General features: G+C 43.3%; 1 protein-coding gene and 1 long non-coding RNA gene across 2 annotated transcripts; one reads left to right on the forward strand and one right to left on the reverse strand.

Moving 5' to 3' along the window:
• The first annotated feature begins 6,591 nt into the window (after positions 1–6,591).
• Positions 6,592–243,311, forward strand: ITGBL1 (integrin subunit beta like 1). Its single transcript, XM_066580198.1, has 11 exons — positions 6,592–6,851; positions 15,941–16,149; positions 89,808–89,954; positions 93,304–93,426; positions 102,591–102,731; positions 117,116–117,256; positions 124,416–124,562; positions 207,545–207,661; positions 212,276–212,422; positions 232,232–232,345; positions 242,693–243,311. Exons 1-11 carry the CDS (start codon positions 6,760–6,762, stop codon positions 242,782–242,784), a joined length of 1,470 nt encoding a protein of 489 aa, XP_066436295.1. The 5' UTR covers positions 6,592–6,759; the 3' UTR covers positions 242,785–243,311.
• On the reverse strand, positions 9,199–11,900 carry LOC136612577 (uncharacterized). The gene is made up of 3 exons (XR_010790403.1): positions 11,838–11,900; positions 10,059–10,122; positions 9,199–9,282 (listed from the first exon to the last, which is right to left on the reverse strand). It is a non-coding gene; the product is annotated as an uncharacterized lncRNA (long non-coding RNA).
• Positions 243,312–248,748: the final 5,437 nt, after the last annotated feature.

Raw genomic sequence — 248,748 nt, forward strand, 5'->3', positions numbered from 1 at the left:
CTAGCGTTTTTTTTCACTGTGAAATTCGCAGCGTTTTTTTTTCTGCAGGGGTCTATGGGACTTGTAATGTTAAAATCGCGAACGCGCAAAATCGCAATTTTAGCTTTACAAGTCCCATAGCCCAAAAAAAACCCGCTGCGAATCTCGCAGTAAAAAAAAACGCTAGTGGGTAGTCACCCTAAAAGTGAGCCTAGGGCTTTTTGCAGTGTGCGAAGCATGTCTACTTCCATTTGGCTCCTTAAAGTATCAGCAACCCTTTCATCAGGACAGGCCAAGAATACCGCATAAGAATCTACTAGCATTTAGTTAGTTGCATCGGGAGAAGAGATCATACATATCTCTGAACCCGGGTGAAGGAAAAAGCAATACTATATCCCTAGGTTAGAGAATAAAGGAGGTGGGTGAATTGGAGGATATACTTCAATTACCAATACTTTCAGATGACATCCTAATGTCGTCACCTTGGACTTGTTGCACTAAACACGTTGCCACTCAAGGTGCATAGCTCCTTTAAACCTCCTGAAGATCCACGATATCCGTAGTGAAACGCGTAGAGTTGTCAAATCTGAGCTTGTTATCCCTTGGAGTCATAAATCTGTGATTCCTTGTGATAGAGTCGCTAAATCGGAGCTTAAAATTGTAAATTTGCTGGTGTTAGGGCCAGTAACCAAGTACCGTATTTAATCAGGTTCCTGAACCTTTATCTCAAACATCTATCTACTATACCCTTGCTCCCACCTTCTGTATCTGTATGGGCACGACAAATTTAAGACTATACTGTCAATCAGGGTTGACATTTGAAATAAAATACAAAAACATTGCAATGCACTGTGTTTAGTACCAAGATAATCAGTCTTGGAATTTTTAAGGACTGTCCAGGAATGAACCCGATGAGAGACCAATAGTCCTTATCACTTTTTGTGTTTTTGTTGAGGTTTGTCCTTATCTAGTTTACGCGGGCACTGACACTGTTTTGTCGGTTTCTCGACGCCACTAGAGTGTGTGTCCTGTGTTTATGCGTTTTTATAAGTATACGAATAAAAATCTAGGTTTTAATAAAACCTTCTCTGTGAAATGGCTTACATTTAAAATTATAGGCTTTGTCCTGCACTCTGTGATACTAGTTATTATGTAAGGGGTGTAAACCTTATGCTTCCCTTTACAGAACATGATCAGAGATATATCCCTTTGGTAAATAAGTTGTATGTTCCCTTTAATGGACAACACCTTTAACTGAGAGACTGCTCAGACATTTATTTGTACCATGTACAATCCCAATTTCAAAGACGTTGAGATGCTGTGTAAAATGTAAATAAATGTTAAGAAATAAAGAATGCAATGATTTTGAAATCTTATATAACCACATGTTATTCCCAATAGAACAAAGAACACATATCAGAAGTTGAAAGTGGAATATTTTTCCATTTTCATTTAGAAACAAATTAACTCATTTAAAGATTGATGGGAGTAACACATCTCAGAACAGTTGGGACAGGAGTAACAAAAGGCTGGAAAAGTAAGTGTTACTAATGAAAAATAGCTGGAGAATCAATTTTCTACTTAGTCACATGACTTTGTAAAAAAAAGCGCATGTTAGAGAGGCAGAATCGCTGAGGAGTAAAGGTGGTCAGAGGTTCACCAATCTTCATCTACAGCATACAGTATATACTATCATCTACAGTATATAATATCAAAAGATTCAGAGAATCTGGAGAAATTCATGTGTACAGATGATAGTCAATATTTGATGCTTGAGATCTACAGGCCCTCAGATGTCACTGCATTAAACTCACACATGATTTTGTAGTGTAAATCACTGCATGGATTCAGGAATACTTCCAGAAATCATTGTCTGTGAACCCAGTTCGCCACAAAGGCAAGCTAAAGCTGTATCATGCAAAAAAGAAGCCTTATATCAACACAATCTAGAAATGCTGGCATCTTCTGTGGGCCAAAGCTCATTTGAAATGGGCAAAACGAAAAACTGATTTCTGGTCAGAAAAATTAAAATTTGAAATTCTTTTTGGAAACCATGAACACCATGTCCTGCAGATTCAAGAGGAGAGGAACCATTCAGCTTGTTATCAGTACACAGTTTAAAAGCCTGCATCTCTAATGGTATGATGTTGCATTAGTGCAACAACTGGTCTCCTCACTTCCTAGACTAGTTTACAGACTGGTGTAAAAAGAAGAGAGGATGCTACACAATGGTAGACATGGCCATGGCCCAACTTTTTTGAGATATGATGCTATCAATATCTAAATTATTTAATTCTTTTTTTCTTTACATTTATTTACACAACATCCCAACCTTTTGGGATGTAAAAAATGTTACTACAAAAAACATATACTAGCCACATGAGTTTATGCAAGCTAAAGTCTTTATTTGTACACCATGGAAACATTAAAAACATCTAGTCCAAAGGTGGTACACTCTGGTATGTGCAACCAGCAAAGCATCATGTCTAAAGAATGAAAGTGATGCCAAGTACATTATACAATTTTGCATCTTTTTTTCTATATGTACTTGACGTGATTATCCTTTAGAGGGGATGTTTTTGGTGGTTGTATGTACTGGAGTGCGCCACCTTCGGAATAGATGTGCTACAATTTTTGTGCTTTTTAATGGTTTTAAATATGCTTTTTAAATGTGGATAATATGTATTGTTCATAGCAGCATTTTTTTTGCTACTTTTCTTTTTGTTGTACTTATTGTATGGTTGCCCTGCAGGCCTGCGATATTGCCTGAATGTACAGTTTTGAATCAAACTGGATTGGTAGGAGTAGACAATGGAAGTAGACCGGTGGTGCAATGGAAGTCTTTTTGAGAATTGGGGACCTGGTGTGACAATTTTCTACTGTCAGTGTGAAATTGTGGTGAAGGTACTTTTTTAATGACCTATTCTCAGGATAGTCCATCAATATCATAAAAATGGTAGAGTTGGAAGGGACCTCCAGGGTCATCGGGTCCAACCCCCTGCTCAGTGCAGGATCACTAAATCATCCCAGATATTTGTCCAGCCTTTGTTTGAACACTTCCATTGAAAGAAAACTCACCACCTCCAGTGGTAATTTGTGTCTCCTCCCTTTCAGTTTCATCCCATTGCTTGTATTCTTGCCTTGTGCAAATGAGAATAGGGCTGATCCCTCTGCAGTGTGACAACCCTTCAGATATTTGTAGACTGCTATTAAGTCTACTCTCAGCCTTCTTTTTTGCAAGCTAAACATTCCCAGATTCTTTAACCATTCTTCATAGGACATGAATTGCAGACCGCTTACCATCTTGGTAACTTTTCTCTGAACTTGCTCCAGTTTGTCTATATCTTTTTTAAAGTGGGGTGCCCAGAACTAGACACACTATTCCAAATGAGGTCTGACTAAGGAAGAGTAGAGAGGGATAATGACCTCACGTGATCTAGACTCTATGCTTCTCTTAATACATCCCAGAATTGTGTTTGCCTTTTTGGCTGCTGCATCACATTGCTGACTCATGTTCAGTCTATGATCTATTAGCATACCCAAGTCTTTTTCACATGTGCTGCTGCTTAGCTCAATTCCTCCCATTCTGTATGTGCTTTTTTCATTTTTCTTGCCCACTATGCACGCTTTTTCTAGATCTTTTTGAATACTCTCTCTCTCTTCCCTAGTGTTAGCTATAACTGATTGGTGGGGTCTGACTCTCGAGACCCCTGTCAATCAGATTTTTGAAGAAGTCACAGCACTCATGCAAGCACTGTGGTCTTTTATTTTTGTCTGAGTCCTGACTTGTACTTAGAGTGCCTCACTTTTCATAGCAGCCATTCTGAGTATTGCAGTGTTGCCGTATTGAATTAAATGCGGCAAGGCTGCAGTACTCATAATAGCCATTACGAAAAGTATAGTGTTATAAGTACAAACCAAAATGTAGGTATATGTAAACCTTGAAGAGGCTGCAGTATTTGCATGAATATTGGGGTCCCTTCAAACAGCTGATCAGATGGGGGTACCATTCAGCCTCATTAATCAACCAGTTTTTCTTGGAGGATTATCCTTGAGCACTCTGTGCCTCTTTTTGTTTCTTTCATCGCAGTAAGGGCTATTTCACACGACCGTATGCATTTTTACTTTCAGACATACGCGCTGAAAAATTGCATGAATGAAGAATAGCCACGATAAAATCCTGATCTTTAGCTGTGTATTTTCTGCCGTTCACACGGGAGGCTACAGTGTATTGGCAAAAAATAAGCGGCAGCGAGAAAATCCCTCGATCGGCAGAAATCCTCGGAATCACTGCTAATGCTTTAATAGAGCCAGCTGTCTTCTTTTCCCAGTGTTCGATGCAGCTAAACTCCCTTCCCCTCCCTTTTTTTAGCTCCCATAGGAGTCTATTGGAGCATCTAGCACATCTCGATCAAAGATAGGCCAAGACCTATTTTGTGATATGTTTGCTCGCACAATATTTTTACGTGGTCAAATATCGCTCATCTGAATAAATACATTGGAATACAATGCTTCGGTTGGTCATGATTTTTGCTCGATTTTTAGACGCAGCTAAATAGCTGTGTATATATGTTCTTGTGAATAAGGCCTAAAGGCATATTCTTTCTCTCGTGAGTTTTGTACAATCCGATGCGCACAAAATTCGAGCAAATATGAAATCCATTCTTTACAGCATGTTCTGTCTTTGTGGTTGCCTCGGAACGCCTCACCCATTGTTTTCAGTGGGACCTTAAAAGCCATCTCATGGTATTCACTTGCTGTGCAATGTACCTGTGAGTGTGATGGGATGTTTCCTATTGAAGTCAATGGAAAACACTTACAATTATTTAATGTGCGTGAAGATTGTAACTTCACAGTGAAGTACGCCAATATGTACGCAAAAAGGTGTCGCTCGCAAAACCGCAGGCTTGAGGCACACGCAAATGTGCATACACCCATGTAAAAAAGCCCTAAAGGTCCACTCTAGTGATTTTTTTTTCCATTCATTATGTAGCTAGCCCCTTAGTGTATATAAGTGAGCTAGTGTTACCTTGGTTAGTAATTCATTTATATCTGAAACTCCCGCCCCTTTTCTCCTCAGATAGTCATGTGATCTTAATTCAGATTTTTTGGGGGTTATGTATTCAGTTTCTCTTCAATTTCTCGGTCTGTGTGATGCTGTTACATGGACTGTAATATAGAAACTCTCTAGAGGAGGACACAGACAATCATATCACAGTTACATATGATATAGCTATAGTAGAGGAGACCACAGCTTATCATCCTGACTGTACACTTATGGTCTATAACTTATTTAGTTGAATATAGAAGATAATAATAATTAAACTGTCCTCCCAGCAGGCAGAAATGGTACAGCCTGTAGTTATTGCTGTGCTGATGCAGCATGGCATTAATCTAAAAGTGAAAGCAAGATTTTCACTGTCAAGTTTCTAAACATCAGACAGGGGGTTGCACTGCATTAAAGTGACTGCACTATAGAAAGGAGAGCTCCAGAGTGTGACAGGCAATCAGGTGAGGGGGGCAGAGATGGAAAAATATTTTCACCAGACCCCTTAATTAATTCCCAACAGTGATCGGGTCATGTAAGTACATGTATAATAAGGGCTCCTACACACTTGCGTTCTTTTAACGCTGCGTTTTTTGTTAACGCGATTGTCAATGGGACTTTCTAACGTTAAAAACGCATCACACCAAAAACGCACGTTGGGTTGCATTTTTAACATTAGAAAGTCCCATTGACAATCGCGTTAACAAAAAACGCAGTGTTAAAAAAACGCAAGTGTGTGGGAGCCCTAATTCTGTTCTTTAGCACAGCCACAGAAAACTTTTCTAGAATTTCAAAGTATCTACAAAAAGCAATATGAAAAGCACTCAATCTAATAACTAAATTCCCTACTAAACAGTATGTACTATGACCTCAGTTTTCGTTATTTCTATGCTATATTTAAGTTTCACACTTAAATTCTGAGTGAAATAACACTGTAGTCTAGCTAAAATGGTCCAGGTAATCATATCTTTATACTGCATAGGAAAGAAATATAATAACAGACATTATGGCACACACTGCACAATAGTTTGTTACTGAAGTGTCCCTCAAGTGGGACACAAAATGATCTCCAGAATGATTTAAATCTACTAAATAGCAGTGCACAATTTGCCATTTTTCAGTAGCATGTGAAAGCATTTAATCACTACCAGGATTCTTCTTCTTCTTTCCAACTGACAGGGTTAAGTTCTTGTTAGCATTGGTCACCAGATGATTGCTTCTTCGAGGAACACGTGGCCTATTTACATAGACGGAAGCAGTTCAGAAACTTCTAAGATTTCTTTCCTATTTTTTTTAGAAAACGGTTTGGACTTTTTTTTTCTAAATCTCATTTAACAGCTACTGCTGCCATGGATAGTTGCAGTGCAATTATACAATGTGGGATATACCGTAATAATAATTCTTCTGCAGGTATTTTAATAATGAAGTTGTCTGTTCACTGGGAGAAAGTATGAACAGGGTACTTTGTCAAAATAAAACATCTGGATTTACAACTGTTTCTAATTACTTGACTGACTAGACTGCAAACTTTAGGATTTGGCACTACAGTCCCTCCTAGAGAGCTGCCCAAATCCTTGCAGGCAGCTAATCAAAGGAACTGTGCAGGAGGATAGCTTATGAGCCGGTCTGGGCCAGCTTGGAGCACTGTAGCTATAGTGTGAGCTGTGCTTTAGGGAAGGAGAGAGTCAGTGGCTGTGTACAGTCTGCAGATAGCTGTTCTTACTGGATCAAGTATGCATGCTGGAGCTCTGCTCAACTTTGTGTGGGCTTCTTTCGTCTTCAATGTTATTGCCGCTGTACCACAGATTTCCTCGCTGAGTCTGAAGTAAGTGCTTCTAATTCTCCTTGAAGTTTATTGGTTGCATTCTGTACATGTGGTTTAAAGTCAGGCTGTAGAATCTAAAATCTTGAACAGAGTTTGCATTGAACTTGGGTTTGTTTGTATATACGGCAGCCAAATCTGTATCATTGCGCTGCTGAGTGAAGGCCTGGGGTTACTGTTTCTTTGTGTGTTTGCATGCAGTGTCATTCGTGGAAATAAAATAATAACTAAGGGAAAGAATGACATGACTGAACATCATTTTACTGAGTATGATTGGAACCAGCATCTGGCAGATATAGTAGGAAAATTCACAGTAAGTGAGTTACACATAATGGAGATAAAGGGTGAACTGTGCTAAAACAAGAATGCTGCTATTCATTTTATATGCAAAAGAATAATAGTGATCAAAGTCAAAGTAAATTAAAAACAACAAGACCAGACAAGGTACACTACATTACTGCTGTCACTGCTCTATGTTAGAAAGGGTCTATTTCCAAGAAAACAAATGAATTCCGTCCTAGCTCCTTTAAAAGTGACATTTTTTTTTCTCTGTATGCTATATGTTTTGGGCTAGGCAGAATGGGCCATATCTATCAATATGTTACTGCTCGCAGACAGGTGGAAAGCGAGCTTGGAAAGGATTTGAACTTATGTACCTAACATAATATGTAGATATATATATGTCAGTGTATTTCAAACAACAAGTTTGTCCCGTCACTGACATCATCTACATTAATGGGGATTTTTACAGTAAATTAAATCTGCCCCAATATAGCCAAGAATGGACAGCAAAATAATTTCATTAATTGTAATTGTGTAAGTAGCATACATAATCAAAGTATAGGAAATAATATTTTCTACATTAGAAACATTGTATTGTTTATGGAATACAGCAGTTTATTGTATTGTTTATGAAGGTAACTGTAGTGATTACATGCAGAATTTCTAATGGTAGTAAATGGTTGGTACAAGGAATTTTGTGTTTGAATGACATTCACCTGTAAAAAGTGCATACAGTATGTTACGGTTTTACACAAAACATCAGTATGTCACTTCTTTAGATTTCAAAAAATTACTTCTAAGTTGACAACATATCAGCATAATAAGAAAAATAATGTTAACCCTTTCCAAGCCACTGTCTGATGTCTAAAGACATTATGATTTAAGGTTGTACAGCTCGATGTTGCAAGATGCCTGTCAAGGTTTTCTTACTGTATTTTGCCAGCCACTTTGCTGTCAAACCCTATCCAACAAGTCACATCATGCAGTACTGGCTTTAGCCAGAATATAGTGCCATTGTATGATGGCAGAAAAAGAGTAAGCCCGCTAGGAAAACCAGAATACAAATTGGATTGGAAAGGGTTAAACCTTTCCCAACATAAATTGCATGGCAGGCAAGCATAAATGAGAAATTGCTGAGACAGAAGTAGAAGGTGGCTATAGTATTGTAAATTCAGTTTATCATATTTTGCTAGTAAAAGCATAATGCTTTTTTGACATTCTGGAATACTGTATGCTATAGAAATCCACAATATGTAATGACACTATGAGATTATGTACTTTACTTTATGCTAAGGAGTCAGATATTATTTGTGCTGGGACATACTATACCCAACAATTGAAAAGACCCAACATTGTAAAACTCCCCATACGATTACTTAGATATAATACTGAACCTGAACATACTATAAAAGAGACTTAGAAAGTAATGCAAACTGCAGTTTGGCACACTATCTTCTGAAAAACACTGAGGGCAATGGCAGATTAAATGCACCAAAGGCTCAGAGCTGTTCACATGTCCACAGCAAATCCGCTGTATGTGTAATAATACCCAAATAGTCCCAATACAATTGCCTCTAAGGGTATGTTCATATGTAGAAGATTTGGTGCTGATTTTGATGTGGATCTACAGCAGAATTCATCCTGTTAATGGGCTAAAAACTACACAAACAGTTTATAGTGATAATTGTAATCATCATGGCCCATATAATTAGTTCAACAACACCCACTGTGCCAAGACCAACATTAACAATAATAACACTATACAAGTACCAAATAATAGCATCACACCATGATCACATATTACCACCACACAGTGATTAATACCACTATACTGTCACTAAATAAAGACCACTACAAAGATCAATATTACAAAAAAATAACACTATATGAGGGCCAAATAATACCCCCACTGTGACCACATAATTTCACCATAGTGTTCCTGAAAAAAACACTATACAAAGACCAATATTACCCCCACATACAGTGACCACATAGCAGTATATACTAGATTTACACAGGCACTATACAGATTATATAAATGATTACAGTACCGTTATCCAGTGATCACGGGTGACTTCTCCTTTGACTTGGGTAATTCCCTTTCTCTTCATGGCGCAGACCATCATGATGACTTCTCCAGGTCATAACTTGTCTGCAGAAATTGACACACGGGTATCTTTTACTCCTCAATTTTCCAGGGACCTGACTTTGTTTTACAAACTCCCACATAATTTCCCCATCCATAGTGCCCCAGATAGTAGTAAAAGCATACCCCTTTTTGTGCTCCCTGTGGACCCCACATAGTAAGCGCAACTTTTCATGTCCCACACTCAGTGAAAGTGCCCCCACTTAATAATAATGTTTCCACTATGCCCCCACTCAGTATTAAATTCCCCAAATAGGACTTCACTCAGCATTAATGCTCCCCATAGGCTGCCACTCAGTACTAATCCTCTCCACAGGTTCCACACAGTAATGATGCCTCTCGCAAGCCCAATTCAGTAATAATTCTCCATGTAAGCCACCACTCAATAATGCCCCTAACAGGTACCCACACAGTGATAATGCCCCATATAGGCCCCCAGTCAGTAATAACACCTCATATAGGCCCCCACTCATTGATAATTCCTATATAGGCCCACACTCAGTAATAATGCCCCATATAGATCCTTACTCAGTAATAATACCCCATATAGACTCCCAATCAGTAATAATACCCCTCATTGGCCCCTATTCAGTAATAATACTACCTACAGGTCAGCCCCATATAGGCTCCAGACCGCCTTCTAAGTAGCAGTGCCCCTCATAGGCCCCAATTCCCCAACTCAGTAGCAATGCCATTCATAGGCCCCCGACCTCCGTCCTTCCACAGTCGCGGTGCCCCTCTACTCAGTAGCACTGTATAGTAAAAAAAAAAGTTATACTCACCTGTGCAGCCTCTATCGCTCCCAGCCTATTATGATCCACTTTTGATGAAGGGCACAAGATAAACCTGGAAAGAATCACAGGAACCTAGAGTGTTTTAAGTCTGAGATTTAGTTTTTTTTTTTAATTAAGTCTAAGGGCTCATGTCCACGGGCAAAATATGATTTAAGATCCGCAGCGGATCTCCCGCATGCGGATCCGCATCCCATAGGGATGCATTGACCACCCGCGGGTAGATAAATACCCGCGGATCGTCAATAAAAGGGATTTTAAAAAAAATGGAGCATGGAAAAATCCGGACCATGCTCCATTTTCGTGCGGGTCTCCCACGGGGACGGCTCCCGCGGGCTTCTATTGAAGCCTATGGAAGCCGTCCGGATCCGCGGGAGACCTAAAATAGGAATTTAAAGTATTTACCATCCGGCGCGGGCGGGGAAGGTCAGCTGTTCCTCACGGCCGCATCTTCCTTGCTTCGGCTCGGCGGATGTGCCCGGCGCATGCGCGCGGCACGTCGGCAACGTGCCGGCGACGTGCCGCCGGCGTCAGGAATTCATCCGCCGGCCGAAAATGAAGATCCGGCCGTGAGGAACAGCTGATCTTCTCCGCCCGCGCCGGATGGTAAATACTTTTAAATTCTTATTTTCGGCGCTCATGTCCGCGGGGCAGGAGGGACCCGCTGCAGATTCTACATGTAGAATCTGCAGCGGATCTGATTTTCCCCGTGGACATGAGGCCTTAGGGTGGCTTCACATGAGCGTGTTTTTGTGCGTACATAGGAGTACTCAGAAGCTGAAGGAAGGTGAGTATGTGATGTTTATTATTTTTTACACCATTTGTCCTTGTTTTTCAGGGAAGGGCCTATATTTGAAGTCCTTCCCTGAAAAACAATTGCAGGATGCTGGAAGTTGGATCCCCTACCGCAGCTGTCAAATCAATTACGGGGTGCCGGCAGACCATTGTCTTCAATGGAACCTCCGGCAGCAGCGGCTCCATTGCAGACAATGCGTGCATTCCCTGTGGTGCACGCATGTCCTATCTTTGCAGGCACACGCCTGTAAAGCACGGACATGTGCACACACCATAGGGAATGCATTGGTTCTAATAGAAGCGTGTTTTTTGCATGCGTATGCATGCACAAAAAACACGCTCGTGTGAAGCCACCCTAAAGCTGACTAAAAACTTTACATAGCTGTTATATCCTCTGACTCCGACTCCTTGAAAAGGCTATGTACATATATTTATTGCCAGTAGTAGAGAGCACTTCTGGCCATATTTGTCATTTTGGTGAACGAATGATTAGATGCGTCAAAATTTTTAGTGTACCTATACTTTCAGATGCCTTTAGAAAAAAAAAAACCCTTGTGTGTACATGAGAAAGAACAGTATTTCCAGGGAGAATTCCCACTGGGCTGTTCAGGCAGAGGTTCATTTACTGGTATCAGCACTTGGGCAGATGCCGAGATCGACTGAACTACAGTCGATTCACTGCGGTTGAATTAGGGCTGATGCAAATGGAGCACCTACTATAGATCCTGCTTTCCCATGATGAGGGGGCAGACAACGATGAGGGGGAAGAGGGCATAATTTAAAGGGCTGTTACTACAAGCTTATATACTTTCTGTACTATCTTCTTATATTTTAATCCTGGAGCTCCACAATCAGTTACCTGCACTGCTCTAATCATCCAGCACTACTCATGACAGTCAACCCAATAAAGTCTCACCACACTCCCTTTAGCGGTCACCTACCAGGATATTCAAAATCCTTAAGGACTATGCTCACCTCTCCAGTTGCAGTCTTTGGTACAGCCTTGGTCTCTCCAACAGCTCTAGCAACCTATCCCAGCAAACAGGTGTCTAATGTCTTTGCTCTAAAAGCTACAGATATATGAAAAAACACTCCTATACCGAAGCTTCTAAGGATGGCATATGAGTTTCCAAGTAGCTAAATACATAGAAACAAGAGACGCACAAGAACAACAATGCGCAGATCCAAGATGAAAGGAGAAAGCGCTTCTCCACTTCTCCATTATCCTTACAAGAGATTCTTCTTGTACAAACACATATAATATGGTGAAAATACATTTTATATTTTTATATGTATATATGTTTTTATCAAGTTTTAAATGTTTTTCAATAATTGGTGAATCCAACCACTTGGAGGCTGGGGATTAAGGTTTGAATGTTGTCAAGAACCTCAAACCATAGAGCCCTGACAAAGCCTGATATATTAGCAACAGTCCTGAATTCTTTCCATTTTAGATAATTTGTAGAAATGAGCGAGCGTACTCGGTAAGGCAGTTTCCCAAGCGAGCATCGCTCTTCTCGAGTGCCTGCTTAGTGATCCGAGCAGGCTCGGGTGGGCTGCGGGGGCGGGGGGGGCGGGGAGTGGAGCAGAGCGTGAGGAAGAGTGAGAGAGATCTGCACAGTAGCCTAGTTGGCTAGGGTTCCCACTGTCACCCTAAAAATAGCTTTCTACTGTGTGTAACACTTACTTGAATGGGCTAACCAGATGAATTTCATGGCTTAAGGTCCCTTTACATAAGATAACTGTCAGGCACATAAGTGCCTGACAGTCGTGCCAAGAGTTACTGCCTGATTGTCGTTCCAAGCATTGAGCACCTATTGTTTACATGGCCTGACAGTCGCTTGGTTTTTAGTTTTGCTAAAAAAACAAGCGATTCCGACAAGTGAGCAATTTCTTGCTCAGTGCCCTGTCAGCAGCCGCATGTACATGGGAAACTATCACCCAAATTTTCTGTTCCAGTGAGAATTCATGTGATAATTGCTGCGTGTAAAGGTACCTTTACGCTAATTAGTAGATTGTGAGAGACATAGTAGATATGTCCCATCATAAGCAAGGAACCCGCTGCTGTATGTGTCCATCTTTGGTGGGGTTTTTACCTACCTGAATAATCAAAACAGTGTAACAAGTCTACTAGTAAAAAAATAACAATATATAATATTTAACAGCACCACCACCCAACAACATTTAACTCCTTAAAGGAGATGTCTCGAGGAAGCAGTTAATTTTTTTTTTTGCCCAGTCCCCCCCATTAAACACACATTACAAAGCCCCCCTGTAAATGACATTTCTAGCTGGTTCGTACTTACCGTTCCAGCGTTTCAGCAAGTTATAAAAGTTTCCTCAAGATGGCCGCCGGCTCTTTCCCAGTCGCTCGCTGCAGCCCGACGTGCGCGCTCCCGAGACGCCGCCAGCTGTGTCTCCATGGCAACCGGACGCATCGCAGCCGCCGACCAGACGCCCCGCAGCCGCCGACCAGACAGCAGGTAACCGGCGCTAGCCCCCGGCTCCCCAGCGCTAGCTCCCCCGGCGCAGCGACAGCCCCCCCGGCCTAGCGCTAGCTCCCCCGGCCTAGCGACAGCCCCCCCGGCCTAGCGACAGCCCCCCCCATCGCAGCGACAGCCCCCCCGGCCTAGCGCTAGCTCCCCCGGCGCAGCGACAGCCCCCCCGGCCTAGCGCTAGCTCCCCCGGCGCAGCGGCAGCCCCCCCCGGCGCAGCGGCAGCCCCCCCCCGGCGCAGCCCGGCGCAGCGGCAGCCCCCCCCGACCCATCACTTACCTGGGAGGCTTCTCGGGGCGGCTGGGCTGGGCTGGGCTGGTCTTCTCCGCTGGGCAGCTCCAGTTTCTGCACCTTCCTCTAACAGAGGATGGTGCAGAATGGCCGCTTCAGCGCGCTCCCGAGCAGTGACAGCTCGTCTGCGCATGCGCAGAAGAGCTGTAGCGGGGAGCACACTGAAGCGGCTCGTGCTGAATGGAGAAGACCGGACTGCGCAAGCGCGTCTAAAAAAGCAAGCTGCCAGCGAATTTAGACGGAACCATGGAGACGAGGACGCTAGCAACGGAGCAGGTAAGTGGAATAACTTCTGTATGGCTCATATTTAATGCACAATGTACATTACAAAGTGCATTAATATGGCCATACGGAAGTGTATAACCCCACTTGGTTTCGCGAGACCACCCCTTTAAGGTGCGACTTATTTTGGGACCTAAAGACCAACCAATTTTTCTTTTTTTATAGGTTTCACACGACCGAGAAACTCGCGCGAGATTTCGCATGAATAAGAACCCCATTCTTTTCAGAAGTGACACTGTATGTAGGATGTAGGACTTTGCATTTCTCCTTGTTAAATGCCATTCTATTAGTCACCGCCCACTGTTAAAACTTTTCTAGATCTTGTTGAACACTCTCTCTCTTCTCTAGTGTTAGCTATCCTTCCTAGCTTTGTGCCGCTGACAAATTTGATCAGTTTCCTATCAATTCCCTCCTCCAGATCATTTAAGCTAGCAGGTCACATAACGGCTCTCAGCAATATTGCAAGCCACTACACTAACCAGGAGTCCGGCGACATAACCAAACAAAACCACAAGACACAAACCTCTCTTACAGCCACCACACATAGAAGCTGCTCACACAACACAGAGAGAGGAATGAGAACAGAGAAAGCTGACCACACCCACACCTGGGAAGCTTTATGTGTACTGACCTATGGAAATTGGCTGACTAGAGATCTCAGGAGACAGACGTGACACAGACCAGCTATGTTTTGGATGGAAATGGATACAGTAACATTAAGGTCAAGTAATTAATTTATGTTTCTTGTTGCTGTTTCCTCCTGTTTATAACTGAACTCCAGTGTGTTCTTATACATTGTAACCCAGTATGTTAGGACAAAAAAGACATATGTCCAGTCAGTTCAACCAATTTCCCACCAAATGTAGATGCAGAGAAAGGCAAAAAAAGAGGTAGAATCCGATTTTCCCCATTTAAGGGAAAAAAAATCCTTCCTGACTCAAATCCGGCAATCAGAATAATCCCAGGGTCACCAACCCTTCTAAAGTAATTGATACTGTGATATTGTAATGCTCAAGAAAGGTGTTCAAACGCCTTTTAAACTTTTTTTATCGCGTTCATTCACAATCACCACGTCCTCAGGCAGAGAGTTCCATAGTCTCACTGCTCTTACAGTAAATAACTACCTTCTATGTCGGTGTAGAAACCTTCTTTTCTCTAGACGTAGAGGGCGCCCCCTTGTTACAGTCACAGTCCTGGGTATAAATAGATGTTGTGAGAGATCTCTGTATTGCCCCCAATATGTTTATACATACTCATTAGATCACCCCTCAGCCATCTTTATTTCTAAACTAAATAACCTTAATTTTGATAACCTCTATGGGTATTGTCCACCCATTCAATTTATTACTTTGTTTGCCTTTGAACTCTTTGAACCGCTCAAGCTCTGATATGGCCTTCTTGAGTACCGATATCTAAAACTGTACACAATATTCCATGTTTGGTCTGACCAGCGACATATTAGTTATTTATATGTTTTCATGTACTTATATACTTTTACATTATAACAAAAGAAAAGCAAATATTGAAATGAATGCTATCTAAAGTATGCATTTAGTCAAAATGTTCACCTTTAGTGCTCAGGCATAGAGCCATATTAGAGTTCTGTGTTGTATGGCATTGTAAAAGGGCTCCAAAAGAGGTTCATTTGGGTCTCTACTGTACTCACACGTGCTTCTAATTTTATATGGAGGTATATAGAGAGTTTAAAATGTCTGATTCCATACAAATCTAAAAAACAAAATATTGGCTTGCTCTATTAGTTTGTTTGTTTGTATGGAAGCATTTCACCCTACAGACATGACATGCTCCACCTGCGAAGCCTGAGTAGTTCCATACTACAGACTCCATGCACAGGATACTGCCTTATGGATGAGCCTTCGTAATGTAATGTATAGACTACATTATATAATCTACGTTGCAGTGTCTATCATAGAAACACTGTCTTTATCATAGATTACCAGACTTATCCTTCTTTTTGTGATAGTTACCCTTTATGTTCCAATATTGCAGATCTTCATCACTTTCATCAGGCTGCAGACTTTCACCAGCTGCTTCAGAAAATCGTTGCAGGACTCAAGATGGATTAATATGCAATGGCAGAGGCAAATGTGACTGTGGGATTTGTGTGTGTGAAGTGAAAGAACCTGGCAAATACTATGGGCCTTTATGCGAGTGTCATGACTGGGTATGTCACACCTATGATGACCAAGTTTGTGGAGGTAAGTTAACTGAAATGTTTATAAATATGCAGCCTGAACTGTTTCAATGATCAAAACATTTCACTTGCACTTGATAATTTGCCCAAATCAAGTAATCAAAGACCTACCAGTGGGATATTAATAATACAGATGTTTTTTTCTCAAGCTTGAATCTTAATGCGCTGTGATAACATGGTGTGCCAAGCTAACGGGGTAGTCTATTTGCATTTTGAATTGCTTAAGGCCTTATTCTCACGAACGTTTTATCGCAGCTATTTTGCCGCGACAAAATATCGACCGAAAGCAGTAGCTATCTGAATTATTGGGTTCCAATGCATTCGTTCAAATGGCCGATTTTCCATTGGACGGGAAAAATAGTGCATAGGGTGCCGATTCCAGCCGGCCGCTTTTAACTGTGAAAGGAAAAGTTTGGTCTTGTCCTATCTTTTGGCTGCCAGCAGCCTATGGGAGCCGCCAGCAGGTAGAGGGAGAGGGAGTTAAGCATGACTAGCTCTGCTAAGCTCCCACCCCCTCCCTTTGCTGTCAAACGGCAAGGGGTGGAGGAGAAAAGGGGAGCAGAGGGGGAGGGAGATTATCAGAGCTAGTTGAGCTAAGCTCCTGCCCCCTCCCTTTACTGGCAGCGGGCAAGGGGAGGGATGAGGGAGGGAAGGGGAGGGAGTTTAGCAGAGCTAAACTCTCTTCCCCCAGCCGATGGCATTCCGGGCTGTGGCGTATATATGCCGCACCCGGCCATGTGAATGGGCGAAAAAACGAGAGATTTAGCTGCAGCTTGGTCCTGTCTGCCTCTCATTCATGCGATTTTTGCCTGCAATGCCGGTGGCCAAAAATCGCAATATCTGTGTGAATGAGGCTTTACAGTGGGTTTTGTTGTGTTAAGAGAATAATTGCTTTTTAATAAGTTAAAGGGGTTGTCCCGCGCCGAAACGGGTTTTTTTTTTTTTTCAACCCCCCCCCCCCCGTTCGGCGCGAGACAACCCCGATGCAGGGACTTAACAAAAAAAAAAGAGCAGAGCGCTTACCTGAATCCCCGCGCTCCGGTGACTTCTATACTTACCGGTGAAGATGGCCGCCGGCATCTTCTCCCTCCGTGGACCGCAGCTCTTCTGTGCGGTCCATTGCCGATTCCAGCCTCCTGATTGGCTGGAATCGGCATGTGACGGGGCGGAGCTACACGGAGCTACACGGAGCCCCATTGAGAACAGAAGAAGACCCGGACTGCGCAAGCGCGGCTAATTTGGCCATTAGACGGCGAAAATTAGTCGGCTCCATGGGAACGAGGACGCTAGCAACGGAGCAGGTAAGTAAAAAACTTTTTATAACTTCTGTATGGCTCATAATTAATGCACAATGTACATTACAAAGTGCATTAATATGGCCATACAGAAGTGTATAGACCCACTTGCTGCCGCGGGACAACCCCTTTAAGATCAGAATACTTTCTGCGCCGTGCTATCACAATTACGGTAAAATTTGCTACATCTGTAGCTTCTAGTATACTTTTTTCTATTAGTGCCAAAGACTAAGGCTTGAGCTGGCTATGACCAAATGGCTCAAGATTTTTTTTTAACTATAATGGAAACTTCCAGTGCAGGGCACTACGACTGCAAAATGTCAGATTTAGCCTTCAGTTGGAGTAAAGATTTTTGAGGACTAATATCTCTGACTGGGGTATGATATGGCTTGGAAATAAATGGGAAATTGAAATGCCTACACAGCACCTGAGGAAGTAACACTGTATGAAGAAGAGGCTGAAATCATCTCTGACTTTGCAGATGTGGATACAAAAAGCATTGCAGAGGTTGCTATAGTTATCCACATCTAACAATTAAAAAAGCTGGTTCACTTAAACCTAAGGTATACTATTGACATGGTATGTTTTGGCTTTGACTTTTTCTTAAAAATGTAGTGTTTTTGAAAACAAATGTACAAACTTTCACCTTAAAAGTTCTGAAATGAAATGATTTTTTAGTCTTTAAGGTGACAGCTATTTCCGCAATTCCGGAGAGTGGATATATATATATATATACTATGTGGAAAGAATTCCACACCTCCACAAAATAAGTTTTTTCCTAGGGTGTGGGGGAAGAGAGCTCTAGGCATGTAGACAGAAACTTCTAAGTACTTTCACACCAACGTGTCATTTTCAAAAGCCAAAAACCACAATTAGATCAGCTTCAATGTAAAAGGAATTCCGTTAGGAAAAGAATAAATGCTAAGCATTCCAGCCAAGGGCTTGGAACATTTATGTAGGAAAAATAGAATTTTAATAGGTTCTAAGCAAATATTTTAAAGTTGGGCCATGGAAGCCAATAAGGATACATTGTGTATTCTTCATTTTCTTATTGTTTTCTTAAATAATTGAACATACAGAAAGAACACTAGTTCACTCAGCAGTACATCTACAATTAATTAATAACATATTACTGTACTTAAAGACAAAATATTGTTTTTGGATAGGTTGTGAGTATTTTGAACATTTTTTTCAATATTCTCTCTGACTTTGCACATGCAACTTCTATCTTTTCAAGATGGTTCCTTAAAAAATTTAAATTAGAGTTTAGTGGACATTCCCCTGTAAACACTCACCATCCCCTTGTTGTGTGATCAATGTTTTACCACACGAAACTGCATTGTAGCACATATAACACACTCTCTATCCCTCTGCTTAAAATTGTTCTGCTTCTTTCACACTGTGGTAGCTATTTCTTCCAACATCTATCATCACTCTAGTCCAGTGTTCAACCTTGGGGCACCCTGGGAACAATTTTTCCTGCGAGGCACCCGGGCTTTTTCTTGTTGGACTGTAAAGGCAATCCCCCTCTGGTGTCATAGTACTCCTGGCAGCTTCTTACGGTGTACCAGGCTGTGGCACCACAGTTGGGAGTCACTGCTCTAGTCTGTCGCAACTTGATTCAATGCTAAGTGAAAAAGTATGTTACCCCCTACGTTATGTACCTAATCGGACTCTCTATCTTCCTAGTGTCATACAAACTTGAAATGTGGCACAACCATTCTTTAGGTCTTGCATAGGAAAAGTAAAGGGGTCACAACTTGATTTTTCAATGCTAAGTGCAAAAGTATGTGACCCCCTACATTATGTACCTAATCTAATTCTCTTACTTCCTAGTGTCGGACAAACTTGAAATTTGGCGCAACCATTCTTTAGGTCCCTACATTGGAAAAGTAAAAGGGTCACAACTTGATTATTCAATGCTATGTGCAAACGTATGTGACCCCCTACGTTATGTAACATATCTAATTCTCTAACTTCCCGGTGTCATACAAATGTGGAGTTTGGCATGACCATTCCTTAGGTCCTAAATAGGAAAAGTAAAGGGGTCGTAACTTGATTATTCAATGCTAAGTGCAAAAGTAAGTGACCACATATGTAATGTACCCAATCTAATTCTCTAACTTCCCAGTGTTATACAAGCGTTAAATTTGACACAACCGTTGTTTCGTCCTAAATAGGAAAATTAAGGGTGCCGCAACTTAATTATTCAATTCTAAGTACAAAAGTATGTAACCCCTATATAATATACCTAATAACACATCTGTACCGCACAAACTTGAAATTTCGCACAACCATTCTATAGGTCCTAAATAGGAAAAGTAGAGGGGTAGAAACTTGATTATTCAATTCTAAGTGTCAAAGTAAGTGATCCTTCATGTAATGTAACTAATAACACACATCAGTACAGCACAAACAAATGAAATTTGCCACAACCATTCTGAAGATCCTAAATCGGAAAAGATAAGGAGTCGCAACTTCAATATTCAATTCATTAGATGTGTGATCATTTTCAGTAAGGCTGGCTGCACATGAACTGGTCAGATTCCAGATGTGGGATCCTGCACCGGAATCCGACCCTAAGCCTGGCCGGTGACGTACCTGTCATTTTCCATGTTGTGTATGGTTCGGACAGCTTGCTGCCAGACATATGCAGTACAGATTGTTTTTTTAAAACCCTGCTAGGATATGATGCAGAATCCACCACCTTGACATTGCAGAAGGGCCACGGGTTAGACTGCTGCCATGGACTTCAATAGAAGCCGCCTGCACTGAATCTGCTCAAAAATAGAGTATGCTGCAATTTTTCCTCTGTAAGCGGAAAATCACAATTGATTTCCGCCCATGTGCAGGAAAAAGTGCTTTTCCATAGCATGCTATGGCAGGCATTTACTACGGAACCTGGAGGCAAGCGCCCGCTCCGGATTTCGCAAAATAAATCCGGTCATGTGCAGCTGGCCAAACTGTGACAGGAGATTCTGTATCCAACTATAAACAGTTTTTGTGGCAGATCCATGTAATAACATCACACAGACTGAGTATTTGACCAGAAAATTAATCCATAACCCTCAAGTAGATCTCAGCTGGTTAGAATCTGAGGAAAAAGAGGCAAGGAGATTCAGTCAGAAATAAATAACGAAGCAAGATAACATTAGCTCACTTATTTATACTAGGGGGTGGGGGAAGAGGATAGCTACAGTACATAATGAATAGAGATGAGCGAGCACCAAAATGCTCGGGTGCTCCTTACTCGGGCCGAAATTTTCGCGATGCTCGAGGGTTCGTTTCGAGTAACGAACCCCATTGAAGATAATGGGCGACCCGAGCATTTTTGTATATCGCCGATGCTCGCTAAGGTTTCCATTTGTGAAAATCTGGGCAATTCAAGAAAGTGATGGGAACGACACAGAAACGGATAGGGCAGGCGAGGGGCTACATGTTGGGCTGCATCTCAAGTTCCCAGGTCCCACTATTAAGCCACAATAGCGGCAAGAGTGGGCCACCCCCCCTCCCAACAATTTTTACTTCTGAAAAGCCCTCATTAGCAATGCATACCTTAGCTAAGCACCACACTACCTCCAACAAAGCACAATCACTGCCTGCATGACACTCCGCTGCCACTTCTCCTGGGTTACATGCTGCCCAACCCCCCCCCCCTGCACGACCCAGTGTCCACAGCGCACACCAAATTGTCCCTGCGCAGCCTTCAGCTGCCCTCATGCCACACCACCCTCATGTCTATTTATAAGTGCGTCTGCCATGAGGAGGAACCGCAGGCACACACTGCAGAGGATTGGCACGGCTAGGCAGCGACCCTCTTTAAAAGGGGCGGGGCGATAGCCCACAATGCTGTACAGAAGCAATGAGAAATCCAATCCTGTGCCACCTCCATCTGGAGCTGCACACGTGGGCATAGCAATGGGGAACCTATGTGCCACACACTATTCATTCTGTCAAGGTGTCTGCATGCCCCAGTCAGACCGCGGTTTTTTATAAATAGTCACAGGCAGGTACAACTCCGCAATGGGAATTCCGTGTGCACCCACAGCATGGGTGGCTCCCTGGACCCCACCGGCTGTACATAAATGTATCCCATTGCAGTGCCCTGGACAGCAGAGCTAACGTCAGATTAAATGCAGGTGGGCTTCGGTCCACACTGTATGCCCCAGTCAGACTGGGGTTCTTTATAAGTAGACACATGCAGTTACAACTCCGTGTGGACCGACAGCATGGGTGGGTGCCAGGAAGCCACCGGCGGTACATAAATATATCCCATTGCATTGCCCATCACAGCTGAGGTAATGTCATGTTAAATGCAGGTGGGCTTCGGCCCACACTGCATGCCCCAGTCAGACTGGGGTTCTTTAGAAGTGGACACATGCAGTTACAACTCCGTGTGGACCGACAGCATGGGTGGCTCCCTGGAACCCACCGGCGGTACATAAATATATCCCATTGCAGTGCCCAGCACAGCTGATGTAACGTCAGCTTTAATGCAGGTGGGCAAAAAATTAAGTGGATTACACTGTAGGCGAGGGCCCCCAAAAATTGGTGTACCAACAGTACTAATGTACGTCAGAAAAATTGCCCATGCCCAACCAAGAGGGCAGGTGAAACCCATTAATCGCTTTGGTTAATGTGGCTTAATTTGTAACTAGGCCTGGAGGCAGCCCAGTTAAAATAAAAATTGGTTCAGGCGCAAGTTTCAACGCTTTAATGAGCATTGAAACGTATAAAAATTGTTTACAAAAATTATATGACTGAGCCTTGTGGGCCTAAGAAAAATTGCCTATTCGGCGTGATTATGTGAGGTTTCAGGAGGAGGAGCAGGAGGAGGAGGATGAATATAATACACAGATTGATGAAGCTAAAAGGTCCCCGTTTTTGATGGTGATAGAGAACGATGCTTCCATCCGCGGGTGCAGCCTACTTATTGTTTAGGTATCGCTGCTGTCCGCTGGTGGAGAAGAAAAGTCTGGGGAAATCCAGGCTTTGTTCATCTTGATGAGTGTAAGCCTGTCGGCACTGTCAGTTGACAGGCGGGTACGCTTATCCGTGATGATTCCCCCAGCCGCACTAAACACCCTCTCTGACAAGACGCTAGCCGCAGGACAAGCAAGCACCTCCAGGGCATAGAGCGCGAGTTCAGGCCACGTGTCCAGCTTCGAAACCCAGTAGTTGTAGGGGGCAGAGGCGTCACGGAGGACGGTCGTGCGATCGGCTACGTACTCCCTCACCATCCTTTTACAGTGCTCCCGCCGACTCAGCCTTGACTGGGGAGCGTTGACACAGTCTTGCTGGGGAGCCAGAAAGCTGTCAAAGGCCTTAGAGAGTGTTCCCCTGCCTGTGCTGTACATGCTGCCTGATCTCCGCGCCTCCCCTGCTACCTGGCCCTCGGAACTGCGCCTTCTGCCACTAGCGCTGTCGGATGGGAATTTTACCATAGGCTTGTCCGCCAGGGTCCTGTGGTATAGCATCACTCTCGAACCCCTTTCCTCTTCGGGTATGAGAGTGGAAAGGTTTTCCTTATACCGTGGGTCGAGCAGTGTGTACACCCAGTAATCCGTAGTGGCCAGAATGCGTGTAACGCGAGGGTAACGAGAAAGGCATCCTAACATGAAGTCAGCCATGTGTGCCAGGGTACCTGTACGCAACACATGGCTGTCCTCACTAGGAAGATCACTTTCAGGATCCTCCTCCTCCTCCTCAGGCCATACACGCTGAAAGGATGACAGGCAAGCAGCATGGGTACCCTCGGCAGTGGGCCAAGCTGTCTCTTCCCCCTCTTCCTCATGCTCCTCCACCTCCCCCTCCTCCTCCTCAACGCGCTGAGATATAGACAGGAGGGTGCTCTGACTATCCAGCGACATACTGTCTTCCCCCGCCTCCGTTTCCGAGCGCAAAGCGTCTGCCTTTATGCTTTGCAGGGAACCTCTCAAGAGGCATAGCAGAGGAATGGTGACGCTAATGATTGCAGCATCGCCGCTCACCATCTGGGTAGACTCCTCAAAGTTTCCAAGGACCTGGCAGATGTCTGCCAACCAGGCCCACTCTTCTGTAAAGAATTGAGGAGGCTGACTCCCACTGCGCCGCCCATGTTGGAGTTGGTATTCCACTATAGCTCTACGCTGCTCATAGAGCCTGGCCAACATGTGGAGCGTAGAGTTCCACCGTGTGGGCACGTCGCACAGCAGTCGGTGCACTGGCAGATTAAACCGATGTTGCAGGGTGCTCAGGGTGGCAGCATCCGTGTGGGACTTGTGGAAATGTGCGCAGAGTCGGCGCACCTTTCCGAGTAGGTCTGACTAGCGTGGGTAGCTTTTCGGAAAGCGCTGAACCACCAAATTAAAGACGTGGGCCAGGCATGGCACGTGCGTCAGGCTTTCGAGCTGCAGAGCTGCCACCAGGTTTCGGCCGTTGTCACACACGACCATGCCCGGTTGGAGGCTCAGCGGCGCGAGCCAGCGGTCGGTCTGCTCTGTCATACCCTGCAGCAGTTCGTGGGCCGTGTGCCTCTTCTCTCCTAAGCTGAGTAGTTTCAGCACAGCCTGCTGAAGCTTGCCCACCGCTGTGCTGCCACGCCGCGTGACACCGACTGCTGGCGACGTGCTGCTGCTGACACATCTTGATTGCGAGACAGAGGTTGCGTAGGAGGAGGAGGGTGGTTTAGAGGAGGAAGCATACACCGCCGCAGATACCACCACCGAGCTGGGGCCCGCAGTTCTGGGGGTGGGTAGGACGTAAGCGGTCCCAGGCTCTGACTCTGTCCCAGCCTCCACTAAATTCACCCAATGTGCCATCAGGGAGATATAGTGGCCCTGCCCGCCTGTGCTTGTCCACGTGTCCGTTGTTAAGTGGACTTTGGCAATAACCGCGTTGGTGAGGGCGCGTACAATGTTGCGGGAGACGTGGTCGTGCAGGGCTGGGACGGCACATCGGGAAAAGTAGTGGTGACTGGGAACCGAGTAGCGCGGGGCTGCCGCTGCCATCATGCTTTTGAAAGCCTCCGTTTCCACAAGCTTATACGGCAGCATCTCCAGGCTGATCAATTTGGCTACGTGCACGTTTAACGCTTGAGCGTGCGGGTGCGTGGCGGCGTACTTGCGCTTGCGCTCAAACACTTGCGCTAGCGACGGCTGGACGCTGCGCTGAGAGACATTGGTGGATGGGGCCGAGGACAGCGGACGTGAGGGTGTGGGTGCAGGCCAGGAGACGGTAGTGCCTGTGTCCTGAGAGGGGGGTTGGACCTCAGTGGCAGGTTGGGGCACAGGGGGAGAGGCAGTGGTGCAAACCGGAGGCGGTGAACGGCCTTCGTCCCACCTTGTGGGGTGCTTGGACATCATATGTCTGCGCATGCTTGTGGTGGTGAGGCTGGTGCTGGTGGCTCCCCGGCTGATCTTGGCACAACAAAGGTTGCACACCACTGTTCGTCAGTCGTCTGCACTCTCAGTGAAAAACTGCCAGACCTTTGAGCACCTCGGCCTCTGCAGGGTGGCATGGCGCGAGGGGGCGCTTCGGGAAACAGTTGGTGGATTATTCGGTCTGGCCCTGCCTCTACCCATGGCCACCGCACTGGCTCTTCCAACCTGCCCTGCTGCTGCACTTGCCTCCCCCTCTGAAGACCTGTCCTCAGTAGGCTTAGCAAACCAGGTGGGGTCAGTCACCTCATCGTCCTGCTGCTCTTTCTCCAAATCCTCTGTGCGCTCCTCCCTCGGACTTACTCCAATTACTACTACCTGAGTGATAGACAACTGTGTCTCATCGTCATTGTCCTCCTCACCCACCGAAAGCTCTTGAGACAGTTGCCGGAAGTCCCCAGCCTCATCCTCGGACCCCGGGAACTTTCCAAAGGTTGGGCATCGGTCACGACAAACTCCTCCAGTGGGAGAGGATTCGGAACCATTGCTGCCCATTCTGGGCAGGGGCCCGAGAACAGTTCCTGGGAGTCTGCCTGCTCCTCAGAATGTGTCATTGTAATGGAGTGAGGAGGCTGGGAGGAAGGAGGAGCAGCAGCCAGAGGATTCAGAGTTGCAGCAGTGGACGGCGCAGAACTCTGGGTGGTCGATAGATTGCTGGATGCACTTTCTGCCATCCACGACAGGACCTGCTCACACTGCTCATTTTCTAATAAAGGTCTACCGCGTGGACCCATTAATTGTGAGATTAATCTGGGGACGCCAGAAAAGTGCCTCTCTCCTAATCCCGCAGCAGTCGGCTGCGATACACCTGGATCAGGAGCTCGGCCTGTGCCCACACCCTGACTTGGGCCTCCGTGTTCTCGCCCGCGTCCACGTCCACGTCCTCTAGGCCTACCCCTACCCCTCAACATGGTGTATTAGCAGTAGTGCAGAAACAGTGCCGCTTATTGACCTGTGGTTGGAGGCTGACTTCACTTACGGAACGCACAGCAGAGCCAGGAAAGAATTTTGCGCAAGCCTGCTGTAATACTTAGCTGGCTGCGTATTAATTAGGACTACTACCCCCAGCAGAGACGCAGTACACTCAGGACGGTCACAGGCAGCCCAAATAGAATGTTTTTTCCCAAATTTTTTTGAAAAAGCCCACTGCCTATATAGACAGTATATCTTTTTCACTGTCCCTGCCTCACCACTACTGGCCCTGGACTATGTAAAATTACTGCAGACTGTTTCCCTCTGGACAGGATGACAGCGGTGATGTAACGGCCAACGCAGAGCCAGGAAAGAATTTTGAGCAAGCCTGCTGTAACACTTAGCTGGCTGCGTATTAATTAGGACTACTACCCCCAGCAGAGACGCAGTACACTCAGGACGGTCACAGGCAGCCCAAATAGAATGTTTTTTCCCAAATTTTTTTGGAAAAGCCCACTGCCTATATAGACAGTATATCTCTTTCACCTTTTTCACTGTCCCTGCCTCAGCACTACTGGCCCTATACTGTGTAAAATTACTGCAGACTGAGGCTCTGCATGGCCGATATACAAAAAAAAAAAAAAAAAGTGCAACACTGCAAAAAGCAGCCTCAACAGTACTGCACACGGTCAGATGTGGCCCTAAGAAGGACCGTTAGGGTTCTTGAAGCCTAAAATAACTCCTAACACTCTCCCTGTAGCAACTCCAGCAAGACAGCACTTTCCCTGAACTATGTCAGAATGCATCTGTGGCGAGCCGCGGGAGGGGCCGATTTATATACTCGGGTGACACCTGATCTCGCCAGCCACTCACTGCAGGGGGGTGGTATAGGGCTTGAACGTCGCAGGGGGAAGTTGTAATGCCTTCCCTGTCTTTCTATTGGCCAGAAAAGCGCGCTAACGTCTCTGAGATGAAAGTGAAAGTAACCCGAACATCGCGTGGTACTCGTCTCGAGTAACGAGCATCTCGAACACGCTAATACTCGAACGAGCATCAAGCTCGGACGAGTACGTTCACTCATCTCTAATAATGAATGAATTAAAAAATCATCGACCCTTTAACCCTTTCCAATCCAATTTGTATCCTGGTTTTCCTAGGGGGCTTACTCTTTTTCTGCCATTATACAACAGCGCTATATGCTGGCTAAAGCCAGTACTGCATGAGGGGACACGTTGGATAGGCTCCAACAGCAGAGAGGCTAGCAATATACAGAAAGAGAACCCAGACGGGCGTCTTCCAACATCGGAGCTGTACAGCCTTAAATCATAATGTCTTCAGACGTCAGACTGTGGATTGGAAAGGGTTAAAATAAATGAAATTTTTTTTTCTTGTTACCATATCGTGATAGACCTATGTTTTTTATTATTTTTCGATTGATGGAGCTCATTTTTTGAGGTTGAGTTGACATTTTCATTGGTACCATTTTGAAGTACATATAACATTTTGATCACTATTCAATTTTCTATGGGGTTGAATGAACACAAAACAGAAATTCCAGTATTCTTTTAAATTTTTTTATGGTGTTCACTGTGTGAGTTAAATGATGTAATTATTTTATAGTTCAGGTTGTTACAGACAGGTCGATACCAGTTATTCTTTGTGTACTTTTTTCCTTTAGATCTTTTGCCATAAAGCATTTTAGTTCGAAAAGAACATTTTTTTTGGTGTTTTTATATTTTTACATTTTTTTAAACATTTTAATAGACTATTTTAGACCATCTAGGGGAATTGACCATGCCATCTCTTAATCACTTCTGTAATGCACTGCAATTACACTGGATTGCAGATTATTATGGCTGTCACTAAAATGCTGACAGGATAAGAAAAGAAACAAAGAAGAGATCCTGATGCAGTGACAGGAAGACCATGAGCGTGAATATTAGAAGATGCTTTTATTGGCTATGCATTTCTGTGCTGTATAAGCAGCTTCGTCTGGCCATCTGGTAAATGCATAGCCAATAAAAGCCTTTTCTAATATCTACTCTCCTTGTTCTCCTGTCTGTGCGCTGTGGTCTCTTCTTTGTTTCTCTTCTTATCCATTCCTGCATGGAGGCTCTTACACGTCTGTCCTGAGGTTGTCTGCTGCTGTATTGTGTTGCTCAAAAATTGGTTGTGCAGGTGCACAACTGTAGGAGGTACCATTATTACTTTTACACTAATTCATGTAAGTCCCTCTGCACTATGCAGTACTGTTTCCTTCATTGATTCTAGTATACTGCTGAAAGTGATAGTATTAGGCTCTACCTCTGCTATTGGTGGTGATCTATGAAAGAAATGAAAACCAGTGGCATCATAGACAAATACCAGCAACATGTAGTCCCCATTTTTTTGTTTGTAGCTGTTCTGTAAATATTCATTAATCCACTAAAGTTTCTCTTATGCAAACAAAAAACAGATAGTGGGGAATGCAACTGCCTCTTCTTTCCCCCTGTCAGTGAGGGTATTATTGTACCTTGATGCCACCAGGAAGCTAGGGGTTTGATAGGGCTATGCCCCTGTCACATCTCTAGCTCCCAATTGACTGCATTCGTCAAGGTGCTTAAAGGTCCTTTAGGAGCGTCTGGATACAGTGCAGTTCCCCTGCACTCTGCCTCCGCTGGCTCGCAGCTATGTGCCATAGCTTGGAAGTGTGCTGTGCCTGCTGTTGTGGCATGTTGGCTGTCGGCTAGTCCCTGACTGCGCAGCTTTAACTTTACCATTCCTGTGTGGCTGCTGTAGGGGCATGTTTGCCTGTCGCCTGGTCCCGGACCACGCAGCTCTAGCTTTGGCGTCCTCACTGTAGTGGCCTGTGCGCCTGGACTCTTGATGATCCCCGCGCGCCTGGCATTTCCCTCTGCACAACCTTAGCTTCTAAATGCTGGATGTGGGGGGGCAGCGCCTTTAATCACCGCGGGTTACGCCCATTGCTGTCAGAGAGCTGAGGCAGAGGGTCGGTGGCAGAGGAGCTGCAAGTTGTTTTGCGGGAGTGGAGGCGCAGGGGAGCTGGACTTGCGATGAAACCCACGCCCCTGCCATTTCCCTCCGCACAGCCTTTGCTTCTAAGTGTCGGGAAGGGGGGGTGGGCGCATTGACTCACCGCCGGTTATGCATATCGCTGTCAGGGAGTGAAGGCAGAGGGCCGATAGCAGGGGAGCTGCAAGTAGGTCTGCGGAAGCAGAGGGCCGATAGCACGGGAGCTGGACTGTATCCAGAAGCTGGTAAAGGACCTTCAAGTACCTTGACGAATGTAGCCAATTGGGAGCTAGAGATGTGAGAGGGGCATTCCTCCTGTCAAACCCCTAGCTTCCAGTGGCGTCAAGGTACAATAATACCGTCAGTGAGATACTGAAGAATGCTATGGGAGGGGAGGTAGTGAGAAAGTAGTGTTACATGGAAAGAAAAGATGCCCTTGTAAAAAGCCTACAAGGGAAGAAAAAAAACACAAAAGTTATAGTAAGAATCAAACTCTCCTACGCATAAAAGATATCTACATCTGCCTTAGGAGAGATTGTGGAATTTTTTTTTGTACAGCGAAAGGCAAAGCTAGGTATTAGCCTTGATTAGAATAGATAAAAAACTGCAAAAACACAAAAAACTATATGAGTTAAAGTTGGTTGTTGAAGTTTTTCGGTTAGCAACAAAGTAGATTTTTAAGATGTTGCCAAATTTTACTTTTCAAATTATATGCTAATGACAATGAAAGGCGGAGCTCTAAGGGACCTTTCACACGGGATGGGATTGTCCACATGATGCAAGCTCAGATGTGGATTTTGTCAATTAGTGCAGATTTTGATATGTTTTTAACTGTGGAATGTGTTCTACATAACATCTTGCGGAAATTCGAGCATTTTTTTTTACACAGACTTTAATTGTGGAAATACATCTCCTATATGTTAGAAATCCTCAACAACAATTCTGAAAGACAGCCTTAATTCTGCAGCAGGTGTGGAATTCAAGCCCCATAGGGATAACATTGTGATACAGAAATGTCCGCACGGACTCATTCCCATGTGAAAGGTCTTTTAAACATAATTAACATGGCAAATTATTTAACCCCTTAACTACCTCTCATACACCTTTTGACAGCAGCTTTAAGGGGCTTTATTCTGTTGTAATTAGCTTTTTACAGTGCTGTATCATAAGCCTAATACCAGTCTTCCGGTACAGCCTGTCTGTAGCGTCTTCTGACACTGGGTGTAGTGGCTGTAAAGGTCACTAGAGAATAGTCAGGATAGCCAGGAGTTGTTACTAGGGAGTCTTGGGTCGCAGTACAGATTGAGGACGTGGGTAGCATTGTCAGGAGGAAAGCCAGGAGTCATTATCAAGGAGTCTTCAAGTCACTTGTAGCGGAGAAGAAGGAGAGGAGCTAGATCAAGGCTGTGGAGCACAATAATCATGTGTTCAGGGAGTGGCAGGGCCAGGTTTTTATAGTGAGCCTAATTAGGAACAGAGGAAGTGTCAGGACAGGGGCTGGGTTTGCAGAATCTGTGAAGAGAGCAAAGAGTCTTGCAGTGGAACTGTCCAAGGGATAGAGTGCTGGAGGTCCCAGGTTCGATCCCTGACAGTGTCACTTGTTTAAAGAGCGGGGACAGGAAAAACCTCTGATCCCCACTGTTTAACCCTCAGCCAATGGATATGACAGTAAAAGGTTGACAGAGAGAGAGGGCGCTCTCTGTCACCCATCAGACTCCTTGTAATTGTGGGGTTCCGAGGGACTGCTATGGCACCCAGATGCTTGAATATGGCCTTCAGCTACTGTGGCTATACTGAAGTACAGCAGTGTATAATAAGAATAATAAAAAATGGTGATATTCAAGTACCCTAGTGAGACAAAAATAAAGTTAGAAAAAACATCAAAACCCCGCCTTTCCCTTTACTCTTTGAAAAAAAAAAATCATAAATCTGGTATTACCGTTTTCGTAATAACCCAATGTATGGTGCACGCCATGAAAAAATACAAAAAACATTACATAAAAGTGGAATAAAACGTGATTAACACGTTGTATAAGTCAACAAAAGGTACAAACAATCCAGAAGAAAAAAAAACTTGTCTTTGAATGCAGCAATAAAAAAAAGGTGTGAAAAAGTTGCAAAAAAAGCCTATATTAATTCGGTTTTGACGTAACTATACTGAGCTTTAGAATTAATTTAGCATATTATTTATACAGCACACTGAACACCGTTAAAGAAAAATGCCAGAATTGCAGATTTTCTTAATCTTGCCTCTAGATAAAAATGGAATAAAAAGCTAAATTTTATATGTTCCCAAAATTTGGATAAATAAAGATTAGAGTTAATCCCGCAAAAAAAAGCCCTCATAGAGCTTTGTTGATGGAAAATTAAAAATGTTATGGCTCTTGGAATTCAAAAGCAAATCATTATTTATTTTGCATGCTAAACGTCGTAAAAATGAAGTCCAAAAATGGTTGAATTTCTTTTTTTTTCAAATCCTACTTAAAAAAACTAATGATAAAAGTTATACATTACATTATATGTACCCCAAAAAGATATAATTAAAAAATACAACTTGTCCTGAAAAAAGCAAGCCCTGATATGGCTATGTCTACGGAAAAATTAAAGGGGTTGTCCCGCGAAACAAAGTGGGTCTATACACTTCTGTATGGCCATATTAATGCACTTTGTAATGTACATTGTGCATTAATTATGAGCCATACAGAAGTTATAAGAAATTTTTCACTTACCTGCTCCGTTGCTAGCGTCCTCGTTTCCATGGAGCCGTCTAATTTTCAGCGTCTAATCGCCAAATTAGACGCGCTTGCGCAGTCCGGGTCTTCTTCTTTTCTCAATGGGGCTCCGTGTAGCTCCGTGTAGCTCCGCCCCGTCACGTGCCGATTCCAGCCAATCAGGAGGCTGGAATCGGCAATGGACCGCACAGAAGCCCTGCGGTCCACCGAGGGAGAAGATCCCAGCGGCCATCTTCAGCAGGTAAGTAAGAAGTCACCGGAGCTCGGGGATTCAGGTAAGCGCTGTCCGGTGTTCTTGTTTAACCCCTGCATCGGGGTTGTCTCGCGCCGAACGGGGGGGGGGGTTGAAAAAAAAAAAAACGTTTCGGCGCGGGACAACCCCTTTAAGAAGTTATGGCTCTAGGAATGCGAGAGGAAAACTGAAAAATTGGTTGGTCATTAAGGCGCAAACAGTCTTCATCACTAAGGGGATAATACACATATGCAATGCCATTTGTGTTCTTGCAATAATAATATATACAAATCACAATGTGAATTAAAGAATGTTAACAAGTCTCAGGTGCAAAAAGCTTGAAATTTAATTAATCCATTTCACCTTACTATAGAAATATGTTAATGTAGCTGCTGTTTAATATATGCTTAAAGCTAATTAAAACTAAACCTGTGAGAATACCCTGCGAAAATACCTTCTTTTGTTATAGCGATAATTGTTAATTAAATGTTTAGCTGTTTAAATTACTGGTGGCAAAGACATGGTAGGTAGAGGTAAATGTCATAAATCTGAGTATCCTCCTAGGGGACTTTTCACACAGGACGGAATAGGCCACACAACGCACTGCAAGCCGCGGTAAATTCCACACCAAAATCTTCAGGCTTGTGTGAAAGGTCCCTTAGAGACCGGTCTGCATTAGCTTCATTTTTGCTCATTCTCCAAATTTGTCCCCTCTAATTAAAAGTAATAGTAAGAAGGTAAACATGGACTCGAAATTCTTTTCTCCACTGCTAAGAAACAGGATGTAATTACATAAGTAAAACAGAGAAAAAAGTGATAAATCTTTTAAATTTATTTTTGTCACAGAGGAAGACAAAACAAACCTCTAAGAAATAGATTTTGCATCACAGAAGGGGAAATCAAGAATTAAAAACAATCACAGAAAAATGGCCATTACTTACTGACTGAGGAGTGCATATAGATGCATCCTCCTCTCACCATGCAGGTAGCTGACTACCAAATGGAGGAGCCAATAACACCTGTGAGGACACCGATAAGACACCCACTCACACTGCCTCTTGATATAGAGGGGGGTGGATGCTTGGTGTAAACTCCCACACATAGTGGATACAAAGTGCCAGACCATTGTGATATATGTAGTTCACCATGCAGTCCAGCAACCTATTAATGACGCCATGATAATTTGGCGGGTTGCCCTGCATATCCATCAGTGAACCACATTGGTACTGCCACCCTGGGCTCCCCCTGGAGTCTTAATGCCACACTGCATGTGAATGATAGATAATAAATGCAAGGCATTGGTTGGATTTTGGCCAAGATACATGAGCCCACTAACCACTTCACGGTTCCTTGCGTTGTAGTGGGTCCCTACACTAATATAAATGCATCACAGAAGGGCAAATTAAAAACAATCACAGAAAAATGGCCGTTGCTTACTGACTGAGGAGTGCATATAGATGCATCCTCCTCTCACCATGCAGGTAGCTGACAAAAGTTTTGGAAAAAGTAAGTGCACTGCACACAACAGCACATTATGCTCTGCACTTAGTGGAGAAGAAAGATGTCACTCTAAGGGCTTATTCACACGGGTGTATATCGGCCGGGTTTTCATGCCCCGGCCGATATACGCTGCCCCTCTGATGCATTGGTTTACAATGCATCAGTGCACAGGGGCGTATCTCTGCAGCGTAAAAGCGCCTTAACGTCGGCGGCAGCAGCTGCATTGATGTCTATGGGAGCCAATGACAGCAGCAGGAGAAGGGAGGTGGGAGGGAGTTTAGCAGCATGATTGCTAAACTCCGTCCCCTTTCTCTTCTCCTCTCCGCCCCTTGCTGCTGTTTGCAATGGGATGGGCGGGGTGGGGCAGAGCTAATATCCTTCCCCCATCCACCCCTCCCATTGCAAACAGTGGCAAGAGGCGGAGAGGGACGTGAGCTCAGCACACTAGCTCCAGCCCCGTCCCGCTTCCTCCCCTTGCAGAAAGCTGGCGAGGGAGAGAGAAGGGGAAGACAGCCTGACGGCGTATACGCTGCTCCGTGCATCACACAGTAGTGTATATCGGCTGTCCATTTTCACGCTCGTGTGAATAAGCTCTAAAATATAGTTTATGAAAGATGTAGAAACATTTCAGAATCTCCCATAGTCTTCAGTAGAAAGTGACTACACAGGCATAATCAACCTTCTTTTGAAAACCGATAACTGGGTATCCTTGATCTTTGGATTGGCAGTGTCCTAGTGGTTGCTGAATTTAAAGCGGGAATCTCCTGACAAAATTTGCAGGTTCAATATCTGCACGGAATTCTCTCTGATGATTTTTATTGTGGGCAGTATAGTAATTACGCCAATCTCTGCAAAGTAGTCTGATGCACGGCCAGACTGGGATTAAAGTTCACACCAGACATTTGAAATCAAATCCCTGTGCTGTAAATAAACAGTAATTAAAGGGGTTGTCCCGCGAAACAAAGTTGGGGTATACACTTCTGTATGGCCATATTAATGCACTTTGTAATATACATCGTGCATTAAATATGAGCCATACAGAAGTTATTCACTTACCTGTTCCGTTGCTAGCGTCCCCGTCTCCATGGTGCCGTCTAATTTTCAGCGTCTAATCGCCCGATTAGACGCGCTTGCGCAGTCCGGTCTTCTCCGTGTTCAATGGGGCTGCTCGTGCTGGAGAGCGCTCCTCGTAGCTCCGCCCCGTCACGTGTGCCGATTCCAGCCAATCAGGAGGCTGGAATCGGCAATGGACCGCACAGAAGACCTGCGGTCTACCGAGGGTGAAGATCCCGGCGGCCATCTTTGCAAGGTAAGTAAGAAGTCACCGGAGCGCGGGGATTCGGGTAAGTACTATCCGGTTTTTTTTTCAACACATGCATCGGGTTTGTCTCGTGCCGAATGGAGGGGCTATTGAAAAAAACAAAAACCCGTTTCGGCGCGGGACAACCCCTTTAAGGTATTCCCACCAGTGCCATAAGTGTACTTCACAAGTGTTAATGGTATGCTAGGAGATGTAATACCTGGACATATGACTGGACAGCCTTCTTAATTGCTTCAGGTATACTAAAAAGATGTACCGATGGTTGTTAAAGGGGTATTCCAACTTTGGGCATTTATGGCATTTACATAGGATGTGCCATACATGCCTGATAATAGCAAGTCTCACCTATGGGATCCTCACCTGCCACTATAACTGAAGTCCACTGTCCCCTCCCCCATATTCAAACTGTTCGCCACTACATTCTCCATACACTTCAAAGGAAAAATTGCTATGCTTGTTTGAGGCCACATCTTCATTGAAATAGATGGAGACTGTGGCAGGCAAAAATTGGCTGAGTATCCCATAGGCGACACTTATATGAAAGTAGCAGAATTATCCAGCTTCACATGGTCTATATCATTTAACTGTTTTTTGTTAGTGTGTGTGTGGTTAAAAACTTTGCTAATGATTTAAGACTAACATAATGAACAAGATAAAATACAGTCAGTTCACATTGAGTAAAGCAAAATGGATGGGCTATTATGCGCAGAAATTTGGTGTCCTGAATAGATTTTAATTAAAGGAGTTGTCCAGCTACTGGTGCAGATTGCTCCAGTCATTTGGCTGTTGTGTTTGTATCTTGATTCTTATTAACGATTTTTTGGGAATATGTGGAAAACTGTAGGCCCTAGAGAGCTAAAACCTAGTCTAAAACCTTTGGAAGCGCCTGATTTATCTTTGTGGCAAATTTGGTGAAGATTGGCCCAGTCATTTGCTGGTGCATAAAGAAAAGACAATAGAAATTAATATATATATGCTGTGTATAGTAACTTACAAATAGCGATGTGTGGAAACATCAGAAATGGAAAGATAAAAGTTTTCAATGCACCTCTCATGCTTTAAAAAATTACCTATTAATGTAGTATTTTGAATAGGACTTACCTGGTGCACAAAGCTTGAAAAAGACATTTTATATGTTGAAACACGTAGCTTGAACATTAAAGAAGGTTTTCTTGAAGGTGCGGGGATCTTTTTTCATTTGAAACTACAACATCAGAAATGGAGGACACAATAAGAAGACAATGGCTGTGAGTCACATTATGACCACTAGATAAGATCCAGAGTAAGGAATGTGTGCCACACGGACAGCAGCTAGATGGGCTGGGAGAGACTCAGTAATGTGCTGGTAGGTTGTCTTTGGAGCCATGCTGACTGCAGTATATCCCACAGTTGCTGGAGGGTGTGTGAGGAAGGATCCATAGAGCGAACATGGCAATCGAGGTAGTCCCATAGATGCTCAATTGGGTTCAAGTCTTGTAAATTAGGGGGCCAGAAAAGTACTTTGAAGTCTTGGTCATGCTCTTTCAACCACTGTCAGACATTTCTAGCAATATTTCATATTGCATTACCTTGCTGGAAGATCCCATCTGCCACAAGGAACATTAACAGCATGTATGGGTGTGCATGATCTGCAAGGATGGATTCATAACTGAACAGCTCAGATTGCCTTCCATACAGACGGGTGGGCCCAGATAATGCCACAAAAAAATTCCACAGACCATAACGCTGTCATCACCAGCTTGTGTTCTTCCAGCAATGGTTGCAGGGTTTTTGTTCTCTGATGTTTCTTGCCTGACAATCTAGTGTCCATCCATTCAATGCAGCAGAAAACATGACTCATCAGAGAAGGCATCCCTTTGCCGGTCTGCAGTGGTCCAATCAGCAGTGACTATCCGTCTACTTTGGAGCCCTATACGCATTAGGGTTCGCTGAACTGTTGTTTTAGACTCACATCTGGTAGCTCCCTGGTTCATTTTTATGGTGAACTGCTCCACTGCAGCATATCGTTTGGTTATCATGCACCTTCATAGCCAACTTTCACCTCTCATATCAATGGAATGTGGTGCTCTGCAGTTTTCAAATTGGTTATTCCCAATGGTGTAATTTGCCCACTCAGGAAACTCCTTCACCGCAGCAGCAAGCAAACAGTTGGCAAACTGTGCTGTTTGAGAACTACTGCCACTCTTGGCCCGAAAACCAATAATCATCCCTTTTTGCAAATCTGATAAATCACCCCTTTTACCCATGACAACAATGAGTAAAATGTGAGCAGACAGCCTATTGCACACCTAATATACCCACCAAGCCAGCCCATGAAATGTTACTGCCTTCATGGGCTATCAGCTGCTAACATCCATAGAAGGTGTTACATCCGTGCAGGTCATAGGAATAATGACCTACATGGACGCAACCCAAAAAAGGGCTAGAGGGTAGAGAAGAAATAGGGGGAGTTTTGATAGAATATGCACTCGAACACAACATCATAAAACTGGAGGTTCATACCAACACCAGGTGACCAAATGCTTACCAATAAACAAATACACATAGGCAGATGGAATTGCTAATAAGTACGTACAAGGTATTGGTTTGAATTTTTGCCATAATACGTAATCTCACAAGGCCATGTCAAGGGTCCTCATTGTCTTCTGAGTCCCTACTCTAACAAGACAGCTAAAACCACAAAGAGGGAACCCTGCCTACCAGTGGTGCGATCGTTCTAATAGAGACAGCCCCAGGGGCCTGGCTCACCTTAGATGATAACAGGCAAGAACACCAGACAAGGGAAATACAGAATACACACTGAAAAAGACAATTCACACCTAGTGCAGCAAACACCTACAGACATACACAGAACACAACCCTGTTCACACCAAGTGACTGCAACATAAAGGGAACACCACACAGAACAAGGCATTGCTCACACTAAGTGTAGTCCACACCTTCAGACATACACTGAACAAGACATTGCTCAACCTGAAGCCTGCTCACCTCACAGATAAAAGGAAAACACCACTCAGAACCTCATGCATGTATAAATTAAACAGGAGCTAGTTCAAGTGTCCACACACCAAAAAAGGGGAAAGAGACAACATACAGGACATCAGATGTCTAGAGGCTGCACCTGATAAACAGGTAGGGAAGAGGGGCCCCCAAAACAAGCAGACAAGGGTGTCCAGATCTTCTTCGGGCAAGGTGGGGAAAGCAACTCAAACTAGCAGTATGCATGACACCAAGCACTAAGTGGAAGAGGATAATGGAAAATTGACCAGTACCCTCTAGTAAGAGGGGCTGGTATTTATGTGCACAAGACCGGTTGGTGGTGATTGGCTGGCTGGAGAACTGCACACCATCAGTCAGCCAAATCAACCACACCTGCAACAGTCTGCTCCTGGAAACCCATAGAACCCATAGGTCCCAGTAGCACCATGTGTCAGTAGGAGGTGGTCATAATATTGTGACTCAACAGTATATAACCAGCTGTACATAAACATGGTGCAAACATCTTTCATATCTGGATTTTTTTGGAATACCCCTTTAAAGTTCCCAAGCCCTTGTTTGCTATGACTGTAGTGTTAGCTTTTACAGTAAACATCAGTAATTGCACCATTTATCAGTACACGTGGGCAGACTGTATACAAAGGTTCAGACTACATAATCATCAATTTTTTGCTTATCTTGCAACACTGAAAAGCTTTGTTATTGTTGGAGATTTCTATACGTTTTCCGAGCAGCTGTGTGAATTAAAAATTTCTGAGACGACCTTGATGGCTTATACTTTTAGATTGTATTTAAATGTAGTTTTAGCATTAAAGTGAAAAAAATAGCACAGTTAGTGGTAAAGGAAGGTTTGAAGTTAAAATTTCAAACACAACCAGAGTTAATACATGCCACTTTGTACGCACATTCAATTTATTGAAAAAAAATGAAGGAAGTTCTTACATAATTATTTTGAATATGTTGCTTAATTGAATTTTTCAAAAGTGCCTGTGTAGTCAGTACATTTGGTGAAAATTGCAAGTGGAAGGAAAGCTGAGTGAGTCTATATTTAGGCATAAATTATCTTGCTCAGAAGCTAGTCAGTTATCAAAAGTCACGTAAGAGTTTTAGGATCATAAAAGGTCTAAGCAAATATACAGATGAGTTCAGAAGTATTTGGACAGTGACACAGTTTTCATAATTTAGCATCTCTACCCCACCAAAATGTACCTGGGTCAAAGCCATCAATATGTGATTGAAGTGTAGATTTTCCATTTTATTGAAGAGGTTTAACAAAAATATTGCATCAACTCGAATTACAGACATTTTTTATATGGCAAGCTCTTCAGTCTTAAAGGGGTATCCCCAGCCAAAAAGTTGATAATGATTAATGGTGTTATCTCTTCCCTAGGTAAGTGATGTATATGTATCCAGACAACTACACAGTGAAGAAGTAAAAGTAATTCTCAAAACTAAGCCACCTTCTTCCAATGCTCCATGTTCTAGTTTTGATACTCCCTGGCCCATTTTGGACATTTTAGGGATGGACAGGAGTCTTATTTTTATTTAAAATATTTTATTACAATGATTTGCATATGCAAGATGAAAACAATGACATATAAAATAGACTACACTCAATGCCACCCCCTACCCAACCAATGGGCAATGGAGAAATGATAAAAAAGGAACATAGTGAAGACTTTACATGACAAACCATGCTTTACTTCTTCTAAATAGTTAATGCAAAATTAACCCTTCATAAGAAATTAATCTTTGCTCCTATTCACATTGTAGTGGCTCTCTACATATAAGAGGACCCTGTGTCACTGATTGAGGGGTGGTGGCGCAAGGTGCAGGTTATAACGTGTCATGGTACATGGCCACTGCTCATCTCACTCACCTGCTTCTGGTGTTGCAGTTGCACACCACTGCCTGTCATTTGTGGCACACTGCACATCTGCTTCTGCTCACTACCCATCTTCTGCCCTTAGGGTTTAAGCGCTGACTCCTTTCTTAACCCCTTAACGACCAGCCCATAGTGTTTTTATGTCCTCCCGAAGTGGGCTTTATTCTCTGAGGACGTAAAAACACGTCTCCTGCAGAGAATAAAGCCCCTTGGGCTGTGGACGTGACAGCTTCATGCTGCCGGAGTCCGCAGGTAGCCGACAGCATGAAGCTGTCATCCCGGGCTGTACAGACCCCCCCCCCGGCATTGCGATCTAGCGCCGATCGCAAAAAAGTAAATAAAAGTACAAAAAAAGTTAAAGATTCAGCTGCCCTGATGGATCGGATCCTTCAGGGCAGCTGAAAATACTCACCGAGATCCGCCGCACTGCTCCCCGCTCTCCTGCCGCTCCGGGTCCCGAAGCCGGTCTTCTGCGCATGCGCGGCAGGCGGCATTACGTCCTCCGCATGCGCAAAAGGCCCGGCTTTAAAATCTCCTGGTTCCCGGCTCCTGTAGGTAGCCGGGAGGCAGGATATGTCAGCGGGGACCGCGGTGAGCGGTCCCCGGTACTGCGATAGCCGTTATCCAATGGATAACGGCGATCGCGGAAAAGTGCAAAAAAGTTTAAAAAAAGTTAAGTTTCACCTCCCCTCATGGATCGGATCCATGAGGGGAGGTGAAAGTACTCACCTCAGGTCCGCCGATGTCTCCGGTGTTCCAGGACCCGAAGTCTCCCTCTGCGCATGCGCGCCCGATGATTGACATCGGACGCGTGCACAGAGGGGCTCGAGCCCCGGGAAATTCAAAATCCCTTTGCTCCTGGCTGCCATGTGTAACCAGGAGCAGAGAGATTAAACCGGGGACATGATCACTGTTATCCAATGGATAGCAGTGAGCATGTGAAGTAAAAAAAAAAGTGTAAATAGTAAAAAAAAAAAAGTTAAAAAAAGTTTTAAAAAGTTTAAAAAGCGTACGTTTCATCTCCCCTCACGGATCATATCCATGAGGGAGGATGAAAGTACGTACATAAGGCCCCCAGATTTATCCGCGGACCTTACCCCAGCTTCTGCGCACGCGCCCGTCGCCAAAATGGCGGACGCATGCGCAAAAGCTGTGGATTGCCAGGATAATTTAAATTCTCCCTGCTCCTGGCTACAAAACGTAGCCAAGAGCATGGAGATGCGATCGGTGAGAGGAGATGAAACTTTTTACCGGAGGCCTGTGAACCCCGACGCGATCTTCTTCCGTGAACTTTCCCGAATTCTGCACATGCGATTGCCAGCAAAAGGCTGGACACATGCGCAGGAGTCGGGGAGCCCAGGAAATTTAAAATCTCCTTGCTCCCAGCGACCAACAGTCGCCGAGAGCCTGGAGCAGTGACGGGTGGCCTTGTTGAGCGGTCGCCGGTCGCATAATAAAAGAGTAGCGCTCTAGCATAGGTCGGTCTCACATGACCGGATAGGAATTACGGATTCCGCATGCGTCTGATCCGCGGTAATTCGCAGATCAATCGCATTGGATTACACAATTCCGCTCACATTAGTGGGTTGGAATTGTGTAATCCACTCGCAGAAAAGAGAACGCAGCAGGTTCTATTTTACCACGGCTATCCGCAGCATAGAGCCCATTGTGCTCCATGGTCATGGATATACCCGCTGCCCATACGCAACTACGTTGTATACGGACTGCGGGTACCCACATCATCGCTAAGCGAGGGTTCGGGAAATGCAAACAACAAAAAAGGTGTACTGCGCATGACCACCTGTGTGAGTACGCAGTTATGCGCAGTACATTACGTGGCTGTAGGCAGGGTCACAGACGGGCTCACAGATGAGATCCGCTGCGGGCCTCCGCAAGCGGATTCCGCCTACAGCTGCGTGAGCACGGCATTATTCAGACTGCTACCTGTAATACGTAATTTACAAGAAGCCCCGTGAACGCTTGCCTTCATGCAGTTCCAGGAGCAGCTTGTTGAGCGCCTTCTGTGTGAGACCGCCGAACCTCCGCAAGCTTACGGAGACTCACAGTGCGCCACTTTTTACACCCCATACCCACCACTGAGGTCAAGAAATGACCCCCAAAAAGCATGAGAGGAGGGGGGATACACGGTTTTATTGCCCCATGGGCCCATTTCAACCAGCCTCCGTAATTACCCCTGTCTTTGGAAATACTACACAGTTCACATTATTACTTTTATCTAAGATTTGCGAACGCCGAAAAGGGCGCGGAGTGTGTGTGTGTGGGGGGAGGGGAATTTTTAGGGAGTCAATTTTTATTCCGTACAAATAAGCAATGGCGCCTGGAATTTATTCAGTTGTGCCCTGAAATCCAACGGGTGTTCCCTCCTTTATAGGCCTTGCCATGCGTCCTGTAAGTAGATGAGGGCCACAATGGGTATGTTTCTGAACACGGGACAAACGGGGGTATCCATTTTGGGGTGAACGTCTTCATTCCTATGTACACTGTACAAAAAAACTGTTTTTAAATTTAAAAAATTGCCAAAAAAATTGAAAATCGTAACTTTTTCCTTCTGCTTTGCTTAGATTCATTCAAATACTGTGGGGTCAAAATACACATTACACCCCTAGATGAATTTGTTAAGGGGTCTAGTTTTCAAAATAGGGTCATTTGAGGGGGTTCTTTATAGTTTTGGCCGCTCAATGGCTCTATAAGTGGGCAATGGGGCCTGAAATTTATTCTGTTGTACCCTGAAATCCAACGGGTATTCCTTTCATTGTAGGCCTAGCCATGGGTCCTGTAAGTCTATTAGGGCCACAATGGGTATGTTTCTGAACACGGGACAAACAGGGGTATCCATTTTGGGGTGAAAGTCTTCATTTATATGTGTGCTGTACAAAAAAAACAGTTTTTAAATTGACGCAATAGTCCAAAAAATGAAAATCGTAATTTTTTCCTACTGCTTTGCTTACATCTATTCAAAAATTGTAGTGTAAAAATACACAGTACATCCCTAGATAAATTCGTTAAGGGGTCTAGTTTTCAAAATGGGGTCATTTGTGGGGGTTCTCTATGGTTTTGGCCGCTCAAGAACTCTACAAGTGGGCAATGGCACCTAAAAGGACTTCAAGCAAAATCTATGTTCTGAAAGACACTGATTACTCCTTTCATTTTGGGCCCCGTTGTGCATGTGGACATAATATCAGGGCCACAATGGGTATGTTTCTGAAAACAGTACAAACAGGGGTATCCATTTTGGGGTGTGATTCTTCATTCATGTGTACACTGTACAAAAAAAGCTGTTTTTAAAATGACAGAATTGCCAAAAAAACAAAAATCCTAATTTTTTCCTTTTGCTTTGCTTGGATTTATTCAAAAACTGTGGGGTCAAAATACGCAGTACACCTGTAGATAAATTCGTTAAGGAGTCTAGTTTTCAAAATGGGGTCATTTGTCGGGGTTCTCTGTGGTTTTGGGCGCTCAAGAACTCTACAAGTGGGCAATGGGGCCTAAAAGGACTTCAAGCAAAATCTATGTTCTGAAAGCCACCGATTACTCCTTTCATTTTGGGCCCCGTTGTGCATCCAGACATAAGATTAGGGCCACAATGGGTATGTCTCTGAACACGGGGCAAACAGGGGTAACCATTTTTGGGTGCAAGTCTTCATTCATATGTATGCTGTACAAAAAAAGCTGTTTTTAAAATGACAGAATTGCCGAAAAAATGAAAATCACAATTTTTTCCTTTTGCTTGGCTTGAATTCATTCAAAAACTGTGGGGTCAAAATATGCAGTACACCCCTAGAAAAATTCCTTAAGGGGTCTAGTTTTCAAAATGGGGTCATTTGTGGTGGTTTTCTATGGTTTTGGGCGCTCAAGAACTCTACATGTGTGCTATGGGGCCTAAAAGGACTTTAAGCAAAATTTCTGTTTTGAAAGACACTGACTACTCCTTTCATTTTGGGCCCCGTTGTGGATTCAGATATAATATTAGGGCCACAATGGGTATATTTCTGAACACGGAAGAAACAGGGGTATCCATTTTGGGGTGTAAATCCTCATTTTCATGTAAACTATAGGAAAAAAAATATGTCTTTAAAATGACAGATTTGCAAAAAATATGAAATTTTACTTTTTCTCCTCTAAATTGAATTAATTCCTGAAAAAAAACTGTGGGGTCAAAATACTCATGACACCCCTCAGTGAATACACTAAGGGGTGTAGTTTTTAAAATGGGGTCATTTGTGGGGGTATCTATTATTCTGACATTCATGAGCCTTTCCAATCTTGGCTTGGTATAGGAAAACAAAGTGTTCCTCAAAATGCTAAAAAGTAATGTCAAATTTGTACGTCTCCTAAAAGGGTAAAAAAAAACCGAAAGTTTTTCCAATGTGCACCCAAAATAAAGTAAACGGGTGGAAATATAAATCTTAGCAAAAATTTCTATGTTATGTTTGCACATATTTAAGATATTGCAGTTGGAAATGTGAAAAAATGACGATTTTTTCAAAATGTTCCCAATTTTGGCGCTTTTAATAAATAAACACAAATTCTATCGGTCTATTTTTTCCGCCTAAATGAAGTACAACATGTGGCGAAAAAACAATGTCAGAATTGCTTGGATATGCAAAACCTTTATGGTGTTTTTCCATGTTAAAGTGACACATGTCAGATTTGCAAAATTTGGCCTGGTCATTAAGGCGCAAACAGGCTTGGTCACTAAGGGATTAAAGGACCAGTGCACACTCCCTAATCCAATCCCCCATCAATCACCAGTAGAGATGGGCGAGCATACTCGCTAAGGACAATTGCTCGATCGAGCATTGTCCTTAGCGAGTATCTCCCCACTCGGGAGAAAAGGTTTGGCTGCCGGCCTGGGTGACAGGTGAGTTGCGGCAGTCAGCGGGGGGGGGGGGGGGAGAGAGATATCGTACCTCCCCGCTCTCCCCCGCAGCTCCCTGCCCGCCGCCGGCAGCCGAATCTTTGCTCCCGAGCGGGCAGGTACTCGCTAAGGGCAATGCTCGATCGAGCAATTGCCCTTAGCGAGTATGCTCGCTCATCACTAATCACCAGCCATTCCCTACTATATTAGGCATCCTCACCTCTTGGAGGATGCCTAAGCAATTTAATCTCAATAGCCATTTGTGTCAAAGCCCCTGTTAGTGTATATTCTGGTTCTGATCCTTGCCTCACTCTGACTATTCTGACTTCTATGCTCCCTGACCTTGGCTTTGTATTCTGGACTTTGTTATTGCTTGCTGCCTGCCCTGCCTTTTAGCCTGGACTTTGTTATTGCTTGCTGCCTGCCCTGCCCTTTAGCCTGGACTTTGTTATTGCATTAGTACTGCTAACCCTGACCATAGCCTGTATTCTTGCAAGACTCCTGTTCAGACCTTCAGGTACCATACTTCAGCCCAGTGCAGCATCAGTAGCTACACTACTCTAGCTATCTGGATGAGTAGCGGCTTGGTGAACCCACAACAAAGACCGTATCCCCCTTGGAGGGGTCAAGGCTGAAAACCAGGGTTCCCCAGAAGCTGCCTTGCCAGAAAGCCCAAAGTCAAAACTACTATGTGGCAAGGCAGATCCACATCTGCCAGCCTGACAGTTTGTTTAGGCCATTGATTCTGCTGGTGCTGCAAACACTATGCTGGATTTAGCCATCATACATTCCAGGACCAAATTTCTTGGATTTTTTAGACTGTTGCAAATTTCTTGGACTCCTTGGAAAATGCACAGTCTTCTATTCAAGCTACCACCTAAGCTGCTACACAAGTGGTTGCACAGTTAGTTAAACAAGTGTCTCTGCCTCCTGCTTCTGCTCCTGTCACTGAACTACAGCTACAATTACCATCACAATTTGAAGGAGACTCCATGTCCTGCCAAGGATTTGTGAATCAGTGCCAGATTCATTTTGAAGTTAAATCTGTAGTTTCCCACTGATCACAGTAAAATTATGTTTATTATCTCCTTGTTATCTGGCAAAGCACTAGCCTGTGCAATACCATTATGGGAGGGCAAGAGTTCCACGACCCCTGATCTTCAGACCTTTTGGACTACATTCCATATTATTTTGGAGGAACTTGGTCGAGTCTCTTCAATTGCATCTGCACTTTTTTGTCTGCACCAAGAGTCAAACACAGTCGGCCATTGTGCTATCTAATTTTGCACTCTGGTCACAGAACTGGAAAAGAATGACCAGGCACTCAAGGCAGCATTCTAGGAAGGGCTCGCTGGAAAAATTAAAGATGAACTGGCTGGCAGAGACTTGGGGAGAGGACCTAGGAAGCCAATTGGTCAACTTGCCTGGCAGCGGAGATGAGGAGCTGGAGCATGGAACTTCAGGTGAGTACACACCAGGAGCAGGGAGTATTTCGTTGATTAAGTATTACTTAATCTGCACTCACAGGACCTGCACCCAACCCATTTTTTTAAACCAATGAGCTTCAGGGGGGGTCACCCCCATCACTCTTGTCACCACCAGGACTTTCTGGTGGCGTCAAGATACACTAATACCCCTTCATCTCTGGAGGACCTCATTTCTCGGGCCTCCAAAATTGATTTATATTTCAGAGAACATCTACATGTAGTTACCTGCAAGAGAAAGCAGGTAACTACATGTAGATGTCTGGCTCCCAGTTTTTCTAGACCACTTTAGCCTCCTCCGGCTCTGCTTTCATTTGAGGAATGCCTGAGAAAGCAAATGCAAAATTTATGTTTGTATTGCGGTGGTAATGGACACTATCTAAGTTCTTGCCCACTCAAGTTATAGGGAATCTACACCATCTAAGGCCATTAGGTGAGGCTGCCTTAGGTGACACTGCTCTTCCTTTGGTATATCATTTCTGCTCGAGGCCTCATTATGGACAAAGAGAAGCTGTCTGATGTTCTCAGCTGGCATAAACCTTTGAGTCTGACGACCGATTTTTGGGGTTTGTACATTATTACTGCTATTTCATTCCACAATTTATATATTGCCATGGACCTTATTGCAGATCTTCCTAATTAGCCTGTTACACTGTGATTTGGGTGGCAGTTAATAGATTCTCCAAGATGGCTTACTTTATTCCGCTTCCTATTCTGCTCTCTGTTACATGCCTGGCACATCTGTTTGTGGCATATATCTTCCACTTCATATTGTCTCAAATCGTGGAGTTTGTAAAATCGTTAAACTTGATTTCTCCTCCACTTATCATCCCCAGCCTAATGGCCAGGTTGAGAATGCTAATCACTTTCTGAAACTGTTCCTCCATCACTTTGTATCCACTCAGCAGGACAATTGGTCATCCCTTCCTGGGCTGAATTCTTTCTCAATAATCACATCAATCAGTCCTCCAGAGCCACACCATTCTTTATAGTCTATGCTCAGCATCCTCCTGTACCATTGCCTGTCTCCTCCACAGATGTGCCAGCAGCAAATCAGTGTCACTCAGAATTTTTAAAAAATCTGGGCCGAAACCAGCAACTCACTCAGGGCTCAGTCAGACGGGTGTTTTTTCGCGCGAATTGCGCATGCGTCCAGCAATTTTATAAAACCATTACTTTGCAATGGTATCGGACACATGAGCGCTTTTTATGCGCTCGTCCGATAAATTATAGAACAGAAATCGCAGATCGCACCTATCTACGATCTGCGATTCCTGTTCTCTTCTCTATATGCGCTCAATGGGGCCGGCGGCAGCAGCGCCGACCCCATTGAGAACATATAGTAGACAAATCATTCTCCTCTGCCACAGCTGTAACAGCTGTGGCAGAGAAGAATGATGTTTGCCCATTGAATTCAATGGAGCCGGCAATATAGCCGGCTCCATTGAAAGCAATGGGCTGCCGGCGATCGCACGATGAATTTTCGGGAAGGGCTTAAAAATATAAGCCCTTGCCGGAAATTCATCCAGAAATGTGTAAAAACAAAAAAAATATATATATACTCACCTGGTCCTGGCAGACGGAGTTCAGCCGCGCTGGCCGGCAGTTCTCCTGAACTGCTCTGAGTAGTATTCAGCAGCCGGGGATTTAAAAGCCCCGCCTGCTGAATGAGCTGCCACTGATTGGTCACAGCCTCACCAATCAGAGGCAGCTCTCACTTACCCATTCATGAATGGGTGAGTGAGTGCTGCCTCTGATTGGCTCAGCGCAGGGACCAATCAGGGGCAGCTCTCGGCTGAATGACAGCTGAGAGCTGCCCCTGATTGGTCCCTGCGCTGAGCCAATCAGAGGCAGCACTCACTCACCCATTCATGAATTCATGAATGGGTAAGTGAGAGCTGCCTCTGATTGGTGAGGCTGTGACCAATCAGTGGCAGCTCATTCAGCAGGCGGGGATTTTAAATCCCTGGCTGCTGAATACTACTCAGAGCAGTTCAGGAGAACTGCCGGCCGGCGCGGCTGAACTCCGTCTGCCGGGACCAGGTGAGAATATATATTTTTTTTGTTTTTACACATTTCTGGATGAATTTCCGGCAAGGGCTTATATTTTTAAGCCCTTCCCGAAAATTCATCGTGAGATCGCCCGCAGCCCATTGCTTTCAATGGAGTCGGCTGTATTGCCGGCTGCATTGAATTCAATGCGCTGCACAGCGCTGAACTGCTCCAGCCCGTTTCTATTGAAACGCGGCTAGGAGCAGTTTTTTCGGGCGATTTTTCGGCCCCGGTCAAGCGATTTGCGGATGCGCATCCGTCATGCGATCCGCAAATCGCGGGAAAAAACGCCCGTGTGACTAAGGCCTCATACTGCAACTTTAATGAAAAACATCTGCTGATAAAAACAGGAGAAGGCCTCCTAAATACTCCCCCAAGGATCAAGTACAACTGTATTCCAAAAAGATATGCCTGAGGATGCCTTCTTTCAAATTTGCCCCTAGCTTTCTAGATCCCTTCTAGGTATTGAGTCAAATTAACACTGTCACGTACAAGATATGTCTGCCATCCTGGAGAATTCCGATTTCCTTCTACATCTCTCTCCCATAGCCATTGGTTCTCAAGGATATTCTTAGTCTTCTATATCTCTTCCATCTTCTGCTGTTGCTACGGGGGAATGTGAGGTCCAAGAAATTCTTGATACTAAGAAGAGACAATCTCTTCTACCTGGTAGATTGGAAAGGTTATGTCCCTGAGGAGAAATCCTCAGAGCCTCAAAAGAACATTAATGCTTTTTGTTATTGCTTGCTGCCTGCCCTATGCTTTAGCCTGGACTTCGTTATTGCACCAGTGCTGCAGCCCTTACTATAGCCTGAATTCTTTTAAGACTCCTGTTCAGAATTTTAGCTACGTCACCTCGGTCCAGAGCAGTATCAGTATCGGGACGAATAACGGCTTGGGGACCATGCAGCAAAGACTACCCCACTTGGAGGGGTCACGGCTGAAAGCCAGGGTTCCCAGGTGTTGCTTTCCTTGATAGCCCAAAGTCAAACCTGTGTGTGGCAAGATGGATCCACTTCTGCTTGCCTGACACGATGCAGCAAATAGAGTAACCAAAGCGTAAAATATTTAAGGACAGAAAAATAAAAGTAAAACAATTGAATAGTAATAAGTAAACAGATTTTTTCCCTCCTACTTTCTAGACGCTATCTGAGGCTAACTATAATACAATAATACCCTTTTGAGCAATTCCATTAATAGGTTGCTATGATCAATACAGTCTAACAGAAATACAAATCATGGAGCATACTACACAGTCTCTCTTCAACTTTTTATTTTTTGTAAGGCTAAAAATATTTTATTTTAATTTGCGGTTTGACAATAAAAACTCATAAGGCAGGACTGGAGGAAATGGATGATATCCACAAAGATTACGTTTAAACTGGTGCAATTTTATTTATAGTTTAAAAATCCATTCATATGAAGAAATTAAAAGAACATCTGGGCAGAACTGATATAATGTGTCAGAGGTAGGGCAGACACCAGGATTGAAAGAACACCATAGCAAATCTCTGTGTATCCCTTCAGTAAGCTGACACGCTGCCTGCTGCCCTCGGGACCCACAGGGAAAGATACAGGATGGACACAGTGCTGATGTAATCACTGCTGGTCAATCCAGAGCAAGGAATAGCTCACTACCAAAATATACTGTGCATGTAGTCTGAGAAACTGACAACCATTTTATATGCATGAAAAAGGGACTGGGAATGGGATGAACAATGGCAGAAATACTGAAAAGGAGGACACCAGGCATATTAACTATATATTCTATATGTATAGTGGAGTTTTCACTATGAACCATCCATAAAATATGCCATGAATCTTCAATTGGTAGGCGTCTTTTGCTTGTTTTTCAACAATCTATTTACTTATTTTTCATATTAAACCAGAGAAATACAAAAGAAAAATTAAATTAAATTCTCCGTCAATAAACAAAAACAAACCACAAACAAATGGAAACTAACATTCCATAGAAAATATAAACTTCAAGTTTGCCTTAAGGTGACCTGTCAATGTGTCCTGACAAACCTATTTTCATCAACTGGCACATTGAAATACCTTTAATCTACCCAGACTGCCCCGTGTACTTTCTACTTAGTAACATTCTGTAACAGCTAAAGGCAACATTAATTGCCTTATCTCCTCACTATGAAAAAAGTGTATAATAAAGACTTTATCTTTATTTATTTTTCGCTTTGTGATAAAATTTTGGTACATCTGTCTTTACTACATTCCGGCTTTATCCTCTTTAGTTATGGTGGTCTATTAGCATTGAGATTGAAGCTATCTTGGCCTGTAACCATTATTGTAAAAGACATCTCTTTGCTATTAGGCAGATAGAATGGAAAAGCCTTGGAGTCTTCCTCCCTCTACCTGGCTCATCAACCTCACTCACATCACAGTAATGGAAAAGATAAGTTGTCAGGTTAAAGGGGTTGTCCGGCCATAAAGAATGAATCTCATTATTTCTGTTTGCCCAATACAATGCACTTTGCAATATACATTGTAAATTAGGCAAACAGAAGTTGTTCACTTACCTTTTGGGGAGCCCCCCCCCCCCCCCCGTGTTGCTCCTCGGTTGCCATTGGATCAAGTCTTCTTGTCGGGCCAGCTCCAGGTGTTCTCTGCACGGGGACGCGCTTCTTCTACTCCGCGCATGCGCAGTAGATCTTCTTCTGCCGGCTGCTTCAGGAAGCTCTGGTCTGTCTGCAGGGGCCACGCGGCCGCGGGATCTTCAGCTAACAGGTAAGGGGAGTAAAGGAGGGGGAGTGGAGTGCCGGTCTCTCACGGGGGAGGGGTGCTGCGAGCTGTCAGTAGTCAGGGGTGGGGGTGGGGAGGTGTAGGGGTGACAGACCTGTCAGTCAGTAGTCCCAGGATGGGGGTGAGGGGGAAGGTGGAGGAGCTGCTGGTCGGAGCTGTCAGCCAGTGGGGGGGGGGGGGGGAGCTGCTGGTCAGAGCTGTCAGCCAGTGTGGGGGGGGGGAGCTGCTGGTCGGAGCTGTCAGCCAGTGTGGGGGGGGGAGCTGCTGGTCGGAGCTGTCAGCCAGTGGGGGGGCATGCTGCTGGTCGGAGCTGTCAGCCAGTGTGGGGGGGGGGGGTGCTGCTGGTCGGAGCTGTCAGCTGGTGGCTTGCTGGGGAGGGGGGGGGGGGACACTGTGGGGTGCATGTGTGTGGGGGCAGTGTGGAGGGGGCACTGTGTGTGGACACTGTGAGGGGGGGGCATGTGTGTGTGTAGGGCATGTTTGGTGCTACTTTCACTTTCAATAGCTGAGGATCGCGATTCTCTGCTATTGAAAGTGCTGCTAGAGATCACGATCTGCTCCTACTGCTCTGACAGCTGTAGCAGGGGATTCCTTCATCTCCTCATCATGTCCCCTCATTACTGGACACTGTGACAGGGCTGTCACAGTGTCCAGTGATGAGGGGACATGATGAGGAGATGAAGGAATCCCCTGCTACTGCTGTCAGAGCTCTAGCAGGAGATCACACTGCTCTTCCTGCCCTCTCATTGCTCTGAATGGGGCCGGACGGCTGCCGGCTCCATTCAAAGCAGTGAAGCGTGCGTTTGCATTATGACGCCGGTCCTCCAGTCATGTGACCGGTGTCATCGAGAGCGCGCACGCTGAGGAGAGAGAGGCAGCAGTGCATCATGGGAACTACCCAGCGGCGCCATCTTTGAAAAATTCTTCAGGCAAACTTTATAAAGGGAAGAAAAGAAATAAAAAGGTGAGCAGAATATCGATTTTTATGGGAAAGGCTGTTGTGTGTGAATGCTACAGGGCATTCATGGGGAAAAAAAAATCTGTTTGGGCGGCGGACAACCCCTTTAAGGCCTCATTCACACAAAGACGAGCAATTTTGTCACCTTGCGACAATGCTCACACATGCGATGTTTTGTAGCATGCAGCAACCCGACACAAAAACCTTGGGGGTCCGGTGATATGCCCGCGATACGCAAGGCTTTGGAGCCCATGTTTTCCTATGGAGCCTTCCTCCCTGTTGCATTGCACGAAAACGTGATTTTTATGTGGTGCGATGCAACTTTAACAGTAGGAAATCCTACTGTCAAAGCCAAATCTAAGCCCTAGCTGCAGGGGGAAAAAAAAGACATACATCACCTAAGAAGCTTAGCCAATCACAGCAAGTGCTCGATGAATGGCAGTGATTGAACCAATCACAGCCATTCATCGAGCACTGGCTGTGATTGGCTGAGCGTCAACCAATCACAGCCAGCCAGCCAATCCCCGGCCAGAAGATGAAGAAGATGATCAGTGCCGGGACCCGGGGAGACGCTGCTGCGGCGCCCCAGACAGCACGGGAGAGGGGATGTATACTTTTGTTTTTCTTCAGTTACAGCTTATTTTTGGTGTAGGGCTAATATTTCAAGCCCCCCCCCACCCGAAAATCCTCACATGTGATGCTACAAAGTTGCATGACCTTGTAGCGCTACAAAATCACGGTATTGCCGCAAGAAGACGCAGCGATATCACACAGCACAATGATGCGATATCGCTGCGATGTTCTGGCGGCGATGCCATGTCGCCCGTGTGGAGGAGGCCTAAATAATACTACAAGGCTGCATAATTGACAAATCATTTGTTGGATTTCACCCCCAAATCATCTAGTCATAATACAGGCCATGGGATTGATCAGTTTTATATTCCTGGCATTTCGGGCAGTTAACCAGTTTATCAGGTTTCTGAGGGTTCTCTAGCAGATTAAAGGCAAAAATTGCCCTATGCTCGATGCAAAAGTGGGTATCTCTCCACACTTCATTCAGTACATGTCACTGTGGTATCCCCATCCCTTCAAGATCTTTTCTTCTGCTGTGTTATCCTCCAATTGTTGAGTCCAGCCACTAAAGAACTGTTCGGGGAGCCAGGAAACAGGGTATCTCTCAGTCGGTTGGTCACAGTTTTGTTACATCATGTAGTTGTGCCATAAAGAAATTTCTAATTTGAGCATATTGTATGGTCTGAAAAGATCCCAGATTATACTTGTCAATTACCTCTGTCATAGTCATCCACATTGCTTCAGTATTATGTAAAAGTTGGTTAACTGTGTTAGTCCCCTGCCTTTTCCACTACACAAAAAAGTTGTTTTCTCTACCTTGCGGAGGACCCATTGAGGAAGGTGTTTAGATATGGAGAAAGAGTTTGAACTTTTTCCAAAGAGCTTCCCAGGCCATTATGGTATCCCTAATTAGGATAGGATTTTTGATTTTCGGTGGCATTAGTCTAAGGGGTGTGTGTGGTAGTGTACATAAGTTCCAAGGGGCATAGAAGTTGGCTTCCAAGTCATAGTTCAAATAACTGAATTGCTGAATCCAGTCTATGATACCAGGTTTCCCCCAAAATAAGACACTGTCTTATATTAATTTTTGCCCCAATAGAGGCACAGTGTCTTATTTTCAAGTAGGCGGCTATCAGGTCCCTTGTGCTGGTCTCCATCACTGCTGCAAGCTTCTGTGTAGTCCTGAATGCCGACAGAGCATTTCTTCCTGGTAGAATACCACACCTCCAGAAAGTGATTGCTTTGATTGGTTCATCGAGCTCCGCCTCAGCCAATCACAGTCGACTCTCGATTAACCAATCACAGCCATTCATTGAATGACATCAATGAATGGCTGTGACCAGAAAGAAATGCTCTGTCGGCTTTCAGGACTACACGGAGACCAGCGTAAGGGACCCAAACACCGCCTACTAGGTGAGTATTTTTCTTGTATTTCAAGCCCCCTTTCCCTCTGGGGTAGGGCTTATTATCAGGGTAGGTCTTATTTTTGGTGCAACATGGTATGCCTGGAAATACATGCATATAAGGCATAGAACCAAAAATACTCTTTCCACACACATTCTATTCCTTGACTCTATGACTTTAATTAACAACCAATGGTAAGTCTTTAAACTGAGAAGACTTTACCTTACCAATATGCGTGCAGCAATATATAGGAAAGCAAAAAAAGCAAATACAATCTAAGTATTATGTAATGGTTTGAAGTAAATCTCCTACCTACCCGAATATATCCTAAAAATCAATTAATAGAGCTAATTTTTTTAAACCATACAGGTAGGGTGCTTTTAAGTTTCTCTCTAAAATGATCTTTTAATATTTCTATTTGGGTTATATAATTTTCAATTACATCTGGTAGTCTGAAGAGTTAGATATGAAATGAAACCAATAGCATTTTCCAGTACGTAAATTAAAAGTAGCCAAATATTTTCAAAATCCTCTGTGTTCAACAACCAATTGGAATCAATGGGGATTTTATACAGATATACTTTATCTCGCCTCTAGTTATCCCTCATTGGTATTAGTGAAATTAAAACATTACACCACTTTGTTATTTTGCTATGTCTGTTGCTGCTAACACAGCTAGTATGGTCACACCTGGGCTTAAAAACAAAAAATCAAAGGGCAAAAGATAAAAAACTGGTATGTCTTCTTTTGAGAAGATCTTTCTTCTTAGGCCTTAAAACTACAAAGTCTGGGGTATAGGAAAGTCCATAAGGAGGCAGTTGTTTAACCCTTCTTTCTCCATGTTGATATGTGAGGAGAATCCAGGTGCCAGTGCAGGTGCCCATGGCTGACTGTAGAGACCCTTTTTCGGTGGTAGTTGTGGCTGTTCAGGTTCGCCCGTTATCCAGAATTTATTGTCTGCGGCCTTCAGTGAGGAGGTTTGATACGTGTCCCTCCTCTCACTTGTGCAGGCCTGCTGGTTGGCGGTGTACTACTGAAGGTCTTTATCAGATAAGGTCCACCTCTGGACAACCAACAAGGCCTCAAGGATGGCAGATCTGTGGTTAAAGTCTTGTGGTTGGACAGTACATAATGCTGGAAGTCTCCCACCTGGTGACAGCTATCTGGTTGACTTGTTAGCCCTACTGTTGACTTGTCAGCTCTTCGGGCTCTATTGGATAGATGCAGCCTGCACTTAAGATAAATATGTTAAAAGTTCCCAATGTTCTGGCAGAACAATGCAGTTTACAATCATATTAATCCTAAATAAATGTCCAGAATAAATGTAATTCAGAATAACACAGTCCAGTCCAGAATCAACTGAATGAATAGCTCAGTCCATGACAGTATACAATAATGCACTTCATAGCAGTAAGCTTTGTGGGGGTGGATTTTAAAGCTTCTCAGTCCAAGTTTCACTATTCACCACCCTTTCATCAAGTGAATAAAACAAACTTACAAATTTCACACTTTAATATGCTAAACCCAAGTAAGAAGAAAATGAAAACAAACTTGACTTTGTACAGAATGACTTCTGAGTTTTTCACTATAGGAAAGGCATGTTTGCTGACCTGCTTTTGTATGGGCCTAATCTACATGCCCCTACACCAAGATTTACGCTTAAGCCCCATTTACACAGGACGAGTGTCGGGCAAACGATGCCCGACATTCGTCCCTGTGTCTCCGTGCTCCCGTGCTCCTGCACGGGAACTAGCAGAGCAGGATGGGTCACGGAGCGGCCAGCAGGGGTGCAGTGCAGGAGATTTCTCTTCTCTCAAGCCCCCGCCCCCCTCCATTCACATAACACAGCTGCTGTTCAATACTGAACAGTGGCTGTTTAAGCTGAACGATGAGCGATGAGCTTCATCGCTGATCTTTCATGCCGCATAAACGATCAGCAATGAAGCTCATCGTTCAGCTTAAACAGTCACCGTTCAGTAGCCCCCTTGCTGGCCGCTCCGTGAAGCAGTCTGCTCCGCTAGCTCCCATGCCGGAGCACGGGAGCACAGAGACACAGGGACGAGTGTCAAGCATCGTTTGCCCGACACTTGTCCTGTGTAAATGGGGCTTTATTGTCTATCCCTAGTCCTCAGTTATCTGTTAATGATTTAATTGACATTTTTATAATGGTATGTTACAGTTAGAACATAATACTCTGGGCATTGAATGTATAAATCATATATCAAAAGTATAAACATGGTTTATCATTTGTTGTCAGACATTCGATTGAATCATATATTGTTTGCTAGTCACACATATTTGACAAAGAGTATATACTAATAACCATATGATTTATTGTCATATCTACCGTATATACCGGCGTATAAGACGACTTTTGAACCCCGAAAAATCTGCTCTGCAGTCGGGGGTCGTCTTATACGCCGGTAATTCAAAAAAAAAAAAAAGTGTAAAAAAAAAAATTTCATTACTCACCTGCCCCGGTGTTCTGTCGCGCTCCGGCAGGATGTCGCTCGCTCCGGCAGGCTGTCGCTCGCTCCTCGTCCCCGGCGCAGCATAGCTTTCTGAATGCGGGGCTTGAAATCCCCGCTTCCAGAAAGCTAATACACACGCCGGCAGCCATGACAGCATTGAATGGCTGTGATTGGCTGAAGGCGCACGTGTTAGCAATCACACCCATTCAATGATGTCATTGAATAGTGTGATTGGCTGAAGCCACGTGCGCTTTAGCCAATCACAGCCATTCAATGATGTCATGGCTGCCGGCGTGTGTATTAGCTTTCTGGAAGCGGGGATTTCAAGCCCCGCATTCAGAAAGCTATGCTGCGCCGGGGACGAGGAGCGAGCGACATCCTGCCGGAGCGCGACAGAACGCCGGGGCAGGTGAGTAATGAATTTTTTTTTTCTCCACTGTATACCGGCGTATAAGGTGAAAGTTGGGGGGTCGTCTTATACGCCCCGTCGCCTTATACGCCGGTATATACGGTATATATAAAAAAAAGTATGTATGTATGTATGCATGTATGTGCCACCATAACTCATGAATGCCTGGAGCAATTGGAACCAAACTTGGTACATATATAACTCATCCTGTGGGGACAAATTTGGTGGGGATAAGACAGCCCAACTACCCCTGGGGGGGACGGGAAAACGCCAGAATTGCACTTAAGCAGATGGTTTTTATTTCACAGTCTTATTTAACACAGGTGACCTCCTCCTCCTCATACACTAACCTATTACACAGATGACCTCCTCCTCCTCAAATACTAATATATTACACAGACCTCCTGCTCCTCAGATAACAATATCTTACACAGACAACCTTGTCCTCTGCTCCAACTACCACACAGCTTCCCACCAGCACTAAGCCACTATCTACCACACAGAAATAAGCCCAGCACCCACTCTTGAAAACTGTCCAAAAGGAAATCTGTGTTGCCCATAGCAATCAATCACGGCGCAGCTTTCATTTTACCTCGGTAGTATGACAAGTGAAAGCTGAGCTGTGATTGGTTGCTATTGGTAACAAAAATTACAGGGAAAGTTATTACACAGATGACCTCCTCCTCCTAATATACTAATATATTAAATCAGTATGCACACATATTTAAATTATTTTTGTGTCTAAAAATAAAATTCACGGGCAATGCCCGGTAATCAGCTAGTAGTCAATATAAACCATTGAGCAATCATGTTTCCCTGCTCATGCACCTTAGCTTGTTACGCTGGCTGAAAATCTAACACGATTTAAATATGTCCTTTAATTAACATTGAAATTGACCCCATACCATTTGGTACTTCTGTTTGCAAATGTGCTTTCTTGGCTTGTTTAATTACTTTTGTGATGTTATTCAACATATTGAATATACCATGTGAACTGTGTGTGCATATATCAGGAATATATATATATATGCGTGTATGTGTACACCTCAATGCAGGCAAGCTTCTCTTCTTCTTTGTCAGGTAGGCACACAATGTCTATGTTAGGCCTCATTCACATGAGCGTGGGTGCGCAAAAAGATCATAGCTATACTGCACTTAAGATCGTGTGAACGGGTGATTTCCAGTTATTAAGTCTCGAGAGGTGCATGGTGCGTGTTATCCAGCTCCCATAGGAGTCTATGGAAACTCCCACGCATCACACATCAAATATGGGTCAGGTCCTATCTTTTCATGTACCGCAGACCCTTGCAGTCGCATGTCCCATCTTTGTTAGGTGCGAGTATTTTGTGCGTTTAAAATTCCTTCATGTAAATGCTTCTATAGGAAACCATTGATTCTATTAGACACGATTAGAGATGAGAGAGCACAGTCGTCCGAGCTTGATGCTCGTTCGAGTATTAGGGTACTCGAGATGCTCGTTACTCGAGACGAGCACCACGCAGTGCTCTAGTTAATTGCATTTCCTTCCCTGCATGTTTAGTGCCATTTTCTAGCCAATAAACATGCGGGGAAGGCATTACCACTTCTTGCTGTGACGTGCCAGCCCTCTGGCCGCCAACAGCAGTGAGTAGTTGGGCCAATCAGGTGTCCGCCGAGTACTTAAACTGGTCCCGCCCGCGGCTCGCCTCAGACTCGTGCTGGCAGAGGTTAGGGAAAGTGCTGCTGCTTATGCAGGGATAGTGTTAGCATAGGATCCTGTCTTCAAGAACCCCAACGGTCCTTCTTAGGGCTACTCCTCATCGTGTGCATTATAGTTGTGGTTGGCTGGGAGCAGTAGTGCACAATTTTTTTTTAAGCATCTCAGGCTGTGCAGGCCATTTCAGCTATAGCGTTCTCAGTCTGCAGTATATTACGCAGAGTTTAGGGACAGACCTGCCTATATAGGGGAAGTTTTACAAGACTCCTGATCCTCTGTGCAAGAACCCCAACGGTCCTTCTTAGGGCTACATTATAGTTGTGGCTGGCTGGGAGCAGTTGTGCACCAACTTTTGTATTACACATCTAGGCCTGTTCTCAGCCTTGCAGTTATAACGTTCTCAGCCTGCAGTGCCGTACAACGAGCTCTCACCGTGAAACTGCACTCTAAAATTTCCTAGCCTACTGCAAAGTAGTTCAGTTATACCGTTCTGTGTGTGCAGTGCATAATGCAGAGTTTAGGGACACAGAGACTTCTATAGGGAAAGTTTTACAATCCTGATCCTCCGTACAAGAACCCCAACTCTCCTTCTTAGGGCTACATCTCACCATGTGCTTTATAGTTGTGGCTGCTGGGAGCAGTAGTGCACCAATTTTTGTGTTACGCATCTAGGCCTGTTCCCAGCCTTTCAGTAATGGCAATCTCAGCCTGCAGTGCCGTACAACCAGCTCTCACCATGAAACTGCACTCTAAAATTTCCTAGCCTACTGCAAACTATTTCAGTTATACCGTTCTATGTCTGCAGTGCATTAGAAAGAGGTCTCACCGCTAAACAGTACTGTAATATTTCCTGGGCCACTGCAAACTATTTCAGTTATATTGTTCTATGTCTGCAGTGCATTAGACAGAGGTCTCACCGCTAAACAGTACTGTAATATTACCTGGGCCACTGCAAAACTTTTCAGCTCTGCCACTGTGCAGAGCGTCTCACAATACCCTTTCCTTGGTGGGGTTGAGATAGCCGCAGTTAACAGCACTATCCACTGGCTTTAGAGTCTTCTCCCACTTCATACAGCCTCTCTTATCTACAAGTTTCTGTGAGCGGTAAATTACCCCTAGGTATCAGCGCAAGACAGCGGGTTAGTTTTTTCAAGTCACAGCATAGAGCCTCTGCTATCTACAAGTCTCTGTGTGCGGTGAATTAGCCACAGCTGTCAGCGCTGTACAGTGGGGTAATTTATTTGGGCCCTGCTCTATTCTTAAACCGCCATGATGAGGAGTAGGGGTAAGGGTCGAAGACATGGACGCGGACGCGGGTGTCCAAGGGAAGGTGTGGGCACAAGCTGAGTTCCTGGGCATGGTGAATCACAGCCAGCTGCTGATGAATTAGGAGAGAGGCAAGTTTTTGGGCTCCCCAGCTTCATATCACAATTTACGGGTCCGCGTGGTAGACCTTTATTACAAACAGAGCAGTGCCAGCAGGTCCTGCCGTAGATGGTAGAAAACGCGTCCAGCAATGTATTGACCACCCAGTCTTCTACGCAGTCCACTACTCCCGGCCTCGGGACTGCACCTCTGAATCCTCTGGCTGCTCCTTCTTCCTCCCAGCCTCCTCACTCCATGAAAAGGACATATTCTGAGCACGCAGACTCCCAGGAACTGTGCTCAGGTCCCTGCCATGAGTGGAAAAAAACGGTTCCTCTCTCACTTGAGGAGTTTGTCGTGACCGATGCCCAACCTTTGGAAAGTTCCCGGAGTCCGGGTGATGAGGCTGGGGACTTCCGGTAACTGTTTCAAGAGCTTTTTGTGGATGAGAATGATGAGACACAGTTGTCTGTCAGTGAGGTAGTAGTAAGGGCAGTCAGTCCGAGGGAGGAGTGCACAGAGGATTCGGAGGATGAGCAGCTGGACGATGAGGTGCTTGACCCCACCTGGTTTGCTAAGCCTACTGAGGACAGGGCTTCAGAGGGGGAGGCAAGTGCAGAAGCAGGACAGGTTAGAAGAGGCAGTGGAGTAGCCAGGGGTAGAGGCATGGCCAGAGGGAAGAATTCCCCAACTGTTTCCCAAAGCACTCCCTCGCGGCAAGCCTCCATGCAGAGGGCTAGGTGTTCAAAGGTGTGGATGTTTTTTAGTAAGAGCGTGGACGACCGACGAACAGTGGTGTGCAACCTGTGTTGCACCAAGATCAGCCAGGGAGCCACCACTACCAGCCTCACCACCACCAGCATGCGCAGGCATATGATGGCCAAGCACCCCTCAAGGTGGGACGAAGGCCATTTACCGCCTCTGGGTCACACCACTGCCTCTTCCCCTGTGCCACAACCTGGCACACAGATCCAATCCCCTCCCAGGACACAGGCACGAGTGCCTCCCAGCCTGCACCCACACCCTCACTTCCACTGTCCTCCACTCCATCCAGCAATGTCTCTCAGCGCAGCGTTCAGCTGTCGCTAGCACAAGTGTTGGAGCGAAAGCTGCCACCCACCCGCATGCACTAGCTTTAAACGTGCACATTGCCAAACTAATCAGCCTGGAGATGCTGCCGTACAGGCTTGTGGAAATGGAGGCTTTCAAAAACATGATGGCGGCGGTGGTCCCGCGCTACTCGGTCCCCAGTCACCACAATTTTTCCCGGTACGCTGTCCCCGCCCTACACCAGCATGTCTCCCGCAACATAAATCATACCCTCACCAACGCGGTTACTGGGAAGGTCCACTTAACCACGGACACGTAGACAAGTACTGGCAGACAGGACCACTATATCTCCCTAACGGCTGGGTGGAGGCTGGGACCGAGTCAGAGTCTGGGACCGCTCACGTCCTACCCACACCCAAAATAGCGGGTCCTACCTCGGTGCTAGTATCTGTTTTATGCCACCTCCTCCAAACCCTCCCCCTTCTCCTCCTCTGCCACGTCTACCTCTCAATTAAGAAGTGTGAGCATGTCGCCAGCAGTCGGTGGCGCGCGGCACAGCGGTGGGCAAGCGTCAGCAAGCTGTGCTGAAACTAATCAGCTTAGGTGACAAGAGGCACACGACCCACGAACTGCTGCAGGATCTGACAGGGCAGGCCGACCTCTGGCTTTCGCCGCTGAGCCTCCAACTGGGCATGGTCGTGTGTGACAACGGCCGAACCTGGTGGCGGCTCTGCAACTCGGCAGCCTCACACACGTGCCATGCCTGGCCCACATCTTCAATCTGGTGGTACAGCGGTTTCTGAAAAACTACCCCCACTTGTCTGACCTGCTCGGCAAGGTGCGCCATGTCAGCGCACATTTCCACAAGTCCACCACGGACGCTGCCACCCTGAGGACCCTGCAACGTCAGTTTCAGCTGCCACAGCACTGACTGCGGTGCGACATGCCCACACGGTGGAATTCTACGCTGCACATGTTGGCCAGGCTGTAAGAGCAGCGTAGAGCAATAGTGGAATACCAGCTGCAACATGGGCGTTGGAGTGGTAGTCAGCCTCCGCTATTCTTTACTGAGGAGTGGGCATGGATGGCAGATATGTGCCAGATCCTCGGAAACTTTGAGGAGTCTACCCAGATGGTGAGCGGCGATGCGGCAATCATTAGCGTTACCATCCCGCTGCTTTGCCTCCTGAGAAGTTCGCTGCTAAGCATAAAAGCCAATGCTTTGCGGTTGGAAAAGGAGACAGGGGATGACAGTATGTCGCTTGATAGCCAGACCACCCTCATGTCTATATCTCAGCGCATCTTGGAGGAGGAGGGGGAGGATGAGGAGGAGGGGGAAGAGACAGCTGGCCACACTGCAGAGGGTACCCATGCTGGTTGCCTCTCCTCTGTTCAGCGTATATGGGCTGAAGAGGAGGAGGAGGATCCTGAAAGTCATCTTCCTAGTGAGGACAGCGATGTGTTGCGCACTGGGACCCTGGCACACATGTCTGACTTCATGTTAGGCTGCCTTTCCCGTGACCTTTGCATTAGACCCATTCTGGCCAACATGGATTACTGGGTGTACACGCTTCTAGACGCACGGTATAAGGAAAACCTTTCCACTCTCATCCCCAAAGAGGAAAGGGGTATGAGAGTGATGCAATACCACAGGGCCCTGGTGGAAAAAGTGATGCTAAAGTTCCCACCTGACAGAGCTAGTTGCAGAAGACGCAATTCCAAGGGTCAAGTAACAGGGGAGGCGCGGGGATCAGGCAGCATGTTCAGCGCAGGAAGGGAAACACTCTCCAAGGCCTTTGCCAGCTTTATGACTCCCCAGCAAGACTGTGTCACCACTCCACAGTCATAGCTGAGTCGGAGGGAGCACTGTAAAAAAATGGTGAGGGAGTACGTAGCCGATCGTACCACTGTCCTCCGTGATGCCTCTGCTCCATATGACTGTTGGGTGTCAAAGCTGGACACGTGGCACGAACTTGCGCTGTACGCCTTGGAGATGCTCGCCTGCCCTGCTGCTAGCGTCTTGTCAGAGAGGGTGTTTAGTGCAGCTGGAGGAATCATCATGGATATGCGTACCCACCTGTCAACTGCCAGTGGCGACATGCTTACACTCATAAAGATGAACAAAGGCTGGATTTCCCCAGACTTCTCTTCTGGAAAGCAGCGGAACCTAATGATTGTTTTCACTGCAACAGGAGAAAAATGTATCCTCTATCACCACAAAAAAGGGGGAATTAGCTTTGTCAATCACTCTCGGATATTATTACTCCTCCTCCTCTTTCTAAAACAGCATGTCATCACGCTGAACTGCTAATTTTTCTGCGGCCCGAAAGGCTCTGTTTAAAAGTTTTTTACAATTTTTCAAGTTTCAAACGTATTTATACTTTAACAGAAACCAATTTTTTCACAGGGCTGCCTCCAGGCTCTGTTACAAATTAGGCAACAGCGAGCTGTATCTTTAACAAAAGTTTATGGGTTTCACCTGCCCTTGCGGTTGAGCAATTTTTCAGGGGTACACTTGTACTCTTGGTACACCAATTTTTCAGGCCCTTCCCTATACTGTTATCTAACTTTTTTCTGGCCTTTGCCTACACTCTTGGTAACCAAATTTTTTCAGGTGTTCACCTATATTTTTGGTACACCAATGTTTCAGGGGTTCGCATACACTATTGCTACAGAAATTTTACAGGGGTCCGCCTTTACACTTGGTACAGAAATGTTACAAGGGTTCGCCTATACTTTTGCTACATAAATGTTACTGGGTTCCGCCGATACTCTTGCCACAGAAATGTTACAGGGGTCCACCTATACTCTTGCTACATAAAATGTTATTGGGGTCCGCCTATACTATTGCTGCAGAAATGTTACTGGGGTTCACCTATACTCTTGCTACATAAATGTTACAGGGGTCCGCCTATACTCTTGCTACAGAAATGTTACAGGGGTCCCCCTATACTCTTGCTACAGAAATGTTACAGGGGTCCACCTATACTCTTGCTACAGAAATGTTACAGGGGTTCGCCGATACCCTTGCTACATAAATGTTATTGGGGCCTGCCTATACTCTTGCTACATAAATGTTACTGGGGTCCACCTGTGCTCTTGTTACAGAAATGTTACAGGGGTCCGCCTATGCTCTTGTTACAGAAATGTTACAGGGGTCTGCCGATACTCTTGCCACAGAAATGTTACAGGGGTCCACCTATACTCTTGCTACATAAAATGTTATTGGGGTCCACCTATACTATTGCTACTGAAATGTTACTGGGGTTCACCTATACTCTTGCTACATAAATGTTACTGGGGTCCACCTATGCTCTTGTTACAGAAATGTTACAGGGGTTCGCCTATACGTTTGCTACATAAATGTTACTGGGTTCCGCCGATACTTTTGCCACAGAAATGTTACTGGGGTCCACCTATGCTCTTGTTACAGAAATGTTACAGGGGTCCGCCTATGCTCTTGTTACAGAAATGTTACAGGGGTCTGCCTATACTCTTGCTACAGAAATGTTACAGGAGTCCGCCTATACTCTTGCTACAGAAATGTTACAGGGGTTCGCCTATACTCTTGCTACAGAAATGTTACTGGGGTCCGCCTATACACTTGGTACTAAAAGGTTTGAGGGGTTCGCCTATACTTTTGCGACAGAAATGTTACTGAGGTCCGCCTATACACTTGGTACTGAAAGGTTTGAGGGGTTTGCCTATACTCTTGCGACAGAAATGTTACTGGGGTCCGCCTATACACTTGCTACTGAAAGGTTTGACGGGTCCACCTATACTCTTGCTACAGAAATGTTACTGGGGTCCGCCTATACACTTCCTAATGAAAGGTTTGAGGGGTTCGCCTATACTCTTGCAACAGAAAAGTGTGCACTGTGGGTGCACAAAGGTTTCCCATTGCGGTGTTACATGCCTGATACATACACAGAATGAAGTGTGTGGGGACACATGGATTTCCCATAGCTATTTAACTCATGGCATCTGGGGTTGCACAACTTGCTACCACAGTTATCTGATACAGTGGTTTGGGCCAAACAAAAGGAGCGTTACTGCACTAATGAGACGTTCACAGCTGCACTAGCATCCGAGTCCACTTGAGGCCCACGATTACTGAGGGTACGGGCAGAGGCCAAGGTCCTGGGGGGGCGGGGGGGAGAATCAACTGCGCCAGGTATGGCCTGTGGAACTCTTTGTGGTTTATTCAGTCTTTGGAGCGATGAAAGCAACCATTACCGATTTAAAGAGACGTTCACAGCTGTACTAGTATCCGAGTCCGCTTTATGCCCACAATTACTGAGGGTGTGAGCTGAGGCCAAGGTACTTGGTGGGGTGAAACTGCCTTGTTTGGGCGCTCTGATTTCTTTATGTGTAATACCCTCTTTGAGTTTCATGGGCTCGCCTATGCTGTGGGTGTACAAAAACTTCCCATTGCGTTGTTTCACCTGTTTGGCAGAAATACACTGACTGACTTGGCTAGGGTGCAGACGGTTTTCCATTGCGGTGTTTTACCTATCTGGCACAAATACACTGAATGACTAGGGCAGAAGTGTGGGCCGAGGTCCTGGGCGGGGTGAAACTCTGCCAAGTTTGGGCACTCTCTTTGCTTCCTGTTTAATTTTGTCCCTGGGTTCCTAGGGCTCGCCTATACTGTGGGTGCACAAAGGTTTCCCCATTGCATTATTCAGCTATCTGACACATACAAAGAATGAATTGGGCAGAAATGTGGGCCGAGGCGGAGGTCCTTGGTGGGGTGAAACTCTGCCATGTTTGGGCACTCTGATTTCTTCATGTGTAATACTTTCTTTGGGTTCCAAGGGCTCGCCTATGCTGTGGGTGCACAAAGACTTCCCATTGCGTTGTTTTACCTGTCTGGCACAAATACACTGAATGACCAGGCAGAAATGTGGGTCGAGGCCCTTGGTGGCATGAAACTCTGCTATGTTTGGGCACTCTGTTTTCCTCATGTATAATACCATGTTTGAGTTCCTTGGGCTCGCCTATGCTGTGGGTGCACAAAGACTTCCCATGGCAGTGTTTTACCTGTCTGGCACAAATACACTGACTGACTAGGGCAGAAATGTGGGCCGAGGCCGAGGTCCTTGGCGGGGTGAAACTCTGCCATGTTTGGGCACACTGATTTCTTCCTGTGTAATACCATCTTTGTGCACCGACAGCATAGGCGAGCCCAAGGAACTCAAAGACTTCACATTGCGATGTTGAGCTATCTGACACCTACACAGAATGAATTGTGTGGGGACACATAGATTTTCCATTGCTATGTAACTCGCGGCACCTTGGGTCACACAAGGTGGATGCTGGGACCGAGCCTGACCCTGGGCCTGCTCACGTACTTCCCACACAGAGTATTGCTGCATTGTGGAGATGTGTAGAAGTGCTGTCACCTGAGTCCCCTTTATGATCACGTTTGCGGCTCCTGACAATTTTGTGACGGAGGTGGCACGGGATTGGAATGATGATCGTACGTCAACTTATCATCAATTCTCAACAGAATTGTGGGCTATCGCCCACACTTTTGAAGAGGGTCACTGCCTAGTCCTGCCAACCCTCTGCAGTGCCTCCGGTTACTCCTCATCCATTACGCACCTATAAATAGACATGAGGGTGGTGTGGCTATGAAGCGAGCATGTGGCATAAAGCCAACTGAACGCTGCGCAGGGAAAATTTTGTGTGCACTGTGGACGCAGGGTCGTGCGGAGGGTTGGACAGCAATGCAAGCATGTAACCCAGGAAAAGAGGCAGCGGTGTCACCCACAGGCAGTGATTGTCCTTGGTTGCAGGTAGTGTGGTGCTATTTAAAATGTGCAAGCACATGTGCCTTGCTAATGAGGGTTTATTCCAAGTAAATTGTTAGGGGGGTGACCGCCAGGCTCTTGCCCCCATTTTGGCTTAATAGTGGGACCTGGGAGCCTCAGATGCATGCTGCCCCTGCCCTTCCCTATCCGTTTCTGTGGTGTTTCCATAAATTTCTGATGTTTTCTGGTGTTGCACAAGTCATCACATATGCGGAGCATCGGTCCCATACAAAAATGCTCGAGTACCCCATTGACTTCAATGGGGTTCGTTACTCAAAACGAGCTCTCGAGCATTACGAAAAGTTCGACTCGAGTACCGAGCACCTGAGTATTTTGGTGCTCGCTCATCTGTAGACACGATCTTTTCACATGGCTATAATGTGCTAAAAGCTCGATTGTGTGAACCAGGCCTTAAGGGGGAGCAAAAGGCTGTCATGTCTAAGAAATTTCAGCTATGCCTCCTCCCTTCCCTTTACATTACTGTCAGCCTTTGTTCAGCTGTCCAGTGGTACACATGCACCATTAAACATATAACATTTGTGACAATGCAGTAGCAATAGTGGCCTGTAGGGGTCTCTGAGCACAGTTGCAGAGTTTGGTTTAGTTGACCTGTACCTGTAAGAGTGCGGCTACACAGGTTAAATTTCCCCTCCCTCACAAGCTCAGTGTCCTTTGAAGCCTGTGGTGCTTATGTCCATTGTGGCCTGTGAGGCCTGAGGTCTATGTAGACTTGGTACTGATCTGTGAAAGACCTGGAAGCACGGAGTGGACAGAGGGTAGTCGGTCCCTCGCTCATCGCCTGTTAAGGTGAAGTCACGTTCCTGGAAGGTACACTGAAAGAAGTGGTATGCGTTGCTGTGTGCACTGTGACAGGCAACAGTGTAAAGTTGCATATGATAGGCTGGACTATATGTATGCTGAACACGTTTGCCGTGCTATGTTGAATTAAACGCTGGAGGAACCAGCATTTGGACTTTACCTGATGTTTCTTGATGCCACGCCTGGGCAGTGGACAGTAAGCAAGAGATCCTGGGCAAGTAACCCCCACTTGCTTCACATTATATGGAGAAACAACATATAACAGACAAATAAACAAACATGAGCCCATTTTATATTTTTAAAGCACCAAAAAATAGATTTTTCATCAAAATTCACAAAAGTGAAAGCTACCAAAACTCAAGCTCAGCCTCCCCCCCCTCCATGTTGATCCAGAGGAAGGCAAACACCAACAATGAGGCAGAAGCCAATTTACATAGAGTTCCATAATCTTACAGTACAGAACCCTCTTCTGTGTTTGTGATGAAATCTTCTTCTAAACGTAGAGGATGCCTTTTGTTACCGTCGCAGTCCTGGGTAGAAATAGATCATGGGAGAGATCCTTGTATTGTCCCCTCATGTATTTATACATAGCTATTTGGTCGCCCCTTAACTGTATTTTTTTCTAGGGTGAATAATCCCAATTTTGATAGCTTCTCTGGGTATTCCAGTCCTCACATTCCATTTATTCATCTAGTTTTCCTTCTTTGAACCCTCTCAAAGTACTGGTGTCCAGAATTGTACAGTATTTTATGTGAGGCCTAACAAGTGCCTTATATAGTGAAATAATAGTGTTCTCGTCCCTTGCCCCTACCTCTTATAATGCACCCCAAGACTTTATTTGCTTTTGCAGCTGCTGACTGGCATTGATTGCTCTAGTTAAGTCTACAGTCCACAAGTGTCCCCAGGACTTTTTCCATCTCACTTTTCCCTATCAGTACCCCATTTAGTGTATATTGGTGACATCCGTTTCTCCTGCCCATGTGCATCACCTTACATTTATCAATATTGAACTTGCATATACTATTTTTCTACCCAAGCCCCCAGCTTATCCAGGTCTGTTTCCAGCCGCACATAGTCCTCCGCTGTATTATCTTGTATAATTTTGTCTCATCTGCAAATATCAATATTTTACTGTGCAGTCCCTCTATCGGGTCATTGATAAATATAATGAACAGATTGGGACCTAATACTAAACCCTGTGGCACCCCACTAACAACAGTGGCCCAATCAGAGTACGAACCACTAATTAGCACCCTTAGCTTTCTATCTCCGAGTCAGTTCTTTACCCACCTACACACGTTTTCGCCCAGACCGAGCTGTCTCCTTTTATATATTAACTAGAGATGAGCGAACCTACTCGTTTCGAGTAATTACTCGATCGAGCACCGCGATTTTCCAGTACTTCAGTACTCGGGTGAAAAGATTCGGGGGGCGCCGGGGGGCGGGGGGAGGCGTGGCGGAGCGGGGGGGAGGAGCGGGGAACAGGTGGGAGCCCTCTCTCTCTCCCTCTCCCCCCCACTCCCCGCTGCAACCCCCCCACTCACCCACGGCGCCCCCCGAATCTTTTCGCCCGAGTACGGAAGTACTCGAAAATCGTGGTACTCGGGCGAAAAAGGGGCGTGGCCGAGTAGGCTCACTCATCTCTAATATTAACCTATGATGTGGCATGGTATCAAATGCTTTAGAGAAATTCAGATATACAAGATCAATGGTCTCATCCAGGTCCAGCCTAGAACTTACTGAGTTGTAGAGGTTGATCAAATTGCTTTGACATGATTGACCCCTCATGAACCCACGCTGATGGGCAGTTATACTGTTGTTTTCCTTGAGGTATTCCAGGATGGCATCTCTCAAAAACCCATCTGTAATTACCAGGCTCTCTTCTTGATCCCTTTTTGTGTATTGGAACCACATTGGCAATGCACCAATCCAGTGGTACAACCCCAGTCTCAATAGAGTCTCTATTTATAAGAAATAGCAGTCTGTCTATCACGTCACTTAGTTCCCTTACAACCCTTGGGTGTATTCCATCTGGACCTGTCGATTTGTTGATTTTGATATTTTTTGGCGAGGTCTGCACCTCTTCCTGTGTGAAGGCCCTTTTACACATAAGGATTATCGTTCAAACGCTCGAAAATTAGCTATAATCGTTACATGTAAACGCGAGCACTATTCGTTCAATTATCCTTAGCCAAGGTTTTTAGGCTGGTATAAAATCCATAGTTTAGTCACTGGAATTTCTTTCAGTTTGAATGCAGTTTATTTAGTGTTTCCAGGGGCTAAGCTACAGCTTTGCTTTGCATATTTAATAAATACAGTATTTACTTAACCTTGAGGAACCCTAAGGAGAACAATGGAATGTGCTGGCCAGATGTTTGCTGAGTTGGGCGAAGTGTTTATGCAATAGCAATGGCCTAAACACACGCCCCGCTGAGCAAACAACTCATGGAGGAAAACACAGAAGATTACAGTAATTCATTTGTTATTCAAAAATGTCCGCAGCAAGCTTGAATTTCGGTCAATCTTTCGGCAGTTTGAGTGATTATCTTTGCGTGTAAAAGGCCTTTAGGCAGGTTACATTTAGTGGTGGGGGTGGGGGTTCATTTTATCCCCTTGCATCTCATGTGACATTTCTTTTGTGAATATACTTGAGAAAAAAACTATTTAATCGGTTCACCTTTCCCCCATCATCTTCTATGACTTCTCCTGCATTATTTGTTAAAGGGACAGTACTTTCAGTGCAAATTCTTTTATCGTTTATATAATTGAAAAATTGTTTAGGGTTATTTTTGCTCTCTTTGGCAATCAGTCTCTTTGCCTACTTCTTTTAAGTTTTTATCTTTTTCTTACATATTTTTTTCCCTGTATGTTTTTAGTTCTTCTTCATTGCCTTCTTGTTTTAGTAATTTAAATGCTTTCTTTTCTTCACTTATTGCCCCCTTACAGTCCTGTTGAGCCACATTGGTTTCCTTCTATCCATAGTTCTTTTGTTTTTAAAGAGTATGAACTGCTCACATGATGCATTTCGAATGTTTTTAAACTTTTCCCACTTGTTGACTATACCGTTATTTTTGAGGACATTGCCCCATTTAATGTTGCCAAGAGTAATTCTGATCAAAGTTTTACATCATTGAACAACAATTTTGCCATCCCACTCCTTCCATACACAACTTGATTGCTAAACATATTTTCAGGTAAATGCCTAACAGCTATTGTACTCAAGCATAATATTCCCACGCTCTACCGCTTTTCACACCTTACTTCTCCATAGGCAAGCCACTCCCAGCCTGCAGTCCCTCGCTAAGCAATCAATCCATGTAAACAAACAGGTAGCCGATTATAAAGGCTAAGCAAGTAAATTGCTATAGCCAACTTTTCTACTTTTTATCTAGTCTAATTTTAATATAAAATGCCTTGTGTGCTTCATTGTGCTTGGATACTGTATAATGCTGACTTTTGAATGCTGTATGCTACTGTTTTTTGAGTTTTACTGTATATGGCTCTGTTAGTAAAGTTCTGACGTGTATGCAGATGCTATGATATTGACTTTGGTAGTATTTCATGTTATTACTATTGTTAGACTGCGTGGTTTGAGTATATGGTGTCTGTAGACTGGTGTATTTCGACACTTAAAAAGTCAAAAAAATCTTTCAGCATAAAATGAAATGGAGCTCTTCTGTGCCCTCCTTATAATGTTCCTTATGAGGGCCATGAATATTTTGTATGTTGGTAGGCCTTTGCTACAGAATTGCAATCAGCTTTGTAGGACCTCATTATAAAAATACTTAAAGGTTTTTTTTCCAGCTGTAGATGAAATATTTGAGAAGGTGTTTGCATGCTGTCAGTGGAGATATATACACTCCTAGAACACCAGGTTTTAATGGGCCTACTCCTTTAAGCAACAACCTAAATTAGATGACTGTTCGGGCAGAATTCATTATGTATCTGTGATGCTGTGCCACTTAAATGTATGTTTGTGAGAATAACAGCATGAAGGGGCTGATTAATTCAATTATGCCACCCACACTTACTCATTGTTTTTTACCGTCGTGAAAAAAGATGTACCCTGTACCAGAACAAACTAAAACAATCTGTTCCACTTTATTTGGGTATTTTCTTTAAGTGGAGAATTGGTAAGTTGTTTTTCTATTTGTAGATAACACTAAATTATATAGTTGTTTCTCATCAGTCATGTTACATTTCATGCAAACACAGCAAATGTATAATCTGAAAGTAATTTAGTGTTTTCTGAGGAATTTGTAAAACACTTTGTGTGTAAAAGTGCTAGTAAAAATTGGGCTGCAAAAATAAACTTTGTTTCCTAGTGGTTGTATTCAGAAGCCGTCCTATGCAAAAGGACAGTGAGTTTGATATTATACAGTAAGGAAAGTGTAAGCGGGCGGTACTGCCCTTTTACAAATGTAACAACAACAATGCAGAAGGCGCAATACCCTACTTATGTAGTACACTATTTATGTAATGGTCTCTTCTAATAAACTTTCTATTAGAACAAAGCGCTATGTAATTAGAGTAGCATGCCAACCAGGGGTGTAGCTAAAGGCTCATGGGCCGGGTGCAAACATTTATCTTGTGGGCCCCCTAACTTCTCTTAATTCTTTAACACAGAGGTGTAACTTAAAGCTTCTGGGCCCCAATGTAAAATCTGTAACAGGGCCCCCAACTATAATGCTTTATTCATATTACTAGGGTTACCATATGGAGGAGAGAGGCCTTATGGGCTCCTTAAGGCTCCTGGGCCCGGGTGCAACCGAACTCCTGCATCTCCTATACTTTTACCAGTGATGCTACCTGTACTGTTTTGCTTGATACATATACTTTGTACATATTATTAGGCTGCTTTCAGGTGGTCGTATTTCAGCTCAGTATTTGGTCCATGTTTTGCGGACTGTGATGCAGAGCTGATGTAAATCTATGTATCTATTCGCTTGCGCGCATTTTTTCACATCTATTTTTTAAAACCGCAGCTTGACCTATATTTTTCTTATTTTGCCTCTATACTGCTATTATCTTCTTTTGGGCAAAAGAGATCACTAGGCAAAAAGAGATCAAATACTGCTGAATTACTGATGGCATATGGTTGTAATGTCAACAGACATGTTAGAATATGCTTGTTTGAGAGCAGGTGGAATCTCTGTGGGTAGAAATACAGGGAGGAAAAAATAACAAAATCCTGATAGGGGTCTTCTATAGACCACCAAAAGCAACAGAAGAAACTGATAACTTACTATTAAGGCAGATAGAAGAGGTGTCAAACCGCAATGAAGTAATTATCATGGGGGACTTTAATTATCCAGATATAACATGGGAGAACGAAACCTGCAAATCTCACAGGGGTGATAAGTTCTTGAGAGTAATTAAAGACAATTACCTGAACCAACTTGTGCAGGAACCAACAAGAGGGAGAGCCATTCTGGACCTAGTACTAACTAACAAACCGGAACGTATAAAGGGGTTGCAGGTTGAGGGGCACTTGGGGAACAGTGACCACAATATAATCAACTTCCAGCTGTCATTCAATAAGAAGCCTTATCAGGGAGCGACAAAGAAACAAAACTTTAGTAAAGCAAAATTTGATGAGCTTAGAACTACTATCGGTAACATTAATTGGGACAACATCCTCGAAAATAACGGTACGGAGGACAAATCTGAAAAGTTTAAAAGGATCCTAATCACCTCATGTGAGCAGTTCATTCCCTTTAAAAGTAAAAGAAACTCAACTAAAAGGAAACCAATGTGGCTCGACAAGACGGTAAGAGGGGCAATAAATGAAAAAAAGAAAGCGTTCAAACTACTAAAGCAAGAAGGCAGCGAAGAAGCGCTAAAATCATACAGGGAAAAAAACAAAATATGCAAAGATAAGATCAAAACTGTCAAGGAGGAAGCTGAAAGGCTGATCGCCAAAGAGAGCAAAAACAACCCGAAGATATTTTTCAACTATATTAACAGCAAAAGGATTTGCAGGGAGAGCACTGGCCCTTTAAAAAATAATGCAGGAGAGATCATTGATGATGACGGAGGGAAAGCAAATCTACTAAACAGTTTCTTCTCAAGTGTATTCACAAACGAAAAGAAAATGCCACACGAGATGCAGGGGAATAAAATGAACCCATCACAAAATACCTCATACCTAACGCAGGAGGAGGTGCGGAAGCGACTAAAGAATTTATAAATCGCTGGGCCCAGATGGATTACACCCAAGGATACTAAGGGAACTAAGTGACGAGATAGCTAGGCCGCTATATCTAATATTTCTAGACACTATCAAGAGAGGAGTAGTACCATTGGATTGGCGCATTGCCAACGTGGTTCCAATTTACAAAAAAGGGAGCAAAAGTGAGCCTGGTAACTACAGGCCAGTAAGTCTCACTTCAGTAACGGGAAAAATTTTTGAGGGGATTCTGAGAGACGCCATCGATGAGCACCTCAAGGAGAACAAGGGAATAACTCCTCACCAGCATGGATTCATGAAGGGTCGCTCATGTCAGACAAATCTGACCAGTTTCTACGATGAAGTAAGCTCTAAGCTGGACCAGGGAGAATCTATTGATCTCGTATATCTGGACTTCTCTAAAGCCTTTGACACCGTGCCACATAATAGGCTAATATACAAAATGAGGCAGCTCGGACTGGGCGAAAACGTGTGTAAGTGGGTAAAAAATTGGCTCAATGATAGAAAGCAGAGGGTGGTAGTAAATGGTTCGTACTCTGATTGGACCACATTTGCTAGCGGGGTGCCACAGGGTTCAGTATTAGGCCCCACTCTGTTCAACATATTTATCAATGACCTGATAGAGGGGCTGCACAGCAAAATATCAATATTTGCAGATGACACAAAATTATACAATATAATTAATACAACGGAGGACAATGTGCGGCTACAAACGGACCTGGATAAGCTGAGGGCTTGGGCAGGAAAATGGCAAATGAAGTTCAATGTTGAAAAATGTAAGACTATGCACATGGGCAGGAGAAACGGATGTCACCAATATTCGATTAATGGAGTACCGCTAGGAAAAAGTGATATGGAAAAGGATCTGGGGGTATTAGTGGATAGTAGACTAAACTGGAGTAACCAATGCCAGTCAGCTGCTGCAAAGGCAAATAAAGTCTTGGGGTGCATTAAAAGAGGTATAGGGGCGAAGGATGAGAACATTAACCTTCCATTATATAAGGCACTAGTCAGGCCTCACATGGAATACTGAATGGAATACTGCGTACAATTCTGGTCACCGGTGCCCAGGAAAGATGTCACAGTGCTTGAGGGGATTCAAAGAAGGGCAACTAAACTAATACATGGAATGACGGGACTGGAATACCCCGAGAGGCTATCAAAATTGGGATTATTTACTCTAGAAAAAAGACGGCTAAGGGGTGATCAAATAACTATGTATAAATACACGAGGAGACAATACAAGGATCTCTCCCAAGATCTGTTTACACCCAGGACCGCGACGGTAACAAGAGGACATCTGCTATGATTAGAGGAAAGTAGGTTTCATCACCAACATAGAAGGGGATTCTTTACTGTAAAAGCAGTTAGACTGTGGAACTCTCTGCCTGAGGAGGTGGTGATGGCAAAATCCATAGAGGAGTTTAAAAGGGGACTTGATGTCTTTCTGGAGAGGAAGGACATTATAGGATATAAATCTTAGGTTAATTGTCAATCCGGGTATACAGGCAGGTAGGAACTATTAGGGGTTGATCCAGGGAACAGTCTGATTGCCATTAGGGAGTCAGGAAGGAATTTTTTCCCCAAAAGGGCTAATTGGCTTCTGCTCTTGGGGTTTTTTGCCTTCCTCTGGATCAACACAGGAGGATAGACAGGCTGGACTAGATGGACATTGTCTTCATTTAGCCTTACATACTATGTTACTATGTTAAACAAATCTGTTAGTGTGCTGTTTGTGCATATCCGTTGTGTTGTAGTAATTGTGATCAACAACTTGTGATAAAATCCACAGGCTGCCTGTCCACGGGTGATGATCCGCTAGCGTCCACGAGCAGAGAATCATAGAGATTCTCCACTCGCAGGATTTAAATCGCGGCATGCCGCGATTTGCCGTGATTCTCCTCAGTGAGCCTATCTATCAGATAGGCTCACCTCGGAGACCTGTCGGCGCTCCCCCGCCTAGCAATATTCCACCTTGGCCGTGGACAGGGGCCTAAAGCAAAAAGGTAAATTTTTGATTGTTTGCTGCCCATCTTACACTTGGTGAACAAGAGAGCATCCCGATCTCAGAAACTTAGTATAATAGTCTCTTGCATATGACCATTTACAGAGATGAAGAAGCTTCTGTCACTTTATAGAGTACAGTAGTTAAAGGGTCTGTCTAACAATTTTTTTTTAAATAAGTGACTGTGTTATAAAATAATAAAATAAATCATACTCAACTCTCTTCTTACCACAGGAAATGCTGCAAATCTCATTCCGTGCAGATGCGCAGTACAGTTTTTTTTTTTAACTCCTGCTTTCCCGGGGAATTTCCTGCCTGTCCACAGTGACAACTGCGGGATGGGCCGCGGATTGGACAGCTTCCACTGACTTCAATGGAAACTGTCCTCACGGAAAACGCACTAAAATGGAAGAGTATATTTGTATCAGTTTATGGCCATTTTTGATTCCCTCAAGAATGGAATGAACTTCGGAGCAGGATTCTAGCATCAGTGGAAAATATGAAAGGTCTGAAGGAGGTAAGAGGGATGTCCTCTTGGCGTCATTTCTCTTCCTAAACATTTTTATTTTTATTTTAAACCTTCATAAAAATTTATATTCAGTAATTTGAAGGTGGCACTGCAGAAGTATTGTTCCATCTCCCTTGTATGCAGGTCTGAAGTAAAGATAACATGCATCATAAAACTGTCACATTCCTTAGCAGTGGACAGATTAAGGCCCCCTGTCCACGGACCTGTAAACCGCTGGCGAATCACTCCAGCTGACGCTTTCCATATCATTGTTATGGAAAGTGCCGCCCCCTGTCCACGAGCGGAGAATCATTGCGATTCTCCGCTCGTGGCGGGCAATTCGCAGCATGCTGCGTATTGCCCCAATTCTCTGTGGCTGGCCTATCTATCAGATAGGGCTGACTGGCGGAGATTCGGCTGTGGCTCCTGCTCCTGGGCGGCGGCTCCCATGGCGGAGATCTGCCGTGGGACTTCACAATGCCCGTGGACCTTAGTGTTTACCTCTCTGCTCATCTTGCTTGTTTGTTTGTTCGGTTTTCTGTAAGTTCAAATCAGTCTCCAATTTCATGTGTGAACACTTGTATTTAGGTCAAGAAGAGTGCCGTCTCTGTATATATATATATATATATATATATATATATATTTATATATATATATATATATATATATATATATATATATATATATATAAAATCTATAATCCAAAGATCTGAAAGCTTGCTTTATCATCATGTATTTTTGTTAGCCATTAATAGGCATCATATCTACAAGATTACTTGGTTTCTCTCACTGAGAGCAATCACACATTGCTCTTCTGGCTAACACTGTACCGAACCATTTTTTTTTTTGTTTTAAAAACTGTGTAATACTACTACATTGTACCCATATAATAAAGCCATATGTACCATTTAAGAGGAAAAATTTAGTACTTTATTGCACTGTAGAAAGCTGCAAATTAAGGCCACCTGCACATGCCGGGCAGAACGCCAGCACACATGCGCAGTAGAGAGGACGCCGCGCCGTTGCTATGCCAATGATGCGGCTCCAGTCGACCATTCTGCCTTCAATGGAAGCTGGCCATGTGTAGCCCGCACAAAATCGCAGCATGCTGTGATCTCCCCCCACGCTAGCAGAAAATCACAATTGATTTCTGCTCGTGGGCAGGAAATCGTGTTTTCTCATAGCACGCTGTGGGCTGGATTTGCTGCAGAATCCAGAGGTGGAATTCTGCCCCTGATTGTGCAATGCAAATCCACCCGTGTGCAGGAGGCCTAAGAAAGAGGGGACATCTGCAGCAATGTGTAAAAAAGACATCCTCATGCTGTTTGAGCTACCTGTACACCCTGTTCAAGCATTCCTTTAACCACACTACTTGTGAAGTCTGTTTCTAGAGGGGTAAGTGGAGGAAGATCTCAGCAGGGAAAGCAAGCAGTGGCTAAATGGCAAGGAGAAAACATGTGGTATCACACTGCTAAGTCACCAGGACAGGGAGATCACAGGAGTTTTCAATACAATCAGGATTGTATCTTCAAAATCAGGACTGTGGGCAACTATTGTGGCCCATTGCTGTTGTGTGTATCCAGAGCTGTCCTGTTTTTTTGTTTCCTCATGGCTTTGTCCAGTGTGAGTTCTGTATTTCCTGCACATGTGGGTCTGCATTCTTCCCCTGTCCATTGTCTACAGTAGCCACTTCATATTCTCATAGCTATGTTCTGCACACAATCCCTCCTCTGCTGCAGCAGCATGTCAGCGTGGTTAGTACTCCAAAGCAGGCTTGCTACTTTATTAGAAAACCACCCTTTCATGAATAGAGCTTTCCTGTATGCATAAACACAGCTGAACAGCACTGCAAATATATGAAAAGCATGGATGCACGCCTCCTCTGTGGGAATAATCCTGATTACTCGGCCATATAGATTATCAGAAGTAGAAGGCAGCTTCCAAAGGGCGGTGTCAAAAATTGATATTTTTTTTCCAAAATAGCAGGTTCGGCTGAGCACAGATTGAAAAATACCTGCAGAATGATTTCAACACCTACTGAAATCTATGCCATGATGAATTGCTGGGGTTCTGAGGGCCAAGGGATGTGCTACTAGATATGGGTCTCTAACAGAAGTGGTCATCCAGTGGGTATTATTGTATCTTGTCACCACCGGAAGTGTGGGTGGTGGCAAGATACAGGCTGCTTGACAGCCTGACAGTAGATAGCACAAGAAAGTTGCTCATCCGTTCACCCGTACTGCTTCCATTCTGTCTCCCGAGTCTGGTTACCACTTGAATAGCTTTGCTGCTCAGTCCTCAGTGGCCACAGACAAAAGGTTAATTGAAGAAGTTGCTATTGCTTCTGGATAATATCCACTTTTGCAATAGCAACTTCTTCAATTAACTGCTTGACAGCCTGGGCATGCCCCCAGTTTTTAATTGGCTGCAGGGCTGCCTCCCTTTGCGCGGACTTTCAGGTCCTGGCACTGAGTAACAGCGGCTTATCTGGTACCACAGCAGCTTCTTCTTATCCGGCAGCGAAACCGGCTTCCCTGCATTAGCAGCACACGTGGGACCAGAGAGCAGCGGCGGTCAGTAAGGGAGTGGCGGCGCAGCATTGGCCAATGTTACTGCAGTGTCCCCGCTCCCCTCCAGCCTTCCCCACAGCATCCTTGTCCCCCTTCCTCGCTCTCCCACAGTGCTGTGGTGTCCAGTCCCTGATGCCGTGCCACTGCTCCCTCAGTCTCTCCAGCCGCCACTCTCTGAAGCCGCTGTCACTGCCGCTGGATACTAAGACGAAGCCGCTGGGGAAGCTACTGACAGCTCCTTCAGGTTCCTTCAGATGGCATGTTTTTGTGCACGCAAAATCTGCATTCGCAAAACACAGAAAATAAAACCCATTGATTTCTATGGGTTCGTTCTCGAAGTGTTTTTTGCACAAACAGGTTTTGCAAGTGCAAAAAATAGGACCTGCTCTATTTTGCTGCGCTTTGTGCAGCGAAACTGCCATAGACGTCTATGGTAGGGGCGAAATTACGCAAGAGGAAGTGTGTGCCATTGCGTATAGCACAGGAAAAAAAGGCAGCCGGACCTCATGTAGTCTTTAGTAGCCAATCAATTCCATGGAAAGGTACTGTCATGCGCTCGTGTGAACTGTCCCTGCGCACGCGAAAAGTACAGTTATAAGCGCTGACAGGCGCACAACACCCTGATTACCTAGCTCTTCAAACATCATTCTTGTGCAAATATGCTGTACTGCAGTGAGCGTATTTGCGCCAATGCTCATCTGAAGCCACCCTAACAGTCAGTAAAACGTAGAGCTGCTCTGAGGGCTGTCTGAGTGCGGTAATTGTAAAAGCCATGCAGATTTTAAGGAACACTGGTCCCTGCAATGACAGCTAGAATAACCAGGACAATAGTTTCCAGAATGACAAGTAATCCCTTACCCACACGATAGGCGATAGCTTGCTGATCAGTGGGGTCTCACCTCTGCGATCTCAAGTACGGGACTCCCGTGTCACTCCTGCTCTCCTATCACTGAGGGGGTTGCTTTTTTCCCAAGATTGACATCACTCTGAATGGACTGTTGGCCGAACATGCGTGGTCAGCGCTCCAGTCATTTCAATGGAACTGTTGAGATCCCCGAGCACTACCTACGGATAGGGGATCACAAGATTCTGGTAAAATCCCTTTAACTATGCTACTCTATAATAAATTCTGTTTTCATGTATCAATTATTGTTGTGATGTGTATGTTTCTGAGCTACGCTAGCAACAATAGACCAATGCAGATGCATTCAATATTGAATGATAAAGGGTTCATCTATTGATGAAATAGTCATTCATCCATTTGACTGATTTGTAATATGTCAAGGATTGTCATAGTTCTAACGTTAAAGCTATATAGACATATAATGGAATTTCCACAGCGGAAAATCTGCTTTTGTGGATCCACGTCAAAATCTACATCAAAATCTGTGTAAAAATGTGTAATGTAGCACATGTATTTTGACTGTGCTGCTTACGTAATGGCGTTAATATTTGCTGGCAGGTTCCCTTTAAATAGTACAATAGTTGTAATGGTCAGAACTGATATGTATTGCTTGTAGCAATACTATAGAGTTGTCAATAGTTAATCATTTTGCTAAGGAAGTGGAATGTAAATTAACTGTTGTACATGGATTAAAATATGATGTTGCTATTTATGTGCTTTTTTAGCTAGGAAAGAGTTGTGCTTGCAAACTATCAGAAAATTAGAAAATTAGATTTCTTAATTTTTGCAAAAACAGTATATCATTAATATGGATCCTCCTATCTCAGCTGTGATGATGGATGAAGTTAATTTATCATTGTCTTCTAGAGGTTCTCCTATGTTCTGTTTTAACAGCGTGAGTCACATTTGTGGCAAACTGTGCCAGTTTTGTAATGCATTATTTGTACCCGACTAAAATTAGTTTTTATCTTACAAGCTATGAACACATTTGCACTGAATTTTTCATTGGCTTCCTAAATGCAAAATTAAGCAAAATTCTAAGTAGTCTACATTTAGCATTTCCTACCACAGTATTTTGATGCTGTATAGAGTGTTTGACTTCATCACACAATTGGCTGAATCCAACAGCACACTGCTCCTGACAATGTGGGCTCTCTGCTCTCCTCATCCCCTCCCTCAAGGTTAGAGATACAGATGTAGCCAAGCTTAAGGCTGGCTGCACACGGGCATATTTGGATTGCGGAATTCCGAGCGGGCATCCGCCTCCGGATTCTGCAGAAAATACCACCCATAGCATGCAATAGAAAAAACGCTTTTTCTGCACACCAGCAGAAATCAATTGCTCTTTTTCCACTCACAAAAGAAAAATTGCAGCATTCTCTATTTTTAAGCAGATTCCGTGCGGACGGCTTCTATTGAACTCAATGGAAGCCGTCTGACCCATGGCCCTTCCTCAATGACATTGCAGAAAGGTCGCAGGTACCTGTGTCATCGCACAAGAAAAACAGGGAATTAATTTAAAAAACTGTATTGCGCATGTCTGACGGCTCGCCATGCAGACCATCCGCAGTACAAAAAAGAAGAAGAAAAGACAGGTATGCGCGGGTGCTGGCTGGGCACAGGGTCTGATTCTACTGCTGGCTTCCTCATGCGTAATTCCACCCGGTTGTGTGCAGCTGGCCTAACATGACTGATAACTTTCTGTAACAAGTTAAAGGGGTTGTCCCGCGCCGAAACAGGGTTTTTTTTTTTTCAATAGCCCCCCCGTTCGGCGCGAGACAAACCCGATGCATGTGTTGAAAAAAAAAAAACGGATAGTACTTACCTGAATCCCTGCGCTCCGGTGACTTCTTACTTACCTTGCGAAGATGGCTGCCGGGATCTTCACCCTCGGTGGACCGCAGGTCTTCTGTGCGGTCCATTGCCGATTCCAGCCTCCTGATTGGCTGGAATCGGCACACGTGACGGGGCGGAGCTACGAGGAGCTGCTCTCCAGCACGAGCAGCCCCATTCAACACGGAGAAGACCGGACTGCGCAAGCGTGTCTAATCGGGCGATTAGACGCTGAAAATTAGACGGCACCATGGAGACGAGGACGCTAGCAACGGAACAGGTAAGTGAATAACTTCTGTATGGCTCATAATTAATGCACAATGTACATTACAAAGTGCATTAATATGGCCATACAGAAGTGTATACCCCAACTTTGTTTCGCGGGACAACCCCTTTAAGACATTACTATTGTTATCTTGTGATTGTTCCCAGTAAGAGAAGCAAGGTAATCTTGTAGATATGATACCTTTTAATGGTTAACAAAAATACATGATGTTATAGCGAGCTTTCGGTGGTTATTCACCCTTCATCAGGCTTAAATTAAACTACTTTGGATGCCACACAATTATAACACACAAATGCACTGGGGAGAGGGGACACCCCTCTTGATCTAAATTAATGTTCACACACAAAAAATTGAGACTTTAACACCAATCTAAGCAAATACATAGATGCTTAATCAGTCCACTGAGCTCAGGGATTTGACAGTTTTATGATATCTTTTATCTTTATTTAAACTGCACATGAAAAGATGGTAATACTAGCTCTACAGCACCACCTATTGGATGGCAACAATAGGTGAGGAAAAGACGGAATTAGCTGTGGCAAAACATTTTTGTGGTCATGGACATAACATAGAGCAGATGAGAGTTATCATACTGAAGAACAACTTCAAGTCACAGAGTCACAGAAGAATTTGGGAGTATAAATTTATGGCCATGTTTTATACCCTCAAGAATGGGATGAACCTCAGCCCAGGATTCTTGCATAAGTGGAGAATATGAAAGATCTGAAGGAGGTCAAGACCGGTGTCCTCTTCCCAACCATTGTCTGTTTTCTTTTGTTTTTTTCTTCATAAAAATTCAGAAATTGATTGTAAGAATGTTAAGTCTCAAATTTCTGTGTGTGAACATTTATTTAGATCAAGAGGGGTGTCCCCCCCCCCCTCTGTGTTTGTGCGTTATAAATGTATGCCATCCAAACGAGTTTCATTTTAGCCTGATGAAGGATGAATAACAGAGCCATCCGAAAGCTTGCTATAGCATCATGTATTTTTGTTAGCCAATAAAAGATATCATATCTACACGATTACTTGGTTTCTCTTACTGAGAACAATCATACTTTGTCCTACTGGCTAACACAGTACCAAACATTTTTATTGTTATCTTAACACAGCAAAATCCGTTATGAAACAACTACAAGGGTAAACAAACAGTGGCACAGAAATTTAACTTAACAGTCAATAACGAGAAGGGTTGTTGATCTGGGGATCTTCTGACTGACGATCTTGGAGTCAGGTAGGAACTTTTCAAATGTTGATCCAAGGATTATTCTGGCTGCAAAATGGAAGAAATTGGCTTCTGTCTAATTGTTTTTTTTTTGCCTTTCTCTGGATCAACAAGGGGGTTGGTGGGGGTAGAAACAGGCTGAACTGAATGGACATTTGTCTTTTTTCAGCCTAGTAAACTGTGTTACTATGTTTAAGGTAAATTTAGTTGCCTTAGTAACAGCAGAAAGGGGCGAAGAGGTTGTTGTCCGACAGAAACCTCCCTGCTCATCTTGCTTGAGGGAACATCATGGTTTGGGGCTGCTTAAATGCCTCAGGGCCTTAATGACTTGCAGTTGTTGAGGGAACAATAAAATTCTCAAGTGTGTAAAGACATTTTACAGAATAATATAAGGGCAGCAGTCCATGACATCGAGCTGAAGAAAGGTTGGGTAATGCAACAAAATAATGACCACAAGTACACACACAAACCAGACATGTAAATTAACAAAAAAAGGTTGAAAATGAAAATTTGTGTTTTGCTATGACCCAGTCAGAGACCTGACTTTAACCCTGTTGAAATGCTGTGGCATTAACCTGAAGGAGGGCTATGTATGTAAGGCATCCCAGAAATATTATTGAACTGAAACACCTCCTCAACATTGTACAAATATTATTTGCAGCAATAGGAAATGATTAGTGAGGTGATTGTCGTTGAAGTGGATCTTCAGGTTAGCAAATTCAATGGTTCACTTACTTTTTCTCACAGCACAATGGATGTTTATTTAGTGTGTTCAATAAAACACATGAACAGTTTGACTGTTTGTGTGTTATTAGTCTAGTTAGATTGTGTTTATCTATAATTGCAATGGAGATAACAATCAAACCGCATTTTATTATTAGCAATCAATGTAAAAATCCAGATCATTCCAAAAGGTTCACTTACTACTTCTTGCAGCTGTGCATGAGACATTCCCTTTAAAGTTATCTGATTCACATAAGAAAGCAACTTGTAGATTAATGTTTATTTTCTCTTAGAAAGAAGCATAATGTACAACATGGCTCTGGCCTTGGGCTAATCATTTTAGAGTCTATTACTTCTATGGAGATTACATTGTAGAGAACAGCTTTTACGAAAAATGTTTTATTTAAGCTTCCTACCATATCATAAGGGAAGCGTTTTACAATTATATCCAGTATGATTGCCCTTTTTATACTCTATACTGTGACCTCTGGCAAATACTTGTATATTACAATATGGCTTAAGGATATAACAAAGCTATCAGAGATTTATGTAATGAGATTTTTTTCAAAAAAACATAATTATTTTAACAACATGATAACTGACCTTATTATGTACATAAAACCAATAACACAAAGTATGAAAAGCACAAGCGTACCGTGCTTACTATGAGAGCAGCGGGACAGTTTAAAGGTCACAGCTTTATGCTGTAAAACCCTTGCTATCTTTTTTCACTATTTTTTACTATTTTTTTGCATTTGCCTATCAGCTCAAAAATATACCTATGATAGGATGAGCTTGGCACACCATATTATCAGAGGATCCTCTGGTTGGTCATGGTACTGAACTTATAATAGGCCTATCTGCAATAGAAGCAGAGGACATTCCAATTGTAGTTGATCACATGTTTACCACTTCCTTAAGTTATAGCACACCAAGAATGTATGCATACTGTTGTCTTATTGAACCATGTTGCTATGGAGCCATAATGTACCTCCATGCATTGCTAACTGTATACACTGGAACTCTTTAGAATATAAATTCCAGCATGTTTTACTGCATGTAATTAGTCTTATGAGTTCCAGACATGTTCTTTTTCCTTACAATTATGCAGTGTTTCAGACATCTACTAGCAAATTTTGCGTGTATTTGCGCATCCCCATCGACTTCTATGGGGACTTTTAGTCCACAAATGGGCAAGAAAATAGAACATGCTTTGGGAACAAAGTGTCTAGGAAAATATGTGCATGTGAACAAACTCATTGAAATCAATGGGTTCTATTCTCTGCATATTGTGCGCACAATGTTTGCATGCAAATATATCCGTGCAAAGTGAGTGTTAGTTAGGACACTGGCTATGTCAATGTGCAGCTGATTTTCTATAGTGAATTTTGGCGCAGATCCACGTCAAAATTGGCATATGGATTTCGCAACAGATTTTGGTGTGAATTTTGATGCAGATTTCACCCCCTCATTTGAAGATGTAAAATCCACAACGTTACAGATTTAAAATCTACACTGCAGATCATATTACGCTCCATATTTTTTTTTGCAGCATGTGGATGACATCTTTTTAAAATTCATCCACACTGCTAGCTGTCGATGTAGCTGTCTGAGGGCTTGTTTTTGCGGGACAAGTGTTTTTTAGTGATATTATTAAATGTATCATATAATGTACAAAAAAAGCTTTTAAAAATTACCAAGTGAAGTCAAATTGAAAAAGAAAGAAAACCACAATTTCGCCATCTCTGAGGGTGGTATTGTTTCTACAACGTACACACTGCGACAAAATGACATGATAACTTTATTCTATGGGTTGGTATAATCACAATAATACCAAATGCACTTGGTTTTATTTTTTGTTGTACTATTCATAGACATTTATTCATGGAAGCCCCTGAGACCTTCAAGAGGCCCTGGGCTGCCATGGCACCCCGCAATGTCATTGCGAGGGGACTATTCGGGACCCCTGAACGCTGATTGTAGAATTTAAATGGTCAACAGCTGCAGCTAACGTGAGCGCTGATTGCAGCTGTTGCGGGCTGCTGTCAGCTGTCCTGCTCCATTCATACCTTGGTTCCCCATGACATAAATATATGTCCTGTGGAGTGGAGAAGTTTTAAGGGTCACATCACCTTTAATGCTTGGTGGCTCTGATTATCTTCACTTTGCCTATGTTTTATTGCCTTTTGCTAGTATAGCTTTCAGTAATACTGTATGCATCATTTAACTACAGTATATGCAGCACTACCCATCAGCTTAGCCTACTGATACCAAATTCTCAGCATAGCTAGCCAGATGGCTTGTACAACCGATCAGCTCATATTAATATAACAGCATGGGCTGGTAGGAAATGTACATTGCTATCTTTTTATATGATTTCATGGTATTTGCTCATGAACTACCACTCTTAGAAGTGTCAGATCCAGTCTAGTTGTCCTGAAATATTTTCATAGTATTTAGGATATGAGTACCTTACAGGGAAGTTAGACTACGTGGGATAATCAGGGCAATGATAATACTTTACTGCTCACTGGACCATTTGATGTAGTAGTTTTATCCTGAAGAGCTTTTGTTTCACCTGTGACTCACAGCCAGCTGTTACATGCTGAACATTCTTATTACATAATCTTAGAAAGAATTTTCTCAAAAAAATTGCAGTCAGTCCCCCGCACAAATCCTTCTTTTACATCCTACCACCATTTTTAGCTTCTCAAATATGGCAAATTTCCAAACAGTTTGCAAAGGTATCGGAAGCACCACGTATGGGGGTTAATGTGAGGCTTGTCATGGTGCTACATAAATGATGGACAATTCTGTAGTAGTGTTATCAAAAAAATGGTATGTATGATGAAAAACTTTGTGACTTGTAAATCTAAAAGCTTATTCAGACAGGCGTATATCGGTTGGGTTTTCACGCCTGGCCGATATATGCTGTCCGTCTCTGCAAAGGGAGAAGTGGGCCTGGCTGGGAGCTAGTGCACAGAGCTCCCGCCCACTCTCCACCCTCTCTCCGCCCCCTGCCGCTGCTTGCAATGGGTAGGGCGGGATCGGGCAGAGCCAAGTTTCGCCCTGTCCCCCCCCTCCCATTGCAAACAGTGGCGAGAGACGGAGAGGGGGCAGGAGCTCAGTGCACTAGCTCCTGGCCTTGCCCGCCTCCTCCACTTGCACAGAAGGACAGTGTATATCGGCTGGGCGTCAAAACCCGACCAATATATGCTTGTCTGAAGAAACCCTAAAAGTGTATTGGTAAAGTGGCTCTACATGGAACTACTCACTCAAATAATTGCACGATCGAGCGAATGTAAGTGACAATTGTTCCATGTAAACGGGCCCAATCAACAGGGTGATGAGGGACAGGCTATTTGCTTAGTTCTAGCTCACCTAAAAAAAAGTCGCTGGAGGATTAATTATCGTCTGGTGCAAACAGGCAGGTGTTTGTCTTTCAATGACTAGCCAATAATTCTGCAGGGAGCTACGTGCTTCAATGACTGTGAAAATGAACAAGTGAACAACAATTGTTTCGTGTAAAAGCACACAAACATCCGTCATTCGTACACTAACAACTCACGGTGGCAACTATTTTAAAAAACGTTTAGGTGGGGTGAAATAGGAAAAAAATCACAATTGTGCCATTTTTTGAGTTTAATTTTACAGTGTTTACTATGCGGTTAAAATGACATGTTAACTTTATTCTTTGGGTCAGCACAAATATGGAAATACCAAAATTTTTTCCTTTTTATTTTGTTTTATCACTTTAAAAATATTTAAAACCTTTTTGTTAATTGTGTTTTGCATTCTAGAAGCCATACTTTGTGAAGGTTTTTTTTTGGAGGGCTAGCTGTAGTTTGTATTGGGATGCATATGACATCATTTTATATTCCATTCTTGGTGGTGACAAAAAAAACAAAACCCCGCAATACCAGAATTGTGTTAACTGTTTAAGATTAATAATGTTAGCTTTTATTTGAACATGATACTAATTAATGCTCATTGCTTAGAGTTTAGATGTTAAATAGAGAAGATGTTTTATAAAATGTTAATTTATTTTGTTTTTAAATTATTTATCTTCCTTGAACTTACAACATTTTGATTACTTCTACAATATAATGCAATTCTTCTTTATTGCAGTGTATTGCTTCAGCGTTTTCGTTCTTTTGCATCCCACTTTAGCAGGGTGTAAACAAAGTAGTACAATAGCAGTTCTAGAGACCATCACTAGGTCTCTGTGTGCCAAGACAACTGAAAAGCACCCAAAAATCGCATTGCAGTGGGACATTTGAGTGACAGAGAGAACCTTCTCTGTCTGTCCAAATGTTTAAATGCTGCGGACAGCACTGACCGCGGCTTCTAAAGGATTAAGCCGGTGGGTGTTTGTTTTGCCAAATTGAAAGGCAACAAGTTCGGATACTGCTTTAAGAAAAACAGATGGATTGATGCAACTCAATTTTATTAATAAGATGATAATTGAACGAAATTATAAAATAGGAAGAAGCAGTGAAAGACAGAGAACCAATCCCATCTGTAGGAGCCTTCCTAATCATCATCTGTCTGGACATCAGCTTGACAAGCGGGCAGCGGAAGACAAAGAACTTCACTGTGAGAGAGCATTCCCTACTTACTGGTCAACGGCTTCTGTGCAACATGCACTATCTCCAATCTTTTATACACTATATAGGCCCATTTAGACTGGATATGTGTCGGGCAAACATCTGCCAGGAGCTAGTAGCGCTGGCTCACAGTGGGCCAGCTGAAGGAGATTTCTCTCCTCGCGCTCCCCCACCCCTCTCCATTGACACAACATAGCAATCATTCAGTACTGAATGGCTGCTATTTACATTGAGCGATTATCAACAATCAGCTCATTGTCCATTGTTTATGCAGTATACTGAACCGCCCCTGTGTTAAGTCAATGGAGAGCAGCGGGGATCTCAAGGAGAGAAATCTCCTGTAGCCTCCCCGCTGTGAGCCAGCGATACTAGATCCCATGCGGAAGCACGGAAGCGAGTATGTGGGGGGAAGAGTGTCGGGCATCATTTACCTGACACTCAACCCGTCTAAATGGGCCCTTAAATAGCTTAGTCATCTACTGTGCTCTAAGCTAGCATATTTGCATTGTAAAGAACAAAGGTTTGTTTCCCTGAAGTTATCACACATCTAAATTGGCCACATTTGGAGTGTAATAAAGTCTGGTCAAACAAGACCTTTCTTCAGACAATCGTGATGTTATCACAGGATTAACCAGGCTCAACAGGTCTCTTGGGCCGCCTGCACACAAACGGATTTTTGCTGCAGAATCCACGGCGGGCGTCCGCACCAGAGGTCTGCAGCAAATACCATCCATAGCATGCTATGGGAAATGGATTCTTTCTGCACTAGCGAAGGAAAAATCACAGCACGCTCTATTTTTACGTGGACAGCTTCAATTGAAGTGAATGGAAGCTGTCCAACCTGCAGCCCCTCCACAATTAAGATTGTGGACAGGTTGCGGATTCCACGTCATCGCCTAGCAAATGTCCAAGAAGAATAAAAATTTGAAGAAAAAATCTGTACTGCACATGTCTGACAGCGGCTCACCGTGACCATCCTCAGTACAGATGAAGAGGAAAAGAGACAAGTACACACAGACGCCGACTGCTGTTAGGGCCTGATTCCGCTGCAAGCTCCCGCATGCGGATGCTGACTCTGCCATGTACAGGCGACCTTACAGAGGTTCATAGTTCATACAATGAAACACTCATGGAAAATCAAATTATATAACCATTGTAGCTTATATTAACGGCTACTTAGACACAAGATGGCGGGCTGCAAATGGCCACTTTTATACATTTTCACCACAGTGTCATCTCTGTTTTACAGCTGGCTCCTGCCGCGTATAGAGCAGGCTCCACTTTTGAGCCTGTTCCATACAATCCCTGTGCACATCTACTGTACAGTGGATCTTTCGAAGGGGTTATAGATGGGATCACAATATCTCTCTTTCATGCCTAAGTAGCTTGTTCTTCTGCCCTCTGGTCCCACAGATGTTATGCATCGATAGTTTGCATATTTTTGTCTATATTTTGTGACTGCTGCTTCAAACTTATTGATTTTTTTTAATTATACTCGTATATCGATTTCTACTATGTTTTATGATGACGCAGTTGAGCCTAAAATTGACTTATTGACAACAGTTACTGCTATTTACTACTAATAGTTATAAAGATTGAAGATGTGGTATAAGATGGTAGAAAAAAACAAGAAGATTTCTAGCTGCTTATTGAGAGAAAATTTATGTATCGTGTTGAATTGACTGTTCATATTGCCCTGTTTATCCCCAGAGAAAAAAAAGCATAAAAACATAAATTGTGTTTGCTCTAAAAATATTCTTGTTTATTTTTTTAGGACACGGAACGTGTGACTGTGGAAAGTGCCAATGTGATTTTGGCTGGTCTGGAGAAGCTTGTCAATACCCAACTACTTGTGACCTGACACGAAAGCAAAGTAACGAAATGTGCAAAAATTCTCAAGGAGTCATTTGTTCAAATGCAGGTTTGTAAGTCATTTATACACGAAACACAAAGTTCTCTGAAATGTAACTTTTAGGTCACTGCAAACTTTTATATGTTATTATCACTAAAGTATTTTTCAAGGCTAGTGCACAATGTACTTTTCAAAAAATGCCAAGCTTCTACATAGGTTATTTCAGTGCATGTAATTCTAAGAGGAAATTCAGATGCTGTAATTTAATAAGAAAAGTAAGTGTGTTGAGCCTTCTGGAACTGACATAAACCCCAGCTGTGCATACTTTTATTTTTTTTATTCAAAAGATGCAGTAAGAATATTTTTCTGAATGCTTTATTAAAATAATCAGAGGTGATATGCACTGTAAAAGCATATGTAAAAGGAAATAATTTTACTTCTATATTTTTTTAAATTAACAAAATTATACTTTCATATTGTAATGTGAGGCCAGAATTATTGTAATTGGTTCATTTTTATAGTAATGTTTTATAGCACACCCTTAGGGCGCCTACACACGAGCGGAAAGTCCACGGCGGGATTTCCCATGGAATTTCTGCCCCTGGAAGCTGCCATAGGATTGCGTTAACAAATTCAATCCTATGCAGAAGGCCGCGATTTGGCTGCATGAAATCGCATGCTGCAAACAAATCGCGGCATGCTCTATTATACTCACTGGCTGCCGGCCCCGCTCTGCGCATGTGCCGGCTGCCCGACAGCCGGCACATGAAAGAGCCGGGGCCGCTGGAGAGGTGAGTGCCCGCGCTGCTCTCTGTAGACGCTCGGGTCGGGTACCGCTGCGAGAATTCTCGCAGCCGGATCCGACCCAGCCGTCTGCAGGCGGCCTTAAAGGGCCACTCTGGTGAAAACATTTTTCTATCCCTGCCTACCTCACCTTATTTACTGTCACACTTTGGAGGTCTAAACTAAACTTTAGTTAAGCAAAATTTGATAAGCTCAGAGCTACTATCGGTAACATTAAATGGGACAACATCCTCAAAAATATCAGTACAGAGGACAAATGGGAAAAGTTTAAAAGGATTCTAATCACCTCATGTGAGCAGTTCATTCTCTTTAAAAATAAAAGAATCTCAACTAAAAGGAAACCAATGTGGCTCGACAAGACGGTAAGAGGGGCAATAAACGAAAAGAAGAAAGCGTTCAAACTACTAAAGCAAGAAGGCTGCGAAGAAGCGCTAAAATCATACAGGGAAAAAAACAAAATATAATATACAAAATGAGGCAGCTCGGATTGGGTGAAAACGTGTGTAATTGGGTAAAGAAAGGCTCAATGATGGAAAGCAGAGGGTGGTAATAAATGGTTCGTACTCTGATTGGACTACAGTCACTAGTGGGCTGCCACAGGGTTCAGTATTAGGCCCCATTCTGTTCAATATATTTATCAACGACCTGATAGAGGGGCTGCACAGCAAAATATCAATATTTGCTGATGACACAAAATTATACAATATAATTAATGCAACGGAGGACAATGTGCAGCTACAAACGGGCCTAGATAAGCTGGGGGCTTGGGCAGAAAAAAGGCAAATGAAGTTCAATATTGAAAAATGTAAGATTATTAGAGATGAGCGAGCATACTCGCTAAGGGAAATTACTAAATCGAGCTTTGCCCTTAGCGAGTACCTGATCGCTTGGAAGAAAAGGTTCGGCTGCTGGCGGCGGGCGGGGAGTGGCGGGGGAGAGCGGGGAGGAACGGAGGGGAGATCTCTCTCTCCCTCTCTCCCCCCCCCCCGCTCCCCCCTGCTCACTGCCGCAACTCACCTCTCACCCGCGCCGGCAGCCGAACCTTTTCTTCCGAGCGGGCAGGTACTCGCTAAGGACAATGCTCGATCGAGTAATTGTCCTTAGTGAATATGCTCGCTCATCTCTAAAGATTTTGCACATGGGCAGCAAAAACGGATATCACCAATATTCACTTAATGAGGTACCACTAGGGAAAAGTGATATGGAAAAGGACCTGGGGGTACTAGTGGATAGTAGACTAAACTGGAGTAACCAATGCCAGTCAGCTGCTGCAAAGGCAAATAAAGTCTTGGGATGTATTAAAAGAGGTATACGGGCGAAGGACGAGAACATTATCCTTCCATTATACAAGGCACTAGTCAGGCCCCACATGGAATACTGCGCACAGTTCTGGTCACCGGTGCTCAGGAAAGATGTTACAGTACTGGAGGGGTTCAAAGAAGAGCAACTAAACTAATCCATGGAATGACGGGACTGGAATACCCAGAGAGGCTATCCAAATTTGGATTATTTACTCTAGAAAAAAGACGGCTAAGGGGTGATCAAATAACTATGTATAAATACATGAGGGGACAATACAAGGATCTCTCCCATGATCTGTTTACACCCAGGACTATGACGATAACAAGAGGGCATCCGTTACGTTTAGAGGAAAGCAGGTTTCATCACCAACATAAAAAGGGGTTCTTTACTGTAAGAGCAATGAGACTGTGGAACTCTCTGCCGGAGGAAGTAGTGATGGCAAAATCCATAGAGGAGTTTAAAAGGGGACTTGATGTCTTTCTGGAGAGGAAGGATATTATAGATTATAAATCTTAGGTTAATTGTTAATCCGGGTTTACAGGCAGGTAGGAACTATTAGGGGAACAGTCTGATTGCCATTAGGGAGTCAAGAAGGAATTTTCCCCCAAAGGGCTAATTGGCTTCTTCTCTTGGGGTTTTTTGCCTTCCTCTGGATCAACACAGGAGGATAGATAGGCTGGACTAGATGGACATTGTCTTCATTCGGCCTAACGAACTATGTTACTATGTTCTTTGTGTATTCCAGCCACTTCCCTGCATTGCAGCTCCTGTGTAAAGCTTATCTTGATGTTGAGATTTTTTACTTTTAGTTTCACATCTATTACATGATGTATCAGCACAACATTAGCTAAGATTATACCATTCTGCCTCCAGGGGGGACAGTTTAGTTATTCTTACCTTTTGCACTCACCTATATAAGCTAAATAGCATAAGTATACAGTTAGGAGGATGAGCTGTGATCTCCTCTATTATAATTGTGTTATCGCCATCAGTAACTGTGACAGCCATGCATGTAAACCCTCCGTAGGCAGTTTCTGCGGTGATGACATTACACAAACTGAGAATCTGACTAGAAAATGAATCCATAACCCCAAGTAGATCTTAGCTAGTCAGAACTGAGATCACATGGCCATCTGAGGAAAAAGAGGCCAGGAGTGAATGGCAGCAAATGCATAATGGATGTAGCCTATATTTCAGACCTTCTTGGACATTAGCTTACCCAACTACTAGTTATCCGAAACGCATGACCTTCTCTATTTTTAAGGAGTTTCTGAAAACATATCAGTTCACGATTTCTCTTTGTTTTTCCCAGGCACTTGTCAGTGCGGAAGATGTAAATGTGAGAACTCAGAAAATAATGGACTAATATATGGAAAATTTTGTGAATGTGATGACAGGGAATGTATTGATGATGAAACCGGAGAGATATGTGGAGGTATGTACTTACAACTAGTTGACATGTATCTTTATATTACAAGCAGATATCTAATAGTCAAAATACTAACAACGACCTGTCCGTCCATGTGTGAGTGAGTAGTGAATGGGTTTGTGAGTGACTTACATGCTCCGCCCCTGATCACATGACGATGACATCAAAGGTCTTCCATCCCCAGTGAGGGAGTTACATGCTCTGCCTCTGATCACATGACAGTGACATCATCACAGGTCCTGCATGCACATGGCTGCTGTCCAGCTAGGTGTTCATTAGTATTCCATAGCAACTGAGGCTGCAGGAGGTTTGTAGGTTATCCGTAATATTCACAAAGATGCAGGAGCTTTGATGACATCACCGTCATATGATCAGGGGCAGAGCATGAGAAGTAATCACATGTCCTTCATCTCCAGTGCTGTGCTGCTTCTAATCCCTGTTGTATGGGATGACTATATGTAGCAGTGCTGTGTGTGACGTGCATATAGCACAGCTGTGTGGTGCATTTTGCCACCAGAAACACTGGTACTATAATTTCCTTATAATTACTAGTAATTCACTATTGGTTGATTGTGGGATACGTCAAATTTGTGAATTGGAACTGATTTGATGAGGATAATTTACTCAGACCGGCATGTTATATGCAGGTCTAAGTAAAGGTTGCACTGGTGTGAAGTTTACTAAATAGATTAAGAGATGCAAGGCTCTTAAAACATTTGGTGCATCTTCAGGTTATCTATGGGACTGACATGAAATCTTCACTAGCTAAAAGGTGGGCATAGATTTCAGCTATAATGTATGCTGGATTCTGGAATAAATTATAGTAATTGTGATGGGTCAGGTTTGGCCATGTCTTAAAAGCTCCACTTACTTTGACTGAACTGGCATAAAATTGCAAAAAAAGTTGCACATTTTGGCGCACAAGAGGGCACATGCCAAAATGTGCAACTCTTCTACACCAGAAACTTTACATAAAGGTTTTAATAAATGTGCCCTATAGTCTTAATTAGAGATGAGCGAACGTACTCGTAATGAGTACTTACGCACCCGAGTACCGCCATTTTCGAGTACTTCAGTACTCGGGCGTAAAGATTCGGGGGGCGCCGGGGGGCGGGGAGAGGCGCGGCGGTGCGGGGGGGAGCAGCGGGGAACAGGGGAGAGCCCTCTCTCTCTCCCTCTCCCTCCCACTCCCCACTGCTACCCCCCGTGCCGCCACGGCGCCCCCCGAATCTTTACGCGCGAGTACTGCTGTACTCGAAAATGGCGGTGCTCGGGTGCGTAAGTACTCGTAACGAGTACGTTCGCTCATCTCTAGTCTTAATGTAACATTCCCTTACTTTGGAGTAGGTATAAACAGACAACTGTACTTTCACTCTTTTTAACTTCTTTCAGTTATTTTTCCTTGGAATTTGGTGCCATCATTTTATAACCATAATTCTATCTCTTATAGTTCCTTTTCACACTCTTTAACATGGTGCTATTTACATGAGCATGCATTGTATATAGTTTACTGAAAATAATTGGATTGTTATAATTGTATTAACATAATTATATTGATGACATTACAAGAGAGACTGGGGAGGGAATCATTACATAGACATATCAGAGAATACAGAGGCGTAACTTGAAGCTGTTAGACCCCAATGGAAAATCCGTAACAGTGCTTTATTAATAGTACTGATTTCCTTATATGGAGAAGGAAAACTGCATGGGCCCACTAAAACTCCAGGACTCGGGTGCAAAATCTTTTACAGCAATTTTAGCTACACCACTGAGTGGGTATAAAACTTGCTGATTGGTTTAGAATTCCACTATCTATATAGAGTGTAAGAGTGCCCGGTAGAGATGAGCGAGCATACTCGCTAAGGCAAACTACTCGAGCGAGTAGTGCCTTATTCGAGTACCTGCCCGCTCGTCTCTGAGGATTCGGCTGCCAGCGCGGGTAAGAGGTGAGTTGCGGTGGTGAGCAGGGGGGAGCTGGGGGGGAGAGAGGGAGAGAGAGATCTCCCCTCCATTCCTCCCCGCTCTCCCCCACCACTCCCCGCCCCCCGTAGAGAGTATGCTCGCTCATCTCTAGTGCCCGGTTATATAGCCACTACAGATAGTGGAGCTAGGGGGAGAATTAGAGTTTCCAATTCAATTCTATCTGTTCAGTCCTGTCCGACTCTTGGATACTCTGTAGGCCGCTCCTCTCCATGCTTCTCTATTCTCTACAGCTGCTTTCAATTGCCTGATGTCCATTCTCGTGTCCTTCTTGATGGTGCCCAGCCAATGTGTCTTTTGTCTTCCCTGTTTCCTTTTACCACTGACCATTCCAAGTAGCATCTCTGTTTCCAATAAATTCACCCACATTATCTGTCAGTCTGTCTCATGATCTTGTTTGCAGATTGAAAATAGGATTCTAAAGGAATGACACATAAAGCATGAAAGTACGCTCCATGGCCAAATGTATGTAGACACGTCTCTCAATTTTTGAGTTGCTCCAAACGAACCCATTGCAAATAAATGCTTACAATGAACCACAGGAACTTGAAATCTCCATAGATAAACATTGATAGTTGTATGGCTCATACTTAAGAGCTCTGTGATCTTAAAGGGATTCTGTCATCAGGTTATACTGCCTGAACCATGGGCAGCATGAACCTTGGACAGTAATACACAGTGCCCCATGGATGTGTTATACAGAAAGCCATGGTTTTTCAAAATAAATACACTTTGAAGTTCTGAGTCATGTGGGCGGCCTCTACCCGCCTGCACCATGCTGAGTGACATCTTTCTCCCTATAAATAAGTAGGGAGAGAGATGTCACTCTGCATACTGTGGGCAGGGAGAGGGCAGCACAGCTCTTAGTTAAACTTCAAAATGTATTTATTCTAAAACGCTGCAGTTTTTCAGAATAAAACATACATGGGGCACTGTGCTTAGCTGTCTCAATTTCATGCAGCCCATGGTTGGGCAGCATGAACCTGATAACAGAATCCCTTTACATGCTGCACAGTTATGGAATGCCACCTTTGCCGCAGGTCAGTTCATAAAATTTCTGATGTGCTGGATCTGCCATGGTCAACTGTAAGCACTATTATTGTCAAGTGCAAACAGCTAGGAGTAACAACAGCCCAGCCATGAAGCAATAGACCATGTAAATTCACAAAGTCCAGTTGCCGAGTGCTGAAGGTAGTAACGTGTAAAAATCATCTATTCTCTGCTGCATCACTCACTACAGAGCTTCAAACAACTTCTATAAGTGACAACAGCACAAGAACTGTGTGCCAGGAGCTTCGTGAAATGGATTTCCATGAACAAGTAGTTGCACACAAGCCTAAGATCACTATGCTCACTGTCAAGTGTTGACTGGACTCTGGAGAAGTGAGAATGTGTTCTCAGGAGGGAGGCATTACTTTTCACTAATTGACAGCCTGCTAGACGAATCTGAGTTTGGCAGGTGTCCAGAATGTTCTGCCTATTAGAATGCATAGTGCCTACCATAAAATTTGCTGGAAAAGAGATAATGGTACAGTTCTGTTTTTTAGAGTTTGGTCTGGGATTTAGAGCTTTTTTCCAGTGTAGGGTAATGTAAAAGCTACAGCAAATTAAAATATTTTAGACAATTGTATGTCACCAGCTGTGTGACAAAGTTTTGGTAAATACCCTTTCTTGCCCCTGTGACCAAACTGAGGTTCATAAAGACATTGACCAGTTAGGTATAGAAGAACTAGCATCCATAGAGCCTTGACCCTAGGAAATGGCATAGCCATATATGAAATGCCATTCTTAATAAATGTGGTCCTATGTCTCTAGAACTTCATTTTTATGTTGAAAACATTGTTGAAAAATTAAGCAAAGTAATAGGGAAGACTAATTAATACTGCTGCCAGTAATTTTTTCCCCTGCAGCATTGCAAGAATTTGGCTAAAGTGGTTAAAAATGTTCATAAGTTAAGGCCAATGATTGTTAACAAATGTTCAATAGAATGCTCATTCACCCAACCATTGTCCCATGTTAACCTTGTAACTACCAGCCGAGGAATGTTCAAGCACTTGCTCGTAAGCAGCACATCTTCCCATGTGAAAGAGAGATGTGCTGTTAAGAATAATTAAAGTACTAAGGATTGACAGGGGGAGGGGGCGCTTGTCTAATTACATGTTATTGCAGAAGAAGAAAATCTCCTGTCCTTCATGTGTCTGCTGCTGTAATCTCCAGTGCTGTGCTGCTCGGAAATTACTTCTGGGCAGTATGATATTGGAGTTTATTGTAGCAGTCACATGATGAACCAGCGACCAGGATTGGAGCTTTTCGTTTTCTGCAATAATGTGTCAGGTAACTCACAAGAAAGATCCTCCACAAAAAAGTCAATGGTGTGCGAACAATTGTATAAATGATCGTTAGTCCCCCATATCAGCCTGTGTAAAGGTCAGTTAAATGAGTGCTGAGTCTGACCTTAGGGCTCTTTTACAGGCAAAGATGATCGCTTAAAAGATGGCTTTTGAATGATCATTTTGCATAAACTACTAATTGGTACCAATGCCAATTAGTAGCTTACTAATGCGTGTGAGCCACCAGTAGCTATATTCAGAGAACAGCAGGTGGCCTGTTCTCTGAATACATTCCCCTTGTTCTGTTGCAGGGCTGACAGCTAAGACAATGTGAAGTCCCTGCTATCAGCTCTTCTGCTGAATGATGGATTTTATGCCGAACATTAAATCATCGTTCAGCAGAAAAGTGAAAGATGGGCACATTAACACGCAACGATTATCTCTTAAATTTTGAGCGATAATCGTTTTCTGTAAGAGGGCCTTTACCGATCAGCACTAGTTTAACTGTAATATCAGTCAAAAGAGCCCTTACTTGACTGCTCGGAATGACTCCTTAGCCCTTCTAATTTTACCACAGCTCATTCACTCAAATGTGTCAGAAAAAGTGGAATAATGCAATAAATTTCTGTGTACTGTGTCTACACCAGAAGACTGGCATAAATATATTGATAAATCTGCTCTGGTGTTCTTTGTTGATTATTGCTGAAGGCAGACTTTACATTGAAAGTCATCAAAAAATATTTGGCTTTTGAACCCATGGGAAGTACCTGGTGATTTCTGCTCATTACTAATGTTGAAAACGATTTAATTAACTTTTTAATAATCCGTAGCAGTGAAGAGCTAATATTTATGGATTTAACAACTGTAAACTATTGTCAGCTGAAAAGCAAATATTATATATTGTGATATATTAAATGTAATATGAATAATGTGCATCTTTCTTCAAATTAATTAAAAAGAAAAAATGTATATATATATATGTGTGTGTTTAATTAGAAGAAAGATGCAGATTACACAGGTCTGCGATGAAAAAATTGTAGCATATTTAATTAGTGGGTTTAACAGTATTTTTTGTGCTGATTACGGTCAAAATAGTGAAAAAATTCCATCACTCCTAGATAAGTCACACATTTCACCTGAAACTTTCTTATTTTCAGGGTTTTTCAGGTTCGGTACGCGTACGACCACGAATCTAAACTGTCTGCTAGGCGTGACCTTGACTGCAGTCAGTGACTCAGTGTGAAGCCAGCCACTGTGGTGTACGCATCAAACAGTTTTGTGATACGGTATTTAGAAGAACTGGCTACTAGAAGATGTGTCAACTCTCCTAACTGTTTCTGTTATATTTGTGGGTCTTATACCGTCAAGAAGCAACAAAGGAACATTTCTAATTTTGTTCAGAAGGTGTATTTTGCATACTTTGGTATGAAATTAGGGGACCAAGATAAATCTTGGGCTCCCCATATAGTGTGTTCTGTGTGTGTTGAAGAACTGAGACAATGGTTTCAAGGTAAGAAGAAATCATTTCGTTTTGGAGTACCCATGGTTTGGAGAGAGCCTAAAAATCACAGTGATGACTGTTATTTTTGTTCTTGTTCAGTGCAAGGTTTCAATTTAAAAACAGGAAGGACATTTCATACCCAACCAACATACGTTCGGCTATTCGCCCTGTTCCTCATGGACCTGACTTGCCTATTCCTTCACCTCCAGATACCCTGGACAATATTTTAGACGATTTAGACCAAATGTCACATAGTAGCAGCGATAATGATGACAGCTATGATCCAGGTATCAATGACCCTGAACTTCTCTCTCAATCAGACTTGAACGATTTAGTACGAGATCTGGGCCTACCAAAGGATTTAGCGGAAGTGTTAGGGTCTAGACTTAAAGAAAGACATATGTTAGCCTCCGGTGTTTCATTTTCATGGTACCAACTTAGAGAAAAGGAATTTGTCCCTTTTTTTACACAAGAGGGTGAACTAGTTTTCTGCAACAATGTACCTGGAATCATGGAAATGTTCAACATAACGTATGACCCAGAGGAATGGAGACTTTTCATAGATTCGTCAAAAAGGAGTTTGAAAGCCGTACTTCTTCACAATGGTAACCAATATGCTTCTGTGCCTGTTGGACACTCCATTTGAAAGAATGCTACGAAAATCTTGGGTTTGTTCTTAATAAGCTCAGCTACTCTGACCATAAATGGACCATTTGTGGGGATTTGAAAGTTATTTGCATGTTACTAGGTCAACAAAGTGGTTACACAAAGTTTCCATGTTTCCTCTGTGAATGGGATAGCCGTGACAGGAAACAACACTATGTCAAGCAGACCTGGCCAATCAGAAAGGCTCTTATTCCAGGAGTTTAAAATATTGAAAGACAAAGCTTAGTGGATCCTAAAAAGATCTTACTTCCACCACTTCATATCAAATTGGGACTAATGAAACAGTTTGTGAAAGCATTACACAAAGAAGGAGAGTGTTTCAAGTATCTTTGTGAACAGTTTCCTGGTCTATCAGATGCTAAGCTGAAAGAGGGAGTCTTTGTTGGGCCTGACATAAGAAAACTTTTAAAAGATGAAATCTTTGTCCCTAAAATGGAAATGGAAGAAAAAAATGCCTGGAATTCATTTAAACTTGTTGTAACAGGCTTTCTTGGAAATAAAAAAGACCCAAACTACAAAACTTTGGTTGCTGAATTGTTACAAAACTACAAAATCTTGGGCTGCAACATAAGTGTCAAAGTCCATTTCCTTCACTCACATCTGGACTACTTTCCAGAAAATCTTGGGGCTGTAAGTGAGGAACAAGGAGAACGTTTCCATCAAGATCTAAAAGAAATGGAGCGCAGATGACAAGGTCGATGGAATGTCAACATGATGGCAGACTACTGTTGGATGTTAAAAAGGGAAAATTCACAAGAACACAGCCGAAAAAGTACCAAAAGAAGCTTTCATGGAAAAAGAAAACGCTTTTACAAAGACTTATAATAACTTTGCAACACATGTGTATCACTATTATGCTTATTTTAGCTAGGTATTGTTGTTTTTTTTTTTTGCTTTTACTTCATGTTAAAATAATAAAAACAACTAAAAAATGTTCAGTTTTTTGTATTTTTTCCAAATACTTCAACTTTATTTTGTAGGCAAGCCTTATGTGATAGAAAAAAACCCATGTCATTTTTGAAATCTGTGCAAAAAACTACATAAAGATGATTTAACAAAATCAAAACAATTTAAAAAAAAAGTTTTTTTTGCAGACCTCATTATTCATGTTACATTTAATATATCACATTATATATATTTATGTATATCAAAGATCTGCTGAATAAAGTTAATTATTTAATAGAATAAAACTAAAAACTATTACTTGACTCACATCAGTGTTGTGGCCTGTTTATAGCGGAAGCCACAGCACTGTGCCAGATCCATCACATGAAATCTGTCAGCACATCCAACAATTCAATTAACAGATTAGTGACCAGCCATAAGTGTTATTATGGCAGTTCTTAAAGGGCCTTAGTTTGCAGTGGTGGTTTTGTGCCTGGTCAAGCATGGTGGTGGAGGGGTGCTGATGTTTTACTGCCTCATGACAATCTTATTTTGCAACAGTGAAAGAAACAAAAATTCTGCATATCTGTCTATAATTGAGTTACAGGGCAAAACAATGATTCAAAACATAAAAAAGAATTCTCCACCTGCATGGCGGAGGAGAACTGATTACGGATGAGCAGTGTCCTTACATGAACCCTATGAGATGCTGTTCCAGGGTTTGAAACAAGCCGTTTATTCATAAAAACCTACCAAGGTCCCTGACATAAATTAGTTTTTGGTTCCCAACAATGTGTGACCGTCATGTAACACTACAGGACGTCTAGATGCAGGTTCATTCTTTTTCTACATCATTGATAGAAGTTTCTATTTTGCAGTTAAAGGGGCCTCCAGCTAGAACTGTATTATACGCTGCAACACTTGCTGAGCAGATTTGCATTTATGAATTATTTAGGTACGATGTTTAGTTCACTAACAAACAACTTTTTAATGTCAAAATGTTCCTTTTAATGTGTCTTTTAAAGCCTCTGTTTTTAGGTTTGAAAGTATTTGTCGCTTCCTATGACTATCCGTTTCATAATTAAGTTTCTTTTTTGCTGCACCGTTTCTGTAGCGCTGGACAGCATTGACTAAACACAACGTTAGATCTGATAAATACAAGTATGATCAATGTTGTCATTTCTAGAACACTTCAGCCCAGGAGAAGTCGACTAACTAGTGAGCTAGAGGTGCAGGCTATCAAACGCTGGTCTCTCCGGCTCTACAGTTATTTTGAACAATGATGCCTCTTGCTTAGCCACTGTTGGCAGCCTGTCAGCTTCAGGCTACTCATTTCAAAGATTCTGAATTAGAAGTCAGGATCACAGACTTTATATAACTTCAGCTCCACTGCTGGCTGAGAGATCATGGCACATTAAGTAGAAACACAATTTCCCAAGAGAATATCTACCAAAGGGTAAAAATGATGCATTTGTTGGAGACCGGATGCTTTTGGATTCAAACTGGGCTGCAGGTTTTTCAAGGTTTTCTTACTTCTCTTAATTTACTCCGACCACAGCTTCCTCTTCAATCCATACATCAGATACTGGGTGATGCTTTTTTAGTCCCTATTGTTTTGCGAAATAACCTGTATTTTATCTATACAGAAGCGACACAAATCTCTCCAATGCACATAGCAGTAAACTACCCATATCTGCAAGAGCACAGAATGCAGTTTCCATTGATAATATCATAATATAATATGTGTTTTGACAGCATCTGCCATTAAAAATATACTCCTTTTTTTCTCACTGTTTTGGGTGCAGGATACGGGAAGTGTTACTGTGGAAACTGTTACTGTGAGGCTGGTTGGCATGGAGATAAATGTGAATTCCAATGTGACATCACCCCATGGGAGATTAAGAAGAGATGCACATCTCCAGATGGCAAAATCTGCAGCAACAGAGGTGTGTCATTATTAATGAACTTCACATCTGGATGTCTTTCAATTAGTCTTACACAATAACTGCATCTGTTTTTTCTCCATTTGCCTAGTCTATAAATAACCCCAATTTGAGCAGGCCTTATGCAAGGTAATACGAGCTGCTAATGTATCATTCTGCTAATTCGCTGGTAGCAAAACATTGATCAACACATGGTGTCTTTACGTGATGTCTGGATGTACGGGCTAATAGTTTTCATTACTGAAAGGTAAAGGTCAATGAAACAATTCACAACTTTGCACACTTGTCACGAGTAGGTGCTATAGTGATGCACATTCAGATGCAGCAGAAGGAGTTACAAAAATATGCAATGTTCATTTGAGAACAGTATAATGCAAACAAGTGGTGGAGTAATAATGATGGTGTACTCACCTCTCTGCTGCTGCAATGCTCCCCTTCTGTGTGCTCCCCTAATTCGGTTTTCTATTTATTTAATCTGCAGCAGTCACATTGTTTATCCATGTGACCACTGCAGCCAATAGAAGGCCCACCAGAGATATTATCAGTGATGCCCCATAAACCTGCCAGGGACCTCTACACTAGAAGCCCACGTGACAGATTTATGGGACATCACCGCTCAGATGCCTTGGTGCTAGAGCGCTGAAATAGCAATCTGTTACCACAGTTAGTATTTTACTTTTGCATAGTTTTAGGAATGGTGAGCCCAAAACTATATAAAAAATGTAAGTCGGGAAACCCCTTTAAAGGATTAACACTTTACTACTAGCACACACAGTCCATTTGAAACACAGTGTTAGAAGTTCCCCTGATATGCCTCTATCCTGTAGGCTTGCATCCTTATGGCACTATCACAAAACATATAGTCAATCAGCAGCACAAAAAGACATACACTGTATAAGTGTGGGAGTTTACTTGCCGTGCACGCCAAACCGGATCCGGACATAGAAAGATCCCAAATATGTGAAGCATGAAAGAGTAAAGTAGGCAGCACCAGAGGAGTAACTGAAGTCCGTGCAGATCACTCAAATGACATCTTTTATTCGCAAAAGGTGCTCAGCACTCACGAGCAATAGTACAGTTCGACATAAGAGGCCTCAGCTGCTTTTGTTCCTAAAAGTGTGCTTGCCTAATACTTGGGTTTAAAACCGGCCGTACGGTTTGTTGCATGGGAGTTGTAGCCTGATCCAGGCTTTCCGGGGCCAGGAATGCAAAAATAACTAGATGCCCCCCCCCCAGGTTGGGGATGTAACATGATCTCGCTCTCTGGCAGTCTCTTACAGGGACAGTCTCTTAGTTTTCAGTCCAGCTGTCCTTTTTCAGCAGCCACCCTCTGCAATCCCTGATGCTGTTACCTGGAAGCACCTCTATGATCCCTGCAGTCACCAGCGCTTTCTCCTGATGATGCAGCAGAAATTGTCTTTTTTGGGGAAGGGAGGGGGGGAGCCTCAGCCAAGCCTCATGTGATGCAGAGTGCAAAGGCAGAAGAAATGCAGTCCTGAGCTCTCGCTTGCGACCTGAAGGTTGTGGGTCCAATCTCTGCATGGTTTCGGTAGCCGGCTCAAGGTTGACTCAGCCTTCCATCCTTCTGAGGTCGGTAAAATTAGTAGCCAGCTTGCTGGAGGTTAAAAAGATGAGTGGGAAAGGCAATGGCAAACCACCCCGCAAAAACAGTCTGCCAAGAAAACGTCACAATGTGACATCACCTGAGGAGTCAGTCAGGATTTGGTGCTTGCACCAGGGGACTTTACCTTTACTAGTCAATCAATAATTGTCCCTCAGGCATTCTTGACCATGTCAAAATTTAGTGCAAATTTAGGTGTACACGAAAATTTGGCGCAACTTTTGGTGCAACTCACAGTCCATTGCCATTGCAACAATTTAAGCCTTTAGAATAGCCTCTCACACACGTACTGCATTAAGTGTTAAACAGCTTTATAAAAACATTGTTTTACTTAGGGTACCCACAGACGTAGGAAGAATTATGAAACTGTCTACAAAACAAAAACGGTCTTTGTTGTCCATAGCAACCAATCACAGAACAGCTTACATTCCTCATAGTGCTCTTGAATAAATGAAAGCTGCTCTGTGATTGGTTGCTATGGGCAACAAAGAGGTTTTGTTTTAGGCAGTTTTCATAAATCTACTCTATAGTCTTTCTGGTGTTTTTTTGGGGTTGAAAAACAATGCCAGAAAAATTACAACCATTTTTTGGATGATGCTTCTGGTTTTTGGTGGCAATTTTTATGCACACATGCATTTTCTCTCTGAGGGCTCAGTCACACGGGCGTTTTGACGCATGAATTTTTGAACGCATCAGTTATTCGTTCAAAAATTTGCATGACCGAAGCGAGCATCACAGTGGAAAAAACGCTGCTAGCAGTGTTTATCCGCTCACAAAGAGCGCTGCCTGCTATCCCCTGCTGTGGCTGTGACAGCTGCAGCAGGGGATTCCTTGGATGTCAAGCCCCTGGATGCTGTCACATCCAGGGATTTCACCTGTGGTCAGTGGGGCTGGTGGAAGCTGCGGTGGCCCCATTGACATACAGAGAACATCGGGATCCTGTGCTACAGCTGTGACAGCTGTGGTAGAGGATTTCTTCATCTCCATGGGGAGGCCCATTATCACTGGACACTGTGACAGCATTAAAAGCAATGGGCTGCCGGCAAGCGCTGCAGTGATTTTCGGGGAAAGGCTTCAAATATAAGCCCTTCCCTCAAAATCAATCCAAAAATGTGTACAAAATATTTTAAAAATGTATACTTACCTCTCTGTAGCTGCCAGGGCTCAGCCGCATCTTCTCCTGCTCCGCTCTAAGTAGTATTCAGTAGGTGGGGATTTTAAATCCCCGCCTGCTGAAAAATCCTCAAAGCAGTGCAGGGAGAAGAGCTGGCTGGGCGCGGCTGAGCCCCGGCAGCTGCAGAGAAGTGAGTATACATTTTTCAAAATTTGTTACACATTTTTGGATTGATTTTCAGGGAATGGGTTATAGTTGAAGCCCTTCCTCGAAAATTACTGCAGCGCTTGCCAGCAGCCCATTGCTTTCAATGAAGCTGGCTGTATTGCCGGCTCCATTGAATTCAATGGGAGAACATCGCTCTCCTCTGCCATAGCAGGGAAATATAACCCAATATTTCTTAGGGCTCAGTCACAGAGACGCCGATCCGCCCATGTTTCTGCACAATCAGACGGCCGCACAGCGTGCGGACGACTCTCTGCATGACCGGCTCCATTGCCAATCATGTGTTCTTTCACCGGCCGGTGCGGAAAGTCATCCACACCTGCAGTGCGGCCGTCTTATCGTACAGAAACATGGGCGGATTGGCGCCTGTGTGACTGAGCCCGTAGTCGTTTTTATAAATATCCCATATGTGGTCCTAGCATGCTACTTGACTCAAACACAGACCTCAGAAATGAAGGAGTATCTTGAAGATTTTGAGGGCTCCTTTTTATTAGTATGGTTATCAGAAATGTTTTTTGGGGTGTTTTTTTCAGAAATATCTCTAAAATCCCAAATCAGCCCATTGTGAAAATTATACCCCTCAAGTAATTCATCTAGGCATGTAGTGTGTATTAGATACCACAGGTGTTTAATAATATTTATTAGAATTGAGTTGTGAAGATGAAAACTACATTATTTCCAATAGCATGTAGTTTTGATTCAATTTTTTTTATTTTCACAAGGTGTAATAGGAGAAAAAAACACATCGGAATTTGTTACACATACAGTGGATATAAAAAGTCTGCACACCCGTTAAAATGCCACGTTTTTGTTTTGTTAAAAATATGACAAAGATGAATAATTTCAGATTTGTTTCCATGTTCAATTTGACCCATCTATACAATTCCATTCAAAAACAAAATTAAATCTTTTTGGGTGGAAAAATAAAAATAACAAAGCTAAAATAATGTGGCTGCATAAGTGTGAACACCCTCTTATAGTTTGGTATGCGGTTGTGTTCAGAATTAGCCAATCACATTGAAACTCCTGTTAAATAGTAGTCAGTACTCCGCTCCCATTATTTACATTGATTGTAATTTACCCCATACAAAGTTCAGCTGTTCGGCTTCTTACTGTGAATGAAGACGGCTGGCGCTCTGCCTCCATTTTGGCGGCACTTTAATGATACCAATGATTCTCACTCGTTTGTGACTGCAAAGGAGCGAGCTATTGGGCATTGTTTGGCTGCCTGCTCATCCCATGTAAAAGGAACATTAGTTGCATATTTCAGCAAAAGCCGGGGCTTACAACATGAGAAAGGGATCTGATTGTTGAAAAGTATCACTCAGGAGAAGGGCACCATAACATTTCCAAGGCATTAAGACGGTCATCAAAAAGTGGATTAAATTTGGCACAACAGTGGCATTACCAAGAACTGGAGAAAACTGGTCTGGTAGGCTGCCAAGAGGCCTACGCCAACATTAAGGAAGCTGCAGAAATTCCTGACAAGTACTGGTTGTGTAGTGCATGTGACAACCATCTCCTATATTCTTCATATGTCAGGGCTGAGGGGTAGTGGGAGCAAGACGGAAGCCTTTGCTAACAAAGAAAAACATCCAAGCCCGGCTGTGTTTTGCCAAAGCCTACATCAAGTCTGTCAAAAGTATGTGGAAGAGCATATTATGGTCTGATGAGACCAAGGTTGGACCTTTTTGGCATAATTCCAAAAGGTATGTTTGGCACAAAGCCAATACTGCGCATCAGCAGGAGAACACCATACTCACAGTGAAGCATGGTGGAGGCAACATTATGCTTTGGGGCTGATTTTCTGCTTCTGGAACTGGGGCTTCCTTCTTCCATCATTGTGGGGAAAATTACTGGCTACTGCCACTTAGTCCACTATACATATAATGTACAGGGGCTTTACACATCTCTGACAGCATCCCTGACACACATGCATGGAAGCCTTCACTTAAAAATATGCTTTTTGGGACTTACTCCAGTTCAATTATTAGGCCCACTTTTCTAGAAAAGATCCACAGCTAGTGTGCGGCAGCCTGGGCTGGTATACTGCTGTCTGCGATTTTATCACTATGTCACTCCAACTCTGCAATGTTTGCCAAGTGCGGAAATACCTGATGTGTCTGTTATCTACTGCCAAGGCAAGGCTCAGAAGGCAAATAACACAATGTAACATTTGAGGCCTACTTACTGTAGATGATATTTTCCTCATTGTGCCATGATTACATAGGCTAAGAGGTTTTGAAATACTAGAAACCCCTGAGAAGTGAGCTCATTTTGAAAACTACGCTCTTTAAGGCATTCATCCAAGTGTGTAGCAAGCATTGAATTTGTCATGTGTTGTTGTTCATCTGAGGTTGCATATGCTGCATGGAGTGCAATATATTAGGTTAAATCACAAAAGGACACAACTGTATAATAAAATTAAAATTCCAGGGCCGTGTGCTGCATACTAAAACAATCCTTTATGCACAGGCGAGGTTGTGTGGGGCAGCTTACACAGTGGTGAATAGTGTCCTTTTTTTGGGAACACACTCTATAGCATTTTGGAGACCCTCCCATCTTACTGGTTCGGGGAACTTCACTGGAAAGTGAAGTTTATTGCTTTGGTTCAATGCATCTCGCCTTACTGCCAGCAGTTATTGCCCCCATTCCTGTTCCCCGAATAGTAGGGGCAAGTTGTGTCAAACTGTGTACCTAAGTTTTCACTCAGTGTACTCAGATATCTGGGGTACTTAATTCTGAGGAGCTATTCATATAGGGTCAGAAGACGCAGAAGCCTTTTAAGGCTGGGTTCCCAGAGGGTAAATCTTGCAGTTTGACTGCAGTGGAAAACCGTGAGATTTCCCATAGAGGAGAGCTTCTGCCTCATTTGCCGCGACAAATTGGCTGTCCCGCGTGGATGAGATTTTTGATAAATCTCGTCCACATGGCCGGCCAATCCCCGGATTAGCGGCCACAGGCGGATTTGCCGCAGCAAAATTCTGAACGGAATTTCCATGGCAAATCTGCCCTGCGTGAACCCAGCCCAAGGGTTTTATAGATGCTAGAGGATGAAGGGGTTGTTAATAGGAAACGTGTCATCCGAGCTAGCTAACTCCGCTTCGAATAAAAGAAAGGAGTGCACTTCCTCAGTAGAATGCACTCTGCGGTCCAGATTTTTGTGTGCGTGTGTCTGTGTATGAAGTGCTTCCACACTTGTTAATTAGAATTCAGTACAGAACTTGTGGCATACAAATTAAGTCCTAAATAACTTTGTTCTACAAGTAAGCTACTAAAAATAGTGGCATACAATTTAGGTAAGGAAAAATGGGGCGTACAATAATAACACTTATAATAATCTTTATATAGCAGCAGCATATTCCATAGCACATTACAATTTAGAGAGCGATATAGATATCAGTGCAGTGACTACATGTTTTTACAAGCAAAACACATTAAAAACACATTTTTCGCCCACATATATAAATACGCTGTTAATAATGTTAGCCCAGGATTGCTCTGTATGCAGTGAGCCAATAACTACCAGCTACTAGATTTCACGTTCCACCCTTAGTTCCCCTCCCCTTCCTGGCCAAAGCAGTTGGCACCCTGGGTCACTGCGTCTCCACCCTGCAGTAGAGTTGGCCCTGATTCTGCAAATTAAATAGTTAAGTTGTAAATGTCTTTTCCTTTGGCAACTGTCCAAATCAACATTACTGTATAGCAAAAATGAGAGCCCTAAAGAAACCTCTATTAAATACATCTTCATTGACAATAATGGCTATAGAATGAGCATCTAATTATCCAAAGAGCAGTTAAAAGCTCTTTCCCATCTTAATTATGAGAGAAACTTGGCTTCTACACAGATTTAGTGAAACTATATTTAATATCTGGGATGCACAAGGATGTTTCTAAAATACTGGAAGCTAAATATAAAATGATTAGCCATTAAATGCTAATCATTTTAATAGTTTCTATTTGGCATGTTGGCATTTATGTTGTTTTTGACATTTTAGGATGGAATTTTTTTATCTAACTATATAGACTCCTGGAACATAAAAATCTATATATATTCATTAAATAGGGACTGTGGGGGCCATCAATATCCTTAAATACTAAGTGATTCTATGTAAAACAGAAAAAAGTGGATAAAGCAAGCAAAATAATCTTGTAACTTTTACTGTAATGTGTAAATGCTCAACTGATTTGCTTAGGGGATACAATAGGGTTTATATACTATCCATAATACACCAGAAGACTGTCTTACATGTGTGTGCCACATTTATCATGTGTTTTTAGACACTTATGGACAGTTTTTTAGACTTGTCCAAAAAAAATGAGTGGCCCAAACCATGCAAAAATCATGCCAAATTGCCGTAAATTGTACCAACTTTTTGGCATCATTTTTGGTGTAAACTAAGCAAACTAATAGGTGGTCTAAACTTAGACTAGGCAGTCTTAAATTTTGACAGTTTTATCATTCTGTGATAAATCTGGCGCATTTTAAGACTATCTAGTCTACATTTGTACCGTCTAAATTTTAGACAGCATTAGCAAATAAGCCCCAATATATTTGGTCATCAATGACTACCCCATGCAACCTATGGATGGACCTGACATGTATCAACAGGCATGGAAATGTTGCAGATTGAGGACCAATCTTAATACAACTACTTCCACATCATTTGTATCAGGGAGCAGACTCCATTTATTATCTTATGTGTTGGTCTATTGTGAAAGTTATGCAGTGATGTTATACTTCTGATACCTATGTGTGAGAATGATAGACCCTTATGAAACATGGATTGGTTTACATTTTCTGATTAGTGATGTATGATATATATCTTTCACATTGTCACCGAGATTGTTTGCAATTTGCTGAGTGTATACATAGTATCATTCTATGTAAGGCTTAAAAAATACATATGTCCATGCAGTTCAGTATATTATCCTACAATGTTGATCCAGAAGAAGGCTAAAAAAACTGTGGCCATTTTCTTAATTTTAGGGAAAGCAAAATTCTTTCCCGACTCCAAATCTGGCAATTGGAATAATCCCTGAATCAACAACTCTTCTGAAGTAATCTAGTGATTATAACATGTAATATTGTTACACTCAAGAAAGGTGCCCAGGCCCCTCTTGAACTCTTTTAGCTATTTTGTCTTCACCACGTCCCCAGGAATGTAATGTTATGCACATGGGCAGGAGAAACGGATGTCACCAATAAATGGGTTACTGCTAGGGAAAAGTGATATGGAAAAAGACCAGGGGGTACTAGTGGATTGTAGACTAAACTGGAGTAACCAATGCGCTGTGGCATCGTGCACCTCCCACTGTGGTGGTTTGCCTATCTGAGGAGTGCTGCTGTGGCATATTTCTTTGTTCTATAACCAATGCCAGTCAGCTGCTGCAAAAGTCTTGGGGTGCATTAAAAGAGGGATAGGGGCGAGGGACAAGAACATTATCCTCCCACTATATAAGGCACTTGTCAGGCCTCACATGGAATACTGCGTACAGTTCTGGTCACCAGTGCTTAGGAAAAATGTTACAGTGCTTGAGGGGGTTCAAAGAAGGGCAACTAAATTAATAAATGGAATGGGAGGACTGGAATACCCAGAGAGGCTATCAAAATTGGGATCATTTACCCTGGAAAAAAGACGGCTATGGGTGATCAAGTAACTATGTAGGGATCTCTCCCATGATCTGTTAATACCCAGGACAGTAACGAGAGGGCTTCCGCTATGTCAAGAAGAAAGCAGGTATTTCCAAAACTGTACTTCTGTCAACAGCACTCACCACACTTCCAAATACGTATATGGTAATTGGTGCACGCCTCAGGAGGGACTGGATCCCAAATCCCATGTAATTCCAGGAAAAATAGATGGTAAAGGCAGCACTCTGCATAGCGATAAATAATCAATATGTGACCTTTATTAAGTCCATGGTCCCTATTATCGCTGTGCGGAGTGCTGCCTTTACCGTCTATTTTTCCTAGAAGAAATCAGGTTTCATCGCCAACACAGAAAAGGGTTCTTTACTGTAAGTGAGACTGTGGAACTCTCTCCCTGAGGATGTGGTGATGGCAAAATCCATAGAGGAGTTTAAAAGGGGACTTGATGTCTTTCTGGAGGGGAAGGATATTACAGGATATAAATCTTAGGTTAATTGTTAATCCGGGTATACACGCAGGTAGGAACTATTAGAGGTTGATCCAGGGATTAGGGAGTCGGAAAGGAATTTTCCCCCAAAAGGACTAATTGGCTCCTGCCCCTTGGGGTTTTTTGCCTTCCTCTGGATCAACAACATAGGAGGATAAACAGGCTGAACTAGATGAACATTGTCTTCATTCGGCCTAACATACTATGTTACTATGTAAGAGAGTTCCATAGTCTCACTGCTCTTACATTAGAAAAAAGAAACCGTTCGTTCCTTCTTCTAGATCAGTGTTTTCTAGCTGTTTCAGCCTTGGGACAGCCCTGAGAAACATCTTTTACCATGGGGCACGCCTACCAAAAGGGGGTGTGGTCAGGGGGCATTGGTAGAGGTGTAGCTTATCACAACATATGATTTTACCTTCAATATTCTAGTGGCCCCTATAGTAATAGTGCCCCTCTCACTGGGCCCATTAGTAACAGCATCTCCAGTGACTCCAGTAGTAATACTGTGTTTTCCTCAAAAATAAGACCTACCCAGATAATAATCCCTACCCTGATTTTCTAGGGTGGGGGAAGGGGGCGTGACATATAAACTCTTCTCCAAAAATAAGCCCTAGCTACACTACATGAAAAAAAAGCAAGACTCACCTAGCAGGCAGCATCCGGGTCCCTTGCACTGTGATTGTTTCATCAAGCCCCGGCTCTGATTTGCTGAGGAAGCGCTTGTGAACCAATCAGAGCACATGCTTGCTGGAAGCGGGGTATTCAAGGCTGGTTACCAGCAAGAGATGCTCCTTCAGTCTTATTTTCAAGGAAAACTGGTATTGTCCCTCTCAGTGGCCTGAGTAGTAATAGTGCACCCCTTAGTGGCCCCTTTAGTGATAGCGTGTCATAGATGCCCCTAAGGAACCCTGGTTTCAAGGCATCCACAGACACCCATATCTTCTATCATATGCTTCCATAGTGTCTGGCTGCCTTAAATGCCTGTAAAGGGCCCCAAACTCAGATGTGTCCATAGTGCCCCTCCCCCCTTTACAGCAATTTGTGGCATCACTGCCCCTCTCTCCACCAACAACAAAGTAAGGTCTCATTATGCCCCTTCTCCCCTCCCAAAACATTGTGTGACATCACTGCCCCTCCCCAAACAACAGAAAAAAAATGGATTTCTAACAAAAGATAATCAATTACCTTTGGCCACTTACTGGAACTGGAAGAGGACTGCACTGCCTCACTAATCTTCATTGAATGTTGTCTGCAAGTGGTGCTTCACCCAGAGCAGCCCCCACTGTCATTGGACAGAGCCAGCAGAGGGTGGAATTTCGTGTTCTGCTATTGATGTCGGTGGTAAGCTACAGAGGAAAGTGTGGAAAATGTTAAATGAGTTTTCCCAGCCAGCTGAGTCATTCAAAGGCTGATATATCCTTCTGGAGTACTGTATTCAATATTCCATGTGTGGTCTAACCAGTGATTTGAAAAGAGGAAGAGCAATGTTCACGTCATGTGCTGCTATACCACTTTTAACCCCTTAACGCTACAGGTCGTACATTTACATCCTGCAGCTTCGGGGTATGTATGAAGGAGGATTGTGGGTAGATCCCGCTCCATACAATGCAGTTGCCAGCTGTTTCTTACAGTTGGCACCCGCCCGCAATAGCTCCGTTAAGCCACGCCGATCATCAGAGCTGTCAAAGCAGCATTTAAATACCCCGACCGATGTTTGGGGGTCCCGTACAGCCCCCGCGCAATGGGATCGTGGGTTGCCGTGGGGTTGTCTTGGCAGCCGGGGGCTTTCTGAAAGGCCCCAAGGCTTGCATTGCAGAGTGCCTACTCAGCCATGCTGTACCATAGGGATACATGGGTGTCCACAAATACATTAAAGATTGTGGATTTGATTTGCGGACCTTTCGGTCCAGAAAACAGATCACAGCATGCTCCATTTTTCTGCAGATCCTGAATGGAGGCTGCCATTGAAGTCAATGGAAGCCGTCAGATCCACGGCACACCCGCAGCTGACACTGCGGATGTGCCACGGATCAGCGGGAAAGCAGGAGATTAAAAAAAAAAGTACTGCGTATGCGGTGGGTAGTCCACGGAAGGGTAGGAATGTTGTGGAGGAATTCCTGTCACTATGTTGCTGTTTGTGGTCCAGCATTAATCGTGCTTGAAAAATGCCTATTTCGAGCCCTGCCATGAGAGGCAACACATATGACTGCAGGATGTCCTGACCAAATCGCTGAGCTGTCATTGTTCTTTGTACCACTAATAAGGCTGATTAACCAGACTTCCAGACCATTACACTAGTAGTGGTGGCAGTGTGTCGCTCCACAGTAAAGGCAGGATTGAGGTGCTCACCCATAGGTCTTTAGACACAAACGTGACTATCATCAGTGTCCGAACTAAACCTGGATTTGTCACTGAAGACAACTCAATTCCACTCCATAGCAGTCCACTTTCATAGTTCGCGACACCACTGCAAACAGAGGTGACGGAGAGGGGGTGTCAAAAATAGTACACAATAGATGCCGTGATTCAAATGCACTTTCAATGTTGTTAGCATGTAATTAAAATGTATCATTTTCTCTTAATCCATTAAAATAACATACTTGCACCTATTGTATATCACAGAAACTACAGCTAGTAAAAGTTTTTCTGTGTCATATTTGTTTTCTCACCACAAAATGAGTAACATTTGACTCATGAAGTTGAGGAAACGTTCCAAAATATTTTTTTGTTGGCCATTGTTATTGACTTTATGTTGAACCATCATTAGGGCTATCTTATAATAACTTCTCGGCCGTCAGTATTTCATTGTGGTTGCTATTTGGTGTTGTTCTGTATGTGTTTCATGCCTTTGGGCAAATACTGACATTATATTTAACCATCATTGTTTCTTAAGACAGGTATATGTGAATTGGGTTATTTGACGCTGTGTTCGATAGCTCACACTGACATTAGAAATCTGAATATCCTCCTTTTCCGTACCCTCCAATATGAGTAATTGGTATCATTTTGATACCCTTTATCAGGGCCTAATGGGGATTAACAGGAGATTCCAGTGTGGGAACATCCTTTCAGGATAGATACTCTGCTAGCTAAGGGTCTGTCATTGCAGCATGGTGGCTTAGTATGAATGTACATCCATGTAATTTAATGCATCAATATAACATCAGCCATGTTAGTTCATAACAAAGCCACTCAGATAACAACCACTTCATCTAATCAACCATAATAAAAGTCTAGAGTAGACAGCTAATATCAATCATGGATCATGCTCCAGCCTCCTTCCACAGCTGTTCTCCTCTGAAATAATTAATAATCTGTATAACAGGGTCGTTCAAGTGCTCTGCCACCATCTGAGGACTCTGAATGAAGAAGACTCATGTGCAACTAAAAATGAAATATACTGCTTAAGTTTTAACACACTTATAACCCCCTTAAAGAGAACTGTTTGTATAATATGTTTTTTAACTGTTTGCAGTCTTGTAACATGTTTCGTACATAGATTTCTCTGCAGTTCTAAGATACAGATAACAAAATGCACATTAAGATATACAAAACATAGGAACACTGCTAACCGTTTCTGGCGCTATGGCAAGGTTAGTCCATTAGGAGAACTCATTTCCCCAATAATGCAACCATTTCAATAAAAGTTGAACTCAAGTACCCAACACAATGTAGAAGTCCCAATGTAGATGATATTTAGCATGTAGTACATAGTTTTACACAACTGTGCAGAGGTAGCAGTTGCACCTGGGCTCTTGTACCTGAGGGTGCCCAAAGGCCTTTCTGCCACATAAAAAAGATAAAAAAGCCATTATTATACACCAATCAGCAAAAAGATTGAAAACCACTCGTCAAATATTGTGGTGTGGACTTTGATTCTGTTTGGATGCAGAAATGCTATAGAATTTGCTGTGGAATTTTCTGCTGTGCAAATTTTGCAGCATTTCCACTCCCTGTGGACATACCCTAATCCTCAGGCATCCTCCATAACGTGGTAGCCTATTGGCTGTGGACTCTTCTGAAAATTACACGCTGGGTCTTTAACAGCAAAGCCAAGCATACATGCTCTATGGCAGGCTATCATAGCAAGTACACAGAAAGAAACTGAATGCATGCCCTGGTAGCTGGGATAGACAAGGGAACATTTAGTGATTGAAGCCTTTATTAGATGCCTCTGGAATATGCTACAATATAGGCATGCAGTAGCATACATTGAACATAGGCTCACATATTAAAAATTAAATAAAATATATAATTTTGTTTAATTTTTAGAGATGAGCGAACGTACTCGGTAAGGGCGATTTCGCAATCGAGCACCGCGATTTTCAAGTACTTCACTACTCGGGTGAAAAGTACTCAGGGGCGCTGTGGGTGAGCGGGGGGTTGCAGAGGAGAGTGGGGGGGAGAGGGAGAGAGCTCCCACCTGTTCCGCGCTGCTACCCCCCACTCCCCTCTGCAACCCCCCGCCCCACAGCGCCCCCGAGTACTTTTCACCCGAGTAGTGAAATACTCGAAAATCGCGGTGCTCGATTGTGAAATCGCCCTCACTGAGTACGTTCGCTCATCTCTATTAATTTTCAATATGTGAGCCTATGTATAGTATAGTGCAGTCTGTTACACTTTTCAGTACAGCAAAAAAAAATCACATATTGGCCTCGCGAAGGTCAAAAGACATACTTTGGCCACTATTGACTAAATGGGGGCCTAAGGGTACATTTCAGTTATATGCTGAGAAATGTCTCCGACCCTGTCCATAAGTCCTAGCACTACATGTGGACGTCAAAGAGAAGCAGGTCCCCTCTCCAGTCATTAGTCAAACTGCAGAGCTGCCAGAAAGAATGGCTATGAATGGTAGGGCATGGACACCCATTCATTGCGGTGGTTGCTGCTTAATATATTTCCTCTCCATTTTTTAAGAAGGGTTTGTCCAATTGGGACAGCTTCTTTAAGGAAGTATATGATATAGTGTTTGACAGCTTGAAAATGATAAAGAGTAGCAGGTTCTAAGTATCCGAGTGAATTTAAAAACATATACTATGTAATGCAGCTTTCTCTTATCTTTTCTGCTGATCTTAATGCTTAGATATTCTGCTTCATGCCTATCCGTGTTATCTCAGCAAAAAGACGGTGAAACCTATAATCCTGTTTCGCACAAGAAGTTTTGTACTTGCTAGCAAAGTATAAATACTGTGTACAACCAATATCTCCTAAGAGTTCATGCATAGTTTAAATATTTTATACATCACTTACGACTACTAAAACGTTGCTTTCATTTCCTTTTTCTAAGGAACATGCATTTGTGGTGAATGCACATGTCATGATGTAGACCCAACTGGTGACTGGGGAGATATTCATGGTGACACATGTGAATGTGATGAAAGGAACTGTAAAGCAGTCTATGACCGCTATTCTGATGACTTCTGCTCAGGTAAGATACAGTTTTTAACAGTTAAAGTGAAAACTAGTATTGATAACTTGCAAAGAAGTGATGTTTGGTAGCGGGGTCTAGGTGAATCATTGTGGTATTGAAAGTTTAACTTGAGAGTGAAAACTTTATGTGACAAATTATCTTAAGCCATTGAAAATCTATTGTTATAGTGTCAAAACAAAACAGTAAAAAAGCTATTGAAATGGCAAATAAACTGTGTCAAAGAATGTTTTTAACACATTTAGATTCTGGTTAAACTCTTTTGCATTTGTAAAAATAACAAGCGTCAGCCATACTTACTCGTATACTGATAGAAAATACAAGGGGAAATATAGATAGGAGGAGCATTGCACAAAAATGCAGCGTATGATGAACAACCACTCACACAACTATCACATACTGAGGGGAGTTGCTGCTTGGTATTATTCTTGCCCATAGATAAGGCATACAAAGGGTGCCAGACCAACTGATACAAGTTAGCACCATGCAGGCTTACAGTCTATTAATCACACCTAAATGATAAATTTCCAAAGTGATGGTGCTGGTACTGACACCCCGGACTGACACCCTGGACTCCCTCAGCATTTAAAGTCAGACTGCTTACTGCAAAAATAATGATAAATACCGATAAACATGTGGTATTCGTGTGAGTGGTTGTTCATGAGATATTGTAAAACACTCCATTTAGCAATTTGCCTATCTGCATACTGTGGGGTGGGGTGTCTGTACCGGCCCTGTATTCCAGTAAGTATGACCGCCTGCTATGATATTTTGAATTGATATGTCCATTTCCTGTGATTTATTTTCTGCATCAGTACCAGAATAAAATCTATGTTTTGGAAACGTCTAGTTGTGAATCTTCTTCTCCTAGAACAGCTTTTCTTTAACACCTATAAATTTTTAGTTGATCATCTAGTAAAAATAATGAAAAGTACTAATGTTAAAAGGGGTTTCTAAGATATTATTTTTAAGATGCCCATGACTAAAAATAATAAAAGAGGCTATCCTCACCCATCCCAGGTTCTAAATACCCCAACGCTGCACCTCCATTCTCCCCACTTGCACTCTATTTACAGGCTGCAGCAGCCAATTACAAACCTCAATGGTTGACCACTGAGGTCTGTGATTGGCTGCAGCAGCCTGTGGCATTCCATTCACCGGGTTGACTCTGCAGCTTGTAAACAGAAAGGGGTGAACAGAAAGACAGTACTGGAGTTGCAGGAACCCAGGAAATTTGAATATTGCCTATTTTATTATTTTGGGGCATGGTTAGCTTTAAAAAAATATCCTGGAAAACCCCTTTAATGGAAATGCATGTCAGGAAGACAGTGATAATAGGGTGGCAATTAGTTTGTGTTATGTCATTGGTCAACTAGACCAGGACCTAGGCTTTTGCGTTACATCAGCAGAGCCATGGAAAGCAATTACAGGAGCCCATTATAAAAGCAATGGCATTTACTACACCTTTCATTGATGTTTAGAATCACTCCAGATGTAATTTAATCTTGTGAACAGGAAATACAATGTTAAGTAATTCCTTCAATATTTTAATAATTTCAGTCATTAATATTGAGTAACTGTTTTATGCACATGATTAATTTATTTTCTCATTCTACCTGTGTAGACCTGTATACAATCCCTCTATCATAGGCAAGCCAACATAGCACAATCCTGGGTGTCAGAGCCTTGTGCTATGCATGTATCATTTTGCAGCTTTTTCAAATCCCATATTGCAAATTTATTTCCATATATTTTATATATAAATATAGCAGTGCAATTGGGAGTGCCTGGAAAAGTAAAATTAGCATGCTAAAAACCTGCAGTTCTAAATATCTTCTGATACAATTATTGAAGTGGTTCAGATGATAGCAAAAGTTAGAAGTCTCAGAGCTTAACCACTCACATATCACCAGTACCAAGAAGCCTGTGACACTTTGCTTAGTTCTGGGCCTCTTTGCAGAAGAACGCATTTTTGGCCAAAAATTAAGTTGAGCCGGCATTATGGTGCATGGTTTTGCCATCCATGTCAGAAGCACTGGCATAACTATAGGGGATGCAGTTGCACCCAGGCCCAGAATCCTTAGGGGGCCCATAAGGCCTCTCTTCTCCATATAGAGAGCCCAGTACTATAAATTAAGCATTATAGTTGAGGGCCCTGTTACAGGTTTTGCATTGGTGCCCAGGAGCTTCAAGTTAAGCCTCTGCGTTAAGGGGTTAAGAGAAGTTGGGGGGCCCCAAGATAAACTTTTGCACCCGGGCCCACGAGCCTTTAGCTACGCCCCTGGTCAGAAGGGCTGGTGTTTTCTCATCCACACCATTTTCATGTCCTTTCAGCCAATCCACTACCCCTTTCTTTTGTTAATAATGTAGTTCCTTTTGAGTGAGGCGAGTCCTATAAAGGTTCTTACTAACCAGTAGCAATGGGCATGATACAACTATGGGTTGGCTCTTCTGTTTCTGTCTCTATTATATATTATGCCCCTTATCTCTGGCTGTGAATTTAGGAGTTTCTGAATGTCTTTAAAATACCATCAGTATATGTTTTATAGACATCAATGGACTTATAGAGCACAGATTTAAATTTCTATAGGCAGAAAGTTTTCAATACTGGAATCTCGTACCTCAAATCTGGATGAGCAGAGCACTTAGCAGAGCACATTTATTTCTATCCTCTGGACATTTGTGAAAGTCCAGCTTGCAGACCCAAATACTACAAGTTTACAAGTCTCAATGTAGTATAGTTGGAACCGGAGTTGTGACTTTACAATTTCTGGGATACATACCGTAGTTTATGCATCATAATGAGTTTAAATTATGGTAGCTTTATCTGTAGTGTACCCTAAAAGCATAAACTGTCCCGAATGACAACATCTGTATAATCTTTCATAATGTTGTTACATTCCATAATATACAGATGTAGCAAAGATTAACTTCAGTGCGTGACTTTCTGTGACAAGTTATCTTAAACCATTAAAAAGCTATTGTTCTCATATCTTAAAGGGGTGGTCTCGCGAAACCAAGTTGGGGTTATACACTTCCGTATGGCCATATTAATGCACTTTGTAATGTACATTGTGCATTAAATATGAGCCATACAGAAGTTATTCCACTTACCTGCTCCGTTGCTAGCGTCCTCGTCTCCATGGTTCCGTCTAAATTCGCTGGCAGCTTGCTTTTTTAGACGCGCTTGCGCAGTCCGGTCTTCTGCTCAGCGCGAGCCGCTTCAGTGTGCTCCCCGCTACAGCTCTTCTGCGCATGCGCAGACGAGCTGTCACTGCTCGGGAGCGCGCTGGAGCGGCCATTCTGTACCTTCCTCTGTTAGAGGAAGGTGCAGAAACTGGAGCTGCCCAGCGGAGAAGCCCAGCCCAGCCCAGCAGCCCCGAGAAGCCTCCCAGGTAAGTGATTTGTCGGGGGGGGGGGGCTGCCGCTGCGCCGGGGGGGGCTGCCGCTGCGCCGGGCTGCCGCTGCGCCGGGGGGGGGGGCTGCCGCTGCGCCGGGCTGCCGCTGCGCCGGGGGGGCTGTCGCTGCGCCGGGGGGGGCTGCCGCTGTGATGGGGGAACTAGCGCTAGGCCGGGGGGGCTGTCGCTGCGATGGGGGGGCTGTCGCTGCGATGGGGGGGCTGTCGCTAGGCGGGGGGGGGGCTGCCGCTAGGCCGGGGGGGCTGCCGCTAGGCCGGGGGGGCTGTCGCTAGGCAGGTGGGGGCTGCCGCTAGGCCGGGGGGGCTGTCGCTGCGATGGGGGGGCTGTCGCTAGGCCGGGGGGGGCTGCCGCTAGGCCGGGGGAACTAGCGCTGGGCTCCGGGGCCTTCACCTGGGCTGAGGGTCTAGCGCTGGGGAGCCGGGGGCTAGCGCCTTACCTGCTGCCTGGCGGTGGGCGTCTGGTCGGCGGCTGCGGGGCGTCTGGTCGGCGGCTGCGATGCGTCCGGTTGCCATGGTGACACAGCTGGCGGCGTCTCGGGAGCGCGCACGTCGGGCTGCAGCGAGCGACGGGGAAAGAGCCGGCGGCCATCTTGAGGAAACTTTTATAAGTTGCTGAAACGCTGGAACGGTAAGTACGAACCAGCTAGAAATGTCATTTACAGGGGGGCTTAGTAATGTGTACTTAATGGGGGGGACTGGGCAAAAAAAAAATTTAACTGCTTCCTCGAGACATCTCCTTTAACGCAACAAAAGCCATTGTAAAGCAATTGAAAGGGTCAACAAACTGTGACATGGAAAGTTATCTTAATACGTTACATCTCAAGTGAAAAGGACGCTAACTTTTCAGACAACCTTTTCTCATGTCATAGTCTGTGTGTGTCTCGTCAATCTTCTGATGTACTTTTTTTGCCACTGTAAATCAAGTTTGAAATGCAGCCCATCTGCTATCTACTGCCTAGTGTTAGGCATTCAGATTCCCTAGCAACTAGCACTTTTTTGACATTTTCTTAACTGTGGGGGAGGCGCTGTCTTCACAGGCTCAGCTCCCTTGCAGTCAGTAAGTACAAAATCTCTGCCTCTCCTGATCCGATGTTCACTAAACCTGGCTGTGCACTTATCTTTATGTTAGAGGCATTGTATGTGTCTCCAGTTTGCTGTGGACAAAGCAGCATAATTCTTATTAGATTGACCTTTATTAGCTGCTTCACTAGATCTTGTGTGTTTGCATGGTTCCAGCTTATATGTAGCATATACTGAGATTTAGTTATAGCTATAGATCTCTATATATCTCTGTGTATGTTCTATACTGTATATGCTGTGACCATGCAAACACAGAAGACCTAGTAAGGCCTGGCCCACACGGGCACGCACGGATTTGGCTGCTAAATCCCGCAGCCAAATCCATGCGTGCCCGTAGAAATAGGCATTGAAAGGCAGCTTCTTACCTCTTCGGATCCAGCGCAGGTCTCCTCTGAAGCGGCCGGATCTTCTTTCTTCAGCATGGCATATGCTTCCGTCTTTTTTTTTAATTCCCTGCTTTCCCGTTGATCCGCGGCACGTGTGATTAGAAGGCTGCGGGTGTGCCGCGGATGGGACGGCTTCCATTGACTTCAATGGAAGCTGTCCCTGCGGGATCCGCAGGAAAATAGAGCTTGCTGCAATTTCTTCCCACACGTGGGAGACTTGAGCATTTTTGTATGTGGGCCACTGAGTCGCAAGCTTTTTTTTTGGTGTTTGTCTCTCGCAATCTCTCTCTTTTTCCTCCCTGCCAGTCAAAAAATTTGCCGTTGACGTTCGCGCTGCGTCGTGGCGGGGAGGATCCAAAACAGGCACGTCGCAGCGGGGAAAAGCCAAAAACTGGGGTGGGGTCGAACACAGCGTGATGCTCGTTCGAGTAACGAGCACCATCGAGTACGCTAATACTCGAACGAGCAGCAAGTTCGGCGGAGTACGTTCGCTCAACTCTGTTAGTGTCGCTTTAAAATTTGCTACATCTGTACAGTATGTCCTGTGGTGCAAATATAAATCATATTTTTTATACTGTGCATTAGAGATGAGCGAGCACCAAAATGCTCGGGTGCTCGTTACTTGAGTCGAACTTTCAGTGATGCTCGAGAGTTCGTTTCGAGTCCCGAACCCCATTGAAGTCAATGGGCGACTCGAGCATTTTTGTATATCGCCGATGCTCGCTAAGGTTTTCATTTGTGAAAACCTGGGAAATTCAAGAAAGTGATGGGAACAACACAGAAACGGATAGGGCAGGCGAGGGGCTACATGTTGGGCTGCATCTCAAGTTCCCAGGTCCGACTATTAAGCCACAATAGTGGCAAGAGTGAGACCCCCCCCCCCCCCCCGCACTGTCAGCATAAAGATCGTTCTCCTCTGCCACAGCTGTAACAGCTGTGGCAGAGAAGAACGATGTTAGCCCATTGAATTCAATGGAGCCGGCAATACAGCTTGCTCCATTGAAAGCAATGGGCTGCCGGCGATCGCGGGATGAATTGTTGGGAAGGGCTTAAATATATAAGCCCTTCCCTGCAATTCATCCAGAAATGTGTAAAAATTTAAAAAATATATACTCACCTTGTCCCGGCAGAACGATGTTAGCCCATTGAATTCAATGGAGCCGGCAATACAGCTGGCTCCATTGAAAGCAATGGGCTGCCGGCGATCGCGGGATGAATTGTCGGGAAGGGGTTAAATATATAAGCCCTTCCCTGCAATTCATCCAGAAATGTGTAAAAATAAAAAATATATATATACTCACCTGGTCCCGGCAGACGGAGTTCAGCGCGGCCAGCGGCAGTCCTCCTGAACTGCTCTGAACAGCTGTGAGTAGTATTCAGCAGCCAGGGATTTAAAATCCCCGCCTGCTGAATGAGCTGCCTCTAATTGGTCACAGCCTGACCAATCAGAGGCAGATTCCACTCACACACTCATTCATGAATTTATGAATGGGTGTGTGACTGCTGCCTCTGATCTGCCGGCAGGCCATTGCTTTCAATGGAGCCGGCTGTATTGCCGGCTCCATTGAATTCAATGGTCAGTGCTCGTTTTATCGAGACAAGTACCGCGTGGTGCTCGTCTCGAGTAACGAGCATCTCGAGCACCCTAATACTCGAACGAGCATCAAGCTCGGACGAGTATGCTTGCTCATCTCTACTGTGCATGTCTGATGTAAGTAGTTACTTCCTCGCTTGTGCATTAGCGTTTCCATTACCCTGGTATATTATGTATCTCCCATATTTTCTCTACAGAGTTTAATTACATGTTAATAGGGAATAAACTTAATCCTTTTAAAAGTATGACTTCCAGCAGACACTACAACTTCTATGCTCCTAGCTGGTTTATACTTTCTTAGTAAATAGGATATTTTTATGGCTCCGGTATAAAGCATAGAAACAGCTAAATACTATAAAGTACAAATGATAAACAGAGTTTTTGTATATGTTCACCAAATTCTAATGACAAACCATTTTAGACAAGTTACACTCACCAACTTCCAATAGCATACCGCATTGTTAAGATACGTTGGATCAAATAATGCATATTGTAAGTGTGGTATGGGTGGCATATAATATGGCATTTCTGTGCTACTAGAACTCTGGATTGAATAAATTCTATATAATCGGGGACCGGGTGTAAAACTCTTCTCACTTTTGCAATTATAATACATTTGTTTTGTTGTAAATCAGTTTCACATTACACATTAGCCTCTTCTAAATGGTGATTATGGTGCAGGTCATGGACAATGTAACTGCGGACGATGTGATTGTAAAGAAGGATGGACTGGAAGAAAGTGTGAACATCCACGGTCCTGCCACCTGTCAGTAGAAGAAAGCAGGAAGAGATGCCAGGGTAGCTCCTCGCTGCCATGCTCTGGAAGAGGTAGGTTGAAAGGATGATAGGACAGATATATGTTATAACTAATGTATGTCATGATTTGTTCTCAATGGCTTCATTAATGGTCACTATAGCACTTTATATACAATAGTAAGTAAATGGGTTTTTACAGAAATGTGTCATGCATGTAGCCAAAGCAACCAGACACATTTCCCACAAAGATGCTATAGATATCCTATTGATTGTCATATCACTAGCCCTACTGTATCTTTAATGTGAGACTAGAGCTTTCTGGTCAGGCTGCTTACACGTGGGCAAACGTGGTATCGGGCCGTGGACCTCTCCAGCATGCTTTTTACACAGGGAATGGAAGGCATTTTCCTGTCAAAACCACCTCCCATCCCTTCAGTAAAGTTGCGATCCTCTAGTGCAGCTTTTAGCTGCGTCGGAGGATCAGCAAGCGTTTGCCATTGTTTTCAATGCCGTGTGATATTTTTTTCTGACCCCATTAAAACAGTGGCGAATTGTTCCTGGGGAACGCCCAAAGATAGGACATACCATGATTTTTTCCTGCACCACAATGCAGAGAAAAAAAAAATCGCTCATCTATATGACCCCATTCAAAAAAATGGGGTTCACATTCGTGCATCTCTCAACGCACAAATCCTGCACGATTTTCACAGCCGTGTGAAAGCGGACTGGCTTTGGCTGTGACAGAGGTCATGCAACCAAAAATCACTGTGTAGACCTAAAAATTCATTGATTTCAGTGCAGTCACAGTGCAAATCGCACGTTGCCATGATCGTAATGTCGCAATAGTAAAAAATACAACCTTGATGTATTTTTTGCAATTGCGTCATTGCAGCAACCTGTAACTTGCACAGTGACTTGCCACTGAGCTCAATGTCGTTAGCGCTTCAATTTATCAGAGATAGTGACAGAATTCACACAAGTATGCATTAGTATGCATCTACGTAGTGCTGTCAGCATTGGCAAAACTGCTGATAGACTCCCTTTAAACATCATAATATGGCATTACTATGGAACATGCCAAAATTCAGTTTTGTGCCAATGCATGAAATCAGAGGTATGGTAAGTGCCCACAGATTTCGGATCCATACAATACACATCTATCATATGGTCCTGTGCATGATGGTTCAGGCTTTTTTTTATGTTTTAAACAGTTTTTCTGCTACTACCTAGAATATAATGTTCTAAATTCAAAATTTATTTATAGATTAGCTTTTCTAGATGTAGATTAGATGAGATTGGATGCATTAAAAAAATAGTTTGAGGTTCCATGTGGCGCAGAGTGCTAAGGCTGCCTGTCCATGGACGTTTTTGCATTGTGTTCCCGGCGGCGATAATCCGGCCGCGGGGAACACAGTGCACGCTTTCCATGCCGTTGCTATGGAAAGCGCAGCCTTGCTGTCCATGAGCAGAGAATCATAGCGATTCTCCGCTCGCGGGCGGCAAATCGAAGCATGCTGCGATTTGCCGCGATTCTCCACGGTCAGCCTATCTGTCAGATGGCTCCTACTCCTGGACAGCGGCTCCCACAGCAGATCGCTATGCCTGTGGACAGGCAAGCTAAGGCAGCAGAAATGCAGTTCTAAGCTCTCACTCACAACCTGAAGGTTGCAAGTTCAATCCTCACGTGGTTCAAGTAGCTGGCTCAATATTGACTCAGCACTCCATCCTTCTGAGGACAGTAAAATGAGTACCCAGCTTGGTGGTGGTGGTGGGGGTAATAAATTAATTACTTGAAAGCGCTGCAGAATAAGTTGGTGCTATAAACATAACAAGATTTTTTTTCGGGTCTAGTTGGGCATCCTTTTGATATGCAGTACATGAAATGTTTTACAACAGAGTTTACAAAATACTATCAAGTTCAATACAAAATATAAGGATTTTCAAACTCATAAATAAAGAATAATAAATAAAACTGTAAGAAACATCACAACACAAACGACATTGTCTGTTTTACGGTACAAATACATGTTAAATGTCCTGTTTACCGTCTCTGCGCAATTAGAAAAGTTCTAGAAAGTTTGCTTGTGTATTATTGCCTCTCATTGTAGTCAACCTTGTTTCTAAAAATATCATGACCTTATCATTTTGGAGCACCAGCCTACTTGAGACAGTCTTTCCCCCATGCCGTCAGCTTTTGTTAAGACTGAAAATGGATTACATTTTTAGACTTTTAAGAACTATTTTACACTTTCTGCACTTGTCTGAATTGCTTTAAGTATACTGGAGTTCTGATTTAACCTGCTGAAGCTATTCCTTCATGTGGTTTTCTATGGTGCCAGATTTAATCCTGTGTAGGAGATTTATCATGGTGGAAAATATGCTTATTTTAACAATTTAACCTTTATCTTCTGTGTTTTGTTTCCATTTGAATGTCTATTACTGATGTTATATCTAGTTTATTGATCCACTATACAATGTCCAGTATTATAGAGTGCTACATAATCTATACACAGAGCACACTTTCAAGCCAACATTAAATTATTTACTATCCACTATTTCTACCACCACTAACTAGAATGGCGTACCGGGCTAGACGCCAGCACAGGCTTGGACTATACTTCACTGCCAGGGGCATAGCTACTGGGGCCTAGTGAGGCATGTGCCCTGAGCGCTGGAAGTAAAGGAGATAGGATCCACTTGGTTCAGAAGCAAGATTTTAATACTAATGGGTATTCTTCCTGTTTTTGCAAACACACTCTGCACGGTGGAGGGGAATTGGGTTAATACCCAGGCAGGCTGATGATTAGGCCATTACACTAAAAAAATCCATGTATGTACATCAACATACAGGGATTTGTTTGTCTTACAGTACTTTGTGGAAAAGGGCCACAAAACTGAACCATTGCTATACATGTAGAGGGATAGCCCTTCTAAATAATGTGTTGCTGATAACCCATTAAGAGGTATTAGTGGGTGGACTATGCCACCAGTGTCTGAACGTATTTTAGTGTGTTCTATTCATACAAATACTATTAAAGTATGGTGTTGAGTCATATGAAGTGGTAGGCAACAAAGTGATGTGTCTTCTCCCTAAAGGAAAGGCAGGGGGTGGGTGGGGGTGGGGGGTATGTTGTTATCAGTGATGGAGATGAGCAAATAAGGAAAATGGAACAATATCTCTGCAGCGCCACCCATTGGAAGGCAGCAATCCTGCAAGCTAATGTTAGACTCTTTATACAAGCCTTATAGCAATGACTGGGAATTGAAAACAAAGCCAGAATCCACAGACAGCTGTTTTTTTTTTCTCCTCATCACTGCGCAGTACATTTTTATCTTGACTAGTGAGAGGCCTATGATATGGGTCGGGAAGGATATCGTTTCTCCTTAAGGAGAGCACCTAGAAGGTGTGTGAGCACCCCCTGAACTCCAGGAAGGTGCTGCGCCCTGTGCAGCTGCACAGGATACACGCCCCTAAGGCCGGCCCTATTCCCAGCATTCATTGTGAGAGATTGGTAACACCCACAGAAAATTGATCATGTGTGCTTTGGCTGTGGGAGACTAAGAGTCCAGCTGTGGCCATGTTGAAATGTACTAACTTTCAAATAGAAATAAAAAAGCATTTTGGAGTTGCTCTATAAGGCCTCGGTCACACGTGCGTTTTTCCCCGCGATTTGCGGATCGCATAACGGATGTGCATCCGCATATCGCGTGACCGGGGCCGACGATTCACTAAAAAAGCTGCACCTAGCAGCGTTTTCAGTGAAACCGCCCCACACTGCCCGCTATCCTCTGCCACAGCTGTGCCATAGCTGTGGCACAGCTGTGGCAGAGAAGAACGATGTTCGCCCATTGAATTCAATGTAGCCGGCAATACAGCTGGCTCCATTGAAAGCAATGTGTTGCCGGCGAGCGCGGGATGAATTTTCGGGAAGGGCTTAAAAATATAAGCCCTTGCCTGAAAATCATCCTGAAATATGTAAAAAAAAAAAATGAACATTTATATTCACCTTTCCCCAGCAGCCAGTGTTCAGCCGCGTCTGGCCGGCAGTTCTCCTGAACTGCTCTCTGTAGTATTCAGCAGCCGGGGATTTAAAATCCCCGCCTGCTGAATGAGCTGCCTCTGATTGGTCACAGCCCTCACCAATCAGAGGCAGTTCTCACTCACCCATTCATGAATTCATGAATGGGTGAGTGAGTGCTGCCTCTGATTGGCTGAGTGCAGGGACCAATCAGAGGCATAAAAATAATTTCACCAGTTCATTTTTAAGAATGCAAGGGAACAGTTGTCATACTAATTACTATATATTAAAAAGCTTTATACTTTTATGTGCTGGTGAGCTAAACTAGCATATACATCGCTAAAGCTCAGACTTAAAGGGGTTGTCCCACGCCAAAACGGTTTTTTTTTTTCAATAGCCCCCCCGTTCGGCGCGAGACAAACCCGATGCAGGGGTTTAAAAAAAAAAAACGGATAGTACTTACCCGAATCCCCGCGCTCCGGTGACTTCTTACTTACCTTGCGAAGATGGCCGCTGGGATCTTCACCCACGGTGGACCGCAGGTCTTCTCCCATGGTGCACCATGGGCTCTGTGCGTTCCATTGCCGATTCCAGCCTCCTGATTGGCTGGAATCGGCACACGTGACGGGGCGGAGCTACGAGGAGCAGCTCTCCGGCACGAGCGGCCCCATTCAGAAGGGAGAGGACCGGACTGCGCAAGCGCGTCTAATCGGGCGATTAGACGCTGAAATTAGACGGCTCCATGGAGACGAGGACGCTAGCAACGGAACAGGTAAGTGAATAACTTCTGTATGGGTCATAATTAATGCACAATGTACATTACAAAGTGCATTAATATGGCCATACAGAAGTGCTGAACCCCACTTGCTTTCGCGGGACAACCCCTTTAATGGCAACATGCTTTACCCTCAAGTTATGTTGAAACAATAGAATTACTATTATAAAGAAATAGTAGCAGATAACCATATGACCATTGCAAGAAATCGATATGCCATAGCAAAGCTCTAGGGAGTGAATAGACCATATACATGAGTGTGTGGAAATAGCAATGGTTGGTGATAGCTTTTTTTACTTATTTTTATCAGTGCACACAGTAATACAAGTTATTTTGTTCTTGTTAGTAAAGAACTCCACAGGTAGTAACTCAGTTTCACCAGCTTACTACATGTTTGGGATCTTCATATTTTCCCTGTCAAGGAGTCATTCCTAGCACCGGAGAATTGTTATTTTGTCATAGTTCTTCTTGGATGGCCATATGGCGCCACAGTTCTACCAAATTCTTTACAGAGCTTAAGCTATTCTTGTGTAATTACGTTTACATCTATATCAGTTGAACTTGCCTCTCCAGCTAGCGGGCATGCTGGTAAACAAATGACCTTTTGCTTTGCAAAGAGTCGGACACATTTGTTATGCCTGGGGTAGTCATTTATCTCCACATACTAATCCTTTAATAACTACAGGCTCATTGTAAAATGCCAATACATTTACCTGTTAACTATATTGATATAGATATTTCTTATTTCAATATTTTGTCAAGTCTATCATTTAATTTTTGCCCATTGTAAATTGCAGCCACTTACTGCTTCCTGTTCCAATATTATCAAGCCAAGGTGATTTATATTAATTATGTAAAAATCACTTGCAATCCACATTACAAGTGATATGAATGGTCTCAGCTGCTAGTCAGTAACATAAAAGAGTTTTCCTGTTGCTTTCAATTTCTTAATGTGTTTTTAATCTTTATGAATGCTTTAAAAAGAAAAGCAAGTAATGCGAAAATTAGTAATACATAGAACATACACTTTTCTGGGAAGTAAATAGTTGTTAGATGCATTACATTTAAGGGATATTGAGGCCTGGCTAAGGGTGGCAGCTACTTAGAAAATCGCAGCTGCTGGTTTTCTCAATGTGTCAAGTGGGCTTTTCTCACTTCTCATTCTCAATGGGTGATACTGGACTGTAAATCAAGTTCAGTGTCACCCATTGAAAGTAGTAAAGACCACCCACTTGACACATTGAGAGTGCTGGGAGCCGGACGTAAAAAGAGCATCTTTGGCGAAGGGAGATGAGTCTGAAAAAGAAAAACGGGGATAGAGTAGAGGACCCGTAGCTGTAGGGCTATGTATTCAGCCCAACTGACTTTATCCAGTGACAGGTACTGTTAAAGGGATACAGAATAACTCAAAGCTAAACAGTTTAGACAGTTAGCTACAGGATTCCAAAATTTGCAGTGGTGATCAAAGGTGCTTTGAGCAAGACGTCATGCAGTTGATCTGTACACTATATTCTTTATTTTGTTAAATACTGACTATTATGACTATTTATGAAGCGCTTGTAATTTTAAGTATATTTTAATTTTTTGTGGTCCATGTCTTTGGAAGATGTACATTTTGAGGTGTTAAGTAGGGCCACTTAAATCAAATGGTGCACCTTCACTGGGCATTCCCCGGCATTGGCACTATTTTCAACTGCGTCTGTGTGCCACCATTCAATTTTGTATGCAACAGGCCACTATATTCCAAAGGCCAGTCTCACACAACTGCGTTTGAATTGCAGAATCCGCGATTGTCACCCGCATGGACAATCTTGGTCATTCTGCATACATTCAAACAATAGAACATTGGCATGTCCGCTCACATGAGCAGACAGCTATTGCAATTTCTGCTCACGGAAAAAAAATCGAAGCATATTTTAGCACAGATTCCGCACTGACGGCTTTCATTTAAGTCAGTGGAAGCCGTCTGACCCACGGCCCATCTGCAATTAATATTTCGGATAGGTCGCGGGTACCCGCATCATCGCCTAGCGACAGCACAGAAGAAACAAAGTTTTGAAAAAATAACTGCACTGCATATGTCCGATGGCAGCTTGCTGCATCCATCTGCAGAGCAGAAGAAATCGAAAGACAGGTACGTGTGGACACTGCGGGTCCCATATGTGGGATCCGACCCATCCATGTGAGACCAGTCTTAAGCTCCTACCTAACTTCTCAGATATTATAACTCAGTCCAACCTGTTTAGGATAAGAGTCTGATACTGTTCATTGTAATTTGCATTGATAATGTTTGGGGTAAGGTTCACCCATTGAACCTTACGCTGTACCCACCAATGTGTTAAAATGGCCCTGCATTACACTTGCTTAACATATAAGAGAAGTTGAATTCACAATATAAATTTAACAGGGCAAATTTACTATTAGAAATACACCGGTTTCATGGTGCAAATTGTGTCAAAAAACTGTCTTACATGGTTTGCACCATAATAATCATGTTTTTAGACATTTTCGTACACTTAACTGACAAAGGGGAGTGGCTTCATGAAAAAAGGACATAACTTACACGTTACATTGTGTGCCAAACATTGTATACAATTTTGGCATAACTAAGCCAACTAGTAGTTGGCATAAAGTTAAACCAGGCATTCCAAAGCTATGCCAGATTTATCATTCAGCAGTTAGTGATGCATCTGGTGCATTTATAGGCTATAAACACCTTTGGTGGTCATTTTTTTTACTTTTACTTAAATGCATGCATTTTGGACTAGCCATCATTTTTTCAAAAGAGTTGGATTATAATTTTTGCATCATTTGTTTCTACAAATCACTGTATATATAGAATTTGCTATTTAAGTCTCAGTAGGATATCCTTCAGTGAAGCTAAATTAATAGCTTGATTTTAAGCCCTAATTCCCCACTGAATAGTATATTTAACCCTTAATTATGCACCAGTTTGTTGCTTAAAGGGGTGGAATTGAGTGAAAAAATCAAATGACTTATTAAATTCCCTGTCTGTTCAGTGACACCACTGATGGTCTATTTACTACTGCCAATGAAGTCAGGTTGACAATAAGTGACCGCTGCAGAGAATCACTGGCCTCATTGGTTTATTTAGGTTTGTCTATTGGTTGTTACAATTACAGTAATATCAAATTTATATTGATTTTTTTTTTTTACATTTTTCTACTTAAAAATAATAAAAGTGTTTTACAGAGAGTCTGTTATTAATTTTGTCCCCCACTAACTGTCACATCTAAAGAGCTTTAGTTCTGGCACACTAATTTGGTGGTCGGCCACCCGCGCTAATAGTTCAGTTTTTAATGTACAGTAGGAAAAAGAAAAAGACACAGGGACATATCTCCAGTTTTCTGGCATACAAAAGTCGCAACTTTAATGTGTGTCCGCCAATGTTTCAAAAAGTGGGTAGGGCCTAGCATTAGGGGGCATGGCCCATCATGTTAGTGTAATGTATGGTTTGCATTATCCTAGAAAATGACTCAAGCTCATATCAGGTATACGTTTCCATATGGTGCATGGAGGTGCCGCCAGATGAGACAAATGTATTAAGAGGCTTGCACCTCTTAACACGTTTGGTGCTCATAGCTAAGCACACAATTAACTTAGAGCAATGTATGTAACATTGATCTAAGTAAATATGCTCTGTAGTGCTCCATTTACTTTAAACAGACAGTTGTTCACTTTTGAACAACTGTCTGTTTAAAGTGAATGGAGATGACCAGGGGAAGAATGCTCCACGGCCCACTCTGCTTCTATGCTGTCAGTACTTTGAGCAATGTCGGCGATACTCGCCTTTGGGTAACAGCAGAGGAGCGAGCATCACTGGGATGAGTTGCTGGGCATTACTCTGTTAAAAGTGTGAAATGCAGACAGATGATGTCTCTGTGGGCCTTGTCACCTCTCTGAGAGAGGGCAATCACAGGGTTCAGGCAGAAGTCATCTATCTCCTTCATCCCTGGAAACTGTCCTTTTGTAACAAACACAGGCTAAACTATCCCCCTTCCCTCTCTTGGCCAATCCACCACAAAGAAGTACACTCTATTGGGAAGACCAAATTATTCCTGGTCATCTCAGGGGCATCCTTCCCTGTCGAGATTTTCAGCTTCTAGCGCCGCAAACATATATCCTTTTCAGGAGTTACTGATATCTCAGGGTTGCATGTCTCTATATGCGCCTCTCTGGGATCTCACATACCCTCATCACAGAGAGGGCAGTCTCCCCCACCCTTGAGAAGAACTTAGGAGCTATAAGCGTGGCAGAAACCAAAGCTTTTCTTTCCTTACTATCACACCCAAACAGATGTTCTCTAATCAGATTAGCAGAACGACTGCTTTGGAGCCCTATGGTGATGAGCTATAATTCACTAAGTAAGCAGTTTACCTAAAAAATAGTACCTGGTTGATCAAAAGTCTTCTGATATAAAGTCACAGTCCGTATTTGATTGACTTTGTCTGGCGTCTCTCTCTCCCAAAATGGAAAAAAACTACTGAAGGATTGTTTAGTATAAAATCACACAGTCATTCTATCATTAACAACTTGCTTTAGCGATTAATTTAAACCATTATTTCATAGATATTTGTCCAATGTAAGCTGTTTATGTCTTTCATTGAGCACAAGTAACCATCCACAGTATAGGAAGAAAAAGTAAGTGAACTTCTCTGTAATGCTTTCTCCAAAAGCAGATTAGCAAAAGGTATTTCAATTAAGGAGGTGAGAATGAACGAGAGGGTTTTACAGGTGCTTTGCTCATTAAATAAAGGCACACTAAGCTTGGTTATTGACAAAACTGTTCTCAAGAAAAATAGGTTTGGATGCAAGCAACTTTTAGTACACATTGTACGTTAATCCATGCATCGACAAATTATCCACAAATTTAGAAAATTCAGGACTGTTGCTGCTCTCCCTTGGAGTTGGATTCTTGTTAAGGCCACTCCATGATCACTAAGGTCAATCCTAAGATGTGAGAAAAAACCCAAAGGTAACAGCAAAAGACCTACAGAAAATTCCACAACAACCTTTATTCATGCGTCCACTAATAGAAAAGCACTGAAGAAGGATGGTGTATCTATTAGACAGTTGAATAACATTTCATTGCAAAGTGATTACGCTTTGTTTGCACAAAACAGTAAATCATTCTAATAATAGATACATCATTATGCTAGACTATATTCTCAAACTTTCTGTTTTAAGATGGGATTTTGTAAGAAGATACAACATCTTCCTGGCTTCCCAGATATTTAGTGATTAAACATAATTTGTTTTTTGCATGAACTGGCTGCCCTAGTAACTGAAGTAACCTTAGAGTTCTATCTAAAATCCATTCAAGAACCAACATCATTGGCTGTTTCAATATAGAAAAAGCTTTACTGATCAGCGCCTGTTGTTAATTATATTAAGGTCAGAGAAGGGTGCAAACTTTTAAAGTTTCTGTAAGTTGTGATAAAGCCTCTGAATATTCCAGAAAATGTATTTTTGGATTGATACTGACATCTTAAATATCTGTGAATTTTAAACAGATTTATAAGTATTCAACAAAAGAAATAACATTATCTGTTACATAATGTTCGCAGGGATTAACAGAGATGAACTCTACAAAATAGGACATATAAATTGAGCAAAACCTACTTTAACTCCTGAACACTGATTTGCCTAAACTCTAGATCGTTAAGAAGATAGTGCCCCTACGGTTACTGGAAAAACAAACCACCTGAGACTTTATTACATATAACTAATTGGGTTATTACTTTTCCACAACTGTTCACAGTAATCTAAATCCTTCAAAGGATTAGAGTTCACAGACCATCACTGTCATTTTTTAAGTCTTTTTTTAGTCTCTCCTTATCATATTGAACCACTTGCCTTACTTATCTGTAAGTGAGACTTTCTATTCTGTTATTAAAAATTCATTTGGTTTTGGATGTGATAGCGCAAGCAGACATGAAAGAGAATGTAGTGCAAAAATTATAATATAAACCTTCGGATTTGTGTTGTGGCTATTGATTACTGACCACACAGTTTTTATCTTTTCATTTAAAGGCAACGTCTCATGCATTTGATTTTAGTTTAATTCATTACAAGTACTGTACAATAAGTCTGCAGAAGAGAAATAATATTTCTTCAGTTTTTTTCAATGCGGTAGCTATTTTTAAATTTGTTAAACCTTCAGCATAGAAAACAGGAGATCTACTGTCACCTGAGTGAAAACTGGAATATTTCAATTGTTTTGTGTGGCTAATGATAAAAAAATAAAACAAAATATGGGCATCAGCATTAAAAATGTTTACTATGAAAACCAGATATAAAGTAATATGTAATTTTCTGTTGGTACATTCCTCTTAACATAGGATACCTGCAGTAGTATATTTGTGCAAACATGTAGTATTATTTGGCTATGTGGATACACGGTAATTAGTTTCATTAGTATTCTCCATTCTAGTTACAGTAAAAGAAAAGTTTATATTTTGCATTCAGGTATACTGCAGCTCATGTTTGCTTTATTTCCAGAGGGTAGGGAATAAATGCTTGACTGCTGGCTGTCCAACCTGTGATCCTGAGAACTGTGCCATTGAATGCCCTGTGAATAGAGCAGCAGTGTACCTATGCAATCACCACTCCATTCACTTCTATGGAATGGATGGACATTGCCTAGTGCATCGATCTCCGCCTAACCTCTAAAAGGGAATAGACCTAGTGCGCTGTCGTTCCATGCTTATAAGGCATTTAGTATCACAGTTCTAAGGATCTCTGGGGGCTACGTTTTTGGGCTCCCAGGAATCCGACATATATCCTCTATCCTGTTTAACCCCTTACATGCCACAATCAATTGCAACTACAGCATGTAAGCAGATGACGGGAGGAGGGAGCTATTTCTGTCAACCATCGGCACCTTGCAGTGCAATCGCAAAATACCAATGGATTCCCATTGCAGCCGAACCCCAGACAAAGGCCTCCATGTCTGGCATTTAACTCATCCTATTAGGCCCTGCCTCCCGCAGAATCTAATAGGCTACTATCATAGGCTTAATAGAATGTACTATATAAGTCATGCAGTGTACTATCCTAGCATTTAAACAATTGCATTTTCAAGTTCCCTTCAGGGACTAAAAAATATTTTAAAAAATTCAATAAAGTTTGATTTAAATAATGACGTCCAGTTTAAAAATATACAGTTTTCCTCACAAAAACCTGTTTTAAGTAGACAAAATGCCAAACAATAAAAGAAAAAAAAAAGGTAATAGGTATTCATGTTCATAATGACCCAAACAATAAAAATATTTTGTTCGTACGTGCCGGGAGACTGTGACTCTAAGCTGTTCCCTGGGGGCTGAAGAGAGGTGAGTATTGTCGCTTTTTAGTTTATGCCTTTTTTTACAAACAAATGGACAAAAAATATTTTGTTATTTATCTTGCATAATGAATGCCACAAAAAATAATTTTGAAAAATGCAGTCGGTCCAGAACATCTTCAGACCCTTTCACTTTTTTACATTTTTTTATGTTGTGGCCTTGTGTACATTTTAAAATAATTTCAAGTTTTCCCCCATCATTCTGCACTGAATACTCCATAATTACAAGGTGATAGCAAAATGTACTAAATCTTTGTAAATTTTTTCAAAATTAAAAACTAGCATTTTACATTTGACAGAAGTATTTAGACCCTTTGGTATGGCACTTGAAATTTAGCTCTGGGGGCTTCATATTTCTCTTGATTATCTTTGAGATCTTTCTACATCTTGATTGGAGCCCACCTGTGGTAAATTCAATTGACTGAAGATAATTTTAAAAGACACACTCCTGTCTATAGAAGGTCTCACAGCTCAAAATGCATATCAGAGCAAAATTCAAGCCACGAGGAAAAAAGAAATGCCTTCATAGCCCAGAGACAGGATTGTGTGAAAGCAAACTTTTAAATTCCTATTTTGTATCTGTTTTCTCTCATAAAGTAGATGTAACATCAACTGATCTTCCCTGTGCTATTGTGGTAATAAAAGAATGCAGGCTATATAATCAGAGGTATGGTGAGGAAATACTTAGCTAGCTTAAATAAATTCAAGTCTCCAGGTTCAGATGAATTACATCCTAGGATACTGAAGAAAGCAGCAGAGGTAATTGCTGAACCACTCGCCATAGTCTTTGAAAATTCCCAGAGATCAGAATTTCCAGAAGATTGGAGAAGGGCAAATGATGTCCTTACCTTCAAAAAAGGGAAGAAGGTGAATCCAGGAAACTACACGCCTGTGAGCCTGACTTCTATACCAGGAAAGATCTTTAAAAAAATCATTAAACAGCATGTATGCAAGTGCTTGGATCAGAATAGGGTAATTAATCAGAGCCAGCATGGGTTTGTAACAAACAAGTCATGCCAGACGAATCCAATTTCCTTCTATGACAGAATCACCGTCTGGGTTGATCAGGGAAATGCGGTGGATATAATATATCTTGACTTTAGAAAAGCATTTGACAAAGTATCACATACCATACTTATTAAAAAAAAATGACCAAATATGGAATCAACAAGGCAACTGTTAGGTGGATTCACAACTGGCTGAGTGATCGTACTTAAAGAGTGGTAATAAATGGCTGCACATCCAATTGGAAGAATGTATCAAGAGGGGGGAACCACAAGGCTCTGTCCTGGGCCCAGGATTGTTCATCATTTTTTATAAATGATCTAGAGGAGGGAAATTGAGGGGAAACGGATCAAGTTTAATTAGTTTAATTAGTTTTACTAATAGACTGAACATGAGTCAATAGCATGATGCAGTAACAAAAAAGGCCATCACAATTCTGGAATGTATTAAGATAAGCATAGAGTCTAGATCACGTGATGTAATTATCCCTCTCTACTCTTCCTTGGTCAGACCTCACCTGGAATACTGTGTCCAGTTCTAGGCACATCAATTTGAAAAAAGTATCGACAAACTGGAGGAAGTTCAGAGAAGTGTTACCAAGATGTAGAGCAGTCTGAAAACTGTACCCTATGAGGAATGGTTAAAAAATCTGGGAATGTATAGCTTGCAAAAAAGAAGGCTGAGAGGAGACTTAATAACTATCTACAACTATCTGAGGGGTTGTAACAGTGCAGAAGTAACATCCCTTTTCTCATTTGTACAAGGAAAGACTAGAAGCTATGGGATGAAACTGAAAGTTAAGAGACACAGATTAAATATTAGACAGTGAGGGTGATCAATGAATGGAACAGTTTGCCACAGGAAGTGGTGATTTCTCCTTCAATGGAAGTCTTCAAACAGAGGCTGGACAGACATCTTTCTGGGATGATTTAGTGAATTCTGTATTAAGCAGGGGGTTGAACCAGATGACCCTGGAGGTCCCTTCCATCTCTATGATTCAATGAGAAAAAATACCCCCCCCCACACACACATACAGTATTACATTTCACAATGCAGGACAAAACACACCCAAGCTGTGCCAAACACAATGTATAAATTGTAGCAGAAAATACAGCTCTGCAGCATCAAATATATAAAAAACAGAATACAGAAAAAACAATTTTACCTGCTCAGCAATTTTAAGCACTCAATTTTAGTACCCTCCCCTAACAATGTTTAGTCACTATGGCTGAGTCCAGCAGTCTGAGTCTAAAGGGAATATATAAAATCTCAGTAGTAGTTCAGCAACTTAGTAAAATGGTCTGTATTTTGACCTCCCCTTTTTATAATGCCACACAATGCTAAATGCATGATACAGTAGAAGCTATTATTTAACTCAAGAAATATATTGTAGTACACTTCACACTCATTTTCTTTTACTAGCTGCAGGAAAGTCCGATGGCTAAATGTTTTAAATACTAGTGCACACAATTCAAAATGATCTGCCCATGATATTGTATTAGCATTTTAAAAGAGTTTGCCTAATCACATAGGTTCTAGAAAGGTTAGGTTTGAGAAAAATTGTGCTACATTTTAACATTTGCAGAAATATCTAATGATGTTTAGTAGATCATGCCATACACTACACTCCATTATACATTAATTTAATTGCATGCGCTTTTCTCTCTGTATACTTTTTATGAACGCTACAGGACAACAAGATAATTTTCTTATGCAGTCAGAAAATGTTTCTGAGGCCACCCTCACATGACCGGGTTGGATTCCGCAATGGGCGTCTCGCAGTTGGTTTTGGCTGTGAAGCCGACCAGCGACCCTGCGTACCTGTGATTTCTGTATTGTGGATGACCGCGGCAGCTATGTGCAGTACAGATTTTTTTTTTCAATATTTGTATTTTCTGCACCATCGCTAAGCAATGATGCATGTACCTGCAGCCCATGCGCAGTGTTAATTGCATATGGGCTGCGGGTTGGACGGCCTCCATTGTATTCAATGGACGCTATACGCACAGAGTCCACAGCAAAATAGAGCATGCTGCATTTTTTCCTCTGCTCACAGAATACACAATGCGTATCTGCGAATGTCAGTGAAAAACCAAAAGTACATGCCTTTCAATGTGAGCGATTTGCTGCGGATCCTCCGTGCGGATGACGATCGCTGGTTCCACAATAGGAATCCATTTGTGTGAAGCCAGCCTCATTCTTTTTAGCTAATTTATTTCTAACTAATTCTAAAGGCTTGTAAGCAAATGTAATTAATGGATTATTATAGAGTATGGGCATTTTATTGTTCTAGTATTTGAGCCTTTGTGTCATCACCCATCTTTAAACTTACATGGCTATGCAAGCTGTGGTTTCTCTGAGAAAAGCTCATATGTCTTCTACAGATACCTCTATAATGTTTGCAGAGAACGTTAACAAGAAGCAAGGCAGAAACACATAACTGCATGGTCAGACTAAACACCCTTATAATAATCTTCTTCATTTATATAGCAAATGCATATTACACAGCACTTTACACTGGATTCTGTCCCCACTGGGGCTCGCAATCAATATTCACCTATTTGTATGCTTTTGGAATGTGGGAGGTAAGCCACACAAACACAGGGAGAACATACAAACTCCATGCAAATATTGTCCTTGGTGGGATTTGAACCCAGGGCCCTAGCACTGCAAGACAACAGTTCTAACTACTGAGCCGCCATGGTTTGGAAGCATGAAACAACAGCTGTATTAACTAGGGTCACATATACCAATCAGCGATACCATTACAACCACCTGCCTAATATTGTGAAGGTCCACTGTTATTGCTGAAACAGCTCTGATTCATTGAGAGCTACTGTATTCTCTACAAGACCTCTGAAGTTGTCCTGCAGTATTTGGCACAAAGATGATAGCAACAGATCCTTTAAAGCATACTTAAGTTTTCAGGCGACTTTTCAAGATAACCTGCCATCAGTTTGTGCATGAGAAATAACACTATTTCTGGCAATTTTATGACTTTAAGGCGCACATCTGGTGGGAGGAGCCTGCTGTTCTGCTGTGTTCTATATACAGATGCACAGAGAAATACAGATTCTTCTCTCTACCTGTCTTCACAGACAGAGATAATTTCATCATGTAGGATGGTATACTGTACAGCAGTAAAATGAAAACAAAGGTTTGGTACCGTGTTATTCAGTAAAGCAAAATGTGATTGTTCCCAGCAAGAGAAACCAAGTAATCTTGTAGATATGATACCTCTCGGGCTCCTCATCAGGCTAAATGGAATAGATCTTAAGAGGCATGAATATTTATACTCACTTATAGCATACATACTTATGACAAAGCACAGACATGGATGTGATTGGTTTGCACTTAAAAGGAATACTGCAAAAGAAAACAAACTTTTTTGTCTAGGCACTGATAAGGGAGTGAAAGTTTTATGGTCCCTGAATTACTGTTGGGGGGGGGGGGGGGTCATCAGGCCAGGAATGCTGCAAGAGGTACACAAGCATTTTTAACTAGGCACTGATAAGGAATTGGAAGTTTATGGTCCCTGAATTACTGTTGATGGGGGTTTTCACCAGGCCAGCAGTCTTATCTGTGCTATAGATGTATCACACCTCCTATTCGCGCATAAATCCTGGGGAATAATTTAACCCACTATTCAGCATGCAAAAAGTTGTTATCAATTTATATTCCCAAATTCTTCTATGGTTTTGTGACTTGAAACCATCCTTCGATATCAAAACTCTCATATCCCCTATGTCATGTCCATGGTTAGAAAAGTGCTCAGCCACAGGTAATTCTCTCTTTCTGTGATTAATTGTATGGTGATGAGATCTCATCCTCGCTTTCAGTTTTTTGTCCTGTTTCTCCGATATAAAGGCCCCCAACAGGACATTTACTGCACATGATCAGGTACACATCAGACGTGGAACATATGAATGTCCCCGGGATCTTATCGTCCTGCTGTGTGTTGGGGATCCATATCCTGTCCGCAGTCAGTATATGTGAGCTCCTTACATTACAGGGATAGGTTCCTTTTTGTGTGTCAGAGAGGGTGGTTTCAAGTTACAAAACCATAGAAGAATTTGGGAATATAAATTGATAACAACTTTTGGAACGCTGAATAGTGGGTTAAATTATTCCCCAGGATTTATGCGTGAATGAGAGGTGTGATACAGCTATAGCACAGATAAGACTGCTGGCCTGGTGAAAACCCCCATTAACAGTAATTCAGGGACCATAAACTTCCAAATCCTTATCAGTGCCTAGACAAAAATGTTTGTTTTCTGTTGCAGTATTCCTTTTAAGTGCAAACCAATTCCATCCCTGTCTGTGCCTTGTCATAAGTATGTATACTATAAGGGTGTAAAAGTATTCATGCCTCTTCCGATCTATTCCATTTAGCCTGACGAAAAGCCCGAGAGGTTCGCAAGCTCGCTATTACATCATGTATTTTTGTTAGCCATTAAAAGGTATCATATCTACAAGATTAGTTTCTCTTGCTGGGAACAATCACATTGTACAGTAGTACTGAACAGTTGAGATGTAAATAAACAGCAGTATATATATAACTAACTATTAGCCCTGAGCACTTCTGTATGAGTCTCTCTTCTCTCTCTCCTCCATTTACCCCTCCCTTCTGCTCTCATAGTCTTCAGCAGGATGACTGATCCCACTCCCTCACATTCTGTACTGCTGTGCCTTTTCTAGTAATTCACATGACAGCAGGCAGTGGACTGCACACTAAAAACAAGAGAGACCCCTAGTGGTCTGCACTTTATAGGGATTTTCAACATAAAAAAGGATGATGCTCTACATCTGCAGCACAGATCACCCAGTGGCTGTAAGTAGCATTATGCTAATTGCATAGCATGGGTGTTGCCGTTCACTTTGAACGGTGGCCATGCTACTCAATAAGCCATGCAATGTAGCAGCTCATGGCAACTAATTAACTCCATAGCATGCTAACGCAGCATGTGTTAGTTCTGCTACATCGGTATCACACTAAAAAATGGTCACCGATAAAACTTAACCTTTATTCCCTACCCTGTTTCCCCGAAAATAAGACACGTCTTATATTAATTTTTGCTCCCAAATATGCGCTATGTCTTATTTTCAGGGGGTGTCTTATTTTTCAATGAAGAAGAATAGAGATGAGCGAGCGTACTCGGAAAAGCACTACTCGCTCGAGTAATTTGCTTTATCCGAGTATCGCTGTGCTCGTCCCTGAAGATTCGGGTGCCGCTGCGGCTGACAGGTGAGTCGCAGCGGGGAGCAGGGGAGAGCGGGCGGGAGAGAGGGAGAGAAAGATCTCCCCTCCGTTCCTCCCCGCTCTCCCCTGCAGCTCCCCGCTCCGTGCTGGCACCCGAATCTTCAGGGACGAGCACAGCGATACTCGGATAAAGCAAATTACTCGAGCGAGTAGTGCTTTTCCGAGTACGCTCGCTCATCTCTAAAGAAGAATTCACATTTATTGTTTAACAAAAAAATTGAACATTTATTACCGTATATACTGCACAGTACCGTAGTTGTCACCACAAACCAATATAGCTAGACAAACTGTGAAAACAAAGCAAAAATTACTCAATGACAGTCATGTCATCATTTTCTGGCACATCATCATAAACATCTGAACCCGGAATCTCCTGCTGAATTTCTTGACACTCCATTTCTTGTAAAATCTTCAGGCCAAAGCAGGAAGGTTTTTGCCCCAAGAATCTTCCACGATTCCTTTCTTGTACTCAACGGAATAGCTCTTTCTTTTTGCGCTCATGTCTAGGGGTAAAAATATACGGTAGCAACACTGTTTATTTCTTGTACTTTAGACTCTTCAGCAAAAAAGCAGACACCCCCTATTGAATCAAAATGACACACTGTTTACCTGGCTCCCACACACTGTCTGGAGACTGCAATGCTCACCCCCTAAGGCTGGAAATACACTCTGTGAGAACCCAGCCTTAAGAATCACGCATATGGTTGCCTGACTCACACACAGAGCCATAAAAAAAAGTAACGTACCTGCAGACAGAAGTTCCTGTATCACTTGTAAGCAGGGATGGTATTGCAGCTTCCGGCCACTAGAGGGAGCTCATCACAGCAGATGTGTGCAGCAGCAAGAGAACGATAGTATGGGGTTTTCCAGCCAGCGAGGGGAGCTTACAACAGCACAATCGTACAGCACAGGAGGAGGTAGGAGACAACGGGGATGGCAGCAGGGGACAGGCCTCTCGACTTGCCTGCACACTTTAGTATGCCTTATTATTGGGATGTGTCTTATATTAGCGATTTCTGCAAATTTCTTAATGTGTCTTATTTTCGGGGAAACACGGTATCTAATAAAAGCCACATAAGTATATATCCTAAACCAAATGAGAATAATCCATAACAAAGTTATATTAAGGATGGATTAAAGTAAGACACAAGTTGGTGCAAGAGGAAGGAGGTGGAGGGACCACAAGTTTCACCCTACAACACCCTATAATTTTAGTCCTGCCCTGCCTCACATTCGGGATAAGCACCCTGATACTGGCAGTCTCAATTTCAGGAACTTCCTTTTAACATACTATTTGAACCCTAAAAAGAAGATACATTCTGCTAAAGGAAAATTATATATAAAAGTTCAAATCAAATCCAATATGTAAATATACATAACTGAAAAATGCAAAAGCCATCCACTCATATAAATGAAATCAAATGCAAAGTGCAACCATAACTACATAGTACCATTAATATAATCATGTAAGCATAGCAGCCAAACCCTAATGCATTCATTCTAATTAGCAAAAAAGAACCACTGCACTCACTCGACCCCGCCAGAAAAGAAAACTTGTGGGGGGGGGGGGGGGGGGGGAGGGACAGAGAGAAATTCAAAAAGTTTCCTTCTCTGTAGCGAAAAATATTCATGCAAAGCCAGCAACGGGGCTATGGACCTAAGCCCCTTCCACGATCCCAATATTATAGCAAAGCTGTGGCAGCATGTAATGATGCGAAAAAAAGCTTCTTGATTAAAGGAGCATATTTTATTGTTTCACAGTTTTAAAAGAGGCGACGTTTCGACCTACAAACAAGGTCTTTTTCAAGCCAACAAACTAGTGAAAACACAGTTCAGACTCCATGTTCCGTAGTACGTAGTTCAGTATTACTGTACAATGTGATTGTTCCCAGCAAGAGAAACTAATCTTGTAGATATGATACCTTTTAACGGCTAACAAAAATACATGATGTAATAGCAAGCTTGCGAACCTCTCGGGCACTTTGTCAGGCTAAAATGGTATAGATCTGAAGAGGCATGAATACTTATACACACTTATAGTATACATACTTATGACAAGGCACAGACATGGACGTGATTGGTTTGCACTTAAAAGGAATACTGCAAAAGAAAACAAAATTTTTTGTCTAGGCACTGATAAGGAATTGGAAGTTTATGGTCCCTGAATTACTGTTGATGGGGGTTTTCACTAGGCCAGCAGTCTTATCTGTGCTATAGATGTATCACACCTCCTATTCACGCATAAATCCTGGGGAATAATTTAACCCACTATTCAGCGTTCCAAAAGTTGTTATCAATTTATATTCCCAAATTCTTCTATGGTTTTGTAACTTGAAACCTTTGTTATCTTGAAAAGTCACCTGAAAACATAAGTATGCTTTAAAGGATCTGTTGCTATCATCTTTGTGCCAAATACTGCAGGACAACTTCAGAGGTCTTGTAGAGTATACAGTAGTTATAAATGAATCAGAGCTGTTTCAGCAATAACAGTGGACCTTCACAATATTAGGCAGGTGGTTGTAATGGTATCGCTGATTGGTATATGTGACCCTAGTTAATACAGCTGTTGTTTCATGGTTCCAAACCATGGCGGCTCAGTAGTTAGATCTGTTGTCTTGCAGTGCTAGGGCCCTGGGTTCAAATCCCACCAAGGACAATATTTGCATGGAGTTTGTATGTTCTCCCTGTGTTTGTGTGGCTTTCCTCCCACATTCTAAAAACATACAAATAGGTGAATATAGATTGTGAGCCCCAGTGGGGACAGAATCCAATGTAAAGTGCTGTGTAATATGCATTTGCTATATAAATGAAGATGATTATCTTAAGGGTGTTTAGTCTGACCATGCAGTTATGTGTTTCTGCCTTGCTTCTTGTTAACGTTCTCTGCAAACATTATAGAGGTATCTGTAGGAGACATATGAGCTTTTCTCACAGCTTGCATATCCATGTAGGTTTAAAGATGGGTGATGACACAAAGGCTCAAATACTAGAACAATAAAATGCACATACTCTTTAACCCCTTAGTGACCAAGCCTGTTTGCGCCTTAATGACCAGGCCAAATTTTGCAAATCTGACATGTGTCACTTTAGCATGGAAAAACACCAGAAAGGTTTTGCATATCCAAGCGATTCTGACATTGTTTTTTCGCCACATGTTGTACTTCATTTAGGCGGAAGAAAAAGACCGATAGAATTTGTGTTTATTTATTAAAAGCGCCAAAATTGGGTAAATTTTGAAAAAATCGTCATTTTTTCACATTTCCAACTGCAATATCTCAAATATGTGCAAACATAATATAGAAATTTTTGCTAAGATATATATTCTCATCTGTTTACTTTATTTTGGGCGCACATTGGAACAACTTTCGTTTTTTTAACCATTTAGGAGACGTACAAATTTAACATTACTTTTCAGCATTTTGAGGAACACTTTGTTTTCCTACACCAAGCCAAGATTGGAAAGGCTCATAGGAGTCAAAATGATAGATACCCCACAAGTGACCCTATTTTAAAAACTACACCCCTTAACGTATTCACTGAGGGGTGTCATGAGTATTTTAACCCCACAGTTTTTTTTTAGGAGTCAATGCAATTTAGAAGAGAAAAACTAAAATTTCATATTTTTGCAAATATGTCATTTTAAAGACAGGACTTTTTTCTATAGTACACATGAAAATGAGGATTTGCACCCCAGAATGGATACCCTTGTTTGTCCCGTGCTCAGAAACATACCCATTGTGGCCCTAGTATTACGTCTGTATGCACAATTGGGCCCAAAATGAAAGGAGCAACGGGTGGCTTTCGGAACAGACATTTTGCTTGAAGGAGTTTTTTGTACAGCACATATATGAATGAAGACTTGCACCCCAAAATGGATACCCCTGTTTGTCCTGTGCTCAGAAACATACCCATTGTGACCCTAATCTTATGTCTGGATGCACAATGTGGCCCAAAATGAAAGGAGCAACCGGTGGCTTTCCGAACAGAAATTTTGCTTGAAGGCGATTTAGGCCCTATTGCACACTTGTAGAGCCATTGAGTGACCAAAACGATGGAGAACCCCCACAAGTGACCCCATTTTGAAAAGTAGACCCCTTAAGGAATTTATCTAGCTGTATGATAACTTTTTTGACTTCACAGTTTTTGAATGCATGTAAGCCAAGCCGAAGGAAAAAAATTACGATTTTCATTTTTTTCGTAATTCTGTCATTTCAAAAGCAATTTTTTTTGTACTGCACATATATGAATGAAGACTTGCACCCCAAAATGGGTACCCCTGTTTGTCCTGTGCTCAGAAACATACCCATTGTGTCCCTAGTATTAGGTCTGTATGCACAATGTGGCCCAAAATGAAAGGAGCAACTGGTGGCTTTCAGAACAGAAATTTTGCTTGAAGGAGATTTAGGCCCTATTGCACACTTGTAGAGCCATTGAGTGACCAAAACGATGGAGAATGCCCACAAGTGACCCCATTTGGAAAAACACCAGAAAGGTTTTGCATATCCAAGCGATTCTGACATTGTTTTTTCGCCACAAGTTGTACTTCATTTAGGCGGAAAAAAAAGACCGATAGAATTTGTGTTTATTTATTAAAAGCGCCAAAATTGGGTAAATTTTGAAAAAATCGTCATTTTTCACATTTCCAACTGCAATATCTCAGTTCCGTACTACGGAACATGGAGTCTGAACTGTGTTTTCACTAGTTTGTTGGCTTGAAAAAGACCTTGTTTGTAGGTCGAAACGTCGCCTCTTTTAAAACTGTGAAACAATAAAATATGCTCCTTTAATCAAGAAGCTTTTTTTCGCATCATTACATGCTGCCACAGCTTTGCTATAATATTGAAACCCTAATGCATTCAGCAGCTAAAGAAGACACCATCGAGGTGTTAATATAAATAGGTGTGCAATACAGACTAATACGGATAGCCACCTCCTAGCCTACAATGCCTAGAACTCAAACCCCATGTTCATCAGGAAGGTCAGTAAGAAATAATCAGAAATATGCCTGTTAAAAGTGGCGGATGCAAGCATTAAACACTCATGGGGTACCAACTATTCTTGTGTGACAATGATACGGTAGGATTTCTCCATGTTTGAACAGTGTTCCAGCAGCTATGTTATCCCTTGGCTACTATGTGTTTTTTTTAAATACAACCTTGTTATGTATTGTCATTTAGTTTAGAATATATACTTATGTGAATTGTATTTGGTTGGAGATAAAGGTTATTTTTATTAGTGTCCTTTCTGGGATTTTTAGGTCTATTAGACCTTGATTTTGTATTGTATTTTGATGGGCAGATGTCATCACGAACACCCCAACAGGTCTGTGGTTACACAGTAAGCTGCGTTGCCCTGTGTATTCTGATACTTTGGTATCATAGCCAGCATTAACGTATTCATCAATTTCTGGTACAGTAGCTCTTCTATGCAATTGGACTACATGGGCCAGCTTTGACTGCCTATCCACATGAATGAGCCTTGGGCACCCATGACATTGTTGTTAGTCCTTTCTTGGACTACTTTTGATAGCTATTAACCACTGTATACCAGGAATACCTGACAAGATCTGCAATTTTGGAGATGTTCTGACCTAGTCGCCTATCAATCATGATTTGGCTCTTGTCAAAGTCAAGTCAAATCCTTTGCTTGCACAATTGTCCAGGTGCCAACACATCAGGCTTAAAGAACTGATTGTTAACTTGCTGCCTCTTTGACAGGTATCATTATTGTGAGATGATCATTTTAAGTCACTTTACCTGTCAGTGGTTTTAATGTTATGTCTAATTGGTGTATGACTGCATAGAACTATGGATATCTAGACTAGTATGCTACTTTTAGGCCAAATTCTACAATTGCTACATTTTTTTTATTTTAAGTGCAGTGAAGTTAAAATGTTGTCAAAGTTGCACATAGCTGTAAAACTCTTTAAAATATCCATGTGATATGTAGTTCTAATTTAAGATGTTATGTAATATTAGTTAACAATTGTTCAGGTAAGCCCAAAGCCTCTTTTACGCGCAATGATTATCGCTAGAAGTACGAAAGAGTGAACGAATTGACAACATTTTTGCATAAAATTACACATGCAGATGATGGCTTGAATCATCTCTTTTACCTCATTAGCAAAGTAAACTCAGTATTATTTGTTTGCTTAGCTGGGCGTGTGTTTATGCGAGGGATTATCTGGCCTGCAGATTCCATTGTCTTCTTGAGTAAACAATGTACTCATTGTGTGTACAAGGCAAACAAAACTTCCTCCTCAAGTCGGCAAGCCGCTCAAAAGACTGCATGAATTCCATTCAAATGGAACAAATTTTGAGTGGCTCGTAATGGTTTTTAAAAAACAGAGGCAAACGACAAGTGAACGATGCCCATGTTTACACGTAATGATTATCGCTCACTTTTGGCCGTTTAAACGGATTTTGAGAGATAATCATTGCATGTAAAAGGGCCTAAAGCCTCCTACGCTTTCAATTTGCTTTTCAACAAACAGTAACTAGCAGAGGTGTTAGTAGTATATGATATATAGCAGAGGGTAGACAAAAACAACAATATTTTAAAAAGTTTCAATTTGGAAAATTGTTAACTGCCAATAAAACTATGTGTTATGCAAAACTGTAAAATAAACTTTTGTGATCCTTTTTTTGCTAACAGGTTTCAAGGTAATGAATAACCCCCAAATCAATCAACTTTCTAGAACACTTAATGACTTTATAATCGCAATTTTCCCTCTTTGTCATTAGATTAATGTTATCTGGTTGCTTGCCAGTTGGGCTATTTGGCCACAAAGATGATTAGCCTTGTATAGAAATATAAGAAGGATATATGTGGCATGGATTTTCTGTTTTTCAAACTTTATTCAGTAGCACCACATATCATAGAAAGTTTATTAAAAATCTAATAGTCCTGTAGATGTCTCAGAACATGGCCTGCCAGTTAATCTCTTCAGTGTTAATTAGTGTTTGCTGGTCAGGTGATGCAAAAGTGGCATCACCTGGCTAGCAGCGCTGTACTCTCTATAAGCTGCAGGTACTGGTTGTCAGGGAGCGCCTACAGCTGTTTTGCTACATGTAAATATACCCTAAAGCTCAGCAATATGGTTCATAGGTGACAGTGAAAAAGATTATACTATTCTATCTGCATATAAAATCTGTGCCCAATTTATAGACTAACATAGCATGTAAGGCCACAGAAAAGACATCGGTGATCGCATTAGAGTCAATCTACACTTAAAAGAGTTAACGTTTCAGCTACCCTTATGAATCTGATCCGTGAGGGGAGCTGAGAGTACTTACCCTCATCCTCCGTGTTGTCCTGTGGTGTTCTAGTCATCCCCGCACGGGCCGGGAAGCCTGGGAAATTTAAAAACTCCCTGCTCACATCTAGTATGAGTAGCTGAGCGCAGGGAGCTGTCACCGGGAGCCACTGTATGCAGTTCCCATTCACATGATCGCTGTTATCCAATGGATAGCAGCGATCATGTAAAAGTAAAAAAAAGTTTGAAAAAAAAGTTTGTTCAATCTCCCCTCACAAATCATATCTATGAGGGGAGATGAAATGACATATGTAAGGCCCCCGGATTTGTCTGCGAACCTTATCCAGGTTTCTGCGCAGGCGCCTGTAGCTAAAATGGCGGATGCATGTGCAAAAGCCGCAGATTGCCGGAGTATTTTAAAATCTCCTTGCTCTTGGCTTCCAAAGATAGCCGAGAGCCTGGAGATTTCACGGGGGGAAGGGGTCGCGGTACGCGGTTCTTGGTCACATGATTGCCGTTATCCAATGGAAAACAGTGATCACGTAAAAGTTAAAAAAAGGTTAAAGTTTCACTTCCCGTTACGGATCCGATCTGCTCAGGGAGGGGAGTGGGGGGGAATTACTTTCCTAAGGCCTCCGGCGATGTCACAGGATCCTTATGCACAGAGCTTTTCCCAGCTTCGGCAGATGCAAGCGCAGAAGCTGGGGATGGTTCTGGAGATTTAAAATCCCCTTGCTGCTGGCTACTAAAGGTAGCCGAGAGCCTGGAGCAGTGACCGAGGGCCACGGTGAGTGATCTCCGGGCACATGATCACCATTACCTAATGGATAATGGTGATCTCTTAAAAGTTAAAAGACAGTTAAAGTTTGATGCTCCTTTCGTTGTCTGCCCTGTTCTGCATACAGACATAATATTAGAGCCACAATGGGTATGTTTCTGAACACAGGATAAACTGGGTGATCCATTTGGGCGTGAAAGTCTTCATTCATATGTGTGCTGTACAAAAAAAAATGTTTTTAAAATGACACAATTGCCAAAAAATGAAAATGTATTTATTCCTTCTATCCTCAGATTCATTCAAAACCTGTGGGGTCAAAATACGCAGTACACCCCTAGAGGAATTTGTTAAGCTATCTAGTTTTCAAAATTGGGTAATTTGTGGGGGTTCTCTATCATTTTAGCAGCTCAAGGGCTCTTCAAGTGGGCAATGGGGCCTAAATCCCAGTGAAATGTCTGTTCTGAAAGCCACCGGCTGCTCTTTTCATTTTGGGCCCCATTGTGCATACAGACATAATATTAGGACCACAATGGGTATGTTTCTGAACACGAAACAAACAGGGGTATCCATTTTGGGGTAAAAGTCTTCATTCATATGTGTGCTGTGAAAAAAAAATGTTTTTAAAATGACACAAATGCCGAAAAAATGAAAATCGTAATTTTTTTCCTTCTGCTTTGCTAAGATTCATTCAAAAACTGTGGGGTCAAAATACGCAGTACACCCGTTGATGAATTTGTTAAGTGATCTAGTCTTCAAAATGGGTCATTTGTGGGGGTTCTCTGTCGTTTTGGCCGCTCAAGGGCTCTGCAAGTGTGCAATGGGGCCTAAAACACCTTCAAGCAAAATGTCTGCTCTGAAAGCCACCGACTGTTCCTTTCGGTTTGGGCCCCGTTGTGCATACGAACAGAAGATTAGGGCCACAATGGGTATATTTCTGAACACAGGACAAACAGGTATCCATTTTGGCGTGCAAATCCTCATTTTGATGTGCACTATAGAAAGAAAAATTGTCTTTAAAGTGACATATTTGCAAATTTATGAAATTTTATTTTTTCTCCTCTAAATTGCATCAACTCCTGAAAAGAAACCGTGGGGTCAAAATACTCCTGACCCCCCTCAGTGAATACATTAAGATTAGAGATGAGCGAACGTGTTCTTCCGAGCTTGATATTCGTGCGAATATTAGGGTGTTCGTGATGTTCGTTATTCGTAACGAACACCATGCGGTGTTCGGGTTACTTTCACTTCCTTCCCTGAGACGTTAGCGCGCTTTTCTGGCCAATTGAAAGACAGGGAAGGCATTACAACTTCCCCCTGTGACGTTCAAGCCCTATACCACCCCCCTGCAGTGAGTGGCTGGGGAGATCAGGTGTCCGCCGAATATAAAAGTCGGCCCCTCCCGCGGCTCGCCTCAGATGCCCTGTGAGTTAGATGAGGGACAGTGCTGTTTGTACCGGAGCTGCTGTAGGGAAAGAATTGGTAGTTAGTGTAGGCTTCAAGACCCCCCAAAGGTCCTTATTAGGGCCATATTTAACCGTGTGCAGTACTGTGCTGGCTGCTGTTAGCTGTGCTGCATTTTTTTTTACTTCTCAAAATCGCCTCTGCAGAGCATTGCACCCTCCATTGATTCTGCAGGGAAAGAATTGTATAGGCAGGGCCACAACACAGTTATTATTCATTGAATATACGCAGTGCTGCCTTTTGGTGCAAAAAAACTGAAAATAATTCTATTTGTCCTGCCTCTGTCCGTCCTAAGGGCGGTGGACACGTGTCGGCTGCGTGTGCAACCTTTAAAAATCAGACGCACCCAGCTACGTTTTACTCCTGGCTTCGCCATTTGCTTTCCTTAATTGGGAAAAAAAATACCTGCTCTGCCACAGTTAATAACTCTGCTACCCTCACGTTCTGTGACACATTAGCAGGGACACAGCACAGTTATTAAACTTCTCATGTTCATTGAATATACGCAGTGCTGCCTTTTGGTGCAAAAAAAGGAAAATAATTCTATTTGTCCTGCCTCTGTCCGTCCTAAGGGCGGTGGACACGTGTCGGCTGCGTGTGCAACCTTTAAAAATCAGACGCACCCAGCTACGGTTTACTGCTGGCTTCGCCATTTGCTTTCCTTAATTGGGAAAAAAAATACCTGCTCTGCCACAGTTAATAACTCTGCTACCCTCACGTTCTGTGACACATTAGCAGGAAAACAGCACAGTTATTAAACTTCTCATGTTCATTGAATATACGCAGTGCTGCCTTTTGGTGCAAAAAAACGGAAAATAATTCTATTTGTCCTGCCTCTGTCCATCCTAAGGGCGGTGGACACGTGTCGGCTGTGTGTGCAACCTTTAAAAATCAGACGCACCCAGCTACGGTTTACTGCTGGCTTCGCCATTTGCTTTCCTTAATTGGGAAAAAAAATACCTGCTCTGCCAGAGTTAATAACTCTGCTACCCTCACGTTCTGTGACACATTAGCAGGGACACAGCACAGTTATTAAACTTCTCATGTTCATTGAATATACGCAGTGCTGCCTTTTGGTGCAAAAAAACGGAAAATAATTCTATTTGTCCTGCCTCTGTCCGTCCTAAGGGCGGCGGACACGTGTGAGCTGCGTGTACAACGTTAAAAAATCAGACGCACCCAGCTACGGTTTACTGCTGGCTTCGCCATTTGCTTTCCTTAATTGGGAAAAAAAATACCTGCTCTGCCAGAGTTAATAACTCTGCTACCCTCACGTTCTGTGACACATTAGCAGGGACACAGCACAGTTATTAAACTTCTCATGTTCATTGAATATACGCAGTGCTGCCTTTTGGTGCAAAAAAACGGAAAATAATTCTATTTGTCCTGCCTCTGTCCGTCCTAAGGGCGGTGGACACGTGTCGGCTGCGTGTGCAACCTTTAAAAATCAGACGCACCCAGCTACGGTTTACTGCTGGCTTCGCCATTTGCTTTCCTTAATTGGGAAAAAAAATACCTGCTCTGCCACAGTTAATAACTCTGCTACCCTCACGTTCTGTGACACATTAGCAGGAAAACAGCACAGTTATTAAACTTCTCATGTTCATTGAATATACGCAGTGCTGCCTTTTGGTGCAAAAAAACGGAAAATACTTCTATTTGTCCTGCCTCTGTCCGTCCTAAGGGCGGTGGACACGTGTGAGCTGCGTGTACAACGTTAAAAAATCAGACGCACCCAGCTACGGTTTACTGCTGGCTTCGCCATTTGCTTTCCTTAATTGGGAAAAAAAATACCTGCTCTGCCAGAGTTAATAACTCTGCTACCCTCACGTTCTGTGACACATTAGCAGGGACACAGCACAGTTATTAAGCTTCTCATGTTCATTGAATATACGCAGTGCTGCCTTTTGGTGCAAAAAAACGGAAAATAATTCTATTTGTCCTGCCTCTGTCCGTCCTAAGGGCGGTGGACACGTGTCGGCTGTGTGTGCAACCTTTAAAAATCAGACGCACCCAGCTACGGTTTACTGCTGGCTTCGCCATTTGCTTTCCTTAATTGGGAAAAAAAATACCTGCTCTGCCACAGTTAATAACTCTGCTACCCTCACGTTCTGTGACACATTAGCAGGAAAACAGCACAGTTATTAAACTTAGATTATACATTCACTAGAGGCAGTGGGGCCTTTCGTTTTCAAAAAAGGGAAAAAATTATATTTGGCCTGCAGTCTTGCGCCAATTTATTAGCTGCCTGTGAAATCAAATCACTGGTAATACAGCATGCTGAGGGGTAGGGGTAGGCCTAGAGGACGTGGACGCGGCCGAGGACGCGGAGGGCCAAGTCAGGGTGTGGGCACAGGCCGAGCTTCTGATCCAGGTGTGTCGCAGCCGACTGCTGCGCGATTAGGAGAGAGGCACGTTTCTGGCGTCCCCACATTCATCGCCCAATTAATGGGTCCACGCGGGAGACGGTTATTAGAAAATGAGCAGTGTGAGCAGGTCCTGTCCTGGATGGCAGAAAGTGCTTCGAGCAACCTATCGTCAACCCGCAGTTCTGCGCCGTCCACTGCTGCAAATCCGAATCCTCTGTCTGCTGCTCCTCCTTCCTCCCAGCCTCCTCACTCCACTACAATGACACCTGCTCAGGAGCGGGAACACTCCCAGGAACTGTTCTCGGGCCCCTGCTTAGATTGGGCAGCAGCGGTTCCTCTCCCACCAGAGGAGTTTATCGTCACTGATGCCCAACCATTCGAAAGTTCCCGGGGTCCGGGGAAAGAGGCTGGGGACTTCCGCCAACTGTCTCAACAACTTTCTGTGGGTGAGGAGGACGATGACGATGAGACACAGTTGTCTTGCAGTGAGGTAGTAGTAAGGGCAGTAAGTCCGAGGGAGCAGCGCACAGAGGTTTCGGAGGAAGAGCAGCAGGACGATGAGGTGACTGACCCCACCTGGTGTGCAACGCTTACTCAGGAGGACAGGTCTTCAGAGGGGGAGTCAAGGGCATCAGCAGGGTAGGTTGCAAGAGGCAGTGCGGTGGCCAGGGGTAGAGGCAGGGCCAGACCGAATAATCCACCAACTGTTTCCCAAAGCGCCCCCTCGCGCCATGCCACCCTGCAGAGGCCAAGGTGCTCTAAGGTCTGGCAGTTTTTCACAGAGACGCCTGACGACCGACGAATAGTGGTGTGCAACCTTTGTCGCGTAAAGCTCAGCCGGGGAGCCAACACCAACAGCCTCACCACCACCACCATGCGCAGACATATGATGGCCAAGCACCCCACAGGTGGAACGAAGGCCGTTCAGCGCCTCCGGTTTGCACCCCTGCCTCTCCCCCTGTGCCCCAACCTGCCACTGAGATGCAACCCCCCTCTCAGGACACAGGCACTACCGTCTCCTGGCCTGCACGCACACCCTCACCTCCGCTGTCCTCGGCCCCATCCAGCAGTGTAGTTCAGCGCACCGTCCAGCCGTCGCTTGCGCAACTGTTGGAGCGCAAGCGCAAGTATGCCGCCACGCACCCGCACGCTCAAATGTTAACCGTCCGCATAGCAAAATTCATCAGCCTTGAGATGCTGCCGTATAGGGTTGTGGAAACGGAGTCCTTCAAAAGTATCATGGAGGCAGCGGCCCCGCGCTACTCAGTTCCCAGTCGCCACTACTTTTCCCGATGTGCCGTCCCAGCCCTGCACGACCACGTCTCCCGCAACATTGTATGCGCCCTCACCAACGCGGTTACTGCCACGGTCCACTTAACTACGGACACGTGGACAAGCACAGGCGGGCAGGGCCACTACATCTCCCTGACGGCACATTGGGTGAATTTAGTGGAGGCTGGGACAGAGTCAGAGCCCGGGACCGCTCACGTCCTACCCACCCCCAGAATTGCGGGCCCCAGCTCGGTGGTGGTATCTGCGGAGGTGTATGCTTCCTCCACTAAAGCACCCTCCTCCTCCTCCTCCTCCTCTATCTCGCAATCAAGATGTGTTAGCAGCAGCATGTCGCCAGCAGTCGGTGTCGCGCGGTGTGGCAGCACAGCGGTGGGCAAGCGTCAGCAGGCCGTGCTGAAACTACTCAGCTTAGGCGATAAGAGGCACACGGCCCACGAACTGCTGCAGGGTCTGACACAGCAGACCGACCGCTGGCTTGCGCCGCTGAGCCTCCAACCGGGCATGGTCGTGTGTGACAACGGCCGTAACCTGGTGGCGGCTCTGCAGCTCGGCAGCCTCACGCACGTGCCATGCCTGGCCCACGTCTTTAATTTGGTGGTTCAGCGCTTTCTGAAAAGCTACCCACGCTTGTCAGACCTGCTCATAAAGGCGCGCCGGCTCTGCGCACATTTCCGCAAGTCCCACACGGACGCTGCCACCCTGCAACATCACTTTAAGCTGCCAGTGCACCGACTGCTGTGCGACGTGCCCACACGGTGGAACTCTACGCTCCACATGTTGGCCAGGCTCTATGAACAACGTAGAGCTATAGTCGAATACCAACTCCAGCATGGACGGCGCAGTGGGAGTCAGCCTCCTCAATTCCTTTCAGAAGAGTGGGCCTGGTTGGCAGACATCTGCCATGTCCTTGGTAATTTTGAGGAGTCTACCCAGGTGGTGAGCGGCGATGCTACAATCATTAGCGTCACCATTCCTCTGCTATGCATCTTGAGAAATTCCCTGCAAACCATAAAGGCAGCTGCTTTACGCTCGGAAACGGGGGCGGGGGAAGACAGTATGCCGCTGGATAGTCAGGGCACCCTCCTGTCTATTTCTCAGCGCATACAGGAGGAGGAGGAGGAGCATGAGGAGGATGAGGAGGAGGGGGAAGAGACAGCTTGGCCCGCTGCTGATGGTACACCGGCTGATTGCCTGTCATCCTTTCAGCGTGTATGGCCTGAGGAGGAAGAGGAGGAGGAGGAGGATCCTGAAAGTGATCTTCCTAGTGAAGACAGCCATGTGTTGCGTACAGGTACCCTGGCACACATGGCTGACTTCATGTTAGGATGCCTTTCTCGTGACCCTCGCGTTGCACGCATTCTGGCCACGACGGATTACTGGGTGTACACACTGCTCGATCCACGGTATAAGGAGAACCTGCCCACTCTGATTCCCGAAGAGGAAAGGGGTTCGAGAGTGTTGCTATACCACAGGACCCTTGCGGACAAGCTGATGGTAAAATTCCCAGCCGACAGCGCTAGTGGCAGAAGGCGCAGTACCGAGGGCAAGGTAGCAGGGGATGTGCGTAGATCGAGCAGCATGTACATCCCAGGCAGTGCAACAGTCTTTAAGGGCCTGGCCAGCTTTATGGCTCCCCACCAAGACTGTGTCACCGCTCCCCAGTCAAGGCTGAGTCGGCGGGAGCACTGTAAAAGGATGGTGAGGGAGTACGTAGCGGATCGCACGACCATCCTCGGTGACGCCTCTGCCCCCTACAACTACTGGGTGTCGAAGCTGGACACGTGGCCTGAACTAGCGCTGTATGCCCTGGAGGTGCTTGCTTGTCCTGCGGCTAGCGTCTTGTCGGAGAGGGTGTTTAGTGCGGCTGGGGAAATCATCACAGATAAGCGTAGCCGCTTGTCAACCGACAGTGCCGACAGGCTAACACTCATCAAGATGAACAAAGGCTGGATTTCCCCAGACTTCTGTTCTCCACCAGCGGACAGCAGCGATACGTAAGCAATACGTAGGCTGCACCCGCGGATGGAAGCTACGTTCTCTCTCACCATCCAAAACGGGGACATTTCTGCTTCATCAATCTGTGTCTAATATTCCTCCTCCTCCTCCTGCTCCTCCTCCTGAAACCTCACGTAATCACGCTGAACGGGCAATTTTTCTTAGGGCCACAAGGCTCACTTAAATAATTTTTCTGAACAATTTTTATAAGTTTCAATGCGCTTAAAAGCGTTGGAACTTTAACTTGAACCAATTTTTCGTTACACTGGGCTGCCTCCAGGCCTAGTTACCACTTAAGCCACATTAACCAAAGCGATTCACCTGCCATCTTGGTTGGGCATGGCCAATTTTTACTGAGGTACATTAGTACTGTTGGTACACCAAATTTTTGGGGCCCTCACCTACAGTGTTATCATAGCAATTTGTATGTTCTTCGCCTGCACTCATGGTACAGAAAGGTGTGTGGGGTTGGCCTACACTTTAGCTACATAAATGTAACTTGGGCCTTGGCTATACTAAGGCTACTGAAATGGAACTAAGACTGCGCTCCCGCTATACTGCTGCTTCGGAATTGTTACTGGGGCCTGTCTTGAGTGCTACTATTGCTGACATGGAACGAAGACTGCGCTCCCGCTATACTGCTGCTTCGGAATTGTTACTGGGGCCTGTCTTGAGTGCTACTATTGCTGACATGGAACGAAGACTGCGCTCCCGCTATACTGCTGCTTCAGAATTGTTACTGGGGCCTGTCTTGAGTGCTACTATTGCTGACATGGAACGAAGACTGCGCTCCCGCTATACTGCTGCTTCGGAATTGTTACTGGGGCCTGTCTTGAGTGCTACTATTGCTGACATGGAACGAAGACTGCGCTCCTCCTATAATGCTGCTAGTGATATGTTAGTGGGGCCTGTCCTAATGCTACGGCTGAAATGTTACGAATTCTGGGCTCTGCCTATACCGCTGCTAATGGTATGTCTCTGGGGTGTGGAAACAGAGGCTTCCCAAAGACATAATGGCGGCGAGGCCATTTCCCACCAACGCGGTTACTGTAAAGGTGCATATAACCACGGACACGTGGAGAGGACACGTAGTGCCTCAAAAACATCCCCCTCCTCCTCCAACAGGCAAAACATTCTTGGCAAATGCCTTTGCATTGGTTCGTCCGGTGGCAGTCCAAGAATTTCACCTTTACCGACACAACAAGAGAGCCCCCACACCATCCCCCCGCCACGGCCCACTTAATCCTGGCCGCATTCCGAAAACCAACAAAATACAACCGTGCTACTAGGTCCGCAGTCACCACCACATTACCACCAACGCGGTTACTGTAAAGGTGCATATAACCACGGACACGTGGAGAGGACATGTAGTGCCTCAAAAACATCCCCCTCCTCCTCCAACAGGGAAAACATTCTTGGCAAATGCCTTTGCATTGGTTCGTCTGGTGGCAGTCCAAGAATTTCACCTTTACCGACACAACAAGAGAGCCCCCACACCATCCCCCCGCCACGGCCCACTTAATCCTGGCCGCATTCCGAAAACCAACAAAATACAACCGTGCTACTAGGTCCGCAGTCACCACCACATTACCACCAACGCGGTTACTGTTAAGGTACATATTACCAGTCTGACTGGGGCATGCAGACACCTTGACAGAATGAATAGTGTGTGGCACATAGGTTCTCCATTGCTATGCCTACGTGTGCAGCTCCTGATGGCGGTGGCACAGGATTCTATTTCTCATTGCTTCTGTACAGCATTGTGGGCTATCGCCCCGCCACTTTTAAAGAGGGTCGCTGCCTAGCCATGCCAACCCTCTGCAGTGTGTGCCTGCGGTTCCTCCTCATGGCAGACGCACTTCTAAATAGACATGAGTGTGGCGTGGCATGAGGGCAGCTGAAGGCTGCGCAGGGACACTTTGGTGTGCGCTGTGGGGGGAGGGGGGGTGGTTGGTCAGCATGTAACCCAGGAGAAGTGGCAGCGGAGTGTCATCCAGGCAGTGATTGTGCTTTGTTGTAGCTAGTGTGGTGCTTAGCAAAGGTATGCCATGCTAATGAGGGCTTTTCAGAAGTAAAAGTGGTTGGGAGGGGGCCCACTCTTGCCGGTATTGTGGCTTAATAGTGGGACCTGGGAACTTGAGATGCAGCCCAACATGTAGCCCCTCGCCTGCCCTATCCGTTTCTGTGTCATTCCCATCACTTTCTTGAATTGCCCAGATTTTCACACATGAAAACCTTAGCGAGCATCGGCGAAATACAAAAATGCTCTGGTCGCCCATTGACTTCAATGGGGTTCGTTGTTCGAAACGAACCCTCGAACATCGCGGGAAGTTCGTTCCGAATAACGAACACCTGAACATTTTGGTGTTCGCTCATCTCTAATTAAGATGTGTATTTTTTAAAATGGGGTCATTTGTGGGGGTATTTATCATTCTGACACCTCTAAGCCTTTACAATCTTGGTTTGGTGTAGGAAAACAAAGTGTTCCTGAAAATGTTAGTAATTAATATTAAATTTGCACGTCTCCTAAATGGTTAAAAAAACTAAAGTTTTTCAAATGTGCATTCAGAATAAAGTAAACAGATGGAAATATATATCTTATAAAAAATGTGTACAATATGTTTGCACATATTTGAGATATTGCAATTGAAAATGTGAAAAAATTACAATTCTTTCAAAATGTTTCCAATTTTGGCTCTTTTAATAAATACCGTATATACTCGAATATTAGCCGACCCGAGTATAAGCCGAGACAATAAGTTTCACCACAAAAAACTGGGAAAACGTATTGACTCGAGTATAAGCCGAGCTATACTCGAGTCAATACTAGGTAGAAAAAAAACCTCCATACTTACCTCCCAGCCGGCGTCTGTGTCTGTGCGACAAGCTGCTTGAATTCTCCTCGCTGTCATCCCCGGCCATCCTCTCTGCTTGGGTATGTCAGTGCTGTGTACGTAAGCGCTGTGATTGGATTAAACGCCAGCCAATCACAGCTGGCGCTCGATCCAATCACATCGCTTACTTACACAGCACTGACGGCAGGGGATTTGAAAGCCGAGCAGGGAGATGACAGCAGGGAGAATTCTAAAGCAGCTTGATTGCCTGTGAATGATCGAGCACTGGCTGTGATTGGCTGACACTTGATCCAATCACAGCTCTTACTTACACAGCGCTGACGGCGGGGTATGACAGAGCTGAGCAAAGAGGATTGTGGGGGATGACAGCGGAGAGAATTCAAGCAGCCTGCCGCACAGCCGCTGGAGACACAGACGCCAGCTGGGAGGTGAGTATGGAGCTTTTTTTTTTTAAGCCTTCCCTGACTCGAGTATAAGCCAAGGGGGGCTTTTCAGCACAAAAAAATGTGCTGAAAAACTGGGCTTATACTCGGGTATATACAGTATATCTATTTTTACCACCTACATGTGGCGAAAAAACAATGTCAGAATCACTTGGATATGCAAAAGCTTTATGGAGTTATTATATGTTAAAGTGACACATGTCAGATTTCCAAAATTTGGCCTGGTCATTAAGGCGCAAACAGGCTTGGTCACTAAGGGATTAATATAAAAAACAAGGGTCTGTATATCACATTACTTAATGACTACAGTTACCCATCAGTTAGTTGGCAGGATCTTAGAGCAACTCATGGGAATTTCCCCCTAATGCATTTCCTTTATAGTTAATAATGAATACTTTCAATACCTAATATAAACAGAACTAGGTTCTGTTCATACTAGGGTCATGGTTTTTTTATGTATCATGAAAGCCATAATGCTGTGTTGGATCCATCATACAACCGATCCTAATGGTGACTGACAATACCATTAACAAAATTAGCATTCATGGGGTTCCATCAAAGTTCTCCACCATTTTAATGGCAAGAATAATTCTGCATAGATTGCTATTCTTCATGTTAAAAGTAACAGAAATCTTGGCAGAACCTCAGGTGGAAGCACTTGTAGTGCAAATGTAAAGACTCAGCATTTCAAATCTATAAATACAGCATAATATTTGAATAATTTTATATTTCAAACAAACTTATAGTAACTTTATTTTGACAATAGAATATTAAAAAACGAGATTTCTCAGAATTAATTTTGATATATTCATTGATCATACCTTAGAAACTGTGTCGAAACACTTCATCTTCATTAAAATCTCAAAAACTACATGTATGGGAAAGTCACTGACCAATGCATTTCCTAATGCTTCTTGGTACATTTTCAGCTGAGCAGCCGGTTTCTAAATAATGGGAGTCCCCAAGCTTTTTAACATAGCATCAATGCCTGCTACCTTTAATGAGTAGTAATAACCCTGTATCCTAATGACATTGATTTTCTACATCCATATGTAATTCTCTTTTGGTTCACATAAAGATGGTCATTTATTGGTATCTCAGGAGTAACTATGGAGCCATCAGAATATTATTTGTTTATACAAGAATACTACTGCATGGCCAACCAGCGCTCATCAGATAATTATGGAGGATACTACACACGATATAGTTGTTAACGAGTATTGCCAACTACACAGTTTACATCCAGATTTAGCTAAATCAAGAAATGATATTTGAATAATGTTTCTATTCATGACAAAATAAATGACTGATGTGTTTCTTATTAATCCCTTAGTAACTGGCCTATTTTGTGCCTTAAGGACCAAGTGATTTGCATAGTCACATTGCAAGATCCGTAACTTGATGACATAGCTGTATGAGGCTCATTTTCTCTATTGTAAGACTCATAACATTTTTCTTTTTCCAGCAACAGAGCTATGTGAGGGCTTGTTTTTTGCAGAAGAGTTGCAGTTTTTATGGGTATCAGTTTAGGTACTTATGACATTTTAGATTGCTTTTTAATGCCTTTTTATAAAGAGGCGAACAAAAGAAGAATAGCAATTCTGGCCTTACTTTTTAAAATTATTTAATGGCGTTCACCAAGTGAGAAAAATAACAATATATTTTTTATTCTCTTGGATGTTACAAATCCGGTAATATCTATTATGTGCTTCTTTTTTTTTTTAAAGGTATCTATCAAGTGTCAGGTACAACTTACATGCAGATGCTACTGTATCAGGGCTGACTTTATAGAAAATAGCACTCTGGGCACCAAGTTTTGTTTCTCAGTGTTAAAAATCAAACAAAAACATACATACACATCACGAGGGTGGTATCATGACTCAGATTCAGCATACGATGCAGCAGAAGGAGTTACAAAATTATGCAACATTTATTTACGAACAAAAAAATAAAAGCGAGCAACGTTATAATAACAGGAAAGTTCTTTTTTCATAGATTCACTTGACGCTAACTACAGCTAAACTAAATGCTAGGACCAATAATACTCTATGCACAATACCAAATAACAGTAATGCAGCAAACTGTATCAATAGTGCTGTAAAGGGATCAGTCTGGTTAAACAGAAACATAAATCACACAGTCCGTAGTATAAGGTGTACAGACGTACAGTACAGAAAAGGGCCTGTAGTGGGCTACAGGCAGGCCTTCTGGTACTAAAGGAAAGGCTTAAAGACCTAGGGGTATGGCAGGAATTGATATAAAAGTCTAGTTTCCTGGCATACTCAAGGAGAGTACCAGTGCAGCAGAGCTGAAGTATTGCAAGCTGGAGGTCCTGTGTGGACCAGTTTTGGAACTGTCACATGTCTGATGGAGGAGGACGCTCTCCAGCTGCCCTGGGTGAGGTAGTGACGGTGGCCCTGTGGGGTTGTAAACCCTTAATTATGGACTTTTGTGTGATGTGCTGTGTAAGCTGTCTATGTTGCTGTGCTGACAAATAAATGCTGTCAGGCGCCAGTTTTAAAGAAAATCCAAGTGTCTGGAGACGCTTCTACATCTGTGGTGCCCATGTCCGGACCGAGAGGTCGGCGATCCTGAGGCGTAACCCCCTTGTCACAGATGTTAATGTTTTTTTACTAGCAACACAGTTTAATGGAAAAACAGCATTCAAGTGCTATGCACCAGGCCTGTTGTTCAACTGTTTAAGTCCCTATGGTGCACACACTTACAGTCAAATTGAAACCAGTCTCACAGTAAATTATGTGGAAGTACTCACTCTGACTGACCCAGGCTATTCTATCACTGTTTCCTTAAATCCTTGTCACTATCCAGATGTCCCGCTAAGTTGGGGATACAATGCTGACTCTCTCTCTCTTTTGGCTCCAGGCAAAAGGCAGTCCCTGCTCACTGTCCTCTCTCAGCAGCTCCTCTGCAGACCATTTCATCCCTGTAGTTTCTCATCTGCAGACTACTGTACCTCTCCAGTCTTTTGACCCACAGCAGCACCTCTGGTAACTATTACAGTCCCCTTGCTGTCTCCTGTGGCACAGCAGAAAACTTGTTCTCTTATAGGGCAACTGAGGCACCAAAAATCTTCAGGCTTGTTGGCAAAGTATTGCTCTCCCCGCATACACACACACTTTTAGAATGTCTAAAAATTTCCAACAAACAATACCTTAGGTATCCAAATAATCCTTTGTGGTGCCATCATTATACCCCTACCATATGCTGTTTACAAAATACTGTCATTCTAGACCCAAATAAAACTGCCATTTAGTTGCTCAATAATATTGCGATGCAATGCTTAAATAATACTCCAATACAGTGTTCACATAATACTGCAGATATATAAACACAGAATACTACCATCTGGTTCCTACGGTAATACACTTGAATATTAGAACTGTCAATGGAGCAAAATGTTTTCTGCTCCATTCTCTTTGGGCGCCCAATGCTTAGGGAAGCCTTAGACGAGGGAGGCTGTGAGCAAATGGCCAGTTTGCCTCCCTGTCTTTCTGCTCTGTACAGCATATTATCTTCCAGTGCAAAAGAGATATTACTGGACGTTTTTCCAATTCTTTACAGCAATTCAATTTAATATCTATTCCCTACTGATCTTTCCTACGCCGTGTTCAGTCTGCTTCACAATACACTCAGTTGCAAAGAACCACATTTTTTTTATATCAGAATGGTTGGAGGCTATAAAATATGTGGGTATGATATCACCATGCAGAGTGTAAAAGATTCGGGAGATCATTAAAGAGTACTTTTCCCAATTACAGGACTTTTGCGTTGTGGTGGAATTATCCATACACCAAGGTAGATTTTGAAAGTTCTTAGTGACTAAGTTACCATAAAATATATGAAACGTTTATTTTGTTACTAATCTGAAGGTTCATTTAACACACATTTTATAAAATATTACAACAGCTATTGTCCTGTGTGAAGTATATAAAAATGTCAGTGTGTCTAAAAATTCTGCAGCAATACGTAAATTAAAAAGGTATTCCCATGTTAGAATGTTATGGCGTACCTGTAGCGGAGAATTTTTCTAGTCATAGACACAACATAGAACATATGAGAGTTACTATATTAAAAGGCAATTTCAAATCTCAGCATCACAGAAAATACAAATTTTTAACCATCTTTCACACTGTCAAGACCGGAATGAACCTCAAAGGGGGCTTCTTGCATCAGTGGAAAATATGAGAAATCTATAGCACAGATAACACACAGGTCTGGTGACCCCCTAACACCAATTTAGAGACCATAAAACTTTCACATTCCTTAGCAGTGGACTAGTTAAGTATTTATGTAACATCCCGCTGCAACCGAGGCACAAGGCACAGGCTGAGGAGATGGCACTTGTCACGCTGTGTCTACCAAACTCCTTCCCAGAGGGACACATACAGCCTGAGCCAAGGCTTTGCTGTCTCTTCCAGACAACACTGGGACAGCAGTGACCTGTATAGATGTGTAGAGGACTGAAAAAGTTGTCACTCGTGACGCCACCATTCCTTCACACCATTGGTTCTCCAACTGGAAAAATTATCCACACACGATTGTGGTTGAATACCTCAATTACTGGGAATGGCAGTGACTGGAACTTTAGCTCTTCAAAGGGAACTTTCACACACCAGTGCAGGAAGAACAGTTAAGCAAGGTCAGGGAGGAGAAAACAGGATGAAACCAGGCCCACAAGCCTAGTTATCTGTATGACTCTGCTCCTGGACAGACATGCATACTCTGGGACACAGGATGAAACTGGGCCTATAGGCTGAGTTATCTGTACGACTCGCTCCTAGAGAGACACAGCGGAGGTGGACAAAACACTTCGCAAATACTTACTTGAACTTAGTAGCTTGAACGCTGCATGGCGGGCACCTCTCTCCACTCACTCTCAAGGTAGGGGTCCTGGGATGGGAACATCAGGATACCTCTTCTCAGCTTCCATTCTTCACCACATGAGGGTTGAAGGTACCCCCATGTGGCCGGCACTCTCCATCCACACTCTAGCATTGAAGCAGTGGAACTCTGAACACTGAACTCCTCTTGCAATCACATATATATCATACAACATCACGTGACAAGACAATTGGCTACAATTTCCAGACATATCCCAGACATTCACAGACATTAACCTCTTACATGCTGCAGCTGTGCAATACACATAACTAGAGACAAGACAATTCGTACTGTGCATCTACACTGAAAACATGACATGTATGACTGTTATGGAGGGGCAAAATATATAGACCTCAGGACACTACAGTTACCCCTCTACTCATCCTGTTCTGGTATTGTGTTAAGTGCAAATTAATCACACCATGTATATATATATATATATATATATATATATATATATATATATATATATATATATATCTTCGGATCTATTCCATTTAACATTGAGGAAGAGCCCTGTGTAGGTTTTAAAGCTTGCTATACATCATGTATTTTTGTTAGCCATTAAAAGGTATCATATCTACGAGATTACTTGGTTTCTCTTGCTGAGAACAATCACATTTTGCTCTACTGGCTAACACCGTACCAAACTTTTTTTGTTTTACCTAATTTTGAAAATCATAGGTTGTCTCATCACTGATCGATATGCCATTACTTCTTCTGGTGCAAAGTGCCTTCAGAGTGCCTCCACACATAGCATCTTAGTGATTCGTACAGCGTTTTTCTGGCATCTTTCCTGGTTTTTCCACGTTTTCTGCAGCAAAAGAAAAAAATTAAATGCAGCTGCCAGAGGCAATACATAATACATAATAATAATAATACATAATAATAATACATTATGAAATGCAATATAGGTTTTCTTGTGTGGCTTCTGACTTTTTAAATGTAGCATGCTTTAGTTATGGCTCCTTTTTTCACGTATTTTTGCATAGAGCTCTGTAATGGAAAAAAACACCTGGAATAAAACGCATGACAAGAGTGTGTGGACAAAAAAAAACGCTACACAAAAAGGGCTTGTATAAAAGACTGCAACGAATGTAACGAATGTTGTTGTTTTAACAGCTTCCTCTCCAACCTCCCCCCTCCCAAGAAAAAAATTGGTATTACAATGTCTGTAACAGCCCAAATAAAAATATTAACGTGTCATTTAACCTGCATATTGAATGCCAGTATATGAGTATGCCAGTAAGTAGAAAAAAAATGGGCAAAATTGCTGATTTTGCATATCCCACCGCACACAAAATGGAATAAAGAGTGAATTGCCTTTAAAAGCTTGTCATGCAGAAAACAAACCCATTACATGGATAAATAAAGGTGCTATGGATCTTTGAATGTGATGATGCAAAAAACACAAAATCTTTAAGTTTTTCTGCTGTGGAAAAGTAGTAAAATACTTACTGATCTATGGTAATAAAAATGCACAGGGGGAATGTGTCATCAGAAAATGTATAATAAGCATGTCATTTATACCACAAAGAAACTGCTGTAAGAAAACATAAAAAGCGCTGCATCCGTCACTTTTTATGCATGATGATTACTGTGGACAAAGCTCATGGCAAGTAGAATCTAAAGGCAAAGTCCGCTATCTATTTTGGAGAACCTGCGTCCCCAGCTGCACCAATGAATGTGAGCAAAATTTATGAAATATGTGTTTTGGATTTTCAGTTCCATGAAACAAAAGATCTGCCTATAAATCTCAAATAAATGATCACACACATTTTTCTAAAGCGAGAATCGTGTGCCAGTATGAATCAAGAGACTGTCAGCTGTGGCTTTTTATTTCAATTTCCAGGACTACTATTCCTATGTGGGAAACTGTCCACCCTTCTTGCATTGTGCTGAATTCTGATTTCTGTGTATTAATTGCATTCCATAGAGCTATTAAACTGCCAATTACTGAAGGACCAGAATAAATACAGCATTAAAGGATGAGTCATCCCCCTATTCACTATTTCTGATTGAAGGTTCAATAAATTACCATGTATTCTAATGACTCTCACACTAAAATATTATTTTCATCGGTTCAGCTGTATTTTACATCAGGCTTTGGGGATAGATTGTTCTGTCATGCAAAGAATTATTTGATAGTTTATAATCTCTGCCCTTTAACATAACCATCAGAGAAAAAATAATGCTTGCAAGTTGTAATAGTATACATTAATTATGAAGCAAAGACCTGGAAATAAACTATACCGAACCTAGGATACACTGCTGACAAGCTTGGCTTTTCTTAGGATATTGTAAGATCCACAAGGTCAGGGGAGACGCCTTCAGGGAAAAATAGTTGTGGAGAGATAGTCAAACCGGGACACTGAGATATATATTTTTTCTGTTAACTTTGCTGAAACTTTATACACAATGTAAATTGGCCACACTGGGAAAAATCCTCAGGCCTGATTCAGTCCTAATAAGAGTTAATCTGTTAGTCACTGCAACATTCGACCTCAAGTGTACAGTCACTAGATGCAAATACAGCTCAGTGCAACACAATGACTATAGCTATGAATGGAGAGGCACCCTACTTGGTACACACAGCCAGTGCAGTAGTCCTCAAGATGAAGGTTTAATGGTCACTAATTTTACCAACTTAAGCTTATATGATAATCAATATGATAACTAGTGTTGCTCATTGTGATCGGCCCAATGACAAAAAATTGACCCAATTTTTACAAAAAATGGATCATGTCACCCTGACCTGATTTTTAGCAAAAACAGACAGAAAGTAGTATGGCTCATAGAGATATGGCAAAAAATAAAGTGGCAGCTATACAGGAAGACACCTTCCCAATTTGTTACATCTGCTAATAAAAATGTTTGAGTAAAGTGTTAGCTTTAAATTCCAACTGTAGAATGGTGCTCAAAACTGATGTATATTATGAGAAATGGCACTTACACACATGATTCCAATTCCACAAGCCACAGCATTAATAGTAACAATTTGCTTTTGTAAAACAACCACTATACTTTAAAACATTAAGTATTGACAATGGCATTTGTCATGTACTAATCATATTTGTCCTGACAAGCTACACATTTGTGATGTTCCTACAAAAATACCTCCAATTATATGAAAATAGTCAAAATTATGACGTAACAATACTTGTCAGGCAGTATTTAAAGGGGTTGTCCCGAGGCAGCAAGTGGGTCTATACACTTCTGCATGGCCATAATAATGCACTTTGTAATGTACATTGTGCATTAATTATGAGCCATACAGAAGTTATAAAAAGTTTTATACTTACCTGCTCCGTTGCTAGCGTCCTCGTCTCCATGGAGCCGACTAATTTTTGGCCTCCGATGGCCAAATTAGCCGCGCTTGCGCAGTCCGGGTCTTCAGCAGTCTTCTATGGAGCCGCTCGTGCCAGAGAGCGGCTCCGTGTAGCTCCGCCCCGTCACGTGCCGATTCCAGCCAATCAGGAGGCTGGAATCGGCAGTGGACCGCACAGAAGAGCTGCGGTCCACGAAGGTAGAAGATCCCGGCGGCCATCTTCAGCAGGTGAGTATGAAGACGCCGGACCGCCGGGATTCAGGTAAGCGCTGTGCGGGTGGTTTTTTTAACCCCTGCATCGGGGTTGTCTCGCGCCGAACGGGGGGGGGGGTTAAAAAAAAAAAAAACCCGTTTCGGCGCGGGACATCTCCTTTAAGGACTGGACAGCAGACTTCTTGGTAATCTGTGTTGGAACAGCCTTGCGATTTGCTTCCATGACTTGAAGCAACAGTTGATTTTCTTCTTCGTCATTAGTAAAAAGTCTAAAAATTCATGGTCTTTGAGTACAATCTTGTCGCAGACCTAAGAACCTGAAACTCTGCCCCAAATAAAGGTTTGTTAAAAGGAAAAAAATAGAGGGTGCCTTGCTTTGTAGTTCAAAGTTGATTTTTTGGGGCCACCATACTACATAGACTATGAAAAACTCCATCCAGATTTTGCTCTTGGTTGGATTTGAACCTACAACTTCAGCAGTGCTACCAACTAAGACACCTCACATGTACTTTCTGCTCCAGAGAAGAAGAACAGGAATAATAAAGAAAAACAGAACATAAAATCACCATACAAATGTTGTTATTGGAAAGATTTTACCTTTGAACTCCAGCAATTCAACGGTGCTAATGGCTGCACCACCTGCTTGTTCTTCCTTCTTCCTGCTCTTTTTTCACCTTATTCCTATCTTTCTGGAGTTGTAGGTTAAAATCTGAAACAGCTGGATGGAGTTTTTCTTAGTCTGTGCAGATGTTATCCTTAATGGGATTTGAACCTAGGACCGTAGTACTGAAAGGCCAGAGTACTAGCAACTGAGCTACAGTCATAGAAGGGTGCTCACTCATTGAAGTTTAGGCAGAGGAGAGGAGAAGGGGGGAGTAAGCTGCTGGCAGGTGGAAGATTCATGCAGAAGTTCCTGCACTGAATAGTAAGTGATTGTTTACTGTGTTATAGCTACTAGAATCACAGAATTAATGCAGAATTAAGCCAATTTCACACAGGTGCGTTTCTACTTTTGCTGTTAGATCAAGTGATCAAGACCCATGGTCTAGTCAGGATCTGTGCCTGTAATATAGGAACAAAAATATAGCCATATAATGCGAGTGTGAAATTCTCCTTGTAAGGGTGACTACCCACTAGCGTTTTTTTTTCTGCTGCAAATTTGCTCCTATTTTTTCTTCCAATTCTCAATGGGAAACACTTGTCCACCTTTTAGCTACCACAGGTGAACCACATTGCTGTATCTGCTCCAGTTTATGGTGAATGCTGTATTTGTCAAACCCTTTCACTAAATAACATTACAATGAGGCCAACAAGTCTATTAACTTTACCGGTCTGTAGGGTGTGGAGATCTTAATCCCATCATTTTCAGAGTACAACGTTTAGAGGCAACAGTGTCTTGGACAGCGCCTCAGGACATGAATGCCCACAATGACAGTTAGAGTTTACCTATGCATAAAACACCACTTCTAGACATACACATACCTTATCATTAGAGATGAGCGAGCATACTCGTGCCAGGACGTGCGTACACCGCAACGGCTGTACTCACTCGTCCGAGCTTGATGCTCGTTCGAGTATTAGGGTGCTCGAGATGCTCGTTACTCGTCTCGATTAAACGAGCACTGACCATTGAATTCAATGGGCTGTCGGCGAGCGCGGGATGAATTTTCGGGAAGGGCTTAAAAATATCAGCCCTTACCTGAAAATCATCCTAAAATGTGTAAAAAAAAAAATACTCACCTTGTCCTAGCAGACGGAGTTCAGCCGCGGCCGGCAGTTCTCCTGAACTGCTGTGAGTAGTATTCAGCAGCGGGGGATTTAAAATCCCCGCCTGCTGAATGAGCTGCCTCTGATTGGTCACAGCCTCACCAATCAGAGGCAGCTCTCAGTCACCCATTCATGAATTCATGAATGGGTGAGTGAGTGCTGCCTCTGATTGGCTCAGAGCAGGGACCAATCAGGGGCAGCTCTCAGCTGAATGACCAATCAGAGGCAGCACTCACTCACCCATTCATGAATTCATGAATGGGTGAGTGAGAGCTGCCTCTGATTGGTGAGGCTGTGACTAATCAGAGGCAGCTCATTCAGCAGGCGGGGATTTTAAATCCTCGGCTGCTGAATACTACTCAGAGCAGTTCAGGAGAACTGCCGGCCAGACGCGGCTGAACTCCGGCTGCAGCGGAAAGGTGAGTATACATTTTTTTTTTATTTTTACACATTTTAGGATGATTTTCAGGTAAGGGCTTATATTTTTAAGCCCTTCCCGAAAATTCATCCCGCGCTCGCCGGCAACCCATTGCTTTCAATGGAGCCGGCTATATTGCCGGCTCCATTGAATTCAATGGGCTAAAATCGTTCTTCTCTGCCACAGCTGTTACAGCTGTGGCAGAGGAGAATGATCTTTATGCTGACCGTGGCGGGGGGGGGGGGGCGGGTCTCACTCTTGCCACTATTGTGGCTTAATAGTGAGACCTCAGAGCCCGAAATGCAGCCCTGCATGTTGCTCCTCGCCTGCCCTATCCATTTCTGTGTTTTTTACATGACTTTGGTGATTTGCTAAGATTTTCACAAATGAAAACCTTAGCGGAGCACCAGTCATATACAAAAATTCTCGAGTCGCCCATTGACTTCAATGGGGTTCGTTATTCGAAACGAAATTTCGAGCTTCACTGAAAGTTCGACTCGAGTAACGAGCAGTCGAGCATTTTGGTGCTCGCTCATCTCTACTTATCATACCTTCTTCATATTTCATGTCCAAGACAGTAATTACTCTATCACACTAAATGTTTCCTGCTAGCAGTATCTTAACATTACCATGGTCAGGAGAGATATCCCACTGACTGTTTAAATGGAACAAGGGTCCAGGTACAGATGTAGCAAGCATTAACATTAGAGATGAGCGAGCACCAAAATGCTCGGGTGCTCGTTGCTCGAGTTGAACTTTCCGCGATGCTCGAGGGTTCGTTTCGAGTAACGAACCCCATTGAAGTCAATGGGCGACTCGAGCATTTTTGTATATCAGCCATGCTCCGCTAAGGTTTTCATTGGTGAAAATCTGCAAAACCCAGGAAAGTGCTGGAAACGACACAGAAACAGATAGGGCAGGCGAGGGGCAACATGCTGGGCTGCATTTCAGGTTCCCAGGTCCCACTATTCAGCCACAATAGTGGCAAGAGTGGCCCCACCCCCGCTAACAATTTTTACTTTGGACAAACTCTCATTAGCAAGGCACACCTTAGCTAAGCACCACACTACCTCCAACTAAGCACAAGCACTGCCTGCAGGACACACCCCTGCCTCTTCTCCTGGGTTCCATTCTGCCCAACCCCCCTGCACGACCCAGTGTCCACAGCGCACACCAAAGTGTCCCTGCGCAGGCTTCAGCTGCCCTCATGCCACACGCTGGCCTCACTGCCACACCACCCTCATGTCTATTTATAAGTGCGTCAGCCATGAGGAGGAACCGAGACACACACTGCAGAGGGTTGGCAGGGCCATGCAGCAACCCTCTTTAAAAGGGGCGGGGCGATAGCCCGCAATGCTGTACAGAAGCAATGAGACATCCAATCCTGTGCCATCTCCGTCAGGAGCTGCAAACGTGGGCATAGCAATGGGAAATCTATGTGCCACACAGTATTCATTCTGTCAAGGTGCCGCATAGCTCAATCCACACTGCAAGGGGAAAGCCATCAGCGCTCTGCCCTCTACCCAAGTCAGTCAGTGTCTTTGTGCCAGACAGGCCAAACACCGCGATGGGAACTAAGTTTGCACCAACAGCATAGGGGGGTCCTAGGAAGCCCAAGGCATGAACAAAAAATTGATCTGAGCGGCCAAACATGGCAGACTTGCACCGCGCCCACGACATAGGCTTCGGCCCACAGATTCAGCAATCCTAGGCAGGAAGGAAAATCCTAGGCAGGATTTTCACTACACCAAGGACATAGACCTCTGCACAAACCCTCAGCAATCGCGGGCCTACAGCGGACTCCTATGCTAGCATAGCTGTGCACGTCTCATTAGCGCTGTATTGCTCCTGTAGTTTGTCCCAATGCAGTGCCCCGGATAGTAGAGCTAACGTCAAATTAAATACAGGTGGGCCTCGGCCCACACTGCATGCCCCAGTCAGACCGGGGTTTTTTATAAATAGTCACAGGCAGATATAACTCCGCAATGGGAATTCCGTGTGCACCCACAGCATGGGTGGCTCCCTGGAACCCACCGGTGGTACATAAATATATCCCATTGCAGTGCCCAGCACAGCTGAGGTAACGTCAGATTTAATGCAGGTGGGCTTCGGCCCACAGTGCATGCCCCAGTCAGACTGGGGTTCTTTATAAGTAGACACATGCAGTTACAACTCCGTGTGGACCGACAGCATGGGTGGGTCCCAGGAAGCCACCGGCGGTACATAAATATATCCCATTGCAGTGCCCTGGACAGCAGAGCTAACGTCAGATTAAATGCAGGTGGGCTTCGGCCCACACTGCATGCCCCAACCTGACCGGGGTTTTTAATACATAGACACAGGCAGGTACAAATCCCCTATGTGAAGTACCTGTGGACCCACAGCATGGGTGGCTCCCTGGAACCCACCGGCGGTACATAAATATATCCCATTGCAGTGCCCAGCACAGCTGAGGTAACGTCAGATTTAATGCAGGTGGGCTTCGGCCCACACTGCATGCCCCAGTCAGACTGGCGTTATTTATAAGTAGACACATGCAGTTACAACTCTGTGTGGACCGACAGCATGGGTGGGTCCCAGGAAGCCACCGGCGGTACATAAATAAATCCCATTGTATTGCCCAGCACAGCTGAGGTAACATCAGATTAAATGCAGGTGGGCTTCGGCCCACACTGCATGCCCCAACCTGACCGGGGTTTTTCATACATAGACACAGGCAGGTACAAATCCCCTATGTGAAGTCCCTGTGGACCACAGCATGGGTGGCTCCCTGGAACCCACCAGCGGTACATAAATATATCCCATTGCAGTGCCCAGCACAGCTGAGGTAACATCAGATTTAATGCAGGTGGGCTTCGGCCCACACTGCATGCCCCAGTCAGACTGGGGTTCTTTATAAGTAGATACATGCAGTTACAACTCCGTGTGGACCGACAGCATGGGTGGGTCCCAGGAAGCCACCGGCGGTACATAAATATATCCCATTGCAGTGCCCTGGACAGCAGAGCTAACGTCAGATTAAATGCAGGTGGGCTTCGGCCAAGAATGTTTTCATAGTTGGAGAAGGAGGACGGGAAAGTTTTTGAGGCAGTACGTGTCCTGTCCCCGTGTCCGTGGTTATATGCACCTTCCCAGTGACCGCGTCGCTGAAAAGTTGTCGCGCCTGTGGAACCTAGTAGCGTGGCCTTGCCACCATCATGTCTTTGGGAAGTCTCCGTTTCCACTACCCTGTAACATTGCAGTAGCAGCAGTATAGGCAGAGCCGAGAATTAGTAACATTTCAGCGGTAAGAGTATGCACAAACCCCTGTAACATTTCATTGGCAACAGTGAGGACAGACCCCACTAACATTTCATTTGCAGCAGTATACACAGACCCCAGTAATATTTCAGTAGTATCAGTATAGACAGACCCTAGTAACAGTAATGTAGAAGCAGTATGGGCAAAGCAGCAGATTCACATTTCCCTCGCAGAAGTGTAGGGAGAGCATAGTATTGGTAACATTTCAGTAGTAGGAGTATAGACAGGCCCCAGCAACAGCAACGTAGAAGCAGTAGAGACAAAGCAGCAGATTCACATTTCCCTGGCAGCAGTGTAGGGAGAGCGTAGTATTGGTAAGATTTCAGTAGTAGGAGTATAGACAGGCCCCAGCAACAGTAACGTAGAAGCAGTATGGGTAAAGCCCACTATTAGTTACATTTCTGTTATAGCAGTATAGACCTGCCCCAGTAACATTTCCGTTGAAGCATTATGGGCAGAGCCCAGTATTAGTAAAATTACAGTAGTAACAGTATACACCAACCAAGGTAACATTTCAGGAGCAGAAGTATCGGCAGACCGAAGTAACATTTCTGTTGCTGAAGTATAGTCAGACCCCTGTAGCATTACTGTGGCAGAAGTATAGGTAGGCAGAACAGAGTTACATTTCTGTAGCAAATGTGTAGGCCAACCCCAGACACAGTGGTGTACCATGAGTGCAGGCGAAGCCCATAAAAATTACTTGGATTACATTGTAGGCGAGGGCCCAAAAAATTGTTGTACCGACAGTACAAATGTACCCCAGAAAAATTGCCCATGCCCAACACAGAGGGCAGGTGAAACCCATTAATCGCTTAGCGTACTGTGGCTTAATTTTTAACTAGGCCTGGAGGCAGCCCAGTCTAACAAACAATTGGTTCAGGTGGAAGTTTCAATGCTTTAATGAGAATTGAAACAGATAAATATTATTTAGAAAAGTTATATGAGCCTTTTGGCCCACAGACAAGTTGCCCATTCGCGGTGATTACGTGAGGTTTCAGGAGGAGGAGCCGGAGGAGGAGGACGAATACCATACACAGATTGACAATGTTCTTTAGGTAGCGCTGCTGTCCGCTGGTGGAGAAGAGAAGTCTGGGGAAATCCAGGCTTTCTTCATCTTTATGAGTGTAAGCCTGTCGGTGCTGTCAGTTGACAGGCCGGTACGCTTGTCCGTGATGATTCCCCGCCGCAGGGCACGCCAACACCTCCAGGGCATACAGCACGAGTTCATGTGTCCATCTTTGACACCCAGTAGTTGTAGGGAGCAGAGGCGTCACGGAGGACGGTGGTACAATCGGCTGCGTACTCCCTCACCATCTTCTTACAGTGCTCCCTCCGACTCAGCCTGGACTGGGGAGGTGTGAGACAGTCTTGCTGGGGAGCCAGAAAGCTGGCAAAGGCCTTGGAGAGTGTTCCCCTGCCTGCGCAGAACATGCTTCCTAATCTCCGCGCCTCCCCTTCTACGTGGCCCTCGGAACTGCGCCTTCTGCCACTAGCGCTGTCAGATGGGAAGTTTACCATCAGTTTGTCCACCAGGGCCCTGTGGTATTGCATCACTCTCAAACCCCTTTCCTCTTCAGGAATGAGAGTGGAAAGGTTCTCCTTATACCGTGGGTCAAGCAGTGTGTACACCCAGTAATCCGTAGTGGCCAGAATGCGTCTAACACGAAAGTCACGAGAAAGGCATGCTAACATAAAGTCAGCCATGTGTGCCAGGGTACCTGTACGCAACATATGGCTGTCCTCACTAGGACGATCACTTTGAGAATCCTCCTCCTCCTCCTCAGGCCATACACGCTGAATGGATGAAAGACAAGCTGCATGGGCACCCTCTGCAGTGGGCCCAGCTGTCTCTTCCTCCTCAGGCTCCTCCCCCTCCTCCTCCTCCACGCGCTGAGATATAGACATGAGGGTGCTCTGACTATCCAGCGACATACTATCTTCCCCAGCCTCCGTTTCCGCCTGCAAAGCATCAGCCTTTATGCTTTGCAGGGAACTTCTCAAGGAACCATTGCTGCCCAATCTGGGTAGGGGCCCGAGAACTGTTCCTGGGAGTCTGCCTGCTCCTCAGAATGTGTCATTTTCATGGAGTGAGGAGGCTGGGAGGAAGGAGAAGCAGCAGCCAGAGGATTCAGAGTTGCAGCAGTGGACGGCGTAGAAGACTGGGTGGTCGATAGATTGCTCGATGCACTTTCTGCCATCCACGACAGGACCTGCTCACACTGCTCATTTTTTAATAAAGTTCTACCACGTGGACCCAAAAATTGCGATATGTAGCTGGGGACCCCAGAAACTGTCCTCTCTCCTACTCTGGTACAATCGGCGACTGCGATTCACCTGGACCAGGAACTCGGCCTATGCACACACCGTCACTTGGGACTCCGCGTCCTCGACCGCGACTGCGTCCACGTCCTCTGCCCCTACCCCTACCCCTCAGCATGCTGGATTAAGAATCGAGCAGAGACAGAGCGGTGTAAAAATGTTTGTGAATTATTGTCACGCAGTTGCTGGCTGCCAGCGGTAATATAACGCAAAATGAAGCCAGATATAAATTATAAGGAAGGCTGCACGCAGGCTAGGCTGTGAACTATGCAGTTTGGATGGACGTAAAATCCCACAGGCCACGCAGGCACATGCACTGGGTAACCGTTAGCCGTAAAAAGGAAATTTTTTAAAATCTCCTTATTTTACTATGCAATGCAGCCTGAGGCTAGGCAGTGTGTATTGCACTTTCAATCTATGGGCGTCGGGCAGACCGTGAACGTCTGAGACAGCACACGTATAACAGAGCGTTGTAGAAAATGTGTGGTTTCTTGGCGTACAGAGGCAGACTGCAGTGACGCTACGCGAAGAGCGGACAGAAAAATATTTCTAAATGAAGGCTGCACGCAGGTTAGGCTGTGAACTATGCAGTTTGGATGGACGTGAAGTCCCACAGGCCACGCAGGCACAATCACTGGGTAACCATTAGCCGGAAAAAGGAAATTTTTTTTTAATCTCCTTATTTTACTCTGCAATGCAGCCTGAGGCTAGGCAGTGTGTATTGCACTTTCAATCTATGGGCGTCGGGCAGATCGTGAACATCTGAGAAAGCACACGTATAACAGAGCGTTGTAGAAAATGTGCCGTTTCTTGGCGTATAGAGGCAGACTGCAGTGACGCTACGCGAAGTTCGGACAGAAAAATATTTCTAAATGAATGCTGCACGCAGGCTAGGCTGTGCAATGCAGAGGTACTACAACTCCCAGCAACCACGGAGTTCAATGCACACGGTCGCAGGTTGCCCTAAGAAGAACCGTTGGGGTACTTGTAGACAGGATTCTACACTACCACTGTCCCTGCCTGACCAATACTGCCCCTATACTGAAGTACAGACTGCAGCCTGAGAACGCTACAGCCTGCACGACCGATATACATTAAAAAAATAAATTAGTGCAAAACTGCTCACAGCAGCCACAACAGTAATGCACTAGGTGAGCTGTGGCCCTAAGAAGGGCCGTTGTGGTTCTTGAAGACGCTAACACTGTCCCTATAGCAGCAGCATCAGCAGCACTGTCCCTCATCTCTCTTAGCGTGTCTGTGGCGAGCCGCGGGCGGGGCAGATTTAAATACTCGGGGGTCACTTGATTTCGCCAGCCACTCACTGCAGGGGGTGGGATAGGGCTGGAATGTCACAGGAGGAAGTTGTAATGCCTTCCCTGTCTATCTATTGGCCAGAAAAGGGCGCAAATTTCTCAGGGAAGGAAATGTAATGGAGTTGAGTTCCGCATGGTGCTCGCCTCGAGTAACGAGCATCTCGAACACCCTAATACTCGAACGAGCATCAAGCTCGGACGAGTGCACTCGCTCATCTCTAATTAATAGAGATGAGCGAACGTACTTGGATAAGCACTACTCGTCCGAGTAATGTGCTTTATCTGAGTACCTCTCTGCTCGTCCTGAAAGATTCGGGACGCGCTGCGGAGCGGGGAGCTGCAGGGGAGAGCGGAGGGGAGATCTTTCTCTCCTTCTCTCCCGCCTGCTCTGCCCCGCTCCCCGCTGCGACTCACCTGTCAGCAGCGGAGCGCCCCGAATCTTTCAGGACGAGCGGAGAGATACTCGGATAAAGCACATTACTCGGACGAGTAGTGCTTATCCGAGTACGTTCGCTCATCTCTACTAATTAACATGACTCCTATATCATGATAACTGAATTTACAGCAATCTAGTATATTGCAGTTACGTTATCATAACGCATCACAAGTTAATTTTTGCTACATCTGTATGTGCATTGAATACCGGATTGTAATGGGATGTCTAGTTTACGAAGTTATGAAAGTTTGGCAAGTTTCTTAACAGGTTGGGGTTGTAGTGTTCTTGTTAGGCTGGGTTCACAATGGGCGGATTTGCCGCGGAAATTCCGTCCGGAATTTCACGGCGGCAAATCCACCTGCGGCTGCTAAATCCAGGATTAGCTAGCCATGTGGACAAGATTTCCCAGAAATCTCGTCCACACGGGACAGCGAATCTGCTGCGTCACAGCCGGCAGAAGCCGGTGCTGTGGCACAGATTCGCCAGCCGCAGCACGTTAATTCTTTTCTTCTTCCGCAGCGGAAGAGCGTGCTGCCAGGTTGCTTCAAAACCCACGGCTAAGTGCCACGGGATTTGAAGCAGCGCTTTTCCCGGCGGAAATATCACGATTTTTCGCTGCGGCCAAACCGCAGATTTTCACCGGGATTCCAGATATGTGAACCCAGCCTTTGTGTTTGTTTGAAAATGTATCAGTTTGAAAATGTGTTGTGTATCAATTTATTTTGATCTACATCAGCAATAAATAATGGACAAAATATGCAGATTTTAAAACCTATTCTTTTTATAACACTTTACAATTTTAGTTTTTGTCTTCATCTTTTACAATTATTGCCAGCTGTATTTTTTGAAATTTGTTTTTGGGCAATTTTTAAATGTATGTAATCATACATGAATATTAATTCTAATTATCATTTTGTGTAATCATAATTTGTGATGTGGTGTAAATGTAAGTTCAAGGGAGGTAGCAATGATGCATAGCAAAATAGCCACAATGATCTAGCTACCTAAGAAGAAAAACATCCACATTCTTGGCAGTGAAAGGGTAAAATTAAATGTGAGTCGATATATAGCTACAAGTAGTGTTTACAAAATGTACTACTAGAGTACAGAAATCCCTCTGATACCGTTCACTGCCACAAACATCTCCGGTATTAACATCAGCAAGTTGTCATGGAGCCCCCGGTGTTGTGCTATCCATTCTCAACACTATGGGTGGCTTACTGGCTTTTAAGCAAAGAGTTTAAGAATATGTTCCTTCCATGCAGGGAGTTATATCTCATTGTCTAAAGTGCCTTAACCGTTAATCTGATACTCAAATATATTTCTGTAAGCATTTAGGATGAAATATATTGGCAGTTTTAATACTGATGGTTGGCATTGCCATTTATCTGGCTTTAAAGTGTGTTAACAAAGCAACAAAGAAAAGAGATTTATTTCTCATGATGATTTGATGCTATCAAAGGAAATAAATACTGTATTTCCCTTCTATCCTCTAATCCCATAGACTATATGAACCTACTAGATAAATGTAATGTTACTAGAGATGAGCGAACGTACTCGTCCGAGCTTGATACTCGTTCGAGTATTAGCGTGTTCGAGATGCTCGTTACTCGAGACGAGTACCACGCGATGTTCGAGTTACTTTTACTTTCATCTCTGAGACGTTAGTGCGCTTTTCTGGCCAATAGAAAGACAGGGAAGGCATTACAACTTCCCCCTGCGACGTTCAAGCCCTATACCACCCCCCTGCAGTGAGTGGCTGGCGAGATCAGGTGTCACCCGAGTATATAAATCGGCCCCTCCCGCGGCTCGCCACAGATGCATTCTGACATAGTTCAGGGAAAGTGCTGCCTTGCTGGAATTGCTATAGGGAGAGTGTTAGGAGTTATTTTAGGCTTCAAGAACCTCAACGGTCCTTCTTAGGGCCACATCTAACCGTGTGCAGTAGTGTGGAGGCTGCTTTTTGCAGTGTTGCACTTTTTTTTTTTTTGTATATCGGCCGTGCAGAGCATTGCGTCCTGCAGTAATTTTACATTGTCCAGGGCCAGTAGTGGTGAGGCAGGGACAGAAGACATATTTAGTGTATATAGGCAGTGGGCCTTTCCAAAAACATTTGGGGAAAAAAATCTATTTGGGCTGCCTGTGACCGTCCTCAGTGTACTGGGTCTCTGCTGGGGGTAGTTGTCCTAATTCATACGCAGCCAGCTAAGTGTTAGGGCAGGCTTGCGCAAAATTCTTTCCTGGCTCTGTGTTGCCTGTTACATCACCGCTGTATTCCTGTCCACAGTGAAACAGTCTGCAGTAATTTTACATTGTCCAGGGCCAGTAGTGGTGAGGCAGGGACAGAAGACATATTTAGTGTATATAGGCAGTGGGCCTTTCCAAAAACATTTGGGAAAAAAAATCTATTTGGGCTGCCTGTGACCGTCCTCAGTGTACTGGGTCTCTGCTGGGGGTAGTTGTCCTAATTCATACGCAGCCAGCTAAGTGTTACAGCAGGCTTGTGCAAAATTCTTTCCTGGCTCTGTGTTGCCTGTTACATCACCGCTGTATTCCTGTCCACAGTGAAACAGTCTGCAGTAATTTTACATTGTCCAGGGCCAGTAGTGGTGAGGCAGGGACAGAAGACATATTTAGTGTATATAGGCAGTGGGCCTTTCCAAAAACATTTGGGAAAAAAAATCTATTTGGGCTGCCTGTGACCGTCCTCAGTGTACTGGGTCTCTGCTGGGGGTAGTTGTCCTAATTCATACGCAGCCAGCTAAGTGTTAGGGCAGGCTTGCGCAAAATTCTTTCCTGGCTCTGCTGTGCGTTCCGTAAGCGACATCAGCCTCCAACCACAGGCCAATAAGCGGCACATTTAATTACAGCGTTCTGTTTCTGAACTACTGGTAATACACCATGCTGAGGGGTAGGGGTAGGCCTAGAGGACGTGGACGCGGCCGAGGACGCGGAGGCCCAAGTCAGGGTGTGGGCACAGGCCGAGCTCCTGATCCAGGTGTATCGCAGCCGACTGCTGCGGGATTAGGAGAGAGGCACGTTTCTGGCGTCCCCACATTCATCTCACAATTAATGGGTCCACGCGGTAGACCTTTATTAGAAAATGAGCAGTGTGAGCAGGTCCTGTCGTGGATGGCAGAAAGTGCATCCAGCAATCTATCGACCACCCAGAGTTCTGCGTCGTCCACTGCTGCAACTCTGAATCCTCTGGCTGCTGCTCCTCCTTCCTCCCAGCCTCCTCACTCCATTACAATGACACATTCTGAGGAGCAAGCAGACTCCCAGGAACAGTTCTCGGGCCCCTGCCCAGAATGGGCAGCAATGGTTCCGAATCCTCTCCCACTGGAGGAGTTTGTCGTGACTGATGCCCAACCTTTGGAAAGTTCCCGGGGTCCGGGGGATGAGGCTGGGGACATCCGGCAACTGTCTCAAGAGCTTTCAGTGGGTGAGGAGGACGATGATGATGAGACACAGTTGTCTATCAGTGAGGTAGTAGTAAGGGCAGTAAGTCCGAGGGAGGAGCGCACAGAGGATTCGGAGGAAGAGCAGCAGGACGATGAGGTGACTGACCCCACCTGGTTTGCTACGCCTACTGAGGACAGGTCTTCAGAGGGGGAGGCAAGGGCAGCAGCAGGGCAGGTTGGAAGAGGCAGTGCGGTGGCCAGGGGTAGAGGCAGGGCCAGACCGAATAATCCACCAACTGTTTACCAAAGCGCCCCCTCGCGCCACGCCACCCTGCAGAGGCCGAGGTGCTCTAAGGTCTGGCAGTTTTTCACTGAGAGTGCAGACGACCGACGAACAGTGGTGTGCAACCTGTGTCGCGCCAAGATCAGCCGGGGAGCCACCACCACCAGCCTCACCACCACCAGCATGCGCAGACATATGATGGCCAAGCACCCCACAAGGTGGGACGAAGGCCGTTCACCGCCTCCGGTTTGCACCGCTGCCTCTCCCCCTGTGCCCCAACCTGCCACTGAGATCCAACCCCCCTCTCAGGACACAGGCACTACCGTCTCCTGGCCTGCACCCACACCCTCACCTCCGCTGTCCTCGGCCCCATCCACCAATGTCTGTCAGCGCACCGTCCAGCCGTCGCTAGCGCAAGTGTTGGAGCGCAAACGCAAGTACGCCGCCACGCACCCGCACGCTCAAGCGTTAAACGTGCACATAGCCAAATTTATTAGCCTGGAGATGCTGCCGTATAGGGTTGTGGAAACGGAGGCTTTCAAAGGTATGATGGCGGCGGCGGCCACGCGCTACTCAGTTCCCAGTCGCCACTACTTTTCCCGATGTGCCGTCCCAGCCCTGCACGACCACGTCTCCCGCAACATTGTACGCACCCTCACCAACGCGGTTACTGCCAAGGTCCACTTAACAACGGACACGTGGACAAGCACAGGCGGGCAGGGCCACTATATCTCCCTGACGGCACATTGGGTGAATTTAGTGGAGGCTGGGACAGAGTCAGAGCCTGGGACCGCTCACGCCCTACCCACCCCCAGAATTGCGGGCCCCAGCTCGGTGGTGGTATCTGCGGCGGTGTATGCTTCCTCCACTAAACCACCCTCCTCCTCCTCCTACGCAACCTCTGTCTCGCAATCAAGATGTGTCAGCAGGAGCATGTCTGCAGCAGTCGGTGTCGCGCGGTGTGGCAGCACAGCGGTGGGCAAGCGTCAGCAGGCCGTGCTGAAACGACTCAGCTTAGGAGATAAGAGGCACATGGCCCACGAACTGCTGCAGGGTCTGACAGAGCAGACCGACCGCTGGCTTGCGCCGCTGAGCCTCCAACCGGGCATGGTCGTGTGTGACAACGGCCGTAACCTGGTGGCGGCTCTGCAGCTCGGCAGCCTCACGCACGTGCCATGCCTGGCCCACGTCTTTAATTTGGTGGTTCAGCGCTTTCTGAAAAGCTACCCACGCTTGTCAGACCTGCTCGGAAAGCTGCGCCGGCTCTGCGCACATTTCCGCAACTCCCACATGGACGCTGCCACCCTGCGCACCCTGCAACATCGGTTTCATCTGCCAGTGCACCGACTGCTGTGCGACGTGCCCACACGGTGGAACTCTACGCTCCACATGTTGGCCACGCTCTATGAGCAGCGTAGAGCTATAGTGGAATACCAACTCCAACATGGGCGGTGCAGTTGGAGTCAGCCTCCTCAATTCTTTACAGAAGAGTGGGCCTGGTTGGCAGACATCTGTCAGGTCCTTGGAAACTTTGAGGAGTCTACCCAGATGGTGAGCGGGGATGCTGCAATCATTAGCGTCACCATTCCTCTGCTATGCCTCTTGAGAAGTTCCCTGCAAAGCATAAAGGCAGACGCTTTGCGCTCGGAAACAGAGGCGGGGAAGACAGTATGTCGCTGGATAGTCAGAGCACCCTCCTGTCTATATCTCAGCGCGTTCAGGAGGAGGAGGAGGAGCATGAGGAGGATGAGGAGGAGGGGGAAGAGACAGCTTGGCCCACTGCTGAGGGTACCCATGCTGCTTGCCTGTCATCCTTTCAGCGTGTATGGCCGGAGGAGGAGGAGGATCCTGAAAGTGATCTTCCTAGTGAGGACAGCCATGTGTTGCGTACAGGTACCCTGGCACACATGGCAGACTTCATGTTAGGATGCCTTTCTCGTGAACCTCGCGTTACACGCATTCTGGCTACTACGGATTACTGGGTGTACACACTGCTCGACCCACGGTATAAGGAGAACCTTTGCACTCTCATACCCGAAGAGGAAAGGGGTTCGAGAGTGATGCTATACCACAGGACCCTGGCGGACAAGCTGATGGTAAAATTCCCATCCGACAGCGCTAGTGGCAGAAGGCGCAGTTCCGAGGGCCAGGTAGCAGGGGAGGCGCGGACATCAGGCAGCATGTACAGCACAGGCAGGGGAACACTCTCTAAGACCTTTGACAGCTTTCTGGCTCCCCAGCAAGACTGTGTCACCGCTCCCCAGTCAAGGCTGAGTCGGCGGGAGCACTGTAAAAGGATGGTGAGGGAGTACGTAGCCGATCGCACGACCGTCCTCCGTGACGCCTCTGCCCCCTACAACTACTGGGTGTCGAAGCTGGACACGTGGCCTGAACTCGCGCTGTATGCCCTGGAGGTGCTTGCTTGTCCTGCGGCTAGCGTCTTGTCAGAGAGGGTGTTTAGTGCGGCTGGGGGAATCATCACAGATAAGCGTACCCGCCTGCCAACCGACAGTGCCGACAGGCTAACACTCATCAAGATGAACAAAGCCTGGATTTCCCCAGACTTCTCTTCTCCACCAGCGGACAGCAGCGATACCTAAGCAATACGTAGGCTGCACCCGCGGATGGAAGCATCGTTCTCTATCACCATCAAAAACGGGGACATTTTTGCTTCATCAATCTGTGTAAAATATTTATCCTCCTCCTCCTGCTCCTCCTCCTGAAACCTCACGTAATCACGCCGAACGGGCAATTTTTCTTAGGCCCACAAGGCTCAGTCATATAAGTTTTGTAAACAATTTTTATACGTTTCAATGCTCATTAAAGCGTTGAAACTTGCACCTGAACCAATTTTTATTTTAACTGGGCCGCCTCCAGGCCTAGTTACAAATTAAGCCACATTAACCAAAGCAATTAATGGGTTTCACCTGCCCTCTTTGTTGGGCATGGGCAATTTTTCTGAGGTACATTAGTACTGTTGGTACACCAATTTTTTGGGGCCCTCGCCTACAGTGTAATCCAATTAATTTTTTGCCCACCTGCATTAAAGCTGACGTTACCTCAGCTGTGCTGGGCACTGCAATGGGATATATTTATGTACCGTCGGTGGGTTCCAGGAAGCCACCCATGCTGTGGGTGCACACGGAATTCCCATTGCGGAGTTGTACCTGCCTGTGACTATTTATAAAAAACCGCGGTCTGACTGGGGCATGCAGACACCTTGACAGAATGAATAGTGTGTGGCACATAGGTTCCCCATTGCTATGCCCACGTGTGCAGCTCCTGATGGCGGTGGCACAGGATTATATTTCTCATTGCTTCTGTACAGCATTGTGGGCTATCGCCCCGCCCCTTTTAAAGAGGGTCGCTGCCTAGCCGTGCCAACCCTCTGCAGTGTGCCTGCGGTTCCTCCTCATGGCAGACGCACTTATAAATAGACATGAGGGTGGTGTGGCATGAGGGCAGCTGAAGGCTGCGCAGGGACACTTTGGTGTGCGCTGTGGACACTGCGTCGTGCGCGCGCGCGCGCGCGCGCGCGGGGGGGGGGGTTGGCAGTATGTAACCCAGGAGAAGTGGCAGCGGAGTGTCATGCAGGCAGTGATTGTGCTTTGTTGGAGGTAGTGTGGTGCTTAGTTAAGGTATGCATTGCTAATGAGGGCTTTTCAGAAGTAAAAGTTGTTGGGAGGGGGGGGCCCACTCTTGCCGCTATTGTGGCTTAATAGTGGGACCTGGGAACTTGAGATGCAGCCCAACATGTAGCCCCTCGCCTGCCCTATCCGTTGCTGTGTCGTTCCCATCACTTTCTTGAATTGCCCAGTTTTTCACAAATGGAAACCTTAGCTAGCATCGGCGATATACAAAAATGCTCGAGTCGCCCATTGAGTTCAATGGTGCTCGTTACTCGAAACGAACCCTCGAGCATCGCGATAATTTCGTCCCGAGTAACGAGCACCCGAGCATTTTGGTGCTCGCTCATCTCTAAATGTTACCTTTCATTACAGTGTGTAACCCATGTTTTAAAAGGCCACTAAGGTGAAAATACATTTTTTGATGTCTGCACCCTCCCATGCTTGCCTGTCACACTCTGGAGGTCTCATCTCTATATTTCAACCACTTACATGCAGTGCAGCCCCCTGTCTGATGCTTATCAGGAACCATCTTGATAGTGAAGTTTTTGGTTTCATTTTCACATCAATCCCATGATGCATGAGCACATGTTAGAAGAGCAGTTTAATTATAGTTACCTTCTATATTCACCTAAATAAGCTACAGACCAAGTATACAGTCAGAAGGATGAGCTGTGATCTCCTCTACTATAGCTGTGTGATAGGAGTTGTGTGATTGCCATCAGTAACTGTGATAGGAGAACTGTGCCCCCTTTTAGACAATTTCTGTGGTAGGGTCCATGTAGAAGCTTCACATACACTGAGAAACTGACTAAAAACTGACCATATATAAACCCCAAGTACATCTGAGCTGATTAGAATTGAGATCACATGACTAACTGAGGAGAAAGAGGCCAGGAGTTTCAGATAGAAAGGAATAACTTACCAAGATAATACTAGCTCACTTATATATACAGTACTGGAGGGATAGCTACATGATAAATGAAAATAAATCACTGGAGTACAGATGTTTTTTTAAAACTCCTGCTTTTCCTATGTCATCCGCGACCTTTCTGCAATGTCAATTGCGGAAGGGCCATGGATAGGACAGCTTCCATTGACTTCAATGGAAGCCGTCCGTGTGGAATCTGTGCTAAAACAGAGCATGCTATGATTTTTTCCTGCAAGTGGAAAATCGCAGTTGCTGTCCGCTTGTGCAAGCAGACATGCAAATGCTCTATTGGTTTGAATTGGTGCAGAATGCCGCAGATTGTATGCAAGGGAGACAATCACGGATTCTGCATTTCACACCTGGTCATGTTTAGGTGGCCTAGGAGCAGTTCAACATTACAATTGCTGGGGAAGCTAAATGCCTGATGACAAACAGTGGGTTGCAGAGGGGCTGCACTTCAGCCTTGATTTTAAGTGGTAAAACAAAAAAAAGAATGAAAGTATATTACAAAATTGATGAGGCACACACAGGATATTAAAGGCATTCCGTAACCAGAATATGTACAATTATCATACATCATAGCACCATGTGTTACACGGCATGCAGCTCAAACATATCTGCGTAAAAAAAGACATGCTATATAATAACTTTAAAAACTCACTTTTATGTTTTGGCACCCCATAGGCTAAACAACCCACCTGAAGCCCAACCCACCCCGCTACCTTTTTGAGAGTATCCCTTTAAATAAGCATAAGTTGTCTGATAAATTAGGTACGCTTTTAACTGCAATGCTGTAAACTAAGTTATCATCATGCACTAGTCATGGTAACAATTGCTGCATCTGTATGTGTTTTGCTCTTTATGTTTTGCTTTGGCAGGACAAGTTATGCATATCACTCTTGTCAAATTGTTATATCACAGGGACCTGTTCTCAACAATTGTAATGCACTGGTTCTTAGGAGTTCCCTTGCTCTAATCAGTGTGTCTCCGTGGAGTTACAGTCTCAGTCACCATATTGGCTAGGGACTCAACTACGTGCTATATTCTATGTGAAAGCACAAGGCCATGACCACAACATGCACATACTCATGTGAGCAGGGAAATCTTATAATGGGAGTGGGTTCCCACCAAACAGGTGACCATTACACTAATTAGAGGTGTTGTGTAGCAAGGGAGAACAGGATAGATGCAGCAGTATAGGTGTACAGTGAGCAATGCTCTGATCTCCCCTCTGCACTGTGGTAGCTTAAGGCCGCTGGGGCGAGGGGCTCAATGATCGCACTATGGAAATGCCTGAGAAGTGAGGTGCTTTAAGCACTAAAGTTAAGCCCCGTGCAGGGGATAAGGCAGAGGAAGTTGATCACTGTGAAGTGCTGTAGAGGAGGCTCAGTCTCCCGGATGATGTGCTGATTGTATCACTGTCCTGAAGACTGCCCCATGGTAGAGAAAGTGTATGGGGAATAAGACCCACCCCTTCCCAAACCTCAAAGAATGTTCTTGGTGTCTCAAGCCCCTTTTATAAAAGGCATAAGCAGGGGATTATAGTGATGTAGCATTGGGAAGCAGCAGCAGTATCCTTGAGGTGAATGCCTATTCCAGCACTGCAGCCTGCAGCGGTCCCGGAGATTCATGTAACAGATGATGTTATGGGAAATTTAGATGACTGCTGCAGCCAATGAAAGGCTGCAGTGTCATCGCCCGCTCTCCTGGATTCAGCGTTCACATCCTGAGCGCCATGATGCCAGGAAGTCAAGAACGTGATGCTGCAGCCTCTCATTGGCTACAATGTTCACTTGATTTCCTGTGACATTATCCGTCACAACAAACCCCGGTACCGCTGTGGGCTGTAGCGCTGGATCCCAGCATTCGTGGAGGGATAATTATCTCTCTGTTTATAATTGGATCCCAGAGGTCCTATTGAAGAGGGGTTGTCCAGTAACTGGACAACTCCTTTTAAGATACAGAATGGTTGTACCCTTAATTTAAAGACCTGTCAGAGCTCAACCCCATTCATGTGTACCAGGTATGGTCACATGTACAAAGGAACCTCAATGCCATCAACAAGCTCCTTATTCTGACGATCACTGGGGGGGTCCTGTGAGTTGATGACCTTTCTAAGTGTACATTCACACGGGCGAGAAAATCGTGAAAGATTTTATGTTGCAATAACACAAAACTCTCCTGAAAATACAAGCCATTATTTGTAACGGGTGTATTTATATGGCCAATATTTCTCTTGCAGTGATGCTGTGAGACAGAAAAATTGCAACATGTTCTATTTTCATGCGATTCTTGCATGAGAATCATATATGCAAATGTGCAGTGTCCCGCACATGGTGTCCATTTCTGTGCGATGTGAATCATGCCAGAGAATCTCGGGCTCGTCTTGCTCTTGCCCATGTGATGCACCCTGAATTGGATCAGAGTCATAATCCTGAAAACGCTTTTACTTCAGAATTGTAATTCACATACAGTATAAATTGCTGTTCTCTTTATAGCAGCATAACTAACGAAATGCAGAAAACATATGGGATATGCTCATCTCTACACATGCAATAGAGTATGCATGGCAAATTCATTCAATAAGTCAGTTTGTAGAAATTAACACCTAGTTAGCGTGAGGCTTATATATTTCTATTCCGAGACAACTGTACATTTCAGGAGGTCAATCCTTATGGAGTCCAGGGTTTACTTGGAAACCAGGATTATATTAGTTACTAATCCTGTGTTCTGACTTAAGGAGGTGGTGTAGAATCTTAATAATGGAAACTGCTAGAGCAGATAGAAGGATTAACAGAAGACATCAGTGTTGTGCGAAGAGCTTCAGAGGAACCATGCAAGCAGTTGTGTTTCAGGATTAGGTGGGTACTGGCGTTATTGTGCAATGTGGTGCTGTTATTTTCCAGGTGATTCATCATGTATTACTGCAAGCCGCCCGAGAATAATGTAAAAATGTTATCTCATAAAGCTTTCTATATAACATAGGATTCAGGACATTACATTCTAGGCTCATATTATTCAGATTTCTAACACTGACAATTATAGAAATAGATGAAAAGAGCCATTGTCTCCAGGTTTGCACTCTTCCTGAGGTTGAAATCAATAGGTAAGTGTGAAGACATCACAATGACATCAGCTGTTCCCATGGAGCCCACTAAGGACTTATCTGAAAGAGTCTCAGGGTGGTTGCTATGCATCACATCTCCTAAGTATCGCCTCCAGTTATGCATGAAATGAACCTATTTATTGCTAAGACATGAAAGCACAAGCAGATTATTTTAACAGTATTCTACCTATTATGGAGCAGAGCTGCTCATCTGTACCAAGACTGTTCAGCTCCTCTGTGGTAGGTAGTTTGTTCCCAATGACTCTGTTGTGTATTCTGTAAACAGAGATTTGAGGGTTTTTTATGCATTGTTAATTAAGATTATTTGAATTGACTTGCAAAGAAAATATTTGACTGTGAAGAGTTTAATAAGATGTTTTTTTGACTGAAGCAACATGAAAATGTAAGAATTCCTACTTGATAAAACATACAGGGACTTTGTATTTGAATATGGTGTCAACAAAGTATTTCATTTTCTAGTATAGTAACTAATTTGGTCTACAAACAATAAAACTTCCAATCATTTGCACAAATTACTATACTTTTTGCGCTTGTAGGGCCATCTTACATGGTCATGTGACACAGCTTCACTGTGATATTAAAGTCTATTTAGCCTGAGTTTCATATGTGTTTTCTCTCCCGTGTAATTGAGCAGAGTATTGCGCAATTGCGTGGGTACTGAGTGCACATTTACGCACCTCTGATAGACTTCTATGGGGCCTTTGGTGTGCAAATACGCACAAAAATTAGGCATGCTGCATTTTCTTTTGTGCATGCAAAATGTATGCGCAAAAGAGAATGGTGAGAATGAACATATTGAAATCAGTGGGTTACATTCTCTCTGTATTGTGTGCAAAAACATGCGTGCAAACACGCTTGTGTAAAGCCACCCTAATACTGTATTGCAAAATGCGCGAATGGTAAGGGCATGTATTTCACAGACAGCACTTGGACCCATTAGGGCTAGCTTCACACGGACAGTGAATGCTGCAGAAATTCCCCCGCGGATTTTGCTGCTGAATTTCCACAGCATGTACAGTGTAAGCCATGTGGAGGAAATTTCAGAAAGCTTTATCCCATAGTGTGGCGCAAAGGTGAACTAGGTTCCAAGGTGATAAAGGTTCTAAGCAATCGAAACCCGTTCTCCATGTATTCTGATGTATAAGTACTAATAATTAATAAATCAGGAAATATTTCACACAGCCCTTGTAACAATGCCTTGTTACAAGGCTTGTCTAAAGAGTCTAACTTTGGCTTGAAGGAATGCTGCCTTCCAATAGGTGGCATTGTGGAGGTATTATTCCATCTCCCTTATTTGCATATTACCCAGAGGAGCATGAATGGCCTTTTGAGTCTCCTCACTCACTATCTAGGTGCTCTCCCTAAGGAGAAAAGATAGCGTTTCTGACCCACCTGGTTTTTCGGCAAAGCTGCACATGTTGTGTTACCATATCTATTGCTGTGTCATGGTACGTGGTAACAACACAGGCTTTAGGATGTGAAGTGGACACTAGGGTTACAAAAATACAAACTTTATTATAACAGATAAATGGCAAAAGACATATGGTTATTCAATTTTCAGTAAATGGTAGGAAAAGATGTGCAACTAATACTGTTCTGTTCTCCACTCCTAACTAGCACTAGCAATGTAAAACCACTACCATGTCCATTCAGAAGTTTAACTTTACATTAAAGGGGTTGTCCCGCGGCAGCAAGTGGGTCTGTACACTTCTGCATGGCCATAATAATGCACTTTGTAATGTACATTGTGCATTAATTATGAGCCATGCAGAAGTTATAAAAAGTTTTATACTTACCTGTTCCGTTGCTGGCGTCCTCGTCTCCATGGTGCCGACTAATTTTCGCCCTCCGATGGCCAAATTAGCCGCGCTTGCGCAGTCCGGGTCTTCTGCAGTCTTCTATGGGGCTCCGTGTAGCTCCGTGTAGCTCCGCCCCGTCACGTGCCGATTCCAGCCAATCAGGAGGCTGGAATCGGCAGTGGACCGCACAGAAGAGCTGCGGTCCACGGAGGAAGAGGCCATCTTCAGCGGTGAGTAGAGAAGTCACCGGAGCGCGGGGATTCAGGTAAGCGCTCCGGTGAGCTTTCTTTACCTCCCTGCATCGGGGTTGTCTCGCGCCGAACGGGGGGGGGGTTGAAAAAAAAAAAAACCCGTTTCGGCGCGGGACAACCCCTTTAACAATGAATAAGCACACAACAATTTGCAAAGTTTTTGATGAAGCGTCTATAATATCCTGCTAAGACGAGGAATGTTCTCAACTCCTGCAGAGTTTTAGGTAGAGGCCATTGCTGTACAGTGGCAACTTTATTCTTGGAGGGTAGAACTTTGTCTTTGAACACTCTATGGCCTTAGTGCTCAATTTCGTGGCCTTTTTGTTGGTTTGATCTTCAAGCGATGGGCCTGTAAGCACTTCCAACATTTGCTCTAGCCTCTTCAGATGCTCTTTAAAAGTAGCAGAGTACATAATAATATCTTCCATGTACATAAGAGCAGCTTCAAAATTGAAGTCCCAAAGGCATTTCTCTATTAAACTCTGGAAAGGTTGAACTTCTAAAGCCCATTTTGTAGAATGAATGCTATTTTAGGTTTGTCTGTTTCTGCAACAGGCACCTGGTGAAATCAAGGATCAAAAAATATTTGGCTTTTCCCAAGTTGGAGACTCTTCACTCCACAGCAAGGGGTAGGATTCTCGAAGAGTACAGGCATTCAGTTTGCATTAATGTACACAGAGAGAATTCTGTTATTCTTGTTTAAGAGCACTACCGGGACTGCCGAGGGATTCTGACTACTTTGGATGACTCCTGAATTCAGTTTCTGGATTAACAAATTCTTCACCTCTTGGTATACCTTCGGTGGTATCTGGCTGGATTTTTCTCGGACGGGGTTTACATCTCTGGTTGATATCTCATGTAGAATCACATCATTATTCCCAAAATCTTTCAGGTGTCGGGCAAACGCTGCTTGAGACCGCCGCAGTAAGTCTTTAATTGCCTGAACTTAGTGAACAAAGTCAGGTCATTCTCCTATTGCTGTAGGATAACAGATCTATTTCATTGAGGTGTCGACACATCTTTGTCTTCTGTGGACACAACCAGAGTCCACGCTGTATTCAGCACTGAGGCCAGGAACATCTTCTGTCTTCCAACTTTTTCACCAGGGTACACATACACTTGGATCAATTTCCACTCTCGCATCCAGGGTGATCTCTTCAAACCCTAAATTAACAAAACGGACAGAGACTTTTACTTCTTGAACTACAGCTAATGTCCAGGCGACCAGAATGTCTCTGCCCAATGTCCTATTGGCTCCACCATAATTTTAATTCCCTTTAATCTTCGATTCATCTCAACCAACAATGTGAGGACTATTTCATATCAGGAAGGCAGCTTTTTCAGGGACTCAGACAGTTCCCACAGCCCATTCTCTGGGCATACTCTTTTGTAGCCTACATTCTCAGATTAGTTGCTGGAAGGCTTTCTGTGTTGGCCGATGGGAGATTGCTTGCTTTCAATACCTGGGCCCTTGCTTGGTAAACATTATTTGGTTTAACTCCCATAAAATGTTCATGGCCAGGATCACAGGGACACTTTAGTGGAAGGGTTCATGGACAGTTGATAGGCTCCTTTAATATAATTCTGTGTCTATGAACTGTTTATCTGTGACACAAAAAAAATTGAGCAGGTTGAATTTCAGACCCTCTGACCAATGTTTTCCATAACCAGAGATGTTAGGGCACAAGTCATTCAACCCCTGCACAGTAGATAGAGGATCTAATTGGAAAGGTGAAAATATTTGCTGAAGATAATTAGGAAATGAATGTATGCTGTATGTTTTTTGCACTTTTATTCTACTCATTTAGCGCATACATATTCCATAGCATTCTATAGAGATTGTCATCAGTTATAGCCTATTCCCCTTTTTATAGTACTTAATGAATACTATTACTACTCTAAGGTTTTCATTATGTTAATCAAACCTAAGCAGGTAAAGAGAGTGAACAAGGTCAACAATCTAAATGATTTAACTTGTAGAAAATAGTTGACATTTTCCCCTAAATAATATGCAAACATCCATATGGTTTCAAGGATTAGGAATAATTGCACTGTAGATCCTGGATTAAAAAAAAGTGCTGTACATACATAGATGTTGTACTGATTATACGTACAGGTAATTAGAGGAAAAAGCTAATCATATTATAAAATATTTCTGATGTAAGTAATTTTCGTCAGTGATTATAATCCAAGTAAATAACAGGTAAAGGTCATTCAAGAGATCATCTGGAAAACACACATTCATGTTCTGCACCTCTTTAATGAAAAGAGATATTTTTAGTATGCTACCCATTCTGTCTAGCTTTTAGCACTACTGGAACATCAGATTTAATAAGCATCAGTGATACTGCGACTGCGGTTTTTGCAAGTAATTAAAAGGATTGTACAGGATTAGAAAAATTTATGTGCTTTTTCCAATTCTTTTTTCTTGTTCTGCTATCTATTAACAACCAATCTCATGCAATATGTACATCATGATTGTAGAGCTGCCTGGATAATAAAATTACATGTTGGGTTCTTTGTGGATATATGGGATGGCATATACTCATACTAGAAGGGAAAAAAAGCAGCGCAAACCCTTTAATCCTTTGCAGAGTCATATACATAGAGGCATGAAGTCCCTGTTGTTCCATGCCATGATACGCTGAATGGTGGAGAATACCTATGTAATAGTCACAACTCCTAACTTCCCCCTAGTGGTGGCTGTGGGCAGTCACTAACTATGGCTGTATGTAGGGAAACGGGATTCACAGCTTTATGAGAAATCCAGAACTTCATCCTATAAATTCTGAAATGAATCAGCACAGCATTTTTGGACACAGAAATGAAAAAAAAGTTAAAAAGTGGATACTCACATAAACAGAGACCAGCATGGTTCACTGCATATAAATAAGCAATAAACAAAGCAGAATCATAGCAGCAAATTAACTTTCTAAACTCAATTTTCTTTATAGCTACTGACATATTTCATACCTACCTTGCTTAAAATCCAGATTTCTTCGGTCAGCATAGAAAAGGTCTGATGATGAAAATAACAACATGAAATGAGGATTGTTACTGAGTCATTCATGCAGTAACAGAATTCCCCTTTGGTAAAAAAGATGCAGTTGAGTTGACAGTATCATCTGCTCTTTATCTGTAGTATGAAAAAGCAATGTCATGTTTAAATCCTCTGGGATAAGAAATGCCACAAAAAGACAGCGACAGTTTGTCAAAGCATAAAAATATTTTCCTTTTCTGTTTACACTGCTGTAAAAAGTAATTCCTGGAACATTTTAGAGACTTCAGTAGCTTCTTCTTTCTTAAGTATTTCAGTTTACTTGGAATATTAATATATAAATGCTGCGTTATACTTTTAGTTTTACTTTTTTGTATATTGTAAACTGATGCATATTATGCCCCCAGACTAAATATTTCGATAAAATGTAAGGTCTCTACAGGTGCATCTGTATATAAGGGCTAAGCAGGTAGAACAAAGCCACAATCAGAATAATGTAATACAATAAATTAGTTCTACAAAGTGCCAATGTATAAAGAGAAAAGGATATGTAAACCACGTTATCTCCAAATAGTGAGGCAAAAAAACATATAAGAAACAATCCAATAAAGATCACAATACAGCAAAACCTGTAGGCAAAAAACAAATTCTTGCAGGTAATACGATGTCTAGGGTCAAGTCACTGATTTGTTTGTTGATTTTTGTAAAAGGAGTATGCAGTATAGACAGAGTGCAAAAACTTGTAAGTTACTGTACTTATAATTAGTAACATGGCAGATCTGATAGTTAAACATTACCATATTATAGTCAAGAATAGGGGTGATGATTTTCAGGGAAGGGCTTATATTTGAAGCCCTTCCCCAAAAATCACTGCAGGGGTTGCCGGGAGCCCATTGCTTTTAATGGGGCTGCAGAAGCGCCAGCTGCATTGAAAGCAATGGGAGAACATAACGCTTCTGTGACAGCTGTGGCAGGGGAATTCTTCATCCCCGCGGGGAGTCCCCTTGTCACTGAACACTGTGACAGTGCTGTCACTGTTTAGTAATGAGAGGACTCCCCATGGAAATGAAGAAATCCTCGGGTACAGCTGTCACAGCTGTGCCAGAGCATCGCAATCTTCTCTGTATGTTGTCAATGGGGCCATTGCTGCTGCCGCCGGCCCCATTGACCACAAGGTGAAACCGCTGGATGTGACAGCATCCAGGGGATTCACATCCAAGGTACCCCCTGCTGCCACTGTCACAGCCACAGCAGGGGATAGCGATGGCACCGCACTTTATGTGCAAATTTTGAACACACCTAAGTGTGATTTGATTATATATTTATTTATTTATTTAACCGTGACACCTGCTTTGGTCACGCAAATTTTTGCTGCATGCATTGTGCGTGCGTGTCACGCAAGTAAATGCACAGCAAGAAAGCTCATTTGACTGAGCCCTAAGGGAGAAAATGTGGTTTTTTGACTTTGTCCTTTTATATTTATAATAATTTTTACAATTTTTGTAAACTTTTCTTTTCTTTTTAGTTTTGACCCAGTAGGGGATTTGAATGTTATTAGGAATGAATGTTCCTTTAATACATTACGATATTTCACTATTGAAGTGTACTACATTGGCCTATAAGACCCTGTTTCTTTAAGAGCCTCATGAGCTAACATAGATGGCAGACCCTAAGGCCACAGCAACCTATCAGCATCCCATGATCACATTACAAGGGTGCAGGGATCCAATGGATGACAGAGGGAGCCCCCCACCCTCTGTGAGCCTCTTTCATGCCTTGGTTGCAATGACCATGGCATGTAAATGGTCAAGCACCCGGGATTGGAGATTTCTCCACTCCTGGCCATTAGTGTAACTCTACTGTCATCAGATGCATGCTTCGGGATAAGCCCCTTAGTGATCACCCTAAAATGGCATATTGGCAGTCACTAGGAGGTTAAACAATTGATTGCTATGAGGAACCAAGACAGTTTTGTAAATCTCTCAGACAGTATTTTACCTCCATACAAGACGAGTCCACCTCAGATTGTCATATCTGATGTAAATCTGCAGCGGTTAAAAGACACAACATATTGTGTGGTTCCTGTTTTTGATGTAGATTTTGTTGTGTAAGCACTTCACATCCACAGTGAAAACCCTTAGAATAAATGGACATCTTGGGAATTTAAATTCCAAACTACATGTCAATCTTTGTGCAGATTCTGTACAGATTTTTTCCAGGGTCTGTGGATGAGATTAGCCCCATGTGGCTGCTCCCTAAAGGGGACACACACCTATAAGACCTTTTCAGTTTACGACCAGCCTTTGTTAGAGGAAAACCTCACCCTTTTGTTTCTCGTTCCAAATAAGGCATTATATACAATCATGCAACAAATGAAACTCTATATTAAATCTGAAATTGGCCATCGATCATTAAAGTTGATAGCTATTTGTATCAGCAAGGATTGCCTACAGTGCTGCGACATTTGGATACTGGCTCAGTATATAATTTTAGTAAGAAGCAAAACAAAAGGTCCCACCTTATCTTCATGTGCTGCAAACCTCAGTCCCGCAGGCAAGTATACTCACAAGCTGTTGCCATCCGGCTACTTCTGGCTTTGATAAAACGCAAAACAATCCAATTGCAGGAATACAGCTTATTGTGAAAAAAACTTGCTTTTTATTTTCTTTTTGGTGCTTGAATAATACAATATTATTCAAGCACCAAAAAGAAAATAAAAAGCAAGTTTTTTTCACAATAAGCTGTATTCCTGCAATTGGATTGTTTTGCGTTTTATAATTTTAGTACTATATATTGAAAGAAGCAGCTGGTGAAAATTCTCATCACACATACTGTACAAGTTCTTAAAAAATACATATAACATGACAAATTATCATGCACTCAACACATCTTTGCATATATAAATAGATGATGAATAAACCTACTGGGAAATTAGCATTCAGTATTCATTGTGCTGGCATAAAATTATACTGAAGTCTTTTAATGTTGAGTCCCTCTTATTGACTTCAATAATATCTGCTGCATACTCTCTCTCTCTCCCCCCTGCTGTTGCCCTTCATTGCTAGATTTACAAACAGAGCCCAGAAACCCCCTAGTTGCCCCCGAAGATTAGTTCGCTAGATCTATCAGATCTAAACAGATTTATTCCCTCTGCTTCACCTCAAGAGCTGCGAGCAAATGAAATGAAATATACAGTGAAGGCTGCTTTATGATGTTGATTGCATAAGCAGAAGGGCAGTACAGAATGTTGTCTTCAGATTATTGGACAGATGACAGATATGCCTAATATACAAGTTATTTTGTGGGTGAGTTTCAGATTTTTTTTAGGAGCGAAGCATAAAAGCAAGGTAGTCAAAAGATACAGTAATGGAAAACCTGTCACTATTTTAATTTATTAAGGTCTGGTTAAGGTCTACTTGACGTAGTATGGTAACCTGGGAAATTGCAAATAAATGTAAAATAATACCAAGTACGTTGGTGCTTTTGAGGGACAATATGACAGCACATTTGTTAAAGCTACTGTAGTGTGGAATCCAGCACATACAGAGAGGTGCAGTATAATGTCGGCGAGGGTCGGCACAAGGACTCTTTCTTAGTCTTCAACCATATACATACTTTCCGTAGTAATTAAATGTGAATTAAAGTAAAGCTAATTTTATGATGACCTACATATGTGGTTCGTCAGTTATGGCCAAATGTACATTATTATTACACAAACTGTAAGGAAAACCATCATTTTATCTACATCCTGAAAAAAAGTCAAAGTTAAAGACATTTCATTAGTCAGTTTTGACATAAACTGTGCAGCTGAAATCTTGAAAGCGAAGACATATGTCCTTGTAATGGTAAAACTTGCGATTTTTCTTATCATTGCCCAAATTTGGCAAGTGATGGGAGAAGGGAGCATGGGCTACAAAGAGTAGGCGTGATCGTGGTCCCTCATCTGTAGCCTGACCAGCAACATTCCATGCCATGTAGCCATAGTAGTGGGATAGCATGATAGTTGTTTTCATTTGTCCTACCTAAGATAACATAGACTACTGGTTCTCAAACATCTTCAGATCATGGAATGTAAAACAAGCTAGAGATATCACTATGGAATCCTATCTTTTTCCATACAGATGATATGTTACCAAACTGGAGAGTCGTGTCCTCCATATTGACATCACATCTACGGGCTGTGACTGGCCACTCAGACAGATGATTAGGGGCGAAGCATGTAACTCACTCACACACGAACAGACAAGTGGTCGTTTGATCACTTTAAAATAGTGAGAAATAGAAACAAAAATTTGCTCTGATTTATCAAAACTACCTAAAAGGAATACTACCTTTGTTACCCATAACAACTAATCAGAGCTCAGCGTTCATGTCTGAAACTGCTTTAGTAAAATGAAAGCTATGGGCAGCAAAAACAGTTTTTCTTTTATAGAATTGGGATAATTACTGCCTATAGTTTATTAGAAAGTAGCAGAACTTCTCATCATAGACTAAATAAGCCTAATTTACATAAAAGTAGTAAAACGTTTTACTGTATAAGTAATACAGTACATCACCTCAGCGCCTACATATACTGTAGATGATAGTATGTGATGTAATAAATCTAAATTTAGCTTGCTGTTAGTTTATGAATGTCTAATATTACTTGCGTATAGTGTGAGATTATATGATAGGAGTTAGTAGAATGTCGAACAATTCTCTTATTACCTGGTTTGGAAGTGTCAACTCATATTTTATAAAATGTTTGATTACATCAAGGTATTTAACCAAATATAATATTTACACCGCCAAGTGATTTATTTCAGTTGCAACCAATTGATTTAACATTTAGGCTTTAAGTGTAGAAAATCTATTTAGATCTTGTTTGTACTGTATTTCAATCATGGAAATAGAAAAACAGCATCAGGGTAATGTACTTCTTGATGTATCTAATGATACTTAATGAAGTGTTCTTGTCCGGTGTCTATTATATCATATTCATAAATGATCATCATACTAAAAAAATAGTCCAAGTTTATTTTTATCGTGAGGCCCATACATCCCTACCGTCTCAGAGTGACGTCAGAGCATGCTCTCACAGTTCCAGCGCCGGTGGCATTACAAGGATCCCTCTGGTACGCGCTCATACTCTTCTGTCCCAGTGTGTCAAGGACATAACCTTGAATGAAGTTAAACCAGAAATGTCCCCTCAGTGCCAGGGGCATTGGAGTATAGCAAAGCTCGTAGTGCTAAAACACTTCATGGTGAGTGATTTGGAATTAATCACTAGAACTAAACCAACAGTTTTTACTATATGTTATGACATTTTACTTTTTATTAGACGTTTCATTTTCTTTAACCCCTTAGTGACCAAGCTTTTTTACGTTTTTCTATTTTCGTTTTTTCCTACCCACTTTTTTAAAAATCGTAACTCCTTTATTTATCCATCGACAGCGGTATGAGGGCTTGCTTTTTTGCGGGACAAGTTGTATTCTTCAATGGCATTATTTAATGTACCATTTAATGTACCATATAATGTACTGAAAAACTTCTTAAATTCTTAAATAATTCTAAGTGGAGAGAAATGGAAAAAAATAAAGTTCTGCCATCTTTCGTTGCGTCTTGTTTCTACGGCGCACAAACTGCACAAACTGCAACAAAAATCACATGATAACTTTATTCTATGGGTCAGTACGATTACTGCAATACTAAATTTATGTAGGTTTTTTTTTTTGCTGTACTACTTTTTTTCAAAGATATTTAATTCTTATAGATTATTTTCTGTCGCCATTTTTCTGCGTGCAATAGTTTTTTTTATTTTTTCGTCAACATAGTTGTTCGCGGGCATATTTTTTGCGGGACAGCCTGTAGATTGCATTCGTACTGTTTTGGAATACATTTGACTTTTTGATCGTTTTTTATTGCATTTATTCTTAGAGACAGGGTAACCAAAAAAACACATTTCTGGCATTCTTTATTTTTTTTTCTGACAATGTTCATTGTGCAGGGTAAATAATGCATTGCTTTGATAGATTGGATTTTTACGGACACAGTGATACCAAATATGTATTTTTGTTTTATTATTTAGATTATTTTACTATAAATATGGCAAAAGTTTTTTTTTGTTAACTTTTATTTCTTTTTTTTTAATAATTAAAACTTTATTGTTCTCAATTTTCTTTTCTTTAGTGTCCAATAACTTTTTTAGTGGACAATAACTTGCGATACTTTGATCGCTCCTGCAGAATGATGTAATACCATAGCATTACATCATACTGCGATCCAGCAGGCCATGGGGATGGCTTGATAGGCACTCTGCCATGACAGCCTTGGGGCCTTCAGAAGACCCCCGTCTGCCATGACACGCACACAGCTCCCTGCAATCTCATCGCAGGGGGTCATACGGTACTGCTTCGGAGATTTAAATGCTACTGTCAGAACTGACAGCAGCACTTAAAGGGTTAACGGCTCCGATGAGCTATGCAGCTCATCGGAGCTGCTGCCACTGGGTGTTGACTGTAAGAAACAGCTGGCACCTGCAATGTATGAAGGAAGATCGCCACGCGATCTCACTTCATACATAGACCGCTGATACAGGCTATCAAAAGGCATATCAGCGTTCGTTAAGGGGTTAACTACAAGTCATCACTGACCTGTTTCAAAATCATCCTGTCAACAAAAATTTCATTTCCTATTGCGGTGCTGAATAGGAATCTGGTCTACAAACTCCTCCAGCACCGACAGTTTTTGCACCAGCGGACAATTGCGTGAGACTTTGCTGCACTACGTATATAATGCCTAACGTGTCAAAAACGTCTGAGAGACCCAGAGGGGTGGACTTGGTTCCGAACAGTTGGCTAGCAGAGCCAGTCCGGCATGCCCACCGGACCACTCTGCATCATTTACATACAGAGCAGGTTAAGTTTGGACATACATTACTCAGGTATGCGGCTAATATAAGACAAAACCAAAGCACTATATAAAACAAAGCATACCTAGTGAGTTATCAAGCGGTTTATTGCATACATGTGAAAAATGAAGTTCTCACCTTCCCCATTAGAAACACTCTCCAATATAATCTATATAAGCAGATGTTATAAAACCACACCAGTACTGATTTTTTGATCTTGTTGTCAGGTGCCAAATTGGTAGATATGGAAGCCCGTCATAAGGCTTATTGACATCTGCTGACAAAACAGTACCAGGGTGAGAAGTCTGCATAGGTCGTCAGAGCCAGAACTGTAATAGAAAGCTTCACACTCATTGAAATTAAAGGGGTTGTCCCGCGGCAGCAAGTGGGTCTATACACTTCTGTATGGCCATATTAATGCACTTTGTAATGTACATTGTGCATTAATTATGAGCCATACAGAAGTTATAAGAAGTTTTTCACTTACCTGCTCCGTTGCTAGTGTCCTCGTTTCCATGGAGCCCGTCTAATTTTCGGCGTCTAATGGCCAAATTAGACGCGCTTGCGCAGTCCGGGTCTTCTTCTTTTCTCAATGGGGCCGCTCGTGCAGGATGCCGGCTTCGTGTAGCTCCGCCCCGTCACGTGCCGATTCCAGCCAATCAGGAGGCTGGAATCGGCAATGGACCGCACAGAAGCCCTGCGGTCCACCGAGGGAGAAGATGCCGGCGGCCATCTTCAGCCGGTAAGTAAGAAGTCACCGGAGCGCGGGGATTCAGGTAAGCGCTGTCCGGTGTTCTTTTTTAACCCCTGCATCGGGGTTGTCTCGCGCCGAACGGGGGGGGGGGTTTGAAAAAAAAAAAAAACGTTTCGGCGCGGGACAACCCCTTTAAGTGAAGCCTTTTGTTACACTAACGGCTCTACCACTGAGGTTGAAGCTTTCTATTACACTCCCAGCTTTGACCGTTTGGTGCAAAATTTGAAAAGTTGTTTGATCCACAACACATTTCACCCTTCAATTAAAAGGTGTGAAGCTTGCTGTGTATCCTTGTCAAAATCTGCACCAACGGTGTGGATTTTGACGCATTCCTTAATGCGTAATTTGACACGGATTTTGGTACGAGTTTTCAGCTGCGGAAAATCCTCACCAATTCTTCCATGAGTGAACACACCCTAAAGAAGTAGTGGGAGAACAGCTAGCTTCATACTATACAGTAGGTTACCTTATGTCTTACAGCATTCATTTACATTTGAATTTCTTTCCACCTGACCTGGGAACTGTCTCAGACGAACATGTAGAGAATTTCCAGCAAGATATTGTCCAAATGGAAAAATGTTACAGTGGTAAAACGGAATGAGAATGTGCTCATAGACTATTGTTGGACCCTTGAGTGAGAGGCTATTGCTGAAGGACAGAGGAGTAAGAAAATGACTAAATACGTTGCTCGTTGACACTAATGTTATGTAATACAAATATTTCCGTCTGTAAGTATTCAATTAATAATGTAAATGTAAGCAAATAAATTGATGTAAATTTGATTTCTGGGTTAAGATTATTATTTTCACTGAAGCCCCCTATCTCGTCAAAATGGTGCATGATAGAACAGTTCTACTTCCAGATTCGGATTCAGCAAACTCAAATCTAAGGCAGAGTTTCAAGGGAGAGCAAAAAAAATTTTTTTGCAGACCAGTGTTCTCTTTACTGATAAGATTATCACCTTATAATTCCAGCTGCACACCAGAGACAACACAGAATGTAAGCAAAATCATCTCTACAGATGGTGGTTAACATACAGATGTACTCAATATACAATATCTTCATCTGTCTGGTTATTGATAGACGAGATTATCATCTGCCATAGAAAAGTCAGGATGACCGATTGCAGAAAAGAAGGTCACACACCTTGCATTCTCAAACAATTTATTCCTATTATTGATGTTGACGTGAAAAGGCATGTTTATGATAAAGCACTATATTTTCTCCTTAGGGAGAGCACCTAGATGGTGAGTGAGGAGACTCAAATAGCCATGTACGGTCCTCTGGGTAACATGCAAATAAGGGAGATGGAATAATACCTCCACAGTACCACCTATTGGAAGGCAATGTTCCTTCAAGCCAAAGTCAGACTTTTAATGCAAGCCTTGTAACAATGACTCCTCACTCACCATATGTACATGGAGTCTGGCTTTGCTTTTAATTCCCAGTCATTGTTACAAGGCTTGTATAAAAAGTCTGACTTTGGCTTGAAGGAATGCTGCCTTCCGATAGGTGGCACTGTGGAAGTATTATTCCATCTCCCTTTTTATGATAAAGCATATATGTCATTCTACTATGATATCCTGTTTAATGTATTGTGGCACTGGGCTAATAAGGCCTATTAAAGAATACAACAGACTCATGGTCACAAATCTGTAGTATTCATGTGGGGAGCGACACACTCTTTGAAAATAGGTGCATAAAATCAAGCATGCAGGGGCTTCCAGATGCACAAGGCTAAGATTATAAAGTACAATTCCAAGGGTGATCTGTACTGGTGTATAACAGTACTGCACCAAAGTAAGTGGTACATCGGTGGAATCAGGGGCTCTACCACCAGTATATTCTGCCCTACGATCAGGCAGCATGATCCTGGTGGCAGATTACCTTTAAGGAATTCTTCTGATTAAAAAAAGTTTCAGTAACAGAATTTGAGCTTCCTCTATATACTTTAGTTTTCTACATCCAAAATGTTTGCGAATTTGACAAAATTTCCATTGATGCTGGATTTGAGGAATTGTAAAGGAGGTGTATCATGAAGATAATTGCTTTTTAGAAAGAAATGGATCAGGCTTCTCTTACCCCTGACAATCAGCTGTTATCATCCGGAGAAGCCGTGTCTAAGCATACATTTTTCTTGCAGTGACCAGATGAATCGCCATCAGACTCGCTCTCCTTTCTGGCTTAGAAGGTCCTTCGCTCTTCCACCTCTTCGATGTCCTGTACCCTAATAGGGCTTCTGGGGAGGGTTTTTTATCTAAGACATGCCTTTTAATGGATTATTCACCATACAGGAGTGAGTGTAATGCCGAAGGGGATGTAGACTAACAATACCACATTATGGGTATACTCATCCACTGCTTATGGTAATATAATATAATCATGCTACTTTCTACTAGACATGCTAGACTCTTTTGTCTGACTGTCCACCGGCTATTGGTTGACTCATTTTACTTCAATATTTTGTTCTAAACTTTTTTCGCACACTGTCACATTTTAAACCACAGTTATGCCTCTTTGTTGATTTTCTAAAACTTATAATAAATTGTGACATAAGGCATGCATTCCAGTTTTCTATGCAAATTGTGCTAGAATTCTGGCTGATTTAGCTTAGCATATCGTCCCCATTATATATAGAGATGTGTGTACTGGATAGCAGTTGTGAGCAAGTCAGTTGTTAGTTTTCCGTGACACGGAGTCCAAATCCACACCACATTAAATTAGAATCTTAAAATGGTGGGAATTCTGATGTGGATTGAGGTGTGGAAATCCCTGTTTGAATCTGTACAGATAAAACTCCATGTGAATGGAGCTTTTAAAAGTCACTAACTTTTCAAACGACTTGTGCTTATGTGATAACTAGCAAAACTGCTCATTACTTTATGTACCTCAAATAACATTTCTGTGCTCAAAAATGCATCTAGAGTGCTGACCACTAGGGGGTTTCCCTCCTTTCTACCTTGCTGTTGACTGTCTGCTGTCAAATAAGTGACTGAAGAAGAGGATGAGGATGAGTCATAGTGCTTATTAATCACTTCATGACTGTCTAATGTAAATGTACATCAGGCAGCCATGAAGGGTGAATGGAGCAGGTTCTTCTCCATACCCAGTGTCTATCAGCTGTTTCTGCTATCAGAATTAGCTCTGACCACACATGTAAACAGTCAGTGGGAGGGTAAAACCCCTTCCCACACAGCACCCCTGCAATGCAATTGGGGAGTGTCAATGGGTCCACGTGGCAGCCCAGAGCCTTCTAAAGACTCCTATGGCTTTCATGCATTAATGCCTATCAAGCCCTGGCAATGGCAGGGCTTTACAGGCAACACTAAAAATCACTATAAACTGCAATATTAAAGTATTGCAGAATATTGCAGAAGAGATCAAATGATCACAAGTACAAGTCCTCTGTGGGAACTACATAAAAGTGCAAGAAAGATTTAATAAAGTTTTTTAACATTACAGAAATTAAAAATATTTTCCATTGTTCTGAAGGAGCTCTCATATTGCTGTGTCTATAGAAAAATTAAAGAGTTATGACTTTTGAAAGGTGGGAAAAAAAAAAATTTAAAAAATTAAAAATCTCTGTTGCAGAAGAGGTTGTACTATGTAGAGAACGGAGGGGGGAAGGGGATAGAAGGAGAGACACCCACACACATACATGAGGCAGGAGCTTATGGTGATTTATGTGCTGTTGTTTATACACTTATGTATACCACTTATTAATGCTATACACTCTTACATGATCGTATTATGTTTCTGTGTGTGTTACAGACAATTAGAGCGCAGGATCTACAGTTCTCTGTGTAAAGACTATAAAGCAGAACACAGCAGCCAGGCTCATCTCACCTGTCTTGAGAGAATTTAGAATTAAATGTACATTTGCAGAGGTTGAAATTTGGGAGAATTACAGGAAACAAATCATATGATGGCCATAAAGAGTGTTCTCCTCATGTACACATACATGGCAGCTTATTTTGAAGTCATCTAAGAAGTTAGATATGCCTCAAAATGCCAGTAGTAGAATGTGTATTGTGTACTTTTATTCTTCAAATCATGTAACTATTCTGACAGAATACAATAGTTGACAGAAACTGATCTGACTAATGTGGATATTTTGTACCTCAGGGAAATGTGAATGTGGTCAGTGCACTTGTTTCCCGCCTGGAGACAGCAGGGTGTATGGAAAACATTGTGAGTGTGATGATCGGCAGTGTGAAGACCTAGAAGGCAAGGTCTGCGGAGGTAAGAATTCTCATACTATGCCTGTGAAAATAAACACTTCAGTTTGCATTGGAATATCACTTATAGAAGGCTGTCTGCCTATGAATAATGTCTGAATATATAGTACCCACAGCCGTAACAGTAAAATGTGAAAATCTAAGAAGAAAATGAGATCTACAAAAACCTTAGTTGTAGGTTTAAATTAGAATACAATTCAAAAGAATGTTAATTTAATAGATTGGAGTATCTGCTTCAGTACACGTCTGCTAGTGCGCAAATCCTCTGTTAAAGTGCAAATCAGAAAAGCAATGCAGAATTCAGAAGTATAGGATTTCAGAAGTATAAACTGTTGCCATTAATAGGGCTAAAATATGACCAAAAGAAACAGAAAAAAGGATAAGTGAATCAGAACAACCAATTCTGACTCCCATTGGGAGTAAAAATCAGCTTCACTAACATATGTGTGTGGTTGTTCTTCTATGAAGGTGGCTTAGTTGTGAGCACTGTTGCCTTTTAGTGCTAGGGTCCTAGGTTCAAATTCCAACTTCTGCATTAACTTTAAGAAATTCCATTCAGATTTTGCCCTTGGTCAGATTTGAACCTACAACCTCAGCACTTCTAAGCAACAACACTAAGAACTGAGCCACCACACCTGTCCTTTCTGCTCCAGAGGAGGAGAACAATAATAATGAAGATAAAACCCAATCCAGATGTTGCCCTTAGTCATATTTGAAACTAGAGTGCGAGCACTGCAAGTCAACAGTACTAACAGTGGAGCCAAATTTATAGAAAAACATGCACACTAGAGATGAGCGAGCATACTCGTCCGAGCTTGATGCTTGTTCGCGTATTAGGGTGCTCGAGATGCTCGTTACTCGAGACGAGCACCACGCGGTACTCGTCTCGATTAAACGAGCACTGACCATTGAATTCAATGGAGCCGGCAATACAGCCGGCTCCATTGAAAGCAATGGGCTGCCGGCGAGCGCGGGATGAATTTTCGGGAAGGGCTTAAAAATATAAGCCCTTACCTGAAAATCATCCTAAAATGTGTAAAAATAAAAAAAAAATTTATACTCACCTTTCCGCTGCAGCCAGAGTTCAGCCGCGTCTGGCCGGCAGTTCTCCTGAACTGCTTTCTGTAGTATTCAGCAGGTGGGGATTTAAAATTCCCGCCTGCTGAATGAGCTGCCTCTGATTGGTCACAGCCTCACCAATCAGAGGCAGCTCTCACTCACCCATTCATGAATTCATGAATGGGTGAGTGAGTGCTGCCTCTGATTGGCTCAGCTCAGCTCTGTTACAGCTGTGGCAGAGGAGAACGATCTTTATGCTGACAGTGCGGAGGGGGGGTGTCTCACTCTTGCCACTATTGTGGCTTAATAGTGAGACCTCGGAGCCCGAAATGCAGCCCTGCATGTTGCTCCTCGCCTGCCCTAGCCATTTCTGTGTTTTTTACATGACTTTGGTGATTTGCTAAGATTTTCACAAATGAAAACCTTAGCGGAGCACCAGTCATATACAAAAATGCTCGAGTCGCCCATTGACTTCAATGGGGTTCGTTACTCGAAACGAACTCTCGAGTATCACTGAAAGTTCAACTCGAGTAACGAGCACTCGAGCATTTTGGTGCTCGCTCATCTCTAATGCACACCTTTCCTCCCTTTTTTTATTTGTAAAATGGTTTTCTGTTGATTGTTGATACAAATCAGGTTTTGAAAAACTTGGCCTAATTTTATTACCCAATCATGACAAGCAATACCTATGATATAATAGCTACGCTTTTCACCTGGAATCTGGCACTTGCTGGATCTGGTTGTTCTGATGATTGTGTTGTTCGACTCTGAGCTGAACAATAGAAATCAGCTGTGAACAGATGTGAACTTGGCCTAACACAACTTAAAGTGGGTAAGAAAAGTGTGCAAAGTGCACTCAAGTATGGAGACTGGGTCACCCACCATCCCAATATGCATTTCACTAACAGCGCAGAAGAAGCCACTGGTGAAATGTACATGGGTGTGGTGGGTGACCCAATCTCCATACTTGAGGGCACTTTGCACCATCTACTTATCCACTTTAACTCTATCATATCTATGCCTCCTTTAATACATTCTTTAGGGTTACTTTTAATATGTATATCAGGAATTTTCATGACATTCACACTAGACATAGGGCAAAAAGTTAGCGTGAACAAACGCTTAGAATATAAGGGCAATGGACAGATTTTAGGTGATATGGATCAGCAATCTAAAAGTGTATGTCTGTCTTTGAGTGCCACTTTACAGTTTGCTTACATTACTTATCTTGTACTGATCCAGAGTTACATCTTGTATTATATCCTAGAACTACATTTACAATTGTGCTCGTTATCATTCAACACAGTTGAAAAAACTTGTTGTCAGACACATCCCTTACAGCTAAGCTAAGTTTGTTTAATGCAGTACATTGCAGTACAGAACCTGATGAAAAGAGGACACTTCCCAGAATGCAGATCACAAGAGCAAGCATATTATTGGCAATGAGACAGCTGGGAATGTATACCTTGGGGAATATAGAGTGGCCACCATCACTCACCGTCACAGCCCTGATATCACAGATGAAAACAAGTCCTAAAAAGTATTTAAAAATTTGCTCAAACTGTAAAATGGTGTTCATAGGTGGACTCCACTTAACATACGTTAGGCGGAAGGAAGACAATGTCCATCTAGTTCCGCCTTTTCCATATCCCCCTTGTTGATCCAGAGGAAAAAAAAAATCCAATGAGGCACAAGCCAAGTAGGCCATTTGGAGGAAAAAATTCCTTCCCGACTCCATAATGACAGTCAGAATAATCCTTGGATCAACGTTTTGAAAGTTCCTACCTGACTCCAAACCCAGATCAGCAACTGGTTATTTAATGTCTATATCCTGTAATATCATAGCGCTCTAAAAAGGCTTCTAGTGCCATCTTAAACTCCTCTAACGATTTTGCCATCATCACGTCCTCAGGCAGAGAACAGTTTCAGCAAGGAACCCCCATCCATGTTGGTGACGAAATCTTCGTTCCTCTAAACGTAGAGGATGCCCTCTTGTTACCGTCACAGTCCTAGAAATAAATAGATCATGGGAGAAATCCCTGCATTATCCCCTAATGTATTTATACATACCTTATTTTTCGTTCTATAAGACGCACCGGACTATAAGCCCCCCCCCCCCCCCGTTTTAGAGTGGAACAATAGGGGAAAAATATATTGAACTCACCCAGCAACAGTGCAGGGTTAGTGCCGGGCGACGGAGTAGAAGAAGCAGCAGAGTCTGAAAAACCAGAGCTCTGTGTCACAGCGGCCGTTCAGTGGAGGGAACAAACTGCTTGATGGAGGGGGGGAGCAGCAGCAGTTCCCTCCGGCGCTCATCACCAATCAGCGTTACATATGGGCGGCAGTGGGGAGGAGAGAAAAATGTTAACTAATAGCACATTTGTTCATGCGTTTGCGAATTTAACATGTGATTGCGCTAACTAAATCATGGTTGCGTGAAAAATGGCAATCGCGAAGAATTTCAGCACATTCGCTCTATAAGATGCAGTAACTTTTTCTCCTGCTTTGGAGGGAAGAAAAGTGCGTCTTATAGAGCGAAAAATACGGTAGTTATTTGGTCACCTCTTAACCGTCTTTTTTCTAGGGTGAATGATCCAAGTTTTGCCTCTCTGGGTATTCCAGTCCTCTCATTCCGTTCACAGTATTCCATGTGAGGCCTGACAAGTGCCTTATATAGTGGAAGAATAATGTTCTCGGCCCTCGCCCCTATCCCTTTTGTAATGCACGCCAAGACTTCATGAGGGGACAATACAGTGATCTCTCTCATGATCTGTTTATACCCAGGACTGCGACAGTAATGAGAGGGCATCCGCTACATCTAGAAGAAAGCAGGTTTCATCGCCAACACAGAAAAGGGTTCTTTACTGTAAGAGCAGTGAGACTGTGGAACTCTCTGCCTGAGGGTGTGGTGATGGCAAAATCCATAGAGGAGTTTAAACGGGGACTTGATGTCTTTCTGGAGCGGAAGGATATTATAGGCTATAAATCTTAGGTTAATTGGTAATCCGGGTATACAGGCAGGTAGGAACTATTAGAGGTTGATCCAGTGATTAGTCTGATTGCCATTAGGGAGTTGGGAAGTAATTTTCCCCCAAAAGGGCTAATTGGCTCCTGCCTCTTGTTTTTTTTTTGCCTTCCTCTGGATCAACAACATAGGAGGATAAACAGGCTGAACTAGATGGACATTGTCATCATTCGGCCTTACATACTATGTTACTATGTTCATTTGCTTTTGCAGCAGCTGACTGGTATTGATTGCTCCAGTTAAGTCTACAGTCAACAAGAAACATTCAACACACTATTGCAACATGCTACTAATACCCGTGACAAACGGCAAATCACACTACAACCATTGGGTGGTCACACATAGACTCATATAGCAAAGATAAACATCTTGTGGCAGCCTATCATGAAATCATTTTTTTTTACAAAGCTGGTCCCCTCACACCACACATCTTGGAATATGTTGAGTCAAGAGGAGAGATACGGAGGACACATCTGTAAGTGTAAAGTTCGCAGTTCATTCTAATCTTTATGTGTGTTATTGATGAATTTATAGAACATGGCACTTGTTCCTGTGGTCGATGTATCTGTGAGGCTGGCTGGTTTGGAAAATTGTGCCAACATGAAAGAAAATGCAATATGACAGAGGAAGAGAGCAAGAGCCAGTGTGAATCATCAGATGGCATTCAGTGCTCGGGAAAAGGTACGTGCTTACAATGTAGCACAAATCCATCCGTAATTGTATTGTCAATCAAATGTTTCTTTGCAAAACATAAACTGAATGAACACTTTATTTCTGAACCTTTGCTCCATCAACATGCATTTTGTGTCTCTTCCTGGCAATAGCAGATGTGAGGTGCACAGATGCTTAGACAATGGGAGCTTGTTCTGATACACTGGGTGCACAGAGTGATAAAAGGTTTCAATAATATATATTTCATTTAGATGTTATCATTGAGACATGAATTCTTTGTGAACAGTAGCAATAGAGCACGATGAGTTGAAATGATTGTAGACAATGTACTGAAAACTTGACTTGAAATGTGTTCTTCCATGTGTCACCGACTTATCACTGCTGTGAACAAATCATGTCCTTCAGTCTTTGTATAAACTGGACAGCGTCACAGTAAGTCTGCATTATCTTCTTTTCAGAAAGTAGATGCTATGTTGACACTGGGGTCATATCCCAGAAACTTCAGATTGTTGTTGGATGTGTAATGAATTATACAATATGCATGCTAAATATATCAGTCTAGATAATACATAGTCAAGGTGAAGTAGATTCTGCACCTTTATGCATTACAGGATTGTTCCCTTTGTATATGTTAAAGTAGACTGTTGTGTCTTAAAGGGGTATTCTGGGACTAAGTTGGTTTCACATCTGCGGCAGGGATTCCGCCTTCCTGCTCTGTTTGGGCCAAACGGTTCTGTCTCAGGACGGGTCCGCCCAGTTGCCTGACTTTTGGACGGAAGAAAAAGCGCTGAATGCAACGCTTTTTCTTCTGGTATTTTCAGCCAGATCTGCGACGAAAGCTTCGGCCAGTGGTTCCGACGCAGATGTGAAACCAGCCTTAGAAGCCTATCACTTTGGACTCAACATTTTAAATAGATAAACGGTGTAATGTCACTACCTTACTGATTTTGTGCTGGTCCAGCCACCGGTCTTATGTTCCACACTGCTCCCATTGCTTCATTGTCCATTATTGGCTGTGAAAGTCACCCAATGAGTTGTTTGTAAAAAAAAGGCGTCAAAGTCAAGAGTTTTTCATCGAGTTTTTTTCAAGAGATTTTCTTCAACAAATATTTTATTGGATTTTTTAACATGAAAAATGTTACCCAGTGTGTAGGGTGTACAATACACAATTTATAGCCCCTAACGTTACTATAGACAATCAAGTAAGTCAACATCAAGTGGTTCACATTGCAATATATAATGGGGCTTGGGTATGATGTTGACTGGTTAACTTGTTTAAATCCGAGCCTGCACATGTCCAAGGGGGGGGGGGGGGGGGAGTATATCTTCGCTTGGTATGCGTATATTGGGTTGTGTTGGTCCCATTAATTATCTTTGTGCAGATAGGGGGCTAGCATGAGCAAAGCTTAACGTGACAATACTATTGAAGAGAGGAGAGAAAAATGAAGGAAAAAGAAACAAGGAAGTACTACAGAACCTAAAAATGGGTAGTTATACTGCATCAACAAGGTCTCTCCCAGGCAAAGATTTCAAAGCAGACTGGGGTTTCATTATGTGCTCTTTTGAAGTAGCACAAAGAAACTGGCAACATTGAGGACCGTAGATATAGTGGTGAGCCAAGGAAACTTAATGCAGCAGATGAAAGACACATCATTCTTACTTCCCATCGAAATCAGAAGATTCCAGCATTGCTACCAGCTCAGAACTGACAGAAACCAGTGGGACCCAGGTGCACCCATCTACGGCTCAGAAGTTGGTCTTAGTGGAAGAATTGTGACCACTTCAAACAAGGCCAAGCAACACAACTATGCACGAAGACATAGGTACTGGTATGTATAAAAAATTGGCAGCTGGTGCATTAGACTGTTGAGTAAATATTTGGCTGTAACAGAAGGCAGTTTGTTCCCCCGAAGGGCTGCAGAACAGGACAATAATTAATGAGTGTCTGCAGACAATAATGAAGCATGGGGGAGGTTCCTTGCAAGTTTGTGGCTGCATTTTAGCAAATGCAGTTTTGAATTTGTTCAGGATTAGTGTTGTCATCAGTGTTGAGAAATACAGACAGATACCATCTGGGAGGCATCGGATTGGCCCCAAATTTGTTCAGCAGCAGGACAACTGCCCCAATCGTACAGCTCGTGTCATTAAAAACTATCTAAAGAGTAAATAAGTACAAGTAGTTCTAGAAGTCTATTTGTCATTGCATGAAGAGACAAAAGGATTTGAGCAGGCTTGCGTAAAATGGACATAGAGGAATTGGAAATCAGGGTGAAAATAGGTGGAAGAAACATCTGTGTAAGGGCTCAGCCACACAGGCGTCTTTACGCATGTTTATTCATGCGTAAAAACGTTCTAACTGCATGCATAAAAAAAAAACAAAAAACCGGCACACGTCATGGGGCGGAGCTACGCGATGACGCGTACAAGGGGGCGGAGCCAAAACGCCGATGCTTCCAAGACCAGCCGAAGGGAGAAGATACATCTGCGCAAGCGCGTCTAAAAAAGCAAGAAGACACCGAAGTTAGACGGAACCATGGCAACGGGGACGCCAGCAACGGAGCAGGTAAGTGAATAACTTCTGTATGGCTCATATTTAATGCACGATGTATATTACAAAGTGCATTAATATGGCCATACAGAAGTGTATAGACCCACTTGCTGCCGCGAGACAACCCCTTTAATAATATTGTCATGATTCTACTTATAATGTCTCAGTCTATGAAGCATAGCTGACAACTGTCAGCCTATTGTATCTCTTCTAGTGGTTAGTTTGATTTTTTTTCCATATCAATAGATGCAAAGAAAATAAAGGCATTTAAAAAAATGTTTGTAATAAAATCTGACTTCAACCCTATGGACACCTGTTTCCCTTTTTTAAAATTGTAGTTTCCATAGAGGGAATCTGAGACCATGGTTTGGGCTTTATGGGAGCATTGGAGATAGAACTGGGGCACTCTCTCCCAGACGAGGTTTGGAATGAATAATTTGCACATAAGCTCTCTGTCTCTTGTAAACTCCAGGAACTTAATTATAAGCTTTTGTCAAGGTGGTATAGTAATCCTGCAAGACTATCTCAAATGTTTCCTCAGGTCTCGTGTATGTGTTGGAGGTGTTCTTCAGCCTTCGGTACAAGACTACATATATGGTAATCCTGCCCTCTTAGTGCTCCCCTTTAGAGGGACATTTCTATGTATGCTTCCTTGTACAGGGTTTCTGTCCCTGTCTCCACCAAGAAGGTCTTATATATGTTCCTGTATCTAAAATTAAAAGAGGTCTATTTTGTTACTCTATTTTGCCACACACCAGGTTATACCTAGATTATGGAAATCTAATACTCCGCCATCTCAGCTGATGTGGACAGAAATCTTCAATGTCATTATGTATATGGAGGAAATGAGGGGATGAAAACAAAGTAGACATCTTCTATGCCACCTGGGCATGGTGGTATATGTTCCATTCCTATCCAGAGATGGATGCCTGGCTAGTTAAAGGGGTTGTCCCGCGCCGAAACGGGTTTTTTTTTTTTCAATAGCCCCCCCGTTCGGCACGAGACAAACCCGATGCAGGAATAAAAAAAAAAAAACGGCCAGTACTTACCCGAATCCCCGCGCTCCGGCGACTTCTTACTTACCTAAGTAAGATGGCCGCCGGGATCTTCACCCACGGTGCACCATGCGGTGCACCGTGCGGTCCATTGCCGATTCCAGCCTCCTGATTGGCTGGAATCGGCACACGTGACGGGGCGGAGCTACGAGGAGCCGCTCTCCGGCACGAGCGGCCCCATTCAGAAAGGAAGAAGACCGGACTGCGCAAGCGCGTCTAATCGGGCGATTAGATGCTGAAAATTAGACGGCACCATGGAGACGAGGACGCTAGCAACGGAACAGGTAAGTGAATAACTTCTGTATGGCTCATAATTAATGCACAATGTACATTACAAAGTGCATTAATATGGCCATACAGAAGTGTATAACCCCACTTTGTTTCGCGGGACAACCCCTTTAATGGTACTGCACCTTTTTAGAAAAGGTTGAAATTCAGGGTGTATGGTTAATTTCCTAGTCCCTGAAATGAGTCATGTGTCTGGTTGGATGTGTTTTTCCAGTTCCCTTAACCCTTTGCAATCCAATTTTGGATTCAGGGCTTCCTAGGGGGCTTTCTCTTTCTGCCGTTATACAATGCCGCCATCTGTTGGCTAGAGCCAGTACTGCGGTATGTGACATGCTGGAGAGGCCCCGACAACAGAGCGGCCAGTAATATACAATAAGAATACCCTGCCGGACGTCTTCCAACATCAGAGGTGTATAGACTTCAATCAGAATGTCTTTAGACATCAGACAGTGGATTGGAAAGGGTTAAGGCCCATTTACACATAACGATTATCGCTCAAAATAATTTTTACATGTAAGCATGGGCATTGGGCACTTTTCGTTTGAACAATGATTTGAAGGTGAACTTAAAATCCATTGTTTAGACACTGAGAGATAAAGTGTCTCTCAATAGACTGTATGCTGTTATCTCCACGGGAGTCGGCAGATAACATTGTAATTTGCTGGCAACTGCAAGCAGAACAGTGCAGCTGTGTGCACAGCTGAGCGTGTGATTAATCACACCCTGCACTCTGCAAACAGCTCCTGAGGGTCCTTTTACAAGCAAATGAAGATGCTAAAGTGTTAATGGCCATTAATGGCCATTAATATTTTATGCAAATAGATTGCAAAATCTTTCAATCTTTCAGTCCTGTGAAAGATTATCTTTGCGTGTAAATGGGCTTTTACCTTTCCCACTTCCTCCTCACCCTTCCCCTCCTACATTATTGTGTTTTTACATTTATTTGTGTGAACATAATGTGAAATCTGCTTATTCTTTTTAAATCATAGACAAGACACTGTTTTTCTTAAGACAACATTTATTGTACTTTGGTATGTTTTATTTAGTGCTGTTTTACAAGCTTTCAATAAAAAAGTTATTGAATCATAAAATTGTATTGCTAACAAACATTTTTGCATTTAATTTGCTTTTTCATTTTGAAGCCTTTGGGTTCTTCAGCTTGCATTTATTACAATACCATTCACTATCAATTTCAACCATTTGGTTCTCGGACTATTCAGTCTCCAGCTCCAACAGTTGTCACCTTGTTGGTCTTCTAAGCTGAATTTTGATCAAATCAAATCGAATAAGCTTCAACATTTATACTTAGATGAGCCACAGAGTTAAAAAAAATTAATTAAAATCCAATTACAAATATGTTTTAGCCCATAACACAGACAATTAAAAAATATAACCCAAAGGGGCCCATAGCCTTTAAGGGGTATGTTTACATTTACTGATGACACGTTCACTTTAAGGGGTTAAGAAGCTACAATGAAAAGCTTGTACACATTTTTGTCAAATAATGTCTGGTGTTTAAAGGGCAATTCGTTTAAGCACACCACAAAATTAAGGTCAAATGCCAAGATTGTAAGTTTTTCATGTTTGATAGCTGTTTTCACGAAGCATAACTCATTAGCTAATGAGTCAGTAATTAGTTCTCAGCAAAAGGTTCCAGATAAGGTATCATCAACACAGACAGATGATAAGAGGATTCCGGGAATTGCTTTGAAAGTGATACAATAATCATCTACAGCTACTACATATTTGTCAACATCTGTCATGGCAAGAACATAGATAATTATTTTCAAGTTTATAGTGAACTTTGAATGCAAAAGTATTAGATAAACATGCAAATCCCAGCAACAGCGCCCAAGATACAGATGCAGCAAAGCTGTCACCAAGTCATTTGTTTTGCCATTGTGTTACTTAAGTTTACCTGCAATTCTATGGAAAACAATCGATCTGTACAGTAACATTGTAAGAATACAATAAATCGTCATTAAATGACAAACTGAGCTGTGTAACATCTGTTGGAGCAGTTATACCTTGATCAAACTATAAAAAGGTATCATTTCTTGGGAAGCGACTATAAATATAAAAATACATTTTGTGTTCTTTTGTTTAAGTTAGATTTACATCCATTTTGGCTTTACATTTCGTGGGATTATGAGAAACATAACGTCTAACATTATATATACTTAGCATAAATATAGAAGTCGCTACTTTGAGGCCCATGAAGGAAAGTTGTCCTAGCCTTCTTCTCCATGGGTAATATCAACCGGCACAGAGCTCCCTCTCCATATTAGGAAATAAGGGAAGACCAAAGTAACTAAAGGACCTCAAGTTCTATTGTGCATAAGAGATGGGGAAGAAGATCAACTATAGTAGCACTAGACTGTACTGTTATGAGGCTGGCATGGTGACATCAGACAGAGCAAGGAGGAGGCGTTGGTTCGTTGTGCTATAATCCCAGTGTTCTGTATGTCCGCCCCTAACTATGTATATGCTTATAGAGTGGCATGTGTCTGCAGTTGACTCCTATTGTAAGAAACTATATAATAGTAACATCAAATTGTATACTCAAGACTGTATCATTAAAAAACAAATCAGAGCTTTATAATGGATTCAATATATCATATCACATAACCACAATATTTTAATATCAGTTCATAAAATGAATATTGTAACAAAAATTCGAATAAAAAGTGGTGGGCCCCCGCAGGTATATAAATAGTCCACTGTGGTATCGCTATTAATATGCTGGAACCGCTATAATTCAAACGATTCTGGATCCCACAGGCAATCACCAGAAAAAAGTTTCTTTCCAGTTTTCTTTCCTATCTCAAATCAGCATCCACTTCCATATAAGTGTTACTTATATGCTATTTATTTCAATGTTCATATGTTGCTCTGCAGCGACAACCTTCACATTAGCATCTCCCCAAGAAGGAAATAAATATAGAAGGTGGAGAATGGAGGAATAATGGCCACTGAGGAAGAAGCAGAGTGCGCTGAAATAACCCCTTAGCTGAAACATGCCTGGCCGAAGAGTTATTAAAGTGGAGAATACAAGTGAATTTAACTGGACTGCAAGAGATAAATAATTTGTTCGTATCAGGTCATCTAATGTCCCCTATGTGGGGGGAGTCAAGGACTGACTAAACACACTGGAGTGGGAACATTATGGGATATAATTAAACATACGTGTGGAACTGTAGGTCCCGGAGAGTTGGCAAACGAGATATCCTGCATGTGCAAGCTGCTGAACCCACTGAGAAATCAGGGCATTATTAGAAAGCTTTGAAAGTGCATAGCAGAACAATGGAGGCAAAAGTGATTGGGAGCCGCCGATGTGAAGGGTAGAATGTGTGGCAGAGCGACATATGAACATTGCAAGAAATAGCATTTATATCGTATGTAGAGATGAGCGAGCACCAAAATGCTCGGATGCTCGTTACTCGGGACGAAATTTTCGCGATGCTCGAGGGTTCGTTTCGAGTAACGAACCCCATTGACGTCAATGGGCGACCCGAGCATTTTTGTATATCGCCGATGCTCGCTAAGGTTTCCATTTGTGAAAATCTGCGCAATTCAAGAAAGTGATAGGAACGACACAGAAACGGATAGGGCAGGCGAGGGGCTACATGTTGGGCTGCATCTCAAGTTCCCAGGTCCCACTAGTAAGCCACAATAGCGGCAAGAGTGGCCCCCCCCCCTCCCAACAATTTTTACTTCTGAAAAGCCCTCATTAGCAATGCATACCTTAGCTAAGCACCACACTACCTCCAACAAAGCACAATCACTGCCTGCATGACACTCCACTGCCACTTCTCCTGGGTTACATGCTGCCCAACCCCCCCCTGCACGACCCAGTGTCCACAGCACACACCAAAGTGTCCCTGCGCAGCCTTCAGCTGCCCTCATGCCACACCACCCTCATGTCTATTTATAAGTGCGTCTGCCATGAGGAGGAACCGCAGGCACACACTGCAGAGGGTTGGCATGGCTAGGCAGCGACCCTCTTTAAAAGGGGCGGGGCGATAGCCCACAATGCTGTACAGAAGCAATGAGAAATCCAATCCTGTGCCACCTCCATCTGGAGCTGCACACGTGGGCATAGCAATGGGGAACCTATGTGCCACACACTATTCATTCTGTCAAGGTGTCTGCATGCCCCAGTCAGAACGCGTTTTTTTATAAATAGTCACAGGCAGGTACAACTCCGCAATGGGAATTCCGTGTGCACCCACAGCATGGGTGGCTCCCTGGGACCCACCGGCGGTACATAAATATATCCCATTGCATTGCCCATCACAGCTGAGGTAATGTCATGTTAAATGCAGGTGGGCTTCGGCCCACACTGCATGCCCCAGTCAGACTGGGGTTCTTTAGAAGTGGACACATGCAGTTACAACTCCGTGTGGACCGACAGCATGGGTGGGTGCCAGGAAGCCACTGGCAGTACATAAATATATCCCATTGCATTGCCCATCACAGCTGAAGTAATGTCATGTTAAATGCAGGTGGGCTTCGGCCCACACTGCATGCCCCAGTCAGACTGGGGTTCTTTAGAAGTAGACACATGCAGTTACAACTCCCTGTGGACCCACAGCATGGGTGGCTCCCTGGAACCCACCGGCGGTACATAAATATATCCCATTGCATTGCCCATCACAGCTGAGGTAATGTCATGTTAAATGCAGGTGGGCTTCGGCCCACACTGCATGCCCCAGTCAGACTGGGGTTCTTTAGAAGTGGACACATGCAATTACAACTCCGTGTGGACCGACAGCATGGGTGGGTGCCAGGAAGCCACCGGCGGTACATAAATATATCCCATTGCATTGCCCATCACAGCTGAGGTAATGGCATGTTAAATGCAGGTGGGCTTCGGCCCACAGTGCATGCCCCAGTCAGACTCAGGTTCTTTAGAAGTAGACACATGCAGTTACAACTCCCTGTGAACCCACAGCATGGGTGGCTCCCTGGAACCCACCGGCGGTACATAAATATATCCCATTGCAGTGCCCAACACAGCTGTTGTAATGTCATGTTAAATGCAGGTGGGCTTCGGCCCACACTGCATGCCCCAGTCAGACTGGGGTTCTTTAGAAGTGGACACATGCAGTTACAACTCCGTGTGGACCGACAGCATGGGTGGGTCCCTGGAAGCCACAGGCGGTACATAAATATATCCCATTGCATTGCCCATCACAGCTGAGGTAACGTCCGATTAAATGCAGGTGGTCTTCGGCCCACACTGCATGCCTCAGTCTGACCGGGGTTTTTAATACATAGACACTGGCAGGTACAAATCCCTAATGTGAAGTCCCTGTGGACACACAGCATGGGTGGCTTCCTGGAACCCACCGGCGGTACAAAAATATATCCCATTGCAGTGCCCAGCACAGCTGAGGTAACGTCAGCTTTAATGCAGGTGGGCTAAAAATTACTAGGATTACAATGTAGGCGAGGGCCCCAAAAAATTGGTGTACCAACAGTACAAATGTACTTCAGAAAAATTGCCCATGCCCAACCAAGAGGGCAGGTGAAACCCATTAATCGCTTTGGTTAATGTGGCTTAATTTGTAACTAGGCCTGTAGGCAGCCCAGTTAAAATAAAAATTGGTTCAGGTGCAAGTTTCAATGCTTTATTTAACTGAGAATTGAAACGTGTAAACATTGTTTACAAAAGTTATATGACTGAGCCTTGTGGGCCTAAGAAAAATTGCCCGTTCGGCGTGATTACGTGAGGTTTCAGGAGAGGGGCAGGAGGAGGAGGATGAATATAATACACAGATTGATGAAGCTAAAAGGTCCCCGTTTTTGATGGTGATAGACAACGATGCTTCCATCCGCGGGTGCAGCCTACGTATTGTTTAGGTATCGCTGCTGTCCGCTGGTGGAGAAGAAAAGTCTGGGGAAATCCAGGCTTTGTTCATCTTGATGAGTGTAAGCCTGTCGGCACTGTCGGTTGACAGGCGGGTACGCTTATCCGTGATGATTCCCCCAGCCGCACTAAACACCCTCTCTGACAAGACGCTAGCCGCAGGACAAGCAAGCACCTCCAGGGCATACAGCGCGAGTTCAGGCCACGTGTCCAGCTTTGACACCCAGTAGTTGTAGGGGGCAGAGGCGTCACGGAGGACGGTCGTGCGATCGGCTACGTACTCCCTCACCATCCTTTTACAGTGCTCCCGCCGACTCAGCCTTGACTGGGGAGCGGTGACACAGTCTTGCTGGGGAGCCAGAAAGCTGTCAAAGGCCTTAGAGAGTGTTCCCCTGCCTGTGCTGTACATGCTGCCTGATCTCCACGCCTCCCCTGCTACCTGGCCCTCGGAACTGCGCTTTCTGCCACTAGCGCTGTCGGATGGGAATTTTACCATCAGCTTGTCCGCCAGGGTCCTGTGGTATAGCATCACTCTCGAACCCCTTTCCTCTTCGGGTATGAGAGTGGAAAGGTTCTCCTTATACCGTGGGTCGAGCAGTGTGTACACCCAGTAATCCGTAGTGGCCAGAATGCGTGTAACGCGAGGGTCACGAGAAAGGCATCCTAAAATGAAGTCAGCCATGTGTGCCAGGGTACCTATACGCAACACATGGCTGTCCTCACTAGGAAGATCACTTTCAGGATCCTCCTCCTCCTACTGTTAAGGATCGCTGCGCGGCCACATAACCTTTCAAGACTTGAGTCCAAAGTAGTTCGTACCTGGATGCATCAAGGAGGCCAAAAACGATATAATTTATAGTTATTAGTTCCCACAGATACGTAGAGTTGAGCCGCGGCAGATATACAGCTCACTCTGCTTAAGGCGTGCGTACTCTGAGCGTTTATTGACTTGGTATAGTTCTAATACAGGAAAGGAATACGTCATTAGTCACGGGGTTAATCTTATTGGGTTAGAAAAACATTAAGAATCATATATTGTTCAGCAATCAGCGTAGTGAAAATATATCTGTTATGTTCTCAAGTGTCTGTTGTGGGATATACCCAAAGTGACAGTGTTATCTGGTCCTCCCTTGTATTCACTTTGTGATTCAGGTGGCTGTAGTACAGTCAATTCCTTTGTCCAAGTCTCCGAATAGAGGCGTGGGAGGGTTTCTTCTGATAAGAACTGTGTCCAGACTTGTTTCTCATGAAAAAGAACAGAGGCACATCATTAGACATTGTACCAAATCTCATGCTCCAAAGCTATTTCTGCTTGAGTTATTGTTTCACTACACACAAGCTTATTTACATCTTATAATGCTCCATTTTGTATCTAGCGGCCATTTTGAGACAGATTCTTCCATTTTATGAGCCTGTACTTTCTCACTCCTCCTCCTCCTCCTCAGGCCATACACGCTGAAAGGATGACAGGCAAGCAGCATGGGTACCCTCAGCAGTGGGCCAAGCTGTCTCTTCTCCCTCCTCCTCATGCTCCTCCGCCTCCTCCTCAACGCGCTGAGATATAGACAGGAGGGTGCTCTGACTATCCAGCGACATACTGTCTTCCCCGCCTCCGTTTCCGAGCGCAAAGCGTCACCCAATGTGCCGTCAAGGAGATATAGTGGCCCTGCCCGCCTGTGCTTGTCCACGTGTCCGTTGTTAAGTGGACCTTGGCAGTAACCGCGTTGGTGAGGGCGCGTACAATGTTGCCGGAGACGTGGTCGTGCAGGGCTGGGACGGCACATCGGGAAAAGTAGTGGCAACTGGGAACCGAGTAGCGCGGGGCCGCTGCTGCCATCATGCTTTTGAAAGCCTCCGTTTCCACAAGCCTATACGGCAGCATCTCCAGGCTGATCAATTTGGCTATGTGCACGTTTAACGCTTGAGCATGTGGGTTCGTGGCGGCGTACTTGCGCTTGCGCTCCAACACTTGCGCTAGCGACGGCTGGACGGTGCGCTGAGAGACATTGGTGGATGGGGCCGAGGACAGCGGAGGTGAGGGTGTGGGTGCAGGCCAGGAGACGGTAGTGCCTGTGTCCTGAGAGGGGGGTTGGATCTCAGTGGCAGGTTGGGGCACAGGGGGAGAGGCAGCGGTGCAAACTGGTGGCGGTGAACGGCCTTCATCCCACCTTGTGGGGTGCTTGGCCATCATATGTCTGGTGGTGGTGAGGCTGGTGGTGGTGGCTCCCCGGCTGATCTTGGCGCGACAAAGGTTGCACACCACTGTTCGTCGGTCGTCTGCACTCTCAGTGAAAAACTGCCAGACCTTTGAGCACCTCGGCCTCTGCAGGGTGGCATGGCGCGAGGGGGCGCTTTGGAAAACAGTTGGTGGATTATTCGTTCTGGCCCTGCCTCTACCCCTGGCCACCGCACTGGCTCTTCCAACCTGCCCTGCTGCTGCACTTGCCTCCCCCTCTGAAGACCTGTCCTCAGTAGGCTTAGCAAACCAGGTGGGGTCAGTCACCTCATCGTCCTGCTGCTCTTCCTCCGAATCCTCTGTGCGCTCCTCCCTCGGACTTACTCCAATTACTACTACCTGAGTGATAGACAACTGTGTCTCATCGTCATCGTCCTCCTCACCCACTGAAAGCTCTTGAGACAGTTGCCGGAAGCCCTCAGCCTCATCCCCCGGACCCCGGGAACTTTCCAAAGGTTGGGCATCGGTCACGACAAACTCCTCCGGTGGGAGAGGAACCATTGCTGCCCATTCTGGGCAGGGGCCCGGGAACAGTTCCTGGGAGTCTGCCTGCTCCTCAGAATGTGTCATTGTAATGGAGTGAGGAGGCTGGGAGGAAGAAGGAGCAGCAGCCAGAGGATTCAGAGTTGCAGCAGTGGACGGCGCAGAACTCTGGGTGGTCGATAGATTGCTGGATGCACTTTCTGTCATCCACGACAGGACCTGCTCACGCTGCTCATTTTCTAATAAAGGTCTACCGCGTGGACCCATTAATTGTGAGATGAATGTCGGGACGCCAGAAACGTGCCTTTCTCCTAATCCCGCAGCAGTCGGCTGCGATACACCTATATCAGGAGCTCGGCCTGTGCCCACACTCTGACTTGGGCCTCCGCGTCCTCGTCCACGTCCTCTAGGCCTACCCCTACCCCTCAGCATGGTGTATTACCAGTAGTGCAGAAACAGAACGCTGTAATTAAATGTGCCGCTTATTGGCCTGTGGTTGGAGGCTGACTTCGCTTACGGAACGCACAGCAGAGCCAGGAAAGAATTTTGCGCATGCCCGCTGTAACACTTAGCTGGCTGCGTATGAATTAGGACTACTACCCCCAGCAGAGACGCAGTACAGTCAGGACGGTCACAGGCAGCCCAAATATATTTTTTTAGCCCAAATTTTTTTGGAAAAGCCCACTGCCTATATAGACAGTATATGTCTTTCACGTTTTTCACTGTCCCTGCCTCAGCACTACTGGCCCTATACTATGTAAAATTACTGCAGTGCAGACTGTTTCCCTCTGGACAGGATGACAGCAATGATGTAACGGGCAACGCAGAGCCAGGAAAGAATTTTGCGCAAGCCTGCTGTAACACTTAGCTGGCTGCGTATTAATTAGGACTACTACCCCCAGCAGAGACGCAGTACAGTCAGAACGGTCACAGGCAGCCCAAATAGATTTTTTTGTCCCAAATTTCTTTGGAAAAGCCCACTGCCTATATAGACAGTATATGTCTTTCACCTTTTTCACTGTCCCTGCCTCAGCACTACTGGCCCTATACTATGTAAAATTACTGCAGACTGAGGACGCAATGCTCTGTACGGCCGATATAGAAAAAAAAAAAAAAAAAAAGGTGCAACACTGCAAAAAGCAGCCTCAACAGTACTGCACACGGTCAGATGTGGCCCTAAGAAGGACCGTTGGGGTTCTTGAAGCCTAAAATCACTCCTAACACTCTCCCTATAGCAGCTCCAGCATCAGCAGCACTTTCCCTGAGCTATGTCAGAATGCATCTGTGGCGAGCCGCGGGAGGGGCCGATTTATATACTCGGGTGACACCTGATCTCGCCAGCCACTCACTGCAGGGGGGTGGTATAGGGCTTGAACGTCGCAGGGGGAAGTTGTAATGCCTTCCCTGTCTTTCTATTGGCCAGAAAAGCGCGCTAACGTCTCAGAGATGAAAGTGAAAGTAACTCGAACATCGCGTGGTACTCGCCTCTAGTAACGAGCATCTCGAATACGCTAATACTCGAACGAGCATCAAGCTCGGACGAGTACGTTCGCTCATCTCTAATCGTATGTAATAAGTAACACTCTGGAAGTGGGTTCTAAAATGTAAAAAAAAACATTTGTAAATTTGCAAATAGACAATTCTATTTTGTGTTCACAGGTCCTCTGCCAACGTGTTTCCATGGTAAGAGACTATAAATCAACTTTGCGTAGTTTGATCCTGCAGTCAGTATTCCCTTCCATCTGTTTCACAACACAGGATTTGTAGCCTGTAAGCATGGAAACACATAGATGTGCATAGGAGCTGCATAAGCAAAACAGTTGTTTCATTTTATGTTCTTATTTATGTTGGATTGGGGCAATAAATATGGTTGCAAGATGGAATTTCTAATTCTAGGAGATATTTAATTTAGCATATTGTAATACAGATTTTTTGGCTATTATTATTGTAAATAATAGAAAATTCTTTGTTCAGGGAATAGCTATTCTGCACATAATATTTAGTAAATGTCATGCTGTCACAAAAGTCGTCTGATGACACACACATACTCATGTCATACTACTTTAAATTCTACATCTACTGTCCCACTTATTTTGACTAAATAAAAGACTGTTCTGTGATTAAGCTATAGGAACTGTGAGTTCAAAGTAACAAAGAATGATGCTAAGGGGTAAAATTATATTTGGCTTATTTGACAGTGGCTGGAGGATAGACACTGATGAGAAGATAATTTAATCTGAAACAAAGCAATGAGCATTTGTAAGGCAGGAGACGCTTCCTAAGAAAAACCTACATAATGACACAAGGTTATAATAAACTACAAATCTAAAGCGAATGGGTTCCATGCAAAGGAAGTAGTGAATCATAATTCAAACAAATGAAAGAAGCAAAAATAGAATACCATTTTAGAGTCAGTAATCATTTTGTGGCTGAAAGAGTTTTTGCCCCTTTAGTTCCAAGAACTTGGGTAGAGTTAGCTTTCAATAATCACCATCAGGACTCTATTCAGAATTCCCAGTATTTGTAAAATTAGTGTTTCGACCCTTGCTTTTGTTCTTCGTCCTCCTCCAAGATAGACATCCATGAGACTGAAAAAATCACTGACTGATTAAAGTCTGTATGATTGGAAGTTCAGTGTAATTTCAATTTAGCCGTAGAGAGACAAAAGAGAATTATGGATAAGAGTTATACCCCTGGTTCTTTGTTTAATGTAGGAGATAAGGTCTGGGTGGCTAGTAAGAATCAAAAATTAAAGGTTCTATCAGCGTAACTGAGTCTTAGGTTTATCAGGCCATACGAGATCCTAAAGGTAATTTATCCTACTGTCTTTCTTCTTCAGCTTCTTGTCTTTTAGGATCCCAAATATTATTCATGCGCCCCTACTGAAATCCTGTTGGTCTCTAGCCTACCCAGTTGAGCCACCACTTTCTCATGTTGTAATTGAAGGGCATCCTGAATGTGAGATTTCACAATTCTCATAGGGTCACAGGTTCTCCCGAGTATGATACATGTGGTAGTGGTGTGCCACCTCTGTAGGCAGATTACAAAAACTGCTATGGGGCCTAGGGTCAAATGGCCCTTTTCCGTGTCCCACTGGTGACTCACCTCCCTATTACCCTGAATGTCTGGCCATCAGCACAGGAGTTTCAGTAACTTACAAAACCACTGTCCATGCAGGCTGATACTCCCTCTCCTTCCTGTGCTCTCACTGTAATACTGGTGAGAGAGGGGGAGTAGCAACATCTGCACTGACTGCAAGAAATATCCGCAGCAGCTGTACTTTAAGTTACGGAAACTATAGTGCTGCTGGCTGGACATTCAGGGGGAAGGGGAGGACACTAGTACCTCATAGGGCCACAGAAGAGACACTGTTATATTTTGAAGTCCCATAGAGAGGACACTAGTACCTTGTGGGGCCACTAAGAGAGCACACTATCACTGTGTAAAGCCAGAATCTATTATATGGTGACTGCATTAAATATGTGAGGGAATATGTGAAGGGTCATTAGAAGCCTGTCTGTGGGCTCCACAAACCTTTTGGACTTGATACCGGAGGACCAAGAGTTAGTGTATTCTACATACTTCCCAAACTACACAAAGCTAGCAACCCGGGAAGGCCAATTATCACTGAAAAAAATCTGAGGATGGGTAGAAGGTGTCCTCAGACCAGTGGTGAGAAGTGCAGCCAGCTACTTGCAGGACACCATGGAACTACTGAACAAACTCCCAACCATAGGTACCCTCCTCGATGGCGCCAACCTGGTCACCATGGATGTGGAATACTTATACTGCAACATACCATACGAAGATGGACTTACCACCTGCCAGGCACACCTTGCGGCCAATGGGGTTGCCTCTGAATCTGTGTTACAATTAGACTCATCCTCACACACAGTTATTTCTCCTTTGGCAAAGAGATATTCCTGCAACTCACTGGAACCGCCATGGGCAGTAAAATGGCATCATAATATGCCAACCTTTTCATGGAGAGTGACTTTCTGGCCTCCTGCTCCAGCAAACCATTGGCCTACTTCCACTACTTTGATGACATGATAATCAATTGGACCAACACTGAACAAGAACTAATACATTTCCATGAGAAATTCAATGCATTTTCCCCCACTATAAACCTAACATTAAGCTACTCATATACAGAAATCAACTTTTTGGAAACCACCATAAAAATTTCAACAACTCAATACAACATCCCTATACCGAAAACCGATTGATCGGCCCACATGCTTCAGAAGGGACAGTTCCCATCCTAAGCACATCAAAAAGTCCATCATTTACAGCCAGGCCATCAGATACAACCGCATCTGCTCCAATCCAATAGACAGAGAGGAACCGTTATACTATCTTAAATGGACATTTTTAAATCAATGCTACCATCCCACCTCAATTGATGGTCAAACCACCAGAGCCACCAGGATACCCAGAAATCAACTACTCCAATACACAGAGAAGGAAGAAAATGGTCGTGTACCTCGAGTAGTGACCTACAATTCACAGCTAGAGGTACTAAGGAAAACTACAAAGAAACTCCATCATACCCTACACAAGGATGACTGTCTGAAAACCATATTCCTAGACCACCCCCTTCTTTGTTACAGGCAACCTCCAAATTTGAGGAACCTAATAATCAGGAAACACAAAAAGGAACTTATCCCTGCAATTTAAGGAGCTGAAAGACCTGCTCACATGTACTGACAACGGACAGGATACAAATCCTCAAGACACAAGCAAGACTGCAAGATCCCGGGGACATTCACATGTTCCATGCCCGATGTTGTGTACCTGATCCTGTGCAGGAAATTTCCTGTTGGGGGGTCTTTATATTTGGGAAACAGGACAAAAACGTAAAGCGAGGATGAGGTCTCATTGCAACACGATTAAAAAAAAGGACAGAATTACCTATGGCAAAGCATTTTTCTAGTCACAGACACAACATACAACATATGAAAGTTGCTATACTGAAAGGTAATTTAAAATCTCAGCATCACAGAAGAATTTGGGAGTATAAGTTTATAACCATTTTCGATACTCTCTAAACTAGAATGATTCTCGGAGGGGGCTTTTTTAATCAGTGGAGAATATGAGAAATCTGGAGCAGAGATAACATGCTGGCCTGGTAATCCCCAAACACCAATTTAGAGACCATAAAACTTTCACATCCCTTTATCGGTGGACTAATTAAGTATTTACTCCTCTGCTCATCCTGTTCTGGTATTGTTTTAAAGGGGTTGTCCCGAGGCAAACATCAAAATTTTACATTAGCCCATTCCCCCTGTCACCCCCCTGTCATAAAATAGCAATTTAAAGCGATTTTTAAACCGCTTGCTACTCACCAATATGACGAAATATGAAGTTATAAAAATCTTCTCCCCAAGATGGCCGCCAGTCCTTTCCCAGGGATGCACCGCGGTTTTCTCCCATGGTGCACCGCGGGTCTTCTCCCATGGTGCACCATGGGCTCTGTGCGGTCCATTGACGATTCCAGCCTCCTGATTGGCTGGAATCGGCACATGTGACGGGGCGGAGCTACGATGACGACGCAGTGACCAGCTCTCCGGCACGAGCGGCCCCATTCACCAGGCAGAAGCACGGACTGCACAAGCGCGTCTAAAAACGCCAGAAGACATCAGAATTAGAGGGAGCCATGGAGACGGGGACGCCAGCAACGGAGCAGGTAAGTGAATAACTTCTGTATGGCTCATATTTAATGCACAATGTATATTACAAAGTGCATTAATATGGCCATACAGAAGTGTATAACCCCACTTGCTGCCGCGAGACAACCCCTTTAAGTGCAAATTAATCACACCATGTCTGTGCTGTGTCATATGTATATACATAGATATGCCTCTTTGGACCTATTTCATTATGCCTGAAGAAGAACCCTAAGTGGGTTTGAAAGCTTGCTATAACATCATTTATTTTTGTTAGCATTTAAAAAAGTATTATATCTACAAGATTACTTGGTTTCTCTTACTGAGAACAGTCACATTTTGTATTATTTAGTTAGTTCAGTTGAGTGGCTTTCACATAGAGCTGTTTAATACACTGTGTATTTCCATTTGGGGGTTCTGTGAGAGCTGCAGTAAAGAGTGTTATGACAGAACCCACGAAGAGAGCCATTTACTTGTATTGTGAAATGTACACCCCTTAGGTGTCCGTTTTACAAGGTTTTAATTTGTTTCCATTACAACGTAATTCACTTTTTAAAATAGGAAAATACATTTTCTGAGTGATCAGCTTTTGCCTCCCTCTTTTAAGGGGATAGTCTGGTAAAAAAAAAATGTCATTCATTGTGTAACAAAGTCCACCGGTATATATTAGTAGGCTAGCATTACCTTATTTAGCTTTCTTTTCTATATGAAAATTAAGTCAGTTGAGTCATGTGATCTATGATGACCCCCTGGGAATTACTCGTCTTTCTGTTCTCTCAAGGAGCTCCATATATAATGAAATTGCATGAATTGTACCCCACAGGCTCTGCATGAGGGGCACAGCAACTCCTATTACATTATTGCTGATGTTTTCATGAATAAAGGCTTCTGTCACACAGTTATAATGAAGGAAATGACAGTTCAAAAACCCTGATTGTATATGTATGGTCTTTAGCTCATTTAGGAGAATACGCAGGGTAATGATAGTCACACTTTCTTCTCAGCAGGCAGAGTTAATACTGCTCTAGCTGGTCATGTGATACTGTGCTGATGGGCTTAATAGCATAGCAAAGAGGCGGGCATGACTAAATCTAAATTTCAAAATGGTGTTCGATATGTGTCAGACAGGAAGCTGCACTGCATGTAAGTGAGTGCAGTATACATAGGAAATGTCCAGCATGTGTTAGACAGCTGAGAGGTGCAGTGATGGAAGAATGTATGTTCAATGGAGTACTTCTTTCATCTCCTATGCCTTGCTGTAAAATGAATATTGTTTGCATTAATGCTTGCTCTGGGGTTGTCATGACAGCAATGAGAAACTTCTACATGGAAATCCTGCCATGTGACCTCCACTTTTAGAACATATCTATAAGAGTAAATATCACTTGACAGGATGTCCATTCACAGAAGGATAGGACTGATTCTGCTACCATGGCAACCCCAGAGCAAGCATTACTTTACCGGATAGAAGACATTGAAACTTCTATATAAAAAATTACTTTCATTATCAATGTAAAATATCTCTTTAAAAAGTAAGACTTTATTTTTTTTTTTTATTGAAACTATGTTCAGTAAATGAAAAAGTCTGCCCTACACAAATTACCATGTAGCCTTGTGTTTTGCTCAGAATATCTGTCGCTACAAATAATGGCCATTTATGTTTTCAGGTTCCTGCCATTGTGGAAAATGCATCTGTTCACCACAGGACTGGTATGTTTCAGGGGAATTCTGCGAATGTGATGACAGGGACTGCGACAAACACGATGGCCTTATTTGCACAGGTAAACAGAATGTTAGATGTAATCACCGTTCTTGTCAAGAAAGACTCTTCCTCACATTGCTGTCCTCTGTAATCCTACGAGGACATATAAAATATTCTACCTATGAGACTTTTTCTGCAAATCTAAAATTTTCCCTGGATTGTTTTTACAACTTTGAAGGAATAAAACATGAATGTACAGTCTTTTTTTTAAGCAACTACATCACAAAGGTATATCTATTGCTATCAAGGACTCTAAAGACATGGCTTGTTTTCTGATACTTCAGTATGAAGGTCCCATTCACATGAGCGTACTTTCTGTCCTTATTCACTCTATATTACTTACGGATCCATTTAATTAATTTGGTGTACTCAGATGTCCGTACTGCATCCGTATAGAAAATCATAGCATGTTCTATTTTAGCCTATATTCACAGGCCAAAATAGTCCATGAAAGTTTATGGCAGAGTAAAAAACGCAGTGAATACGGATGTTACATGCTTATTCACTGCATTTTTTATGCAGGTTGTCAGGAGACACTGAGAAAAATAAGGCACATTAGTTAGGCCAACCTGCGTTTTTTTTTGTTTGTTTTTTTAAACTCGATGACTATGGATGCAACAGGAAACAAAAATACACCAAATATGTACCAGAAACACACATGCACATTCATTGAGAACGCTGCGTTTTTCACAGAACCCCTTTAAGGGGACAGTCTGGTAAAAAAAAATGCATACACCAATGTGAATTAGCCCTAGATGTGATAAATCAGTCATTTGGATGCTGATAGCCTATTGTAATTTTTCACTTGTTTTGAACTAATGAAAATATATCCCATCATCTGAAAGCAGAGGCACAACTTGAAGCTGCTGGGCCCCAGTGCAAAATCTGGAACTGTAAAGTTTCATCGATAGTATTGGTTTGCAATATGGGGAAGAGAGATTTTATAGGTGCCCTAAGGCTCCTGGGCCCAGGTGTGACCGTACCCTCTGCACCCCTTATAGTTACACCCATGTCTGGAAGATTATAAAACTATACTTCCAGAATAGTTTTTATTGCTATGCATAGTCAATCTTTTTAAAGCTTTGCACAAAGTGCAGTCAAGACTTTCAATGTTTAACGGGCCACATGGCCGGCACACAGGTACTAGGATACGTTACAGCAGATGCAGTAACCAGAGTATACAGTATTTATTAAAGGACACAGAAATAAAAATAAACAATTGTATAATAGTAAGCAAAAAAATAGATTTTTCACCCTCATTTAACTAAACATGAAATGCTTTTGACTATAATGTAGCGGTAGTACGAACAAGGCAATTTAATAAAAATGCAGATTATGGAACATAATATACATTTCCCTCTGTGGTTGAGTATATTCTTACTTCTATAGACAATTCAACTTTCCCCTATGTCAAGTGTCTCAGTCCAACAATAGGTAGATGTCTACGCTCCCCCATTCCTTTGTAAACCTGAGGAGTTTGAGTGATGACACAAAAATCTATCTCTATCGAGGTGCACACCTACAGTCAAAAAGTCCTTTTAGAGGCTGGACTCACTTACAGTTCGCTATGTAGGAGTCACAGAATCCACCAACTCAATCTCTTCTGCAATCTCATTTGGGGTCGGGAGCGCTACTCTCTGTTTCTCTCGATGTCTCTTTAGCATTGCTAATACGCCTTTCCTGGGCCAAGTCCTTTGCAGCTCCTCTCTTTTCCACCTCCTGGTCTTGCAGACAGCAGCTTTCTCAGCCTCTTTTGTGACACCAGCACAGCTCACTACACAGCTAAAATGATCCCTTTTTATCTCAAGGCATCATGCAATCAGTCAGAGTCCAGTGAACATGCTCAGTTCCACTGTGCTAAATTTTTGGCACACTACAATTTTAGTGCAGTTTTTGGTGCATCTCTCAAGTCTGTCTCTATAGCAACACTATACATGGGTGTGCGTCTTTACAAATGCAACATAAAATCTTTGCTATTTTGTGCCCAACAATGGATATTTACAATACATATCATATTATAGCATGCACATTGCAATATTAGGTAAATATTGGATTGTTAGCATGATTATATCTATGTCTACTTTTAATCTGGCGATAGATGTAAAGATTTATTACTGTTAGGGATGGTTCAGATTTAACAGTTGTGTCCAACCATATGTTTTATTGCCTGAGCCAGACACAACTAATGACAAATTTGTACACTTTGTGCATGTGGGGACATACTTGAGGGGACATGAGCCATGGAGGCAACTAAGGTTGAGTGCATTTGGGGCGCCAGCTTGGGAAAACTATATTTTTCAGCCAGTGTACAGGGCGCCAGTTGAAGAAAGCAGCTGACTGCTGCAGCATCTTACTAGAAAATTTAAAGGTCTTTGGTGCAGGGTGGCTACTGCAGCAGCAGTCAGCTGTTTTATCCTACCATAGGCTTTCTGTGTCCTGGGGTCAGCCAGTACTGCCCTATGAAAATATCAGCCATGCAGTTTTCATGCCCTCTGTGATGTCTCCTGTGCTGCTGCGAAGCTCTTGTGTGCAGTGCAGGAGGAGGGATATGATCCTCTCACATGGAGCCCCTTCTAAAGAGGAGGCAGCGGAGGCAGGCTGAATGCATGCAGAAGAGGAAGATATTTGATCAGTTTGTCTGCTCTAATTCTTTATAATTCAGATCTCAAATCTGAACCCCTTCCTCTCTCACTTCCCCCAATAAAGTTTACTATTACCTGCACAATGTCATCCTTTCCTCCCTACACAGTCTTACTATGCTACCCTTCTTGTGCCTCCAGTCTTAACCACTTCCTTCCCTCTCTAGACTACAACTATGCTGTACTCCTATAATCCATTAAACTGGGTCCTCACACTGTTTCACACAGCATTTCAGTGTGCGCCCAGTCCTTCCTTCCAGGGGTTCTGTCTGAATCACCAAAACCGGCATTCAAATAGAACCCTGGACAGAGGCATAGGCTTTCAAAAGTCAAACGGAAAACCGTGGTGTACACGTTGGTCTCCGCTTCACCTGGTTTCTGTCCCTTTTTGGTATTAATCCATGACAGAATAGTGTGTATAGGGCGTAGGCAAAGTATTTGAAACTTTAGGTAGTGAGAATGCGAGCTAAACGCAAGGAATCTTTCTAGCGCAGTAGTAGAGAGGAGCAATGCTGCTCTTTAAGACATCCAGTATACTAACACCCCCACATTAAGGGGAATATTTGGGAGGCAACTCCAAGACTGGTATATCCCTCTAAATTGAAGCACAATAGAGGAGAAAAAGCATTTAAGAGACTTAACAATTAGTCTCCCAAGCTGTAGCGCTTCCAAGAGACCACAGTAAAATTCATTATCTACTGTGGTTAGCCCTCTCACTACAGTATAGATACCGCTCAGCATCAACACTGGGCTGAGTGTATCACTCCCCTTATTATTGTAAAGATAGGCAATATTTTAATGCACTCTATCAATATATTAGCAGACTGCAATTAGATAGCTTGATGTTGCATTCCAGGTGACAATGAGGGCTTAGTCAGACGGGCGTTTTTTGCCGCGATTTGCGCATGCGCATGCGTCCGGCGATTTTTTAAAACCATTGCTTTGCAATGGTATCGGACACATGAGCGCTTTTTATGCGCTCGTCCGATAAATTATAGAACAAAAAATCGCAGATCGCACCTATCTGCGATCTGCGATTCCTGTTCGCTTCTGTATATGCGCTCAATGGGGCCGGCGGCAGCAGCGCCGACCCCATTGAGAACATATAGAAGACAAATCATTCTTCTCTGCCACAGCTGTAACAGCTGTGGCAGAGAAGAACGATGTTTGCCCATTGAATTCAATGGAGCGGCAATACAGCCGCTCCATTGAAAGCAATGGGCTGCCGGCGTGCGCGGGGTGAATTGTCGGGAAGGGGTTAAATATATAAACCCTTCCCTGCAATTCATCCTAAAATGTGTTAAAATAAAAAAAAAATTGTATACTCACCTTTCTAGTGCAGCCGGAGTCCAGCCGCGGCCGCTGTCAGTTCTCCTGAACTGCTTCTCGGCACTATTCAGCCGGCGGGGCTTTAAAATCCCCGCCTGCTGAATGATCTGCCTCTGATTGGTCACAGCCTGACCAATCAGAGGCCTGTTTCACTCACACACCCATTCATGAATTCATGAATGGGTGAGTGACTGCTGCCTCTCAGTGCTGAGCCAATCAGGGGCAGGTCTGACTCACATCCATTCATGAATTCATGAATGGGTGTGAGTGAGGCATGCCTCTGATTGGCTCAGCGCTGAGCCAATCAGGGGGCAGGTCTGACTCACACCCCCTTCACACCCACTGCAGGACGGCCGCTCGGAGCTCCAGCTGCCGGGAGAAGGTAAGTGCATATATATTTTTTATTTTTACACATTTTAGGATGCATTGCAGGGAAGGGCTTATATATTTAAGCCCTTACGACAATTCATCCCGGCTCGCCCGCAGCGCATTGCTTTCAATGGAGACGGCTGTATTGCCGTCTCCATTGAATGCAATGCGCTGGACAGCTCCGGCCCGTTTCTAATGAAACGCGGCTAGGAGCAGATTTTCGGGCGATTTGCGGGCGACTTGCACGCACCGGTCACGCGATTTGCGGATGCGCATCCGTCATGCGATCCGCAAATCGCGTGAAAAAACGCCCGTGTGACTAAGGCCTAAGTCAGTAAGACGTTCACCTTTCAGCAACAACCACTTTATAGTAAACTCTCCAACTTCCTGATGACCCGCATTAATCGCTAAACATCTGAGCTTAGATCATATCGAATTCAACAACTGAGCTTTAATTACATACTGCCAGACTCTATAATATTCTTCTCCTTAACTATTTGGAGCTTTACCATAGCCATCTTTCTAGTGATATGCTGTGGTCCTTATACACCACTCATTTGGGAGGACCATGTTCTCCTAGGCGGACTATTATTTTTATCAGTCCCGAAGGACTGACGTTTCATCGTTGTTGTGTGTCTGTACGTGAATTTGTGTCTCTTGGTTTTTCTTTTTTGCCCTAGCCTAGTGGGTGTGGTATCCCTCCCCCAATTCCTATGGTGCGGCTTAGTGTGCCCTTTTGTGTGAATGTCTTTTAACCAATATTAATAAAAAACAGTTTTATTTTTTAGTCTTTTCTTAATTTCCTCTCCAAGTACATTTACAAATAAACAATATTTTCACAAATGATAATGATCTCTTTAAACTCTTATTAACATTAATCTTAGTTCAGCTCCTGAGCCTACTCAATACACTTTCCTATGCCATCTGACATACTGTACATGTATATCAGCTAGGGCTTAAATAGTTTAAATTATAATTAAAACTGGTTGAGGTCGGAGGGGGGTACGCTACCTGTAGTTGATTGTGTCACCCATTGTTTGGTTTCACCAGTTTCCAGTACCATTTGCAGGCAGCCAAGATAGCCACAGTCCTTTAGTAATTACATTATACATTGCTCTGTGATTGGCTGATCACGTGAGCAGCACTGGCCAATCACAGAGCAAGTAAAGTGCATTGATAGTCCTAATACTACCAATGCACAATGGACCATTGTGTAGTCTAAAGATGGCAGCAGCCATCCTGGCCTCCCAAAAAACGGCATCGGGAACTTGTGGAACAGAGCAACGGCTGGCAAAACTACAGGTAATGTATCCCCTTCACCTTCCGGTCCTAGGATAGAATTTTGTCCTATAACCAACAGTCGCTCTAAGGAGTATGTCTATGTTTATAACTATTTTTTCTATTGCCCCAGAGCGTTTGAAATGAAAAAAGTAAAACAACTTTGAAAACAGTCTTGATTGAAAACAAACCTAGAATTGTGTGTCTGGAGCTTTTATGCAGAGCTGCACTATTTGCTTCCATAATTGGACTGCAAAATCTTCGGTGTCTAATTCTGCAGCCACATTCCGTTTCATCTGTCCCCTGCTCCTTGATAAGCTCCTGAGCAGACAATAAAACACAATGGATTGGGTAGGTGCACGCGAGACAGAATTCCTGCAAATTTTCTGTCTGGACTTTTGGACAGATAACACTGTCCAACACAATTTTTGTAACCGATAAGCAGATAGGCGGCCCATAGTAACTTTAGTGCGCTGAATGCAAATATGATGTGTTTTTTTCTGCCACGTAAGGTTTTCCAATTATGGGGAATACTGTAATCCAATTGCCGTTGTACTTTATGTTTTGGAAATATGCCTATACAATTAATCCAGTCGGCTCGCCATTAACCTCGCTTAATAAAAAAAATAACAAAAGTGATTGCGCAACTATTTCACAATCACTGTTACACACCGCGTGCTGGCTGAACACTATAAGGGTAGGTTTATGTAACATATAGGGTATGTTTCCACGTGCCGTAAACACTGCAGATCATCCACCAGTAGGTTGTAAGTAATGAACTGTGTCTTTACAGGTCATTGGTTAGACTAAATAAAAGAATCAAAGTCATAAAACAAAAATACATGTTTGGTATCGCTGCATCCGTAAAAGTCTGATCTATCAAAGTAACGCATTATTTACCCTGTATGGTGAACGTCGTCCGAAAAAACAATTAAGAACACCAGAAATGCGTTTTTTTTGGTCATTCTGTCTCCAAGAAAAAATGCAATAAAAAGTGATTAAAAAGTCGTACATATTTCAAAATGATACTAACGCAAACTACAGGTTGTCCTGCAAGAAATAAGCCCTTGTACACCTATGTGGACGAAAAAATAAAAAAGCTATTGCGTGCAGAAAATAATTTTTAAAAAATTAAATATCTTTGAAAAAAAAACAAAATAGTACAGCAAAAAAAAAAAAACTATATAAGTTTGGTATCATAGTAATCGTACTGACCCATAGAATAAAGTTATCATGTCATTTTTGTTGCAGTTTGTGGGCTGTAGAAACATGTCGCACCGAAAGATGGCGGAATTTCGTGGTTTTTTTTCATTTTACTCCACTTAGAACTTTTTAAAAGTTTTTCAGTACATTATATGGTACGTTAAATAGTATAATTAAAAAATACAACTCAGCCTGCAAAAAACAAGCCCTCATACAGCGACGTCGATGGATAAATAAAGGAGTTACGATTTTTTAAACGGAAAAATATGCTTGGTCACTAAGGGGTTAAATAACTTGAACTTGAGACGTGCTGCTATTACTCAGTTTTTAATTATAATTAGCAAGTTTTAATTTTACAGAAACATATAAATAGCTTGTTTTTTGTTACAAAAATTGTTTAAAAACTTGTTGCACAGTGAAATCTGCAGCAGAATACAATTGCAATAGAAATGTTCTGTGTGAAAATTAACCTGAGGTGTGGATTATTAAATGTCATATGTCAGCTTTGCATATGCAAATCAGAAGATGGAACAATGCTCCTACAATATGCAAATGGGAAGATGGAATCACCCCAAAACAGCTGAGAGGCAATCATCCAGAAACAGCTGTCTGTGCATGCTTATCTTTTCCTTCTGAAGAAGATTCTGGCTTTGGCTCATAATTCCCTGCTGCCTTCCAATAGGTGGCGCTGTGAAGGCATTGTTATATCCTGCATTTGCATATTTCCCACAGGAGGTTGGATAGCTTTATAAGTTTTCTCACACCTTCTAGGTGTTCTCCCTAAGGAGAAAAGATCCTCTTCCTGACCCACATCTATATTTGTAATCAAGACTATATGCAAAGTTGCTTTACCCCTAAAATTTTAGATCCAATGGAGCAACAAAGTAGTCTGTTACATACCCTCTAAGTGTGTTGTGTGCCTACTAGCAGTGTGACTGGCTTAGTCTTATTCTTTGTGTGCAGTCATAATAACAGGATACGTATTCTTGTTTTTACTATATATGTGCTACCAGTGTGATTGATAACTAAATCTATAAACCTCCTCGGTTCCTACATTTAGGATTTTTTCGTGTTTCAGATTCTTTTTTTTTCTCAGATTATCAACCGCCTTTGTTTGATTTCCTGGAAAATATAGCATTGAGTTTGACAGCATGTAATTTTAGTATTGTTCAGTGTAGACACTTGGAGACATGACAAGACTGATCAAGGTGTATCCGAAGTGTTTTAGGTATTACAGACATATGTCTCTGTGCTAGAAACTGCAAGAAGAAAGATGAAAGAACATCAATATTCCAAAGACATTATACCTGCTGCACTTATCTGTTGATATTTTTAGATGATCACACAGGCTTGTGCCAAGGGTTGACACGGTGAGGTGCATGGAGGTAATCTTCAAATCTCAGCATCAATGACTCTCCTACTGCACTAATAGAAACGAGGGTAGAAAACGATACTCTAGTGTCCAACCTATGAGCAGTAAGTTCTCAGTGTAAGAAACTGATTACTTCATGTTAGCCTATGGTGCAGTATGTCTTTCATACAGTATATAGTTACTGGGCTACAAAAAGACCAGTTTCAAAATTTTCGTATTTATAAACCACAAAATCTTCCCTTGGCAATCAGCCATATTCTTGAATCAACATTCGAAATTAATAGCAGTAGCCCTGCATAGTCTTCTTTCAGTTAGTATATCTACTGTATCCCTTTCTTAACTATTGAACAGTCTACATTTAGAGCTCTGGAGAAGAAAAAAAACGATAGAGCAACTTGGTGAAAGTTATAATTTATCAATCCTATAGACTACAAGGTCACAAGATTAATCACAGTGCCATAGATTTACTGCACTGGTGAAAAACATTTTTACTTCTTTAATTAATTTATAATTGTGCAACCCTCCAGCACGTAGAGCATTGCTATATCGATGGGTGAAAACCTAGATAGTCAGAAAAAGCCTAAATATGAATATATGTTCTATATGTACAAGAAGGTTTCTATCACTAATACATGTTCAGAGGCTCCATACAATATGCATTAGCTAGTGCAGAATGCTTATAGACTATGGTTTAATCACTAACCCTAATGGGCAGCATCGTGGCTCAGTGATTAGCACTTGCAGAATTGGGGTCCTGGGTTCGAATCCCACTAAGGACAACATCTACATAGAGTTTGTATGTTCTGCCCATGTGTTTCCTCCCACAATCAAAAAACATGCTAATAAGTAATTTTAAAAAATTGTGAGTCCCAATGGTGACAGTACTCAATGAAAGGTGCTGTGGAATATGTATGCGCTATATAAATAAAGGTGACTGTTATTATAGGTACAATGCCTTTATTAGTTGCATTTATGTGGGCATTGCTTCTTCTATTGTGGATTTTTTGACCTGATCATATTTGTAGGATCAGGAAGAATTTTCCCCTCTGTGGTTCTGGCTTTGCCCTTATCCATGACTTGTAGAGCACTCATTCTTTACTTCTTACTGCTGTTTTCATTGTCATGGATAAGATTTATCAAGTTGTTAAATAGCTTTTAATGTGGAAAGAATGTTCACCCTGGCAACACGCTTTCCATTCCCCATTCACCCCCGTACAAAGGAAATAGAGTAACAATAGTGGAACTACTCTTTATTGTTTTGCTGCGTGCAGAAGACCTTACTCCATACGGCACACATATAGGTGCATGATTTCATATGGAGACATAGAAAGGTTTGCATTCTTTCACATTCTGTATTAACCTGAGAATAAATGTGGCATATTCCATGAGAGGTCATGTGTACAGAGGTGTTTTCTCCTAGAAGCAATGCTTGTAGGGGAGAATATCTCTGACATATGAGACCTCTCAGAGCTCCATGTAGTATAGAGCCACAGGGGGCTCCTTGTCATTCCATAGTGCCTATTGTACCGATCTGAGTTACTGCCTGTAATATAGTCCAATGACATAGTCACAAAGAGGGATGTATGTTTTATGTCATTAGACTTTGTTGGGAAGCCTAATGTATATGTTTATTTATATATTAATCACAGTGCCATAGATTTACTGCACTGGTGAAAAACATTTTTACTTCTTTAATTAATTTATAATTTTGCAACCCTTCAGCACGTAGAGCATTGCTATATCGATGGGTGAAAACCTAGATAGTCAGAAAAAGCCTAAATATGAATATATGTTCTATATGTACAAGAAGGTTTCTATCACTAATACATAGTCTTATGAAGCTGAAAGGGTTAATTCTGGTCTTCAGGTGCAGCCAGTGCAGATGAGTACGGCTATGTATCCATCTAACACACTATAAAGCCTCAGAGAAAGAAAAGACAGCATGATTATAGTGTATAGCACTTTGCTAAGAGCACTGCTGAAAAGATGCTATTAGTTGTCTGAAAGTCTATATTTCCAGTTGCTGCTAAATCAAATGCAAAGTGCTCCACACAAAAAGGGAATATTTAAGGGACCAGTTATAGGGTTTTGATTATGACCTGCTACTCTTTAATAAGGCATTTGAAGTAGTACACTTTGATTGTGACAATTAAACTCCTATTCAATTTGTTTTTAGGCAACGGGATATGTAACTGTGGCAACTGTGAATGCTGGGAAGGATGGAATGGAAATGCCTGTGAGATATGGCTTGGAAATGAATACGCCTAAAAGCAAACTATAGAAATTGTTTTTAAAAAGTCTTTTATTTTAATATAGGCTGCTATTGAACATACACAGCAATAGTGGAGTATATACCCCATCATCTGATCTGCTTAATCCGACTGTTCTAAGTCTGTAATTTTGTAGAATTTACTCAATTTTGGCTAACTTTGAGATATTTTATGTGTACAGGGAATAGAAGAAATTGCTTTATTGCATAATTGACATGGTTGTCAGGATTTCATATCATCAATCCATGCTAAATGGATGATAATTAGCCAGATGGCATAGTATGATAGGTAAACACAATTACAAATACCTAGAGGTGGGTCATCAACCCAATTGTAATGGTAATAACCGATCCCATCCATGACACTTCGGTTCTTTCAATGAGTCTATCTTTGGTGCCGATAGTTTGCTATAATAGTTCTTTTTTACACTAACCTTATAATAGAACATGTAAGAGATACTCTGCTGCCTGTAATAAAGAGATGGTTATATCTACCGCTATTTTAATAAATATCACATGATGTGTGTCTTGTTTGTGTTCCTGTTTGTTAATGCTTTTAATGTTATGAAGCAAATATAGTGCAACGGAAAATTCAGTTGCCCTGTGTATAGAGCCTGTATGTGCATGATGGCTATGTGCTTCCTTAGTACAGGCTGGACAGCCTCCAAGTGCTGCCCTACTGGCTCTGGCACTGGCTCTACACAGATATTCTCTCCCAGAAGCAATGCTGCATTATTAGGTATTTTAGATTTATGCAGAAACTGAGCAAAAAAACTCAAAATCGTACCAAGGTCCAATGCCCTGGTTGCAGCCCTATTATGTCTCAAAATAGAGATGAGCGAGCACGCTCTGATAAGGCGGTTACTCGAGCGAGCTTCGCTCTTCTCGAGTAACTGCATTCTCATCCGAGCAGGCTCGGAGGGGCGGCGGGGAGGAGAGAGAGATCTCTCTCACTCTCCTCCCCGCCCCTCCCACCGCTCCCCGAGCCTGCTCGGATAAGAATGCAGTTATCCGAGCTCTCTCATCTCTATCCCAAAACAAAATACATATATTTTCATTACTTATAGTGTGTCCTTATATTCCACAAAGCTGGAGATAGATAGTCCACATTTATATTAATCCATGTCACAATCTAGTTTCCCCTCCTCAAACACACATATAGGCTTCATGCACATGGGCGGATTTTTGCTGTGGAATCTGGGACTGGCGTCCACTTCTGGGTCTCGCAGCAATAACCTTTCATAGCATGCTATGGAAAAATGATTCTTCATGTACATGAGCGGAAACCAATTGTGGTTTCCGTTCGCTCATAAACAATTGCAGCATGCTCTATTTTCCTGCGGTTGCAGCACAGATGGCTTCCATTGAAGTCAGTAGAAGTCGGGTGGGCCGTGGATTCCATGGGAAAAGCAGTAGTTTAAAGAAAAAAATCTGTACTGCGCATATCCGATGACGAGCTGTGCAGACCATCCGCAGTACAGAGAAGCCGAAGAAGACAGGTCCGCTTAGACACCAGCGAAGAAGACGACTGGTACGCATGGTTACCTGTCGCAATCAGGGCTGGATTCTGCAGCCGGAATGCAGACCTGCCATATGCATGAGGCCATACTTGGGTCCAATTCCATAGAAAGCCAGTTAACCTGTTGGTATGTTTTTGGAGACTAATAGGTAACCAGAAAAAACAAACGAACATATAAACCCCATGCTGATGTTGCTCCAGTTGGATTTGAACCTACAGTCTGATATAAATGCAGCAGGGCTGAATTTGTTGCCTAGAGCAGATGATCCAAAAACACAACCCCTGTTTATATATTCTATTAGTGCACATGAACATCATAGAGCAGGGTCCCCTGCTTAGGACCCACTTCTATGTGCTGGCACAGAGAGCTGCTCTGCAGAGAGCCATCACTGTATGGCAATGTAAGGCTGGGTTCACATGGGATGCTTTCCCAGTGGAAATTTAGCGGTTTTGCCGTAGCAAAAAAACATGAGATTTCCACAGGATAAGTGCAGCCTCAAGACCCGCATGCTTTTCCGTTGTGGCTAGCTTTCACATAGAGAAAAGAGAGCCGCAATGAAAAAGAAAGATTTAAAATGCTGCGTCCCTGAGAATCTGCACTGCAGCGCGGCTAATGCCGGCTTTACCGCAACTGATTGTCCGCCCCGTGTAGACGAGATTTTTAACAAATCTCATCCACATGGCTGGCTAATCCTGGGATTAACAGCCGCAGGCGGATTTGTCGCAGCGATATTACACACAGAATTTTCGCTGCAAATCCGCCCTGTGTGAACGCAGCCTTATACTACTGTTCCAAATGTCTGGCAAAGTCAACTGTTTGCCATAGATACTGTGAATTTTAAGCAAGGTGATCTGCTGTTTGCCCAAGAGGACACATCCTGAAAGAGGTTGTCTGTGATAGGTCAACTCCTTTAACTGTTTTGTGCACCATGATAACATTAAGTCCTACCGAAAACCACTGAAAACACATTAGGATTTTCAGAGTTGTGTCAAATGGCAAACTAAGCTTTACTACAATGACAAACTCACTTATTCTTCACTAATTTGCTTAATATCGGCTTTTTAAAAAGATTCATCACTTAATTTCAATTTATTTTTTATTCTTTCTCTTATTGAACAGTACTGTACACAAGTTTTAGGCAGGTGTGGAAAAAAATGCAGCAAAAAACTCTTTCCTTCCACAAGGTCACAGAATGGAGTCAGAAGCATGCTCACTGCATCAGAGGCAGTAGTGTTGCAGCTTCATAAATGTCCTCACCTGCTTCATCACCAGTTCCTTCTCATGGAGGCTCTGGTAATTCACCCTCTCACCATCCTATAGCTTTGCTGGAGCTCACAGTGCAGAAAGGTGGACCCAAACCTGCTGGACATGTAAGTGCCGCAGCTAACTCTAATATGGTGACTGCATATGTTGTATCTGATCAGCAACACATTATTCAGCAGAACTTGCTTCAGTATGATCACTCTCTGTCCTCCCTAAAACCAGTGTCTGAGGAACCTCTTAAAGCTATGTTGCTGGAGTTGAGAGCATCAAGCAGAGTTTACAGAACTGGGAGACCAAACTTCTCACATTGAATCTAAAATGGTAGAATTCTTAACAGCTTACAATAAGTTAGTGGATGGAAATAATGCCCTAGAGGAGGAGGGTGGGGGGGGGGGGGGGAGGAGGGGGAGGAACGAGAATTGAAATTGAAAGTCGCAGATTTGGAAGATCAGTCTTGCCATAACAACATACGATCCCACAGCATAACTGAGTCAATTAAAGCAGAGTAGCTTGCAGAATATTTTACATATTTCTATGTTGCAGTCCTTCTAGATACACCTCAAATTGATGTGCTAAGGGCTCGTTCACTCGAGTGTTTGCGTACAAAGCTGCGTGCCTCCCGAAGCATTGTACGCAGTACAGCCCATATGGTCTGCCAGTAGATAGTCGTTAGAAACCATATACGGGCTGCGATTGGCACTGCGCATGCCCAGGAATCTGACATTATGGACATAGGCAAAGTGATTTTTGTTCTCAAATCCCTGCTCTGTTTAGAGCGGGGATGCATATTGAAATGCTTCCCATACACATTGCATGCGCATAAACAGCATTTCATGTGCAGCTCATTCAAGGGCTGCGTATGAAACACGGAGAAATAGGGCATGTTGCAAATTATTTCTCCTGTGTATTAATACACAGTGCCCACACACAGTTGTGAATAGAAGAAGAAAAGTCGAGAAATACGCTGTGACAATACGCCCAGGCGAATGAGCACTAATACACAGAGTTCACCGAATACCAAAACATAAATCTATGTCTGCATCAATTCAAATAAATGTTATCATCTGTTTACATTTCTACTAATTAAAAGAGGAACATAGCAGATAGGGATGTACAAATCCTTCCAGACAGATTCAAAGAAAATCTCCATGTTTACTGATTTATCTGTGATGACTCTGGCGAAACATCACTATTTTGCTGCTGGCACAAACATTCCACGTGCTAACAATATCTCCTACAGATGGGGGTTTCCTATGACATTAGTGGTAACAAGACAGGGGAAGAAACTCGCTTTTGACTCTCCTACCAAGTTGACAGAGTTTCTCCAGGACTGGGGACTCACTAATGTTCCAAATTTACCCAGGAAAAAGCTAGCTTTGAGACTGGAAGATGAGTGAATGACAAAATCAACACCTTACAAATGTAAATTACATCAGTTAGTGGCCATACACCTTTTCCCATTTGTGTGGATTGAAGGGCATGCAGAACTATTTTTTACCTTACAATGCCATTTATTGTGGTTAGATTTTGTTCAACTCTTTTTATGTTTCTTTTGAGTATCTTTACCAGGATGCCTTACATACTACATGCATCATAGCCCAAGAACCACATACAAACACATTTTGGTTAGATGTTCATAACATCTAAATACTCCTTTGCATCATCACTAAAGAGTCATTGCATACTCCAACATGTTTGTGCTGTTTGATGTTAATTCATGTTACTATCAGTTTTTTGTGCTTGCAATTTACTGGGCTTCTACAGAATATTCTATACCCAGATATCGTTAGCTGGTCACAAGGTGTTTCGCTGCATTTAAATAAACTCTAAACATTGTCTTTTACATAATCTCGCTCAATGTAAAAGACCTTAGCAATCCTTTCAAAAGGTCTCTACTTTTGAAAAAGGCTAAAAGCTTCAATGCAGAAATCTTGTGCATACAAGAATCACACCTTAATCAGATGGACATTATCTGGTTAAGACACAAACATTTACCATATATTATTGCTGCTCCAGCAATTACCAAAAAAGGAGGATTATTCATTACAATGAAAAAAAGGTTTGGTACGGTGTTAGCCAGTAGAGCAAAGTATGATTGTTCTCAGTGAGAGAAACCAAGTAATCTTGTAGATATCATAGCTTTTAATGGCTAACAAAAATACATCATGTTACAGCAAGTTTCCGGGTCTTTTATCAATCCTTTTAGCCTGATGAAGGATCAATAGAAGACCTGAAAGCTTGCTGTAACATCACCTATTTAATGTTAGCAATTACAAGGTATCATATCTACAGGATTACTTGGTTTCTCTCACTGACAACAATCACTCATTGCAATGAAAAACATTTTAGCTATTTCTCCAATTCAGACCTTTATCAACCTAATATATTATCTTAATTTGTACAATAAATAATATAAATTATACTATAGGAGTCATTTATGCCCCAAACAAAAAACAAACTAAATTTTATTGTGCTTTTTTCAAGTTCTCTAGATTTGCCTGCTTCTAGTTCAACAGATAAACCGACTGATTTATATCAATTAACACAAAAAGAAAATGTTCTTTATGTTTGGAAACCCCCAAGGTTACAAAGCCTTGCTGAAAAATATTACAGTTTTTTCCCACATGCACAAGAGCTAGACTCGCATAGACATGTTCTTCACATATAATCTATCGTTTCAACGTGTATCATCTTCTAAAATTGGTATAACTATTTGGTCCAATCACATGCTAATCTCTCTAATTATTTCTGAAACATATAATAACCTCCCCTGAAACACAGCAATTACTTTTTACATTCCTTTAAATACATGACCAAAGCGTCCTCACAGCTCCTTGATTTTTTCCTAACTGCATGCCTGAAATACAGCCATATAATATGGTGTCCTCATAAAGCTTACAGTAGGGGACACTTTATAAGCTTAGAAGCTGCAGATAACAGAGAGAAGAATGACTTCAGATTACATCTCTCGAATAATATTCACTTGAGCCAATTAAAAAAAGTAAAATACTGCCCAGCTAGATAAGACATGATGCGTAACCTTCAAGATCAGTTACATCAACTAGATTTATATAAATATGAACAAGCACTGCTCCTCTTTTTTCAATCACCGAGATGACCCATCAACTTCCCAAGCCACTACTGTGGAGATATCAAACTTTTAAAATTCCGTTTTGCTCT

The sequence above is a fragment of the Eleutherodactylus coqui genome, chromosome 1 (assembly GCF_035609145.1).
Source record: "Eleutherodactylus coqui strain aEleCoq1 chromosome 1, aEleCoq1.hap1, whole genome shotgun sequence".
NCBI classification, from domain to species: Eukaryota; Metazoa; Chordata; class Amphibia; order Anura; family Eleutherodactylidae; genus Eleutherodactylus; species Eleutherodactylus coqui.

What these genes read in the sequence shown, in the direction of transcription:
- ITGBL1 (XM_066580198.1), top strand. Translation starts at nt 6,760, where the DNA reads ATGCATGCTGGAGCTCTGCTCAACTTTGTGTGGGCTTCTTTCGTCTTC. An exon ending in AACCGGAGAGATATGTGGAG is followed by an intron (nt 93,427 to 102,590) that starts GTATGTACTTAC and finishes TTTTGGGTGCAG; the next exon opens with GATACGGGAAGTGTTACTGT. An exon ending in TTCTGATGACTTCTGCTCAG is followed by an intron (nt 117,257 to 124,415) that starts GTAAGATACAGT and finishes ATTATGGTGCAG; the next exon opens with GTCATGGACAATGTAACTGC.